General features: G+C 41.2%; 15 protein-coding genes and 1 long non-coding RNA gene across 25 annotated transcripts; 10 read left to right on the top strand and 6 right to left on the bottom strand.

The window, feature by feature from the left end:
• The first annotated feature begins 4,069 nt into the window (after nucleotides 1-4,069).
• LOC118234818 (nucleoprotein TPR-like) lies at nucleotides 4,070-10,017 on the top strand. Its single transcript, XM_035431606.1, has one exon. The coding sequence runs from the start codon at nucleotides 4,283-4,285 to the stop codon at nucleotides 9,623-9,625; it is 5,343 nt and encodes a 1,780-aa protein (XP_035287497.1). The 5' UTR covers nucleotides 4,070-4,282; the 3' UTR covers nucleotides 9,626-10,017.
• A 1,146-nt stretch (nucleotides 10,018-11,163) lies between these two features.
• Nucleotides 11,164-25,420, top strand: slc12a9 (solute carrier family 12 member 9). 2 transcript variants are annotated; one of them, XM_035433302.1, is made up of 14 exons: nucleotides 11,164-14,757; nucleotides 15,714-15,920; nucleotides 16,308-16,442; nucleotides 16,604-16,741; nucleotides 17,247-17,549; nucleotides 17,734-17,841; nucleotides 18,125-18,236; nucleotides 18,811-18,968; nucleotides 19,156-19,238; nucleotides 19,417-19,541; nucleotides 19,814-20,006; nucleotides 20,636-20,810; nucleotides 21,897-22,043; nucleotides 22,800-25,420. In XM_035433302.1, exons 2-14 carry the CDS (start codon nucleotides 15,716-15,718, stop codon nucleotides 23,690-23,692), a joined length of 2,775 nt encoding a protein of 924 aa, XP_035289193.1. In that variant the 5' UTR covers nucleotides 11,164-14,757; nucleotides 15,714-15,715; the 3' UTR covers nucleotides 23,693-25,420. The 2 variants fall into 2 exon arrangements, with proteins under 2 accessions (XP_035289193.1, XP_035289194.1); XM_035433303.1 differs by having other exon boundaries at nucleotides 15,693-15,920.
• Nucleotides 25,421-27,942: 2,522 nt separating this feature from the next.
• hsd20b2 (hydroxysteroid (20-beta) dehydrogenase 2) lies at nucleotides 27,943-38,522 on the bottom strand. 2 transcript variants are annotated; one of them, XM_035433304.1, is made up of 11 exons: nucleotides 38,088-38,517; nucleotides 35,319-35,365; nucleotides 34,029-34,104; nucleotides 33,789-33,899; nucleotides 33,335-33,402; nucleotides 33,054-33,098; nucleotides 32,317-32,351; nucleotides 30,271-30,352; nucleotides 29,227-29,292; nucleotides 28,852-29,001; nucleotides 27,943-28,472 (listed from the first exon to the last, which is right to left on the bottom strand). In XM_035433304.1, the coding sequence occupies exons 1-11, from the start codon at nucleotides 38,242-38,244 to the stop codon at nucleotides 28,347-28,349; spliced, it is 963 nt and encodes a 320-aa protein (XP_035289195.1). In that variant the 5' UTR covers nucleotides 38,245-38,517; the 3' UTR covers nucleotides 27,943-28,346. The 2 variants fall into 2 exon arrangements, with proteins under 2 accessions (XP_035289195.1, XP_035289197.1); XM_035433306.1 differs by lacking the exons at nucleotides 34,029-34,104; nucleotides 35,319-35,365 and having other exon boundaries at nucleotides 38,088-38,522.
• A 493-nt stretch (nucleotides 38,523-39,015) lies between these two features.
• On the top strand, nucleotides 39,016-44,911 carry LOC118236304 (eukaryotic translation initiation factor 4E type 2-like). The gene is made up of 7 exons (XM_035434555.1): nucleotides 39,016-39,222; nucleotides 40,414-40,519; nucleotides 40,992-41,126; nucleotides 42,050-42,154; nucleotides 42,409-42,561; nucleotides 43,116-43,252; nucleotides 43,651-44,911. The coding sequence occupies exons 1-7, from the start codon at nucleotides 39,206-39,208 to the stop codon at nucleotides 43,688-43,690; spliced, it is 693 nt and encodes a 230-aa protein (XP_035290446.1). The 5' UTR covers nucleotides 39,016-39,205; the 3' UTR covers nucleotides 43,691-44,911.
• Nucleotides 44,912-47,344: 2,433 nt separating this feature from the next.
• Nucleotides 47,345-48,660, top strand: LOC118236305. The gene is made up of 2 exons (XR_004767014.1): nucleotides 47,345-48,075; nucleotides 48,267-48,660. It is a non-coding gene; the product is annotated as an uncharacterized LOC118236305 (long non-coding RNA).
• Nucleotides 48,661-56,397: 7,737 nt separating this feature from the next.
• gucy2d (guanylate cyclase 2D, retinal) lies at nucleotides 56,398-66,582 on the top strand. The gene is made up of 18 exons (XM_035434491.1): nucleotides 56,398-57,273; nucleotides 57,817-58,118; nucleotides 58,481-58,853; nucleotides 59,069-59,153; nucleotides 59,448-59,556; nucleotides 59,761-59,880; nucleotides 60,054-60,137; nucleotides 60,674-60,850; nucleotides 60,956-61,112; nucleotides 61,390-61,536; nucleotides 61,973-62,121; nucleotides 62,791-62,954; nucleotides 63,230-63,422; nucleotides 63,625-63,799; nucleotides 64,258-64,356; nucleotides 65,508-65,602; nucleotides 66,207-66,292; nucleotides 66,492-66,582. The coding sequence occupies exons 1-18, from the start codon at nucleotides 56,460-56,462 to the stop codon at nucleotides 66,580-66,582; spliced, it is 3,420 nt and encodes a 1,139-aa protein (XP_035290382.1). The 5' UTR covers nucleotides 56,398-56,459.
• A 3,839-nt stretch (nucleotides 66,583-70,421) lies between these two features.
• si:dkey-175m17.7 lies at nucleotides 70,422-78,638 on the top strand. The gene is made up of 4 exons (XM_035431718.1): nucleotides 70,422-70,753; nucleotides 72,956-75,146; nucleotides 76,753-77,058; nucleotides 77,442-78,638. The coding sequence occupies exons 2-4, from the start codon at nucleotides 72,965-72,967 to the stop codon at nucleotides 77,705-77,707; spliced, it is 2,754 nt and encodes a 917-aa protein (XP_035287609.1). The 5' UTR covers nucleotides 70,422-70,753; nucleotides 72,956-72,964; the 3' UTR covers nucleotides 77,708-78,638.
• Nucleotides 78,639-85,465: 6,827 nt separating this feature from the next.
• On the top strand, nucleotides 85,466-92,461 carry LOC118235173 (N-acetyllactosaminide beta-1,3-N-acetylglucosaminyltransferase 2). Of its 3 annotated transcripts, none has more exons than XM_035432250.1 (3): nucleotides 85,466-85,854; nucleotides 86,728-86,826; nucleotides 88,073-92,461. In XM_035432250.1, exon 3 carries the CDS (start codon nucleotides 88,079-88,081, stop codon nucleotides 89,411-89,413), a length of 1,335 nt encoding a protein of 444 aa, XP_035288141.1. In that variant the 5' UTR covers nucleotides 85,466-85,854; nucleotides 86,728-86,826; nucleotides 88,073-88,078; the 3' UTR covers nucleotides 89,414-92,461. The 3 variants fall into 3 exon arrangements, with proteins under 3 accessions (XP_035288141.1, XP_035288140.1, XP_035288138.1); XM_035432249.1 differs by having other exon boundaries at nucleotides 86,728-86,902; XM_035432247.1 differs by having other exon boundaries at nucleotides 85,467-85,854; nucleotides 86,728-92,461.
• Nucleotides 92,462-93,350: 889 nt separating this feature from the next.
• sart1 (spliceosome associated factor 1, recruiter of U4/U6.U5 tri-snRNP) lies at nucleotides 93,351-102,224 on the top strand. Its single transcript, XM_035434911.1, has 20 exons — nucleotides 93,351-93,983; nucleotides 94,179-94,233; nucleotides 94,350-94,405; nucleotides 94,651-94,777; nucleotides 94,902-95,007; nucleotides 95,117-95,194; nucleotides 95,485-95,584; nucleotides 95,805-95,947; nucleotides 96,192-96,398; nucleotides 96,989-97,101; nucleotides 97,229-97,377; nucleotides 97,713-97,837; nucleotides 98,057-98,230; nucleotides 98,565-98,675; nucleotides 99,312-99,399; nucleotides 99,598-99,688; nucleotides 100,165-100,300; nucleotides 100,904-100,993; nucleotides 101,453-101,574; nucleotides 101,813-102,224. Exons 1-20 carry the CDS (start codon nucleotides 93,716-93,718, stop codon nucleotides 101,829-101,831), a joined length of 2,358 nt encoding a protein of 785 aa, XP_035290802.1. The 5' UTR covers nucleotides 93,351-93,715; the 3' UTR covers nucleotides 101,832-102,224.
• Nucleotides 102,225-103,155: 931 nt separating this feature from the next.
• LOC118236544 (barrier-to-autointegration factor-like) lies at nucleotides 103,156-105,594 on the top strand. The gene is made up of 3 exons (XM_035435020.1): nucleotides 103,156-103,302; nucleotides 103,962-104,140; nucleotides 104,355-105,594. Exons 2-3 carry the CDS (start codon nucleotides 104,015-104,017, stop codon nucleotides 104,499-104,501), a joined length of 273 nt encoding a protein of 90 aa, XP_035290911.1. The 5' UTR covers nucleotides 103,156-103,302; nucleotides 103,962-104,014; the 3' UTR covers nucleotides 104,502-105,594.
• A 167-nt stretch (nucleotides 105,595-105,761) lies between these two features.
• LOC118236545 (guanine nucleotide-binding protein G(I)/G(S)/G(O) subunit gamma-3) lies at nucleotides 105,762-109,537 on the bottom strand. The gene is made up of 3 exons (XM_035435021.1): nucleotides 109,329-109,537; nucleotides 108,126-108,225; nucleotides 105,762-107,141 (listed from the first exon to the last, which is right to left on the bottom strand). Exons 2-3 carry the CDS (start codon nucleotides 108,222-108,224, stop codon nucleotides 107,013-107,015), a joined length of 228 nt encoding a protein of 75 aa, XP_035290912.1. The 5' UTR covers nucleotide 108,225; nucleotides 109,329-109,537; the 3' UTR covers nucleotides 105,762-107,012.
• A 1,121-nt stretch (nucleotides 109,538-110,658) lies between these two features.
• On the top strand, nucleotides 110,659-119,158 carry bscl2 (BSCL2 lipid droplet biogenesis associated, seipin). 3 transcript variants are annotated; one of them, XM_035434055.1, is made up of 11 exons: nucleotides 110,659-110,866; nucleotides 111,607-112,349; nucleotides 112,823-112,904; nucleotides 114,391-114,534; nucleotides 114,761-114,895; nucleotides 115,035-115,132; nucleotides 115,810-115,951; nucleotides 116,225-116,303; nucleotides 116,909-116,986; nucleotides 117,067-117,138; nucleotides 117,292-119,158. In XM_035434055.1, the coding sequence occupies exons 2-11, from the start codon at nucleotides 112,141-112,143 to the stop codon at nucleotides 117,423-117,425; spliced, it is 1,173 nt and encodes a 390-aa protein (XP_035289946.1). In that variant the 5' UTR covers nucleotides 110,659-110,866; nucleotides 111,607-112,140; the 3' UTR covers nucleotides 117,426-119,158. The 3 variants fall into 3 exon arrangements, with proteins under 3 accessions (XP_035289946.1, XP_035289948.1, XP_035289947.1); XM_035434057.1 differs by having other exon boundaries at nucleotides 110,659-110,933; XM_035434056.1 differs by having other exon boundaries at nucleotides 110,659-111,032.
• Nucleotides 119,159-119,848: 690 nt separating this feature from the next.
• LOC118236045 (peroxiredoxin-5, mitochondrial-like) lies at nucleotides 119,849-124,649 on the bottom strand. Its single transcript, XM_035434058.1, has 6 exons — nucleotides 124,032-124,649; nucleotides 122,758-122,892; nucleotides 122,492-122,623; nucleotides 122,156-122,194; nucleotides 121,816-121,880; nucleotides 119,849-120,472 (listed from the first exon to the last, which is right to left on the bottom strand). Exons 1-6 carry the CDS (start codon nucleotides 124,122-124,124, stop codon nucleotides 120,364-120,366), a joined length of 573 nt encoding a protein of 190 aa, XP_035289949.1. The 5' UTR covers nucleotides 124,125-124,649; the 3' UTR covers nucleotides 119,849-120,363.
• A 2,315-nt stretch (nucleotides 124,650-126,964) lies between these two features.
• LOC118235925 (steroid hormone receptor ERR1-like) lies at nucleotides 126,965-151,459 on the bottom strand. 2 transcript variants are annotated; one of them, XM_035433818.1, is made up of 8 exons: nucleotides 151,056-151,459; nucleotides 147,642-147,757; nucleotides 136,903-137,286; nucleotides 136,085-136,201; nucleotides 135,666-135,779; nucleotides 135,113-135,280; nucleotides 133,436-133,705; nucleotides 126,965-132,285 (listed from the first exon to the last, which is right to left on the bottom strand). In XM_035433818.1, exons 3-8 carry the CDS (start codon nucleotides 137,279-137,281, stop codon nucleotides 132,032-132,034), a joined length of 1,302 nt encoding a protein of 433 aa, XP_035289709.1. In that variant the 5' UTR covers nucleotides 137,282-137,286; nucleotides 147,642-147,757; nucleotides 151,056-151,459; the 3' UTR covers nucleotides 126,965-132,031. The 2 variants fall into 2 exon arrangements, with proteins under 2 accessions (XP_035289709.1, XP_035289708.1); XM_035433817.1 differs by lacking the exons at nucleotides 147,642-147,757; nucleotides 151,056-151,459 and adding an exon at nucleotides 145,838-146,282.
• Nucleotides 151,460-155,236: 3,777 nt separating this feature from the next.
• LOC118235859 (intermediate filament family orphan 2-like) lies at nucleotides 155,237-179,463 on the bottom strand. 3 transcript variants are annotated; one of them, XM_035433722.1, is made up of 9 exons: nucleotides 178,298-179,463; nucleotides 165,073-165,133; nucleotides 164,894-164,938; nucleotides 163,090-163,260; nucleotides 162,174-162,319; nucleotides 161,407-161,566; nucleotides 161,018-161,116; nucleotides 160,599-160,723; nucleotides 155,237-160,076 (listed from the first exon to the last, which is right to left on the bottom strand). In XM_035433722.1, exons 1-9 carry the CDS (start codon nucleotides 178,822-178,824, stop codon nucleotides 159,971-159,973), a joined length of 1,440 nt encoding a protein of 479 aa, XP_035289613.1. In that variant the 5' UTR covers nucleotides 178,825-179,463; the 3' UTR covers nucleotides 155,237-159,970. The 3 variants fall into 3 exon arrangements, with proteins under 3 accessions (XP_035289613.1, XP_035289612.1, XP_035289614.1); XM_035433721.1 differs by having other exon boundaries at nucleotides 164,843-164,938; nucleotides 178,298-179,461; XM_035433723.1 differs by lacking the exon at nucleotides 164,894-164,938 and having other exon boundaries at nucleotides 178,298-179,462.
• A 4,376-nt stretch (nucleotides 179,464-183,839) lies between these two features.
• On the bottom strand, nucleotides 183,840-199,498 carry LOC118235860 (potassium channel subfamily K member 4-like). Its single transcript, XM_035433724.1, has 8 exons — nucleotides 199,298-199,498; nucleotides 194,862-194,985; nucleotides 193,389-193,647; nucleotides 192,457-192,574; nucleotides 192,030-192,190; nucleotides 191,450-191,636; nucleotides 190,649-190,791; nucleotides 183,840-186,130 (listed from the first exon to the last, which is right to left on the bottom strand). The coding sequence occupies exons 3-8, from the start codon at nucleotides 193,575-193,577 to the stop codon at nucleotides 185,516-185,518; spliced, it is 1,413 nt and encodes a 470-aa protein (XP_035289615.1). The 5' UTR covers nucleotides 193,578-193,647; nucleotides 194,862-194,985; nucleotides 199,298-199,498; the 3' UTR covers nucleotides 183,840-185,515.
• Nucleotides 199,499-227,179: the final 27,681 nt, after the last annotated feature.

The raw sequence follows: 227,179 nt of genomic DNA, 5'->3' as shown, positions 1-227,179 counted from the left end.
TGCCAGAGGATTAGTAACTCCCTCCTTTTCAAGCAGAATGTATGTAAAAAGAAAAAAGTTTCCAGTTACTTTCATAACACTTAATTTCCATGTAAAATTTCAGACAAATGTTCTCCTTATATTAGATAATTAAACATGATTGAACATAAAATCAACAATTCTACATGAATCTGGAACCACGGCCTATATGTGTAACATGGTAGACATTTTGTTTGGCATGATGGATACATTGAAGATAACCAAACAGCTTTTAATCACATATTGAGAAAAGGAAAGGAAACATTGAACATGTAAGCATGTTTGCTGCTTAGAATATAAAGAGAATTCAGACTGCTAAAAATCAATCTTTTCAATGAACAAACTTCAGTTTATACCTGTACCATAGGTCTTGGAAGTCTGAAGTACCACAGAGCAACAACCGTTGACCCTATATGGAGTTCTCGATCAAAAGAGAAATTTCTCTACGGAGAGATTCATGTAACCATCCCTGTCAGTCTGCTAATTATTATTATGCTTATTTTGCTAACAGCAAGCTAACATTACTGTGTGTTATGTACATCACAGCTAGTGGTTCCGTGACAAGCCTTTCAAGTGCAACCCGACAGCTATTCAAAGCTAACGTTAGCCAGCAGGAAAATTTAAAGAGTACTCAAATAACTTAAGGAAATTACTAACAAAAACAGCAACAATAACAAGAAGAAAGAAATTTACAATATGTACAATTATACAAAAGAGAAAATGATATTAATTATTTCACTAGCGGGCAACAGCAATGTGAATACTAACAGTTTACCCATGTGAATAATAGCTGAAAATGCAACCCTGTGTGATGAACTAATTGTGCAATGGGTCATCATTGGTGGGCTTAACCACTTAGCTGTTAGCAATTTTTTTTTTAATTACACCATTATAAAAATTGGTGAAAAGCATTCTTTTTCATATACAAATGAATGTAATATATTATTTTGAAGGAATAAATTCTCACATATATATACGTATTGTTTGTATTATCTGGAAGTCTTGAAAATGCTAAGGAACATGAGAGGAATGACGTAAATGTACGGTTTGTACGGGGGTTGTAGACCAGGGACTGTATGGTATAGACGCTTTCAACGGTAACAACATAAACAAACGTTACTGCGCATGTGCGTTGTTCTGGCCCTAACTTAACTTCCGGCAAACTTCCGCAAACAATCAATAACACGAGTCCCTCTATTTCTGATAACAAGCAAAATAAATAAGTAAATTACGTTAGCTAGCTAGTTAAAACTATGTCTAACCAGTATTATTTGGGCTTACCAGTTGAAGAAAAGAACCGTTATTTGGCCAAACTCAAATGCAATAACGTTACACTACCAGAAAAACATGACAGAAACAGATAGTGTTGACACTAGTATTGCACCTTGCTGAGCATCATACATTCCTTGCATAATCCATAACTATTCTGGTTACATGCACATTCCTGTGTAGAAAGTGCACTCTTTCTATGACGTTGCTTAAAAAATATGATTATATGAGACACAAACTGGGGCTAGTGGGCAGCATGTGTAGCCAATGCAATTAGGTTATTTATTTGTATAACATGCATTGATGGAAAAACATCTTGGGTCGTCTTGCTAGGTTACCACAACAAAAATGACCAGGCAATGAAACGCTTTCAAGTCACTGGAAACAGGTATCATGACGTTCAAAACGTAGCTAAAGCGTATCTACTAGCATTGATCTAACGTTACTGTGTATAATGTATACAATGTTAGCTACGTTTAGCTAGGTAGCTAGCTACAATCAATTTAGTTAGCTAATTAGTCATAACTATTGAAGGCTTGTTACTGTTCAGCTAGCTATTAGCTATCGCTTATCATGAGTTTACCTGAAACAAAGTCAGGGCTAGAGTGAGAGCACCTATTCGACCACCTTCGTTTGACAAACAGGAAAACGTAAACTGATTTGGAACTATATATGAAATAGGCGAAATATCGGTAACAACCTGTACCTAGTTATGTAGGAAAAATGTTGTTATACTCCCGCGGTTATTTTTTCAGTACTTTCACGATTGTTTTTCTGTGCCAGCAAATAAGTCAGAGGTGGTCCAGTGCTAGCTGTGAGTTTGGCCAAGTAACGGTTCTTTTCTTCGACTGGTAACCCCAAATAATACTGGCTTGACATAGTTTTAACTAGCGAGCTAACATAATTTACTTGTTATTTATTTTGCTTGTTATCAGAAATGGTCTAAAGGATCTCTGTTGTTATTGATTGTTTGAGGAAGTCTGCCGGAAGTTAAGTTAGGGCGCAGAACAACGCACATGCGCAGTAACGTTTGTTTATGTTGTTACCGTTGTTAAGCGTCTATAGACGGTTTCATCAGTGGCACGCGCGTTGCCAAGGTTATGCGCTTGGCCCTAAGTTAACTTCCGGTCTGTGTTTGTTTATTATTGGGTTTGTGTTTACTGGCTAATATGGCACCGATTACAAATGGAGTGAAAGTTAAACTGATGAACAGACTGATGTTGGGCTCAGGTTGTTGTGCTGTGGGGTGCAACCTGACCTCAGGAACAAACTATATTTCGAAAATTAGTAAAAATACATAATTTAACTTTGTAACCTCACTAGGAAATTGTGAAACGAATTGATGAATCCCTGCGATTATCATAGCTGGTGCTTGCCCGTTGTTACTTCGTATTTTTGAGAAATAACTGGACATCGTTACCTATTAAAATGTAAGTCCTGTAAAAATACACATAATAAACTGTATTTTAAAAAATCAACTTCATACATACACATTTAGTAATACTAATACATCCTTATTTACTATATCAACTTAAGACAATGAATTATGTCATCGCGACCCATTAAAGTCAATGGCGCAGACGTTGCTTCATAATTTCAAACTGCTTTCCTAACGGCTATTTTGCGTCCTGCGACTTAGGTTACAACAGTGAATATGTACGGATTCCTAGACGTGCTGATGAGAGACCACCCTTTCTCATATTAACCTCCAATATGCAAGACAGGATACTAGCAAATTTATGTCAAGTTCCATTCATTTATATGGGGTGGTCGATACACGTCCCCTTAGCAACCAAATGCTAGCGCTGGACCACGTCTGACTTATTTGCTGGCACACAAAAAAAACGCGAAAGTACTGAAAAAATAACCACAGGAGGATAACAAGGATATTTTTCCTACATAACTAGGTACAGGTTGTTACCGATATTTCGCCTATTTCATATATAGTTGCGAATCAGTTTACGCTTTCCTGTCTGTCGAACGAAGGTGGTCGAATAGGTACTCTCACTCTAGCACTTTGTTTCAGGTAACAAACTCATGATAAGCGATAACTAAGCTGACCAGTAACAAGCCTGAAATAGTTATGAATTAGCTAACTAAATTGATTGTAGCTTAATTAATTCATTCTAGTTAGCTAGCCAACTAGCTAGCTAGCTAAACGTAGCTAACATTGTATAAATTATGCACAGTAATGTTAGCTCAATGCTATTAGTTCATACGCTTTAGCTACGTTTTTTTACTAACGTTATGATACCTGTTTCCAATAACTTGACAGCGTTACATTGCCTGATCATTTTTGTTGTGGTAACCTAGCAAGATGACCCAAACTATAAGAGCCACGATGTTTTCCCATCAATACATGCTATACAAATAAATAACCTACAGTAATTGCATTGGCTACACATGCTGCCCACTAGCCCCAGTTTGTGCTTCTAATCATCGTTTTTAAGCAATATCATAGAAAGAGTGCACTTTTTACTACAGGAATGAATGTGCATGTAACCCAGAACAGTTATGGATTATGTAAGGAATGTATGATGCTCAGCAAGGTGCAATACTGTCAACAGTTATCTGTTTCTGTCACTTGTTTTTCTGGTAATGTAACATTATCGCATTTCAGTTTGGCCAAGTAACGGTTCTTTTCTTCGACTGGTAACCCCAAATAATACGGGCTAGACATAGTTTTAACTAGCTAGCTAACGTAATTTACTTGTTATTTATTTTGCTTGTTATCAGAAATAGTCTAGAGGGACTCTGTTGTTATTGATTGTTTGCGGAAGTCTGCCGGAAGTCAAGTTAGGGCCAGAACAACGCACATGCGCAGTAACGTTTGTTTATGTTGTTACCGTTGAAACCGTCTATAGTAAGATTCCTGGTTTGGAATGTTAGCTAAAGAACGGAATTGTGAAGTCGTAAAATTGTGATGTCATAAGGGGTACTATTTTGTAATGGACTGGATATAAAAAAGTGCTGCTTTCCTTTGGCACTGTCAGTGATGGAGAAAAATGCTTCACAAAGAAGTAATGAGTTGGAACAGGAGAGGTTGAGAAAGTGGCTTGAGTTAGAGCTCGCCATGGTTCGGAGTGAGCTGGAAGATAGCCGGGCAGTGCAGGAGAAAATGGAGTTTGTTCTTCAGATTGAGCGAGCCAAGTGCCAACAACTGGAAGAAAAACATGCCAAGAACAAGGTGATGAAGGAAAAGCTGATCAAGAAAATAGCTCAAATAGAGGAAAGTGCACTAAAGGTAGTGAGTAGCAACAAGCAGGTCAGCATGAACTCTGAGTTCTGGGAGCTCCTGGAATGTGAGAAGGCCAGGGGGGAGGTTACACAGTGCCAACTGCTGGTGGACCTAGCTGACACAAAAAAGAAATTAGCAGTTCTTGAAGCATCGCTTGAAGTGAAAACTCATCTCTGCTCTGACCTAGAGCAGGAGAAAGTATGCATGCAAAGGGATATGCTCATGCTTGAGAAAACAGTTCAAGAGAGCAAGAACCTGTTTGACCAATCAGAACATGGCATACGTACCATGAAGTGTGCCCTGGACAACAAGGAGCAGGATGTCTTAACCATGTCCCAGAAGTTACAGGAGGCCGTGTCAGCTTCTGAAGTCTTGGACAAGACGATCAGAGCCCAAGAGATGTCTCTACAGCTAATGGAGATTGAGAATGCCAAACTCAAGGATGTGGTGAACGAGCAGGCCAACAGATTCCCTGTGCTGCAAAAGGAGGCCGAGAAGGCTACATTGACTAATAAAGATCTGACGCAGCACCTCAGTCGAGCGGTGCAGAAGCAAACCCTTCTCTACATATACGCCCATGGACAGCTGAAGGAGAAAGGGTCCCTACTGCTGAATGAGAGGCAGAAGGCCAGTAAGGCCAAAGCACAGCAGGAGGTCCTTCAGGAGAGACTAGAAAAGATGAAGAATGAGGGCACACTGCTAAGTCAACAGTTGGAAGCAGCCAATCAAAAAGCAGAGGCAAAAGAGCAGGAAGTCATGCAGGAACGTTTGAAAACAATGCACACAGAGAGCGAGGTGCTTGCCCTGCAGGACAAGATGGAAAAGGTGCAGAATGAGAGAACACTGCTTAGCCAACAGTTGGAAGTGGCTAATGAAAAAGCAGAGGCTAAAGAGCAGGAAGTCATGCAGGAGCGTTTGAAAACAATGCACACAGAGAATGAGGTGCTTGTCATCCAGGAGAGACTGGAAAAGGTTCAGAAAGAGAATAGACTGCTAAGTGAACAGTTGGAAACAGCCAATAAGAAAGCAGAGGCAAAAGAGCAGGAAGTCATGCAGAAGCATTTGAAAACAATGCACACAAGGAATGATATGCTTGCCCTGCAGGACAGACTGGAAAAGGTACTGAATGAGGGAATGAAGCTAAGCCAACAGTTGGAGACTGCCAATAAGATAGCAGAGGCAAAAGAGCAGGAATTAGCTGACATGCGGGAGCGTTTGAAGACAATGTACACAGAGAATGAGGTGCTTGCCCTGCAGGACAAGATGGAAAAGGTGCTGAATGAGGGCACACTGCTTAGCCAACAGTTGGAAGTGGCTAATGAAAAAGCAGCGGCTAAAGAGCAGGAAGTCATGCAGGAGCGTTTGAAAACAATGCACACAGAGAATGAGGTGCTTGTCATCCAGGAGAGACTGGAAAAGGTTCAGAAAGAGAACACACTGCTAAGTGAACAGTTGGAAACAGCCAATAAGAAAGCAGAGGCAAAAGAGCAGGAAGTCATGCAGGAGCATTTAAAAACAATGCCCACAGAGAAAGAGTTGCTTTGCCTGCAGGAGAGACTGGAAAAGGTGGAGAATGAGCGAATGATACTAAGCCAACAGTTGGAAGCAGCCAATCAAAAAGCAGAGGCAAAAGAGCAGGAAGTCATGCAGGAGCACTTGAAAATGATGCACACAGATAACGAGATGTTTGCCCTGCAGGAGAGACTGGATGAAGTGGAGAATGAGAGCATGATGCTTAGCCAACAGTTGGAAGCGGCTAATCAAAAAGCAGAGGCAAAAGAGCAGGAAATCATGCAGGATTGTTTGAAAACGATGCACACAAGGAATGAGATGCTTGCCCTGCAGGAGAGACTGGAAAAGGTACTGAATGAGGGCACACTTGTAAGCCAGCAGTTAGAAGCGGCCAATAAAAAAGCTGAAGCTAAAGAAGCGGAAGTGGCTGACATGCAGGAACATTTGAAAGCTATGCATTCAGAGAAGGAGATGGCAGAGACAAGCAAGGAGAAGCTCACAGAGCTTCTCGCTCAGGTGAGGAGAGATGGATGGAGCACCCTTTGGAAACTACAACAGCATCTGACTGACACACAAACAAAACTGACAACGTGTGAGGGGTTACTTGAAATGCATCCTCTCCACTGCAGTGATCTTGAGGAGGAAAACATATCCATGGAGAAAGACATTAGCACGCTTAAGCAACTGCTGCAAGAGAACGAGGACAGCTGCACCCAGTCTGAGAGCTTTATTTGTGAACTGATTGCTAAACTTAACGAAAAGGATAATGAGATTGTCACTGCCTCACAGAAACTGTTGGTCTCGTTAGACTCAAGAAACAAAGAGCCAGCCCTTGAAATGGCAGAGATCCAGGAGCAACCACATGGGGGTGACACAGACAGATGGGACATGGTGTGGCAACTGCAGCAGAAACTGGCTGATGCAAAAATAAATCTGTTGACATGTGAGGCATCGCTCAAAGTCAACACTAACCACTGCAGAGATCTGGAAGAGGAAAAAGAGTCCATGCAGAAGGACGTGATTACTCTCAAAGGGACCTTGCGAGAGATGGAAGACATGTATGCCCAATCAGAGCAGCATGTTCACAACCTGATGGCCTTCTGTGATGAGAAAGATTATCAGATTTGCACTCTCTCCGAGCAGCTACAGGTCTCATCAGCTTCTAAAAGCACGAAAATGTCAGCCTCTAAAAAGGCAGAAGTCCACGATGGTGAGGAGAAAGACATACAGAACACTCAGTGGCAACTGCAGAAGGAGCTTGCTGCTACAAAAATTAAACTGTCTGTACATGAGGCATCACTAAAAGTGAAGGCTAAACACTGCAGAAATCTGGATGAAGAAAACCGTTCCATGACGGAGGACATAAATGCACTTAAGGGGAAGTTATGGGAAGGGGAAGACAAGTGTGCCCAGTCAGAGCAGCGTGTCTGTAATCTGACAGGCTCTTGTGAGGATAAAGATCATCAGATCCACTCACTGTTTGAGAAGCTACAGGCCTGCTCTAATTCAAGTGGCAAAGACCTTAAAAACACAGAGAACCAGGACCATCTAGACAGTGAGGAGACCAACATACAGAACACAGTGTGGCAAATTCAGCAGGAACTGGCTGATACAAAGACAAAACTGTCAACGTGTGAGGCATCGCTCAAAGTCAGTGCTAACTATTGCAGAGATCTGCAGGAGCAAAAACAGTCCATGCAGAAGGACATAAACACACTCAAGAGGAGGCTGTGGGAAAGTGTGGATAAGTGTGCTCAGTCAGAAGACCTTGCACACAGCATGATGACATCCTGTGCTGAAAAGGATCACCAGATTTGTGCTCTCTCCAAACAGCTGGAGGTCTTAACAGACTTGAAAGGGAAGAAGTCTAAAAAAGCAAGGATCCAGGACAGCGAGGAGATAGACAGACAGAACGCGGCATGGCAACAGCAGCAGGAACTGGCTGACACAAAAACAAAGCTGGCGACGTGTGAGGCATCACTCAAAGTCAAGGCTGAACACTGCACAGATCTGGAAGAGGAAAACCAGTCCATGCAGAAGGACATAGTCTCTCTCAAAGAGAGGTTATGGGAAAGAGAGGACAAGTGTATGCAATTAGAGCAGGGTATGCAAAACATAATAACCAGTGAGGATACAGATTATCAGAATCACACTCTGTCCAAGAAGCTGCATGCCCCCTCAGGCTCAAAAAGGAAAGAGCCAGACCTTAAAAACACAGATATCCAGGAGCATCTAGACAGCGAGGAGACAGAAAGATGGAACACTTTGTGGCAATTGCAAAATGAACTTGCTGACACCAAAGCAAAACTGCTGACATGTGAGGCGGCACTCAAAATGAACACTAACGGTTTCAGGAATTTGGAGGAGGAAAACCAGTCCATGCAGAGGGACACAGTCACTCTCAAAGGGAGGTTGCATGAGAGCAAAGAAACCTGTGCCCAATTGGAGCAGCATATTTGTAACCTGATGGCCTCCTGTGATGACAAAAATAACCAGATCTGTGCTCTCTCGAAAGAGCTGCAAGTCTTATCAGCCTCAAAAAGCAAGAAGTCTCAAAAAGTAAAGATCCAGGACACTGTGGAGACAGACAAACAGAACATGTTGTGGCAACTCCAGCAGGAACTGGTTGACACAAAAACAAAACTAGCAACATGTGAGGCATCGCTCAAAGTCAAGGCTGAACACTGCAGAGATCTAGAAGAGGAAAAACAGTCCATGCAGAAGGACATAGTAACTCTCAAAGGGAGGCTGTATGAGACTGAGAACATGCATGCCCAATCGGAACAACATATTTGCAAGCTGATAGCCTCCTGTGATGACAAAGACCACCAGATCTGCACTCTCTCCAAGGAGCTGCAGGTCTTATCAGCCTCTGTGGGCATAGAAAGGACCTTTGAGCAGGCAGAGGAGTCACAGAAAACTCTATGTCAGCTGGAAGCTGAAATCATCAAGCTGCAGGCCATGGCCGAACAGCAGACAAGTGTGGTTGCAGCGCTACAGAAAGAGACTGCTGAGGCAACAAGGGTGAAAAAAGATTTGGAGGAGATCAATCAGCAGATGAAGGAGCAAATCCCCCTAAATGCAGATGAACAAATGAAGGAAAGAATAGCAGCACTCCGAGAAGAGAAGGAGAAGGCCATCCTGCAGCAAGAGGCCTTTGAGAAGCAACTGGAAGACGTGCAAAATGAGAAAAAAGTCCTCCACCAACAGCTTAAGGAGGCCCAGATGAAGGAAGCGGCTAGAGAAAAGACAGGGACAGATGTTCAGAATGACAGATTTACTAAAATGCAGGCACACTATGAGAAGAAAGTAAAGGAACTGGAGAAAAGAAGTGAAGAATTGGCCTATAGATATGCCGCACTCCAGGAGCATCCGGGCAGTGATAAGACAGACAGAGAGCACAATTGGAGAAAAGTAAAGCAGGATCTGGTCGACATGCAGTCTAAATCGCTGGTGGAAAATGTGTCCCTTGAGGTAATTTCTCGTCACTGCAGTAATCTTGAGAACCAAGAACAGGGAAACATGGATCTGGACCTGGAGAGCCTTAATGGAATGATTAAAGAGTGTGAGAACTTTCTCTTTGTCTAGAAGCTGCAGACAGATCCTGTCAGCCTCATTAGGTATGAACAAGAATGTGTGTCTTCCCCATATAGCAAGGGGATATAAATGCACATCCATTTGTGCTCAGATTAATTATTTGTAAACCGCAGATTTTCCTTCAGGACACAATGTTATGCAATGTATTTTTTGTTTTTGCAGAAAGCCCCCCCCCCCCCCCCCCCAAGTTAAGCAGTTAAATGCAGAACACCCCTAGTATTTTTCCATTGTCTTTCAAAAAGAGAACTATGGTTCCTGACATAATTTTAGACATAGAGATAATGTTGAAGAAGGTGAAGGCATAAGCTTGCTGTAATGACAACATGAGCAATGTGGAGTTGATTCCTACTAAGCATATTTCATTAAAAAAATTAGATGCAGGGGTTACATTTTTGAGCTTCTTTCTTGAATGGTTTTATTTCAGACAGATTTATAACCGTTTCTTTAGTTTTACTTTTTTTACAGCAATATGGAATTGGTGAATTGTGCCTCTGCTGTCACTGCTGTGCCACTGCACTGCCACTGTAGTTAGATGGTTCATTGAGTTGTAGAAATAACAGTTGGTATTTTTATTACATAAAAACATAGTGCAGTTGGACTTGTATTTCTTTTTTTTTTCTTTTTTTTCTTTTTTACCACCTTGAGCTATAGTACAGATGGAAAATGCACCAAGAATACCATTATCATCTATATAACGTCAGGAGCTGGTCATAATTTTTCCAGTGTAAATATACATTACAGCTTGAACATTTTATAGGGCATATTGCACACGTAAATCAAGCTTTTATGCTACACTAGCATTTTAAAATGCACTGTTAAGGTGTTTATGTGACTTCTTCCGATGCATTGAGAGCATTATGATTTGGTAGCTTATTTATACAGTTCAATCATAAAATAATAAGGTACAGGATGATAAAAAATGAAAGGAATTTATCATTTGCTTATCTCAAAGGAGACATATACACATCCATCATTTTTCAGATACATGTTTAAAAAAATAATACCATATAGGCCCACTAGATGAGATCCATTCATTACATCGAAAGCATAACTATATACAACTAGAAGAGTGCACTCAGTAGAGTGCAGATCTCCGCCAGGCGTGTTAACTTTGCTGATGCGACAATAGAGGCTATACAATCAATACAACCAGCCACATACAATATTACAAGTTTTTACCATGTGCCGCTGAAAATCCCAAAAACGCCGATTCAGTGAAGTAACGCTAAAGGTGGTGACATGTTAGCTAATTTCATTCATATCAGCCACGATGTGTTCGACAGAGCTCACGTTGACCTTATAGTTCGGCACTTTTGTTTCCAACCCGGTCAGGAACAATGTGGATGGGAACAATTCCAAAAGACCAGCGATATAAAATATCAATTTCAACATGACAATGGCAACAAACTAATTGCCACAGATTCAAACATTAACGTACCCTGTTAGTTGGCCCAAGTTGAACTATGCGGTTGTTCCCTGCGCTTGGACCGATACTTCTCTCTAGGGTTTTCGTCATACTTGTTCCTGGTTATGGTTATACACTTTGCTGTACGTCGCTCTGGATAAGAGCGTCTGCCAAATGCCTGTAATGTAATGTAATGTAATGTTTAAGGGAGTAACTATTGACTGCTGATCTTCCTACAAGCTTCTGTCACATGCTGAGAGTTAAACACTTACTCATCCCCTCAATGGTGCTGTCATCAACAAGATGTTCCACCACCCACTATGCTTTGTATGGATAAATGTTTTGTGTGCATCAGTGATGTTGGATTGTAATGCAATACAATGTTAGTAAGTGCCATGCCATGTTATGAAGTGTGGGACTTTTAAGGACTTTAGGGTTTGGGGGTTTATGTATACTTTCTTTTTCTTAGGTTTTCTGGGCAGTTTTTCTAAGTGTCGTATTATCACTTTGAAGATAAAATAGTCTTTGTGGTAGTATTTGTGGAATTTCTGGAAATTTTCATTACTTCCAAATTTCTTATTTGCCTTCATTGATCAAGGACAGGACTGTTTTGAGTGTCCTATGGGCCAAATGCAGCCTGCCATAGACTTGGTGTTGATTCTTTGAAGAGAAGACAAACCAAAAGTGACCAATTTTAAAGATTTCTGCCACTATATATTTAGGCCGTGTATTTAAAAAATTTAATTAAATTTGAAAAAAAAAAAAACCTTAGGTAGAGAATAATTCCATTTCTTTCGTACAATCACACAAAAAGAGGAGTTTTACTTAAAAATAATCTTACACATGACTTTCCTCAAAATAGCCTCCTTTGACTTTAAATACAGTTAAATTATTGGAAGTCTATCCAAACATTAGGCAAATGGGGGTGGGTGAGAGATGGAGGGGTAGTTATGCATTAAGTCTTTTTAAACCGCAGATAACCTAATAGCATTGGCCTGAAGTATACGTAAAATTGACACTAAAGCTGCTAGAAATATGGCAAAGAAGAAGGTGTTAGGCTTAGATATGCAAGGCCATGTAAACATATTCTGGCAAGGTTATTCCCTGCAAGAAATTGCAAATAAGCTTAAGATTTTCAGATGCAGTGTTCAGTACACACTTGGAAGGGTCCAACAGATGGGCAGTAATGTTAACAGGAGAAGACCAAGACAATCAACAGGCATTAAACATATATCTTGTGGTGTCTAGCAAAATAAACAGAAAGTCTGGATTCGTTCTGATCAACTTAAAACCAGTGCCTTTGCCAACCCCAAAGACACTTGATGTAGTATCACAGCCCAATATTGCATGCCTAAAGAAGATACATTTGCAGGCTTTGCTACCTAGGTCTTTTTTTAGGTTGTGAATGTTCCACACTTTCATCTTTTTTGCAGCCTATTTGGGCTCTGGTCTAAAGAAGATCTTATGGCTTTCTAGATTTGCGTGGTGGCACAGCAGAGCCAGCAGATCTGTATCTTCAACAACAACAGTGTCTTGTGTTCTTGCCACCTGCACTGCTGTCTGCACTATCAACAGGTCGGCATCTCCATCACTATGAACAATTCTGAAGCCCTCTTCCTCAAGCTTCATCCCCATGAGGTTAATCATCCTTTGTTTGTTGGCTTTATTTGGCAAGAAATGATCCTACTGTAATTTACAGGTCATGTCTTCTGTAAAATTGATTGTTGGCTCCATGTGTCCTTTGCTGTGACGTTGATGGGTGCTGTCCGTAGTAGATGGCCCCCCTTCATATCCATCAAATACAATCATGGTTGATTGGCCATATTTCTTCTGTACATAGTCTATGTACATCTTTGCAATGGCACCATAGGTTATTCCACAAGGCCAAGGTAACCTTTGCATGAGAGAGCCTCTGTCTAGAACATACTGAACGTCATGTGAGGCGCAATTCTCATCAAGTGTATGTTGAGCCCACATAGCATCTGCAAGTGCTGGTTTGTTTGCTTTTCTCATCATCCCCAATGTTGTCACAATGCAGGAGGTTGTGCACACAATTCATGCTTGAAAATTTCATCACGATTCTCCATGTTTTCTGAAGTAGCAATGTAGCGCTGGAACAAAAGCTCAGGAGCGATTTTCACAATCTCCCCATCAGCTTTGATTCCATGCTTGGCTGCTAGGGTAACTGCCAGGTCTTTTCTCCTGAAAGTGTACTGCGCAACATTTTCTCCTTCCATTTTGTGCAGAATATTCAAACCTACATCTTTGGCCCTGTCTACATTGACAGAATTATCAGCAGTCACCCCACTAGCAATGTTGCGGAGGGAAGGGTCTGATGTGAAAGGGTTGCAATTTTGTTGGTAATTTTCAAGCTCCTCAATGTCTTTTTGATCCCTTTCAATTCTTGCATGCATGCTTTCCTTGTGCTGTTCACTTGTAGTGAATGCTGTACCTGTGACATCTTGCATGGCATTGTTGACCTCTGCACATGCAGGCATTGACAGCAACCAGGTTACACGCTGCAACTCTGTCATGCCTCTTCCCCTAGTCAGACCATCATTTGTCTTCATACTTTCATCCCTTTCCATTAATTGTAACATTAGAACATATTAGCCACAATTCTATGTTTAAAATATTGTTTGTTTTTGTTGCCCATGTTATGTTAGGTGGGCACCTACCCACCCTGAGTCAATGGGCACAACGCTACTAACACTGATTTAAACTACAGATTTATACAAATAAATATGTTTTCTAGGTTTCAGGTTTCATTATAATACAGGAAACATCCAATAAACACGATTTGAGCACAGATTTTTCATGTTTAATATGACCAGAACAAATGAAGGATACACAAAAAAAAACTTTTGTGTATCAGTAAAATGTAGTTTTCCGGTCTTTGACCTATGCACAAATGACGTCAATTTTGACAGTGTTCCGCCACTTCGATTTTCATGGACTTTTGGTATGTTAAATGGGAAGGTTTCATGAGCTGAATACAACAAAAATCATTGCTGTTGCAATTGTCCTGAGTTGGGTGAAATTTTTTCACAGATTGCCTAGTCTATTATTGTTATAATGAAGATAGCAGTTCGACAATGCAAATAGAAACAAGTGGATTTAGCGCTGGAAAAAAACCAGACCAGAATAGGAACGCCCCGATTGACACACCCTTTCGTGTCTACGCAGTCTCAGCTGACCAATCGTAACTTGTTATTAAAACCCCTGGCTTAGCACACTCATTCAAAGTCACATGAGCGAAAAAGAATGCCAAGACCGCGGTCGCCAGCTACCCAGCATCTTCTCTGTTCGTGAGATCTTAGGGGGAAGTTCACGTGGCTTGCGGTCTGTCTTCTTTTATCTTGCATACAGTAGCGGAAAACGGACCACAGTCTGGCCTGGTGTATTTCCGTTAGCCTACGAACTATTTTGAATGAAAAAGAAGTTTGATGTGACGATTATGCAGCTAGGTGGCGATGGCTCTGCATATTTATGACAAGAATGATAGCGAACATTAGTTATCGGTCTTACAACTTGTGCAGAATAGACATGCTGCGATGACAGTCGCTACCAGAATTTCAGCTTGCCATGCGTGGCAGTTTGTTGGTTTTCTGAACTAAGATATCAACTAGTCCAAAGAAGTTCGTCTGAAACACCTGGACGAAGCATTTAATTGACTGCAAATCGATCAACCTTTACCGAAAACTCCACGCAGGGACAGGTAAGTTCATTTTCGACTGCTTTTATTTTGCTGCTAACTATGCTAACGTCATATATGACCGTAAGTAGCCTAATAAGTAGATTGTTGGATCCAAAAACCCTAACGAGGAGCTAGCAAAACAAACATGCGACTAGGAGCATGCCTACTTCTTTTCTAAAATAATTAAATGACTTAATCGAACAGTACATTGTATACAGTTACCATGCCGTTGATGCTAACGTAGCCTACCGAGTCACACAATTATTGCTTTAGTTTAGCGTGAAGAACGTGGTCTATTCGATAGATAGGCTAGCTAATAATACATTGAATTTGTGAACTCTACGCGACCCTTGGGGTTGTGTAAAGTAGCCACTGTACTGGATCCTGGCACTTCCGCTATGCTTGTTTTCAATGGGGTTTAAGGAAGTTTGACTAGTTCGAAACTATGTTGGTGGGTTTGTTATTGTAGGCTAGGATTAAAATGAACGATGTATTTGATGCTTTTTGTTCGCCCATCCTTACAGGTTGCAACGTCTATAGCTGAACGAGTGGTTTTATGTGTTGAATTTCGTATGATACATATGTTTATTCTGCAGGCTCTATGTTCAAAGCAGTTTCCGGACTGTACTGTGCGAGTTATAACAAAAACTTGAATCCAATGAGTCGTGGTATTTTTGACTCACGTTCAAGCATTTCCATTAAAGCTACCGTGTCAGGTTTGGAGAAACGAATTGTGTGTTGTCACGCCTACCCTCCCCGGGAGTAGTAATGTGTATGGACCCGTCAACTCCGAAAGCTTGGGGCATTGGACTTTTTCAAATTTGTGGACTAGCCAAACTGCCCACATCTATAACCAATGCGTGGAGTCTCTTGAGAATGTAACACTACACGAGTAAGCTTATTAACAAAAGAAGGCATTTCTAACTGTATTTTTTTTTTTTTTTTTACTTTTGAAGTAATTGAATGTGATTTTGAAGTGATGGCGAACGAGCGCACCGCCCTGATTGGCCATGGAGTATACAGTGTACAGAATGAATCAGAGATGTCCGGCTCAGGGCAGCAGGGAAATGGCTCTGTCCACACAAGTGGTCACAGCGCCACCCCCCGCAGCCTCAACACCTTCTTCGGTGTGATAGTACCAACCGTGCTGTCCATGTTCAGCATCGTACTGTTCCTCAGAACCGGTGAGTGATACGAAGATTAACCTGTGGCGATCATGATATGTGAGATTGACTTGTTATTGTAGACAATATTAGCTAGTGATGGGAAAAGTGATCCCCTAACCCAGAATGAACATCTGGATATTATTGTAATCGATAGTTCTTGTTACATTTCATATGGTGGTATGCTGCGTGCAAGGACACATTTGGCTTGTAATCAATGCAGTCTTTGAAATTAACATGTGGGTCAAAGCTGCAGTTATGTACCTTTCAAGTTAAGTGACCAGTGTCTGATATACAAATGCCAATCTATGTGGTGAGTTTAGTTATCATTGTTGAAGTACTTTTAAAAAAAATCGGTTTTGATATTAATGGTGATAGTAATTTTGATGTCACCCCTGCCTCCCCTAGGGTTTGTTGTTGGGCATGCTGGGCTACTCCAGGGACTCCTCATGCTGGCTGTGGCCTATTTCATCATCTCTCTGACAATACTGTCCATTTGTGCCATCTCCACCAATGGGGCAGTGGAGGGGGGTGGGGCTTATTGTATCCTTTTCTGACACAGAAAAACTGTATATTAATAAAAATAACTAATTCAGGACTGTAGTTTCATGGATAAATGTGTCTGTCCTTGCCTTGATTACAGTAAGAAAAAAGGGATTAGCTGCTTCTTGTTTAAGCTTTAATTCCTTAACTTTGTGTGCCAGATATGATCAGTCGATCCCTGGGACCAGAGTTTGGTGGTAGCATTGGACTAATGTTCTACCTGGCCAAGGTTTGCGCATGTGGAGTCTATGTTCTGGGACTGGTGGAAGCCATACTGAACATTTTTGGGCGGGACCCAGGTTTGCCTTAGAATTCTGTGTTACAATGGCTTTGGCCAAGTATTTCAGTCATTCTTTATTATTAGTTGGTTTCTATGTCTTAACTCTTAAGCATTTCCATTTAGGCCTGCATATGTATCAGTAATTGAGGACATTCAGCATTGCATGTTCAGTTGTCAATATTTTCACATTTATAGGTTGGTCATCTCTGGATGCATAGAGTATACACATTTTCGGATAATACTGTGTCATTGTGTATTTTTGGAAGTTTATTGAAATTTTGCATTCCCATGTATTTTGTTCCCCTGGGATCACACTGAAATTCATTTTAGACAAGCAACATCATGTGTTCACATGGTAGTAATGTGGCAGTTTTACATCCTTGAAATATCTGAGCACTGATCTTGATGCTGAAAGAAGACGATGAAAATGGCAACATTACATCGGGTTCTGCTCACACCTGTGCCTCCCCTCATATCTGCCTCCTTTGTAAATTGTCCCTTGTGCTTTTGCGGGCCCCTTGCAGGCTCCTCGGTGTCGGAGGGGATCCGGGTCCTGCCGCAGGGCTACTGGTACACAGTGCTATACGCGGCCGTGGTGCTGCAGCTCTGCCTGCTGGTCTGCCTGGTGGGCGCTCACATGTACTCGCGCGCCTCCTTCCTCATCCTGTTGGTGGTGACCGTGGCGCTGGTGTCCGTCCTGGTCAGCCCCCTGGCCGTGCGGCCTCGCGACTTCACCATCAGCCACCAGTGTGTCGCCAACGGGACCTGCGTTTACAACACCACTTACACGGGCTTCAACTCCACCACTCTGAGAAGGAACCTTGGACGTGAGTCATGGTTGTGAATTGGTGTCTGTGACTGGAGATACAGTGAGCTCCAGAATGTTTGGGACAAAATATCTTATAACACTGTTATGTGGTCAGAATGCTTGTATGAATTTATCTGTGTAAATAATGCCTTACTGATTTTACCCCTCTGACCCCATTTCTTGTGTATCCCCCCCATTTGCAGCGGGATATTCTCTTGATTACAGCACTAACACTGTCATGTCCTTTGCCACTGTGTTTGCGGTCATGTTTACCAGCTGCACAGGAATCATGGCTGGGGCAAACATGTCAGGTAAAGGCACATTTTTTATCCTATTAAAGTTTCTATTATGTCTTTAATAGTGCTGAATGTCAATGATCAGTACTTCTCTGCTGAGCTGGATGTGTATGTTTAGAAATAAGGTTTTGGTCTTGGACTCATTGTAGGCCTTGTTGGAGGAGATGTAGGAGATGTTTTTAAACTATCGCATTGTATTAATATTTATTCCATAGTATGTGGAATGTTGTTTTGACCATAATGTTGTCTGTTTTTCCTGCCTTTCTTTTCATAAAAACTACCTGTTGTTTGTCTGCAGGGGAACTGAAGAATCCCAGTGTAGCAATTCCAAAGGGCACTATCATTGCAGTTTTTTACACCTTCTGTGTGTATGTGATCCTCTTTATCCTGGTCAGCTCCACATGTGACAGGTATGAAGGTGTGGCAGCCTCCGTATGAGTGGAAATGGGAGCAGTTGGGGTTTGGGAATAAGGGGGACTTTTGTGTTCATTTACCACACTCAGTATGTTCTGCTGGAGGTAATGTAAATGTGAATTGAGAGGATTGCTAAATTGTAAGTTGGGACTCCATGAAGCACAACTAGCTAAAGCATTAGCGCTCAGTGCATTTTGTTGTACGTCGCTCTGGATAAGAGCGTCTGCCAAATGCCTGTAATGTAATGTAATGTAATGCATTGGTCCTCCCCATGGTCTAGAATGAAGTCCTGACTATCTCAGAGCCCAGTGTGCTCGGGGTCCCATGGGACAAAGCCTAATAGGCCAGTGTCACCCAAAGAGGGAGGGCTTCGTTCATCAGTGTTTCCGGCTTTCCCAGTTACACCGAGGTTGATGGTTCCTGCTGTCTGCCACCACCAGCAGAATCTGTACAAGTTGTGCAGGTGGCTGTGTCTAAGTGGGAGGTGTGACTGTAGCCATCGCTCCCTGTGCAGCCAGGTCTGCCTGCGTTCAGCTGACTGCGCACAAATTCTTCCCTCTCATTTCACAGGGTTCTGCTGATCCAGGACTATGGCTTCTTCCAGCGTATCAACGTTTGGCCGCCCTTTGTCATCATCGGGGTGTACTGTGCCTCCCTGTCGGCTGCCATGTGCTCCTTGATTGGGGCCTCCCGAATTCTGCACGCCCTTGCGCTGGACCAGCTCTTTGGTGAGGAAATGGGGAATGGGAGGTAGAATGTGTGTGGGGAATGGGAGGTAGAATCATCAGTGTGAAATTCCTCAGGCTGCTATCAGATTTGAATGGTGTGTGTGTATATGTTGAGTATAGCATTCATGCTGTGTCATAGTAATGGTGCATAACCTCGTTGTCACATGATGTTTGTGTGGCATTGCAGGAATGCCGTTGGCACCAGCAGCCATTACCTCCAAGTCGGGGAACCCATGGGTGGCAGTTCTGTACACCTGGGCTCTAGTTCAGGTGAGGAAGGGGGTGATTGTGGACCAATTGTGGACCAGTTGTGTTGGTCTGTCATTTGGCCTGGTCTGAATAATGGAACAACAGTGCAAGAGTCTGTTTTGAATATATGTATTTGACCATGTCACACAGTGAAGCAGCTTGTTTTATTAATATTAGTCATTTTGTCCCTGTATTGCAGTGTGTGGTTTTTGCTGGGCAGCTGAACATCATTGCTGGCCTGGTCACAGTCTTCTACTTGCTGGCCTATGCTGCTGTTGACCTGGCCTGCCTCGCACTTGAATGGGCATCGGCTCCCAACTTCAGGTGTGCAGATGTGCACTTCCGCCCGTGTCCATTTAGATCTACCTTTCTCTCTGTTCAGCAACAGTGCACAAGACGTGATGGATGGCAAAACTAATCTTTGACTTAACCTTGCCGCAAATGGAATATATTGCATCATTCTTTTATATGCCCATCCTGTTATCTTTTATGTGTATTGCTAATAATATCTGTCCCTCTCTCCCTGTCTCTGTTCCTCCCACCTTCTCCCTCCCTCTTTCTCTGTTCTGCCCCCTTTATGCCACCTCACCCCCCAGGCCAACATTCCAGTTCTTCTCCTGGCACACCTGTCTTTTGGGCATCATAAGCTGTTTGGTGATGATGTTTGTCATCAACCCTTTCTACTCTTCTGCCAGCATTGTGGTGCTACTGCTCCTGCTCCTCATCCTCCACTACAGATCCCCCACCAGCAGCTGGGGTTACATCAGCCAAGCACTCATCTTCCACCAGGTAGTGCACAAACCAATCGAATGCATGCACACTCTGGAGCTTTCTGCGGAATGAGCGGAGATCAGTGGGCAGACGTGGGTCTTCTCGGTGTATATATGTGAGGGACTTCTTCTTAGTGCAGTGATGTGTCCCGTAGTTCAGAGATTCTTTCCTAACTCCATATCATCTCAGATGGTCATGTCTTATGTGGAGGGTGTTGCAGAGATGTGATGGCCCTACAACTGTGATCAGGCCGTTCAAGCTGGGGGAGTACAGAATAATATGGGATAAATTTGTGTATGTTTTCCGATTTTATTGGTGTGTAACCCCCCTCACTCTCTCACTCACTCACTCACTCAATCGCATACACACACACATATACTGTACATACACGCGCGCACACACACACACACACACACACACACACACACACATGCCCACATTCAGTTACCTCCACAGACAGGGAGTGTACTGTATACAGCCCAGTGTTCCTACTCTTTGTCTGTAATAACATGTCTGTTCTCACATTGCTCTGTGTTCATTCTGGTTAATTCTCACCCATCTCTCCTTGCACTGGTCTATATTCACCTGTGTCTGTACAAATTTTGATCTGTACTCATGCATGTCTGTACTCACGCATGTCTGCACAGGTACGGAAATACCTGCTGATGCTGGACGTGCGGAAAGAGCATGTGAAGTTCTGGCGGCCGCAGGTGTTGCTGATGGTGGCTAACCCCCGCTCCTCCTGCCAGCTCATCACCTTCATCAACCAGCTGAAGAAGGGGGGGCTTTATGTGCTGGGACACGTGCAGCTGGGAGATCTGGGTGAGAAAGCACAGGGGGGCACAGGGTCAAGAACAGGAGATGATGATGATGGTGATGATAATAATAATATAGAGCCTTTCCTTATTTCAAGGAGACTTCACACAATACAGGATTGTAACAGTGCAGGGCAAACAATCAGACAAAACAATATACAAAGAAAGTACCGGCAGAAATAACATTATGCAGTAACAGTACAGAGTACAGAACCAAGAGGGAAACCTAGGAAACAGGAGACATGTAATTGAGGGGACAAACTGCAGAGAACCATTTAGAGTCGGAGAGAGTGCAACTTGATGGGATTTTTAAGAGATTGTTTTAAGAGAGTTCCCATGCTGTGTTGAGTGCTGAACGGATGCACGCAGTTAAAGCAAGGTCATGATTTACTGTTGTCATTAAAGATCCAATCGCACTTCTCAAAAGAGTAGGATTCTTAACCCCAGTGTCCTTGGTTAAATTTCCACATAAAACAGGCTCTCCACATCATCCACCTAACCACCCCCTCCAACATCTGCTTGGCAAACAGCCTCCTGTATTCCCTACCCTATTTGGTTGCGTAAGTCATTACTGCAGAGAATTTAGTTCTCAGGTGACCTGACTGGTTAAATATAGAAGGCAACAGAATCACAACGACATTGCATGAGAAGATGTGTGTTAAAATTCAGTGACGACTGCGAGAGGTATGGTGCAGTCTTTACTTTATTCAGGCAAGTAGAGAGCACAGAGGCTAAGAGAGAGAGAAGGGGTCACGGCTCAGAAGGCACCATGGCAGGGGATCGAACACCCTCTTGCACGGGGGGAGTCGCATCGGGATGCTAACTCACGAACTATATGCGACTTCCCCCATGCAGGCGGGAGTTCGATCCCCCGCCATGGCACCTTCTGACCTACGATCCCCTGTCTATCTGTTACCCTCTTTGCTTTCTACTTGTTTCAATAAAGCAAAAATAGGAAATGAGCGGACTGTCCTGCTCTCTTTAAAAAAAATTTAAAAATTAATGACATTTGAAATGCTATACAAAATAGACTTGTGGGAATTTGGCACAGCTTACTTTCCTGGGAGTGAAGAATTACCTTTCTGGCTTTTAGATGTCTTACCGACAGATCCCATCCAGGCCCACTATACCTTCTGGCTGAGTCTGGTGGATAAGCTGGGGGTGAAGGCCTTTGTGGACCTGACTCTGTCTCCCTCTGTCAGACAGGGAACGCAACACCTGCTGCGAATCACAGGACTGGGTGAGAAGGATACACCCTGCTTGTTACACTGCTTAGTACACAAATTAGTACAGCTATGCACTCATCATTATGTACTAAATCTTGTATTCAGGTTATTATAGTCTCATAAATCATTCAATAAATATGAAACTTACACAAATAAAATGAGTCTAAATCCACAAATAAAATACACGCGAGCCATTCCACGTGCCAGGTGATGCCTAAATGTACATTGAGTCGTTGTCAAATGAATGGCCATTCATTGGAAAATCTTTTCAAGAAAACTAATGCGTCAAGAAATTGAAATGTATTCTCACATTTGTTTATTTAGGAGATTTGTTTGTGAGTTGAGATTTAATTATTTATTTTTCTTTCTTTCAGTCAGTTTGTATCCTACATAGGTAGTGGCACAGTCTGACCAGGGGGAGACTGCATGCGACAGTTTGTAGGGCAGCACACTCTGTGTTGTGATCTCATCTCTATCTGTTACCGTCTTTGCTTTCCCCCTGTCTGGGGAACAGTTTGGTGAAAGGGAAAAAGATATCGAAGCAGTAAGGAAAGGGTGTATTTTAGCTTGTTGCTACAGTTGGTCTCATGGTGATTTTTCTTCTGTAAATCACCTTTGGAAGTTTGCAGGAAGAACACCATATAATAGCTTGTGGTATTGTGCTATGAATGCATTCAGTTCTGTTGACCTTCTTTCACACTCATCTGTGTCATCTGATTTATTCTGTTTCTTCTCGTCCTCCTCTCATCCTCTGTTCACATCATCTCCAGGAGGCATGAAGCCCAATACCCTGGTTTTGGGTTTCTATGACAACTCTGTCCCGGAGGATTACTTCCTGCAGGACCCCGTGTTCTGTCCAGGATCTAGGGCACAGTTGAGCGGCAGGGGGGGCAACGATTTTGGGGTGGACCTGGCCTCCCTGCAAGCCCACTTCCCCCCGGTCCGGGGCACAGAGTGCCCGCGCTGCCTTTCCGCAGAGGAGTACGTGGGCATCATCTCTGATGCCATTAAAATGGGCAAGAACGTCTGCCTGGGGCGCTACTTCTTCCAGCTGGAGGGGGAGTGGGCGGCGCCCAAAAGCGACGGGGCGGAGTGGACCGTTGACGTGTGGCCACTCAACCTGCTCCAGCCCGAGAGCGGCGGGTACGTGGACGTCTGCAGCCTCTTCCTGCTTCAGATGGCCTGTGTTCTCAACATGTCCCCCAGGTGGCGACGTGCGAGGCTCCGGATCTTCCTGTGCGTGGAGGCTGCCTTGGGGGACCAAGGCTGGATGGTGAAGGAGGAGACCCTGCGTGACCTACTGGGGAAACTGCGAATCCGGGCTTCCATAAAGATAGTGCCGTGGGATGCCGTGGTGAAGCTGCACAGAGGGGGGCAGGAGCCATCAACCACCGCGCCGGGGGTCGGAGATTCGGGAGAGATGCAACCGGACGACCGAGCAAGCCCGCCCTCCACTGCCCTGGAGAGCTTCTTGTCGGGAGTGAATGGACTGCTTATGGAGCACAGTGCCCAAGCTGCTGTCCGTTTCCTGTATTTGCCCTGCCCCCCTGCCGACTCCAGCCAATCCCAGCAGTACCTGGCTCAACTGGAGACCATAACTCGTGACCTGGGTCCCACCCTCCTAATCCATGGTCTCACAAAAGTCACTTGCACTGAGCTGTGAAAATGCTTGGCTGTGTGCACGTGTGAGATGGAGAGAGGGAGAAATGCAACCAAGCGGTTTAGCTTGTACTGTGTCGGTACATTCCCCATTAGCTGTATACTGTACTATTATTGTTACACTCAGGGTTTTTCAGTTTTTTTACTAGCAAAGTAAGCTTTTATGATGCCACTTATGATAGCGTAGTTGCTAGGTTGCAAGTCAGGGTTCATGCAGTGAACTTTTGAATATTAAATGAACGTTAAAGAATATTTCCCTTGTGGCATAACTACATATGCAAGAGGGTAAAATATTACTGTTTCCAGGGTCAATGGTGAATTATCAAATAATAGAAATGGTAAAGAAACAAATGGTTCAGCAAAACAACAAAGCTAGTATACACGCTAGTAATAAGTATCATCATCTATGGAAGGCTAGCTATTAACATGATTTTATAACAAGCTGTTGTTTAAATTATAAAAAAAAGGAGTGAAAAAGAACCTGATGGTTATTTGTTGCCTAACAAACTACCAGGAATGTGCTTCCAGGAGTGCTATGCCAATTTCTCTGAAGTTTCAAAGACGGTGATGTCGGTGATGAGTTTCTCTGCGCTTTAGTTTTTTGCTTAATCTAATTACCGTACAACACTGATAATGGTAACAAAACAAAAACATAGACTACACTGAAATATCCTTTATTTCAGAGAAATATAAATTAATTGTAAGACATTTCTCTATTATTTTCATGTATAGTTAAAAGAAGTGTCACCCTATAAAGCTGTGACAGTTGATGACATAACCTCTGAGTCATAGATATATACCCACATACAAACAAAATATAAGGGCTATGTTTCACAAGTGTAACTGAAATTTACTTGCAGGATGCTGATGTTACAGGAAAAATTCCAGATAAAGTTACTTATGTAAATGTTTTTTCAGCTGTATGTGATGATATTGAAGCTATTTTTATGGGAAATGTGTAGAATGTGCTTATGATCACAGTGTAACCTCAGGTGCAATGTAGTTACTGGTTGTCATTGTGTATCTCTGCATATGTTTCACTGTATACCTTTGAGATGACGTAACTCATCTTCCTTATTTAGAGGACCAGCACTTTTTACCACAGTGCCATAACCATGGGTCTCCTGATCCCGTAGTTATTTTAAAGGCTTTAAATTCAAAGTGACTGCCTGTTTCGGGTGATTTAGTGATTGGGTAAAACAGGAAATTGTGGTCCACCTGTGAGAAGGGTTAAGTTAGGTCTGGACACAGTCAATGCCAGGATTTGTTTTTGCACATTGCTGTTCTGCTGAAGATAGTCAGGCAAAAATAAAATGCACTGCTTCACCAGAAACGGTAAACACCTCACTGAACTTGTCATGGCTGGACTGTAACCATTCTGCTATATCTGTGAGGGATTTTGTGTTGGAATTTCATTACTCTAGATCATGACCAAACTGCACGAACTATCATATGCGCAAGTTGTCATATGTTATAAATTATAAGTTATACCCTACCATGCTTTGTATTTCCCACGAGGAAGCATAAGCACAGTTAAACCAATTTTTTTTTTCAAATGATAATGTTGACCAAATGGCAATGTATGCAGTTATTGTCAGAAAAATGCAGTGTTTTATTCATCATGTTTTTTAAAATAAGTGTTTTATTTTGTTTTTATTTACTTGCTTTTTTCTAGTTTGCATGTGAGTTATGAGTAAGACCTAGATAAGTAAACTTGCTTTTTCATTCATAATAGTTTCCCTTCTTTATTAAAATGTCCCTTAAGAATTCAGCAACACAAACAAATAACATTTTAGTTATTTTAGATACACTATATGACCAAAAGTATATGAACACCCCTTGATCTGGGGCTGTTTTTCATTGTTTGGGCTTGGCCCCTTAGTTCCAGTGAAGGCAATTCTTAATGGTACAGCGTACAACCACATTCTAGGGATTTCTGTGGCTCCCCAGCAGATTGGAGAAGGCCCTTTCCTGTTTCAGCATGGCAATGGGGCACACAGCGAGGTCCATATAGAAATGGTTTTGTTGAAAAAGCTGTGGAAGAACTGCACAGAGCCCTGACCTCAACCCCATCCAACACCTTTGGGATCAATTGGAAAGCCAACTGCGAGCCAGGCCTAATCGCCCAATCAGTGATCCCAAATCCCTGCAGCAATGCTCCAACATCTAGTATAAAGCCTACCCAGAAGAGTGTAGGTTGTTAGCAAAGAGTGGACCAACTCTATATTAATACCCAAAATATTTAATAAAATATTGGATGTCAGGTGTCCACATACTTTTGGCCATGTAGTGTAGTACGGTTACTAGGATCACTTTTTCTGTCAAATGAAAATAATTCAGAACCCATTTTTTGTAAAGGAAAAATATATGGACATACCCGTCAGTTTTGTTTTTACATGTAAATAAATCCAGCAGAAAACTGCTTTTATTTTCTGCGCTATTTTTGCAGTTTGGTAACATGGATTCAAATCATTCAAATTAATGATATCTACTAACGCGAAGCTAACTCATTGTGTATAGCAGAGTTGTAGACTAGCTCTTTCTGATATATTTGCCAGAACACACACATGGTCCTGAGCTACACAACACAGTGATACAATGCACTGTTTGGGCAAAAAGATGTGAAATGGTGTGAGTGGGATGCAATATTCTGCCAGAATGGGAGAAACACTCATTAAAATGTAGGGATACAAAACGCTGATTTTGTTGATTGTAACTCTGTGGGACTTTGAGGAACTCTGCTCTGCAAACAATCATGTAAAATTTACTTTGGCTAGGTTATACAGTCTGATGTTCTGATAACATGGGTCAAGCTAACCTATATTGTGCACTCACTGTAATAGACTGGGTCTTCCTGATACATTCAGTAGAAAACGTACTTATTTCCTGGGTTATACAACAGGAATATACAGCAAGGAAACACACTTGAAGCAAAAAGACATGAGAAAGGAATTCAGTTGTTGAATTCTGTAACTTTATTGAACAAAATTGTTAATTCTGATTCATCGGTAGCATTTTGTGTGATAATACATCTTAGATAAATTCTGGGACTTGTGAATGTGTATGCAGAGTAACTGTACAAAGGTAAATCCAAACAACAAGAGTAATATTACATACAAAAATAAAAACATACAAAAAATACAGAAAGGAGGGCGCACTGTAAAGATCTCACTTGATGCTCTTTGGTATTGGGGTAGCAGTGCCCTGCTATTTTTCTGTAAGTACAAACATGGTATATATCATAATACTATGGATTAATTATATTACTACAATATGATTATGAAATAATATGGAAAATGATTTATTTGCTAGAAACCCGAAATTTGGATTTTCACAAGAATCATTACGTGTAACAAAATAAAACATAATTTTGGACCATAACCAGCGACCTTATTAATCTGCTACTAGGGTAAATGTTAAGGTCACGGAAGGCTAGTAAGTCTCAAGAGTTGATAAGTGATGTGATGTGGTGTAGTCTGTAGAGTGGCTGACTGTTGAGCAAATACATCCCACTGTGTGGGTGGGGGTTCAGTCCCTGCTGTGCTCCCTTCTCTATCTACTGTCCTGTCTAAAAGAAAATGATATACAAAAGGAGGGTGGACAGTCCTGCTCTTTTTACAAAAAAAAAACATATGTTGATAAATGAGCATATCCAAACCCCAGTTTTCTTTCGACAAAATCCAGAGTGATTTCATGTCACCTCTGCAAATCAGTGTAAATATAGTGATATCTCAAAAAACGTATTTATTTTAAATCGTTATTGTACACATTAAGTTTATTATTAAATTCAAGATGATGACTTGACATGTGGCAAAAGAACTGCCAGGAGGAAGTTCAGTGAGAATAACCAAAATTATTATTTGCTGCAACACTGTGATGTCAGTTATACACAGACTAATAATCTTTTAATGTCTTATTTTTGTGTCGGCTGATCTGAAGAAAAGGGTGGCATTTGTCTTTTTGTGTCAGGGTGAATTGCTGCATGCTTAGGATATGCCAGTACAATAATGATGCTTTGATGTTTAGTTGACGGTTTGTTGGAGTACAGACAGAATTTCAGTCTTCAAATAGAAAACTCAACAAGCTCCCAGTAGGTTATTTCCCTACAGGAAGTTGTAGCCGAGGATCATCAAAAAATTAAGACATCTTGTGAAAGGTACAAAATATCATTATTCACAGTTGTACTTTAAGATGTTGAAGTAGTTCACATTCCAGTCTAAACATTGGTGTTTTCTTAATATTTTTCATGGTTTGTTTTTTTTTTTTGGGGGGGGGGGGGGTTAACAATGTTACTTAAAAACACATTATTGTCATCTTGTACTCACTCCAGCATGAATGCAGTAGTAACACTCGAGTGAATATAAAAGGACACCCAAAGTATCAGCCCTCTTTCAATGTGCAAATTGCAGAAGAACACAACTGGAAAAAGCTTATTTCTGTAGAATATACCCATCTCTCAGCCATGGTCTCAAGGGCTCAGACATTCTAAATGTTTAGAGATGGGCTTTTCTGAAGCGGTTTCTACAATTACACCTTTACTGAACGCAACCTAATCACAAGGCAGTTAAGAGACTATTGCAATAACTCTGCTTGGAGACACTGATTTATACCATTATAATCCATTTATTATGTAATTTATGGTTGTTTCTTTTTAATTGTCAGTTCTCCTTCTTGGATGTTGTCATAGTGTTCTCTTGTGTTCTGTTACAAATTTTCTCCATCTGCCTCACACAGAAAGGAGAGAGTCGCAACCAACCAGGAAAGAAGATGGTGAGAGCCACGTGCTAAGGGAGGAAAGACAGGAGAGGGGACTGTGTAATACATTCTAAAACACATGCAATGAAATACAGGAATGCAAATTAATTGATATTTTAAATACATGAGTATGTTTTGACACAGTAGTTACATAAAGAGCAAGGCTCTCAGCCTGTCAAGGCATTTGCAAAAAGTAATTAACCTTGCTCATGGGTCCTGACATACTACAAAATCTTCGGTCTTAAGCCAAGGACCACCCTTATAATTTCACCAAGAATCATTGCAAATTTGTTAAATAATGCACAAGGAGAATTGGAATAGGTAAACTGGAGCTAAAATCCTGAGGGCTGTAATAGGCAAGAGGTAGTACACAAAAAAAAAAGAAAGCGCCCCTATCCGGGCCCTCACCTGCAGGGCATGAGAGAGGCAGCCACTGGTGTGGCTGGAATGGCCCACTGTGTTCAAGGCCTCACGGGCATAATCTGGGGCACTCTTCACAAAGGCATTGACTGTCATGTTTGCCGTCATGTTCGTGGAGACGATAAAGGGAGCCACACACTGAGAGACAAGAGACGGAAGGAATAAAATAGAAGGTGAAGGGAGAGGAAAGCAGGAAATGGTAGACAGAGAGAAATTGGGATGGAGAAAGAAATGGAGCACAGCAAGCAACGGAAAGAACAAGAATAATGGTAAAAGTAGAAAGAAGAGAAGTTAGAAATCCTGAGATTTTCTTTGAACTGTAAAGGCAATAATACATTTCCCCCCTCAACCCAGATGCTCTACCTGTACTGTGACCCCCTGGGAACTATATTCTGTGTTCAGACATCTGGAGAAATAGGTAACAAAAATCTAGAAAAAAAAGGGGGGGGGGGTTATAGTGAATACAATGGTGAATACAGAACATTGCACAGCAAAATCTGTAGTTGCGGTGACAGAAGTTACAAAATAATCTACATGCAAGCAAGCACATTAATAGGAAAATGAAATGTTGGTCTTGCAAAGAGTGTTTGGGACCAAAACATATTTGTTAGGGTACTCTAATAAAAGCTGAGAATGATCACAAATCTAAAACTGAGGAGTACAGGGCCAAATAAAGAAAAGGTATGTCTTTGTCCCAAACATTATGTCACTGTGTGCATGGAAACAGAAAATCATGCAATTTTTTGATATTACAATAACTTTTTGGTGAAAAGTGGAATAGTAGAACCCCTAATAGCAGAAGGGAACGTTCCCACCATTATATATTACTCCACTTCGCATCGCGCCTAACAACATCCCGGTAGCCGTGACCATATTCACAATATCACGTCCTCTTGTGCCATTTTGCTTAAATAAAGCCCGCTTCTCCTATTCTAGGTTCTGTATTTGGCAAATGGGCGTTCCACAAAGATATTCAAACATGCAGTTCAGGTAAATTGATTTTCCTGACATTTTACAGATGAGCACCAATCATGCAAATTTATTTAAAGGTTTTTTGGAGTTTTACTTTCAATTAAGAGTAGTGATTGTTACATCAGCATTCAAATGTTCAGTTAGGAACATTCTAATCACATATTTGTGATTTTACACCTTCGTGGTCACAAACTGGGGCACCTCTGGTCTTGGCCTATAATGTTACACAAAAATTATTTTGCAGGCCAACTAATTGTTTTCCAGGACATTTAGGCAATTTCTCTTTTTCCATGACTCTTCCATAATTGGAAAACGGCATGAAAAAACTTTAGTTAAAATTCAAAAGTTAAAATTCATTTAAAATGCATCATAAATGCAATGACCCAAGCAAATGCAAAAGTGACTATGGATGTAAGTAAGAACAGAAAATCTGACCTTGGTTGCAGAGTATAGAGTCAGCATGGGCTGTGGGTGGGAGGCAGCCTCAGAAGACACATTTATAATCAAGCCCTTACCCCTGACAAAGAAAGAAAGAGGGATAGGCAGGCAGACATAGACAAAACATTTCAGAAGGACAGATAACAAATATGTATATGGTTATATGTATACAAATGGGTTCAGATCTTAGGACAAAATTTCATATAAGACAAAGGGAACTAGGATTTGTTTCAGATGTCCACGTCTATTTTTGAGATTAAGGTTCTCACATTAAAACATATTAGCCCCAACCCATTAGTGCGAGATATGAAAACATTCGGTGTTAGTGCAGCACTTGGATCAATCTTGGGTTTGCTAGAAGAGGGCTGAGTTGACTGACGAGAAGGAGTGGTTCTAGACAACGTCCCTCTGAGCATCATAGCAAATCTCAATTAAACAGATACAGCAGACAGGCTTCAATATTACTTTGATGTAGTCCATCTCAAGGGCAGGCTGCCCCCATAACCATGGACAGTTGTCAGCAAAGCACACTTTGTGTGTATTGCACCAGTTAGACAGCCAATGGTTGAGGGAGTTGAGCCTGCTGTATACATCATCCCTTTCCTTGGAACAGGCACTAGACCAGAAAAGATGACCTCAACACACATCTTCCGAGCTTGCTTCTAGACACCAGGGAGGCATGTAACAGTGTTGGCAGTTGGTGACTCATTCCTAAGAAAGGAGTCTCCAATCACTAGCGCAGGCACGGTGGATGAGTGGGCCAGGATGGTGGGTCCCTCAGAGTAGTACGAGGGGTCACTGACAGGAGAGAACTTGATGTACTGATTGGGTGGGTCTTTGAATCCTTGGGCCAGCAGCTGTTTTTCCAATGCACTGGGGTGAAATCATCCTGTACCGATGCCTGTGCATGTGGAGAAGGTGCTTGGGACAGAGTGTTTTGGGGGGATGGCCAGGGCTGTACTGGGGTGAGACACCTGTAGTCTACCCGTAAGGGGTGTGCAGAGGTTGAGGACCAGGGGTCTTGTGATTATAGTGCGGCCTGTTGAAGTGTCAGATGTTGGGACAGCACTGATATTTATGGATGGGAGTTCAGGGGGTTGCAGGAGGGAACCAATAAATTGCTCACTTTCTAGCATTTGATGTAGGGTCCTGATTCATTCTTTAAGCTTTGCAATTTTGTTAGATAAAGTAGGAAGGTTTACACATTTCATGCAAGGTATGGTTTAACGTAATGAATAAAAATAAATAAATAAAAAAGGTGCAATAGGTAAAAATACAATGAACAGGCAAAATATTAAACATACCGACAAAATGACAATACAAAACAATACTATAAAATATCTTGTTAAGACGTATGGAGTTACTAAAAGTCTATAGAATAACCTACTAAAAATGTAAATAAATAAATAAATAAATAAATAAACAGTTTAATTAAATAAGCAATAAATTAATAATGCAAGAAGTTTTAAATGGATAAATAGTGTAGTTTAATCTACATTGTTCAGAATAGCTAGCTAAATGGTAACCAGAAATATGACCATCCATGATAGTTAAAATGATTATAAAAAGGAATTATGCTTCTGAAAGACAGATGTGTGCAATTTCAGGGCAATTCTAAAGGGTTTCATCCCTTTAGACCAGCAAGTCATTTCATTGTAGTCAGGGCAACTGGTTTCTCTCTAGCTGCATCAAGTCCTGTACTACCAGTAGTTGTGGTGCAATTTTACAAACATTTATTTTGCGAAACACCATAAGATACTGTCAACTGCCTCTTGATCCTCCTTTTATGTTATTGTAGGTATAAATTGAAAAAAAAACCTTATACTTTGGTTTGTTATTCAATAAATGCACATATTAACTGAATTCTTCTCTACCTACGGTTTAAAAAAACAGAAGCAAAAACACAGGTGGTCTAATACTTTTGGCTTGCACTGTAAATGTAACTGTATGCATATATATTCTTATGAAATGCCTGTTCACACATTCCTTTGAAATTTGATTTATGTTTGATTATGATATATGATTATATTATTATAGACATACTTTTCAACCATGTGTGGGAGAACCAGTCTTGTCATCTGCAGAGAGACAAAGACTGTATTAGCACTGTCAAAAACCCCAGAATTCTTCCATTTGGATGTACGGGATGTTTCTTTCAAAACTGACTTCTGTATATCACAATATTTTATGATATGTTGCAAAATGTAACAGGTGCTCTGCTGCAATAAAACACATGGGCAATGGGTTGACATTCAGTCATAGCAAACAAAATCCAATGCTTCAATACATGAGGTGTATTATGCAAATTTTGCAAATCAAAACAATTGAACCATTACCTCTAATGGTCTTATGTAACAGCCTCTTCAGTATCACTGCTGTTTTCACAAATTTTCCACATATTGCACAATTTATGTTTGACAGTTAAGATGTAAAATGTGTTGCACATTTGAGAATGTATTTAATACTTATGATAAAGAATAGCTGGGCTACGGGTCATTTCTGAAATACTTTGATTGCTTTGGATGTCTGGACCTTTAATTTAACTGATAAAAAGTAAGAAGTGAATGACATCTGACATCTGCATAAGAACAACACAGGTAAATGTTCAGTGCCATTTCAACTCCATAACAGAGTTCATACAGTATGAGCGCAATAACAATCAAATAACCTCGATTAGACTAAAAGTTGGTTTACTACTGAACAGTTTACAATGTTGGAAGATGTGAAAAAAGATAACTCTGATATAGACAGACAGACAGACAGACAGAGAGGAACCTGACCTGTGTCACAGACAGGATGTTACAGTTGATCACCTCAGTGATTCTCTGGGAGGAAAGAAGCAAGATATTTTAAAATGTTTGAAGTGGCATGAACTACTAAGATTTATTTCAGGCAGTTGAACAATGTTCTGCAACCATCACAACAAAGCAAAAGTGCCCATGGAAGGACAAGATACACAAATCCCTCTGAAAATGCAGCATTTTCACAACAATGCTTTGCACCACTAAGGATGCAGTGTCTTAATTTGTAATTATGGTAACAAAAGTCCTGCAGCTCATACCTGTTCAGCACGGGAAACATCCAGAAAAAAACATAATGCTCCAACGTAGTTCATGCCTACATTATTTACTATAATTTGGGAGACAGACAAAGAAGATAAACATTATCAGTGTACATGGAAATACAATTTTCCATTGTTTGATTTTTAGAAATTAACTGTGTGCAGTCATATCACAAACTATGTCAGCAGTCTTAAACAAGTACTGTATATAAATAAAGATCCATCATAATTTAGAAATGGAACGATGTTTTTGTTCAGCTTAGTGTTTCGTGTTTGTGTCTTTATGGTGCAAGCACAAATGTTTGAAAAACCATCTGGACAGATCAATAATGCTGAATGCAAGTAGAAAATCATGAAAATTTGATTTCAGGTGGAATATCCCTATAATAGCTGAAACAGCTTGAACATTTTCATGTTGTTCTCACCAACACAACCTCTGTCTAGGTCCCATTACCTAATATGCCAATATCCAGGTTGTGCAGCCCCTCTGCGATGGCAGGATAGATAGCATGGCCCTCTGTGAAATCTGCCTGAATGACACGTGTCTTTCTCCCATGAAGCCTCTCTGAATAGGAAGCATTCAATGTTTTAATTCAAAGCATGGGGGAAAAATCCAACTTCATCATTCTTCTTTTGCTCCATCTCCATATCCTAAAATCCATATATTTTTCTGCTTTCCTGTCACATCTCTCACCAATCTCCCTGGCAACAGTGTGGAGCTTTTCTTCCGAACGGCTGATCAGTAAAATGTCCAGTCCTCTTTTAGCCAACTGCAGGGGGTACATAACAGAAATATTACACACAAAAACACGAGTGTTAAACTGGAAATACTTGTTTGCATTTTCTAGTCCACCCACAGCAGACCATGTTCAGGTGATTACAAGGATCATTTTCATTGTACTGCATGTGATTTGAGATCACAATGAGTTCTATAATGTTTGTGAATAGCTTGATTGGTTTCAGATTTCTCAGGTGTGTTTAACTGCTTCCTTGGTGCAGGTATGAGGCTTTCAGTATCTAGTCTTGATTCTAAAAAAAAAACCAAAGGTCAAAGGCCAAACCTGAGGCTTACCAAAATAGACCATCATTAAGAAAGAAAGCACTGGCGAGTTCAGTAATCGCAAAGGGCCTGGTAGGCCAAGGACGACCTCTAGAGCTGAAGAATTCTCACCACAATGAAGCAAAACCCCTGTCCGACAGATCAAAAACACTCTTCAGGAGGCCTATTGTGCAAGCTACTAGTTAAAGACAATGATCCCAAACACGCTGCTAAAACAACAAAGGAGTGCTCCAAAGCCAAAAACTGAAAAATTATTGATTAGCCAAGTCATTCACCTGATCTGAATCCAACTGAATGTGCATTTCATATGCTGAAGAAAAAACTTAAGGCAGCTAGACTGAAAACAAGCAGGAACTAAAGATGGCTGCAGTACAGACCTGGCAGGACATCACCTGAAAAGACACTCCGCACCTGGTGATGGCTATCGGTCACAGACATCAAGCAGTCATTGCATGCAAAGGATATGCAAGTACTAAACATGACTACTTTCCTTTACATAACATTAATATGTCCCAAACATTATAGTGCCCTGAAATGGTGAGCTATGTATAAAATGGGTTGTAATTTCAACATGTGAAACCAAAGTGTATACAAATAAAATTTAATTTAAGTGGAGAATGTGCACTCTTACCACATGTGAATTGTTTGATTACAAATCTAGAAATGTGGAGCACAAAGCTAAATCAAGAAAATGTCTTTGCCCCAAACATTATGGAGCTCATCGTATTTTAAAGTCTGTCAGGTAACACAATATAGTCATAACTCATTGTTAAAGATATGAAGTAATGATATAGCCTTACACCTCTGCCTTCAGTGCAAGTTCATTGTTCAGTCTGATATTGTCAAATTGCTCAAGGTCTCTAATTTGTGGGTGAGGATATACTACAATACCATTCATAAATTACGTCTTTAAAAAAAACCCACCTCATTAGCGTAAGCTCTGCCGATCCCAGAGGTTGCTCCAGTAACAACTATCACAACAATACAGAAATGCACACACAGATTAAGGTCAGCAAAGTATCACACCCTTTCATCATTAGAAGATATCTGGAACATCAAGTTCAGGATAAACAGAGAGCCTGCATTTTATATGAAACACACAAGATATGAAAATGTACTCAACTCATAGATTTGTTACATGATTAATGTCAGCTCTCAAAAATGCAGAAAGCGCAGCACTCTCAACAAGAAACCTTTTTTGCTTTATGCAAATGCTTTTGAATCAAAAATCAAAAGCAGGTACCTCAGTTGAATGTGGATGGGAAAACTATCCTCTTTGATTACAGCATTATAATAAAATACGGATTGATGGACTATAATATGCAATGGTGATATGCGTATGTTTATGTTAGTTTTTTTTATGCAGTAGGATCTCTCTGATCCAAGACAATTCTCTCCCTTGGGAATCAATAAAGTAAACCTTAAGCTTAAAACAATTAGGACACAAATTTCCTTATGAGGAAAATTTAAAACAATAACCTTTCTACACAGCTTGTCTGAAACCTCACCCACATTTAGGCACATAAAGGGAAAGTATCACAGACACAGCCATACACCCATCTTTCAGGCCATCATCTGTTATTTCCTTTTAAGTTATTTTTAGCAATCACGTGACCACCCAGTTCTGAGCCTTGGTGCTGCACAATATGTCTTCCCTAAAATAAATGCTGAGGAAGTTCCAGACTAATCTGTACATCACTTGAAAAAATGTGAATAGTTTATTTCCATTGAGAGTGCAGAGCTTTTGTAAAATCTCTGAAACAGCCACTGAAATTATCTTGTACACTGTGTGACCATTGTGTCATATTATCCTCTTCATCTTTCCCTGAAATCTAAAAGACATTCATTCCCCATGCTATCTTTGTCTCTGGCATATCTTTCATTCATTCGGTCCTTCTCTTGATTTGTTGAAAGAATTTCATGGGATAAAGCTGGAGCATACAGCTACAAACAAAGAAATAAAAAATAAATAAAAACTGTGGGTACTCATAATTCAATGAACAATTAATGGTTATATTGCCAAGTTTACCACCAGAGTAAGCTCTACTGGCTCAAAAGTGCATTCCTTCTGCCGAAGCTTTTTAAATTGCATGAACGTCTGTATTACAGTTTTTCACACGGCGCGCAGGAACTGCCGCCGTGGGCTATGCATGGCAAATTGTGGTCACTCACTCACTCACTCATTCACTGACGACCTTTGAGGGACGTTTTGTGGGACGCATGCACAGGTGGTGCTTCGTTTAGTAGGACGCATGCGCAGGTGGTACGGCATAACATTTTTAAGCATTTTTTTGGGACCCATGTTGTCCAGAAAGTACCACTTTTGACTCATCTGTCCATAAAACATTATCCCAAAAATCTAGGGAATCATCCAGGTGCTTTTTTGCAAATGTGAGACCAGCATCAATGTTTCTCTTGGTTAGCAGTGGTTTACCCCCTGCTAATGTAAGAACAGTGAGGATTGAGTAAAATGTCTATGTTCTGAATCCAGTAGTTTTAACCAGTTAACACCCTCATTTTACCACTAGCACTCTGAATACTGAACACAAGCGTATCAACAGTTAAAGTCAAACCTTACACACACACACACACACACACACACAGACCCTGCACACACCAAACACCAAGAAAACAGCAGGCCAAGATGCAAGGTTCAGATTCCTCCTGCAAAGCAGCCATCAACCCCCAAATCTCCACCACAACAGGCTGGTTCAAGTTAAGTACCCAAAACTCTAGGCTGCTTGAGTAAAAAAAAGTATGCGTTTTATGTTGTTTGAAGGGGGTTGGGGATTGTTGAAAGAGACGGGGCATTGGGCAACATGGCTGATTGGTTGAGGTGTGGAAGGGCGGTGGTGTGATAGCAAGGTAAGGAAGGGACTGTTTTTTTTTTTTTGTTTTTTTTTAAAGCTGACAAATTCATGTATTAAAGGTGCCTTATGTGCTTTTAAGCAGGGCTAAACACCATGACATTATTGTCAGAAGATTCCTGGTTTTAAGCCCATCATAAAGACATCAAACATGAATATGTTACAATGTAATTCAGCCAGCGACAGCATAAAAAGTGGAAATTTAGATAGTCTCTGAGGTAGAGTCACTGGAGAAAATTTGGCAGGCCGGTTGCTCCAGGGAAGATTCGCCACTGTTCCAGGTAGCAAATCCGGTAGCAAAGGTCAACTCAGTTCAACAATTATTTACCTCACAACACCTAGCACCAGCGCCACAGAACTCGAGAGCAGTTGTGGTCATTTCATTGCAAATTGTCGGAAAAATGGTTCTCAAAGCATTCATTAAATTAACATAACTAAAGTCAAATTATTTAATCTCATGCGAATAATGAAGTAATAGAAGTAACGATGGAAACGGAGTTAACGCCATTACTTGTGAAAATCCATTTGAAGGTTAGGCTACTATTTCACAGTAGCCTACCTTGAGGGCATCATGAAAATGTGAATTGCATGGCTTCAAAAGGCTAAATGCCATAATTTCTATCCAATATTTTTTATTTTGAATTATTTGCTAGCATGGAAACTAACTTAGAAACAAAGGTAAAATACACTTTCATCGGCATGCTGCTTTGCATCGGTGAATTAGGCTACAACGAAATATAGTCCACCTCCCTAAGCATGTGCACTGTATTTTTATCTATAGCCTATCACAAATCGTTCTTTTGATAATGTCAAAACTCGAACTTACCCGCCCATTGTCCGTATTTTCGGAGGTCAGTTTTCCAATATTCTGACAAAACGTACACTCTCACCCCACACCAGAATTTCCAGGAGAACTTTAAAAAATAAAACAAAACCGTGAAACCTCCGATTGCGACTAGTCCAGAATTGAAGACTGTCTCCATGCTGTATATCAATAATAGGCGAGTTCCCCAGTAAAAGCTGAAGGTAGCCTAACCCCCGTCTACGACAGCTGATGGCCATTAACCGAGCGGTTGCGATGGTCACCTCCTAGGCTATGCAAGTTCCGCCTCACACGCATCTGCACGCCTACTATTCGTTCACTGGAATCACCGCACAGCAGGCACTACGCTGTTCACTGATCTCTGACTCATCCGGCAGGTCTATTGCTAGTTTTCGTCAGCAAAACTTTAAAATTTGAGATCAGTATGTAGCGTTTGCCAAGCTAAAGTCTTGTAACCGAAAGGTTGTAGGTTCGATTCCCGGGTAAGGACACTGCCGTTGTACCCTTCAGCAAGGTACTTAACCGGAATTGCTTCAGTATATATCCAGTTGTATAAATGGATACAATGTAAAAATGCTATGTAAAAGTTGTGTAAGTCGCTCTGAATAAGAGCGTCTGCTAAATGCCTGTAATGTAAAATAAGTGAATGACCCGGTCCTTTTTTATACAGGTACTAGCTCTAGCTGAAAAAGCATGTGTGCTTTTTAAAAATATTTCAAAGTATAAATCCATTATTTTCCTTCTTTGAGATAGACTTAAAATATAGCATGCTTCAGAGAAAATGAGGAAGATGTAGAGCAAAAAATTTGCCACATGCAACCAAAATAACCAAACCAACCTACAAGGGCAGGGTAATGTTACAATGCTGCGTTGCCACAACAGTTTTATGCAACTCGATTTATTTGTAACGCAATGTGGCTTTTTGTCCGAATATTCTTTCCGTTGTTTGGGTTGAACTGCGACTGCTCGGTTGTTCATGGATGACGGCGTCTAATAGTGGCTTTGCAATCTATTGCTTCACTTTCTTTTTGTCTACTTGTTTTTATCCTATTTGCTGTAAATAACGATTTGCTTTACGACTGCTTTTTGGTGTTTCGAGACTTGCTAGCTAGTAGCAAGCAATGAATCAGTTTGACCAGTAAGTTAACAAATTAGCTAGCTAATTGCTAACGTAGAAGCTAGCAAACCTACTTGTTCTTTAGCGTTGTAGTTTCTGTGTCTGGAGTTCAGCAGAGACGTTCATTGCCTGTCAGAATTAACTGATATTCAGCCAATTTAACCATGGCAGACAGCGGTAATGTTAGCTAATTTTAAGTATCATAGTTGTGCTACAAAGAATTTGTCGCTAGTTGGAAACAATAAGCTATAGCATTAGCTAGCTATTGTTAGCGTTAGATTAGTTTCAGCAACGTTGGCTTATTAACTATCATTAAAATGTTGTGTAAGGTGCACGCTGGAACGCTGCTAGTGCTGAGAATAGTGGTAATGTAATTCAGTGGTTCCCAAACTCGGTCCTAGGGGACCGCTGTGTATCCTGGTTTTCGTTCCAACCACAATTGCAGTCCTAGGATTTTGACATGCTGTTAAGTCTTCTTAATTAGGTGCCTTAATGTTTTGAGGGCTTTTTTACCCACCTAAGCCCCATTATTTTAGAAATGGCTACGTGTGCCTTATAGCATAAATGTTCACATTGTACTTATTGTGATATATTGCATACAACAACATGTTTGAAAGTGTGGACACGTCCACGAAAATTAGTAATTTGACAATGAAGAATTCAAAGGCAAAGTAAATGAAAACGAGCCAAACCTGCACTGTGTTCATATGCTTAAGGAAAAAATGATGAAAGAAAAACGTGTTCAACAACCTAATTAGAAGCCTGTTGATTCATCTCAGTCTTTAATCAGATCTGCAGTGTAGCTCAATAAGTAACCTACAATGTGAACATCATGCTTTTATTCTTTGTGACTAGCATAGCTATTTCTGACATGATGTAGCTTAAGAGGGTAAATAATTCCTCTATGAAAAGCACCTAATTAAGAAAAATTAACAGCTTGTTTAATTTCTCTGATTGCAATTGTGGTTGGGACAGAAACCAGCATACTCAGGGGGTCCCCCAAGCCCGAGTTTGAGAATCACTGCTGTACCGAATCAGAGGGGACATGACTGGATGAGACCCAGAAATGTCTGGATTGATAGGGCAGTATGTGATCAGTGTTATTAGTATTTAAGACACCCATGTTTTTTTCTTTGGGTCCATGATTCATTGTAGTGTTCCTGGGTACATGTGTTGCTGGACATTTAATCTGTTTTCTATCTGCCACTATAGTTTGAAAGATGATGACACCGGAGACAATGAAGACCTGGCAGCCACCCGTGAAGGGAAGATGGACAGCAGTGGTGTCAACAATCACAATAACAACGTACGACGAAAGGTTGGTGTTTTGGTGGTTAGCTTACTAGTCTTACCTAGGTAGGTAGGAAGGTATATATTGGAGCCACCTGAATGAAGAAGCAGGAATAATGCTCTTGCATAGCTGGACAACAATACATTGCATTACTGCCATTTAGCAGATGGTTTAATCCTGAGTGGTTTACAAGTGCATAGGTCAGAAATCAAAGTGCAGTAATTCCCTAGAGTGGGTAAAGTAACTTAAAGGCACAGTTCAGCCAAAAATGAAGTAAAGGTATGTTTACACCCAGAGTGCTAGCTGGACCTGGTTTCTCTGATCAGGTGTCAAATAGCCTATATAGTGAAAATCTGTAATGTGTCACACACATATGTGGCAGGGCAACCACAATCGTATTGCCATAGCAACACATATAGCATGCAGGAACGTGGAAACCACATATACAGCATGCATAACATATGCCCCACAACACTCTCTCTGTCTCTCTCTCTCCCAGGCCATTTCTCCAGGGGCAGGTGAACACCCTCTCCAGTACAACTACACGTTTTGGTACTTCCGCCGAACACCCAGCCGTCCTGCCAACACCCAGAGCTATGAGCAGAACATCCGCCAGATAGGCACGGTGGCCTCGGTCAGTTCTATTCGGGAATGGGTGGGAGTGGTCTGTGAATAACACTGAAGCCAGTGCTGCAGTGGTGAAATACAGTGCCGTCCAAAAGCATGGTAACAGTAGGGTAAAATCAGGTGTTTTTGCTTTGTACTTAAAGCATTTGGATTTGAGATGAAAAGATGAATATGGGACAAAAGTACAGGCAGTCGGCTTTTATTTCATGGTATTTACATGCATGTATGTTTAACTATCTTTCAGAAACGGCTGTTTTGTGTTGAGTCTCCCGACTTTCACCTGTGCAGAATTAAGTTAATGGATGAGCAAGGAAATGAAAGCAATAGGCACTGTAACACATATGCAAGGAAAATACCATGGGATAAAAGCTGATTGTACTTCTGTCTCATATTCATCTTTTTGATCTCAAATCAAAATGCCTCAAGTATATAGTAAAAATAATAAATTTCACTCTACTCTTACCATACTTTTGGAGGGCACTATACTTTTCACAGAAGACAGCCCAGCTCTTAAAGGATAACAAGAAGTTCTGAAGACACAAAAAATAAACTTTTTTTTTGCATTACCAGTACAGGTCTTTTGCAGCTGGCATCCTTCAGGTGTCAATAATAGTGATATAATACCACAAGATTCACATCTGGACAGATTAGGTTACACTGTCCAAATCAGGACTGCAGTTTAGCCTTTAAGAGAAAACCCTGTGTGCTGATTCAAATGGATGGAAGCTGTAGCATTTAGTTCTAAGAAGTACCTCACTCATGGGCACAGTGGCGCTCATTTTCAAAAAGCACTGTTGACTATTTGGACTATTCTGCTTACCCACTGAAAGGCAGACAAACTAGTCTGACTTGCTTTGGCAGCTCGTCAGTCTCTTTCGCTTGGGTAAGTCTGTCTGCCTACTTATAAACCCTTCCTATTGTCTGTCTTAGGTGGAGCAGTTCTGGAAGCTCTACAGTCACCTGGTGCGGCCGGGAGACCTGATTGGCCACAGTGACTTCCACATCTTCAAGGAGGGCATCAAGCCCATGTGGGAGGTGAGTAGAGGCAGAGGAGACATTGATGTCTGGCTTATTTTGTGTGGCTGTACGCGTGTGTGAGAGAGAATGGAAAAGAGTGCGAAAATGATGTAGGACATTCAGTTGCTGCAGCTGTGTGTGCTGTTGACTGTTCGGTGTGTAATTGTTGGAAGCTTCTGGAGTACACACCGTGGCCTTACTTTGCATGCTGATAGCAGCCGTTTTCCCCCATTTGCATTGATGTGTTTTCCATAATTGGCCCGCTTCCTCAGGATGAAGCAAACAAGAACGGAGGGAAGTGGATCATTCGCCTGCGGAAGGGGCTGGCCTCACGGTTCTGGGAGAACATCATTCTGGCCATGCTGGGGGAGCAGTTTATGGTGGGAGAGGAGATCTGCGGTGTGGTGGTGTCTATCCGCTTCCAGGTCAGTTACTTGGGGGGCATTGGAGCCCTAGGTGTGCTTCTGGGGCATACAGTGAGGGCAGGAGCATAGGAAACACAGGGGATGAGGGGGACACATCCCTTCCAATATTTACAGGAGTTTATGTCCCCCTAAAACTTAAACTGAGATTGGGAGTTGTTTTACCGCTATGCTGCAAAACATGCTTGGGGCCTTTCATTTTGAAAAGCCTTGCACATTGTGTTTCATTATTTCCTACCAACTGCAATTGAGTTGAATTTCTCTAACTCTGAATTCATCGGCAGAAATAATTTCTGTAGTGTGCAGAGAAGTTAACTGGTAATGTTTTCCCCTTCTTTTTGCCTGTAAATATGTAATATTTCCCTGATATTGAAATGTGTTTACACTCGCTTCACCATTCTTAAAACAGCAAGGTAATTGATAAGTTGCTAAAGTTGCTAGCTAGCATCACTTGCAAGACCTCTTCCAATCTTACCAGCTAGCTAAAATGACAAAGTTGAAACTGGACGTTGAATGTGTGTGCATTCGTGTGTTAATTTTATGGCATAACCCTACAGGAGGATATCCTGTCAATCTGGAACAAGACTGCCAACGACCAAGTGACTACTTCTCGTATCAGAGACACACTGCGCCGAGTCCTCAATTTGCCCCCCAACACCATAATGGAGTACAAAACCCACAACGATAGCCTCAAGTAAGTTTACACAAAAACTTGTATGCGTAAGCACAAGCACACACAGTCTGTTATTTTGACTCATGGCTCTCTTAAAATCAGCTTGACTCCGATTGCTAGCCACAAGCTTTTTCTTTCGCAGGCATGTGCACACACACACGCATACGCATGCACACGCACATGCAGTATTGATACCTGGATGACTTGTCCTTATATCTGTGGTTAGAGGCAGCATTTTTCCCCTCAGTGTTTTTGGTGACTTTGGCTTGAAGTTGAGAAGAAAGTTGTCAGGGCAGACGCACAAACTACAAGACCTTTGAGGCGGTTATATTGCACATACCCCACATGCATGCACTTTCTTTAATGTGTTTGCTGAGTCTCCCCCTCTCTTCACTGTCTATTTCTTTGCTTTCCCATAGGGACAATTCCAGTTTTCGCAACACGAAGATCGCATTGTGATGGACCTGAAAGGGACAAAGGGGGCCGGTGACATGCATATAGCCCTGTATCTCTTGCTACTAATGGACCTCGTCTTGGACAACTGTGGAAAATGTGTGGGGTGTGAGAGAGAGAGAGAGCCAGGGTGTGAGCGAGAGCAAAAGAGGGCGACTGGGCGAGCAGAAGGCGTGTGTGTGCGCATGTGTGCGTGTGTGTTTCTGCACATGTATGTGTGTGTTCTGCTCTCAGGGTACCTAAAACTTGTATTTCCTCTTACAGGCTGTGTATCTGTGAGTAGGCAGGGAGTCATATTGCTTGAATTTCTGGTTTTAATTTTTGTGATATGTCTTATCACCTGTGTGTAGGCATTTATTTGTCCCCAGTGGTACCTATGAAAGTTTGTATATGTTTTTGTTAGTTTTTTCAGTGTAGACTGGTGATCATTCGCATATATTCAGAGGTTTAGCACAGAAAAATGTTTTTTTAAAAGAGAGCATTATTGCTTAGATATTGTAGAGATGAATGGAGCAACATAGGAGCAGGTACTGCTCACCCTCCCTTCAGTCAACTGGGATTTGTAGCATTTTCCGCTGGCTGATACCTTAGGCTTATTTTGACAGGAAATTCCACATGTTGAAGTGCTCAATAATGTTTTAAAGAAGGTTGACAGTATGTCTACAACTGCACATAACAGGTAATTGAAGGTTATATAATGCTAAGAATGCAGTTAATGCAAACAAAAATCTCACAATTTTTAGTAAAATTATGTTTTGTCAGAAACAACGCGTTGTATCTGGTGTTACTTGTACTGAGCTCAAGTTGACTGGGAGCTGCCATTCCTTTCAAGTGAAGAAACGGGGTACGTACATGTACTAGACTTACCATCAAAACATGATCAATAAGGGGTAGCTGATCCTGTTAAGTCATTGTTCTGCTGCATGGATGGGACCCCGTGTGGTGATTGGTTTTACTGTCACCCTGGGATTGGAGGGTTTCAGTCGGCCAGAATGACAGCACCTCATGGTAATGTCGAAGCAGGTGATGTCAGCCACACTTCCTGCCACACCAATGCCTACACACTTGTTTGTGAGGGGGGCGCATGCTTGACTGGGACCCCCCGAATTGATAGGAGATTGAGCATTGCAGTGTGCGCATTATTGAATGTTACAAACTAGGGAGATAAATAGTAAAGAAGTAAAATGATTAAATGATTGAACAGAATAAAGTAAACAAAGGAGTTATTATTTTTGTTCCACAGACTGTATGTCTTGTTCTGTGCTACTTTGCCGCTGACACATACATGTCGGTGATGGAGAGCACATCAGCTAACATAGTCTGCCTTTCCATTGGTGTGGTAGCTTTTGGCCTTAGAGAACTACTTGATGCGTTTGTGCTGTTCCTTGGCACACTGTGCCACTTGTCATCTGCTTCCACGTGAGAACAGATTTAAGTGCTCGCCATAAAAAAAATTAATATGGCCGGAATACTCTGGTGATTCCAGAGTACAAAACCATCTGCTTTAACAGGCACCTCTGACTGTAGATTTGAGGCACTTGTGCTGGCAGCTCCAAAAGCACCACGGTGTTCCCTTGAGCTGTAAATGAGGGTGAAATCACTTTAATATGTTCCAGTATCCCAGTTGTTGCACATCATCTCACTTGTACATATCCTGTGAGACAAGCCCCTGTTTGGAGATGTCAGTACCAGGGTCAGAGCACTCCCTCTATAAACCCCCTCCATTTTGGGCTGCCACTTGTTGGAGAGGGCCAGTTTTCCTCCCCTTTGCTTTCTTCCAGTTGGCTGTAAGCAATACCAACTCAATCCATGTCTGTACAGCACCAAAGGTTTGCCACTTTTCACGGTTTTCTGTAACGTTTGCTACTTTTCAAGATTTTCCTATAAACATCTTCTGCAACCACTCCCTTAGGCCCAGAATTTGGATAAAAACTACGGGAATCCAGCCTAGTCTCTGTTTTACGAATCAGGGTACCTAGGTGAAGCAATAAACTGTTCCGGGATTTGCAGATATCCAGCTAACTCAGTAACCCTACTTCGTGAAATACAACCCTGGTAAAACAGTGTCCCCAATAAAAGTGAACATAAAACTCCTTCCTAAAATCTATATAATTGTTTGACAAAGATGCCCACGTTGAACTGCAACCTCAGTCTATAAACTCAAGTGCAAATTTATCACGAATCCTCATACAGGAGATGGCTGATGAATAAATCCTGAAACAATATGCTTAAATATTGTTCGCAGGGGGAGGTGGAAATACTGCTCAAAACCAGAGACTGCGCGTGTCTTTATGCTGTAAAATGCGCAAGCAATTACTGTCATCTCGTAACTTCCTAGTTTGATTAAGAAAGAAAGCGAAACCAAAGTGCAAAAATCTTTACCACTTTCATTTTAAAACGCGGAGTTGCTGTAAAAAAAAAACAACCGTCTGTGCTGTAAGATTACAGGCCTCAGTATAAAATCAAAGTTCTGGAAGAAAATATCCTAGAGTTATTTACGGAAAATTACAGGTAGGTCAGTGGATTCCGTCAAGCTAATACAGCTATTTATGTAGCCTACCAATAAAGTATTGAGTGGGCTTATCTTTAAGACGTCAGTGTTGTGGGTCTTTCAAGCTTAAGAGTGCTTATGAGCTTGAACAGAAAGAGAAAGATACTAAATCTGTTTTTTTTCTAACAGAATTACTGTTTTCTTCATTCAGTTTGAGAATGTAATTACAGTTACTTTCTTTGTATTCTTGCCAGGTTCTCAAACATGAGTACATCTGCGGTGCTGACACAGGTAGGGTATAAAGTAAAAATACAGGGGGGGGGGGGGGGGGTATATACGTTTAAAATAAATTTAAAAATATTTTTTCTCCCCTGACGAAATACATGTATGGCAAGTAGAGTATGCCAGCGGCCGGCTTCGTATTGCAGGTTGATTTGAAAAGCTGACATGTAAAAGTTCATGTATTCCTATGTTTTTATGTTTTGTTTGTGGGGATGTCCCTCTGTGTGTCTGTCCACCTCGCCGCCTAGTGTCCTCGCTGCAAGCAGGAGCAGGCTAAAATAGTGGGGGATCAGCGTGCTGTGTGCAGTCTCTGCTCCAAGGCCCTACGACGTGTGTACCAGTTCTGTTGGGCATGCCGACGGGAATGGCAGGGGGAGAACTGCAGCAATACCTGCGACCTTCCTGGATGTGCCTTACGGGCTGCTCTTCTGTCTGACGTCGTGATCACCGACCCAGTGAGCTCCGTACTGGGATGCCCCTTTTTCCGGGCGTGCCCGGCGTGCAAAACCCTTCTGACGCATTCAGGGGAGGGCTGTCCATATATTGAATGTCCGCAGTGCTGTACAAATTTCTGCTTTCGCTGTATTAGGGAGGAGTGTGATGGTTATGTTGGTTATGAATTTGATGAGAATCCTGAATCTGATGATGATGATGATGATGATGATGATGATGAGGAATACGATGGATATTCAGATTATTGTGATGTTGCTAAACCGTGCACTGTGATAGATAATAGCACAGCTCTCGAAGCATTGGGGTTATAGTGATTGCTGTTTCTGCCGTGAAAGGTTGAAATCAGCTGTATTCATTCTGAAACAAAATGGTTTCATTTGATCTTATTTCTTTGGATTGATTAATGTCTTTAGAATTAAAATAAAAATGTAACTTAAGTTGTTGACTGATTGGATTTTAAATCACACAGAATTGTTTTCTATATATTTGTTTTTGGTCTTTGTTAATTATTACAATAAGTTCTGCCCAGTGGGTAGAATAAATGTCAAGTCATTCATGTCACTGCTGATCTCTTTACTGTACACCTGTTGTGTAACAAATATAAAACTCACTTTTACAACTGGGTGTACGGCAGAAAACAGACTGTTAAAGTTGTCACTTTATCACACCTGCTAACTCCCTGTCAGCACAGTATGATATGTGCTCAGTTGCAGAACATCCTACTGGATCAGCATTATGTAAAAGTTGGGTTCTCCATAATACAGTGTAATCATGTTTTGTATTGTTGTAAAGCCGTTGTTATGGGAACAAGTTGGTGACTTGGGTGCTGTGGTGCAAAAGATCTTGATACCTATGGGTCAGCACCCAGCCAGACACAAAGGTTACTCAGTGTGGTATGCTTACAGACAGTGCAAGCTGGCTCATTAATGTACTGTTTTTTTATGTTTGTGTCTATATTTGATGTCTTGGTGTTTGCTTTTTTAGTCTCCTCCATCTACTATGCATAATTGTTAGCTCAAAGGAAATGTTAAAACACAATTTTGGAGTCAGAAAATTGAGATCATTAAATTAATCCCGTACCAGTAGCACTGGGTAAGACTACATGCGTTTCTTCACCACTCAGGTACTTCGGCTGTTTGGTTTATCTGAGGGGCTTCTTACACAGGTATATACTGTACACTTTGAAATATGATTCATTGCTATTTTCTGTTTTGATTTTATTTGAACGAATTAATTCTAAACATATACATCTTTGCAAACTATCTTGTTTTGTATGAAATGAGTAGTGATAATAAAATGTATGTTACAGCATGTGAAAACCAAGTGTAGCTGACACTTTTCTCCTTTGTCCTGCAGATGGCAGACAAAACCTACAGATCATTTACTTAAGGCCTTGAGTCCAATCAGTTCAATTTCAGAAGTGGAACTCATTTTGAAATTTTTTATTTTAATTGGATTTAAATTCTGTGTTTCTGTGGACAAATATAAAATATAGACAATGAACAACATTTTTTCCTTTACATTTAATCAGACACTCTTATCCTTAGTGACTCACATAGATTGCATTCTTTTAACTTATGATCCATTTATACAGCTGGATATTTGCTGAAGCAATTCAGGTTATGTACCTTAGTTAAGGTTACAACAGCAGAACCGTGCCTAGGAATCAAACCTATAACCTTGGACCATTATACTATACTGCCACCCTTAAGACTGAATATCAGACTGGATATAAAAATAATTTTCTCAATAATTGTTTCCCTTATGTTTCTCATTCCTTTATGTGACAAAAGAAAGCTTGTATATAAAAGACACCAGAATCCAAGGCCATCTATAGTCTGATTTCTTGACTCACTGGCTGGGAAATTCTATGCAACTGCATAGCGATGAGACCTAAGTGTATACTTCACCTTAAATAGAGTGGTACATATGCCTGGCTATTTGTGACAATAAGGTTATTTACTTAACTGCTGCAAAGTATAAGTATTTAATCTCAAATTAATACCACAAATAATTTTGATACTGGTGGGTTTTATTCTTTTGTTTCTGGAATGTATTGATGTACTATGAAAGCATAATTATTGCATCAAACTGTTTGAATTATACATAAGGGACAAAACTGAAAACACATTACCATAGCAATTTCTGTTAGGCTGATGTTGTATTAAATAATTTTGCAGTATCTCTCATTAAGGGAGATTTTTTTTCAACCCCTTCATATAGCTGGATATTTTAAGCAATTCAAGTTCAATACCTTGCTCAATGGTAGCTGCAATGGATAACTTCTCAACTTGGTTTAACTTCTCGTACACAGTAAAATGCCGCTGTCTCCCTCTTCCTCCTTTTGACGGTCTTGCATGTGGCTGCACTTTCCTCTCTCCTTTTTCCTTCCCTCATTGTATCACTGTACCCTCCACTTCCGCTTCATCTGGATTCTGGTGGTCTACCCATTCCCTTCCCTTCCCTACAACAAGGTGAGGTACACGTTGCAGTGCCAGCTAACCACATAGCTGATAGTTTTTGCTATTTTGCTTTCTGGTGGTAGTGGCTGTCTTGCAGTTTGCTCCCTGTGCTGGAGATGAGCCCAGTCTGTGAATCTCTATCTCCTCGTGTGACCTTGCAGTGAGAGGAATCCTGTGAGCCCTGGCTGCCCATCTCACACTGATAAGCAGATTGAAAGCAGCAACTAAGTTTAGCAGGACTAAATCTGACTAAATGTATTAATCCACCTGAAGAATGGCTCACAATTATTCTGAGATAAACAGAGATTGACAAACTACAGACTCCTCCAGACAATTCTCTGCCTAATTTCTCTTCCACTTTCCTTTCTCTCCAATTCTCCTCTCTCTGTCTCTGTCTCTTGACTTTTTGACTTCAGAAGTCAAAAACTCTTTCTCTTTCTTTTTCCTTTTCCCTTTCTCTTTCTCTCCCTCCTTGGCCCTGACAGGAAGACTGGTCTTACCGTGACTTCTACAGCCCATCTCAGGCTGGGACATTGCCAGAGTGTGCCAGGCCAGAGGGTAAAAGCTGACAAATGTTAATACCACATGGTATTAACCACATGGTATTAACAGTGTACAACTTGAACACGTTCCCTTTTTGCTCTATGACATCTACAGTGTGAACTTTGGTCTTAAACACAACCCCAGTTTATGGCCTTTCATAGAACTGTGCATTGGAGAGACCAGTCATGGTAACCTGTGAGGGCCAGGGTCACTGCAGTCTTGTGATTCTGTGGATACAAAAGGGAAACCAACCTGGTCAAATACTGGGACGTGTGGGAAGAATTGCAGTATGCATTATCTACCGAAAACAATGATTAGTGTATAGAATTTTCCCAAATATCGCGAAGTAGATGAGATACCATTCCTACGCTAAATGTGCTGTTTGGTAAATGCATTGGCAGTCCTTTTTTTCCAATTGGGAAAACTCTGCTACTACTGCATGGAAATGTGCTCAAATTCGAAATCAAATTTCTACTTTGTAACTTTGTAAAGTATATCAGAGTGCAAAATGTTTATTTATTCATTTTTCATTATTAATCCATTTTCATTGTTTTTCATTGTATTGTAGCTATTGACAACACTGAAAACGTTCTGGAGTTGGCTTCGATATATAAGTTAAATGCACCAAATTACCAAATTACACTTACCCTTTTACTCTTACAAGGATACTAATGGAGCAGAACCTGGAGTCCAGCGAGAAATAAGAAATGAATGGGTCCCAGATAGAACGAAACTTATCAGGTATACCCCGCCTTTCAAATCTCATTTTTTCCAAATTGAGGTAAGTCATAAAACCTATTGCCCAGTGAATATGGGAAGGTGGATTGATCTGCTTTTTAGAAGGAGTGAAAAAAGCTAGGGCATCATTCTGGAGAGAGGGCAAAGCTGCAGTTCTGGGGGGTAGGCCAGAAAGAGCGACCAAAGGGCAGGGATCAATATTAACCGCTGAAGCCTTGGAGAGTGAAGTAAGGGCTGATTGCCAGAATGAGAGCAGAACTGGGCAGAACCATCTATCCGATATAGTGTTGAGATCTGGTTTTATTTTAGAAATCAATGTCAATGTGAGTGGAGTGCAGAACAAAGCAGCCAAGGATAAATGCTGGGACCCAATGTATGGTGAACTGGGGAAAAAAAAAACATAATGACCAGAAGTGGGACTAAAGAACCACACATCAGAGATACCAAACGCATCCAAAATCCAAATCCAAAAAAAAGACTGAAGAAGTTTAAAGAAGGATTCAGTGTACGACTAAAGTCTCCTCCTGGAATTATATCATCATAATTTTAATTGGGAAGGACAGAAATAAATTTGGAGATGAAATGATGATCATACTAGTTTTGGGCATATATGTTTATGAGAAAAACCTTAGCCAAATAGAAAGAGAAAGAATATCCAAACACATGATATGAGAAAACAAAATATATGGTAAATGGACTGCATTTATATAGCGCTTTTATCCAAAGCGCTTTACAATTGATGCCTCTCATTCGCCAGAGCAGTTAGGGGTTAGGGGTTAGGTGTCTTGCTCAAGGACACTTCGACATGCCCAGGGCGGGGTTTGAACCGGCAACCCTCCGACTGCCAGACAATCGGTCTAACCTCCTGAGCTATGTCGCCCCTGTATATATAATAAGCAATAATGCAAAGGGAAAAAAGACTAATAATAATAATAATAATAATAATAATCATCATCATCATAATAATAACCCACAGAAGCCAGGGGGGGCACCCTGACCACAGGACTTATATACACCTTCCCAAGGGATACAATATTTTCCTTGAGAGCACCATGAAAAAAGTCAACAGTCTGAAACTATTGGGATTCCACAATCCTATAACCCTGATTATACAACCCAAGACAGTGATTGGCTCTAGCCATTATGGGGTTCTGAATCCTCACAACTGAAACTGAACTTCTGCCCTCAGGAAAAGGAGTCCCCTGCCCGCATATCCCTGAGTAAGTGTGTCACTGCCCAGGGTCCTGCTGCCCTCTCAGGCTTTGGGAGGAAACAGGAACAGCTGCCAGCAGCCAAAGAGGGGGATCAGCCCCACTGTTTACTCACCCCTCCCAGTGTGACAGTGGACCATTGGTATACGTTATGAAAGCGACAGCCTTTTCTTGTTGCACCCACCCTACTCATTTATTTTTAAAATCATCAATAGCTATCTAATTCCTATTTTTCTTGTCTCAGACAGGAAACCTGTAGTGGCCTTGAAATGAACTTTCAGTCCATTGCATTATCAATTCCTTGTGGGTGAAAGATTTACAGTGAAATCCATGCTGTTGTAAACAGCTCTAAGACCCTCATCTAAATCATGGCCCTCTTTGTCTCTCCCTCTTTGTCTGCCATTACTGTCAGGCCTTTTCTCTTAGAGGTAGATGCTGATTGGTGCATTCTTTTGTCACAAGTTGGCCAGATTATTGTAATGCGCTACTCTGCGGTATTCCCAAACGTACATATCGATCGGCTGCAAGTTGTACAAAATAAGATAAAAAACCAAAAAAAGAGTCCAAATTGCCATTGTTCTTTCAGCCTTGCACTTGTTGCCTGTTAGTTTTAGAATTGATCTTAAAATCCTTTCTTTTACTGGTTTTTCAAAGCACAGCATGGTCTAGCACCCACATACCTGACATGTTAGTTAAATATCAGCCTGTATGAAATTTGAGATCTGCTGATGCCAACTTGCTCTGTGTCCCGAAGGTAAAACTAGTGAGGAGTGATTTTTATGTCCCCAAACTCTGGAACACTTTGGCTTCAGTCAGGATCTTTAAGAGAAAGTTTTTAAAAACATTTTCTCTCTATGGGTGCTTTCTTCTTTTAAAGTTTATTCGGCTGTTCTTGTTTTAGTATTATTTTAGTATTATTGTGTGTTATTACTCCTGCTTATTTTACCATTATTTACCTCTTTTATTTAGATTTATTTATTCTTAATGACCTCTTTTATCTCTATTATGTCTGTCTATTTCTGTTCTGCCATGTGTCTCTTTTATATGATACAGTTGTGACATTAATGAAAAATATTTTATTATTCAAATGTCATGACGGTGTTTGTTCGACAAAACAGCGCCTGATGCTCAACTCTTATGGTTAATCCAGTATGATCTCAGGGTAACTGGTTCCCATGATGAGGGCAACAAATGAAATGTTCTTATAAAGAAATCAAACATTTCTTCTGTCACCATGAAAACCTAAATTTTGCAACTACAATGAATCTTAATGTTTGTGACAGACTGCAAAACATTGTGTAGTTTTACTACTGAAAACAGCTTTCAGAAAAAAAACTGCTTAAAGAATTGCTGCATTTTAAACTACTCTTCAGAGGTCTAGCTGATGTAGGACTGTACTACTTGTTACCAGAGTAAAGGATGGCATTTACATCATGATTTTTTTATTTTTACATAATTGTTTGGCAGGTACCTACATCTAGGGTGACTATTTGATGTCATCAGTAATTTCTGATAGCTGAAGCCAAACTCTCTGGTGCACATAGAAACAGGTGGCTGAGCCACGTGTTTTTGGGGAAAGCCTGGCTCTGCAGTCTCCCATGTGTCCCTTGCAGTGGGGGTCCCCTGTGGTTGGGATTAATTGGACTTTCCAAATTAGGGTGGGAATTAGATATGTATAGTACCGCGTTGAGTGCCAAATTAAAAAATAAATAAAAAGAGGACGTACTTTCTTTTGTTCTTCATGGACCCCCTAGTGGTAAAGTGAGCTACCTGCAACCCAAAGAACAGTTGGATCCTTCTCAGCCTTCTGCCACAGCTAAAACCCACCAGTTTATATTATAGCATCGTTAGTACCCCATATTTGATTTGTGATATTCTCTCTCTCACTCTCAAATGCACACACACACACACACACACATTTCTTGCTCTCTTTCACTCTCCCTCTCGCCTTTTCTCTCCCTCTCCCCCTGTCTCTCTCCTAGAGGCTTGGAGAGGCTTATCCTCTACCTGGCATGTCCTTTTAATTAGGTTGGGAGCATTGTGTCTGGAATTTCTACTTCAAACTGATAAGCAGTTGGATCATCTTTAAATGTCAATATTTCATTGTTGACTTTTGGTGAGATTTTTAAAAGGTTGGCTGTAATTTCAAAACCAAGCACAGAAAATGTGAAAAAAACCTTTGTTTAATTAATGGATTCAGAGGGGGGAAAACACAATTTTAAACTTTCCTATTATTTATTTTTTCATTCATCTGGAGATCTTCATTTTTGCCTTGGTATTATTTCTAATGAGATTTCTCTTTCTGTTATAGAGACTCCCAACCTGCCAATCACCTGGATATTTGTGCTTGTGGTACCAAGGATGAGGATAGCTGACATGTCATTAAAGGGGCATGTCATTAAACGTGCCTTTCTAGAGGATCGGTTGTCCTGTTTTCAGTTCTGTGTCCTGCACATCAATTATTTAATGATTGCAAATATACTGTGTCCTATGATGCCACAAGTATGTCCAAAGAAGAAAGAAAATCTAAATTTAAAGAGATTTCATCTTTTGATTACAGCGATGTAACAGAATTTGGTTTTTGCTTATATTTTTTAAGTTTTTTTCTGAGGATAATTTCCCCAACCAGGTGGTGTACAGCTAGCATTGCGCTGCCCTGCAATACAGTTTCAGACCAATGGCTTTGAAACCAGAGGTTAGTGCCAAAGGATTTCCTGATTCCCCTCATGTTTTACTGTAAGTTCTGTCTCTGAGAACTGTCAGATCCGCTGTGTCTGATATTGTTGTGCAAACGTGATGTATGCAAACCAGCTAACCACCTGTTAATGTGATAAAATGGGGGTAAAGGTGTGGAGAGAGGACATTTCGGTGACACCCCAAAGTGAGTTCAGATTCCTGTTTTGAATTCCCTGTATCGCTCTGTCTCTACGGGCCCATATTCGCTTCAAAACTATGAGAGCAGACAAGATGAGATTAGTTTGAAATGGTAGAATGTCACTGAATGAAAACCCAACAGACCACATCAAAATGACTATTCCCATTTAAATGACAACAATTAAATGATACAGACTGAAGACTTTTTTTGACTTTGAAGCTGGAGGTTGGTTGTGCATGGTCTTGTCTGATCTAATGTATGGTCATTTCTGAAATTGTTTATTGATACACAAACAGACTTTGAAAAATGCAGAGAGAGCCTGTGGGGCTTCTATGTGAGACTGGAAGAGAGGGTGCAGGTGAGGTCACAGTCACAGAGAGTGAGGACAGACTTAGCCACCTGTTATTTGGCAGCCTTCAGGTCCTGCTTTTTTGCCTAATGACCCGTACATGTTGCCACATGGCTAATCAGCTTGCCACATGCTGGCGGCTGGAGACTTTAGGGGCAGCCAGGTACAAGGGGCCAGTGAGGCCAGAAGGGTTGATGGAGGAGGAATGCCACTTTGAAGGTAGAGAGACTGTCTGAAAATTTATTGCAAACCATATAAATATAGTTTTGCGACACAAAAATATGCAGTATGTTTAATGTTTAACTTATTTTTATGATGATGATGATGATGAGATGATGATTATGATGATGATGACAATGACAATGATGGTGATTGTTATTATTAATCGTAATAGTATTATTATTATTATTATTATCTCTCCTATATTTATACCAGTATAATAAATGCCGTCTTCAGAATCATCATAATCATGACATCTACTTCTACCGCTGAACTGTGATTAATTCCTTATCTGTGTTGAAACGCTGAATAGACAACATGCTTAGCTAATGTAGAAATGTACTTTGGTACAGTCATGCTGCTGGTTGAACTGTTCAGTTGCCAGTTTTCTAAAAAGTGACTTACACTTACTTGTAAGTCACTGTGAAAATCTAATTTAGTATGCTGAATGCCTAAATGGTAGAGTAGGATGTAACATGTTAGAGGACATGATGCATGAGCGGTAGCACGAAGTGCTCTAGTTTCACAACTATTGACTATTACTGACTTGTTCATGCACCTGGGGGACACAAAGCAGTCTCTTTGTTTGAGAATTGGGAGAGAAAGAAATTAATGGGAGATGAAGCAGGATGCTTGACTGTGAGCCGTAGCAGAGAGTATGCATACAACCATAATCAGTTTTGTGCTGTTGACATTGTTTTTATGAACTCGAAACAAAGAGTTGTCTGAACCACCAGCTGAGGAAACTTCTACATGGAATTTGCATTTGTTTATTATAAAAAGACCCTGTGAACACAGGAAAGTGATTCATTGACCCTTACGTAAAATTATTTATTTGAAAAATTCAAATCGGCAGTTTTTCTGTAAAAATGGCTGAGGGTGTGGCCTTTCCCCTTACCCAGTAAAAGGTCATTGGATTTAAAATAAAAAATAACATTTTACTGTGCCAAAATGCTGTAAAAAGCTGAGGACAGAAAATCCTAATTGTTGCTGTGACAATGCTTTGACATTTCTTTTCTGTCTTTCCATAGCCTCCTCTTGGGTTAACACTGTAATTGACCCATCCCCCTTTTAAAAAGATTCCCAGACACCGCCAAGCTTCAACATCTGTCCTCTGAGTCCAGTCCTCGACAACAGCCCATTAGTGGAGCAATGGCTGCCCATTCAAACTCTATAGTCCTCCTCAGTGTCTCCTATCATCCTCAGTGGCCTTCTGGCAGACGAAGGGGGTGTCCCTGGGCAACAGAAAATCCACCGCCACAAACTAATGCTGCTCCCTCCTCTGGCACAGCAGTGTGCTCAGGCCTGGGGACTTCCAGTAGGTGGCGCAGCTGGTTCTGGATTCCCATGTTGATGGTAGCCTCGCTGCCATGTGGGACCTGGGGTGCCACGTTTAAGGTGGCCATCGTGGGGCCCTGGACATGTGACCCGCTGTTTTCCAAAGCCTTCCCTGATCAAGCGGCCCGACTGGCCATTAGCCGCATCAACAGAGACCCGTACATCAGCAAGGGCTACTGGTACGAATACATCTTGGTGTACGAGGAATGCCAGACGTCACGTGCCCTGGCCCGCTTCGCCGACCTGGAGAGCTACGGTTCTGCTTTCCTGGGCCCGGCCAATCCGGGCTACTGCTCGTCAGCCGCCCTCCTGGGGAAGCACTGGAACAAGGCCGTCCTGTCCTGGTCTTGCCTGAACCCAAAAATGGATGGAGGGATGTACCCCACCTTCCTGAGGCCGATGCCCCTGGCCTCACACGTGCTGTTCGCCGCGCTGCGTTTCTTCCGCTGGGCGCGTGTGGCCGTTGTCAACTCACGGGACGACCTGTGGAAGGCCACGGGACACGAGCTGGCCTCCTCACTGCGGGCCCTCGGCCTACCTGTCCACACCGTGGTCACCATGGAAATGGACGACGACAACGGCGCACGCGAGGCCCTGCAGAAGATCAGAGAAGCCGACGGAGTACGAGGTGTGTGTGTTATAAGAGGCATGCTTGTGTGTGTTGCTGTGGCTGTGTGTGCTGAGGGGTATGTATTCAGTGTAGAATGGGAAAAAGAGGGTTGTTCCCCCTTTTTGTCGAGTGTCAGCTGTTAACATACAGGCATGCACACCTGAGGTTGGTTGATAATTAGCCCAGTTGTTGCTCGGTGCCTTCGTGAGGTCTATTTGTAGAGAGATGTACAGTACATGGACTATTCGCTACTCAAACTCGTAGCCTCCAGGAGATCACTTATTTTGTGTAAGGCAATTATTTTGGACAGTATCCTTCACCAGTTGTGTTCTTTCATTATTCACACTTTTTAATTCACCCAAAAAAGGATGAATGAAGAAAAATAAAAGTTTGGCCAATTTGAAGTCTTCTGTATCTCTTTCTACCACCACCTGGCAAATTTATATTAAATCAAGATGTGTATATCATGCCTGTCTGACTATTTGTCTTTCCTTCCCTCTTTGTTTCGTCATCTTATCTTAACCTATCCCTCTTACTTCACTTCCTGTTTCTCCCTCTCAGTTGTCATCATGTGCATGCACTCTGTTCTGATTGGTGGAAAGGCCCAGCACATGCTCCTGACCACAGCTGTGGACATGCGGATGGTGGACAGAGGCTATGTCTTCATTCCATTTGACACACTCCTGTACTCCCTGCCCTATAAGAATGCAGAGTACCCCGCCCTCGCAAACAACACCAAACTAAGCCGAGCCTATGACTCCGTGCTCACGATTACCATGGACTCTGGCGAGAAGAACTTCTATGAGGCCTTTAAGGATGCTCAGGACAGCTATGAAATCCGCAGCAGGGTCCCTCCTGAACAGGTAGGGGGACCCCGTGTTTTCAGCTCTTGTAAAATTTCACATTTACAGCTGTCATTTGAAAATGATAAACTTGATGCTTTGTTTTTCTCTAACCCAGTCTCCATTTTTAAAATCAACCTGGTCATTTAACATTCATGTGTAGGTTTCTAGCAGATGATCCTGATTTCCTGAGCATCTTACACACCTTTTCACAAACAGTTTATAGAGCTGAATATTTCATTGAAATGTATCTATGGACTACTACATTTAAAAAAAAAGATTAGTCTTGTGAAGCTGTGGGTATGCTAGTCATTATCTTTTTGTTTCATCTTGCAATAGCGGAGCCATTATGGAAGTCCTTTTTTATTTATTCATGCCCACAGGTGTCTCCCTTCTTTGGGACCATCTACAACATGATGTACTTCCTGGCCATGTCGGTGGAGCAGAGCCGCCTGTCTGAGAGTCGCTGGGTTTCGGGAGAGGTTCTGGCCCAGAGCAAGGGTGGTTTCCAGTTCCCGGGGTTCAACCAGCCACTGTCGGCTGGGAGCAACAGGGAGGGCATGCAGGGGCGTTACGTTGTCCTGGATACGGACGGAAAGGGGGCTTCGCTCAGAGCCACACACATACTGGAGGCCCCCCACACCACTGCAGAATTTGGGGGGCTGAAGTACCTGGGACGGTCCATACATTTCGCCGGAGCCACGCCCAGCAGTGACTCCAACTGCTGGTTCAGCACATATATCACATGCAGCGATGGTGAGGGGTCAGGGATCGCCGGAGGTTTCTATCAATGATTAGTTTCTCTCCTTGTAGGTTAAATGACATATGAAGGGATGTGTTTACACTTCAGTATGAGGCAGAATAACAGAAAAAACCTTATGGTTGATTTACAAAAGTGTAACTAATGTATGATTTCTCTGAGGACAGAGGTACAAGCCCTCTCTCTCTTTCTTGTTTCCATTTTACTCAAGGCATGGGCAGTTTAACACTCTTCCTAATCTTCCTACTCCTGTGTTTGCTGATTGGGGGTGGTGCAATCCTGGCCAACATTATTAGGTAAGTAGGCAACTGTTTTTATTAAACACTGCAATTAATTCATTATTTTAAATAGTTATACATAACAAACCAAAGAAAGCAGATGATTTACAGTTTTTGTCAGCTGATATTTAAAATAAACCTTTTTAACCTGGTAGCAACTTTTATGTTTATAAATTTGAAGGAAAAAAACATCTGTGGCTTAATACACATGCTAAATGAAAAAACAGTGGTTGGACAGGGTTTTTATTGAACAGAAAAAATTTTTATGTCCACACTTTAAATTGGTAATTGTGTGCCTGTTTTTTCATTCAGACGACGGATGCCAATAGGAATCATTTATGGAGGGGGTGGAGGACCTAGCAGCAAAGTTGTGCTGACCCTAGACGATCTGGTTTTCATCAACACACAACTCAGCAGAAGGGTCAGTCTGAAGTTTTTTTTTTGTGTGAATGCATGGGTGTGCTTATGTGTGTGTGTATGTGTGTGTGTGCGTGTGTGTGTATGTCTGTAAGTTTCTTTTTGTTGCTGTTGCATATCATGTGCTTAGGTTTGGTAGACTGATTCTCAGAATGCATGTTTATACTGTATTTCATCCCTGCCTTCCTAATTGCATATCATTTTACAGAAACTGATTGATGACACCTTTGCAAAGAACAATATGGATGACAAGACGCCTTTCCACTCTGTCTCCGGGAGCAGTTATGCAGCCAGCACCCCTGAAACATCCAACGTTGCCGTCTTTGAGGTGGGCGACGCATTGTCATACCTGCAGATGCTCCCTTTTTGCTTAACCTTCGGCATTACCTGATACTAATCAGCACTGTATTATTTCCACAGTTAGGCCAGCAGGGTAGAGCAGTGTTCCACTGTTGCATAATCACCATTCACCAGGTGTGTAACCAGTGTTATGTTTTCCAGGGTGACTGGGTCTGGCTGAAAAAATTCCCCAATGCAGTTTCGATGTCAGAGGTCAAGGAGGACGCCCAGACTGTCTTCATCAAGGTGTGTGGTATTGGCAGATCTGTCCTGACATGCCTGCCTCAGCTAGAAATATGTATTAATGCATAATATGATGGGAAATTGATTGATGAGCTCTTCTTCTAGAAATAAACTGCTATTTATGTGTGTTTTGTGTTTTGTTCTTTTACTATTAATGAAATACCGTAGCATGTTTTGCCATGCAAATGAACAATAATTATTTATAGCATTGAAACAGTGTATCACCAATTTGGACAGTGACACATTTTCTGTTGTTTTGGCTCAGTACTTCAGCACATTGGATTTGAAATGAAACAATGTGTGCGTGTGTGTGTGTGTGTGTGTGTGTATGAGGTTACAATGTAGACTGTCAGCTTTAATTTTTGGGTATTACATCCTTCCACCTCTTCCTGCTCATCACCTGTTTGTATTCTTCTTCCTCATCTCCCCATCTGTGACACCTGTTCTGCTCATCCTCTGCTGTTGCCTTCATGCACATTCATTTTCGTTTTCCCCTCACCCCACCACACCCCCCCATCTCTCCTGTGCCCTGCGCTCAGCTGCGGGACATGCGGCAAGAGAATCTCAACCTGTACCTGGGGCTGTTCTTTGACTTGGGGGTCTTTGCCCTGGTGACGGAGTACTGCACCCGTGGCAGTCTGGAGGACCTGCTCAACAACGAGGACGTCCGACTGGACTGGATGTTCAAGTTTTCCCTGCTGATGGACCTCATCAGGGTGAGAGACACAAACTCTGGCGCCCACAGCTGCACACTTGGTGCTCTGGCAGCCTTCCCCAAACCTCTCATCTCTACCTCTCCTCTCCTCCCCCCTCCCATACAGGGTATGAAGTTCCTTCACAACCGCAACGTCCTTCACGGACGCCTAAAATCCCGGAACTGCGTGGTGGATGGGCGCTTTGTGCTCAAGGTGACGGATTACGGCTGCACTGATATCCTGGACAGCCAGTGCCTCAGTCTGGAGGAGCAAAAACCTGAGGGTGAGAGGGTCAAATCCCATGGTGAGAGGGTCTGAACCCCTGTGTGCATGTTTCTGGATACCTGTGTGGGAGGCTGAGAACTCAGAAGCGTGAGAGAATTGTGGCCCACTCACTTTCAAATTACAAATTGATGGAGGACTCAAAACACCAGGGAAGTGCAATAAAAATAAAATGAGAGAATGGAGGTGTATTCTTGTAGACATAAGTCTTTACTGCAATGTCCATTGCACTGCATCAGGATCTGTTATGTTAATTGACTCTCGGTGCCGCATCACAGATTTGTTATGGACAGCCCCTGAGCACCTGAGGAACAAAGCAGACAGGACGGGCTCCTTCGCAGGGGACGTCTACAGCTTCTCCATCATCATGCAGGAGGTCATATCCAGGAGCTCTCCTTTCTCCACGCTGGACATGCCTGCCAAGGGTGAGAGAAAGAGAGAGAGAGAGAGGGAGAGAGAGAGGAAGAGGGGGAGAGAGAGGGGGAGTCAGAATTCAGGAGAGTTGTTGGGAGAGGATGGAGACAGGTTTCAGAGTGTACCTATAAGAGTCAGACTGGGTGGGACAAAGTTAAAGGGAAGAGAGGGAGGAGAGGTGGGGAAATGTTGGAAAAAGAGAGTTTACAATTTTTAGGTCTATTAGGATTTTCAGTTTGTTGTATTTTGTGGTGTTTATTAATCAGTGTGACATTCAGCATGTTTTAAAAAGTTAATCTATTCCATTACCACATAATGTAACCAAGAGCTTGTTAATGGTACATTTTTTACAAAAATTTCAGGTAGTGCCCTATAATTCAGCTCTTGATTTCTCATAAAGCGCATATGTTATGGCGAGTGCATCTGCCTGTGTGGCGTGTGTTGCAGAGATCATCAAAAATGTGCGATCCCCCCCTCCGCTGTGCCGGCCCAGTGTGTCCATAAACCAGGCGCCCATCGACTGCATCCAGATCATGAAGCAGTGCTGGAGCGAGGAGCCGGAGAAGAGACCCACCTTTGAGGAGATCTTCAAACAGGTCTTCAGACACTCATGCACTAACAAAATGGCTTCTTTACAATGAATTGTGGTCGTGTTGGAGAGCGCCACCCACATTCACCGCAACTAAATGAACAACTGAATACTTTTAAATTACGACTTTATTTCAATGAAAAAAAATCTGTCACACCCCAAAAATGAAATATACTGAAAATATATTATCATCATATGCAGCACTTGCTAGGGGCTACATGGCTCAGGAGGTAAGAGCGGTTGTCTGGCAGTCGGAGGGTTGCCGGTTTGATCCCCCGCCCTGAGCAAGACACCTAACCCATAATTGCTCCCAAGGAGCTGATTGGTACCCTGCATGGCAACCTTTCACCGTTGGTGTGTGAGTGTGTGTGTGAATGGGTGAATGAGAGGCATTAATTGTAAAGCGCTTTGGATAAAAGCGCTATATGAATGAAGTCCATTTACCATCCATTTGGTAATGAGCTCAAACTTGACAATATACAGTATAAGAAATGTACATATTGTTTCAGCTTTCATATAATATAAATATGTGAAATATATGTATCAATATGTTTACAATATAGTACTGTATATATATTGCAGTAAGACATACATGTATTTTTATATGTGTTGTGTGTGCTCCCTGTTTTATGTGCATCATGATATCTGTGCTCACATGCTCCCCATTTACACACAGTTCAAAAGTATGAACAGAGGAAAGAAGACGAACCTCATCGACTCCATGCTGCGGATGCTGGAGCAGTACTCCTCCAATCTGGAGGATCTGATCAGGGAGCGGACGGAGGAGCTGGAGGTGGAGCGTCAGAAAACGGACAGGCTGCTGGCTCAGATGCTGCCCAAGTGAGTCACATATCAGGAATATTATCCTTGAAGCTAATGACGTCAGTTGGGAATCCAATGCTTCATAGAAACAATGTTCAGGTTGGTCCTAACCATTCCCAGCTTAACTCTGTCAAACTGTTATGGGGTCTGTCCTAATGGATTGAGCAATGAGTTCAATCCTATTTGGATTTCTACTATTATATAACATATTGAAAGCAAATGGTGTTAAAAATGTATATATTTTTATGACACGCTGCTTCTGTATTTGAGCCCTACTGCTCTCTTTCCTCCAGATCAGTGGCCCAGGCTCTGAAGACAGGAAACCCTGTCCAGCCAGAATACTTCTCGGAAGTCACCCTGTACTTCAGCGACATCGTAGGCTTCACCACCATCTCAGCCCTGAGTGAGCCCATCGAGGTTGTGGACCTGCTCAACGACCTCTACACCCTCTTCGATGCCATCATCGGACAGCATGATGTCTACAAGGTGTGTGTGTGTGTGTATGTGTATGAGTGTGTGCATATGTGTGGGTGTGCGCGTGCGCATGCACAGATGTGTGTACCTGTATGTGTGTGTACGCGCGCGTGTGTATATTTTTGCGTGCACATGTATGCATGCACGTGTGTGTGTGTGTGCGCGTGTATGGGTGCGCATATCTATGTATGACTCACTCTTCATGGGCATTCAGGTGGAGACCATTGGCGATGCCTACATGGTATCCTCAGGGGTACCGAATCGCAATGGAAGCCGCCATGCTGCGGAGGTGTCCAACATGTCTCTGGACATCCTGCACTGCATTGGGGCCTTTCAGATGAGACACATGCCTGACGTTAAGGTCAAGATCCGCATTGGCCTGCACACTGGTATGAGGTCCCACTCCACCCCTCACTCCCAGCTCCCCATTCCGTCCTGTCTGGATTCAGTCTCCCCTAAAGCTTTGCGTCATATAAGACAACCAAATAACCAACCAATCAATTAATTAAGTCAGACAATCAGTAAGTTTGTCTGGCTGTGAATGTACCTTCCAAAGGACAATGGTCTCACTGCATACTCACATAGAAAAAACATAACATTTGGAGTAGCTTAAAATACCATAATAAAGTGCACAGAGATTTTGACTGTAAATAAAATGTGATTTTGCAAACTAGTTTATTCAGCGATTAGTTTTAAAATTCACTGCCATTAAATTATGTATCATTACATTTTCAAAAAAGGCAACATTTTTACAACATATTGCATTAAATTTAAGGGATACTGCAGCCCGCTGCACTGTCTGCCAGCAGTTCTGTCAGTCTGCCTCCCTCCTGCTGCCTGTTCTCAGGTCCAGTTGTGGCTGGAGTGGTGGGCCTCACAATGCCTCGGTACTGTCTATTCGGAGACACTGTCAACACAGCCTCCAGAATGGAATCCACAGGACTACGTGAGTACCTTATTGACGCTGTGATCAAACACTACCACTGCCACACACTTACACACACACACACACACGCACACATATTGCATTGCACTCATTGCAAAAAACAACACTATGCACCACAGAGTCAAGGTAAATTCACTTTCAAATCAGGCAGGATAGAAAGTTAACAGAAATTAAAACTTCAAAGAATATTGGGATATTTTTCAGTTTATGAATTAGATTTCCATTAATTCCCCTGAATTCACTGAATTCTAGTGCACAATTCCCTCCCAAACTTGTACATTCCAGACCAAAACTCCACTAGTAATGGCAAGTACGGTTGTTGTAAATGCTATCCATATTAACGACTGCAACCACACCCAATCTAGCAAGTGCAGTTCACAAGCATGGTAATATGTTTTATTACCAAAATGGCAGTGGTCATTAACAAGTTTATACATTGTGAACCCCCTTACCCCCAACCCCCTCACCCACACTTTTGCTCTCCAAAACTATTTTGCATCTACCCACTCTCCTCTCATCTCCCTCTCATCTACCCAAAACTCCACTCTGCCCCGCTGATCCTCTCCTGTTCACGTCTGCACTCTCTGATCTGGTCTTCTCTACCGCTGCCTTCGCTGACCCCGCAATCCCATTAAAGCCCTTGCAGTTCCTGGAAGGCTCCTAGAGCCACTGCAGGACAGTAGACTTGTTTTGGGTCAGAGTCAGGCGCCTGCTGACAGGTTTGGCATGTAATACAGCACTGGGATGGGGGAGTGCAGGCTACAGAATTAGAGGACTCAGGGAGATGAAGGGATGGGGGGGGGGGGGTGCTGGAATGAAACCAATCAGAGATTAAGGGGATCGTCTCCAAAAACAGACATTATCATCACCGACTTGTCTCACACACTGTCACAGTATGTACGTGTGTGTGTGTGTCTGTGTTTGCATGTGTATATGTGTGTGTTTTTGTTTGCATGTGTGTGCATGTGTGTGTATGTGTGTGTGTGAGAGAGAGAGAGATTAAGTTAGTGTTTACAGTACTGGTGTGCCTTTCAGCTGTAATCTTTTAAGACTATTAGTAGAATTAGAAGGCTTGTTCAGGACATCCATATTCTGAACATTCACCAGCTATGCTACTCCTGCTAAGCTGTGTGCGATTTTGCCTGCTGCAGCTTACAGAATCCATGTGAACCAGAACACAGTGGACGTCCTACATAGTTTGAACATGGGCTACAAGCTGGATACCAGGGGCTTGACAGAGCTGAAGGTACACACATTAAATTCCATGACGAAGGGTGGGAGATATATTACTTCCACCCATAATACCAATCTCATATGCACTGTACAATTTGAAGAATGTTGTGCATAATGCTTGCATAAGTACGGTATATCAAATGCAGGTTGTTTTAGTGTTCCGTGTGCAACTTGCAATTTTTATGACCATGTTTACTGCTATACATGTGCCATTAGAGGGGCATGCAGTGCTGGTGATAATACATATCATAATTCGGCTCAGAATCTAGAAATTATTATTTTCTTATTGTTGTTTTCCTAATGTAAAAGTTGCAAAATGTTGACGCAATAAAAAAATAAAATAATTAAAGAAGATGAAGTCATAATATGACATGTAAACAGTAATCATTTAACCCTTGTGATATTATTTTTAGTCTGTATCACCAATCTCTGTCTGAGACAAATGCACACACGCAGGCACACACACAGAAATCATAGAAGGATAACAGCTATTTTTCCATTCACCGAAACCCACACTTTCATCACCACTGCAAGTATGATTCTTTCTCACACTTCTCTCTCTCTCTCTCTCTCTTCTCTCTCCTTCTTTCTTTTTCTATCTTTCAATCTCTGTCCAGGGTAAAGGGATTGAAAACACATACTGGTTGGTTGGGAGAGAAGGGTTCACAAAACCACTGCCTGTACCTCCAGACCTTACACCAGGGTATGCCTGTTGTCTGTGGTGTGCATATGCATGTGTCTGTGTGTGTATCTCTCTCTCTCTCTCTCTCTCTCTCTGTACATGTACGTGTGTGCATGTGTATGTATATGTACCAGAAATGGGCAAAGCATGTGTTCTTATTGATAAGTCTGTAACTCAAACTTATTTAGAATATGTAGCAATGACTCCTTTTTCTCATCAGTGCAAGCAATCACGGTATCAGCCTGGATGAAATTCCACCGGATCGAAGACAAAAATTCATCGATCGGCAGAATAAGATGAATAAACAATAACAGGTACATTACACAAGCAGGAACAGATTCCTTAATTCCTTAAGCCTTATTTATCTGCCCTCTCTCCTGGATAAAACTGAAATGATTAAGCTAGGCGCTTTTTTATCCATTTTTCCCACTAATACAGTCGTCCATGCAGACTGGAAACACCTTTTCCTCGCTGTCCTTCTCCCACCCGGCTCTCAGCCACACATTTCCATGAAAAGTGGGGGAAACGGGAAGCCAACCTCCGCAAAATGTGGACTGTGACACACCAAAGAGCATGCACAAACAGAGAGCTGGCTTTCAGCTGAGTGATGCAATTAAGCCACCAATGTAAAATCACTTAAACAGGTGTTGGGCCACCATGTGCGACCAGTACGGTTTGTATGAACCATGGCATATGGTTATGTTTACCATTACCAAGAATTTCAAAATAAACTCACTTAAATTAGGCCTGGTTGATGGAAGTGGACAACGCTGCCTCAGGTATTATAGCAAAATAGGCCATAAATGCTCAGTTGGGTTCAGACCCATGACAGAAGAAAGCCATGACTCATGGATAGTGTCATCACTCGTGGATTGTGTCATGTGATGAAGATGACTACAGTCAATGCCAGGAAAATGCACCTTGCACTTAGATGGAACCGCCATTCACTCCGAAACATTTTATTCAATGGTAGTCTGACTCACAGGATATAGACTGTGGGTATAAGCCTGCCATTGGTTACTGTTTTTGTAAGAGCACTGTCGCGGCATCCTGGGCTTAGCGCCGCCCAAGACGATTGTGATTGGTTTAAAGAAATACAAACAAGCCAGAGTGTTTTTATCCCCTATAGGGGAATGATAATGGGTTGAGCCAGAACTTTCTCCAGTGCTGGCACAGTGCTGAAACGAAGTGTGGAGATAGGTCTGGCTGTGCGAGACTAATTCAATGGTAACTTTTTTGTTACCATTAAATTTCTCAACACAAGGGACCAGACTTTCAAAGATCAAAAAAGGACTGGTGGCCAGCAGCCAGCAATTATTGTAACGCTTTAGTCAGTTTTGTTTTCCAATATGGTGCTCATGGTGCTTTCGTCTTTTGATACATTAAATTTATTGCATGCTCACCAGCGGAGTGAATTTTCAGATGTAAACTGAAAAGGAAGTGTCAGGTCACCTGATTTTTTAAATGATACTGTAGCTACCTAATTTGCATAAATAAATTATACCTTTTCTTGGATTTGTACCAGTGCAGGTGGGTGGTGATAAAATGTGAAGTGGATTTGCATTTTAACTTGCTGGCAACATTCCATCTTTCAACTCATAATAAGTATATTGCATGAGTATAATCTTTCAGAGTGGCTCTCTTATTTTGATTTGGCACAATTTATTTAAATTTTACATACTGTAATTTCATTTCACATGCTTGATTTGTTAATGTTTTTATAGAAACAAGATATGTAGAAAACTAACATTATAATAAGGTGCATAATCTAAGTCATAAAATGTTTGGGTAAATTGGTGTGTAATATTTCTTCTTTATAAATGCAGCACCTGGTGATGTCTATGGGTCAGAATCTTCAAACAGTCATTGCATGTAAAGGATACTAAAAATAACTACTTTCATTTACATAACATTAATATGTCCCAAATTATGTGGTGCCCTGAAACGGGGGCTATGTATAAATAGTGCTTTAATTTATTCATGGTGAAACCAAAATGTATAAAAATACCCTTTAATAAAATCAGAAAATCTCTACTTTAGTCACATGAATGTAAACTTGTTTTTTTTTTTACAAATCTACATTAAAATCCTGGAATACAGAGCCAAATCAAGAAGAAAAAAAAATGTCTTTGTCCCAAATGTTATGAAGGACACTGTCTACACTCTTAGTATACTCTTATATACAACAACCCTCACAAATGGCCAAATTTCTTACCTTATTTGTCAGCAGAGCCATATACCTTCACAAACTGCAACACCATACCTTTAGGTCATACCACATACTATGCACACACAGTCAGTAGCCTATTCAGTATAATTAGTGCTGACATCAGACCTTGGTCAGCACCGTGATGTCATGATCTCTCTGACATAAACCGTTCAGCAGCTCCTGCACATCTGAATACTGAAAAACAATATGCCTGTTGGATGTTTAAATAACATGATGTTTTTGTGATTAGCTTTGGCCCTAGAGCAGTGGGTTTCAACAGTGTTTTCAGTTTGCTGTTTTATTGCTAGGGTTTGAGTGGTTGCCATTTCATGATTGTGGCTGCCACTCTAAGCTCATATGGAAAAATTATGTTGCCTAGTCAGAATAGCCCCTTTTCCACAGACGTGGCAAACAGTTCTGTGCCTTGAAACCATGATCACGGGTTCTGGTTGCGTTTCCACTACCAGCAGAAGTGTACCGTGAATAGTCTGCTATAGAATACAACTGCATACCCCACCTGCTGGCCACGGAGAGAATTGACAGATGTGCTGGGTCGGCTTCCCCCTCATTTTATTTATTTTTTTATGTTATTTTATTATTTTTATTTGTTTCTGTGTTTTGGATCGACTATTGTGAAGCACTTTGTTTCCTGTATTGAAAAGTGCTATACAAATAAAGCTATTATTATTATTATTCTTTACCCTCACATTCCTTCTCTCTTACCTCACCTGTAATTTTATCAGTGAGAGCATTAGAATCTGCCTAAAATCTTTTTTTTTTTTTCAATTTCTCAGTTTTTCAGTTTACATTCTCAGTCTTACTGTTACCCATAGAGATGGAATGTATTGTTCACTGTTGTATTTCAATGAATCATTTGTTTTAATGTTATATTATCAAATTTATATCATGAATTGCTTTGTGGTTTGTTCATTCGATGTCTCATTCTGCTTGCATCGTTCAGTCTGTTCTGTGTCATTCCATAACTTGTATATGTGGCATGTTAAACATTTCTTCAGAATTTATTCTTTTTAATTGTGTTTCAGTCCTTTATGACTTTATGTTGTGTACCTTGCTGCCCATTGTGTTTCAAAAGAATTTAGGCTGTTATCTTTTAAAACTCACAAGAATGCCATCGATGTTATACCTGACAAAATGAAAACATTTTGGGGAATTATATATCTCAATTTTATGTCCATTCCATAATCCTCATTGGATACTGTTCATTACCTCATGTTAGCATAATGTCATACATTGGGAGCACAACATTAAAATCCAATTCTTTAAATAAATGCGCAACTAGATATGCGTTTATGCTCCTTGCTCCTGAGAACTCATATTTCATGATATTTCTCAATTTCTTTGTGTGTCCTATTATATTAAAAATAATAAATATAAAATATTTTGTTATGGAAATTCTATTAAATATTGAATTCATTATTACGTCGTAACAAACGGCGTAAATCATGACGTCTACCCATTCAACAATAGTTTCAATTAGAAAAAAAAGAATAGCTATGGTCGGCTGTTAGGTAAGCAGTTGTGTATGTAAATGATGTCTGAAGCTGCTGTTTGTCAGTGAATACGTACTGGCTGATCTGTACGGGAGAGTACAAGATAAATAGTTAAACTGATATTTACGACCCCGACCCATTCGATTTCGACGCCTTGCCCCTTATATAATTTTGAATTTCGAGTAAGCTGCAATACTAGATACCCTCCTCTGTCATCCGTCTCTATTTTCTAAATATCTACCCTCACACGTCATATGGAATTGGAGCAGGCCGCCTTGATTGCGCACCCTGACATGTTTTATAGGATACCAGAATTTGCCAGCTCCGTTCGTCAAACTGGGCCTGCCAATTGGGCCAGGGTGATGTCATCCTCTGTGCAGTTCCCACCTCCCTCCTGCCCGAATACACACGCGCGCGCGCACAATGGTAAACACGCGCACACTCATACACAGGGATTCAGTTATGGTGCCTCAATTTTTACCAAAAAGGGTCTAAATGTTTTTTTTTGTACTTTCAGCGACTGTAGCCGACCCAGTCTAATCTAAACAATGCGCAAAACGTCTGATATCGGTTGACCTTGAACATGGAGGCAGATTAATAGGCAAGGAACTATCCCTTGCATTTCTATAGAATATATGAAGACATTACTGGCTGGCTACATGTCTGGATTCAGCCACAGAGCAAGAGTGTCGCCGCAAAAACGCAAGGATATACAGTATTCAAAAAACATGACGATACGACGACACGAAGACAATTCTTAATGTAAGTGAATTATAAGCATTTTTAGTTGCATTACATTTTATGCATTTTGTGACTAACAGCATGTTCGATTAATATTATGCTTTATCGCAGTAATGGTTCTAGTAGTTACGTGTTGTAAGCACGCATGTGCGACAGTCAGACGTTCGCATCCAGGGACACTCAGACTCACACATGTATGTGTTGTACCCTCTTTCTGTTGAATCCGATAGAGAATATGCCTAAATTAATTATTTGACAATTTTTCGACGGTCGGTCCCCGTACTCCTTGTATATGCAGAAATAAAGGTCTATCTCTGTTACGTCGTTGTAGTTGTGCGCCTGGAAGCATTCATGAGTGAACCACTTTGATCTTGAACATCAGCGGAGCGGACATGTGTAAAACAAGGGTCGCATTATTTTTTAACCCGCTTCGGAAAACGATACCTCCCCTGCCCCTCCAACAGAAGCCCCTTCTCATCAGCCTCCGGCTCAATTTCTATGAAACCGTGGCAAAAACACACACTATTATTTATCGGAACAAAACGTGATAATGCCACTAATGTGTAAGACGCGGGCAAAGTGTCCCTTTCTTCGCCTGCATTGGTTTTAACCCTTAAGGAACCCATCAGCAGCCCTGGCTGGAGTGACTTTGTGGTGTAAAACGACATAGCTTACACAAGACAATCAACTGACCCACATGCGCAAAGGTAGTCAGCATCACCATCATATGAAAACAATGTTTGCGATATGCACGCGCGATATGGTCAGATTTTATGTTTTTGGTTTTTGCTGCAGGGCATTCGTAATTACAGGTGCAGGCCTTACTGCTCACATTATATTGACCGGGACTAATTTTGCTGATAATTATCGTCCTGTTATAACTTTATATTTTATGACAGTGACGTAAATGCAGTTATATTATAGGCCACGTAGAAGACATATAAAAAGGCTTCATGTAATCAAGTGTATTCAACAGCTTACATCCCAGCGGTGTTGTGGCCTATTCTGGCAAAAACACGTGTCTGTTTAACCTGTTTGCATCCACCGTGCCAGTCTGCACCATTGCAGACTGCGCTATGCTTATTTTGTGCTTGTGCCTGGGTCTTGTATAATTAGCCCTTCAAATGACCCTGGACTGAGCCATTACTCCACTTACCACATGAATAGGGCCTATGTGAAACACTGTCAACTGTCGAAAGAAGTGGGAGTTGTTTTAAGGGACATGATGATCTACATAGGCACAGAAAGCCATTCAGCCACTGCAGACAGAAGTTTACAAATTCCATGTACTCACAGAGAAGAGTTTAGAGTTAAGCATGCTTCTGGCTCTTTGTTTTTGTCATAGCGGAACAGTATAATTAATGCAGTCGAAAAAGGGCACTTTATTGGCTATTTTAGGCTTAATAGACAACATTATAGACAACATGCGATTATTATGTCAATATTAGTTAGCGAATCATTTTTATTTCCCTTTAAATGAAACATTTATTTTTTTAAGCACTTTTTTGAGGCCACTCCACAATTTGGTACCATTCAAGTCTTGGGATCATAATCCTTATCATTGCCATCCTTATTATCATTAATGTCATTACCAATAATAACATTCATGTATTTGTGGATTCTTATTCTTATTGTTAGTAATTTGGTGACAATTATGATGGTGCCAAGTGACCAGTGCAAAAGGCATTGTTATAAATGTAGTTTGTTGGTTTTGTGTGTGGGTGTATGTGTGTGTGTGTGTGTGTGTGTGTGCATTTGTATATGTGCGTTTGTGCATGCTGTGGTCTCTACTGAAAAAATGTCCCTCTTGGTGCGCATAAGTGTGCTGCCGAGGTGTTTGCTGAGTGAGTGAATGTGAAGACAGTAATGTTGACTCATACCATGACAAAACTGGGTCAACATAACGCCCTGACAGGGCACACAGGCGGGAAAAAATTGGATGAGGCTCTGGCACCAGTCTTTCCACCTGGATGCGCGTATGTGGAATATGGTGTATATGGTGTGCTTTGTCCATGAGTTTGGCATGTGCGTTGTGCCTGTGTGTGCTTGAGTTGCTTCGCTACGTACCCCATTTCTCTGACCTCCTGAGTTTTCCTGCCTCATAAGTTTCAAATGGAAATGTAAATTGTCTTTTTTTCTCTCTTTTCTTCTCTTCTTCACTTTCTTTCACACACACCACACACGCACACACACACACACACACATGCACGCACGCACACACAGCTTACTCAGATGCCTCCTCTCCCTCTTGACGAGCGCATAGTGAGCATTCAGCGCCCCAAGAGCTTGACCCTGCACGGGGGATCCCCCCAGACCAGCCTTCAGCACCCCCAAAACGCCTCTGCCCGCAGCTGCCCCACACAACCTCAGCCACCTCACCCCCACCCCTGCCCTTCCTCCTCCGTCTCCTCAACTTTGGAACACAAGCGCAGGTCTCCTCTCCTGCGGAGAGCCGAAGAGGACGGAGACCTCGATTCCGGGTGGAGCAGCACCTTCAGCCACAGGCAGAGTGATGCCACTCTAGGGCCGGGGAAACACAAGCGCACGCACACCATAGACATCCAGCTCTCCCTGGGCAGAGGAGGAGGCGCTGGGGGCGGTGGGACCATTTTGGATAAAGGGGAGAACATCAGCGTGAGCCGTGGCGGTACTGTGAAAGGGAACAAGGAGAAGAGGCTGTCCTTGCACCTGGAGCTGGGCCAGGGGGACGCTAAACGTGGGGAGACGTCGGGGAAGTCTGGTGGGCCAGCGCAGCAGCTCCAGAGTCACCCACGCAACCAGGACCAGGGCAGGGCGCAGGGAGGGAGCCGCCTCCAAAGCCAGCTGTCCGTGTCCCCGGGAGGGCTCCTGGGATTCGTCCCGGCTCAGGGCCAGTATCCCGAGTTCCGGAGCTTGAGAGACACGCCCTTGCCCCACCAGTCCTACCGTCCCAGCGACACTTTCTCCTCCCGTGTCCACCAGGAGGCGCTGTGCGTGGGTAACAAAGAGAACTCCAAACTGGGACCCATACACAACCCCCCACACCCCCACAGTCTGCCCCGCTACCACAGTTCCACTCCCTCAACCCTAGCCTCCGCCACCTGCTACCCCACAGTTTCCCGCCTCTCCTCTCACGCCCCGCCCCCGCCATCCTTTCACCAGGTCACTCAGCCCCGCTCGTCCCGCAGCCGCGAGTACCCCACCCTGCGCCTCCGCGACCTGCCCATCTCGCCCATCCTGCCCAGCCCCTCCTGCGCGGACGGCTTCCCCAGCCCGGACCACACCTGCACCATCGACTTCTCGCAGCCCTTCAGCTGTGGCTGCTGGAGGCTGGTGCGCTGCGGGGGTGGAGAGAGCCGCTCGGCGGGACGCCAGGGGGCCGGCGGGAGCCCCTCTTCCTCCCTTCCCCGCGCCCGAGAGGGAGGAGGTGCAAGCAGCAGCGGCCGCGGCAGAGGGGTCTCATCCGGAACCATGGGCCTGAGGACACTGGGCGGGTGCCTGTCCACCTCCTCCACCCCCAACACCTCCTCCTCCAACAGCGTGGTGTCGGACTGCCGCGCAGGGCTCCTCAGGCCCCTCAGATGCGCCTCCTGCTCTGGGGAAGTGGGAGGCTACGAGAGCCCCTCTGCCTTCCGCAAAAAACTGGTGGGCGGGTGCCTGCCCTGCACCCCTCTGTCTTCCTCTCCCTTGCGGGCTCTCCAGAGCTGCGTGGGCGGCTGCAACCCCAAAGCCAGTCAGACCGGCAGCTCCACCTGCAGCTACTGCAGCAGCGACCCCATAGTGGTGACCTTCAACCCCCGCCGGGGGAAGCCGCCCGGCATGGGCATGGGCATGGGCAGGGGCGCCGGGACGCACACGGCCTCGGGGGGGTTCATGGCCGACGACGACGATTACAGCGTTCGCACAATCTGGCCGGAGGAGCTGGCTAAAAAGATGACGAGGTCCAAAACCCAGCCGGGCCACGGCGGCGTGGGAATGGGCCTGGGCCCTGGCAGTGTCCACACCCACCACAGCCAGAGTGACATCAACGGCACCAGCCCTGTAATCCTGGACTGCCGGAACCTCCTGGAGTTCACGCGCTCTCAGCTGACGGACAACGCGGGCCGCCGGCGCCTCCAGCAGGGCAAAATGGCCGTCCTGGACTTCATCGGGTCTGGCCAGGACACGGGCCGGGACTCCCTGAAGAGGCTCTGGAACAAGGGGGCTGACATGGGGGAATTCAATGGGCTAGATGATGAAATGGGCTTTCCCCGCTCCCCCTCTCCCCGCTCCCCCTCTCCCCAGTCCCCTCCGTCCTACTCCCCCCTGCCCTCAGCCCACACCACCCTCACCAGGCCCAAGACCAGAGAGGGCGGACACACCCTCCCCTCTGCCCACTCCCTCCACCTGGTCCTGAACTCGCTCAACAGGGAGCAAGACGAGGAGAACGAGAGAGGTAAGGAAGAGCACTCAACCGTATGAAACCACTTTCTGAACAAAGCAATTGTGTACCCTCATTCTTTTTTGTATTTTTTTCTGTTCTATTTTTCAGTTCCTCACTGCCCTTGTCCTCCATTTTTTATTATCTTGCCCTTGCACTAACGTGATCACTGCTATTTTGTTAGCAGTACAATTTGTAAATTTAAACCTAATGTATGGTATAAAATGTAATCTTATTTCTGCTTTTTGAATGCCTAATGAGGATGTGGCAGTGTCACAATTGTCAGATATTGATTTTTTTACTCTCTCTCTCTCTCTTGCTGGAGAAATATTGACATTTGTGCTACTGTGACACCAGGTTACTTTGCCTCTGCCCCCCCCCCCTCCTCTCGCTTAGTTATTTATTTATTGTACCATACAGTCCCTTGAGATCAAAATCTCTGGTTTCAAGGGAGACCCAGCCAAGACAGCAGCCACAATAAGTAAACTGTAATACTGGGTAAATCGCACAATTCTCAGATTTAGTGAAAAACAATTGCGATATTCACAATAAATGTTATGCATAAGGGTAAATAATTCATTAAGTGGAGTAGGCATGTCTAATATAAAAAGTGTTGGATGTTATTGCAAGCCCATAGTGCTTATAGCTTGTTGTCCTGTTCTGCTCTCTCTCTGCTGTGTATACCTAGCACTGAACTGTGGAAGCTGAATGTTCTGCAAAATTTTATTTATCTTTTCTTAGAATTATTGCCAGTATAGCTCATCTCAGTTCCCTTACCTCAGAGGCAAACATCAAATTTACAGTAACGTCAAATATACAGTATATTTATATCTTGCTTAATTTAACTGCAAGTGTAGCCATCAAGGGACTTTTTGATACTTCATGTTGATAAAATATCCAAAGCTTCAAGCCACTCGTGATGGAGGAAGGAGAATTTAAGAAATCAAAATTTCTTTCTTCCTGCTGATAAGTACAGCCTAAGTAGGCTACATAATGTTGCTGTACGAGTTGCTGTATCATGCAGTGAGTGATGAGTCATTTAGAGAGCTGCACTACAGTGCAACTCTGTAATGTATTTATCTAATGAATGTTAAATGCTTTTTATTGCATGTATTCAGAAATGTTTCTGATCCGGTAACTTAAGGAAGTTTGTGGGAATTAATTTTCTGTTTACCCATTCAACAAATGTGGGTAATTGGAAAAAGAGAAAACAGTTCAGCCTGGTTTGTCCACATGAGTATTTGTGCCACGCTATACTTGGGATCTTACTTAATACAAAAAGTACATTGAGGTGTAACTAAAGACAAGCTATGGTAAAATCATTCCTGAGTTTACGGGGGCTGTTGATTTCCTGCTATCCTGTTTGGAAATGGAATATTCTGTAATATATTACATAGCTATGAATTTCAAAGCAATATATATTACAGTATCTGAAAGCGCCACTAATTTGCATATTTGCCCATGCAGTGTGAAATGTTGCATTGACTCGATGGTATATTTTATATCAATATATTTTCAGTGCATTTCATTTCCCGAAGGTATTGGAGGCAAAACATTAATATCTTCTATCACAATTCTCTCATCGTTCCCATCCCCCTTCTTCTTCCATTTTTTCTCCCAGTGCACCTCTCTCTCCCGCTCTCCTCCTCGCTCCCTGCCTCCCTGTCGGACGAGAGCGTGATGACTCCGGACGTGGAGAATGCCACCATCAGCCCCATCTTGCCTTTCCTGTTCCTCGGCAACGAGAGGGATGCCCAGGACCTGGACCTGCTGCTGCGCCTCAACATCGGCTTTGTGGTCAACGTCACCACCCACCTGCCCCTCTACCACCTGGACTCCGGCCTGGTCCGCTACAAAAGGCTACCAGCCACGGACAACAGCCGGCAGAACCTTCGGCAGTACTTCGAGGAGGTGTTCGAGTTCATCGGTGAGGGGAGGAGTGACTTCTCTTTCGCCGTATGCCCCTCTCTGTCTGCCTCTTTCTTGTCTATATCTCTGTCGGGTTTAAAAGCTGCAGTAGTGGATCTTGATGAGTTATTTTTACATTGTCGATGGCAGCAGGGTAATGACTGTGCTCTTGAGGAATATTCCTTTGATGTGCTTATTCTGTGTGAGTAGACAGTGAGGAAAGACTGGCAAAGGTAGAGAGGGAAAATGAGAAACAGTATAAGTAATACTGAGAGAAAGAAGGAAAGCAGAATTAAAAGAAGAACAAGGTGGACAGAGGGCTCAGTTTAAAAATAAGCAAGATTAACGGGACGGAAACCGTACTTTGGGCACATGTTTCATACAGTTTCCTCTCGCCCACAGAGGAGGCTCACCAGACTGGCCGAGGAGTGCTGGTACACTGCCAGGCGGGCGTGTCTCGCTCAGCAACCATAGTCATCGCCTACCTGATGAAGCACACCCTCATGACCATGATGGACGCCTACAAGTACGTCCGAAGCCGGCGGCCCGTGGTCTCGCCCAACCTCAACTTCATGGGCCAGCTGCTGGAGTTCGAGAGGGACCTCAATTCCGGCATCACGCCCCGCATCCTCACCCCGAAACTCAGCGGCCTGGAGACGCAGGTCTGAATGAGGGGAGACCAAGGAGGAGGATGTGGAGGGAGGGAAGGAATGAGTTACTATACAATGGTGGAGTGGAGATATTGGGAACGGCTGATAAACATTATCTGTTAGTATTTATGATATATATTATATGCACTAGACAGTTGGGTGGTGAAGGGAAGGATTGAACTGGAAGGATAGCGGAGATGCAGACTGAGGACGAGGAATGATTTTAATGAAGAGAACAGAGGTTTTGATGACTGGTAATTTTATTCTAATCCGAGACTGATTATTCTGTTTAAAAAAGTAGTTACACATGGAAGGAAGGAAGAAATGGGTAAGGTTCAGCATGACATTATTATTGCCACTTATTATGAGATGCTTGTGATCAGGTCATATGACCAAAATAGAATGAAATCTATTTAAACCCAACTAAACCTTGAGATTGAGAGTTCGGTGGGAGGCGGTCAAGGGTGAAACCTCAGTTGAATTACCAGCAAGCCTGACCCTTCCCTTTAATTTTTAAAATGTGCCAACTTTTGTAATGATACGAAAAACACTCATACCTTCTATTGCCTCTGACTCCTCTCAATGTATAGAGAATTATAATAGTGTTACCAGTAGTATACGTAAAAACACAATGCAATACTGTCAAAAGAGTACTGAAAAAAAGAGTATGCATACATGCAGAGCAAGTTGGGACACTCAGCATAAAGGCCCGAACAGTAAAGTATCACAGTACTCTGAATTGCACAATATTTTACTGGACGAAACTATGCTAAAGTGTCTCAGACTGAGAGCTTATTTCATTGCACTTTATTCTCTTATTAAGTTGAGTCAAAATTGCTTTTTGTCAAATGGAGCAATGCAGAAAATTGTTATTGATTTTATTATATAAATGCATGGAGACAAGGTCAGCTTGTTCTCTAGCATTTTAGATTGGGGGCCCCCTACTGCACAGGATGTTTTTTTTGAAAGGGTATGCAAAACTGTAGATATGTGTGTTAAGAGTGGCAGAGGAGAATGGGACTGCATGAGTATGCTGGATCTGAATGAACTGATTTGCCTCACACTGGATTTGTTTTCTTCAGGTTCTTCAGCAAACTGAAGAAATGTGTATTACAGTGGATTGAAGTCTAATTTAAATGTAAAGATCAAATTGGGCTAAATGAAAAAAGATCAACTTTGAGCCCAGTTTAATCACTTACAGATGGTACAATGGCTGTCACAAGTTGGCAAAAAACAGATGAGGATACTATTGTGTGTAGGAAACACTTTTCAAAATTGTGTGTTTCAGTTTCGAAGAGCTTTTTATTTGTTAAGTAGTAGTGTCTCCTCTCAATATACATATATATTCTGAAGTATGAAATGTTACTTTTTTGTTTTGTGTACATTTGTTTATTTGTGGTTTGCTTTTATTTTTTGAGTCAAAATGAAAAAAGGAGGGAACCAAAAGAAATATAACTTTTTTGAGAAGATGTGGAACACACATGAAAACTTTTGAACTAATAGATTTTTTACGCTGTGGAGACTGCTGTATGTATCCACCCATCGGATGGTGTGTGTGTCTGTGTGTCTGTCCATCCGCCCATTAGTCTTCCTATAAATCTAATGCTTCCCACCAATTTCATCATTTTTCCCCTTGCTTACATTTTTTTCCATAATGGAAAAGCGGTATATTATGTTTGTGTTGGCTCACTATCCCTCTTAAGACAAGAGCTATTCTACTGAAACTCAGGATTCTAAGTACCCTAACCCAAGCACTGTTAAGTACTGTAAATATTTTAGAATATTTCAGTAGGTAAAGTCAGTCAATTATAAATAATTTATTTGGACAGGTGAAAGAAACTAAGGAAGGGACACCGTATAATTATGACAAACAGAACTATCATTCTGTATTCTGCATCGCACTAGTCATTTTCTGTTCTTCCCTGGCTTGCTTCAAGCATTTCTTTCTCCCTTTTCCTTTTCTTCTACCCTCCCTCTGTGTCTCTGTCTCTGAAAAACTATGCATCATTACTGCATTTATTTAATCTATGAGAAGGGAGGCTTTATTAAGTTCACTGTGAATTGCACTCTTCTTATACATTGTCACTTCCCAGCCCCTTATTCCTTGAACTTGTCTTCCTACCCCCCCCACCCCTCCATTTTATTCTGTCACTCCTGGGGGGGGGGGGTTCCTAACATTTCTCGGTGAACTCAGCTTCAGTTTCACAGAACCACTCCTGTACTATTCTTTATCTGCTGCACTTAAAAGCCTTTTGGCTTGTGGTCTTCTGGGTTCCCTGTACCAGGGAGTCTGTTAAGCAGGCAGTGATGCATGACAGACAATCTATAGGCACTTGCTGGGCATTTTTGTTTTAAATGATACAAATCAAAGTAATTGAATAGCATTGTTCTTAGAATCCTTTTGTGGATTTGTGCTGTTCTTGTATATTATTTACAAATTGAAAATGTTCCACCAGTTTTTCAGTGATGTTCTTGTTTAGTTTTGTTTTGTTTTGTGGCTTGATTTGTTTTATATGCATTATTTACTCATTATAGATTAAAAAGGTTCAGTTTAAGAAGCTGTTAAACATTCATTCCCAGCTAAAAGAGAACATGGTTACAATTCTGTTTTAAGTGTAAAGAGTTGCAACAGTAAGACTGTGAGAACAACTGAATCCTTCTGGTGTATGTGCTGTTTAGTCTCTGTGTATTAACTCAACAAACCACTGGAAACAAGCTTACTTTATGCACCTGTTATATTGTTTTATTACTTACCAGGGCTTTGCAAACCTTCAGTTAACATGAAATCACCTACAACAACAGATGCATTGAAAACTTGAACTTTTGTACTTTCTCAAGAAAATAGGAATAATCTTACAGCTTGCTTTTTCTGTCTTGGAGGGCATTTTTTGAAAGGGATTTTGTTTTATGCACTGAGACTGCCCTGTTGGATTGAACTGAAAAGGAAAAATAATCCAGATTAGGGAATATTTAAGGTATGAAATGGCAGAAACAAACAAAATTGAAAACCAGGAATGCCTTTGGTAAGGTGATGGATAACCTTGTCTTCCAAACTAAGGTAGCATCTAGAGAAATTTAAGTAAAGATAGTGTGTCCCTAAAGCTGTAAATTAATGATTTGTTTTATCCCTTTCCTTTTTATGTTTTTGGTTTGAGAAACACAGCTGTTAAAGGGAATTTCCTTTTATGTTGGAGACAATTTTGGAGAAATTGTATGTGTGGGTTTATAGCTTTGCTTAAGTGTATATATAAGTGGTGACTGGGTTTTTTTGTATGTGTATGTGTGTTGTGTGTGTACAGGTATGTAAGTGTTTGTGTGGTAAGTTCTTTATGTAAATTGTGAATAGGTATATATCATTTGGTTGTGTTGCTGTATCTGATTTATTTACCAGGAATCCAATGAACTCTGGCTCAGCTCAGGGCTTTTCAAGGACACAAATCAAACCTCACTGAAAACATGAAACTGTAGTGTGCCCATACCATATTTGATTGTGACCTGTCTGCTGTGGTCTGGAGGTTTGTAGCTCTTCCTGTCTTTTTTCCTCTGGATTTGTGTTCCAATTACAGTCCATTTCACTGTAAATATTGAATAATTGTATATGCTCAGAGTTTAACTTGATTTGTGTCACTAGACTTCTTCCACTGTGAGAATCTTGTTTGGAAACGTTTCGTTGTATAATCTTCTCTAGACTGGGAATCTATAACTATATGTGGACCTTATTTAACCAATGATGCTTTCTCATGGTTTGTTCTCATATAAAGTGTGGCATCTGGTCTTGTGCTTTCTCATTAACACTCTGCCTACAAACATTCTGTTGCCAGCTTGGAATTGTGTAAATGCTGCTGTGTAGCAGAGGTGTGAAATGGCTAAAGTTCTTGTTTTGATGCAGGCACCACCTGGTTGTGTGAATAATTACAAAAAATGATATTTGTACTTACAGTGGATGCAGATGGTTGTCACAGTGCTTTAGGTGTGAGCAGACCTTCACACCTCTGACCCTGTGAGCTCTGCTGGAGCACAGAAACAAAGGAACAGACAGAAGTAACTACAGATTTGTATTTGCATAGATGTCTTTCTTCTTTTATTGGGGTAGGCTACTACTGGGATGTGCTTCCTATATTCTCTGACAATATAAAAAAAGTAAAAAACCATACGGGTGCAGTATAACTTTTCCTTTCTTCTAGTTATGTTTTGTGAGGAAAAAAAAAACATGATAATTTATTTGTGTATAATTTGCTTATAGGTTGTACGTTTTGTAAATTGATTATTAATATATGTGTATTTATTTGGGTATTTAATTTTTGGCTTTAAATATCTAATTTATTGTGCCAAATGTAGTAAACTACTGAAAATGGATAGATAATGGCCACAGCAAGACTTCACTTTTTTAAAGAAGGACAAAAACACTGCAATCCGGTGCACATAACGTAAGACCCTTTCTGCACTCTTCCTACCTCTTCTGCTATACTTCTGGTTACGGTGAAGACAGCCCTGGTAACACATAATCTTTTGAAATGAAGTTGAAATGCTGTAGAGATTTACAAGGTTCATTTGTCCAACATCTTGTGTGAAGAGAGAGACTTGATTTGGTTGTTTTATGCACTTTGGTCATCATTAGCAGTCTTATTCTTGTGTGCTGAGTGCACTAGGAGAAAATGGTTACAGTATTTAAGAAATATGTGAAGCGCCAAGAAGAATATTAGGAAGACATGAAATGTCACGAGGTTGTGTCTCACTTCAAATTTGGTGTTCCAGATCTGTGTTTCATTGTCCCAACTTAAACCAGATTGCAGTGTTACTTGATACTGTGTTCCCGTGATACTGTACAGTCAGCCTGTATTGGTATGCCTATAATGAGCATGTACACTATCGCTTAAAAAGTGGGGTTTTATTTCTTTCATTGTCTGTATTTAAGGAAGAGGCTTTTGTGTGTCTGAGAACCGAAGAAACCTGCTCTACATTTTACTGTGTGAGACTGGTGGTATTGCTGTGAAACATTACTAATAATGAGAATATTAGCAACAATAATAATATTCACAAATAAAAAAAACAAACAGAAGTAAATTTTGCTCATGTTTGAATTGTACTCTGTGTGAACATTCTGGTAAATCTGCATCACCAGAATAGTTTATTAAAATATGTTTTGTACAAATTTACTCATTTCTGTTTTGTTTTTTGTGGGCTGCCAAACCAGGTTGTAGTGGGTGTTTAAGTTTGTGCTTGTAGTACTCACACACGTGGCACAATGAGGAATTAGGAAATGAAAAGTGGAAAATTGAAAATGAATGTGTGTGTATGTGATGTTTGTGAGAAAGAGTATGAAATGGAATAGAATAGGCCAGTACACTAAAACAAGAAAACCAGTCCCTCACCACATACTGTATGCAATCTCACTCAGCTCACAGGGGGAAACCAACACACTGGCAACTGCAGTGTAGTTAATGAGTTTGTCAGATTTCCATTGATCATTTCTGCTCCCCTATGTGATTCTTGTTATATAAGCGCTGATGTGGAGGGTGTGGAGTATAATTCTCTCCCCAAGGGCTGAATCAATGGATAGCAGCAGTCCGCACCATGTCCAGGACCTGCTGTACATGTGAGACAGGGATGCAGACTCTGTGTAGGACCCGGGCAGTAGGGAGATGACACATTGGGGCTGCCTTGATGTCGCATTGAGAGGGTGGGGGTGGGGAGGGGGAGGGGGTGGCTTTGTCACACCAAACACTGGCTGCTTTAATGAAATGAGAGACCTGTTAGAGTGCAGCTAGAGGCTTGCTAGTGCACTGGCAGTGAGAAAAAACCAATGGGAGAAATGCAGTAATGATCAGTGGACATTTGTAGGGATTAGTGTCATGTTTCTGGGTATCCTAGAAGGAAGAAAAACTTCCGGTTTGGTCCGGTTTGTCATACACCCTACATTTTTTAGGTTCCCTGTCACTCAAAACAGATGCAGTGAACCTGAAAAAAATATGAACATATAAAATATAGATGTTAGCTGGATTTCTTCCTATCATATTTTATTAATTTCCTATTATTATTATTATTATTATTATTATAATAACTTACTTGTATAACACCTTTCTCATCCTGATGCAGCTTCACATAACGTACACTATATTTCCAAAAGTATGTGAACGCCCCTTCTAATTAGTGGTTTCAGCTATTTCAGCCACACCCATTGCTAACAGGTGCATGAAATCAAGCACACAGCCATGCAATCTCCATTGACAAACATTGGCTGTAGAATAGGTCGTGTTGAAGAGCTCAGTGACTTGTGGCACTGTCATAGGATGCCACCTTTCCAACCAGTAAGTTTGTCAAATCTCTGCTCTGCTAAATGGATCGGAGTATTGCAAGTCAGTGTAAATATTGGGACAAAACAGGTTTTGATAAATTTTATGATGTACAATATTGACATATTTCATTTCTTACTCCTTACATTTGATGACATCGTCAAGTCTGAGACTCATGGACATCACTAGGTTCATGATGTGATCCTTTGCGATGCTCTGCCAAGCCCCTGCTACTTTCAGTTGTTGCGTGTTTGCTGGGATTTCAGACTTCAGTTTCCTTTTAAGCAAGGGAAAAGCATGCTCAATGAGGTTTAAGTCTGTTGACTGACTGGGCCACCTTTCCTTTCTTATACACTCATACTGAAGTCCTCCTCTGGTTAAGTTTGCCAAATGTTTTGGATCATTGTCTTGCTGCATAGTAAAATTTCATCCAATTATTTTTCTGACATTTCTCTGAATATTGGTGGACAATTTCTGTACACTTCAAATCAAAAGAAAGTGTCATGTGAACTGGTCATTTTCACATGCGACTGACTTTTTTTACATGTGAATGAAATTTTTTAAGTGAATATTGCATAAGAAAATAAAGTTATAAATACATGTTAAATGGCCATTATTTAACAAGTGATTGACTTGGCTAGTCAAAAACATTCCATTTATTGGCCCTGAAAAACTCCTTGGTTGCAAGGTAAAGGTGCCGCCCAGTGCATTTTGAGGCATTTGGTTAGATCTGTGCAGATAAGATGCTTCTGTAAACTTCGGAATTCATCCTGCTGCTGCCATCATATTTAAACAGGCCATTCTGTTCTTGAGGCCAGTGGTTTACATCTTGTAGTGAAGAGGTTACACTGGTGTAGTCTTCTCTTTATGTTAGTCTTTGATTACATCCTGGAAAGAGAGAACAAATGCAAATTCCAAACCTAGAATCACTTAATATACTAATCAACTAATAATGAACTAATCATGCAAAAACACACAGGTGGCCTAGAAACAGCTAAGCAGCCAACTGTTTTTGCTCCCCTAAAATGGGGGACAATGTAAGAAAAGGGCTGTAACTCACCTGGGATGAATATAAATACTCTCAAAGCAGTCTGCACTTCATATTCATTGTTTTATTTCAAACCGAATATGCTGTAGCACTGACAACAAAACAATAAAAACTAATTGTCACAATATTTTTGCATTTAACTGTATATTAGGATTTTAAAAGACTATAAAAGTTTCGGTACCAAATGTGAGTATATCGGCCTCTGACATTCGAACTCACTTTTTGGGGTTTTCCATTAGTGCACGATATTCTGTGACTCTCATTCCAAAAGTGTTTATAAACATTATATACGATGTTAGCGTGCCATCTTTAAAATGTGGAAGTTCTTCCGATTTTGTATGTGTATTTTACACTACCTACATGGGCGTGGTTACGTGTCCCTTATATTTTCTTACTATGTTGAAACTTGCACTGCCTGCCACCTGAGATGCACTGACTCCGCCTCGCATCGTTGTTAAAACAGTGAAAGATCTATGGACAACAGCCTGCAATTTAAAGGGATTCACAAATTTGCTGATACTAGAAACGAGCGTGACGGAGACCCTGAAAAATAAACAGAGAAAACAAATATTGTAGCTCTCCGACGGAAAATAAAATTGCATTTATCTATATTCCTGTTTTTAAATCGTACTGTTAATCATTCGTAAAGAGTATATTTCATTAAAAAATGCTCACGTTTCGAGTGTTTTTCAGATGAAGATGACTTTTTGTATGGATAAATATCACGCTTATTCGAACATTTAAGGACACGGAAGGAAATAAAGAATGAAAACAAAGTAACCAACAGGTGTTGAGGAAAACAATAGCCGTTCTCGTGATCAGCAGTAAGTGTTTTTATTTTGTTAGAATTTTTCTATTTTAATCTTTATAGTTGGCTTTCAAAAACGCGTAAATATGTAAGATTCCTCAACGGTAAATATTATCGTGGTAACCTTTATCTCATACTTATTAATAAAATGTTTGTCGTCTTACAATAATAAGTTGCTGGTAGGAACATCTTACCTGATGTCTTTGCAACCTTCCCGTCAAAAATGTAACTTTTTATAGTAAAATGCCACCCGCCATAATTTCATGTAAATATATATATATTGCATATCATATATTGCATATGGTAGAATTACATGTGTATATAATATGTGTATGTATTAGTAAATAAATCCTCAGCGGCCGTTTCTTTTTGAAGAAATTAAGATATCAGTACATAAAAATGGCGTCGACAAACACCAACAAATGTTTCGAGAATTTTGTATTTATTTAAAGCTCAGAGTTGTTATTTCTGCGTGTGTGTTGGGAGCTCATAAAGCATTTGCATGTATTCTGGTGTCCTGTGTTTTAAGGCAATATTTGATTTGAAAATACACTACTTGCTGGGTTGATATTTACCCAAAACAGACAGATGACATTACCTTGTGTGGAACAACAATATGAAAAATGGTCACCGTGTAAAAACTGTTAAATTATTAAGATGACAAAGATGCATATAGTATAACAAAGAAGAAAATCGCAGAGGATGAATGTAACATTGGGTTGTTTCCCCCCCAACATACACACACACACACACACACACAATTACTTATGAAATTGACCTTTCTAATATGTGTAGAATGGCCAGGTGCTATGTAAATTTTCTGTTTGCGTACATGAAATATGATGTAAATGTCTTGGGCTAAGTTGTGCTTGTGGATCTCCCTCAACAGGTGTGGATAATGGTGCCCCTGGGGCATCACTGTGGAAACGGAGGCCTCTACCAAGCCACATAGGACAGAGACTGCAGAAGCTTCTCGCTTGTGCTCACGGTCATCTAACGAAAACATTACCCTTTCATAAGTCGCTTAAGCTAATAGAGCCTGCCAAATGCCTAAACTGAAAAATGTAAATCCCCAACGTAAAAGTAATAAACACACATTGCTCACCAATTCAACTCATCTAGGGAGTGATAGATACTAAGATGCCATGGTCTGACACAAAGGCTGTGTCCCAATATGAAGTCAGGTGCTTTCGAAGACAGCATTTTAAGGCTGCATTTTCACAGTCTTCACTAGTTTTCACACTTGTCCTTCACAGGCATGTCTCAAAACAAAGTCATCAAAAAATATGTCCTTCTAAGGTGCCTTATTTTGGTTACATTTTAAGGCAATATCTTATGCATCCTTCAGATGGAAGGCTATCCCATAGGTCTTTGCGATTTCCTCAGACTTCTCACTTCCGGTAAATGAATGGCAGCTCCAACCAGCAAAGCAATGGAAATGTGAATATACTCAATAATTTGTTGTAGTCACAACTAAAAGTACATTTTAATTATTTAATACAAATGGAATAATGTATATAATGTTTTTAAGCTTCAGTCAGCTTTCTCTGAACTACCTTGCTAGTAATCACGGTACTTTCCAATAGAACAACGATGCTAGCGTTAACTTAGCTTACATACAGTGAACATACTGAAATCAAGACAATCTGGTTTTTTTTTTTAAATAGCTGAACTAGTGGCTAGTTAGCTCAATGTAAATCTAATTTTGTTTTCCCATAAATAAAGAATCAGGAATGTTAAGAGTGGCTACAATGACAGAATCCGTATTTATTTGCGTTGGAAAGAAAATTTATCTGTCAGTTGGAAAGTAAAAGCCATCAGCTGTAATTACATAAACATAATTTTAACTTCAAAGTGCGTCCCACAAATGTGTTGCTTTTTGAGGTTCCTTCACTGTCAGGATACTGCCTTCAGAGGGATCTCACTTCTAAGGATGCAGGCAGCAAGGCAGTTACTTTTGTATTGGGACACAGCCATAGTTTCTCCCACTTTGGTCTACAGCACATTTAGCAGGAACTATTTTTGTCACTTCTTCACAGCCCAGCCTTATTCTACCATTTTTTGTAACTTTGCTCGTGTTTGACAATTCAGAGATTCTAATTGTGTTTTGACTGATAACTCACTGACCTCCTTCCTCCATGTTCTTCCCTCTTCCTTTCTTTTTTCTCCTATTTGCTTTCCTTCAACGTCTCCTTCCTCTTCTCTTACCCCTGCTTGACTCCATGTTTCCACAGCAGTCAATGGCTCGATGCAATGGGAGAATCCTGTGCATATGCCTCCTGCCCTGTGTGATGGTGGGGCACCTTCTGGTCTATATTTTGGTGTCCATCTGCATCACCATGTCCTACTCCCCACCTTCACTCCCCATTCGTTTCATCGCCCCTGGGGTCTCTTCCAACTCTGGGGAGCTGGCAGCTCACCCGATGAACCCATTCTGGAACCTCAGACTACAGAAAGGTGCCCTGTGGAACCAGCTACAACATCGCTTGGACCGGCAGCACAACCCTATATTGAGGGGGAACAGGACGTGGAGCAAGCAGGCAAGCACTGAAGGAGGGTGGGCACAGGAGGGTGGTTCCCAGGAGGCCTCCCCTCCGTGTAGCCCAGACCAGAGCTGGGCTCCTCTCCTGAAGGACTTCAACAACCTTCCGGAACAGATGCGGGATTTCATCCTGTCCATGCACTGCACAGAGTACCCAATTTTGACAGACCAGCCTGCAGTCTGTGGCGGGGAACTCCAGGCCGCAGAGGCTCCCATGTTGCTACTGGCCATTAAATCCGAGACAGGGAATTTTGAAAACAGGCAGGCCATTCGGCAGACATGGGGGCGGAATGGTTGGATGGAGGGTGAGACTGGGGGCAGGGGAGGGATAGTACGAACAGTCTTCCTTCTAGGCAAACAGGACCCGTCCATGGGCCTCTACGCAGACCTGGAGAAACTTTTAGAAATTGAAAAGAGTCAACACAGGGACATCCTGCAATGGGACTTCAGGGACACCTTCTATAACCTGACCCTAAAAGATGTACTGTTCTTGCGCTGGTTCTCGCACCGCTGTCCCCACGCTCACTTTGTCTTCAAGGGTGACGATGATGTGTTTCTGCGTACGCGTGCTCTCCTTGACTTTCTGCACCAACACAAGGAAGAGATTGAAGACGCGGGACAGAACCAAAAGAAAGCCATCAAGGATTTTCTAATGGGAGAAGTGATTGCTAATGCTGTACCAAATCGGCAGTCCTCCACTAAGTACTACATCCCTGAGAGCTTCTACAAGGGAGCCTACCCACCGTATGCGGGGGGAGGAGGAGTGGTGTACTCTGGGGCCCTGGCATTGCGTCTGGGAGAAGTTTCCAAGAGAGTGCACCTGTTCCCCATTGACGACGTCTACCTGGGCATGTGCCTTCATCGCCTTGGAGTCTCTCCCACTCATCACCCTGGGTTTCTGACCTTTGACCTCCCAGGAACGGACAAGGAGAGCCCATGCTCGTATCACTCCGTCATTCTGGTTCACAGGCGGAGCCCCAAAGAGATGCTCAGACTGTGGTCCATGCTGCAAACACCACCTCCAGCCTGTTAAAAACAGCGCCCAGGCTGTGAAGGCTTGGGACTTCAGAACAGTGGCAGTGAAAAGAAGAAGCATGTACAGTACAGTGGCACTAGAAAAGGCCTGGAGGGTAAAAGATACATGGGCTGCCAATCAGTTGAGGCATATCAAGGCAGCAGTGGACAAGAGATTCTGCCTCAGTCACACAAATGTGCACCCACGTGCACATTCATGTGCAGGCGCACACACACGCACACACACACAAACAAACATAAGTGCTTACCTTGGGTATCTCAAAGGAGGCACACAGATAGCAATGGACTACAGACTCAGCCTCTGTCATATACATACACACACACATGCACGTAAATGCTTACCTCACGGTGTTTCAATGTCCATTTGCCAGTTTTCCTAGTTATGGCATATTCCTAGGCTCTACCTAAACATTGTTCACAGGATCATTTATTTATTTTTTTAAGTGTCTTTAGGTGACATCTGGGAATTATATTGGTATTTAGTGCTAATTTTGTATCTAATTTATGAATGATCCATCTTGCCTGGCTGGACCAATTAGAGGTCTGTCTTTACTGGACATTTTGAAATGAAATCAGCGCTCTGAAACTGCAGCTACATTGTAATGCATTTGTAAGCTTTTTGGCAGACTGCCCTGAAATTTTCCATAAATCCAAACATTTCAAACATAAACAGAAACTGTTTCTGTTTTTAAACGGTAGAATGGTAACACTCTCCAAATTGTTTCACGATTGACTGGACAACAAATCAGTTCATAAATAAAAAAATTAGATTTTCATTTCCATATCATAGAATGGACCTCTGTGGACTTAAACAGTGATTTATAATTAATGAATTGACATTTTATATGAGTTTGCTATGTCCATTGTAGTTTGTGTACTGTATGTTACAACCATTAATTGCCTTGGGCCTTTTAGTGACATTTTAATGGCTTGTCCATTCGGCTACTGTATGCATCAATGTGGCAGTGTATGCATTTCTGTTGCATTTACATTACATCCAGATCCACTTCATCCCAGCCCAAGTCAGGCCTCTACAAGCTCACTTTCTGATATAGAGCTCTCACTATCCTAAGCAGGCTGAGCAGTAATAGATTTTTTACTTTACAAAATTAGAAATAAAAATGTTTCAATTCACAAATTTTACCCACAAATAAACAGAGCAATATCTGGCCATGCTTATTAATTTGCATTAGTGCAAGAAGCATTATAAAACAATGGAAAGGTCTTCAAAATGGCAAACAGCTAACTACCATTTGGTGACAGTGAGTAAAGCATGAGCTATTCTACGGATGTGCTGGTATGAGGTTTGCAAATAGGAAATTGATATGGAGATGCGTAGTGCAGTTAAATGCTCTATTAAGATTGAAACCATTAAACCCGAGACCCTAGGCAATTATGAATGAACATGTCTCAAACTACACTCAAATGCTAATTATGGGTGATTTAACTCAATTGAAATGAGTCAATTAATTAGTTATATTCATTGTTTCATAATTCTTCTACAATAAATGCAAACCACCCATTAGACGTGTAGACAAAACAATTTAGAGGACCTTCAGTCCTTCAGTTTTTCTGTATCAGATCTTCTTTGAGACCAGTCATTGTCATAATTTTTTATTCCCAGTCGTAATCACCAGTTGTGCTTCTTGTGTCATCATTTGCAGCCTGCATCTGCACATTGCTCTCAGCCTGCATACCAAGGTCAGTTTCATACAGTGCGATAGTCTTCCAAATGAGCTGTCACACCTAAATAAGTGGATTGTCTGCATGCATGACAAAATTGAAATTTGCATATGTCTCGCACGTCACGCTGTATGAACTGCAATCTAGGGTACAAGTGAAAGCCAGGTGCCCTTGCTGGAATGGAACCATGGTATGCTAATGCAAATAACCATTTAAAGTGGTTCAGATCCATACATATTGCAGGTGGAATACCCTTGAACATAGGCAGTGGGGAAACATTATTACACTTGCTTGTGCTACAATGGTTGAGGTCCAACATTCCCATGGGTTTCCTCTTTGGAATTAATATACTGTCACAGGAAATGAGCATGTAGTGTAACTGATTTAGGTACAGTTACCTCTGACTGAACTGGACATACAGTCTAGAAAAAGATAATATTGCATAAAATAAACAATGGAGGTAATTATCTCTACTGTTGAGATGAGCAGCATGAGGTTTTATAATTCCTGCATAATGCGTGAAGCTACAACATGCTGCCAGTCCTATACTTGTTTAAACTGATCAATAAGCTTTGGATTCCACAGAAAAACACAGTTATTGTTTCAAATCAGTCATCGATCACCTATTAGAAATTCTTTTTTACTAATACACTTTCTCAGAGAACATTTTCTAACACATTTACCAACTATTTGTATTATTGTAACAGGAGTGAAAGGTGTACTAATCCCATTTTTAAGAGGGTTGTGAGGGAGTCGATGGACACTTCTGACTGAGAACCAAAACCAGTACTATAACCTTAGAGCAGAGCCAGGCCATTTAAAAAAATATGGTTACTGAGACTAATATTGAGATGCTATGCACCACACTGTGTATGCGTATTTAACAGTGCATATGACCAGAACTATGGCCAAATGCATTTTCAAGACCACAAAGATATGGTCTTGTGGCCAAGAAGACCACAGTTGCATTCAAACCATCTCTTTTCCCTGTTATGATGTCAGCATGGCAAAGATGCTATTTTCATGGTTTCTTTAACCTGGCCATTTGGAAGCAAGTTTTGATAAATTTGTTGTGCCTTTAAACATTGTATGTGTAAACACACACATACAAAATTTCAGTCAGAACATAATTATTTTAATATGTCTTATCTGTGACTGCAGTGGCCTTTTTATTTTTACATATGGTGATAGAGGGTGGGTTTAATGATCACAACATTTTGCTCATAGAAAAATGAAACTAATAACTGAAGTTGTGATAACACAGCCCTTGCCTATGTTGTGCCTATGTTCATTTTGACTGCTGTTCTGTACTTGCATGCACATTTGCCTCATCAAAAATGTGTTGATTAAAATGTTAAATTCATGCGTGCTTTGTATACTGCCTCACTTAAAAATGTACTGCTTTAATTGGTGTAGAAAAAGATTTTATCTGTGGGTGCTTTTATCCATTGTAGCTTTACAATGCTACCAGATTCAGATATATATTGAGCCATTTGAACAGTCTAGAATTCTCAACAAGGATTAAACTCTACAATATATCAACAAATACATCATATATAATGACGAGAGGCGAAAACACACTCAACAGAAGCCAGCAGCCTCATGCCCACACCCCCCAAAAAGGGTAGCACTAAACAAACTTAAAACAACTAAGCCTTTTAAATTAGTTTTGAATGAGTTTCATCTGAAGATACTCAACATATTCAGAGAGCACATACAACAATTGTCATGAACGATATTATTAGGATTTAGGAAACTATGAGATGTCTAGTAAGTAGAAGCCTGCACATCTTTCATGTGCAAATGTTTTAGAGGATGAGGAAATGTTTCCCCAAATACCACCCAAGAAGCCAGGGGCTTCTATTCCAAGCAACAGCTCCATAAAGAGGTACATTTATGATTTCCAGCCAGTATATATTTGTCAGCTTAAAGAAAAGAAACGTAGTCTAAATTGCCTCTCTCCATTGCGGTCTTTACACGGTCTTGTCTTCTCAATAAGCATTATACGCATTTGTCAGTTTCTTTGTTTCAATTTCTCATTTAAAAAAATACAATCTAGTGACTTATGCGCATAACATTCACAAGGTCATAAACTTTGCCTAGGCTTCGTTGAAAATCACTAATCAAATCTCGGGTATTTTTTCCGAATAGTCAGAGCGGCAACACCCCTGTGCAGCAGGTTGCGCTGTGGTAATCAGGTGCTGCCTTTCTTCAACAGGAAGTGTATCATGATAACATATACGTATATATGTCTATGCATGATAAGGTTAAAGTTCGAGTGCACGACAGGAGTGCGATTATTGCTTTTTTGGTGTTGCTGCCAGTTGCATTTATTTAACTTCTAAAATGTTTCTATAGTTAAAATCTTTGACATTAAAACAAAGGGATAGGTGCTCTTGGAGGTTTGGAATTGTATAGCTGGTTAACCTGCTCTGGGGGGGTTTTGAACCGTCTCGTAGTAAGGTAGCTACCCTGCTAGCTAGCTACTTTGTTGATTACAACGCTAGCTAGCTAGAAGTAAACAAACTGCCTAACTAGCTACATTATATAAGTATTTTGTTACGTGCGTGTTTTTTGTAGCGTCGTCAGCTTACGGACTAAAGCAACAAAACACAAAATGGGCTCATCGAAGAAACACAAAGAAAAGGGCCGGGAAAGGGACGCAGAAGAACGGCATCGGGACCACAAGAAGCATCGTCATAAGGACCGAGAGAGGGAAAAGGAACGAGACGGTAACCGTGAAAGGGAGAAGAGGAAACGGTCCCGATCAAAGGAGAGAGGGAGCCGTGGGACTGAGAAGGAAAGCCGCTCTAAAGGCGAAAAGAGTAATGGGGAGCCTCGGGTCAAGAAAGAGAAAGTGGATACCACATATGAGGAGAGTAATGGTAAATGGAATAAACAAAAACTAATATTGACTCCCAGCACTGCCCGCTAGCTTACATAAATATTCATCAAAGCAGTTAAGGGTATTCCTTGGTAGCTGTTTTTGTAACTAGCTACCTTCTATTATCGTAGCGGATGAATATTTGGCATGACACAGTAACGCAATCTTTGTTTCTTGCTCTGTATTATTCTTCCAGCTGGTACTTCAAAGTCTGCTGGTGGGGATGCATCGCTCAGCATCGAAGAAACGAAGTAAGTCAAATTGGAGATAATTGTGCAGTGATGTTCGTATCAGTATTAACACCGTTGATGACAATCGTGCCTTTGAGTTTCTTCTCAGTAACCTCTATGGCCTCTCTCTTTAACAGTAAACTCAGGGCCAAGCTTGGCCTGAAGCCCCTGGAGTTGAATGAAAGCAAAAAAGGTGAGGATGACTGAGTTAGCCGTTTTTCTGTGTCACGTGTGGATTTGTCCAGCAGTCATTTTTGTTGTGGCAGTGTGTTAAACGTTTTTTTGAATTACTTTGGAATTTTCCACCTTGGGGAAAGAAATTCGTTATGACCCATATTATCAAGCAATGTACATAGCATGACACAGACACTCAGTGATTGTGAGAGAGAGGTGGTCTTGTGCCTTTGGTGACCTGAAAGCACTGGGTATGCTTTGCAGAGCTTGGAACCAAGGAGGAGCCCTTGGTGGCAGAGACCATCAACCCTGCTTATCTCAAGCAGCAGAAGGAGATGAGAGAGAAGCTGGCAGCCCTTAAGGAAAAGCGCCTGCTCAACCAGAAGCTTGGGTGGGTTTTCCCTGCAGTGCACAGGACGCTGCTCTTTCACGAATGATTCCTTTATGCTTTCCTCTAATGGCCAGCTTCTCATGCTGCGTGTCCGTGGTTCAAGTCTCTCTCTTTGTGTCGGCAGTAAGGTGAAGACCCTGGCGGAGGACGACCCCTGGCTGGATGACACTGCGGCGTGGGTGGAGCGGAGTCGCAAAATGGCCAAGGAAAAGGAGATGGCAGAGAAGAGAGTGAGTACCGGGGGGAAGGTGGTGAAAAGGCTGTGTTGCAGTTTCTTTTACTTTCCTCTTCTGTCAAGCTTTTGCCTTGTTTTTCATTTGCTGTCTCCCTTCCCTCAAGGCTAAGCTTCTGGAAGAAATGGATGAAGAGTTTGGTGTGAGCAACCTGGTGGAGCAGGAGTTTGGGCATGGCAGAAAGGTGCGGTCACCCCAAATGTGTTGCTCTTCGTTCTCTCCTCAATTAGCTTATTTACTGAATACTTTTAACAACCAGTTTAGCATCGCCAGTGAGCGGCTAATACTGGCTAATTACTGTGGCTCACCGCAGACATGGTTTTAACAGCACTGTTGCGTTTAGTGAGATTTATTAATGCTACTCCTGTGAAGCTGACCGAGTGTTCACCTTGTCAGTTCTTTAACATATCAGCAGTTAAGTTCAGTGTACCCGAGACTGTGGTTTTCATTTGTCCATCTGTGTATTTTGCGCAGGAAGTCTATGGTTCCGGTGACCTGAAGGGGCTCACAGTTCAGCACAAAATGGAGTCCTTCAAGGAGGGAGAGACCGTCATCCTCACACTGGAAGACAAGGGTGTGCACTGTGTGATTACACATCCTTTTGCTCCTCACTGTCTCTGTCAGGAGTGATGGAAGATATGATTGTCTGCGTATGTGTGTTTGTTTGTGAACAAGCAAGTATATTGGTGTGTATGTTTACAAGTGCATGGGTGTCTATGCCAGCATCACCAGTCCTGTGTCCATACGTGCTCTGGCCTCACTTGCTCTGTCTCTTTTCACTCTGAATGCTGCAGGTGTGCTGGAGGAGAAGGAGGACGTTCTGGTGAACGTGGGGCTGGTGGACAGAGAGAAGGCGGAGAAGAATGTGGAGCTAAAGAAGAAGAAGCCAGAATACAAGCCTTACTTAGAGGAAGAGAGCGTGGATGACATGGTGACGGTTAGTGAATGATTCCTGCAATTGTGATTGGCTGCAAGCTGTGGGGAAAGTTTTTTTTAATGCATACAGTAAAAATTCAAATTGACCTAATCACAGTTCAAAGTCATTATATGAAGAGGGTTTAAAATATATCCAAATAATTATATTCAGAACTGACCTCACTGATAACAGCATAATCTAAGTCTGAAGTAACTGAAATGTGAGTGGCAGTCTTGTGGAATGACTTGTTTTGTCTTGTGTGCAGTTAAAACCCCGTACGGTGCTGTCCAAGTACGACGAGGAGATCGACGGGGAGAAGAAGAAGAGTTTCCGGCTGAGCGCGGGGGGTCGGGCCGAGGGGGACCGGGAGCGTGAGCTGCAGGCCATCAGGGAGACCCTCCACAGCCAGGCCCAGACGCTGGACCTGCCCGCGCTCACCATCGCCTCCGAGTACTACACCCCACAGGAGATGGTGAGGGAGCCCTCTGCTTTTCCCTGCCTTGGCTAGTTTGGTTTTTCTGACTTCTAAAATGTTGAAGTATGGTCAAGATGTGGTGTATTGCAATGTTCTCATATGTGCTGTGGGAGATTTATGGTGAGCCGTGTTGTCGATGGTTTTGCGCTTTTCACTACACTGCTCCTTCTGCTAAGCAGAAATGGTGGATTTTACATCATTCAAATGGATACATACAAGCACTGTTGAAACTTACCCTCTTTTCCATTCCCTGCTGATCACATGATGGACACACCCATTTATACACTTCTTATGACTTTCTCCAAGAGGGTACGGCTTTCAGAGTACTAACTGTGCATTAGTACTGTGCAGGAAGGAAAATCCCATCATGCCGTTGCCTCTAGCATTTGGTTCAGTGAAGGCAGTGCTGTGGAGTTTCAGTTGCTAATGAGCCAGCTGTTTAAGAGTTTCCTCTCTTAAATATGCCTGCTGTGTGTTTCCCATGTAGTGGCTTAGGTGAGATCCACAAAGACAGACAGTGCTGTTATGTGCTGCTTTTCATGTTACGGCGAGCTTTGCTTAACGACGTGCGTTGTGCGGTTATGCAGGTGGGCTTCAAGAAGACGAAGCGGCGTGTGAAGAAGATCAGAAAGAAGGAGAAACCTGTGAAGCCAGTGGACGTGCTTCCGGACGACACGCGCAACACGGACTTCGGCTCCAGGTTCCGCCTCCGTTACCGCCCGCCACACCGCGCGCTCACACACCGCTTTATCCCACTGAAAGTGTTTTCCTGGTCCGCGCCGCGTTCGTGCCTCGCTGAATGGAAATCTCCCGCCCGTCTTTCTCAGGACCAGAGGTCGCGGGCGCCACGGGACTGAGGAGGCAGGGGAGGGCAGGCCGGAAGCCGACGCTGGGGAGGAGGGGGCTGCTGGGCCGGCGGACGTCATTCAGCGCTCAGATGACAACAGACTGGAGGACATGGAAATCAGTGACGATGGTGAGATGGAGAAATGGAACACTTTCAGGAACCCAGCATATCTGGTCAGGTGGTAGACGGGGATATGCTGTGTTTATCCTTTCCAAAGTGGAATGCACTGAAAAATAAAATGTATTGTCAAGATATTTCAGCACTTCTAAGTGTTGTCAATCAAATACTGCTGTATTTAGCTTTTTTGGAAAATATACTGCTGTGAAATAAACATATCATTATGCTTTCAATAAAGTCTGTGAATTGTCAGTGTATGGCAGTATACTCCATTTTGGTCTTCTTTAGGGTGGTCTCACACTCGTTATTTTTTATTCTCTCCCGTGTCCCTCCCTTCTGTCTCCCAGAGGAGTTCTCCCCTCCAGAGCCGACCACTTTGGAGGAGGACGAGGCAGAGCAGGAGCTGCAGAAGCAGCTGGAGAAGCAGAGGAGGCTGAAACAGAAGCAAATGCTCAGAGACTCTGGGGAGAAGGTGTGTGCGTGCTTATGTGTGTGTGTGCGCGTGCGTGATTGTGTGAACGTGTGAATGTGCACGTGTGCAGGTGATTTGTCTGTGCATTCAAACCTGTGTGAGATTCACGTGTGACTGCATTCTGTGTAAGAGGCACAGTGGGTGTGGAGCTCAGCTGGTGGACCTCACAAGCAGGGTGCCTTCACAGTGGCCCTCTTTCATACTCCCTCTGCCCTGCAGGTGGCAGAGCAGGTTAAAGTGCTGGTCACTCAGGGAGGAGCGCGGGACGATGACGACGATCCGGACAGGAAGAACAACATCGTTTTCAATGCCACCTCTGAGTTCTGCCGGACTCTGGGAGACATCCCCACATATGGGCTTTCAGGAAACAGAGAGGATCAGGAAGACATCATGGTAAGTGTGACCATGAATAAATGCAATGCATTTTTTTTTATTTAGCACTGTTCCCATCCTCACAGAATCTAATTAAAGACAGAATTGCGTAAGTACAAACTATGCAACAATATAATTCCAATTTAAAAGCAAAATTGTTCATTATCTGATGCACAAGGTGCAATTTGCAAAAATTGTGGTGGTATGCATACATTGAGAACCTGCATTGCAAAGCTCTTTAGAAACTCATAAATGTCCACTGAGGAATATAATTTTCAGTGCAGAGCCTTGGAATTGTGGGAGTTGTAGTCAGTGAGTGCAGTAATGCAGGTTGTGTTTGGATGCTGTGTTTTAGGACTTTGAGCAGGAGGAAGAGAGAGATGGAGCTGGAGGCTCTGACTCAGAGCTGGATGAGAACGTGGGCTGGAGCATGGTCAACCTGGACGAGGAGCAGAAACAGCCTGACGTGAGTTTGCAGGAATAATATGTCATGGTAACAAATGCTGTGTGTCTGTAAAGATGTACTAGCTATCCTGCGCAAGCAGCATGTTGTACTGAGCTATAGGCCGTTTCAGAAACTGTTTTTAATGAACAGCCGAAGTGACGTCAGTGTTCCTGGAAAACTCGGGGGGTTGAGAGTTTTGTTTACACGTTAGCTAGCTAGCTGATACCAGATACAGAATTTTTAGTATAATGTTATCTATAAAGATGTCATAACACTACAGGCAACGTTGTTTTGTGATTGATTGCTGCCTGCGACCTAGAATCAGCTTACTGTCGGAAATTAAAGTGGATTACCTTACCATTACCACATGACCCAACGCTTGCTTCATTAATATAACTTGTTAATATTGGACAGCAGTGTAGGATAATGATTAGGGAGCTGGGCTTGTAACTGCAGTTGTAGGTTCAATTCCTTGGTAGGACACTGCTGTTGTACTTTTGAGAGAGGTACTTAACCTGTGTTCCATCACAGCTACATAAATGGACTGCATATAAAACGTAATCTGTGTAACCCGCCAATGCAGAAGAGCGTTTCCTAAATGCCTGAAATGTTAAGCATGGCTTGCACCGTTTTGCGTGACCCCCTGTCCTTCAACAGTTCTCCACTGCCTCCACCACCATTCTGGATGAAGAGCCCATTGTTAACTCTGGACTGGCTGCAGCCCTTCTGCTCTGCAAGAACAAGGGTGAGCAGAGGGAATTCACAGATATTCGACAGTCACAGCCATAGAGAGAACTGTTCTGTCCTCGCATGCAGAATATCCTCATTTATATTTTTTATTATATGTATAATGTTCAGATTTTTCTAAAGCCATGCATGTCATTTATCAGTTCACTACACACACACATACAGCTTTCTCTCTCTCCCCCTCTCCTTCTCACAGGTCTCTTGGACACTCAGGTGCAGAAAGTTGCAAGGGTTCGAGCCCCAAAAGGTGCCCTGCCAAATGACAATTACTGCATTGAAGACAAGATGTAAGTGTCCATTTATACTCCTGTTATTGCAGTTAATAAGTAGTTGCATTATGTACTTAGAGACTATCAAACAGTTATAAAACATGAACTGCTCTGTGTCTGTTTGATAACTTGATTTGCAAAGGAAATCATTAGTGCAATATTAATCTCTTGGCCAAATGGCCAAGTGGGATTGGATGTTAAATTTTACCAAGGTGGCTATTGTTTTAGCATGTTTAATGCATATCCATATACAAGGTCTTAATGGCTTTGTCTATCCATAGTCTGTGTGCTCGATGTCATTGTCACTGTTTTGCAGACAGAAATTATACTGCTTGTCAGGAAAACCATTTGAATGCGTGTGGAGTTGCAGTACATTGTCGCTTGACGTCACTGAAACTCTTGACATTTTGAATAATGTAACAGTATGGCTCACACCGCTCTCCCTTTGTAACCCTCTTCCCTCCTCCTTCCCCTGCCTCCCTGGGACCCTTCAGGATGATAGATGACAAGTACAGCAGGAGGGAGGAGTACAGAGGCTTCACCCAGGAGTTCAAGGAGAAGGAAAGCTATAAGCCTGATGTCAAGATCGAATATGTGGATGAATCTGGCCGCAAGCTCACGCCAAAAGAGGTACTGCCAAATTTAGCCCCAGAATCAGTTTGTCGTATTACAGCACCTCCTAAACTCAGTGAATGATTTGCTTGGCCAATCACAGCTAGGGATGAGTCATTTGGCCATTGTCAATAGCTCGGAATTCGACACACAATATCTATCCCTGTTGTCTTTCTGCAGAATTCTACTTCTATGATTGTTTTTATTGTCACTTAAGATTGCCTGAGCCCGCACAGATATAGAGGGCAGTTTAGACCCGAATGCCTCGCTCTGCCATTTGAAAGGGGCCACCTGGCGTCATAGCCGTTCAGCCATTTTGTGAAGGGATATGTTTGAATTGCAGGGGAGCTGTGCTGCCACCATCAGGTTACATTATGAATTGCCTTTGTTTGCACTTGAATCTTCACCTTGTTGCTGATACAGATGCACACATTTCATGAAAATTCATTTTCAAAACAAAGCAAATTTTTAAAACATATTCGTTTGAAAATTGCTGTGTCGGTATGTGGATCACCAAGAGGCAAGTTGCGATATGTTGCCGTGTAGATATTTTGAGCACAGCCCTCTCCTTATATCAGGGATAGAATGCAGAGTCTAATGGGCTGCTGTTTGTCTCTGTAGGCTTTCAGGCAGCTCTCCCACCGTTTCCATGGGAAAGGTTCTGGAAAGATGAAGACTGAGAAGAGGATGAAAAAGCTTGAGGAAGAAGCGGTAAGTTTTTTATTTGTTGAGCTTGTTGTTTTTTCTCTTAAAGTAGTGAGTGACAAAAACCTTTTTTGCCACAGTTGAACATCCACGCTTAGAGTAAATGGCACACAGTAGAAGGAACAGACCAAAGTTTTCTAATGAAGCACTGTACTCATTTAATTATCAATTTATTATATTTTATTAATTTAATTTCTATTTTTATTAGTATTATTATTATTATTTTCTTTATTTATTTTTATTTTTAATTTACGTCATTTCTGCTATTATCATTAGCAATTTATTTTATTTCTATTTTTATCTTATCTTAATACCTGTGGTACTGATTTCTATTGTTTCTCTTGTAAAGCACTTTGAGCTGCATTTTATGATATGAAAGGTGCTATATAAATAAAGTTTATTATTATTATTATTATTATTATTATTATTATTATTAATAAGGCCTTTTGCTTTCTTGCCCTCCAGCTGCTGAAGAAGATGAGCAGCAGTGACACTCCCCTCGGCACAGTGGCTCTGCTCCAGGAGAAGCAGAAGTCTCAGAAGACCCCATATATTGTCCTCAGTGGTAGTGGGAAAAGCATGAATGCGTGAGTACATAATGTATACTTTTACACCGCTTTGTTCCTCTGTTCTCCCTTAATTTTGATACATTCTGTCCGGTGCTAGCAGATTCTTAAGATTCTAGAACCATTCCATACCTAGGGAAAAATAATCTTTACTGGCCACTGAACTCTGTCTTGAACATGTATTACTCCCTTTAACATGTGTACTGGCACGTGATCTGATTTCATGGCACATAATTTGCTTTTTTCTTCCCTCCCACAGAAACACCATCACCAAATAAACATGGGTGAGAAGTGGGACCAGAGCAGATGTGCATACCATACACACACATACACATACAATTTTAATGTTTGTTTTTGAAAATGAATAAAATTTAGTGACTACTTGGTGTGTATGTGCAGAGGGTACTTTTTGTTGCTTTTGCTTTTGAATTATGTATACAATGTAAACTGTCATAATTTACATAAAGAACTTAGTATGTTTATGGCCCTTTCCTGTTTTTTTTATAATTTAAATTTATTTATTTTACCCTTTTAAAATCTTTGGTCCTTGTTTGCTTCCCTCAGAGCATTAGTGTGTGGTACCATCAAATTGTAATGTCAGAACAATACTGTATTAATGTTAGAATTGTGGACTGGTTTTTTAATATAAAAGTACATTTTACAAAATGGCAGCATGAACTGCTGTCATTCACACAAATACACGCACATATGTACATGCATGTATGCATTCCTACATAGAGTAGACTCCTTTTTTATATTCAAATCCTTGATGAAAATTAACAAAAATAAAGTATATACTAAGTGCTGAGTGAGATGTTATGCTCATAAAATGCAGACAATTATAGCAATAATATAGTATGGCCACTTCTGTGAAAACATCTTGGCTCTAAAATTATTTGATTTATACATTGATAAAGGGCAGTATATTTGTACAAATCTTAAGGAAGGTTTGCTCTAAACGCCTGTGGTAGTGAACATGGAATTTTGAAACTATTTATTGTCCATCTGACTTAAGACATCCAGGTGGCAGTTTTCAGTTTATGTTGTTGTGCTTGACTGATGATGGGACATCCACAATAAATATCTGCTGCGTTCAGTGTGTCCGCTGTTAAATTACCATCGGACAGACTAAAAGGACAACTGGGACACCATATGCCTAGCCAACTGGCTGATGTGTGTGGGCTACACAAAGCTACAAAGTATGAGTGATCTTCGTAATTCTATGTGAAAATGACAAACACGAGGTTGTTAATACAATATATTTATGAACATAAAAAGACAGTACAATATTTAGAAATACACGGTATTTCTAAATATAGACACTGAATCAATATTGGATACCTGTGAGATTCTATTTATTTCTGAAAAAGAGATAATTGCCATTATTGCAAAATAGTGCAGGGCTGGCTATATAAGGATTTTAAGCCAAGTAGAATTTGAGAGACTATAACATTTTTTCTCCATGATGATTGTATGGTAGGCCTATCTACATGCTGAATCTTCATTTTGATACAGTTAAGATACATATATTCTGAATGTAACTATTTCATGGACTAACAGGCCACGAAATACGGCAAAAGAAGTTGGCGCCCGGAACAGGAATAACCCTTGCCGGATCAGGAAGTAGTCTTGGAATTTGTTAGCAATTTCTTTGGTAGGCTCTGGGCAGTGTCAGGAATCTTCTGGTCTGTGGCAGTCGGTTGTGCCTTTTCTGGACTCCAGAACAATTCGCACAGAATCGTAAACCAGGTAAGCTTCTGCCGTACAGTAAATGCTTTAAGGTCTGTAACGCCACGTAACAGCGAATGCAGTTCAGTAATGTAGCAAAGATGAATACAAAACTAAGTTAATAGGCTATTAAGCTTGTTGTATCGATAACTGGACTACACCAGGACGACAAGTAATGGTAACTACGTTTTTTTTTTTGATGGAATCTGTATTAGCTAGTGTATTCGTTAGTTATTAGTTTATATATTATCAATCAATATAAACGAATTAGCAAACGTTAACTACAAAGCTGACATTAGAAGAAGGCTGGATACACTGTTTTGATACACAGTAACTGACCACGCCCCCAATTTACTACTCTTCGAAATAGTTTCGTTTTGAGAGTTAGTTTCGTTTTTGTTCTTCCCTTGTTTCTTCTCACGACGATTAATGAAGGATGCATAATTTTGGTTACTTTTCACAAGTCGCCAAAAGCTTTAGTTTTACGAATTAACTAACTTTAGCTAACTCAGTCAAAAGAAAAGGAGCGACATTGCAATCAAAAATGGCAGACAGTTCCCCGACTATGTGTCCGAACATAGTTTGATACTTATTGCATCATAGAATACGTCATACGTCATATTAAACTATATATATATATATATATATATATATATATATTTTTTTTTTTTACTTTCTAGTGGGTCCCAGAGGCACAACCAGGTAGAAAACCAAACAGTGACGCAAAGCCACCATGTCATCAACATCCCAAAAGCACAAGGAGTTTGTCGCTGAGCCCATGGGAGAGAAGCCAGTTATGGCATTGGCTGGAATTGGCGAGGTGTTGGGAAAGAGGCTAGAGGAAAGGGGCTTTGACAAGGTAACAGAGAATGCTATTCTGTGTGAGCCTTAGTTTCTGTAATAACATCTGCATTCCTGAAGAACAATGTATATTGGACCAAAAAGTTAAAATAAGAATTGATTTTAGAAGAAGAAAAGATTTTCCTTTACTATCAAACATGTTTTTCTCCATCTGTCAGTGAGTCTGAGACTCCTATTTTTCACCTTGGAATCTAATCTCTCTCTCTCTGAAGGCATACGTGGTCCTGGGGCAGTTCCTAGTGCTGAGGAAGGATGACGAACTGTTCCGGGATTGGCTAAAGGATGCGTGTGGTGCAAACGCCAAGCAGCAGAGAGATTGCTATGGGTGCCTGCGAGAATGGTGCGACTCCTTTCTGTAGTACTGTCTTCCCAAATATGCTATCAGCACTGTGTCTGTGGTTACACAGAATCCAAGTGTCCTCACAGTTCTTTCTCTCTCCTGTGTTCACATGTCTGTGTACAGTTTACATGCAACCCAACTCACACCCATCTTGCATGATCTGTGTACGCAATGTACATTTTAACACTGTGAACTGGTTTAAGTCAGAAATTTGACTTGCATGCTAATCTTTAAGCGCAAGTGAATTGAAAATGGTTTGCAGCAGTTGTAGTCTCCGTTTCTTACAATGAAAAAAACATTTTTTTTAGGTGCTTCTTCAGTAATTTTATTGGTGGGTGAGTCAATTGTGATTGGGGTTCTTTCCATACCTCTTTAATGATATGTGGTATTATGGAAGAGAGAGGGAACTTTTTTTCAACTGCAATGTATACGTTTTTCCATGTGTGCAACTTAGTATAGAGAATTTAACAAAAAATGTCTATTAACAAAATTGTATATTTTCATACAAGATGACTACGGCGCATCTCCCTGTCATATAAGAACATGGGCATGTTTTTAGAGAACAGGCTATTCAGTTAATCTCGGTTTATTTCTCTTATGCATAATTGATCTGTTTAATTTTTTTATTGTTTTCAGCTAAATTACATTTAAAGTTAAATTTTAAAGCTAAACTGATTTTAAACTTGAAGTAAAACCGTTACATTGTACTGCATTGTGCTCCCTGCCCTGTTTGTGTGAATTGTGCTCTCAAGCTACAATCTTGTACATTGACAAGTTATTTGAAATTATGGTTGTATCATTTTAGTGCAACACGCATCTAACTATTAAAGTTGCAAAAATCCTTTTGCTGTATGTTTAAATGATAAATTCCATTCTGTCTGAACCATCCTTAAAGATGGGGATGGGGAAGACTTGCTGCTGTCATGAATGTTCTAAAAAAAATATAAACAGTTCTAAAAGGTTTAACTGATTATAAAAACTGATTAGCAAGGGTAATGGGAATTAAAAATATATTATCCACTGTATCACAGAATATGTCCAGCAATATTTGACTGTTTCCTGTAATTTCTATTTTTAAAGAATTGTTTGCATTAAAATTAAATGTAATGGGTGTTTTGTCTGGTTTTTAACTTTTTAAGACATGATACTGCCAGTAAGAATGGTTTTCAAAAACACTGCATATGGATTTTTAATTGGAATAATAGAATGCTTTGCTCATTAAAAGCTTCAGATGGTACCACAGAAAAGCAGCATCCTGATTAAAGACACCATTAAATGATTTGTGGTAGCGGGAGTATTTTAATATCATTTTGAGACCTTGGAATTTTTTGCATACTACCCCATCCCATTCTGATGACACACACCTCCATTACATTTTCTGTTTTCCAATAAGTGTTAGATATTTAGATACAGTGACAGGTTTCACACATCAGTTCTGAGTCAGCAGAGCTTTTTCATTGGAAGTCCCAAAAACACAATATATCCTGTAAACATACCAAGAGTTAACAATGGAAAATCCTTTCTTGAGCACATTTGATAATTACATGATTGTGTAGCTTGAAATTTTGTCTGTACACTTTTACCATAGCTTTAATAGTATATTAAGATAGAGCCGCACTTAACATGGATGCTATTTCATCTGGAGGTAGTCCCTGTTCTCTCTGTATTACTCTGTTGAGGTTCTGGCTCACAAAAATAATTTGAACCCCACAGCCTGATGGAAAAACACTTTTGTGCTTTCATTGGAATGTCTGAGTCTGTTTTAGTGATTGTGTATATATGTATCAAGCTCACCAGCTTTATATTTTTTTCCACTCATCCCATCCAATTGCTGTTCTAAAGTTAAACCATGATCCCTGATTCACTGTATCTCATTAACCTAAACACTGTCCATCTATGCTGTGCATCAGCACTCTACATTTTAAAATAAGTGCATATAAGACTGAAAAGTGAGAAATTGGGGAGGAAATGTGAACTTTTTAAAAATGTGTATTGTGACAGATTGTGTGGTCCTCCCCCATTCCGTTGCTCTTTATTTCAATAAGCATTCATGTGCATTCATGAACTTGCCAACAGGTGTGTGTTTTTGTCTTATATTTGTCCGTCTGTAGATTAGCTTGTCAATTGTAACATAATGTCATCTTTGGGGAACAACTGATTCATAGATTTTGTGCCAAAATGCAGTTTTGGTTCAATGCAATTTGTGGTGGGTAATGATATAACTGACAGTTAACCAAGCAAATTTCACATTTACCACGTGAAAATTCAACTTCAGATAAGCACATTAAACTATGAGTGCTGAAAACCTGCTGGGGTATGATCTAAGTTTTTCAAACCTTACAAGGTTGGTCCATTTAAGCTTAAGAACTGTCATAATTACTAAACTTGTTTTTAAAAAAGAAAATACAGTATAAACAAAAACTACTCACTGTGTCTCGCTATGTTATTTATACAGAGTGTATGTATGTAAAACTGTTATCTGCTGTTATTTTTGTTGGTATTCAGCACCCTTCTCGACCACTCTTTTTGCTCAGAGGAGGGCACAGAAGAACTTCTTCTCCCTGAAAGGGTTTTCAGAGGTTGGCACGGGAGAGATGAGAGGGTCCTCACAGGCATGGGCATCGCAGTATGCCATCAAGTCTGCCGCTGCCTTTGACACCTGGAGGTGGAGGAAGGAAAACGTGGGACACAGTGAGATCAGAGGGTAAGATACGCGAGGTACATGGATATGCAAAGCAGAGAGGAACTGCATGCGGCACCTAGCAACAGCTGAAGGAGCTGAAGGAGCAGCACTACATTTGTTTGTTTTTAAATACATTTTTCCTCCTTGTATAAAATACATGATTTTAGTTATTGGCTAGGCCAGTGGCTTCAAGGTCTGCCATTTCAGGAGAATGCATGGAACCATATTCTCTCCTCAAAGGTCTGTGCTGTTAACCACCACATCTTTCCACTGTGCAGTCCCCCAGCTGAGCCCTTCATGCAGAGCTAGCTCAGGCAGACTGCTGCCATCTGTTCGACTGGAGGAGTCGCTGGTATACAATGAAACGAAGACGATCCCACCAGCCAAAACACTCCCTGCATAGGCAATACCACAGCCATTTATGTGACAACTTGGTGATACCAGCCACTGTCGCAACAGTACCACAGTACCAGACTGGGGCGTAGCCATATGTTGGAGTGCATAAGCCACTCAGCATCCACGATTGAGGTACTGAATTCATTCATGATGTTGAATCCCAGGAGAGAATGCTGCTGTACCCTTGAGCCGTGTTAACTCACTGAACTGCTCCAGACACCAAAGCATTACAAACACATGAACAACTTTATAACAGAACATTTTCTCCACACTCAATAAGAATGTTCAAATGAACAATAAGGAGTGTGATGCATATTTGTTGTGACTGATATGTTTACTCTGCCCATTGCCATCCTGTCATTTTTGTTTTTACTAAATTTACCTAAATTTACTTATACCATGTAATTCTTTATATTGTGCCAAAAATGAGATGTTCAGTGAATATAACTCAGGTAGGGATACACAAAAGAGAGAGGATACACTAAAAGTCAGTCAAATTGTAACCTGAGAAGCAAGGAACATTAAGACACATGCATGTTATGAGGCACAAGAGTGGGCTCTCACCTTGATCCGACACATACTGGCTTCAATCTTCAGCTGCTCCACCAGCTTCCTGGCCTGACCGACACTCATTGTGCTATTTACTGGGGTATCTCCTTTCATCCTGTTACACACGCACACATGCACACACACACACACACACACACACACAAAAACACCATCAGAAAATTTAACCAACTGTCACAAGACAGAATTTTTTTTTTAATCGAACATTAAAAAACTCTTTAAAAATAGACTATCAGTGATTGAAAACAGATCATCTTCATTCTCCCCAAATGTATTGCATGCTTGTGTAAAAATCTGTCCATTCCTCAACTGATCTTTTTCTACCTTCACACTAATTCTGCTGTCTTCAAAACATACTTTAGATAGATCTTATTACTTTGGAGTTTTATTTACACTTCAGCATGTAGCAGGACAGGTCTGTATTGCATTGTATTTGCATCAGTACATTTACTGTAAACATTATCTATTAGTATATACCTATTCAAGATTTGCTTCAAAGGCTACACAAGAAAATTAGCTGAATACTTCAAGATAAAGATTAAAATAGCTCACTTTAGATTGATGCATGCAGCATTCATACATTTATTCTTTCTATTCAAATACCTCCAATCACATTTATAAATGTAAACAATAAGTCAAAATTAATATTGTGCCAAATGGTGAAGAAAAATACAGCATTTGCCACCTAGGGTTTCGTAAGTCCAATATCATCCTTCAATATTTCAATAGTAAAACCTAGTAAATTAAGGTTTTGCCATTAAAAAATAGCTTGCTGAAATTATTGAACTACTCACAAATCAAGCATATTAGGCCAAGGAACAGACAGACATACTCGCAACTGTGAGCAAGCATACCCACACTACCATAATAAGCATAAATCTCAAAGGAGCTGATAAAAATTAAAATGGGTGGGGAAATGGACGCATAAAAATGGTGGATGTCTTAGATTTTGATTTTTTAGACTAGAACTGAAAAATATATATGTAGAGAGCTCCCTGGTGAATGATTAAGATGAGCAGACATGGACAGATGGCAAGATGTGCAGATAGAAGCTGTAGGGTGAATAGATGGAAAGAGAAATGGAGGTATGTTAGGAGAGAGTCTGGCAGAGAAAGGCTGGTCTGTGGAGGTGTGATGGCTTATTTGTGTCAATCTGGGCCCTGCCTTTGCCTTTCTCTCTCCTTTCCCCCTCTCCCTTACCCTTGTTGTCTTCCTCTCCTGGTGCAATCTCCCTCCTCTTCTCTCTCTCCCTCTATCTCTTGCTTTCTGTGTCTCAGATTTCTGTAAAGCCGGACCCCACCCTCATAGGCAGTGTAGATGCTACGCTAGTTAGTACAGTCCAGTACGCTCCAGCTCTGCTACAGTGTATAGCAGTGTCTTGGTTCACACACAACACTCCCCTCTGTTATCAGTGGAATGTGCCAAGGAGAAGGAGGGGTATGTTACTGTACTCATTTTCTTGTCTGGGACTGGATCATACCATCTCTAGGCTTGAGCAGAGGTAATAACGGGAGGTGGACATTGAAGGAAAAAAAACTGAGAGAGATATGAGGGGGAATAATGCACCTCCCTCAACATGTCCCCAAGGATCTACCGTTTTTTTTTCAGTAAGTGTGAAGCCAGTATGTAAGTGTTTGCAGTTAGTATCTGTGTATGCTACAGCCCATGCACAAGATACCACCCCCTTTCCTCTGTTACCATGGGAACTGCTGCAGTTTCTCCCTCTTTGTCTAGCTGACTCTGGGTGTAGCATCATCTTGGCCTTGGTGGTCTCTCCCACATAGAGGGAGATCATAAGGAGATCATGGGACTTCACCCCAACGATTTTGTGATACTTCCTTTCCCTGGTCTCTGTCACCTCATTTACACTACATATTGATACTCAACTACACTCAGTCAAACTCTCGCTATATATTTCCAGATAATGATTTAATACTGGTGATATAATTAGACATGATGCATTTTTACTTGAAAGAATCCAAGGAAAAGAGCAGGGGACACATTTTAATTGTAAATGAAGATAAATTAGCTTAAGTTTTAGATTGCAACATTTTCTTTGCCCCTTGTACTAAAAACATGGTCTTTTCAAGCCTTGCGCCTAGTGTGCATTTTTGTTGTATATCTGAAGTAATCCGTTATTTCATTGTTGGCTAAAACCATTTATCTGCCAGATAATTGAAGCTCGATCTGATTGATCTTCAGTCATTTCAGTGTTAATTATGTTATTATTGAAAATATTCAAGCTATCCCATCATGTTCTATCAGAAACATACATCCATTTATGCATACGCTGGTTGCAGTTCCCTTCCAGAGGACATCAGATTCTACTATTCAGTGACTCGGTGCAATATTAATCTTGTATAACGAATGCTCTTATCGGTTTTTCTTTTTTCTTGCTCTACTAACTGCCGTTGTTTAATTAATTAATTCTCACTTACAGTTAATAAGAAAAAATTATTTTTGCAGAATAGGGTATTCGGGCTTGGAAACACGCCTACAAAACACAGTATTGTGGACATAGGCGGAGTCTTCAGTCTGTCACGTTACCTAGCTAGACACAAGCCCAACGTAACGCGTAACAAGCAAGCTAACGCTAATGAGCCCTGTAACCAGTATGTGCCGTTCTGGCAACCTTGTAAGCAGGTTAACTGAGATGAGAGGGTAGCTAACATTAGACGTTTTGAATGACGATTATTTATTTCAGTTGCTGCATCAACGCTGCATCACTAGCTTGTAAGGTAGTTACTTAATTAAGATGAATTGTACATCCAACTAACTTCACAGCATTTTATAATTGAATGTGCGGTGCGTTTTGCGTTTTAATATCAAGAGTCTTTAGCCGGTTAGCTAGCATGCTGGTTTTCGCTTGATATCACTTAAGATGTGTTCGAACTAGCCTATTTTGTAAGTATGATGCTAAAAAACGACATGAGCCAGCTAATGTTATCTTATTAGAGCACAAAACCGAACCGAAATGTTAAGAAATCGTGTCACATTTTAGCCTCGCTAGCATCTAACCTACGTAAAATATTGAAATGATTTAGTCTAGTAAACCTTAGTTTGTGCTACGGTTTACAAGGAAGCACTTCGCTAGCCAGCCAGTAGAGAGGCATGTAGCTAGCTGGATAGCTAAGCTAGCTATTTTGCTAACTAGGATGTTTATTATGAAACGTGAAGGATGTAGTCTCGGCTATCTAATTGACGGCCGGCCAAATTAAAAAGCTGTTAAAAAAACAAAAGAAAGTAACTTTCCATCTACCGAGATTTCTGTCAGGCTTTATCTTGTTTCATGGTTGATTTAGGTACTGAAAGTATAACACTTTTGAAGTATATACTAGGTGCCAGTACAAACTACTACTTGTTTTTTGCTTAGCATACCCCGACTTCCACAACGTAACGTTACATAATTTAAAATGGCCAACCATTGCGATTGTATTGAGCTAATGTGCGATGCTCTTCTTTCTTTCTTTTTTCACAGCCTTCTGTATGATTTAACAGACTACTACCTTTTACCAACATATTGACATAAACACCAATGTTTGAGTGGTATATACTTAGGCCATCTCACAAGTTTTATTTCTGTTGATCATACACACGAAGCTGTAATCATGGTCAGACATACTTTTGGTTGAACTGTTGAGTAAGACTGGCTTGGATCAAACTCGTGAAAAATAAAAGACACTGGGACCAGTACCGGGCTCTCGTATTAATGCACAAAGGGCTTATCAGTGAGAGAAGGGGAAGCATGCAGGAATGTACACATAGGAACTTGTTATGGAAGGAGTAACAGAATAGGTAGCGAAAGGAAAACTTACTGACAATACCCACACCCACCAAAGTGTAGGGAAGGGAAGGAAAATGGTGAGCAAGAGAATTGATTGGCAATTGTTTAATCTCTGAACCAAACACCCAAAAATAAGAGAGAGTGAAAGATATAAAAACATTTGTACCCTTGCCAATAATCTAAGACCGATTCGGGCAAGAAGCCCCATAGCACCAGTATCTGTGGGAGATGGGCGGTGTGATGGGACCGGTCCTGCTCTGGCTGCAGGATGTGGTGGCAGTTACAGTCCTGAGGGCCCGCCGGACACTGCTGCAGGCTGCCATCTTGCTCTGCGTCCTGGTGCTCTTACTCTGGGTGGCCATCTTCCTTTATGGTAGCTTCTACTATTCCTACATGCCTACGGTCAGCTTCACCACACCTGTGCACTACTATTACAGGTAATGTGCTCATGCAAAATGTACACCAGTATTTAATTCCAAAACCACAAATAAATGGGAACACAAATAACTGAAAATACCCTGCATTTGTTATAGGTACGAGCTATATTACACACATATCTCTAAATCACTATAGAAAACTTGAAGTTTAAATTATTTGAAGGGGAACAGAAGATTCACAATTTTGTATGTTTTATTTTGTCCTCAGAATTATGTGTGTGACTTGTACTTGATGTGTCAAAACCTGTTATCTCCAATACCAATTGAAGTAATATTGGAATGCAACTCCTCCCCTTCATATTATTTCAAGGAAATTTACTCTATTTTGCTGTTATTTTATTTGTTGCTCCATCCTGTGTCTATAAATTGGTGTATTGAAGATTGGTATACTGAAGATTATACCAGCATGCAGTGGGACATTTTGGTGTCAACTGCTTTCCCTCCTTTTCCTTCCCCTCATCTCTGTCTTCCAGGACTGACTGTGATTCCTCCAGCTCAGCCGTCTGTTCCTTTCCTATGGCAAACGTTTCCCTTTTGAAGAATGGTAGAGACCAGGTGACCTGTACTTTCTTTCATCATCTTTCACACCTGTGTTGCAAGCCATATATTTTGTATGGTTTGAAGAGGCTTTCATTCCATATGTGTTACTTTTCATAAGGGGGGAAATGCATTGCGTGCTTTCTGTATATGTGCCTCATGAATGAAGCACTGGGCCCTTAGGTGTTTCTGGAGCAGGCTTCTCTTAAAGCAGTGTTCCGTAAGTTAATAAAATAATCCACGCCCACAAAACACGTTTGGATGGTTTTACCTAATTATCCCAGAGACAATACATTTAACGTCAGGTTTCATTGTTGAGAAACTTCAGTGATTACTCAGTACCAAGAAAAAGAGATTTAATGATTGACAATAATATACTGTAGGCATGCAACTTTCCCTGTGGAATGTCAACTTCTATATCCGTCTGAATACAGGTGTTTGTATTAAGTATATTATGGTATGAATTTCCAATTACGTCTAAATCACACATGTAGTCTGGAGAGGGGCATGCCATGTTGCCAGCACACAGGCAAACGAGAGACAGACGTTTCCAACCAGCTTCTCACCCAGTTCTCTTCATTGGCTCACTAAAGGGGCCTTTGTGCCCAGGCTGTTTCTGTGTCTTGTCTTCCAGCCCTTCAGGCCTTGAATGGGAAAGAGTAGGGAGGACAAGAGACAGCAGATGCAGCTAGCCAGTGAATAAGACAAAGATTTATTTTTACCACATAATGGGATGTTATAAATATAAAAATATGGAAAAAGGACTAGGTATAATTGCTTATCAACCTGACATGTAACCAGTCATTTGCATTATTGACTGACAGCCAGAGTAATAGGATTTAAGTGATATCAGTTTACAGTCTTTGGGTAAAAACTCCCTGTATCTTGTGTCATATTTGAGATAATTAGCATCCTGAGCATAATGCTGAAGCTCTGTGATTGCTGTCTTCTTCCAGGTTCATATTAAACTGCCTTGGAACTGCATTCCTGACTCTGCCTAGTGTTTTCCTCTGGTTGCTGTCCTAGCTGTCTCTCCCTTAGAGCATCCCAGTCCTTCAATACGGTTATATTGGGTGTGTGAACTGAAAGGGATTTTCTGCAAAAATGAATTAAGTTTTTTTTAACAATTCACATAGCTGAATGATTTAACGTTCAACAACTATGTACTGTATAAAGTTACTCGCAACATCCATATTACAATTATACAATAAAAGTAAGTAGCAGTAGTCGAGTTTGATTCATGATTTGGGAAATTGTTAAAGACCAATCATTTCTAAATTCAAAACTTAAGTGATCCCATGCTAGTGTTGGCTAAAGCATGATTGCAGCATCAAGAGCACTGTAGCAAAACTATCTACTGTTATCCCAGTTTCTCACCTTCTTCAGAAGTACAGTATATAGCCACCATGATGCTTCCAAAATAATGCCTATATGGGTTGAAGTTCCTTTCTGTTCTGCCACTCTTCACTGACCTCTCTCTTCCTCCCCTCCCAATTTCTCGCAGGTGATGCTGTACGGACAGCCTTATCGGATATCTTTAGAACTGGAGATGCCTGAGTCCCCAGCCAATCAGCAGCTTGGCATGTTCATGGTCAAGATGTCCTGCTACAGTAAGAGTGGCCAGACCATCAAGTCCGTGGCTCGTTCAGTGAGTGCTGTGCTTTGATTGGGCAACATTGTCATAGTTATGTGCAGTCCTTTGTTCACCCTTGGTTAGTTAAAAAAATAAAAATAAATTATCTTGTACATTTAAAAAATCCAATTATTTTGTCTGCTCACTATTTGTGTTTATGTGCTTAAAGGTTGTTTTAGTGGCATATACACCATTGTGTTTTCATAACCTTGTCTCTCCTCTTTTGTTGATTCATCCCCAGGCTATGCTGCACTACCGCTCTGGCCTGCTACAGATATTGAGCACTCTGTTTTTCTCTCCTCTCCTGCTGTCTGGAGTAACAGAGCAGAAACAGTTTGTTGAAGTGGAACTCTTCTCAGACCACCGGGAGAATTTTGTGAGTATGGCATTACATTCTGTCCAAATCCACACCCTTCCTCTGGAGACCCCCCCCCCCCCCCAATGGTGTAGTCCATGAGATAGATTCACTGACACATGGTGCATGTCTTTTGACTTGTGTTGGTTTCTCACTACAGTACCAGCCCACCACAGGCGCAGTGATCGAGATCCAGTCCCAGTTGGTTCAAATCTATGGCGCCCAGCTCAGGATACACGCTCACTTTACTGGCATCAGGTACTTCAATCTTGTTCACTTCCTAGCAATTTCCTGTCATCCTTTTTCCACACAGCTGGCTATGTCTTTATAGCAGGCTTTATAATGGCAATGAGCAATGCCAGAGCATGCCTGCAAGTGAGCCTGTCATTGCCCATGGTTCTGAATGTCTCTCAGGCTTTGAGAGGCAGTCTTTCTGTACTCTGCCATCTTTGCTCCAGCACTCCCTCCAACTAGACATCACTTATTATAATCAACTAGCCATAAAGTTACAGTTGTGTCTTCATACAGTATATTGATTATAGCATATCGATGGTGCCTCAATGTCTGACTTTTAGAAAAAGTTTGGTAATCTCGCATATGTCTGTTTAAAAAAAAAAAAAAATTTAACCTCAGTTGCTTGCCCTTTGGGGGTTCAGGCCTGGTTTTGCCCAGTTTTCCTTTGTTAGCTCTGTTGTGACAGTGTCTCTGTAAAGAAGTGTAATACAAATAAAATTGAATTGCATGAAATATGTATGTCCTTATTTCTCTTGTGTCCCTCTTAAATAATTCTTAACATACTAATTTCCTTCCTCTTTTCTCTCCTTTGCTCTCTTCCTCTCCTCTACTCCCCTCTTTTATATACTGTCTCCTCCTTCCTCTCCATCCCCCTTCTCTCTCATGGACCACCTCTTGTCTAACATTGTTTCCCTCGGTAGGTACTTCCTGTACAACTTCCCCCTGATGTCGGCAGTGATTGGCGTGGCCAGCAACTTCACCTTCCTTAGCGTTATGGTCCTCTTCAGCTACCTGCAGTTTACCTGGGGTGGGGTCTGGCCTCCCGAGCAGGTCAGAGTTAGGGTAAGTCTGCCTGATGCTCTTCAGCTGAGAGAAAGGCCATCATCTGTCAAGCACAGTGTGTTCCTCCTATTATTCTGTCTTAATGCAGCAACTGTTCAGTAATCTTCTTATCCTTGGCAAATGCATTATTTTCCTGTCCTTGTCTTAAAATGTTTAACCACTGTTGTCCTAAAATTCCATTTTACTACCATCTTGGAACTGTAGATTCTTAATTGTCCAGTTTTTGTCAGGTTAACTGCTTATCCTGTGGTAATGTGTCTGCATATGTGATAGGTAATGATGGGAGATGCAACTCGCCTTCAGCAGAGGAAAGAGGAGGCTCGAAAACGTATTGGATCCTCCAGTACACAGAGTAAGCATGCAGTCCACTCCGTACAACAATACGAACAACAATACAACAATCAGGTGCCTAGAACAAGTAATAAACTGACATGCAAGAATTTGGTAATTGACAGGCTGTATATGTACTCCGGAGGTGATGTGACACCTTTTTAGCACTAATTTGAAGATCACATGCCTGGAGCCACCAGTTTGTCTTGATCATGTGACCCACAGGGATTTACAGTTGTATTTCAGTTGTTATCCTCCAGGGGTCCCTGTTGACTTTCAAACAGCACAGTTCAGTGAGTAATTATACAACTGAGTGGCTAATTGTGACTTTAATAATGTCAACTAATTGAGCTAATGTGGGGAGAGTGAAAGGAAGAAACATACGGAAGTAACTACATGTGAGAACAAGCAGAAGCAAATTTGTGGCCCTGCACATGCCACATCATATCAAGCTAAATGTACAGTGACTATGCACTTTTTAAATGCTTTTAAACTACCTATTTCAGCTCAGTTGACCATCACTGACATTATTATTGAAAGTACAGGCTAATTCTGGTACAGAAAGACACATCGGGCCTAACAGTGATAACTGCCATAGAAATAGAACTGTATCTCACTGTGTTTCAGAAAAAATAATGGAGACAGGAAATGACATCACTACAGACCCTGCAGAGGGAGCCAGGCTAGAGTCTGTAAAGCGTAAAGGTTAGTTGAATGGCTTATTAAATACTGTTTAACTGTTGCCAATGAGAGTTTTAAAAATGGGATGTTTTGTGTGGGTCTAGGTGAGCTGGAGACACTGGGGACAGTCTCCCCCGTGAATAAAGTACCCGACTTCCCGCAGGACAGCACCACAGGTAAAAGTGAAACATTACAAATTTGCACAAACATGTACACACACAAACAGACACACATACTCACAGTGAAGGTGTTGGTCTTTGCAGCTTCAGGGCTTCTTCGAATTAAAACATACAATTTACAGGTTTACTTCTCTGCCCTCTCTGCTTCAGATTTGGAGTCATTGACAGAGAGACATCCTGTGTTAGTCCAAGGTCTTGAAGGAGGAGGAACAGGGTCAGAAGAAGAGTGCTCGCTCCCTTGCACTGCTCTCCGCCAGAGACAGGGACCCCAGATGAGTAGCTGAACAAGGTCACAGCAAATATTCACATGATCACTCATGCCTTTTATTGCTTTTATACTTCTGTGAATGGACATTTTGCATTTTGTTTTTTTAAATCCAGTTAGAGGAAGCTTCAAATGTGGGATCTCCTTATGTTACATTAAGCAACTTTATTGTGCTACCATGACCCTCTCTCTCTCTCGCTCTCACACGCACACACACAGACAAACGCACACGTCAAAGCAAGCATCCCCATGCATTTAGACAATTGCTTCAAGCAATTGTATACATGTAAGTGGACCTTGTCTTAACCTCTTTCCTTGAATGTGTTTCCATTTTATAAATTTACCTCATTTCTACAAACCATTGTGACCTCTGCTGTAGCCTGGTCTTCCACTCTTATCCCCTGGCATGTGGGTCTACCTCAGTGATGTCACTGCTGAAGTTTCATTACTCTTATCCACTGTGTATGACAGCTAAAACCAACATGCTAGTTTATTATTGTTAATTATAATCATTATAATTATTATATTAAGGCTAGATAATCCCATAGATGTGCAGCTACTAGATGTATGCTAGTTCATGCTGTTACAGGGAGCATAAAGCTTTGTTCAAATTTATCTGCCTTTCTGCCAAAAAAAACTTCTATTTATTGCAGACTTGGATTACAGTTTGGGGAGTGGGGGGTTTGGTGAAGGAATGATCCTCTTTAAATGTTACTGAAGCTTTTATTCTCTGATTCTTGTGTTATTTTGAAGAGGAAATGCATGTTTTCATGTCGATGTAAATGTTCTCTTAAAAGTTATAATCCATAACAGTATGTCATGTCATAAATGCCTCATCATAAATGGCTTTTATTTAGTAGGCATATATTCAGTGTGTGTTTACGGGACCTGCTTATAAGATGTTTTACCTCCTACATGAAACCTCCTGGTTTTAACTGTAATGTGGTTACCATTTCCTGTAGAACTGAATGAGATAGTGGATGTGGTTTTCAACACGAGTACATTTAGTATGTTGAATCTTACATGACCATAATGATCCCGTTTTATTATTGTACTATTGGGTTATGTGTTATCCAAGAAATAACTCTTTTAATGTGTCTATACTTCAGTTGGCATTACATAAACAAGGAGAGCAGTTTCACAAACGATGCAAGTAGCACTGATGTTTTGTTATAGGTGCTGAGGTGAAGAAAAATAGCAGAAACTAATGTGTACTAATTAGTTTAACTGGGTTTCATTTTATTCTCATTGAGAGAGCCCCTTTTTCAGGCATATGGGGTGCCTGAAAGGCCAGATGGCTGTCCCTTTTGTGGGTATGTTTGTACTTTGGGACTGAAATGTGGGAGCAGATTTAATTTTGTCACAAAATAATTACCTCAGAAGTTTGTTCAGTCTAATGTATATCTTAATATAGAAATGCTGTGATACCTCTGAGATTGCAGTGCAAACGTGCAACCCTGTCATTTACTCATATTTACCATTTTCTTTGAAGTGTGATAGTCCCTCATCTGGAGTTTGTTCTGCACCAGTCAGTGTTTGTTTATCATCATAGGAAGTGGCCTACAGTGTGCTGTGACCTGCCTGATTGCAATGTACGTAGTAAACATGCACGTGTACAAACGTTCTGAAAAAGCTATAGTTATTTTAATGTGTTATGTAGGCTGCTATAATGTAGCCATTACGCGCAATTGTCATTTGGAGAAGCAGTCGATGAAGATTCGATACGCAATAAAACATTAAAGCAAGTACTTTGGTTGCTCCTCTGCTCCACTTTCATATTTTGCACACGTGGGTTATTTAAACCATCATGTATTTTTATGGCCGAAATGATTTTCAGAAGAACTGAGGAAGAAGCATGGAATTATGGGTCAAAGCCAAACTCTGAATAGGACGCGATAGCAGATTTTGTTTTGGATGACAATGAGAATTATTTGACTATGATTGAGTAAATATTGGATTCTAATCTGAAATCCCATCACTGGGTTAAGGTTAATTATTTTCACGATAGGGATTCCTTTTATACTGGACATTTATTGGACCACTGGAAGCTGAAATTAGAATATGTTTCATAAACCCTGTATGTAATTATGTCTGCATAACTGCCTTCATTCATTCTGGAGTTTTGCAGCTTTCTGTTGCCTAGGTCTGTAGCTTCTTACTAACCAGTCCAAACATCAGCAGCTGTGGAGAAGCCAAATATGAACCAGATGCTAGTCCTTTGTTCAAAATAAGCTGTATAATTAGAAATATAGAAGGCTTTCTTAAAATTTATTCCAAACTTGTCATCGCTTTACTATTTTCCACTAGAGTTTGATTTCTCCTACATAAATCATAACATTTAAATCTACTGTAGTGTTATCACAGTTGTATTGTTAGTTTAGACATTTTTGCAAGCTGTTTGCAAGGGTTGATGGTATTAAATGATTTAATACACATTTAGTATTCTAGATGTACTAAAATATTTTATTAAAATATTAAGAATGTGTTCTGGGACAGGGAGATTCCATTACAAGAAAGTATTGCTGTAACAGTTTATTGGTATTTCATGGAGGTTTTAAGTATGACTTGGTGCAACTGAGCCAGTGTTTGTGTGTAAGTTTGTTATACTGCATAGACATTCTGAGCAGATCCACAGTATCAGGATATTCTACTCTGGGTACTTTGGGCCTGGCCAGCCCTGGTATTAAGAAACCCAAATATTTAAGTTGGGGTAAAGAAAATTATAATATTTAAACACCAAATCAGTCAACAGATATTCATTAGCTTTTTTGGAAAGGATACGGTGGTTCAGTGACCACCATATTTCAGAGGCTACACAATCTTTGCAATTGTCTTACAAGTGACCTTCAAAATGACTGAAATTGGTTGCTTTACAGAACCAGGGTTGGCCGATATTATTGTGTTGCTATTATAACTGTGGTATTGTAGCTGTCGGTTTGGGTCAAGGGAGATGACATCTAGACCAGTTCAGAGAGGATGTTGGAGGCCAGGCTGCAAGACAGTCCAGTCCCATCCGGTTCCACGTTTAACTTCTTCACTACGCCATCCTCTACCAGCATTGCATATCTGAAGGGAAGAAAGCCAGACACGGTTTCACCCTGGCCTAATAATCTCTGAGCTAGGCCACTGGGCAACTACACCAAGTAAGTCTGATTTCATTTACACACTTCATGTACGTGTTCAGACAATCTTATATAGTCTTTATATGAATGGTATTTTACAAGAAAAAAAAAACTGACTGAACCCCAAAGGAAACTGCTATATACTTTACTTTTTTTCAGAAAGCTGATAGACTTAGGCAATTGATTAAGTGTTTCTGGTGTCAGTCTGATTAATCATTGATCACCCATGGCTGACTGTGATTAATTAAAGCGACTTCCTGTTACATAAGCACTTCATTATCTCATTAGTCAAAGTGTTGATGGAAAAATCAAGTAAAAAAATAAAAACATCAATACACCTTTGTCAGTAAGAGAAGAATGCCTTGGTGCTATTGTTATTCTGGAAGCAGGATTGTGTTAGCATAGCTGCTTGCTGTCTGGGGTCAGCGATAGGCCACGACCGGGGAAACCATGATTCACCATGACAGACATCCCAGGCTCTTATCTTTGTGATCAGTTTATCACTGACGGCTCCAATGGATCAGATATCGTTGGTCACAAATGCAACCGTTGCATTCGGAATTAAACAGAAACGTAACGTTGACCCACTCTTAACACACGTACATGATTCAAAGCCATTCTCCTCCAATTTCTTCACAGCCTACTGCTACCTACAACAAATCCAAAGCCCAACATTTACACAAAGCAGGCATACAGCAAATGGTAAATGGACTGCATTTATATAGCGCTTTTATCCAAAGCGCTTTACAATTGATGCCTCGCATTCACCAGAGCAATTAGGGGTTAGGTGTCTTGCTCAGGGACACTTCGACATGCCCAGGGTGGGGGATCGAACCAGCAACCCTCTGACTGCCAGACAACCGCTCTTACCTCCTGAGCTATGTCGCCCCAGAACGTTTCTCACTTCCCATCAATAGAGACACGCACCAAAGACTTGCCTACATTCAGTACAACTCTGAAACATTGCAAACCCCTGGCAAAAGCCAGGAGCAGCTCTATTACCAGCTCACGAACACTGTTACATAACACCCCCATCCTATTCCTTGCCTGTCTCACACCCCCAATGCTCCACAATTCACCATGACCCGTGGTTAAAAATGACAGATATAATTATGTATTTGTGTAGTCAAATCGCGAGTAGAGTATTGCTAGGTGAACACTACAACTGAAAGTCTTATATTTGTTCCAGATTTGCAGGCTATTTCAAAAGCAAAGAAACAGGTAGGTTCATTCCATTTAACCACGGTTATCATGGGCAAGAACACCTGGCAAACAAGGCGTGCTTACCTCTTGGATCTCTTGTTGCCCAACACCTGCACTATTTGATCGTTGTCCAGTAACAGATCTACAGCCTAAAAGAGAAAAGTGATAGTTATTCCCATAACAATGAAGGGGCTAAAACAAAAAAGAGAGCCTTTTTGCTGTTTACATTTATTGACCTTTTAAGACATCTTGTACCATGCAAAACAGCTCTGGGTTACAGTGGTGGGGTACTAATCTTGAATTTGAGATTAGAAAAGGAGACCAAATGAACAGTAGGGAATGAGAGTAGCTAAAAGAAAGACTAAGAGTTGCTACAATAGGAGATGTGAGAAAAATCCAGAAAGAAAAAGTTTAAGACTCAAACCTTTGTGAAGGAGCCTGTGGGGTCAGCCAGCATTCGCACCTGTGGCAGTGAGGTGAAAATCTTGAGCTGAGCATAATCAATGCAACCACCACTTCAACAGCTGTGTGTATGTTGTATATTAGGATGCATATATCTACATTTACTTATACACAAACATATTTACTGAAATATATATATCTGTTTTCATTTATAAATACAAGAAGTGTAATATAAAGATCACGTGACAATCGGAAGAATTTACAAATATTCAAACCATAACTCATACAACACGCTGTAGCTGTTCCTGTTTGGTTGTGTTTGTGGTCCAGCTGTGACCTTCCACAGCTCTGTGCCCACCTTGCCGTCTGTGCCATGCTCCTTGCCCCAGGCAGCCATGACAAAGGCATCATTGACAGAGATGCAGGCCACTTCCTGTACGCCCTTGCTGCGTAGTTCTGCTGCCTGCTGCACAAACCCAGGAAGGTGGGTCTAGGAGGAGGGGCAGGAGAAAAGCGTAAAGTTAACAGGAAGTATGGAAAGAAGGTGTACTGCTGAGAAACTGCTCAGAAACCTAATAAGTGCACAGATTGTGTATATATAGTGTATGCATGAACAATGAATACCTTGGAACACCCAGGGGTGAAAGCTCCAGGGACTGCAAAAAGCACTCCCCTTTTCCCTTTGAAGAGTTGATCCAGAGACACCTTCTTGCCTGGCTCTCCTTCCTGCAACTCCACAGCCGGGAGTCGTTCTCCAACCTGGTAGGAGTTGGAGAAAATAAATAAATAAAATTTAAACAAGGTTTCTGTTTCCTCACATTTTACTAATTTAATAAATTGAGATTATAAAATTACTAATTATATAAATGTACTTAAGCATGTGTCTACTCCAAGGCAGATTACTGCACTTTATGCTGTACATTCTACAGGCTAATTAAAAGCAACATACTGGTGCATCATCCTTTACTTTGGGTAAGTCACCCCTTCGCCTATTGCACTATGTACAGTATAGGGCTGGTTCCAGGGGCCTTGTCTCCCAGCATTCCTTCTATTAAGAAATCATGATAAAAGGAAGCTGAGAAAGTGGAGGATACAACATGGTAAGACAGAAAAGTAAGAAAAGGCCTTATAGCTGCATGGCTGCAAGGGTATGAAGGTCATGAAATATCAGATTAAAGGAAGTAATAATTATGTTCCAGACACACATCACAATGTTATATAAGGATTCCTTTATACAACTAGTAAAAAATGATCACATACGTACTATCACCATGAATAATCAAAGTTTACAAAGTTTATATATAATGGTATGTTTTAAATAGAACTAGATAGTTCAACTATCCATATTTTGAAACAACATCAAAATGAGAAATCCCACAAAAGAAGACGTAACCAAGGTAAACTGGGCACAACTCGGCCACATGCACCAGTTGGTTAGGAGCACAATAATGCACTAAACGTGTTCCTAAATCATTTTTCCAGTTAACGCAATTTTTAAGAATTTTCCAAATGTTCCTTAAAACAGGAGCACTATCCAGCCCTGGCCATGAGTAGGACTTGGCGTGTCTTACGCAATTTGTCAATTCCAAAACCCAGCGTTTACGAATGGAACATAAAATTACAGACCAATTATAGAAGAAGAAAGTGCAGTGGTGTGCCCATATTCTCTTGTTATGCCACTGTTAAAATTTCAGCATTTGTGAATGTACGGCTAAATTATTGAATTTGCATTTCAGAGAGACAATATGACATTTGAATTAAAATGAAGGTTTTTCATAGTCACTCGTAATTTTTAGGCAATGTTTAACAAACAAGCTAGAGTGTTTGTTGTCAAGGTCAAATGCAGAGCGACGCTATTTTCAGGTTATTTAAACGTTTTGCGTGGTTGCGTTTCTCACCTTGATAGGAAGAGAGGCTGCGAGTGTCGTATGTAAGGATCTGGTGCCGTGAAGTGCTCGAGACCCCCTAACGATCGCTGCGGTGGAAATCATTGTTTATCATACAGCTGCAGAATGCGAACAAGCAGAGGAACCGTGAGTGGCAAGCTTGTCACAGAAGTTGGATCAAGTCTCTTTATGTAATATGCAGTCCCGTCCGTGTGCACTTGCTGCGCACACAGACCTATAGGTAGGCAGGAACCTGCGCGCCCACAGAGCTTTTTCTGAAAAGTATTATGTTTAGAAACGCATTACGTCAGCTTTCCGCAGGTGCAACCTTCCTTCTGTGGAAATGTGTTGCACTGGCTTTCTTGGAACGTCCAATCCTTAACTAATTAAGATAGCCTAGTATATTTGGTTATTGTAGCACGTAGGCTATGTAGCAGGAGTTATTTTTTTAGTTGTTTTGAATATGCTTCTCTGGGCACACTTAATAGAATTAATTTCAGGTTATGACGTGTTGACAACTAGCTACTCAAAATAACGGATACATAAATATCAGTCTAGTGGACTGGTGGTATATTGAAAACAACAATTTATCAACAGTGCAACATTTGTCAGTTTTGAAAGAGTGCTTCCGGAACTCTTCTGACCTAGCTCTTATTGGGTGGGAAACAAATTCTGTTGCATACTACGCATTTCCGGGAAATACTTTTTTTTCACTGATAAAGGCCATCAAACAGGATATCGCCACCTGCTGGTCCATAAATGGTGAAAACGTATTTATTGATTAGCTTTTTTCAGCCTTTGTTGCTTTGACTCACTGAAATTACGCATCCTCTAGACAGATTTGGGATCAATATCCAGATCCAACCACTAAGGGCAGAATTTCTTCTGGTTACTGCAGCTCTGAAGCCTCATCCTGGAGGCTGGATGTTTGCTGATGAAAATGCAGCAGCAGATGGCAGCACACACTGCAGAAGAGAGTGTGTAGGCAATTTGTCTGCGCTCTCCTGTGAATATGGTACACATTCCGATTTCAGAGAAAATAATTGTTAAAAAGTTGTGGCAATCATGTTTAATGAGATAGCTTTACACAAGGCTGATTACTCCCACAAACCTGAATTAATGCAACTGGACAATAAAGCATTGCATCAAACTTAAAGGTTACAAAGGCATAAACTATTTTTTTTTCAGCATCCTGCAGGGACATATTCCTCAAGTTAGATAGACTTCTTAGATGAAAGGCCACTCTTGTGATATTATTAATGTGGCTGTGTAAGGTTCATGACTAATACTTTGAAGGAATCAATTTTATACCCTGATTTTGAGTTTGTGTGAATTGAGGAATTGTAAACAACAGCAACACCACCCCCTCTTTGACCGAGACAGAATTTTTGACAATATATGTAACCAGGAGGAAAGAGCTCGTTTAAAACAAAGTTCTCATCCACTTTCAACTATGTTTCAGTAAGATATAATACGTCAAGACTATAATCAGAGATTAGTTCCTTCACACAAGAGTTGCCTTAGAGTTAAGGGATGTTATAGTTAGTAATCCAAAATTCATAGTATCCATCCATCCATTATCTATAGCCGCTTATCCTGGGCAGGGTAGCGGGGGTTGCTAGAGCCTATCCCAGCGTGCATTCGGCGACCCTGGTCTACACCCTGGACAGGCTGCCAATCTATCGCAGGGCACACACACAATTCACTCACACACTCATACCTATGGGCAATTTAGAGTCTCCGATTAACTTACCTGCATGTCTTTGGACTGTGGGAGGAAACCGGAGTACCCGGAGGAAACACACGTGGACACAGGGAGAACATGCAAACCCCAAACAGAAAGGCCCAAGCCGAAGTTCAAACCCATGACCTTCTTACTGCACCACTGTGCCGTCCTCAGAATAGTATTATTACTAGAATAGCAGTGTGTAATTTTTTTCATATTGATCCGTTTTATGGCAAACTCCACAATATTTAGATTTAGAATAAGTAGGAATTCAAGGGGGTTGACACAATCTCAAATGGATGAAACCTAGTCAGTGGCTCTGAGAAGCTAGCAGACGTGTATGTAGCACGAAATGCCTGCAGTCTGGCCTTTGCTCTGAGGGAGTCAAGGTTGCTCAGACTATGACTCACATACATATTAATGGCATAGCACAACACTTCAAAGTCAGGTGGCGGCAAAATGAGAATTGGTCTTTGCTGCGCAAATTAGGTCAAACAGGCTCATTTTAGGGGTAGGAAAAGGACATAGGTATTTATGACGCTTAAGGTGATAGATAAGGACAAAGTTTTAACCAAACAATCTCTGTAGGAAAGTCAGTTAGCTACAGGTTACAGGTTATCACTGTTGGTGAGGTCATGGATACTCTGATTGCAGAAGTAATTGGTGGCAGGGAATACATAGATTTAAAATAGTAAATTCAGTTTAAATATCCCTAAGTAAATAAACAACCTGGATTTATGGATGGCTAAGCTGCCATAGACACTCACAAGTTGTAAAATGAGAAAAAACAAGATTTTACACACTATTGATGGATAAGCAATATAAGCGTATACCAGAAATACAGCAGTTAACTGTTATGTTTAAATAAACACTAACTTTACCAAACAGTAACCACCATTCAGTTATCACCATTGTTCAATGTTTTCCCTAGTAAAGGCTATGGCAGTACACTGTAACTGATTTTAACTGGTGTCCTTCGTTTGAGCATACATCTCATTGCCAAAATTATTTTCTATGGCCTTTTTGGGGTGGTAATGACTGTGGGCCTAACGTTAAATTTGATGTACTCACGTTTTACCAGCTGACTTCCTTTGTGCGGGGGATGAACCCACACACACCTGAACAGGTTTAACTGCTGTCAATGAAGGGCACCGTGTTGGGGGAGGCGAGGGGGCGAACAGACAGGATAATGAGGAAACAAGACAGACGAGACCATGAGTGTGTGATGGCGTGTCTATTTATTACAAAAACAAAACAAAAACAACAATGTATCTAATTAAAATTTGCCTAGTTTTCTCATTTTTGGAGCAATGTTTTTTCCACACCGATTTAATGTGAGCAACAAAATGTTCAGACATATTCACAAGAAACTAGTCTTATCTACAAACGGCACACAAAGACACTACTGACTGAGCCTCTTGGACTCACACACAACAGAACAATAAAATATTAACCATTGTAAGCAGATTGAGTAAAAAATAGAATTTAATCTTTTTTTAAATACAATATTCTTTAAATACAAATACTGATTTTCTTAAATTTTCGCCATTGTGTTACATCTATTATTACTATTCTAGATTATTATTACTGTAAGTTCCCATTTACATTTTATGTGGCTATGAAGGAAATTTGTTTTGGTTATTTCTGGTATTGCTCATTTACATAAATACTCATGAACAAACAAACCACATTGTTGACATATCCCTTCTAAATTATGTTCATCTTAACTACCTTTGACAGACAAAAATGGCATTAGTTGACATTATGAAAACACCATTGTTAACATTATTAATATAATTTTTTTATACAAACATACTTTATTATTATTTTTTTACAACTTCCTTTGAATGGACCCAGGAACCCATGTATCTATACATTTTAAATATCCCATTCTACCACTGAATAGCATTCACTTTAACCCCTGTGCACAAAAAAGATGCTTCCCACTTGAAGATAATGCCACATACACATGACATGGAAACTGCATTGTTTTTAGCAATTCTTGCTATTTGAAATACAGTAGGGTAATAATTAAACAACCCTACATTACATATCCTGACCCTCAATCCAAAAAATGGTGCGAAATCTGTCTGTGTAACACTAAACGGCACAGCTGTGAAAAAGATACGTTTGTTTATTGCCAAATAAATAATAATAAAAAGTACAGTTAAGTTCCATATGGCATACCCGCTATTCTTGTATTCAGAGCATGAAGGGTGTTTTACTACCTCTAACCACTAGATGGAGATGCTGAGGTGAAACAATTGCAAGTACAGCGTGGAAATGAAATATAATTTGATTCAAGCATCATTGATCCCTGGCTTACCTTTTTATTTTAATACAAAATTATTTAAAAATGATAAATTATAAACTAAAACAAAACACACACACAAACACACACTTAAAAAGCTTAAAAAGTAAATTTCAAAAATACATTCATGCCCTAAAATGGATTCACTTCAAAACCAACCCCCAAACACACGTGCAAATAATTCACGTGTCTAGAAATGACTAAAAGTCAAGAAGGCCTCCAGTCTAGAAATAAAAGCAATTATCACTCACACATCCAAATTGTGGCTGATTAAGTATGGGTGAAGAGACAACAAGAGGGCTGGGTGGGGTCTGAGCAGAAATGCATTTTTGTGTTTCAGAGGTCAATAATGTAAACCTTTGGGGGCAGGCTTTCCCCCAGTTTCAGTGCATTTTTAATGCACAGCAATGTGTAAGGTTATTTTGAAAGTATCAACAAATATTCTGCTAGGCAGTCAGCCAAGTGAGTGAGTTTTTGGTGGCAATCATTGAGTGAATGGAGGCAGAGTCCAGCACGTCCAGTTCATCCTGGTGCAAAGATCTGGCCAAATACATTCTGTGACACACCATCTGCAACACACACACACACAAAATCATACATGCATCCACGCACACACACATTGCCATAGCCTCCGCAATTCCTGTCTTGAGTAACTGCATTAAGCAGCTAGGGTATGGATAATGTTTAATACTGTACATTTACATACAGTATTACAACATTATTAGAACATGAATTGGCCTCTTACTAAAGTTAACAAGTATCAATGAACAGCTGTTTGTCTCTGAATGGGCTGGGAATGCACAGAAGTCCGCTCGAGTAATTGTAAACGGCCCAGAAAACCACAAATTAAAAAAACCGTCTCCGTCCTCTGGCCAACTTCAGAACTCCTGTAGTCGCGCACAGCGACAGTTTTTTGTCTGTTTTGTCCGTGTCAAATGGCTAACTTGAACATGTCAATCCAAACTTGAACATGTCAATCCAAACTTGAACATGTCGATCAAAACCAAACAGAGGTGGATGTGGGTTCTCCTTTCACAGAGAGGCAGAGGTCTAGTTGAGTTCCTGTCCAGGTATTTAAGTTACACAGTGGCATTTATTTGCCAGTTAATGAGGGCAAGATGATCATTACAAATGCCCCTGTGGCCACTTTTTTCTCCTCATCACAGAAAATAATAAACAGATTTCGTCCGATGGGCAAAAATTCACAAAGAATCAGAACATTAAAGAGCCTCTATATGAGTCTTTCCCCAGCAAGAACAAACTAATACATGATGTCTAGTGCCGTCACCAGTGTTATGCCATTGCCGTGGTAACAATGTGATTGGTGATTCAACAGTTTCATCTGATTTTCCCCATGTCCTTTGACTTAGTTTGATTCATTTTTTTAAAAAACCATTCGAGGGTTTCTTCACTCCTATGTAATTTTTCAGTTTGGATGTCCTCCATTGCCATGCCAAACTAGCTTTTCTGATTTTAGACACACTATCACTGACTCCAATACGCCCACACAATTCCAGTGAACTCAGTATGAACACCCACACACTTATTACAGACATGCGCAACCCATGTCTCAACAGTCTGAGTCATTCAAAAGTATAAATAGAAAGTTAAATCTTATACCTGCATATACAAAACATTGTCTACGGTGACAATCTTGATAAAACGTTTCCCCTTTAGCATCTCCTTTGTACAACTATAGTAAATCCCAGTCTTAAAACAGTCTTATTACCCACTGGCTATAATGGATTAACATTAAATAATCTATGTTCTCAACGCTGCAAGACCAATCAGCCCAGAACGCACTGTATAGCGTGTGGTGCTGGCAACATTGTGATTGCTATTACTGTAATTATTATTAGGCTATTATTACTACTCGCCGTGTTACAGTGAGTCACATATTGCTTTTTTGATCCTGAAGGTAGCGGTTGTTATTCTAGCCATTTTGTTTTCATATGCATGTGAATGTGTCCAACTGTACAATTAGAGCTGCATTTCCGTGTATTTAGTGTATCATTCTGCAAGTGTCTATCTGTGCATGTGTATTTTAAGTGTAAGCGCATGTGTATTTGTGCGTTCATTAAAGTGAGGGTGATTTTAGGATCAAACTTGTTTGAATGTTTTAAATGCTGCAGAAAAGAAAGAAGAAAAAAAATTCAGTTTTACACCTGTCAAATAAGAATTTGTTGTGAGTTTCTAAAAAGGCTGCGAAGTATGCACAAGATGCAATGGCGTCACTGTTGGCCTGGTAACTAGAAACAGTATAAATATCTGAAACACTATCGCAAATAAATGTATTAAATTACATTTCACGAATTTTGATATACTCTCACTTTTGGGGGCAGTTTAGAATTTCACTAGTAACGCATTATTAATTCCAGCCTATCCTTTGAAAAGACAAGATGAAGCTCACTTACTTTATGCTAGTAAAATGCACTGCTGTTAAAACTACTCCGATCTCCACTGCAAAGATGGAGATTTTCAGATGAAGTACACATTCTGTTTTCAAAATCTACACAGGCGGAAAAAGGGCCAGTACCAACTGTCTACATGCTATATGACCTCTCGCTAATATGTAGTAACATTAGTTTCAAATGGTTTGTCATACAATAATTGTGAGCTCCCGCTGCTAGTCTACTAATATGTATTTAAATGTAAAGGCGCATGTTTGTGACCGAACGCACGCTAGCTTGCGTGTGTCCAGGTCCCTGTGTGTCTGTGAGTGTGCTGTGTGCGTATGTGAGTGTGATTATGCATGACTGCACAGATAGTCTCCACTTCCACAGCCCCCGCATTCCACACTTTTCCATTTCTTACCCCCCCCAGTGGACCCCTTCACTCAGATCAAAGAGCTTACAGGGCTTACAAAGTTCACAGGGGGCATCAGGCATTCCTGTATGGCTTTTTGCTTAGTTTTTTTTTTTTTTTAAGTCTGTAGGTAACTGGGGAGGGGGGAAATCACGTCCCTCTCGTCTCCCTCCATCTTCTTTGGGATTCGCCGTCTTTCCCACGTCACCCCGGCGGTCCTTTTCCTCAGTGGCTGGCGTTCCTGCTCCCGATCCATCACCCAGCAGTCAGCTGCCCCACCGTACGTGACAAAAGGGTGTCTTCTCCCCCGCCGTGGCGCATGGTCCCAGACCATCCAGCAGTGGCAGCCCGGGCGCAGTTAAATTCTTTAAAAGTACATTCTCTCTTATCAAAGTCACTTTCCTGCCTGCTGTCATTTTAATCTGGTTATGCATCGCTCCTGTCACTCTGTCGTTCCGCTCGCCTTCTTGTACCTGACAAGAAGCGCAATCTCGTCCTGCCGGCTTCAACAGTGGAGACAGAAATACGCTAACCTAATGCTAACTACTTATATACTCTTTAAGTTACAGCGGAGTCGGTTATACTGGGTAACAATTTTCTACTGTGGAAAAAAATAGCTGTCTGGATGAATTTTTTTTTTTTTGAATAAGTATTTCCTCAAAGTAACATTTCTATGCCTTTATATGTGTTCTTGTACACACGCATACACACACGCTCTCCTGGCTTACTGAGGTGGATACGGTTACCTGGAGAGTCAGTGTGTGTTTCTCTCTCTGACCTCAGTCCTTGATGGTTTAAATAATACAAGCCAACACAGGCCATCTCCACCACTGGCATTCTCCCCAGTGCCACTTCATAAGGACATATTATAACAGTACACATCTTCGAAAATTCTCTTTTCTTCTTCCGTCTTCGGTCAGGAATACGGCATCCAAATGTCCAAAACAGCTTCAGTTACTGTCGGCCCTTCCTGTCCTTTTGCTCCCCAAAACGCCACAGTCAGTCCTAAAACTCTCAATCTGTTTCCTGCAAACTGGCTCTCGACTTCCTGTTCCTCTAACTCTGACGTCAGGCCTAACCCCCATCTGCCCCCCCCCCCACCCAATCCCTCTCCTGCTCTCTTTTTCTTACACATCCTTCCCTTTTTCTTTCCATCTCTCCCTCCCCTCCCTATGGCGAGTCCATCATGGCCTCCAGCATCTCCAGGAAGAGCTTGTGCATGGGGACGCCTCCGCGGGTCTTGATGCCGTAGAAGGTGGTGAGGGCGCGGCCGGCGGTCTGCCGGAGGAGGGGGAGGGTGAGCAGGAGCCGGCCGGCCCGCCGGGGGTCCTCCGGCCGCCGCTGAGACTCCAGTTCCAGCAGGGCCTGGTGCAGCAGGTCCCGCAACTTCTGCACCGCCTCCATGTCCTCGATGTACACTGAGTCTGAGAAAGGGAAGAGTGAGAGACAGAGAGAGAGTGAGTGTGTGTACGTGTGTGTGTGTGTGTGAGTGTGCCTCCATGTCCTCGATGTACACAGCGTCTGAGAAAGGGAAGAGTGAGAGACAGAGAGAGAGAGTGAGTGTGTGTGTGTGTGTGTGTGCCTCCATGTCCTCGATGTACACAGAGTCTGAGGGGAAGAGTGAGAGACAGAGAGAGAGAGAGTGAGTGTGTGTGCGTGTGTGCGTGTGTGTGTGTGTGTGTGCCTCCATGTCCTCGATGTACACAGAGTCTGAGAAAGGGAAGAGTGAGAGACAGAGAGAGAGAGTGAGTGAGTGTGTGTGTGTGTGTGTGTGTGTGTGTGTGCCTCCATGTCCTCGATGTACACAGAGTCTGAGAAAGGGAAGAGTGAGAGACAGAGAGAGAGAGTGAGTGAGAGTGTGTGTGTGTGTGTGTGTGTGCCTCCATGTCCTCGATGTACACTGAGTCTGAGAAAGGGAAGAGTGAGAGACAGAGAGAGAGAGAGAGTGAGTGTGTGCGTGTGTGTGTGTGTGTGTGTGTGCCTCCATGTCCTCGATGTACACAGAGTCTGAGGGGAAGAGAGGAGAGGTGAGAGAGAGTGAGTGAGTGTGTGTGTATGTGTGTATGCATGTGTGTGTGTGTGTGTGTGTGCGTGCACTTGAGACTAAGGGCAACAGATTGCAGTGCCTTTTACGGCACCAGCCATAGTCTTGAGTCAATTGTGGGGCTCTGCTGGGGTGGCCTTGAACAGGGTTAAGTTAAGGTTAAGGGGCTAAACCACCCGAAGGATTACAAAAGGCTATATATGGTCCTGCCTCAACTTAACTGCTCAACTTGCACAACAGCAAATGTCTCTCAACAGATTTTTATGGACACCTCAGTGTGTTCAATAAAAATGTGTCTGAGTTTATTCTACACTATTTTACACGTAGTGTACTAAATTGACTTTATTTTTTCATTCTTGAATTATTGATTCGGTATTTGTCACATATAGTGAATAAAAAACCGGAAAACATGGTATTACCCATTTCTGAAGAAGGGAAAATGGGTCAATGTGTTGCAGACCAGGCAGCCCTTGGCATGGGAAGCACTCTGTGTTCTCCCAGGCTGTTCAGGTGGTAAGTCAGTGGGCTACCTGAGTTGGTGAGGGCGATGGCTTTGAGCATGACAAACTCCTCGCGGTCCAGCTGCAGCGCTCGGTAGCGGCGGGCCAGCTGGCTGATGGCGCCGTTGAGCTCGGTGAGGCCGGCCAGGCGGGACATCTCCTCGTCCAGGACGAAGTCCTCGGCGAAGACTACCTCGTCCTCGCAGCCCAGCGAGCGGAACGCCACCCCCAGCACCAGCACCTCCAGCCACACCGACTGCAGCACAGACATCTGGTCTGCCAGGGACAGGGACAGGAAGCCTGCCAGGCAGAGGGGAGGGGCCAGTTAGGGCACAGACACACCCACTTCCCAATAGGCATGCCCACTTTGTCACACGCACCCACCAAGACATACTCATCCACCAACAGGCATGTCCCTTCACCAAAATATACCCACATACAAGAGACGCCCACTAACTAACCTCTTTATCAAATAACGGAAAACCACTGAGCAAGATGTAAACTAAGGTTCACGGCTACAAAATGAGAGTAGCCTATTTTAAAAGATTACACTCATAAAGCAACAATTCCAGTGGCATTTGAATTCTTCAAATTGGTGTGAGTTGCCGTAGAAACATTTCAGTACAACACCCTATGCTTTTAGACCTAAAACATCTTGCACATTGTTGACAAACAAGAATGGCAGCTAGTGTGAGGAAAGTGCAGAGAAGGAAACAGTTACTGAGAAAGGTCACACAAGCAATTTTTAAAAATCTGAAATGCGCATCAGCCTCCTGGGTCTGAAATGACCACCCGCCACCAGCTGAATGTTGGTAAATTCTTGGCTGCGGTGGGTGAAATTGTCCTGGTGGTTTTTTTGTTTAACCCTTTGACACGTACGATCAAACGACTGTGATCAGCAAGTGGACCCTGAAGCGTACGATCAAACCGGTGTGATCAGAACTCAGCCTCATATATGAGGTCACAATGCCAGCAGGCCATGACAACACTAACACAATGTACCCATAAATTAGGTTTACTTTGAGGCTATCAACATTTAGACATTTACACACTTGTCTCCAGACAGCTAGAAAGGGCCCAGCTGCTACGCAGCTCCACCATGTGCATGCATTAACATTGACCCCGACGGCCGTTTTCCAGGTCATACTTCAATCAAGTTCTACCTGTGCAAATTACTGACATTGATTACTACGTACAATTTACATTACATTACATTATAGGCATTTAGCAGACGCTCTTACCAAGACGTGATTAAGCATATAGTTATCAAAGTACACTGTGATTATTGTACTGAGGGTTGAAAATGCTGTGTAGACGTGCGGGCAGCCAAGACAGTCTATTCAAACAGAAGAAAGTCACCTGGATGATGACTATAAAACATAAACGGATTGGATTAAAACGGAGTTTTAATCCAAGACACTTTCTAAACTTTAGAGAGACAGATAAATTAATATCAAACTTTCACAGCATCTAATGTTTTTTTTTCTTAATGAACACAGCCCTACTGCACCCCCCAACCCATATGGACACAAGTGGCTTTAATGTAGACCATGAAATTACCAAACCAAGTGGAAGGAAAAAACATTCAATTTGTGCAGGTTGAAATAAACAATTCCACTAGCCCCAAGGTGTGTGTGTGCACTGCCGATGTGACCAAACAGGGCCCAGGATGTCCCAAACTGCCAGGCCTCTCCACCCCTCCCTCACCGGGGATGTGCTTGGCCCAGCCGATGATGACGACGAGCTCGCGGTCGGCCAGGTCGCAGAGCGTGGTGAGCGTGCGCAGGGCGGTGTCCGGCTGCAGGGGGTCCGGCATGGCGAACAGCTTCTCCGGCTCGGCCACCAGCAGGTGGGACACGATGATGTTGGAGGAACCTGACACACACACGCACACACACACACACCACATGCACACATGCATTATTGCAATGTCACAGTTGCCAAAAGCCCACTTTAGATCTCTTAATAAAAATAATGCAAACATAAATTGTCCCCAACCAAAGACGTGACACGTTCTGTTGAGTTTTGGGACTCAATTTGTTGCTTTTTGTTTTAAGTTAGTCCACGTTTACAAATACTGTAATCAATGACAGCTACACTGCATACGCACAGATCTACCACAAGTACCTGGAAATGAATTTTCCAAATGAGTGACGTTTATTGAAAGTGTATTTTGCGGTAAAAGACCACATTCACACCTCGTTTATAATCTGTATGTTTATCTCTAGTGCCTTCCCTCCCCAGCATCCTTTGCTCCTACCTCGGTCGCCCTCTTTCTTCAGAGGGAGTGAGGGAGGCTGGTAGGACGCGGTCTCCACTTCCGGGCGCCTCTTATACTTCTGTCTGCCCCCTCTCACCCGGTCCAGACGCACACCTGCGGGGGAGGGAGGGGGGGAAGAGAGTCAACGCTCATCCCCGGAAAAGGCCTCCCCCCGACACCTCCCAGCATTCAGCAGCCCAGGCCTCATTACGCAGTGAAGCCCCGAAGATGAGTTTGATTTAAATGCTAATGTCAGGTTAACCCTGAAGCTGCAGGGCACTCCCGCCATTCCCTCTGCACGGGGCCAGCTCTTCTCACGCACAGCGGGGGGGGGGGGGGGGGGGAGGGGCGGGAGCGTTAGCCTCTGCTTCGCTAAGCCCCGCCCCCACCTGGCGCAGTGCGCTTGGCGAGCGGCTCACCCTCTTTGAGCATGCCCACTTTCAGGCACTTGGTGAAGCGGCAGGCTTGGCAGGCCTTCCGCCGTCTCTTGGTGATCTCGCACTCGTTGGACGCCGGACAGCTGTACTCGATGTTACCTGAGCGAAGGGAGAGAGAGAGACAGTGTGAGCGTGCCCGAGACCGCCGTCAGCTGGGAGCCAGCGTAAATTATTCATCAGTGAAATTCTCATTCTGCAACCGGCCTCACCTAGACCAACTGAAGAAGGGAAAAGAGCCTCTGACTCTCCAGTAGGGTTGGGCTCAGATCTGGTAATAATGTAAACTGCGATATATATATATATATATATAAATCACTGATGGTGATATTTCACCGTTACCACACAATTTTAAGAGTGCATGTATCAATAGGTGTTCCTTTAAACAACAACTCCTCACAAAAGATTGCCATTGTGATCTGACATTGTGATACACACAGTGTGAGCAATGTGGGACCAAATTACAGTTAAAAGTGATCCTACAGGCACGTATCTGTGAGTGTCCGTTGGCTTTCCACTACACTGTTGGCTTTACACCACTTTACAAAAAGGTGTAAAAACCCAAAGATTTAAATGAAGTCCACTGACTTTGGTAATGGCAACGGAAGGCTTCATGTGCACCTGTGAACTCATCATCCTGCTCAGTTCACAAAGCAGCAAAATAGATCAACTTTTTAAAGCAAGTTTCACACCTCCTGGACAGGAAAGACTGAAGTGAACTGAAAGGGACTCATTAGGAGGCCTCTGTAATGCAGGGACAGAGTTGAGCCCTGGGTGTTAGGAGCGTGTTAGGCCGTGCTCACCCTGGATGGTCCTCTTGAAGAAGGCCTTGCAGGCCTCGCAGGAGGCCACGCCGTAGTGGTAGCCCGACGCCACGTCCCCGCACACCAGGCACAGCCGCTTGGGGAGCGTGCTCAGAGCGTACTTGCACCGGCCGCCGCCACTCCCCGTCGAGCCCTCCTCCCCCCCGTCCCCGCCCTCCTCCTTGAAGTGGCAGCGCAGGGGCGGGGTGCTGAGGGGCGGGGAGTAGCGCCCGGCGCTCTCGCCCCGGTTGCCCCCACCGCCGCTATGGGAGGAGTCCGAGGAGGCGCCCCCCGGGCTGGCCCGCCCACCGCCGCCGCCCTCCGGGCTGCTGGGCTCCGCCTTGATGTGCAGGTCGGACCGCCGGTCCCTGGAAGCCATGGTCGCTGCAGGGGAGAGGGAGGGAGAGAGAGAGAGAGAGGGAGAGAGAGAGAGAGAGAGAGATAGAGAGAGATAAAGAGAGAAGGACAAAGACAGCAGAAGAGAAAGAGAGAGACATGAGAAGACAGACAATGACGCGGAGGGCAGGAGCCTGAAGTCACCTCATTAATATTCAGCCTCAGTAGCGCAGCGCGCAGGGCAAGACGCTCATCGCTGTCATCTCCGGCAGCGCCCGTGAGGAGGCGGCTCCGCGGAGGGGAGCGTGACACACACGCCGAGGCGGCCGTCTCTCTCACGCTCACGTCTAAGGAGCTCACACAGGCACCGCTTATGGCTAAGCCTTCAAATGAATGAGCTAAATGAGGACCAGCCAAACAGCAGGCCTCAGACACAGTCTGGGGGAAAGAAAGAGTACTACTGTGCCTGCTTTCACTCTGAAGAAAAAACAAAACATACTTCATTTTTAATTCTCAAATGTATTAAAACTCAAATGTGCGCCTAACTAATATACTCTAAACTAACTGTAGAGCTGTCCAACATTATTGCAAAAAGACAACTACAAATGAATTGTCTTGTACCAAACACACAACAATGAATGAATGTTAATGAGAGAACACCGTCAAAAGATAAACAAACAGAAAATTCTGTCACATTCACCTTTCACTTTCACCGAGTTTTGACCGGTCCATAGGCTTAAGGGTCTACGCACGCACACACACACACACACACACACACAAAGACTGCTATTGGCAAAAGTGACTTATATTCTAGCTCAAAGGTGGTTTGGGAGTGAAACGTTCGGGCCGGGTCTTGCGGGATTAGCCGCGTGCTAAACGAGCAGCAGGTCCTCCTCAGCTCTGCTGGGTTTATACTCTGCAGCAGCAGACTACTTAAGCTGGGCCAGTAATCGGCTGACCAGGTACAGAACTACAACACCTCCGCACCAGAGCCATGTGTTACCTCAGGATCACTACGAAGCGTGTGGACTGTGAACACAACTGCATGCATTTACGGAGAAACAAGCTCAGACCACATATATTGTCTGAATAGGAAGTAGCATCGCATTTGGCTGAACATGTTCCAACCGATAATCAACACTGACAAAATAGTGCAAAGAAGAAAAACTGTGAGTTTAAAATGTGAGGTAAACCCAAACAGTAGAGCCTTTTTAAATGGGAGTGTACCCAAAACTGTCCCGCTGTAGATGTCTGAACTGCACACATCGGTGGGGAGACAGATAACGAACAAGATTATGGATGAGTTTGTGACGCCAGGAAGGACCGAGATCCATGCTGTGTGAGTACGGAAAGGGAGGCGTGCGTTTGTGTCTGTGAAAGCGCCCAGCGAGCCAGTAAATCTGACATCTCAGCTCACCAATCCCTCCAGATTAGGGTCATTAATCCAGAGGAAAGGAGCTCCAATCCTTTAATTAACAACCAGGCCCAGTCAGACCAGCAAATGGTTCTAGGTACAGTAGAAGTGACCAGTTACAATATACACAACCATCCCCCAAATGATACACTGTCCACCCGATGAACATGTTCAGACTCAAGCAACATGTGAAAATAGCCCTTTAAACACGCAAATACTGAAGTTGAACAAAGTAACAGAAACATAAAAAGAATTACACGTTTGAACTAACTAAATCACAATTACAAAGGCAATTCCACAGGTGAGCCATGTTCACTTGAATGGCAATTAGTAGTACGCATTAGCTATAAAAGAGATCCGACAATCAAAACTTTGATACGCAAGTTTTTGACACAGCACGAGACAACTACCAGAGTTCCAAAGAGGCCAAACAGTCCTAGCCCAAACTGCAGCACCATTGGTCACATAAACTGCAAAATGATTTAATGTGGATTACGTGGAAAGGGGAGCCGTGCTGAAAATTACAACACTATATGCCAACCACAAACAAACTGCATGCAGACAGGAAGAGTGGTCGCAAGTCGAAGCTCACCGACAGGGACAGACGGCCACTTAAGAGTACGGCTGCAGAATAAAGCAAAGCTACAGCTTCAAAAATTACTACAGGGTAGAATCAACACCTCTGTGTCCCAGTCTCAACAAAAACAGAGTGAGCTTTGCAGAGCTGCTATGTACGGCAGGGCCATTGGGAAACTGCCTGTGTCAAAGGCAAATGCACAAAGACACATCACCTGGTGCAAGAAGCACAGAACCTGGACCCCTGATCAATGGAGAAAGTATCAAGTATAACGGTCTGAGGAGTCATCCGTTACAACCTTTTCCTACATCTGGTCAGGTTTACGTTTAGAGAATTCCAACAGAAGCGTTCGGCTCACAAAGTCTGAAGCCGACTGTTAAACATGGTTGTGGATCAGTAATGGTACGGGCAGCCATCTCATGGGAGTCACTGGGTCCGATGATTGTTCCACTAGGTCGTATAATGGCCAAGGAATACAAAGCCATTTGTTCCAGGTGCACCCTATGGAACAAACAATCTTCCTTCATGATGTCCCCACGTCCAAAAAATACCCTCCACATTCAAGAGTGGTTTCACAAACATCATGAAGTCAAATGCCGTTCACTGCGTCCACAATCACCAAATCTACACACTGTTGAATGTTTAAACAAAGTTCTCAAGTGCAGAATGCAAATTTCTACCTCCTTCCTCCCTCAAAAACTGAAAGTGTTCCTGATTAAAGAAGGGTCCAGTGTCCCACTACACACAGTTTACAAGTTTTAAGACTGTATTCAAAGAACTGAAACTGTTCAAAAGACTAAAGGTGACCTTACTCCTAATCAGTAGTTAGCCTACTTGATATTCATATTCAAGTAACTACAATATTTGTTGTACGGCATTCCCATTATTTTGTTGAATCCCTGTATATGCACACTTACATATTACAAAATGCTTTGTGTTTACACAAACTACTAAACTTAGGTGCAGTACAGGGACCTGGCATGAGTTCTATATATGACTTTCTTTGTAAATTAACTGATCTTTTTTTAAATAAAAATTGACACTAAATAAGGATATGCTCACATCTGCTTAAGATTATCTCTGTCTGGATGTCAGAACCTTGTGCCTGCATCCTAGTGAATTTTCTCCCTTGCACAGAACATTTTCATCTCCTAGTCTACCCCCCCCCCACCTCTACCCCACCCACTTCATCGCCTACCTTTTATTGTGGAAATGGTGCGAGTGAGTGTGTGAGTGTGTGTGTTTGTGAGTGTGTTACAAAAACCCTACTAAAGTTTGGTCAGATCACAGGCTGACTTAATGGTAGCACTAAAGATAATTATCATTGCTATGAATTTGAAAAGCAAAATAGAATGAATTCCAGATGCTCAGAGTTTAAAATTATGCACCTCAGTCCTAGTGGAATACAGCTGATAACATGGAGTGGAATTGCTTCAGTAACTTAAGACTGTGTACTATACATATTAATAGTGAATACAGTTTGAAGTTAAACAATTTATGGATTCAAAAGGTTCAGTCCTGAGCATGACCTGGTGGACAATTGGGGCCCCAACTGCCATGGAAACAGATGACGCTGGGTGCCAGTGTCAAAAATTATTGGATGAATACTGTTTATAAGAGATAGGAATGTGTCTTTCAATCTTTTCTAACTGTTACTCAGAATTCTATTTTCTGTTCAGGGAAATAAGCTGTCATCGTACAGGACATTTTTCTATAGAGTTTATCTGTATTTAAAAATAATCGTAAAACAGTGCAGATGTGGCACTTGCATTACAATTACTTGTCAGAATGAAACTTTTGCTAGTCCCCCCTTAAACGATAAAATTAGCCTAAATATTGAAATTCTATTTTTTATTCTGCAGAAACATTCTGACTTTGGCAAAACGTACATTTTCAAGTGAAATTTTCCAATCAGAAAACACTGGCTCAGTCTATAATCCAACCCAACTAATTCACAAGGAACTACTTCATTATTAATAATACAAATAACCTGATCAATGATTATCACTTGAAATGAGTTGATCAATTTGATCAAAATATGCTTATTTTAAGATGTTGCTGAATCACTAAAATAAAGATGCATATTCCTTCAAATTTCCGCAGTATTTTCCCAAATCCAATGTCACTAAATTACTCTTTGTAAGCAGTCTTGCTTTTAATGAAAATTTTAGCATAAGAATTAGGCTAATTGAACCACCAGCTAAAAAAATAAATAAATAATCACATCAGTCCACCAGATGGCACTGCATATGCTACCTCCAGGAGGCAGCTCTGAAATCCTATCACCGGTTTCTTATCTCATCAACTACCTTTCCATTCCCAGAGTCTGGCATTGTCTGCCACCATGAAGGTCTACTGCAAGACACCTAGGCTATGTGATGGTTAGAGAACTGAGTTCTGGGGTTCTTTCCCACCCGAAGCACTGTACTTGTACACCTCTGAGCAACATATTTAACATGACTGCTTCAGTAAATATGCAGCTGTCTAAAGGGAGTGTACGTACAATAAATTGCTCTGGATAAGCCAGTCTGCTAAATGCCTGAAATATAAATGCACATAAATCTGAAGTGACAGGCTTCCTGGAAAGTGCCCCAATGTTGCTGCCATTGAGAGTGGTCAATGCAATGTGGCAAATTCTAGGGGGTCAAACACTAGCAAGTGCCATTCGGTGAAGCCAATTTCTCAAAAACGTGCAAAAATTTTTCTTCCTCTGAGGGCTTATAGTCAACACCAGAATATTTGCCAAACAAGGCGAAGAATATGCAGCCATTTTCAAACTTACAAGCACCTTCATAAGAAAAGTACTTTTAATTGAACACATTTATGCCGCTATTAACGTCACGTATAGTGAAAGACATGCCGAGACAACAACTTAAAAGCATAGCAATAGTGCCTTCTTTTAGCCAATAATACATTGCTGCCAATCAGTATGTCCAAGATTTGATTACAAAACTTTGGTGATTTCTTTTTATTGTTGCATTTACCATCTTTTTCTCCCTGATTTTGAATGCCCAGTCGTATTTTTAAGAGTGCTTGTTGTCACAACTAGGGTTACAAAATTTCGGGAATGTTAGTGGTGCAAACTTTCCTTGGGAATGAACAGAAACTAACAAGAATGCATGAGAATTAACGGGAATAAAAGGGAAATTGTGGGGGTTATTTGCACAGGCTGCATTTAACATGTCATATGCATATAGAAACATAAACCTTAACATTATCATAAGCAGACATAATTGCTAATAGCAATAGAAAATTGATGACAATTTAGTTCTGGGTTGAACTTTAAATTCTTTCACTGAACAACAAAAAAACAGGAATGTTGAATAATGTATCCTGTGCGATGGGAGAATGCACTGTATATGCACACATTTCTGCATTTCTTCTTACGGACAATTAACTGCACCTGAGATGCAAGAGTGCACTGGACATGAGATGGAAGAATTCAAACCGCAGGGTTGTAATTCAACTGAATTTCCATTAAATGGGGATATTTAACCAAAACATGCCACAATACCTAGAATGACCTTTTTATGTCAATTTCCTCCAAAACGTATTCATGAAGCTAACATTTTATACAGAAAATGAGCTAAATTTACAAAATTCCTGAGCTTACATTCCCAACGGGAAGTTTCAAGAAAGTTTCTGGGAATTTACCGGATTTTTTCCCAACCCTTTGCAACCCTAGCCGCAACCTCCTCTATCAGGTACAGACAAGTATGTGCGCTGTCTCTCTGAAGCACACTGATGTCAGCAGCTGCTTCTTTACACGCCGCACCCTGCAAGCGGACTCGCAGTCGGAGGAAGATGCTTTAGGTGCAGCTCACCAGGTGGATTTGCAGATGCCCCTTCGACCGGCACTCATGCATGATGACGAGATGCGATCTACCTAGCTGGCTGAAATCCTGCTATCCCTAGGTGACGCTAAAGCCAATTTTGCGTCACCTTGCAAGGCCAAGCACAGCCTGCACAGGCACGGTCCAGATTAGAGACCAGACCATGGGGCCTATCCGTGTGCACTAGAACACTGCCAAGCCAAAGATGTGTTTTTAACAAAAAGGTGCACAATAATGCAAACAAAGGATGAACAAATTGAGCAAGACAGTACTTTACAAAATGCCCTTTACAAGCTGACACCGCAGAACTAACTTCACCTCGGACACAAAGTTAATAAACAGTACACAAGGTGCTGTGTAAAATGTCAAGCGTGAAGATGTCCCCAAATACTGGTCGTTCCCAAACAGGCAGCTCATGGGGACTATAGCCAGTCAGCCAGTCAGTACAACTTTGGTTTATGGTCATAGCATGCTGCCTAGGCATGTGCAGTTATGCAGCTCCTGACAATCTGTAGACAACCGCATGTTCTACAGCTCTCGGAACATTTTTAGACTGAATGTTGTACGGCGCTTTGTACATTTGTTTTTAGATGGAATGTTTTACAGCACTGTGCTGCATACGCAAGGTGTAAATCCATCAAACCTGAAGGTCAGTGTAACGGTTATGGACTGAACACTGCAGCAGTAAAGACCCTAGTGAGCTCAACCTTTAAATATAATCAGGTGCAAGCATATTTTCACCCGCCGCATCGTGCACGCAATCTTGTTTAACAGCCAATATGGTAAAAGCACAAAATTAATTAGCCACAGTTGGGAAATGTTGCTCTTGTGATACAGACCCCAGAAATAAGGCAACAGAAGAGCAAAGCAGACAGACACACAGTCCTAGCACACTTGGAACTGTATCGCTCCCCTGTCAATAACCCCAACAACAACAGCAGCCCTCCGAAAGCAAACAACGTAGGCAAAGCAAAACATTCCAGAACCAATCGATCAACCTGGGTCCATGTCCACTGATGTCAGTTAGGCAAATTAATCTGGCAATTGCAACTTTCATCTGTTCCAAATGTGCTTGGCATCACTGACAGCAACCAATGGAAAAAGCTAATTCCATTTAACTGTCAGTCAGTTGTTGATATTTCTGAATCTTTATTTATAATATAAAAATCATCAGGTTTATCACAATGCACACAATTCATGTTCAAATTTTGAATAGCTCCAACATTATTTATATGGCTGATATTGTCCCTGCCTATTTAATATGCCAGCAAGAATCCAGCTCCTATTGTGGTGTAGCATAGCACAGTATATCCTTCTGGCTTGAGCAATATTCTGTTTCCATACAGCATGTTCTCATGCTGAAATCAGTGGGCCAGCTCTTCATTACAATGGAAAGAGAGGGTTGCGATAAATCTGCCGTACTTTAGAAAAAAATGCCACAGGAATTGGGTCAGAATTGACTTCTTTCTAAATCCAGACACATGGCTCTTGCCAACTGCAATAAATATAAAGTTCCGGTTGCTTTAGGAAAAGTGTTCATTGTAACACCATGGCCTTCTTGATTAAGGTGTGAGGCAGGATCCTGATGTTGTGGCCATCAGCTAAATACACAGCTGTTCAAACAAGCTGAATTGACAGAGAGAGGACAACCATACCACTTTGCTTACTCCGTCAGAGTGGACTCATTCATTCACTTGTGAAGTGCAAATACAGTGCTGACTGCTGTTTTTTTAATACTAAAAAATCTCACAGCTAACTAGACTTATTTATACAGGGCAATACTTAAGCATTAGAAAGAGTGACACACCCCCAGCAGCAACTACCAATTTTATGGGAACCTTGTGTTCTTGTTTAATCAAAAGTTTTTTAGTACAAGCCCTGCCACTTTGACGGCCTTCCCTTCACTGCATAATACATTGAATCATCAAAACCCCGTCTTCAGCAGCAAAATGACCATGCTATCAAACATTGTCAGCTGACTACACTAATATCAATATACAGCAAGCTTCGAATCACACGTGCAGTTAACGTTAAAAAACTAGCTATGCGTTTCCATGTGTGGCGAGCGTTTTTACTTTGCTTTGGTTGCACGGTCTCCTACGACTGTAACCGGGTAACAGCGGCGACATGCTGGCAGAAGTATGTATGCCAATACTAAGTATGTGTATGATGATAGGCAAAACAAAAGGAATGTATTATGAGTTATTATCGGTCAAGTTGGCTAGCTACAACATGAAAACAAATGAATTAGACGCGTAGCTACCAGCAACTTCCCCATAACTTGACTCGAAAAGTTAGCTAGCTAGCATTATGAAGCAGCTATGGGTCATAGTATGATCATTTTTGTTGCTTTCTAAAACCTATCATCGCCATGGCTATCATAGGTTGTGGCTGATGCTGCCTGGAATGGTAGCCATGACTGCACTATTATTTTAAACTGCACAAGTAACGTATACAAAACATCAACACATGCTGTCAACAAAGTTCGCTAGCTAAAATGCTAACAAACACTAAACAAAAAAGGAAACATAAAAAGACCGTCCCTAAATGCACGGGAACGGCGTGCAAGTTAGCTTGCTAGAAAAAATATTATTCAGATACACAATTCTTGAGCGTTCCCAAACAAACAGCTACGGTTGCAAACGGTAGCTATCCACATGAAACACTAACACTCCATCGTGACTTCAGCTAGGTAGCTAGCCAACTGACAACACCGCTTGGCAGTTGCTAGCAATATAACGATCTAGCCAGCCAGTTGACTAAAACGTTCGTTACCTTCTTCCTTGTAAACTCGAAACATGTCTCTCTCGGTTCGGAATAATAGACTCTTTATAGATAACAAGGGTAATATGAAGTTAATGGTGTACTTCTCATTTCATCCTGGCCATACTAAAATGTGAAAGGCTGGAGCGTACTCCTGCTACTGGAAACGATCAATATTCATAGTCCTGCATGCTTATTTAAATATTTTAAAAGAGGAAAGCTCACCATTGGTTGTATTGCCACCATGCGCTCTTAGGGGCGGGAAAGGAAGTACAGTAGGTCAGAGGAAGTGAAAGTGTGGGCAGGAATTTCTGTAGTTCTACGAGAGATCTTGGGTTTTGCTCTGGTTCTACCGTTTGTCAAGTTGGCAGCAATATTTGTATGCCAGCCGCTATTAACCATTAATCGACTATAGTTGCACTGGGCACATCAGATGCATTAATAGCACGGGAATTAATTAGGTTATAATACGAGGAACTTCACCATTCCCCTTAATGTAATGCTCTAAATTAAGATTTGTAATGTATGACAAGCCTATATTGTAATGTGCAACAAAAATGTATTTACTGTGTTGTAAAAATGTTTTTACTTTGTGTGATACAAGTCATCAATTATCTGGGGAGTGTAATTTATCATGCAGTAACGACACATTTTGGAGTGAGATGAGCTTTAAATGAACAGTAGTGTTGTACTGATTAGCAGCAACATTTCTGCTGTTTTAATTAGAAGGGGGTGCTTTGTACTCTCACAAACTCATCATGCTTGAGTTCAAGTAAAACATGAAAAGAGCTATGCATGAACAGTGTTTCCCTGTGAAGTGGTGGGGCTTCCTTTGCCATTCTCAAACTAACCCTGATGGGAGTGTTGTGTACAAACGGGGTGATAGGAATAACTCAGATATCATCTTACAAAAACAATCAATAAATATTTTCAAACCTCTTTCATATGTTGAAAGACTCTCAATATAAAATTATGTTTCACCTTTTTGCAACTTGATATTTTACTTAATATTTCAATTAAATAATTGTATTTGGAGAAAGTACTTCAAAAACAATATACATGCATGCTTTTGTCCAATTATTAGTAATAATATATAGTGCTTCTATAATTTGGCGTGTGGTTGAACATATCCAATTCCCAGTGTGGGGTTGAATATATCCAATTCCAACCCTAATTTGGAATGTCCATTCAGCCACCTTCACGCACAATCCCCAGTGCCAATTCAGGAGCGTAGACATCCACAGTTGTCCTCCGAAAAGTGGTATCACCAGTCTGCTTCTTTTCACACAGTTCACAGCCAAGCTCGCACAGAGATGAGTTGGAGGAAGACATTTCATATGCGGTTTTGACCCTATCAACCAGCGGGGGTTGCTAAAGAACAATGAAATGTGGGCCACTAACTGACTCAACCCTCATGTACCCAGGGTGACACAATCGCCAATTGTATGTTACCCTATGGGGCTACCAACCACAGTCAGCCCTGGCAAAATCCAGATTAAGTCTGAGACTGTAGGGCTCATCTATATGCCACATCATAGTGCCTTAACCGAATGGGCTACCCAGCAGCCATTTTGCTTCTATTTAAGCATTAAATATTCACTTTGCATTTTTTTTATCCAAATGCAACAAATTATATTATTCAGAAAGCTGAAGTTCATTCAGGAGTAAAAATGCAAACTATAATAAATTGAGCCATAGTCTATGCCAAATTGCCAATATTTAATCACATTAACTCAATTGGGTTTAAGAAATTCTTCCAAATGAACAATGTTAATGGAACACAATTTGGACTAAACCAGAAATGTCACATCTGTACCAGTGTGTGGAGATGCCCCTCCCTCCTGGCCTCTTGCACAGTTTGCCTCTTCTCTTTCTTCTTCCTATAAGGTGCTTAGCTCTTCGGTTTTCTGTCCACTGGGTTTATCAGAAAACCTAGAAAGGAAGCACAAAATAATATTCCAGTAATTATACTCAAAGCTTAAATACAATGGTGGCAGAACCTTTCACACAATATAAGCATGCAGGCAACACCATGTGTAGCTTGTTGAACACTAATGTGTTTTCATGCTTCAACTAAACTTAAACTGAGGTTGTTTTGGACACAGTCAGTTGAGACCAGATTGAGGTGTCAATCTGCAAATGCTGGTGTCAATCCGCAAATGCTAATACACACATACACACACAAACCTACATACACACTTACATACACACACATTAAACTATAAACATAAAACAACCAAGCCTAAAGGCCTTAAAGGGAGAGTTCATGTTCTTGGTTTTTTGATACATTTCAGTTTTAGTGTATTTTTTTTCATTCGGCCCAGACATATTTTGTGCGCGATTGAGGATATTTTGGATATTTACAGAAGTTCCTTACATTCTAATTACATTCTGGCTTTACTATTACTGGTAGCTCTAGGGCATTTTCATGTTGGTGGTCTAGAGGAAGAAACTACACTTCAAGTGTATTTAATTTATTCAAGTGGTTGTCTTATAAATACAAAGAATTTCATGTACAATTAGTACTGTATGTGGCAGTTTATGTGTTTGATTCATGTTACCCTCTATTGACTTATTTTATTTTTTCTTAGCATTTCTAGAGCAGTTCTTCATTCTCACAATACTTTTCTGCTCTCTCTTCATAGATCAAGTCTGTGACCCTCACTCTTTCTCTCTCCCTCTCTCTTTCTTTCTCTATCCCCTCTCTCTCTCAAACACACACACACACACACTCCAAAGGTCAAAGTCACTGCCTGAAGGACAAACATATTGTTGCATTACCTGCCAACTTACCTGCTTTCATTCATATTTAAAAAACAGAAGCAGTAATGCTCTTGTATTATACATACTCACTATCACTCCACATGCATTGATTCCCAAGAGTTCAAAAGAAATGCAGTTAGACACACATTCAGGGCAATACAGCAGATTCAAGCATATAAAATCACGTGACTGTTAAGTGAAAATTCTAAATCAGACTGAATCAGTTATTCCTAAATGGCAGGATAAAATGAATCAGGAAAGAAAAAACATCACTCCCATATAATGAAACAAAAAGCATTGAACTGACAGCATCAGAAATAGCAAATTATTGTTTGTTTAGTCACTCTGTGTTCAAAACAGTGCGCATTAATGAATACAGAGTGAGCAGGTGGAGCCAGCACCGCTTCATTTCCATCTACTAGGATCTCTCAAAGGGCATGTTTAAGGTGAAAACACAACCCAAGCATAGCTATGCCTTGTTTGTGGTTGCTTCCCTGATGTCTCTTTTGTTCCCTGCTCTGGTTTGAGGGGGTGAAGGCCATCTAAAGGGAGATGCATTTTTAGCATTGATCCTTTCTTTTGTAATACGCGATGAAAATAAATACAACGATGGTCTATGGACCGATTAAAGTAAACAAACGTGAGAACACAACGACAGCCTAAAAGCTGACAAACAGCATGAGCAGTCACTGTGAGCACAATCAATAAATTAAATAAATATAATACAGGCAGACATTCTTTCTAAATAAGTCATTATTAAACCAAAATCATATGGATAATATGGTATATAAGCAATATAATGTGTTAAATATTCTTAAATTTCTTAATTTTCTAAAATTCTGGAAATTTCTTATTACCATACTAAAACGGTACAGGGTGCATTCTGATATCTAGCCTAATATTTTTTCAATTCCAACATTAAAACCATCTTTTCTGACATCCCAGTTATGTGAACTAATAAATACTGATTATGTGGCCTTGTAAGTACAGTGTCCAGGGGGCCATTTCACACCACAGACACCTGTGATATGGTAGGTTCCTATGATAGTCATTTTAGACTTGAACATGTCTTACAAACATGCTGCAGATTAGATTCAGCTTATGCTGACTTCAACATGATCTCAACCAGTGAACTCTGAGCTCTTTTAAAAGTTAATTGCAAAACTGATTTCAGCTTCTTGGAATAGGGTTACTCAATCTTGGGACTGGAAGGCCACAGTTCAGTGGATTTTTCCCCAGCTCATGTTAAATCACTAACACTCCACTCCAGGGACTGTGCAGAGAATTGTAAAGCTGCTCATAATTATTGGGTATTATTGTGAATATGCAGCCATTTACTGTACTAATTCTGAAGAATCTGGAAAAACACGGAGACTACTTTAATCCACATTTTGTAAGGGGGAGAAGTGGTGATATGCACAGAAGCAGAAGTACAAAATTGTACATACATTGGTTACATACATGCATACTCTTAAAAGATGGTCATTGGAAATCTTTCTTGTCATAATACTGATAATGATATCAGAATACCTAATAAACAATATATTACACAACTTCTCAAGCTTTGCAGACACACTTCTAAATGAACAATTAAAAAGTAGACAATAGAAACAGACAAGACCGTTCTTATGTTTGATGTTGAGTGTGTGTGTGTGTGTGTGAGAGAGAGAGAGAGAGATGCAGAGGGATATGTCAAATGTATGCGTCATTACGTCTCAAGAATACCTCGAATACTCTGATGCTGATAGCTTCAGTTGCTCAGGCAGCACAGTGTATGGGATTCTATTTCTGGAGTCTGTGTGGGATATTTATAGACAGACGACCAGCAACTCTCATGGAAAAAAGAAGCAAAAGATTGTGGCATAATCTGATTTGACTTCAGAGAGAAAAAGGAAGCAGATCATGGTCAGGCGACTACTAGCTATGGATAGCTCACTTATTACTCTTGGAAGGCATCTCCGTTATTCAGAGGTAGTGACGGGCAGTTGTGCAAGAGTAATGGGATGCATTTCTGAAGCTAATGTACATTTATTGGATTTGATATTTGCATTAAATATACCATTGCATGATATATGAAATTATAAATGGAGACATTATATTTGGAATCATACTCTTGAATATTATAAAAATTTAGCAACGATCATCGATACTTTTTCGTGATATTGTATCATATATCACAAATGAATTCATGTGTTAGGAGAAAATGTGGAATTCTTGGTGTGTCAGCATAATCTGAATGGCAAATTAGCTAATACAATCCAAGCCCAATTACAATATGCAATCTTGCCATACCTTACACACGTGCTCTGTCAAATTAACTTGCGCACTCTCACAATCAGCAGGGGAGAAATCGCACGCATTTACGCACGCTCGCACACACTCACGGTCGCTAAGACACCAGAAGAAAATTGGTGCCACGCTCCTGTCAAACGTCCTAACTAAGCGGTTTTTGTCTACCAACTCTTACCGGTCTTTGCAGAATCATCTTCGGGACTCGGCGTCTCTGTCAAGCCAAAACGTCTGGAACTATATGACCCACTGATGATTCCGTCGCCCCAGTTAGCCTATAAATCTCGTCCACACCAGTGTCCTATTCCTATTCAATAGTCAATATTGAATCGCCAGTCCTTCAAAATAAAATCAACCTAGCTACGTTTCTCAAAGCATTTGCTTACTTCAAAAAATCATAAGGTAGCTAAACGTCGGCGAGGACAGAATAACATATTTGTCCTTTAAACTTTCAAAAGAACACTAATCCGGATCTTGTTATTCGTTTGTCTGTGTATCGATTCCACTTGCCTTAAACCGGTCTCTTATCCGAGTGAGCTCTCGTCTTCCGCCAGTATTACTATAGTTCCACGTACATCCCGAGCTCTTTCCCCTCCCTCTCTCGTTTACGTATACAGTTTCTCCGTTACGTCCGCATGCTCCCTCCAATCCAACTCCCTTCCATTGCCGTCATCGGCATTGCTACCATAAAGAAAAATTGACCTACTGTAATGTAACGTTGGTCTGACTCACTCAGTTACATGATTTTAATGAGTTGCATTGATTTCTATAGGCTATTTTTATTTGTTGATGCTATTATTATATTACGATTTAAAAAAAGCATTGCTTAAAATAATAAAAATTGGCAATGTTATAATATGAATAGACAAATGAATGCAAATGTAGTGATACAAAAAGTAATCTCTGAGCGAACAAGTAACAATCAAAACACAATGGTGTAATTTGTTTGTTCGTAAATCACAGTTGTTTATTTATTTATTGTGTCGGGCTATAAGTTGTCAGTCCTGGTTTATAGGCTACAGCGCGAGTAACGCGAACGAACTGATAACTTCACATTCTTTCTACTGTTTTTATTGAACATCTCATTTTAAATGAATTGGAAACGTGCCGTGAACAATGCACATTCTAACACAACATTGGTAGCTTAAGTCAGCATGCGGTTTTATCGACCAAAGGAGGGGAAAGCATGTCTCAGTGTTCTTCAACAATCGGAATTCTGATCCAACTTGGATTTGACACTGCAGACACAAGCGAACATTTTTATTTCCAAGCATTAACCATTCAATTCCTCTCTATAAGGCCGCCGGCAATGCTTTGGAATTCCTTCGTCTTTGAAACACGCCAGCACTGTAAATCACACATCGCTTTAGATGGCATGGAAAATGTAGTGGCTCGTAGTCGCTCACAGCCCATTCAGTCTTGTGACACTGACCCGACTGAACCTGTTTCAGGCGACCCTCGACAACTCGTGCTCGGAACAGGGTTTGGCACGAGGCCAAGGCAGTGGAGGGCAGTGGTGTCTAATGAGAACGGTAGAGGAGGTCTGAAATCCTAACGGTAACTTGACAATCTAAAAGGAAAAAGTATTTCGGCGTAATATTGCGATGATTACAGTGCGTACATGTTCAGTTTCGAAAAATACCAGATACAACCTACAGCATCGCTTCTAAACAGAGAGTTACCTAAAAAATAAACGGTGCAGGTCCGAGAGCTTAATGTAAATAAATAAATAAATACATGGGCTAAGCTACCGTTTATAACGTGTCGTGTAAGACAAAAACAATTAATTGCAAGTATAAATGACATTAGTAACGACTGCATAATGAATGTGCAAGGGCTACGCGTCAGACTGAGTACTCTGGAGCAAATTACAGCTAGGGGGAAGAGCCAGCGATTCGCAGTCCAGAGAAACCTCCCTGTGTCATTGAGAGTCTATCTGTGACCTTCAATTCAAGGTCATAGCTGCAGCCGCATAACACAGCGTTTATATTGCGCCGCACTATGCAGTATTAAACTGAGCATGATCAGTACTGCACATCCAGATCACCGAGGACAAATTAAAAGAAAAAGATTTCGCCGCATTATTTCTGTAGGACGATAATTTGGTGGAGTTAAAAGCAAATTATGTGGTCGCTGTTTTGTGTGTGTGTGCGCTTTTTTGGGGGGCACACACACAAAACAGCATTAATCATCGTTATCTTGTTACAATGAATAATGCTGTTTATGAATATAGAAATGTGACAGCGTGCGCATTCATTTAATTTATTGATTTGTAGAATGGAGGTAGTTTATTTGGCTGAAGAATGTCAGGGAGGGTCGAGGGTGTGTGTGTGTGTGTTTGAGAGAGAGAGAGAGAGAGAGACGTTCTGGAATGCTGGTAGAGGTCATGACCCAAAGACAGGTGTGAAAAACGGTCTACATTTGCTTAAATACGTAATGCTTCCACTCTAAAACAGACTTGCAAAAATATGGACATGCACACACAACTGCAGCATACAAAAACGCATATTATCAAATGCAGATTACTATAGGTTAGTGTTTCTTCATCCAAATATTTCTTAATTAAAAACACGACATGAGTCCTAACAAAGTAAAAAAAAAAAATTCCTGTGAGATGTATCACATTGAGCCACAGAAGGCTCTGTTTGAATGATGAGAATGTGAAATTATCTACCCAGTCTTGTTCATTTTCTCCTGTGACACAGTTTTGTTTCATTTTCCATGCAGACTCTCATGAGACAGTTAATTGGACGTGGGGGATGGGTAATAATGCTTGTGCTTATAGTTATGTAGTTCAAATAACTGTTAAATCAGGATGAGAGAGCCAGAGAAACATGTCAATAGTGGAAGGGACATACAATAAAATCAGGGGCACGGTGCAACAAAAAAATGTAAAAAGGAAATGAGTAAATAGAGATACATGTCTAATCTGGCTTCATAGGAATACAATGAAATTCAGAAGGGCATTTGACATTTTAGATGACTCCTCTTGTTTTTCTTCTCAAGAAATTGTGATGTTTTTCATTTATGCGACATCAGCCACAGCAAAATTGTGTTGGTAGGTTGGTATCCCCTATTAATAAAACACATTAACCTTCAAATTTATCTTTGCACAAAGCATAGTTTTTTGTACACCACCAAGAACAAATTTACAGAATATTTAAAACATAATTTTTCAAATCTTAGCAATGTGAAACCATTCTCTAGTACCCCTAATTTATCAAGACTCCCTTTGTAAGGTGCTTTAGCCCTCTCTGGTGGTCAGTTGTTTGAACAGCCACTCAAAAAAACGAAAAAAAAAAAAAGTCTGGTGGCGCAAATCTGGCAACAGTGACGTCTGTGTGGAGACTGTCCTCGAGCTCAAGGTCATGCGCTGCTGTGTTTACAAGGAATAATGCGGCACAGATCTGCTGATTATATTACTGGGGTGGCGTGTCACGTTCTCCGTTCCTACTCTCCAGCCGTTAAAATGACATAAGCATAACGTAATCTGCACTGCAGGGTTTTTTGATTTGATCCTTGTGATAAGAATGCCACGAACACATGGAGGCACCTGAGGCAGAGAGCATTTTATCACTTTAAAGATGACTCTCCACACTTTACGTTGTGGCACAGAGAGAGGGCAGGCGCTTACCTAAATTTATTTTCTGTGATACTGTAACAGGTTTGTTTTATTCCCATCCCAACTATATGATGGTATCAAATATTCTTTTAGATTTTTCTTCCCGTGAGAGGGCTTTACCATTATTGCGCCACTGGCTTGATGGAGTAGAGGGGTTTGAGCAAAAACTTGTGCCCTTCAGTGTCTGATACCAGCACAGCACATGCAGCTGTTATAATTCCGAATATTGGTACAGCAGCAAACAATACTTGCATTTATGCAAGTATTCATATCCACAGACTGTGTTAAGTTTCAACAGACTGAAAATGAAACTGCATCTAGCTGCCTCCTCAGAATGTCTGTAGCACAATTTGATGACATTTCTTGCCTCAATTGTTTTTGCTATCTATTGCATTATATCAATGGTAAGCTGTTTAATACTGGTTAAAATGTACCAGCACTTTTGAATGGAGGTAAACACGGATTTGTTTCCTACTTTTGTCATGCTTGCATAGTAACATTTTTAGGAGTACTAAGGAAAGCTCAGTCAATGAAAAATGAACTGAACATCACTTGAGGTGTGTCTTTTGGAGCTTCTGTTCTGCATATTTTATAAAACTGCAAAGAATAATCCAATCAGCAATTCAGAATTCAGTCACAGTATTACCCATTAACCACCATTTTATTACATTTTTTTTATTTTAGTCTCACACCATGTACATTTGCAATTATTAAATAAAACGTCTCCATAATCAAAATAACAAATGCTACCGTTTAAACTGATTTCATAGGGAAACAGCTGTAGAGTGTATAGTGCACTGTACTGCATACAATGATACAAAAGAAAAGAAAAAGGACTACAGAGAATGTGGTAGGCTGATGTGCATTGCGGAAAATGATAAAACAAAAGTGTAACGGCAATGACGTTAATGTATCCAAAACAAACAACACCTGCAGCTGACCAAGACTTCCTCTGCTCTTTCTGCCTTTTTGCAACCACATTCACAGTGAGACTAGTCATTTGTTTGGTTAGCAGGAGGTCCAGAGAGATGGTTCAGATATGACCTGATAACCTGTTGAAGTGACACCTCCATTGGTGTCATCAACAGTTCAATATTCAAATAGTCATAGATGTGGGAGCAAAAGTTGTTCTGACTACATGCACTTTCTCTCGCTCTCTCTCTGACACACACTTGCAATTAATTATTTAATGTCTTAGTTATTATCAATAAGCCATTTACTACTGCATGAAGAGAGCATGACTGATGTTAAAAAAGGAATTATTAACTGTATTTATTAGTGCTATTCCTCTTATCTTACCATGCTGAACATTCAGGGTACAAAAACTCACATTAACACTTATTGATTAGTTACAGATTGTTAACGTGAGTATTTGCACCCTAAATGTTCAGCATAGACAGATAGAGGAAAGAATGGGTTTTCCTGGTTAAATAAAAATAAATAAAAATAAAATAGAGGAAAGAAACATTATTAATAAGTACACTTGATAATTCTTTAGTTAATGTTAATCACCCTCTGTTCATGCAGTAGTTAATGACATATTCATGATAATTAAGGCATTAAATAATATTAGTTATTAATAGACACTTATTGTGAAGTGCTACCTACACACACACATACACATTTAGTGCTACTTGGTAATGGCTAATGGAAATGATGATAATTGTGACAGTACTTTGGTAAATTTGTTAACAGAACAGGATACACAGTAAGCCAAAAAAGGCTAACTAGGTACATTGGTCTTTTAATATTAGCCTCTATTAATATTAGCAAAAATGCCAGATCAAATTAACTTTGTTTATCAAATTATTTCTATGCTCATCAGTAAGAAACATTTTTATCTTATTGTAATATCATTGATCAGAGAAATGCAAAATTGTATTCTGAAAAATACACGTCACAATTATTGGCACCCACTCTATATACCCTCCCTTTGCCAAGATGACAGCAAGAGAGTCTTCTCTGATAATACTCAAGCTTAAACAGTGGTTCCCATCCATAATTTTCGACTCCCACAGCATCTTCATAGCTACTCAGTCCTGACCCTGGAGGATTGCATTACTTTCAGCCTTTTACCACATTTTGCCATTTAACCATCTGATTGAACCATGCACTGTATACCTGGACTCAGCAAATTTATTTGCCTTTTCAGTTCTGAGTGTACCAGTGACTTAAAAGCAGCTGAAAAACCCCCTGGTGAGCAGCCCTGCTGGGTCAGAACTGAATAGCATTTCTACAAAGTAAGAATAAACCACTGTGTGGTTTTCTTTCCACTCTGCATTGAGCCTCTTATAGGTAATTTGGCCATCACTTGGAAAATATTGTTGTTAAAGTAAAATGCATCTGTTTGATTATAACGTGTGCAGTTCTCAGCTTGTCAGGGAGTGTCCCCTCATGCTTTTCAACAAGCTCACATTTGAAGCTGCTTAAGGAGGCTAAAAGTTCAGTAAAATACAAAAGGGATGGAGTGTTTATTAACAAAAGTCTGGAAAATTGTAATTCCAAATGTGTTTCATCATCTTGTTCAAGGATATGAAGTCCTCTTATCAGTCTGATGCATTGTAGAGATTGTCCACTGAGGCCCTTTTTGCAGCTGATTTGGCCATTGTGCTTACAGCATACAGTGGCCACACAGCTAAGAGTGTGAGGCTTTTTACATTTGTGAAGTCTGAGTGAAAATTCTTTACAGAATTTAAAATTTACTACCCTGAAATGCCGGCTAGTGTAGACTATCACACTAAACAGAGACTCGGTTGGCATGGGAACATTACTCAAACACTTGTGGGGGAATTAGCTGAAGTAGAGATGGCTCTGTCCCCCACAATCTATGAACACTGAAGAATAAACAAACCAGACAAAGAAATACTGATAAATACAGGAGTTGAGTGCTTCAGATGCAACCAATGATCATTTCTGGGTTAGTAATTAGCTGCTAGGCCATTCCGCAAGAGTTTCATTCCAATGAGTGCAATAAACCTCTTAAGGCATTTAGCCAAACGAAAACAAACCCTTTTACGACATGCTGTGAGAAGGACCCATTCAGAGCTGCAGTGTAAACACACCGGAGATAATGAGGCATTATTCTCTGTGGGGTCCTGGCCTCTCGCCCCTGTAACGCCTGTTTCAGTCTGGAACCACAACAGGAGGATCAGTTAGGGAGACTGACCCAGGCTTCACTTTTCTCTTTTTTTATCAGCAAGAGGTCTAAGAACAGTTATTTATCTCTCAAACCCTTTTGACTATCAGTGATTCCCTTTCCAGGCCAGTTTATTTTGTCCCTATGTGAAAATACTTGCATCACAGTGCGCAATTCTATTGACTATTATTTTTGAAGCACTCTCATCTTTTCTTTACAATCTGAATAGTAAAATGGCTGCTATTTCACTTTAAATTAAAAGGTTCATCAATCATTTGATCATGCATTAACTAACCATCTGGATTACAGACTGTAATGTCTCCCTCCACTATTAGTATTGTTTCTCTCCCCTTGGATGAATGTAGCCCCCACAAAACAGTTAAAATCTGGCAGATACAGCAAAATTACATTTTTAAAATAAGCATTTAAGCCCTACTTGTGGCCTTATATTCTCCCCTCCACATCACATCATGACTTTGCAGGCTGGGTAATTTGTCTAAACAGATGCTTAAAATTAAAAACAGAGCTCTCAAAAACACATAAATATGTGACTAGAACAGTATGATTATGTACAACAAGATTCATAAATTACACAGAACGTATTTGAAAAGGCCACTGAGGTTTGATCAACAGACAACAAACCTCATATACAGACAACAGCTTCTTTTGTTGATCAAAACAGAATAGAGATAAATAAATGAGAGGGAACAGCAGACTGTTTTTCTGACCAAGAAGAAACACTAGGTAGTAAGAGAAGGCAACGTTGGTCTAGTCTGTGATGCAAGTTCATGGATTGGGTGACTGATTAATGCTTTAACCTAAAAACGAAGCCTACTATATAACTATAACTAATCTATAACTAAACTGAACTATAAATCATCTAGGTGGTCATATAACAACATGTCTGAGAAAAATAAGAGAAATACTGGACTGGCCAAGCTGGTGTCTAAAGTATTAGTGTGTTACTTGTGTCATAGCGCCCTCACCTGGACACATACATCACTGCAAAAAATTCACTTTGTGACAATGACTGTTCAATATAAAATACTGGACATTCGTTGAAATATAAGGATGAACTGAAATTGTCTCAAATAAACAAATTCCTAAGTAAAAAATATTTAAGGCTACATTTTTTGCAGATCAATTTGCAGCATAATAAATGAGCATTAAATCACAAAATGCCAAAAAATTACAGGGTAGTAAGGCAGTCCACATACATTCACGCCATATCAATAAGGAGGCACGTGGTTTTGTACTCTTTCCCTTAGCCTTGTGGCTAACAGAGTACAGCATGGACAGCCGTAATATGAATAACTGTACTTTTTCCTCAAACATGTCTGTTCTGTCCTTTAGGATAACTTGCCTTGGTACAGAACTAAATTCCTTATGCTGTTTTTTTAGGTAAGTAAACCTTTAATTTCTCTTGCAAAAAGAACGCACTGAAGCATTCTGATCTAAGGATGAACTGTACTATTCCCACTCTGAAAAATGATGTTAACATAATTGTGACAACTGGAATACGGATCAGTGCAGCTGAAAGGTAGACAAGTAATACCTGAGCAGAGCAAACTGGAAGCGAAGAGTTATGGAGGCCCTGTTGAGGATTTTTACACTATACAAATGGGTGAATTGTAGGGGTCGGGATTTGGTGGAGGATATTACGAGCAGTGATCTGGTATTCTGGTCAGTGTTGCAGGTACTGAGGGATTCTGCTCTCCGCTCTGATGTCTAGGACATTTCAGACATTCACTTAGTCTCAATTTACAATCCTTTGAATCATTCTCCTCTGAGAAATAAATGCAACACACAAGACTTTATTTTGACACTTTTTGGTCAGGGATCTGGCCTCTGAAATTCTGGTATTCATTTAGGGCTTTCTTGTGAATGCAGTAATTTCACTTTTACCATTTTTGTATGAACACCTGAATCCCCACAACTTTCTCTGCCTGCACAACAATTGTCATTCAGTCAAGGGCCCAAAGTGTGAGCAGACAGCCTAGGGAATCCCCTGAAGAGGGTCCTCGGGAAGAGGCAGGACTCTGTGGTAAAGAGTGGCCTGACCCAGCCGATGGTGAAACACTGTAATTTCCTGATAATTAAAGCTGGTGAGGAGCGTTATGGAGACAGGTTCTGACAGTGCAGAAGACTCTTTGTGGTTTTCCCTGTTTTAACGTCATAAACCCACCACCGTTTCTGTAGGAGGGGGGATGTTGAGCACCAGTCGTCGGGATGTGGGAGTGGCCTGCTGGTCAGTGTGCGGAGGTGAACTCTGTGTCCCTTGTAATGTGAGCTGGGAGTTGGCTGGTGGGTACGTGGAGCGGGACGGACGCGGCCATCAGCTGATTGGACCCTCGGTGTCCCCGTCTTTCTCTAGCTCGTCCTGGATCTCGTCAGTGTTTGCCGAGTCACTGCTCGCCACTGAACTGAAGGACGGAGAGTTTCTGCCGAGGGGAGGAGTGGAGGTGGGGATTTGTACATACAAATCACACAAGATAGTGAGGACTCATTAATACTATGTGTACCTAATACTGCCCTGTATTAATTTGGAATACAGGGCAGTACTATATGCTATATGCACACAGTACTAACCTGCATCGTATCAGTGAGGCCCTATATGTAGTCACTGGTATCAGTACAGTGTGTGTATGTATACATTAGGGTTTGTATGTATTCAGTGTTACAGTATCTACACAGTGGAATCCAGGAACCTTCTTCCTGTGAGGCAACACTGCACCTCTGTGCCACCCCGGGTATGTGGGTGTATTCCATAATATGTACTCAGTGGTATGTGTATGTATTCAGTGATATAACTATAGGTATCTGTATATGTTCAGTGGTATAATAGGTACTCAGTGGCATTACTATGTATTCAGTGGTACAGGCAGTACTAAGTGGCATCAGTATGAATTCGGAGCTGTCTGTGTGTACATGGTGGTATCAGTTTATACTCAGTAGAGCCTCACCTGCCTCCCTTTATCATCCTCCTGCAGGTCTCCATCTGCACATCCAGCCCCCTCTTCATGCTGCAGATCTCCATGTACTCCTGCAGGTGTCGGTTCATGTCACTCTTCGCTGTGGCCAACTCCAGCTGAGGGAGCGAGGAAAGGAATCAAAGCTATACTCTTGGCATGCGCTCTTCTGACTCATCAATTTTAGGCAACTGCAGAAGACAACAAAATCAAACCTGACCTAATAGCTGAGACAGCAAGATTTGGGTTTGCCCCATAACCATGGAAACAGTGAGAGGCCTAATTATGAAAATCACCAGATGAAAGAGTTTGCTCTGTACTAACGCCCCCATTCCGAGGAACCAGTGGATTTGGGGAAAGCTTCAATGCAGGCACACAAACACGCACGCACGCACACACACACAAACACACACCTCGATCAGCCCGATGGTCTCCTGGTACTCCTGGTCTCTGGTCTTGAAAAGAGACTCCGTCTCATCGATCAGGCTGCCCAAGCTGCCATCCTGAGAAACCTGGGAGTGAGCAAGAGCATGGGCCACTTACAAAGTAAAATATTCAGTGTTAAATCAGCTCTGAGAGTTCGCTATTAAGAGTTCAATTAACACTCAACATTTTACCGTACAGGTACTAATCATTAAGTACTGCCATCATTGCTTCAGTGCACATTTTCTTAAGACACTAAAGCATGCTCTAGTGTGAGTCGTGGGGAAAATTAGAAGTAGCACCATTCTGGTCTAGATTCTACAGATGATGACATGTGCGCTAATGCTGGTGTGCTGCAGCATTTGCTGCATCTGCTCACCGGCTCCAGTCCATCCCCGTGGCAGTCAACTGCGCAGGCAGCTGCACAGATGGCCGAGGGGGTGTTGAAGTTGGTGAAGTCCTCCCACAGCAGCAGGGTGTCCTCATTCTCCTCCCAGGTCAGACTGTCGCAGTCATCGTCAATGTCAAAGGTCTCCCTCCTGGCAACAGAGCAATTATCTGAACACGTTGTGTACCATGGAAATACAGAATGTGCTAGATAGAGCAAGGGTTGGAGAAAGGGAGGGGGTGATATGGAGAAATGGGAAAAGCCAGAGGAGAGCAGGAAATGGACTGAAGAGTATAAAGGTACGGAGAGCAGAAAGAGGGGAAGACCAATAAGAAGCCATGCATTCAACAGGGAATCAACACAGAGAGGGGGAGAGAGAGGGAGAGAAAGAAAGAGAGGAGGAGACAACAGAACAAAGAATATGCCCTGTTGTCTCTGTCATAGGAAATAACATGGTTGGATAAAAGGCCACAGACTTCACATGTCTGAAATTAAGAAGTCAGGTTATGGATGCAGTTCTACACATTGCCAAATGGTGGCATTACAACACTAAACCATCACAACAAGATTCAAAGTTTAAACTAGGACCATATGCAGCACAGAAAATTCCTTCATGGCAAGTCAGTAGAAAAGCTGGCACTTTTACAAGAAGCACATAGGAACCTACTGTGCGACCAGGAAAATCACTGTGTGTGCAGTTCCTCTTCCAGACCAGGGTAAAATGACACTAACTGAAGGGGTCAGTAGGGGGCACTCACAGGTGGTTAAGCATGCGCTTCATCTCATCTGTGATGTTGAGGGATCCGGTCACTTCTTCCTCAGAGGTGCTGGGGTCCGCATCCATCTCTGAGCTCTCTTCATCTGACACTGCCTTACGTTCCTTCCTCCTACGTGACACTGCCCCCTGGAGACCAGAGACACTCAGTGCTTAGTAAGTGCTCTGTGGACCTCACACACTATACTCGATAAATGCACTGTGCATCTCACATAGTGATGTTATCCACAGCACACCTCACAAACCTATAATTATCAATAATTATCTGTGCACCTGACTGTGATCAGTAATCATTTGAACACCCATCACTCAATTACCACCTGAGCACCTTATACAAATTGTATTTAAGCAATTGTCACCTGACACACCTCACAATGAGTTTGGTAATCACCTGCACACCTCAAAGTGTTCATTTACTACCCGCACTATTAACAAAATACTTAAATTGTACATTGTAAATTGACAGCTTACATCTGTCAAGGATGACCTTGCATCAGTCTTAACTGTCCAATTAAAATCAAAAGTCACATGCTTCAGGGATTGCTATTACTTCATTCCTATGTTTTACTCTTTTGTAAACACTGATAGTAAAAGTAAATACAGGCTGCATGCCACACATTAAAACGAGAGCCTTTAAAAAGCACTAGCTGCAGAGAGCATCCTCTAACTGTGGCTAAGGTCTGGACTTACGCCATCCCTGCCACTGCAATGTGATAACCCTGCGCATTGAGGGAAAGACACAGAATCAGCACAAAAGCAGTGCTGTGTGGGCGTGTGTGTGCAGGTCAAGGACTGTGGTGTATATAAACTCTGTGCAGGGCAGGGCCGGGCTGGGCCAGTCAAACAGTTTTGCGCACCCTGTCTAGTGGGGCTGTGGACGGGCTCATAATTTTACGCACTCTGTCTAGTGGGGCTCTGGACGGGCTGACTTGGAACATCTTGGACATGTCCTCGGAGTTGCGCTGCTGGGCCACGTCGCAGAGCTTGGCCGTGATGTCAATCCGCCGGCAGATGTCCATGTCCACCTTCATGGCCTTCTCCTGAATCTGTGTGTCCAGGTCTGACATTTGCTGAGGAGGAAGGAGTTCAGGGTCAGAAATACTGCGGCAATAACACTACAGTGTATTTTCTCCAGTTCTCACACATCAGCAGTAATCTCTTCCAGCTTTATCATCCAACTGACCAGAAGAACCAGCGTATGATTGGTCCCTGAATTATTGGACTCCACCCCAGAGTTATCCCCCTGGCCTTGTCCGTATTGACAACTTCACCTCTGTTTTCAAACATAACTGTTTTAAACTCTGAAGAAAAGTGCTGTGTTTAGGGGTTGAATGGTTTTTCAAAGGTGTGGGGGGGGGGGGTCCAAACTGACACACAGTTCACACAGAAGAGTTGTTTTCAAGACATCTCTGTGAGTATTGCATTAGATGCCAACATTCATATACAGCATTCTGAAAGAGTGTCACTCCATACCAGCTCAATCACTTACAGGGTGGTAAGTTCTTATCTTACTTTCAGGACCAGATTCCTCCTTTGGAATTCTGAGCTTAAAAGGGAGTTATCCTGAGCATAGGGCTGTTGCCAAGTGCCCTTTACCGGAAGAAACAGCAAAGCAGGCCAAATTCTTCAGATATAACCTCACCGCATCACAGGAATCTGTGACATCAGCGCTAAGCTCAACACATGGGCAGATGCTTCACGTCTCCATTTTTAAAGGCAATGAGCTGCAGTGACAGCTGGGATCACTTCCCCCCCAGGAGCCGAGTAACAGATATAGGGACTACTTAAACAGAGCGCTGGCACGGTGAGTCGCAACGAAACATCTCAGAGGAAGCCCAGGGCTGCTCTCCGTTAATTTTGTATATTCGTTCTCGTCTTGAGTAGGTAGAGCTGGCCAGCAGCAGTCTATCACAGCAGTCAGCTGAATTCCGAGTTCCTGAGCCATGAGAACACAGTAAGTCGTTAAGCAGGACTAAAGGTCTCCAATATGCATTCTTTATATGCCTGGTCATTGTAGCGCAGTGTTTATTGCTGAATACTTCCCTGGAAGGCGCTAAGTTTTTTTTTTCTATTTTTGCTCTGGAATATTTTTCCACTGCAGTAAAAAATTCAAAGTAGGTGGTGCTTTTTCCACCTTAGACCTGAGCCACCCAACGTACAAAAACTCACACACAGTGAAGCAGACATAAATACACAATTAACATCCACACACACATTGGCAACAATTAAAACAAGAGTAATGTGACATTAGCATTACATGCTAACTAGCACAACAGAAATCTGCCATCCATTCAGTAAAAAACCTTTTCATATTATCTGTACAGATCAGTTTTCATAGCAGGCCTCTCCAGGACAGAACAGTGATGGCATCTCAAGAAGTGTAGGGTGACTGATATCCAATGATAGTATAGTGGTTGATATCCAAGGACAGTAAAATGATTGCTATCCAAGGGTAGTATAATGTTTGATATCTAAGGATAGTATGGTGATTGATATCCAAGTATTGTATAGTGATTGAAATCTAAGGATGGTAGAGTGATTGGAATCCAAAAAGGAGAGCATTGAGTGGAACTCTGAGGACAGTATAGACCATGGTAATAGCCAGTCTCAGAGGGGTAGGAGAGAGAGACTGAGAAGCTAGTGACCACTCACGTCACTCATAAGACTCTTGAAGACCACCAGCTCAGCCTTCAGCCTGTCTACCTTCTCATTCAGCTCCTCCTGGATGATCTCAGACTCCTGGGCACTCTGAGGAAACATTCAAACACACAAGCTTGACCCCTCACACGCAGGACTCGACACAGCGTACACAACATCCGGTGAACACAGACTCAACACTGAGGAAGCATACAGCATACAGTGAAGTGGTGTCACTCCCTCACCTCCTGCAGGGCCTCCACCATCGCCTCCATCTGCTGCCTCCTGGACAGCTCCTCCTCCCATCTGCAGAGAGGGGTGCATGTGTGTGGTCAGGACCATGTCTGTGCCAGCCCACTACAGCCCTCATGCTGAGCTGGACTGGACATCAGGCTAAACATCAACAGTGCTACACAGACCGTGGTTAAGCACTCCAGCCACTGTCCAATAGCCAAAGGCACATAGTCTAGCACATAGTCTAACAATATTTCACAGAAAAAAAGAAGATTTATGCCTGTTAATGATCAAATATGTGTCAATGACTCATCCAGTTCTAAACCTTAACATGTGGCTTAACAACAGTCTAGCTCCCCTCAACAGCATTGATATAGGCCTACATTATCACACTGGCATTATGAATATACAAGACAAGACAGGCGCAAAACTATTAATAAAAGTGGGCTCCTATGCATAGAAAAATTGTTTCATTAAAATGTGATATGTCAGACATTACACATGGTCCCATTTAAAAAGATGCATGAATAAACATATGAATGAATGAATGGGTTGTTTAAGCAAACCAATACCTTATACAGATTATAGATATAAAAGATTATAAGATATAAAGGAATTTACTTCTGGGCAGTCCTGTGTGTCTATGAGACATTTCCATGTATGTTCAGCTCAGCGACACTGATGTGCCTCAGCCCCCTAAAGCACGAGGCAGCCAGGCTTTCATAACACAGATTTCAGCTGCGTAAATAAACTGAGAGAAAATAGTTTCCATTCAAATCACAAGAAGACAGAAACCACCAAACCACCACAGGCGCCTTGAAATATAAAAGACTCAGGGACCTTGGTGGTTTAAAAAAAGAGTGGAACATAAGCAGCATTTTGTAGAAAGACGAAATCGTGGCTCTGAGGGAAATTTGGACATTGTTTATTACCAGCAATATGTCGTTGTTATGAGCTGATGGGAAAGAACATTTTGACCAGGACAAACTCGGTGGATTGACGATATCATGCTCATAGACAAACTTTATTTTATTTACAGTAGCTAGTTCATGACTATTACTAACTGTCCATTGTTAATTATTTTACTATCTTTCTTTCACATAAATTATATATATTGTTCTTGAGAGACCACTAGACATCACCATGGCAACCCTCAAGTAAGTTCCCACAGTGTGTTACCAGCATGACCGCCAGGCTGTCCCGACAAATTTACTCCTTCTTCTAGCATCCAGCATGTTTATAGTATTTTGTCTTTGTGGATGGAGTAGGCCTGGCCAAAACCTTTCTGATAGCACTTCCATAAAAAATACAAAATGTCAGCATGTGCATCCATGATGTTAAATAAAGGGGCAAGTAATACATATTAGGACTGAAGACTCACAAACAACTTCCTATTCAAAAGTATTACTTATAGGCATGATTCTCCTTTTCTTCACATCATAAAAATGATTAAGTGGGAGGAGCTACTGGAACCAAAGGTTTTTTTGTGCAGGCTAGAGATGTCAAGTGCAGCCACTGTCTGACTATATGACTGCTTCCTCTTTGTTGCCATGGTACCACAAACACAAACCCTAACCATGCCAATGACATCATGAGCCTGAAAAAAGGAGGCAGTCCTCAGCAGCTTATCTTGTTCAGTTCATTCAGTCCCTTTTCCACTACTTCTCAGTTAATGTTGTAAAGGTTTAAATGTGCCATAAACACTACACCAGTAAAAGCAGAGGGGCAGCATTTTGGTGCCTGATTACTCTAGTTCTTATTGACGCTTGATTTGTCACGTTGTGAGTATCATTGTCTCTGTGCTGTCTGTTTAGTGAATTGCATCCCTGGCTGGGTTTCAGTGGCTACTGAGCCAGATACTGTTCTCAAAGAGCTGGCCGTACTGTGTTGCCGGGTTTAAACTCCCCACTGCATGGTTAGAAGGGCAGCGGGATGAAGGACAGCAACATGTCCTCTACAAATCGCACACATAATTTCCTCTGCAAGCATACCACATTACTTACAGTCTCCAGTTATAAAACATTGCTTCCTCTGCAGGTATGGCAGTGCATCATCCCTTCAGGTATAGTGTATTATTACCTCTGTAGGCAAGGCACTGTCTCACTTCCCTCTCAGGTAGAGCACATCACTTCCTCTGTACAGTAGGTACTCCACTACCTTGTTTCCTTCTCAAGTAAAGTGCCTCACTTCCTTCTCGGGTACAGCACATCACTTTCTCTGCACAATGTAGACATTCTGCTCTGGGACAAATATGTGTAATACACCTCTATTACAGACATTTTAGCACCTTCACAACACCAGTGATCAGCTTGTCAAGCCATTATAGCTAATTCATTGCTGTGCAGATCAGCTCAACTAATCAGAACACACCATCCCGGATATTTGAGAATCACACTCTTACAGCTTATTATATCAAAACTCAATCATACTAATAGACTGATGTCACAAATGTATTACACCTCACTTTGGGACTGATATGACCGGATATGGTGTGTCTGTGGCCTCATCACCTGCTCTACCCTGTTTTAGCACAGCCTGTGGCAGGCTTGAGACCAGCTGGACCATTCCCCAGACATCATGAGGTCAGAGCAATCATGTGGCAAAGGCACAGGACTCTTTTGTGCCTTAAGTCATAAGTCTTAGGTTATTGTTTTCAACAAAATCCAAAACCAAACGCTAGACGCTCCCAGAAATACTCTACAATCCTTCACTGTGATTTTTCCCAGAGAGGTCTGGCCCTCTAATTCTGTATTCCTTTTGAGAGACAGTATAACAGAAGGTCACCTTACAAGGGCACAACAGGCTAGCCTCATTTGCCAATGGATGCCTGTGTCTGTGCTCCATCCCCAGCCACATCTTTACTTGGCATTCTCAGCGGAACAGCTCTGCTTGGCCTGTTACTACAGTAGGTTCAAAGCATGTAGATACCCAATGTGACACCAGGCTCATTGCCTATATTACACACAATTTTCTGAATGATTACAAACACGTTCCAATATTTTGAGAAAGGGGTTCTTCAATGGGCTGTCAAAACACAACTAGTGAATGAAATGAATTTTGGGGTTATGACAGTATGGAATGGAGATACTGCTGCTTTACTGCTCCAGTTGCACCCAAAATAAAAGCAGACAGATAGACTAGGGCAGAGCCAAAATGTATGTTACCAGAAATATATGTGCCCAACAACGACATCCATCAAAGTTGAAATCCATGCCACATCACGTTAGAAGTGTTTAACTGTAACACATCAACTTACAATTAACCAGCCGATTTATTGTTATTTTGGAAGTCAGAACTTCAGAACATGGTAACTTTAGCTTTTGCATTTTAATTGCACCCTTAAAAAACATTCAGAGAACAAATCTGAGGGAATATAGGCTGGATTGCAAATATTACATTACATTAAATCATCCGTGACACAAGATTTAGCATTGCCCTGTAGCCATGGGAACAGGGATAAGATTATTTAGTCTAGCGATGGCTCTGTCTGTAATAACACCATCCAGATTCAGGAGAGTCAGGGGAGAGCTTCAACACCCCTCTCTCTTTCTCTCTCTCTCTCACACTCACACACACAAACACACAAACATAGGAACTCAGGATATGAGTTGTTTTACTTAGGTCTGATTTTGTGTGAAATTTCCTGTGTTGATGGCAGCCTTCAAAAACAGCTGGTAGATGACAAAGCGAGACCCGCTCTTTCCTGCAGCCTCCACAGCAATCCAAACCTCATATCTAGCCACAACAAAGTTTCCAGTTCACATCCATTCTGAATGAGTCAGATCTGAATCATGTTCTGCCATCTGTTAGAGGTTCAGATGATTAACCCTTGCAAGAATCTGCAAACAGCATTTCCTTTATCCCAACTCAACTTCATACTTCACAGTGCTTGTTTCCTTCATGTTTATCTTTAAACAAATTGGATTTCTGTAAGTTCACAGATTTTTGGATGACACTGTTCCTGCATGCCATGTTCATGTATGCCAGAGGAATGATAAACACTAAAGATGGCAGCCCTGCACAATAGGAGCTTTTTGATCAGTTATCCCAAATTGCTGAGCTTCGGCTCTAGATCTCTGTCTCTGTTTCTCTCTTCCCTTCATTTCACATGATAAAAAGCAAATGTCTATTTCTGTGTCACTGAGTGTGTGTGTGTGTGTGTGAGTCTACCACTCAATCTACAATGTACTAGGATAACCAATTACTACTACCCAAAACCATTCCATTTAGGTGAGCACAGATGAGGAACCATGACAGAATAAGCCAGTCAGTTTGTTGATCATCACACAGTGAGAGACTGCAGAGGTTATTGATTTGGTGTCAAAGAGATGGCTTTATTTGATCTATGAAGTTTGACTGTCGTGGGACGTGATGATCACTGAACTGATCCCACTCAGAGAGACAGCAGAGAAGTTCTCCCCCTCCCCACTCACAGATCGCAGGTCAACTGAGTGCACAGCACCTCAAACAGGTCAAATGTAACCTGACTTCTCTTTCCCTCTTTTTCTCTACTCCAGTCCTTTCCCAATGTCTCCTCACATTTCTAAGTTCCACTCATTTTCACAATCCATATCTCATTCCCTCTTACACTCTATCCCCTCTATTCTGTCTTTCCCCTCCACATTTCTCTGGATGTCAACCCCGTTTCCATTGTATTATTTTCTTTTTGTCACTCTTTTCTCCTCATTCAGCTCTCTAATCATCCTGTGTCATTCTTTCTCTCCAATCCACTCTTTCTCTCTCTCTTTCTCGGCTTGAATTTTCTACCCCAGCAACGTTGTGCCTCACATAGTAAAAGGACATCCCATATCCAATACATGCCTAATCTACCCATAACTCACGCACTGTAAGTTGACAATGACCATTGTCCATACCATTCTCATTTCATATAGCACCTTCATTCCAAACATGTCCACCGGGCACAACCCAGAAACAGTAAAGTTGATTGGTAACCCAAAGAGGATGAAGTGCCAGGCCCCATAAAACCAAGGTCGATATGTATTTGTGTATGGTATGGTACAGTCTGAGTCCCAGGACAAAGTCATATTGTAGAGAGATGGCATATGCCAGGTTCTGTTTCATGACATGCCTGAAGTTCAGAGGCACATTTGAAGTTCAGAGATAATGACTCAGTGCATTGTGGGAATGTTTCCGCCACAACCAGAAATACAGCACCTCAAATAGGCCACACCAAAATAACCAAGAGCCTACTGCTAACACTGGGATCCTAAAATAATCTGATACAGTATAATCCAGGTGTTATACAGACCCATTGAAGGCTAGCTGAGGTAAAAGCACCCCAGAAGGAGGTGGTTAAAGCAGGGTTCCACCGTGCTCCCATTTTATGAGCATTTACTCCTGAAAATTGATGCGTGCTAACTGGAAAAATAAATTTGGATGTATAAATGTGCTCCTAAAGTTTTCAAAATTTTGTATTTTTTTTGGAAAAAACCGTGTTAAGAGCGCCTGAACTGGTATTTGCTGTCCCCAAATGCGGGCCGAGCGCAATATCATCACACCCAAGCGGAGGGGGTGTGGCTCACTAACTCTCTACAACACTGAAGTCATACTGTCAGGATTTTACAATCTTCATTGAGATGCTTCGTCAGAAGTAAGAAATTCTAAAAGACCCCTTTGTGCTAACCAAATTTGGTCGTCATTCATATAGCAGTCTATTGATGGGTCATGATAGCTCAGCTATCTTTGTGGTCTGTTTGGACTGGAGTCTAGGTGGGCTATGAGTGAACAGTGCTGACACAGCTCAGTACGTCAGCAAAATAGACACCCCAGAGGCTCTCTTGGACTAAGCATCCAAGCCCTTAAATATCATAGAGAATATGAATACCTTGTTCAAAAACAGCTCCGTTAAACAACCTGGTTTTTCCAGAGTTAACCCTGTGTCTGTGACAGCAAGACATGACTAAAATAACACTACAGCAAAAGGGGCTTCTCATTTACCAAGGGCTACCTCACACTGACACACACACTGCCTCTGCCTTCCTGAGTTTTGAGATGTAAAAATGTCACTTCTTTGGCTTAATATAATTACTGTACGTATTCATTTTCTAGAGGGAGTGGAGCACCCTTACTAAAATTTGCGATGCTTAACTTTTTAGGGCAGCAAGTTGTTTGAGCACAAATGTCCCATTGTTGGCACAATGTGTTATGCAAAAAAAAAAAAACTCACAAAAACAACAAGGCTCCATTATGTTTCATTTTGTTAATCTGTAAAGCCTTTAGGGTACAGAGATAGGATCATCTCTAAGGTTCATTTCGTATGTCTGCATTTTGTTAATGGTTTCACTGTAAAGCAATTTGATGTAGTATTATCAAAGAGATCAAACTGGTACCTGGAAGCTTCACACGACTGATTCATACAGAAATCACAGAAACTGGAGAGGAAGAGCTGAAGAGACTTAATAACAGACAGTGTGCTTTAGAGTGGTCAGAAGGGTAACCAGTCTAATATTCCCAGAAGAACTGAACCCTATCTCACAGGATTACTGAGCCAATATGATTAGCTCATAGCTAATTAACGTACAACACATCCATGCCTAGGCTGGTTTGGTTGAAGCCTTGGTTGGAACACAGGGTGGGGCCTCTTATTAGTACAGAAATGTTAGCTGGTAGCTACCATTCGATGTTCTCATATGCTAAGCGGTGAACTTGGTGTAAAGATTGTTATAACACTGCCTAATTACTGGTACAATCTATATGGAATCATTTGTGTTGCTAAAAATGCTATTTTCAATATCTTGGACCACCTCTTCGCTTGACATTTTGCGTTCGAGGGTGCATCCTCAACAGAAGTGTGGGCGGGGTTGAGGACAAAGGAGGAGACGTCTTTGACTATAAACACAGAATCTAGAAGGGCCGCAAAAAAAACCTGCATAGTACGCCTTTAAGGACAAATTTTGATCAAATTCAGGCCTATGAATCTCTGTAAGTGTCACGAAGAGACCACTTTCCCTGACCTGGTGTGTTGGAGAGAGATGTAATTTCCCAGCTGGTGATCACTCAGAACTAAAGAGCAGAAAACTGCCATCCACTGGTTCATTCTCATCTCGATTCCAGCTCTATAAAAAAGACATAGAGGCCCCTTGGCATTATGGGGAATACAATTATTGTTCTAGTTCTTCCCTCAGTCTTTCAGACTCAAAAGGTCTTGCCTCCCCTGACATGGCACAAGTAAACTTGAGAAATTCAGAGGCCAGAGATATGAGGAGAGGTTGGTTACAGTGCTGATATATGCCTGTCTACAAGAGACTCAGACAAGGCCCTGCATTAGGACACCTTCACAAAAAACCTGCTGCCTGAGGCCACAATATCCTCTGATGTCATTTCCTGCATATGAGATCCTGACGTAGGAGAAATTTGCTTCTCTCACAGCAGTTTCAAAGGCATTCCTATGTTTCCAAGATATCTCAAAATACAAAACTCCCATATTTCAAAAACATCTGTGTCGGTATATACTAGTTCACGCTACCTGTTGTTAAATATAACACATGCTCTTATGCAAATCTAGGCGCTTGGATGCATTACAGAATACTCCAACCTTTTCCTGATTTTTCTCAATTTGGGCCAACAGACTTATAGATAACAAGATATTCTGAGTTTCTTTGATGTGTGTGTGTATGTGTATTAAAGCTAACTGGGGACTTACTTTGCCAAAGTATCCCAATCAATGTTTAAAAATGATAAACATTTAATCCACAAATACAGATCTGACAGCCAGCACAAAACCCAGAGCTCAAAATATTTGTAATATTTATCTGAACCAGCAACAAACCCCACAATGCAGAAAAAATCCTGAATTCCCCTTCCTGAGCTGGTATTTCATTCCGGGAAAGAAAACAACAAAACAACAGGGAGCTTTATTATGAGTCACACAATAAAGCTTTCAGGACCAAGAATGTTATTAGTGTACCTGATCCTAAATAATTAGCAGAGGAAAACATTGATCTTTTCACAAACCCACAGCTATAACTATGTGAACACTTTAGCCATTGCTTGTATTGCTGTCTTACCTATTTTTAATTACAATTGTTACACCTATATTGTTTATGTTTTCTAAATGTGCTAGTAATGGTCCTACCATTCCTTTTTGTCTGGTTTCATTTTCTGTTTTCTCTTTCCATTTCTATTGTTTCACAGCCTCGGATCCACCTTGGGGTAATAATTAACAAACTGTCCCCCATGGAGGAGGGAGCACACACAGGACAAACAGCTCAATTTCAAGCGCAAGAACTCCTTTTAAATCATAAATATGGTGGAATGTCCCAGACAGTTACTGTGAGTTTTGTCCAGCTGGTATGTTTGAATAGTGAATTATGACCATGCTGTAAAAGAATAAATTCAGTTATATGATATTAGCCTTATCACATAGCCAAGCATTTGTAAGCAATAAACAAGCTACACTACAGAGACTCTACAAATAGGCTACTACGTATGGAACATTTCCATATTAAGAAATAACAACTTCAGTACTGGATACCTGGAACAAATTGTCCTTTTAGTAACATTCAGTAACCCTTAGAGAAATTAAATGCAGGAATCTCTCAAAAATGACAGGATGTTCCCACCCACTGTTCACTGTTCCCATGCGAACACAGAAATTCAGAAGACTGTCATCTATTCATCATACTGTGTGCCTACATAAATAAAGATTTAATACATCAGCACATTGAGCAACATATAAGAAATCCCCCAGATTTCTTATATTTCTTATAACCCTCAAGGGTTTATCTGACCTGACAATTAATTACATTTACAATAGAGAGAGGAAGGAGAGAGAATGGTATGATGGAAGAGAGAAGAAAGGGAGTGAAAGAGAGAAACTAAGAAAGCGGAGCAGTGTAAAAAGGAGTATCGTGGTGCAAGGACCTAATTTGGTTTTAACCTGTTTGGCATATCATTTGCATGTGCGTACATATTTCTGTCACGAAATGAAAAGCAACACCACTGTCTGCACCACACTTCATAGTGAGCTGAAGGCAGAGTAGGAGAAGCTCAGTGGTGGTTGGTTATGTATACCCAATGGGGTGACACTGCTGAGGGTTAAAAGATTGTCTCTCTTGCTCTACATGCTGTAAGTATCTCCGTTACACAAATGCTGAAGGGATATGGAATTAGAATTAAGCAATAAATTTGGAATTTGCGGTTGGTGGAATCTTAAGATCCAGTGTATCGTAAGAAGTGTGTGGCAGCAGCAGGGGCATGGTTTTCACATTGCCCAAATAAGAAAGGAAACAAATTATACAAACCGCCTGTTTTAGCTGAAAACAGTCGCTAACCTGGCTCATATGATGAGTTCTCCAATAAGCAATATCAACAATACATTGAACAATGCTACATTAACTGTTAAACCTTTTTCATCCCATGAATAATAAAGACAAATGAAACTTTCTAACAGCCTAAAATATATCTATGTAAGTATGTTTTTCTAATGGATGATGTATATACTTGATTAATTTGAGGTATGTTTTTGTGCTGGCTCACAACACACACATGAGTTTGACGTAGTAAGTGCACTCTGTGCTCTAAGACTGGTAACAGGCCAATCTAGCTATCAGATGATGATATATAGCTGTCAATTAATTAGCTAACCAACCACTCAGTTACACTAATGCGCATGCAGGCATAGCTAACATTCAGCATTAGTAAAGTTTGCTAACCATTACCCATTGCCAACAGGAGCTGTCTATTCATCTCTCCAAAAAGGCTGAATTTATAAAATATAAATACATAACCTCACTGTAAACAGCTAAGTGAAAGCTTAAGTTAAAATACTAACTTAATGTTAGCAGAGAACCCTGGGTATTTTCTACCTAATGTCTGTGGTGACTGGTAAGGGACTTCCTCCATATTACAGGCTTTAGAAAAGTTTACATCACATGATTTTGATTTTAAAATAATTTTTTGTGCCTCAGGGAACACAGCAGTGTGGGGACATGCCCAGAAGTACGCATTTTTGTGGGAATCGCCATCCCCTCGCTGCCATGTCAGTGCCTCACTATTTTCTCATACAATTCATCATTCTATCCTTCCAGGAAGCCATTTTCACTATCTCTTACTACCTTCAGCACCAGTTTAGCATGCACAAGCCCACAGGGATGTTAACTCTTTGGCACCTGCCCATTTGGATTAGTGCAAATGTACCTTCCAAAATATGAAAAACACAACAAAAAAAAAAACATCATAAATATGTTATAAATAACCCCAAAAACCAGCGCCTTTGACTGGTGTACCAACCATGCTCCTAGATCACCCCTCAAATCCATACTCTAGTCACCCCTCAAATACACAATGTAGAAAAGAAAATGGTGCCTGTGTTCCACAAGGTCCCTCAGTCTGCCTGTAGTAACCTACATCTGGAAGCTGTCATGGGTCCCCTTCCAAAGCCAACCCATTCTGCAGGAAACAACATAGCCCTGAGGCACCAATCCTGCCACTGGAAGTGATGTATACAAGAGCAGGATTCTGGGGATTGATTTCCTCTAGCCTTTACCAGCTCTGTTTATGAGGATTACAGCGGTGCTGGTCACTACAATCTGCACATACATGAATGCACGCAAACACACACAAACATAGGCACACACACACACACACACACAGCTAGCCTGCAGACAGACCAATGCCCCGGCAGCGGCCTCCTAGAATAAATCTGAAAGGCAACTCCCCAAAAGTTCCGATCAGGACGGCCTGGGTTTTCCTATTAGAGTTGTGGGGATTTAATCTCTCAATGCCAAGCACTGCCGCCTAGGCCATGGCTCCCACCTGCTGGGAGACTGTGCATTCCGGAAGGTGCTGGGAGTGTGCATCACAGGTGTAAACTCTCACCTCATGAGCTCACAATCACCCTCCTGCCCACAGAATAGTCAGCTTTTCCTCACACCAAAAGAAACTGTCATCCCCTCCATTGGGAGAGAACAGCTTCGTATGAAAAATGACATCCCGTTGGAGGCTGTGCCAGTTGAAGATAAACACTGCATTAAGAGCGGATGTTTTATTCACACCTTGCATTACATCACAGAGATTACTGCAGCAGCAGCCCAACACTGCTGGGACAGATGGAGGGGTTTCATCAAACTTTAGGATGGCTACTGGGAAAATATAGGCTGACTCAGCCCTACATATCCTTCACCTACATAACCAGGCCTGTTATTAAGTGTTTTAAAAAGCTGAACTTTGCACTGAAAGAAAATGGGCTCCTTTGATTAGAAGCCCAAACCAAGCAGGAATCTAAAACAGATGCAATAAAAAATTAACAGACCAGATGAATGCTTGACAGTAACAAACACTAGGGGAAGCCCTGAATGTCTCATTTTTCATAGTTATGAGATGTTTAAAGTGGTTCCCTCTGAAGCAGGGACTTTTTGTGAACCTTGTGCATGCCCAACACTGAGTCTCCATTTCCTGCACTGCTCCTCCTAAGGGTTCAGATATTCTGAGTCACAGATTTTAGCACTGTGTGGTTTTATTAAAATACCTGTTCTACAAATACTGACAAAACTCACCGATAATTACATACTGTATGCAATGTAATTAAATATCTTCCAGGAAGAAATTAGTACTTTCTATACTTCTATTCTATAATGAGAAAAGACTAGGCTACTTTCATTATTCCTATGCTCACACGCCACCCTTGAAAGTACTGTAAAAACCACCGAATCTCATACACTGTCTCTACTGTACTTTTTGTTTTTCTGGGCCTCTATGCACATGACCAACCAATAGCATGCTCAGTTGTATTTACTGGAATGAAAGACATTAAATTATATACATGGTTCTCTCCTCATCCTAGATTTTACATTTTAAATTCCGGACTGTCAGCAGAAGTACGAATTGAACTTGAAGATTGCAACACATCTACAAATTTATAGGGAGGGGAGGGACATTTCTCCTTCTGCAGGTGATAATCTGTACCCACATTAGGCCCTTCATAAGCATGTCAAGACTTCCCTGCCATGACTGGACTGCCTATTTGTAAACAGGTTGATTTTATTTTATTCTTCATTACCACAAAAATGACTTTATCATTTTCATAGGTGCAAATATTCTTAAACACGTCACATATTCTCTGAATTCAGTTTATGGAGAGCCATGGAAATGTTCCAGGTATCATGTGCCATTTCACCACTGAAAATATCTGTGCATAATATTACAGTAAGTACTGGTACTGTAAATCACAAACAGAAGAAGAGGAAGAGGAAGCTTGACACGTTCACTATTTCCTTGGTGATCTGTTCAACATGAAGAAACAAACAGCCAGTTTGTTTCAGTTCTCCAAAAAAGAGACAAAAACATCTATCATTTCTACATAATATTTGGAATCAGGAACAAAGACTGGTGATCTGATGGTTAGTTGCTGGGGCAGAAACTACCTTGCGAAACTGGCTATTGCACCCAATCTCATTTTATGAACACTCTCGGTGAGATGCACCAGGTTCACTTTCACCAACAAAGCTAATAACAGTACAGATAATGTGACACTATGTGTTAAGATATGAATCACTGTTTAAATACAATACCTCCATGCAGACAGAGTCCACAAATATACTGTGAAGACACTGGAGAGCGATCTGGAATTCTAATCATCATGGTGCAAGTACAAAATCCAACAGAAAACCACACTATAGGACAAATTTGTTTCAGTTAATCAATATTAGATTTGCAAAATAATGTAAATAATTTGAACAATCCCAGCTAAAAATATGTATTGAGATTTTTTTATATATAAAACTTAATTCTGAGGAATTTAGTGAGATTTTTTACATTTACCCAACAAGTAAGTTAACATGGAGGCATTTTTTTTAACCAAAAGTCTATTAAAAGGTACAGAAAAAAATTACTCAAATGTCCAGTCAGCTGTTGAATTCGCAAATATGTTGAATTTCAGAAAATGAATTACAGTCTGTGGGATTTATATACTCCAACAGGTTTGTTGTTCAGCAGCCTACTTTTTCTGCAACAGATCTAGCCTACCTTCACACAAAAAAGATTTACATTTTTTTCGCCAACATGAATTTCTGGCTTGTGGTGGGGTGGGGTGTTTGGAGTCATTATCATAAACAACTATATAAAACCACATATATAAAAAAGCATTACCAGGTTTAATGCTACATTTAGGCTATATTAATAACAGGTTTCATTCAACGACCGTTATTGGGCAAGGAACAGGATGGTGATATAGAACAACGTGGTCTAGGCAGTCACACATGATATAGCTATACTTACTCTCTCTTGTATTCGTCTCTTTCTCGCTTGACTTTGGCCAATACATTATAAAGCGCTCTTATTTCAGGTGTGATGGTATCGATTTGAACCCCAACACCGTCCGGGTGAGTCCAACTAACACCGGGGCCCTGAAACGTTTCGAACCCCTCCCCTTGTCTTCTCACATGAGTGAAACTCCAGATGGTACCAGGTAGCCGGGCGTGATTGGGCGGTCTAGGTATCAGCGATTCAGAAGTAATGTCGGTTTGGACCGCTGTTTCACGCGCATAGAGGGATTTGTAACGCTTTTGCTCCAAGGCTTGATGTAGTTGGCTTTCTAATAATTTGTTTCTCCGTTCCAATTCATGGACTTTTGCCAAGAAACAACGGAATCGGAGGTTCAGGGTCTTCAAGACATGAATGTTGGAGCCCAAATCGTTCCGCAGAGCACTGTGCACCGCACCCGAACCGGTGGTTGAGGCTCCGCTAACGGGAACAACGGCAAACCCGGCTGGCGCAGTCTCGGAAAAAAGTAACGAGTTCATCATTTCATTAAAATTTGAGAAACTCCAGCGTAAATTTTCCTAATTCAAAATGGTAATAATCCAGTTTTTTCCCCGATGCAAGTGGCAATACAACAGTATATCAGTAAGCTGTCCATGACCTCCAGATGAGGCCAGTATTCAACGGGGTTTCCTACGATATGAATCCTTAAAATAAGGCTGAAAGGGCCGCTAGACTTGATGCAGACACTGACGTGAGTCTCCCCGCATCGTTTAAAAAAACATCTTCAGACGAAGGTCCACTAATAAAAGAATCCTTTGTATCAGTATGGTCCAAACCCGCTGTCCGCTCATTATGACAGTATTGTAGCTGGCGATGCCGCATCCCCTCGATCAAATCATTCCCATGTAGCCTGCTGTATACCGGGCTACAGAACGCCGCGTGTTAGCCTTGCTTCCTCCTATATCAGCTGCGTTTTAGGTTGCGGTGCAACCTATCAGTTACAGTCAGTCTCAGTCTGCTGCTCCAGTCTCTGTTATTCTACTGTTGGCCACTGGCGGTAGCCTACGGTTTATGTCTGAGCTCTGCCTCTGAGGGGCGCTGGGTCGTGTTACAAGCTGCTGGATTTTGTAAATGCATTTTCATCTGCAAGAAGCGGAACAGCCTACAACATATCTCTCTCTCTCTCTCTCTCTCTCTCTCTCTCTCTCTCTCTCTCTCTCTCTCTCTCGCGCGAACATTTTTAAAAAATGTAATTGGAAAAAAAATATATTCTGGTGTCATGAATTCACTGCATCAAAAATCAAGTCACTGTCTCAGTTCAGTTTCTCTCTGCTTCACTGGCATGACAAACATGCATCTGTTGCCATTAATTAGGTTTATTCGATAATTTTTCTAAATACTAATACTACTCTTAATAATAATAATAATAATAATAATAATAATGTAAGCATTTGTCTTCTATGACGACACTAATTTTGTGTTTGGACTTGTTTTTTACTTTGCTTGTTTTGTTCCACATTTAACCCCCATGAGCATGCATCAAAGACAATAATTATGTTTTATATTTGGTAGTCTAACATTTGGTTGTCTAACCTTAAAAAAAGAAAAACAACAGCCCTGTTTAAATTAAGTGCTGCCGATGTGGGTTCATTGTAACCAGAATGCTGAACACTACTCATATTTTAGGAAACCAACAAGACAAACAGGATCCAATTACATTCCTTTTCGGTAAATTGAATGTTCTCTTCTGTCGGTTTGGTATTCAAATGGTAAACTGAGACTCATGTGCAATCCCATCCACCAGTAAACAGAAATGGTTGTTTTTAGTGGAATGCTATTGGAACCAATTTGGAATTTAAGGCAATGCATGCCTTGGTTGCAATCATTATATCCTGTTAGATTATGTTTTAAAACCTATTTTGGTCTGAGAGAACTGTATATTTTTGTATGGACTCTTGACATAAAAATGTCAAGTTGGAACATTTTCAGTACATCGCTTTCTGCATACTTTTAGCAGTGAGTCATCGTAGTCTAATTCGGTTGCAGATTCAGTACAAAAAAACTAAACAAATGAATTCATGGGCTGGTTGGCTGATCCTATTACAGCATGGCACCAATATGATGAGGATGTGCCAGACTGTGAATTTTTCTTGCTGTTTCTCCCACCTCTTCACAACATTTGTCAGGATGGACAGGCTAATTTGAGCACTGCGTGGATCACATTTCCCACCCTGAAAAAAACTCTTTAAACGGGACTTTGGTGCCACTGTATTTGTTTTCTCATGAAGCTGGTTCAGGCTCAATGCTCAGCTCCTCATACTGCATTTTTATTGCATCGGCTGTTTAATGCTGGGCAGGGTGCCTGAATTATTTATAGCCTAATAAAAATAAGGCATGATGAAAACTCTAGAGCAGACCAAAGGCCATATTTGGGGGAGATGAATGCTCACATCAATCAGTCCCTGTGGCAAAAGCTGTAGACTCTCTTATTATGGTGATCAATGAGATCAATTTCCTTTTAAAGCCCTTATGATATGTTGCACAGGAATAGGACCTTAGTCCAGTGATCCACAACTCACTTTGCATTGGGAATCAACAGCTAACATTTGTTTCACCAATTCTTCAGCTACAATTGTGTCCATAAGATGGACTGTGCTTCCTGCTTAAGCAAACAAGGGCACAGTTGCTTGTGGTTTGTGGGTAGTGTATTAGGTAGTGATGTAGCTGGTATATTTTTTTAAGGATGTTGAAAAAACAATGACTTTATTGAATTTATCAGAAATAAAGCATTGAATCAGATGCTGATGTATTACAACATTGTTAATCTTCAGAAATATTTTACATTTTGCAGGACAAGATATGTTTTATCCCAAAATTGGAAAGATAATTAGGTTTAATATATTGACATGCTCAATCAGTTTGTGAGGGGAGAATAAGACTCTCAAGAATATCTTTAATAAATATCATTAAAGTGAGTTCTTGCTCAATTTTTCATTTCAGTTTTATTTTTGTAGTGCTTTTCACAAAGTACCATTGTCTCAAAGTATCTTTCAGACATCCCAAGGTACAGCCTCTCAAGAGCAAGCCCAGGGTGACAGCAGCATGGAAACACTCCTTGAATGAAACAGGAAGAAACCATGGGTGGGTCCTGACCATAGAGGTCCTGACTCATAGGCCATCCACTCCTGGCAGACACTGGGCAGGCTAGAATAAAGTGATGACTGAGTATAAAGACATTTAGATAAAAGAAACAGGCATTTGTGGTTAATGTAGTCATTTTGCCAGGGTCAGCTGAGCGGCACGAAGACACGCCTCCAATCCTGATGGTGTAATTGGTGTGGTGTGCCCATGGGTGCTGTGACTTAGTGAGTGCGTTAGGATTCCCTTTCATTCTAACTGAGAAAATGTTTTCAGTGGTAAAGCAAATATATCAGAATCACTAAAAATGTTGGCTGTGAATTTGCACTATATTAGAGATGTTAACATTGCATGCCATGTCAGACTTAAAAAGCACAGCTTGACATAGAAAGCAAAGCAAGATTCTGACAAAACAGTAAAAACCAAATAAGAACCTGGCTCCTGCATTGTTGATGGTCCACAACACAGCCTGAATCAAACCTTTGCACATCACCACTGAACAATGTTATTCTGATTACATAAATTAATCATGATACCAGACACATCAAATGTATAAATTCCAATTTCCACCCATCCACCTCCTTTTATGTCCTTTCCCTGCGAGGTTCTCATACTTCTTTAACTGAAGCTGTTTCCCCAATTTCAGCCATTATAATAACGGTTTCAGCCATAACATAATGACAAACATTAATTGAGCCTCCTGTGCAACTTGACTAGTTCTCTCTGAAGAAATGCATTTAATACACAGGAAAGATGAACATGTTTGGTGCTGTTAGCGCTTGGGGAATCTCACAGTGTTGAGGAGGGAGCGACAGCAGGATGTGCAGCCAACTACATTAAATTCCAGACTGAGGGCCACTCTGAGGCACTGTCTCCTGGAGAGTGTCTAGCCAATGATAATGCAAAATGACTCTGCAGCGCACGTTGTTTGATAGAAGAGCAACAGCACCTCCCTGAGGTCAAATCAGGAAAGAAACTGGGCCAAAATACATTGTAAATGAGTACTGTAACTAGGAGGTTCTTATTTTTGAATGAAGTTGTGTGTATATTTCTGTGATTGTTTGAGTAGAAGTAAATGTTAAGTAGGAGATGTGGTTTGTTGCTTGTATGACAATAATCATTTTACAATATTTTGTGCCACAGAGGTCTGAGAAACCACACTCAATTCAAAGCCATATTGTACATTCGAAAATCTCACATATATATATGTACTTTTTTGAATTAGAAAGGATGTTTTTTAAATAGTTGGACCACATAACCTTATCCCATAGAAATAGCTATCAGTTGCTGCTTTACTTATAACCTTCTCTAATGAATCTACCGCACAAGGGCAATACAAATTTTTTAAAAAGAGTTTGCAAATAAATGGACAAGTCATTCCTCTCAGTATAAATTCATTAATCATTCTTCGAAATTCATGAAACAGCAAAGAATAAGGAGAGATTTTAGATTCCTTGCGCTTGTTTAACAGCCGGGCAGCTGACCCCATGTTTTGCATGTGTATTTTCTGTGCTTCACTGATTTATCTTACCTTTCTGCCATTGCAGTCAATTTGAGGAATTTTTTTTTTTTTTTCTGGGGCAAATAGTGATGCATACATGGTGGTAATAAGATGAGAAGTTTCTTCTAACTCAGGTTGCCCACACTGTGGAGCCCAGTTGAGCTCGTAAGGCATTTCCCACTGATCGGAATAATAGGGAGACGTGCCTTTACATTAGCACTCCATCTGACACCCTGCTTATCTGCTGTTTTCATGTCTTGGAAGGAGCTACACAGCAATAAATGATACTGTATGTAAACATGAGACTGTGATGAGACTAAAAGTCAAAACGAGAACATACCCAAGTGAGTGGGTCACCTTTTCCGCATGAATTGTTTCAAGTTTCTTGCTTAGACTCACTCTTTCAGCTATACGTAGCTATGACTCCCAGCAGAAACAAGGAGTTCAGTCAAGTAATAATGTTCAGATATGGAACTGCAATGTGTTGCAGCATTATATAATCTCTCTCTCTCTCTCTCTCTCTCTCTGTGTGTGTGTGTAAATATGCATTTTAAAACAAACTTCTTTGGTGCCACAGAGAATTTGTTTTCAATATTGATTACAACTATATTTTATCAGCCTCTGCCTCTTCTTTCATTGAAAGCTGATTGCACTGCAGAGGACAAATAATTGTTCCAGGACGTTAGTCACATCTCCAGTCCAGAGTGGTAATGTGCTGGTCATGATTCGGTGAATCATAATTACTTCATTCCAATGTATTCTTTGAAAATATCAAAGCAAGAGTATGCCATGCACACACAATGTGCAAACACACACACACATGCAAGCATACATACAGAGAGATGTGTCTGCGCTCGCGCTCTCTCTCTCTCTCACACACACACACACACACAAAGACACACAGGCATGTGCACACACGCACATACACTGTATTTTATATTTAGGTATTTTAGATGCAGACCACCAACAGATATGGCAAAGGCAAGATATTTTCTATTCAATAAGCCCTTAATAATAATGCATTGCTGTATGCTAACACACACTTCGCTTGTTGTTGAATGAATCTGATAAATACATACACACGTGCACATGTATGCACACACATACAGACACAGACATATCTTTAAATATGTTTACAATATAATTTATCAGTTATGAATTTGTATTTAGGTTACCTTCATGAAGTTGATCCCTGGCAGGAATATTAACATATGAACATACTGAGCGTAACTGACAATATACCCAGTGCTAGATTTGCGCTGGATCCTGTTGGGACATGATCCAGGGCATCTCAGTTTTGGACTGGGAACTATTTATGTGGATCCAAAAACTCTCGAAGGGGAAGAAAAAATAATAATCCATGCGTTGCATTCCATGACCCCTGAGAAGGTTTGGTCACCTCCCTGACACGGGCACTTTCTTGTTGACACATCCTGATTTATAAATAAAGTACAGTGTATACCCTTCCTGCCTGATTCACTGTAGATACCAACAGACATACAGTGACAACATGTAACAACATTTGACATCATTAGGTAACATGACAGAAAATTTCCCACTTCTCAAAACCATGATTTCGTAAAGGTCACACATGCTTTAACAACTGCTGTGTAAATTATGTGTTCTCTGCTTTTCACTGCATACTTCATGCTTTTATTTTCATAAGCATTTTTTAACTTAATGACTGACAGGACCATGTGCTTCTGTTGAACTAAGCTGAGCATGTTCTCAACTGAAAAATTCCAAACTGAGATTCCAAATTCCATTACTTCCCAGAGGAGTGTTACTTATAATAAAGCTATCAATGAATAATACACCCGATCTGGAGTTGTAATTGTGTACAGTGACTTGCAATGAAGTAAAATTATGCTTAGTTTACAATTCCAGCCTTTTTATAGCACTCTTTTGAATCCTGAGATGTAATGCTTTTCACAAGCTCATAATAAGGTAAACTGAAGTTAAAGCTGAGATAAAAGAGTTAAAGAACAGTCAATTTCATTAGGCATGCAGATGTAAGGGGGTGGGATGCGATGGATGGGGTAACCTAACACAGGATAGTCTTGTAGAAAGGAGAGAAGCAACCATTTTTTTCAACAGTCAACATTTGTTTTGTGTCACATTCAAGGGGAAGGCCACAGACTATTATTATGAATGTGCAATACAAATATGTGTGCGTATGTGGGGGGGGGGGGGGGGGGGGGGGTGAGAGGGCCGGAGGTGATGACACATTCAAGTCGCACATGCAGCCCACATTGATAAATGTGGTTAAGAATCACTGAGTTCAGCACTTCTGTATAGCCCAGGAGACGACACTGATAAAGTACTACTGTGTGGGGTTTCTGAGGCAATGAGGCACCTTGAAGGCCAGAGAATCTTTCTTTCTCTTACATACACACCCAAACGTTCCCACCCACCCAAACACACACACACACACTCACACAAAAGCAATCATACACACACACTCTCTCTCACACTCTCTCAGTCTCTCACTCTCACTCTAACCCTCACTCTAACACAAACAGAAGACCTTATTGGGTGGCAGGCAAAATCCTATTGACATCCTTTGCATCGTAGTTCCCATGAACAATTTTGCCTCACTGTGGGGGCTCTGGAGGAGGGGGTGGAGGATCTGGTGGGGGCTGAAGGTCACCGTTTGGCTCTTTCCTCTCCAGGTTGCCATTGGCTGGTGGGGTTTTGAGGTTCTTTTGGATGAGAGGTCTTCTATGACGCCTTCTCTTGGCCTTGCGTTGTAGGATCGAATTTTGGGCGGGATCGGTTTTGAACCTTCCACTTAGTGCATCTGAAGAATCGTCGATGTAGGCCAGATTCTCTCCAAAATAATCCAGGGGTTGGGAACTAATTGCTTCAGGTAGAGACTGTGGATCCTGCCCTCCCTCCCCCACCCGCTCTGTCTCCGTCACCCCGGAGCCAGATTCCGAATAAGACTCATCTGAGGAGTAAGAATATGAGGAGGATTCGGATTGGTCATTGGGCAGGCGCCCGTTCTCCATGGCCCCGCCTTCCTTCCCTGTGCCTCCTTCCCTCTTGCCGTGGCTGTGACTGTGGGGACCGTGACTCCGGGGCCCTCGGTGGTGCCGTCTCCGCCGACGCTGGTAGAAAGGGTCGTCAATGTTGGGAATGCGGAAGTCAACGGACATATTCTGGATGTTCTGTGTCCAGTCCGTGGCGTGTGCCCTTAGCTCTTCCATCTGAGAGAAAGAGAGAGAGAGAGAGAGAGAATGGGGGGGTCACAGATTCATCTATGAAGATTCAGTAGTACACGACACTGCAATAAGAGCAGTTAAAACATTTAAACAAGAACATTAAAAGTATATGTCCATTATTAAGGTAAAGGTTGAGGTTGTAATTGACCTTAAACTGAGTGCAGATGCTGGGGTTGTATCTGTTCGTGTTTTATAAGATCTGTCTGATGCTACACCTTATGATTTTTGACCTATTAGTTTATTTAACATTGATTAAAAAATTATTACAAAAACCATAAATAATAGAGTAAAAAATATTTTACCAAAAATTATTCACTGCTGCAATCAAACAGGAATTTAAAAAAAACATTGTTAGAATATGTTCATCGTTAATACAGTATGAAAAAAAAAAACGTTAATGGCTGCAGATGATGAAAAGTCATTTCATAGACTTGAGTGGCCTTATATCTGCTTAAAAGTGCTTGAAATGTATGAATAAACAGAATTCTCTCAAAACCTTTCTCATTAAGCAGGGGTGTGGGATGATTTCTCTTATCACCCTCCCTGTCTGCATTAGTAATTGTGCCTTTGGCTCCAAAAATACAACAAACAGAAGACTTCTGTTTATATTTAAATAAGATAAACAAGATTCCAAGATAAATTGAAATAATTATAGACTTTTCTAAGTTCTCAGGCTATAAAATGAATAGCAAAAATTGAAATTATGGCAGTTGATGAAAACATGGTCCCAGAGAGACTTCAAAGATTTAAGTGGCAAATGAAGAGTATTAAATAACTAGTGCAGACAAACCACAGCTATTTAAACATAATTTTCTTTCTTTAGTTAAAGACCTTAAATCAAATCTTGATATGCGGTCAGATTTGAAAATTAATTTAATGGGTAGATTACAATTTGGTAACCACATCACCTTTTTAAGATGATGAGGATACCAAAATCTTTATACACATTCCAAACAATAAGATTACCCCACATAAATCCTTTTTTGAAGAGGTAAATTCTTACCTTTTTCATCTGAACTAAAGAAACACATCATGTAATTATTCTAGAGAAGAGGGATGCTTAAATCTCCCTAATTTAGAGCTTTACTATTATGCTGCGCAAATACTTTATATTGATATAGGTGCACAAATCACTTACTCGCTTAGCGGAAAGCAGCATGGTAAGCAAAAAGGAGGGTTTCACAAAGCTTTCAATACCACCGCTATGTCCCACTGCGGAACATGGGGGTGGGGCAACAAGTTTCAGGCGCCGGACACCCTAAAAAAAGCGTTTCATCGCGGGGTGGTTAGCAACTGTAGAACCACTATTTATGGTTTATATAATCAACTGTTGCATTGTTGTTGCTCCTGATTGGAACGTGTTTGCCCCAAGGATAGGGTGCAAAACATTGTAATGCAAGCCACACTGCCATGATCTCCAGCACATTGATCTGAGGGAGAGGAGGGTCCTACTACCCGTTTGCTGTCATGCCATTGCAGACCGCACCCCACCCCTTGGTGGAGGCGTCTGTGTACACAGGAATGTAAGAGGAGATGCCGCCCATCGGCAAACCGACACTGCGCATCTGAACATTTCGCCAGTGCGAATGAGCTTTTCCAAATGACTGCGGAATGCGTAACAGCTTCACACAGTCTCTCGTGGGGTTTAATTTTAATTTGCCAGAGCCAGAGTTGTGCTGGTCTCATGCGTAACAATCCCACCGGGACAACAGCGATCGCTGCTGCCATTAGTCCCTACAGGCACTCTCCCCTTGGATATCCATATAGCAAGCGGGCAAATTGGGCTTCCTGGTGCTCCACCTTGCTGCGGGGGCGAGGAGGTGAGTGGCTAAAGAGTCCGCCAGCTGCAGGAACCCCTTCCTTGTGAAAGGCACATAAGAAACAACTGGCACCTATGTGGACAAGGGCTTGTCCTAGGAAAGCTGCACGTAGAGCTGCACAGATGGGCACACAGGAGAGGGGTGATGCTCTACCTCACCTAACGTTACTGGGGTAGCAACAGAACCGAAAGGTTGCAAGTAATCTTCTGGAAGCATATGACTTATGCACGGTGGCTACCGTGGAGCAACAGGCCTTCACCCTCGTCAGCAAAGCTATCAGCAAGTGCCAGGAGAGCCTCTTCCAGAGGGATCATGTCAGCCGGAGCCCTGCCTCTGCAGGGGTTGGGCCTGCCCTCCTGAGAATGCAAGGCATAGGGCTCTGGGAAGTCTGCTCTTTGCGGTGCACCCCTGCCCATCACAGCGACTCCTGTGCACCCGGGGCAGCGCAGGGGGTACATGTAACCTTAGTTAAGGCTCGGAGAGTGTGATCCTCTCTGAGGCACATAATGGCGGCAGTGTGACGATCCGTATCCTCCATGGCTGCGCCACACCCTTCGCACTGCTTCATCGGAAAAAGAAAACAATAAATATGCCATCTTTCTGCAAGGGCCTTGCATCAGAAAGAGGTCCTTTCTTGTAGTGATGCGTTTCTACTCACAGACGGTGACTTTGGCGTGGAATGAACAGCCTCCAGCTAGGTTGCTAACCGTACACTGAAAATTTGAGAAGAAAGATTATGGGCTGGGATGTTGCTTAAGTAGCCACCATATGCAAATTTGATCGCAAAAGAGCATCTTTGCCCTGATTGACCATTAAAGATGCCATTATGATCTTTTGCAGTCTTGAGATTGGATGAAATCGAATTCCCATATGCAACTTAAAACGAAGCTAATAAGGAAATAGAACAGTCTGATTTCGCTTGATCTGCATGCTTGATGGTTACGCTAGCAATATGGGAGATAAAATCCCAGAGTATCATTGGATAGCTAAGGTTTTACAACAGAATGAACATAGAATGAAAAAATAAGAGTAAACAACAAAATTCAAAGGAATTCCTTCAGTGATCTACTTATTTTATAAAATTAACTGTATTCTGATTACCCTCAATTTATATGGTACCTGTAATGGAATGCAGTTACTCATATTTTGTATTTTAACTACATAATGCTGTTACATGTATTCTGTTACTCCCCAACCCTGGTTATATTCCATAGCTATATAATATAACTATTATATTCAGCAAGCTGCATAATGTCTGAGCTCTGTACTCCACAATTTTTGATTTATAATCAAACAGTTCACATGCGGTTAAAGTGCACCTTCTCAGCTTTCATTTAAGGGTATTTTTATACACTTTGATTTCACCATGTAAATATATGTCTTTGCCTCAGCATTATGGAGCTCACTACATCTCATTACTACTGCATGATAACAGTGCAATCAGTCGCATCGTAGAATGTCTATTGATCCTATAAATGTTTATGTCTATTTCCTCCAATTTAACCAAAATAAAGACAGTAGTCTTAATTATTGGATCAAAAGATCAAAAATGTAAGATCAAGGTCAGGATCCTTGGAATTACAAGTTGAAGCAGAGTTGAGAAACCAAGGAGTAATCATAGATTTAGACTTGACCTTTGAGCACTATATACCGTAAGAAACATTATATGTCTGATGTTTAAAAATGAATGTCTCAAGTTGACAAGATTACGGAAAACTTTTTTTGGTCTTCCAAAGCACATTACAGAAAGATTACAGTTGGCTGAAAATGCCACTGAAAGACTATTGAGCAAAACAGGGAAGCCAAGCTCATATTACCCTAGTACCTGCATCTTTATGCTGGCTGCCTCTTTGCTTCATAATTGATTTTAAAACTATTTACTTGTTTATAATGCCTTAAATGGCTTGGCACCAAAATACATTACTGAACTTACGGAAAAATATCAGCCAAACGTGCCTTCCGATCTACAGATACGTAATTTCTCTGCACTCCAAAAGTTCATTGAAAGCAGGTGAAACTCCATTGTGCTTTTATGCTCCTAGACTGTGGAACAAATTTTTACACTAGCTGGTTTTTAATTCATTGGGGCTGAGGTCCTGCTTATTTTATCTTACTACATACTTTCCTTTTTATTTTACTGTTTCATTAGTTGTGTTTCTTACTGTATCACCTTTGTAACTCTTTCTGTCTGTGAAGTACTTTGGGCTACAATAACTTGCATGAAAGATGCTATACAAATCATCATTATTACAGGTCACATGAAAACAAACAACACATGATAGAGAGAGTGAGACAGAGATAATAGGACAGAGAGATGAAACCCTGTGAGTGAAACAGAGAGAAATTTGAATAAAAGCTGTGAGGGAAAGTGAATGAAAGAAGCAAGGATGAGTGGTTATAGAATGTGAAAAAGAGAGAAGGGAAGGACAGTACAGAAGAGAGAAGAATGGAGCAGTAAAGCAGATGAAAGGATGAGACAGAAGTGGAAAGTTCGGAAGGATAGAAAGGGATGGGATGAGAAGAGACAAAGCGATATTCAGGTCTTTACTTAATTTGAATAAATTATGTCAAGATGAAGGTTTTTTTTGCCTGCATTTTTTGTTATGAAACATGAAATGTTTTTGGTTGTATTTGATACCGCCCCCTACTGTACATGCTCCGACAGGGCCTGTCTGTGACACACCTCGGCCCGGGTCTTCTTGGACAGCACACGGAGCCAGTTCCCAATCATGGTGAGGATGGAAGCAAAATAGGCCAGACCCAACAGGATCCAGAACCACACCAGAGGCTTGTACCAGTGGTCCTTACCAGTGACATCTCCATCACCTGAGAAAGAGAGGAATGAATGATTCCCATTGACTGTATGAACTATTTTCATAGTCCAGCTTTTGACAAGACTTGAGCGTATTCCTTTGATTCATTTCTATGGTGTTTATTTCAAAGCTGTGTACCGTCAGTTTCACACAAAGGGAATTAAACCGCAATGTGGATGCCATGGTTACATTCCAAACAAGAAAATAGTATTTCCCCTCCATAAAATTCTGAATTTTCAAATAAATGATAAGCCAATTACTAAAAGCATATGGCCTATTGTATGATTGTGCTTCAAGTCTGCATTGTCAAGACTGAGACCTATGTGTTTCAGGAGGTGGTTTTACCACAGAGATTCACTCTTATGTTCCTTCCCTGTTTAGTTCTTCTTAATGACAGGAGGATTGGGTTACCATCAGAAGTTTCCGGCACTGTACTTTAACAGAAACAGTACTTTCAATGTTAAGAATACTGTTTCAACCGTCTGACTGACCTATAGTAATATCTGTAGCTGCACAGTGTATGAAATCTATGACAGTGTGAATCCTCAAAACAGAAGCTGCTGTGGTTGCGTGTTGTCAGTCTGGTAGGCACTCAAGAACACCTTCATTCACCGCACTGGTGTAGAAAAAGTCTTAACCACAGGACTGTTCCTCGTTGTCAGGAATGGTACCTGCAACATAGTCGCCAAAGCCCACGGTGGTGAGTGTGATCACCACAAAGTAGGCCGACTCCAGCAGGGACCAGTCCTCCACTTCCTGAAACACCAGGGTTGGTACGGCCAGGAAGAGCAGGCAGCCCAGCAGGATGGAGAAGACAGCCGAGATGACACGGACAATGGTGGGACTGACCTTCCATTTCTGAGAAAGCAACAGATGAATAGGGAAGGTGTTGGAAGGAGGAAGAAGGAGAGAGAGGTGGAGAGTTTGTCCGTGAGTTGGTCAAACAAATAGACATGATGCATTTTCCTTGTATACATCTGTACATCAATCTTGGGGTCTGCGTAAAAAAACTGGATTTTTTTTTATTTCAACAGCTGGATATTTGGGGCCGTTGGGTCGGGATATCCTACTGACTTGTTCCCAGGGCAGTCAGTGTCCCACTACAGAACCTGGAACTGAACTGTGTAAAACTTGTCCTCATGGGTCATGTGTCCTTGTGGGATGTGGCTGGGCCCCGCAATGTCGCACTGAAAGACAGTGAGAGGCTGAAACAGACACAACAGCATGATTCATTTCTATAGTGTCTCTCACCAGGAACAGCATCTCAACCTTGGCAATGGTCTTCCTCAGACCAGTCCCCAGGTGGTCACCCACCCCAGCCAGAAGAATTCCAAACATGGGGATTCCAACCAAGGCATAGAAGATGCAGAACAGCTGACCCCCTTCTGTCTGAGGGGCGATGTTCCCATAGCCTAGGGAGGGAGGGCACATGGTTTTACTGTCACGGAAACAAATAAACAAAGATAATGATGGGATTTGGAAAAACAAGGTTATTCTGAGAGACAATTTTGATAAAGAGGAATTGCAACATTGAGAGTGTAGATCAGAGGGCAGAGTATGCCTCTGAGCACTAACCCTGGATGACTTTTTATAGATAATAGTAAGGATTAGATTTAGGGCTGCATAAACTAATCCCAGATCAGCCAAATAGAGCCAGGATCAATGAGTGATGACACACCAATGGTTGTGATGATGGTGCCAGAGAAGAAGAAAGCGCTTGCTAGGTCCCACCGGCTGGAGAATGTAGAGGCGTTACTGTTGGGATCAACACCGGCTCCTACTGCATCTGTTACTTCCTGAATAGGGATAGAGAGAGCAAGAATGATGGAAAGAGATGGAGAGGGAGAGAGGGAGAGGTCACAGGCTTGGTCTATGAAGAACCACAGTATCTGCCACCTGTCTCTACAGTATGCTACTATAAACATTGAAAGAAATGAATATGAAAAATCATGTTTAATGTCAGATATGCAAGTACACTGCAGTAATAAAAGTTGAAAAAAGGACTTTGTCTTTCAGTACAGGTTGTATGAGAACCAACAATACATGAGGACCTTTGAGGATTGTTATTTGAAAATGCAAAATGAGTTTTGAGTATTGAGATCCTGAAGTAATTGAAATCTGCACATTCTTTCCTTATTTTGCAAATCAATTTTCTGCTCAAGTCAATTTGGGCACAACAGACTTGATATTCTCATTCTTCTTGCTTTTGTAAAGTTAGAATTTTTAAAATACAATATGCTGTAAATTATCTGTAATATTCTTTTCAAGGATGAAATTAACCTTAAGTTCAGGCATGTTACATCATATGCAAAGCTACAGATTCATTAAATTAGCTAGTTATAACCATATTCCATAGCTATGATGGATGACTTTTAGATAGCTAAATCTACAGTAAAGACTTTTTACTTCTAAAGTCTTGTGGTAAGAAACAGAGGCCTATGGAAAGTGCTATTGGACTAGACACAAGGTAGATAAGACAAACCCCTTTTTTTTAAAAAAGGAAAAAAGATTTAAATTCTTATTATAATCTTTATTTCACATGGTAAGTAAATAAAAGGCTTATTTTTAAAATTTTTGTGTGTGACTACAGGTGGGCATGAGCTGCAGTACCTGTATGAGGATCTGCAGGGTTTCCTGGTTGATGCAGGTGTAGTTCTCCAGGAAGGCTAGGAGGTAGCTCTCCAGGTGGTTATGCTTTCCCTCCTCTCTGGGGGCCTCCAGGGTCCGGAACACCACGGCTCCCATGACCAGGTAGAGCAGCACCCCGACCAGAATGGCCAGGAGGGTGGAGCACCTCATGCTCACGTTCCGCTTGCGTCTCAAACTGGGGCGCCCTCTGCTGCCGGAGCCGTTGTGCTTGAGGGCACAGCTGCGGGGTGAAGAGAACGCAGCCCAACCCTCAGCCCAACCACATCGCTCATCCATCAACGACAACGCGTCCCCTGGGTGCCACTTTAACTGCATGGCTATTGTGTGATTGTCTTATTGTCATATTATTTTAGTACCAAAAAAAAAAGAACATTATCCCACACACATGTACTGTTACGTGCCATGTGTTTTCTTTTGTGTGGACTTCCCTGCCTTCACCTGCCATCATCTTTGTTGGCTGCGCCGCCTGTCAATCACCATCCACCAAGTCCTACCTTCACCAATCCCCACCCTCCGTGTCAATTCTGGATCAACCAATCAGAACTCGACAACTCTGCTATATAAACCTTGACTGTTTGCCATGATGGATGTCTGACTTTTTGCTCTGTGTTGTGTTAGTATTTGACTCTATGTTAATCACTCATTTGAACTTGTCTTGTTTTTGTGTACACTTCCAAGGCTTGGGACAGGTAAGACTGGGGGCTCCTGTACATATGCCCGTAGGCTATGTTGTGTATAGATCCACTAGTCATTACATTACAGGCATTTAGCAGATGCTCTTATCCAGAGCGACTTACACAACTTTTACATAGCATTTTACATTGTATCCATTTATACAGCTGGATATATACTGAAGCAATTCAGGTTAAGTACCTTGCTCAAGGGTACAACGGCAGTGTCCTTACCCGGGAATCGAACCTGCGACCTTAGTCCTTAGGGGTGATTGCCAACCAATTGTTTTTTCAGTCTGCTAGTTAGAGTAGATAGGCCTTTTGTTTGTGTACTTGATACACTAGATTAAATTACACTCTGGTTTAGCTAGCTTTTTTTTCTGTTCATTTGGCAACATCCAGCGTCCTTTGACCCTGGTAGTGTGTGTCTGGGTTGTTGTATGTCCTGTAGTAGTTTGTTGCACCTTTTGTTTTGTTCACATAGTAAAACACTCATGCACAGAGTTGCTGCTTTTGTCTGTGTTTGATTTATTGTTGTTACCATCATTTATACAGCATTAACATCTCCCGGCATTCTTAACATCTAGTTACATACCCCATGCACCCCTAGACCCATGGGGTCGTAACATGTACACATTTATGAATTAGAATCTAACAAAATAAAAAATAGTTTTAAAAAAATAGATATAAAAGATCTGAAATTTGAATCTTGCCCCATGCACAGCTGCACGTCTTTCCATCTCAGAAATTAGATTTTATTTACCTCTCTTCCTCCTCCTTCTTCCAGCTTTCTCTTTCTCTGCCACTCAGAATAGAGTCTCTGGATCCATAGCTGCGAGGGGAACGCACAGGGGGGGCATTCTCATCGCTGTCTGAAGGGGACCGCACTGAGAGGGGCAGATTAGAAACGAGAGAGAGAACTTGAACTCCAGTCCTGGAGTGCATCAGCGTCTCTGGCTTTTTGCAGTTCCCTTTCAGTCTGCATTTGTACATGTCTGTTTTACCTGATTATCTTTCAAATAGTGTGTTTAATTTCATTTTCAGTTGGAGCTATTTCCTCTGACACGTGCAGCCTGAGAACACTGTGCTCAATGAAAGATGTGGCACAACCTACTGTATCAACAGCACTACACGTCTAGATGAGCAAATTACTCCAGTGTGGGAAGCAACAAACTGACAAGATAACAAATGGCTAGTTTTCCTCTCAAGGGATGTCAGTATACTAATTTAGCTTCCCTCTCTGTTGCAATTCCTCATCAGTAGATTTAGGCTCAAATAAATAAGCATCACTGCATCTAAATCACACCTCTCTGGTCCTTGGGAGTCAAGAGCTTTTTTTTGCTTTTGGAAAAAAGTACTGGCACAATATGAAAACTGATGCTTATAATTGTGAATGCCATAAAATGAATCTGCTCGTCCTCTGGAGTTGTAATGTTGCTGTAGTCATAAAGTTGCAAGCTGCTTTACAGTCACATTAAGTATGTGTAACTACGGAGGCTGAGACCCTTGTACTATGTATGTATGTACAGAGATGTGTCTACATGAATTCAAGCTGGAAAATGACTAATATTTTAATACCTGCCAGTATATGGACATATTGTTACATACACTTTTTTTTTAAACAAATATATAACAAATAAAAACTGATTACTAAATTTGTGTATGACAATGAATTACTGTGTATGAAAGAAAGACAAACATTTGTTTCTGGAACTATGTTTAATATATGTGACAGCGGACTCCTGTTTTGGAACTGTCACCGGCCCTTTTTGTTAATTATAAATAACAACTAGTCAGGCTTTAAATGAAGCAGTGTTGGCCAACTTACGGTTTCAGCAGTCATTCAGTTTGTGCTTCATTTGAATAAATCCTCTCTATTGTGTTGTATGTCTGTTTCACTTGAGGCTGAAGTTTCCTCTAAGCACTGACACAGGACCATCTAACGCTATCCAATTCCTAACCAAAACGAATTGGAAGAAAAACACAGAACTGCAAAGCAAAATGTCCAGTGTTACTTCAACTCTAACAGAGTATATATGAGTCCAATAGGGACCATATATACTCTGTAAGACTTGATTTAGCGCTGAACATTTTACCAGTGCTCATCGACAACTTGCACCTACACTGTCTGTCTTCTAGGCTGCCTAACATCATTGAAGCCTTCCTGCTAACTGAAGCCTTCCCACCCTGCTGGGGCCCACTGACAGAGCTCACACTCTCATACTATCAGTCATATTTTACATTCTCATATGCCTCCTTGGGATACATAATGGTGCCAATACATTTTGAATAATTTATGAAGAACTACATATCATTAAAAATCCGTAGTTAATAGTTAGTGGATATTAATGAAGAGTGTTAAATGTGTGAATGTGCATTAACAAAGCAGCCAGGTTAGCCAGATTATGAAAAGGTTACAAAATGTATGCTGTTGAGATGGGAGTTTAAGTAACCTTGTTACGTTGTATGGGTTTTTTCATTCTAGAAACCCTGGTCTCCATTTAATCAGTAAAATCTGTCATTACATATTTTTCTTTTTATATTGTGCACATCACACCATAGTGGTCCAGTGCATTGTGCATCAAAACTCATTTGCAAAGGCACTGAAGATTTTAAAATACAAAAAAAATATATTTATTTATATTTGTTAACATTGGACTAAAGTTTTACAGTGTATTTCTAAGGAAACATAGTTTGGATATAAAATATTTATTAAGCAGTAATAACTGCACAGTAATTTAAAGTTTGTTCATATTGCTAAAATTAAAACTGCTAAAATTAATTTCCCTTTATTGCATATTTTTTGTAGGTCATTTAATTAAAATGTAACAGAATTCGGTAGTGTCATTTCTGCAAGAAACTGCATAGTTTTGCTGCCTTGTGCATCTCAAACTAAGAGGAAATGCAGCCAAGGAAATTTATATCAATCAATTAAATTTTATAGGAAGCCAATACATTTAATCTCATAAACTACCAAAGCCCTGAAACCAAGCCCTGATAACTCCAGTTGAAGATTAAGTGGAAAAAATATGTTCTCCCAGTTGCACTCAAGCACAGCTTAAATTAAGACACATCATGCCCAAAACAGAAGCAGTAGATTAGGTATCATTCCTAAAAAAGAAGACAAAGATGATTTACCATAATTAATCCGATTGTCAGACACGACTGCCAAACAGATAATCTTTGTATGCTCCTCTCGATTGCATGTGTTATGATTGACGTGCAGTTTGATGTGGACAGGTGTCCTGACTGACCCTCTGTTGTGTGAGTAGCTTAGACACAGCACACATTTGATGCTTGTCACAGGAAAGGTATTACTGTGGAAGCTTTCGCACTATATCAGTAGCAGAGCAGTTTCCAGATCGGGGCGTGAATGGCTGGGACGGACTACGCTGTTTCAGACGAGCCCGACTCAAGGGTGTGGCATCCCTGCGCTCTACCAAAACGACTCGTCCGAGAGCAAGAGAACATCAAATCCAGCCTCGACCATATGGAGATGATGGTAATAAAAAAATACGATTGAGGGGAAACAGTACCCAGCAGTCTCATAGTCTCACGCCTCATAAATCATTCGTTCCCATCCAGGGTGCCGCTGGGAGGACAGCTGCGTCCTGGAACACTGTTCCGGAACCTGTGTCCTGCCATGCATTCAGGTGACTATGTGATAAGGACAGTGAGTGGGTGTGTCAGACTGTGTCTTTGTGTGACTGTGTCTGTATGTGACCCACCAGTCTGGACCATACAGGGAGAGGGGGGAGTGGCTGTGCTGGCAGGCAGCCACTCCCCTGGACTTGCCCAGAAGTTGTTTTGCTTAGTGGTGTAAATCTCCGCGTGTGACATTTTATTGGTCTCGAGCAATGCCACCCCGTGCAGCTGCTGACTTTCCAGCCACGCAGAGACCTGCGGTTTACCTCTTCGCATTCCCATTCTGACTGAGCGCGGAGTTCTCATACAACTGCGTTCAGTAGACCTTACAGTGATACTTCACGTATACATCTTGATCACATGTACACACATGTATGTTCTGTTTTCCACAAAGATTTCATATTTAGTGCGCTCATACTATTCATTATTCGCATTCAAACAACTCAAAAAAAATTATATTTTCAATTTTAAAGATAATGCCAGAGATACAAGGAGAATATTTTAAATTTGTCAAAATATACTGCCATCATTTCAAAACATGTAAATCATACTAGTACTTTACTTTATTAAGTAAAGAATGTCTAATATGTAATAATCAGCAAATTAAGTATTTCGTAAATATACTGTATACAGGTTTTAATTTAAAACAAAATTATTTGCTGGACAGAACTAGTGGACAGAATCAGTCATTTGGAACTGCAAATCAATATTAATAAGGCACCACAACATGAAGAAAATTGACTCCATGGAGAGGTAGATATGGCAGTCATTTTTATGCAGGAAAAAAACTGCTGCAGAGTTTGTATATTTATTATTTTTTTATTGATGATATATATATATATTAATAATATAAAATTGTTTATTAAATTTTGATAAAGTGCATCGCTGGTGTATGATATGCTAGTGATGTTAAATTAATTGTAGAGATGGTGTCACACTAAAACATCTGCTGACCATAGGACACGACACATGGAAATAGCTGAAACCCACCCAGCCACGCAGAAACACATACACACACACACAAACACACATACTCATACACACATACACAAATACACATACACACACTCAAACACTCAGACACACCCACACGTGCACATGCACACGCACACACATGCCCACACACACACACGCGCACACTCACATTCACACACACGCACATACACGCACACACTCATGCACACACGCTCAAACACTCAGACACACCCGCACGTGCACATGCACACACACACACGCACACACTCACATTCACACACACACACGCACACACACGCACACACTCATGCACACACACACACACACACACACACACATAGTATATATTCTTTGAGAGCAATCTAATATCTCAACCTTTACACCAAGTAAGCACCACAGCTCCGATACAATTTAGCACACAGCTGCCACAGGAACAGAGCACACAAAAAGACTTAAAGACACTTAAATTCACCCTGCTTTTGCTGTGTGACCGAAAAAGATGTACCATTGCAGCATGCAGAAAAAGGCTGTAATCTGAGCAAAATGATTACAAAGTGGAGTAGTCTCCCTCTCTCCTACCTCATGGGCTAATGATCCTGAAAATCCAGGGTGTCAGCCTGTGATAGTGTGGGCGAGATGGACGCTCAAGGCATGTGATAGTATGTTAGCCTGCCTGTATGTACGAGCAGGTTACCACACGCACAAGAAATTAAAAGATACTAGATCAAACTGACTCTGATAGGAGAGATGGAAGAAGAGAGCGAGAGATAGGAAAAGAGAGAGAGAGAGAGAGGTAAAGAAAGAGGAACAGAGGGGAGGGGTAGAGGGAGGAGTCAGTGCTGCTGAACTGTGCTCAGCAACGCTTCTTGCTTTATATCTTTACTCGATCCTTTCTCACTCTCTTATGTTCTTTCTTCATCCCTCTCCTCTCCGTGAAAAACGAGAGCAAGAAGGTGACAGATGAAGTCTCTTTTACTTATGTACAAATGCACAACACCAAATGTGAAGCACTGCTAATGTTGGTGTACAGTTATATCTACTAGTGTACTGTGTGTGCGTGTGAGTGTGTGTGTGCGTGCGTGCCTGTGTGTGTGTCTGTATGTATGTGTCCTGCATATATACATGCATTGCATGCATGTGCAAATATTTTCAATGGATTAATCATTGTGTAATATAAATACTCATAAATTGATATTTGTATATAAGTACATAATAATTACAAATACCATTCATTCTTTTTATATCTCTTTAAAAAACATTCATGTCAAATACACTAACAAGTAATTATACATTTAAACAAAACATAATATACTTAGTTTTATTGTTATAATGACTGATTTGAGGTCAACCACCATCTTACAACAGACTACGTACTGTAACCACGTACCTGTTTAAAAATCAAAGCCTGCAAACAACATGCCAGATATCACACCACTATTCTCATTGATTGCTTCCTCACTTCACATCCATCGATACAGCAATTATAAGCTGCACTGTGAGCATGCATGGGAGTAAGGGAATTCGTTCAAATCTACTACAAGACACAGTATTGTCTATGACCATGCAGGCTATATCATAATCCTATTAGGTTTTAAATGGTTTGGATTTCAGTTGCTTTTAATTATTTTTTTTATTGTACATTTTTTTGTAAAATTTTATCTTGTTTGCCTGTACACAACATTTACATTATTTTATCATATCACACTATTTCTCACCTGAGATATTAAGCCCAACTAATTCCTCTGTGCCTCATTCCTGCATTGTGGAGTGTTGAGTGACACTTTTCATGAACACTTCTGTGCATTATTGAGTGTAACTGCACACTTTTTTTGTACAAATACAATGAATATATTAAAATGTAATTCTGAGAAATGTGAAAATATGTTTTAGGCCTTTTGTTGAGTAATATTTTTATTACTTAACATAAAGGTCATTGAGCTTAATTAATGCTCAATTTTTATGGAATCTAGATGAAACATAATCCATTGAGACATTGGTAGATGTGAACAAAAGTAAGCTGAAACAAACCATTACATTGATCGACCAATTTCACAAAAAAAAGAAAACAATATATACTTACACGCATACAATAACACCATTTTTATGTCATTAAAAACATTTGTGTGATTTAATCCAGCTACAGGAAATAGAGTGGGATCTCCCTTCTTTCATTCTTTGTTTTAGGAATATAATTGAGCAATTGATTTAGCAGTTAGAGAGCTACGGCTGCAGTCCTTATGACTAGCACTTGGGAAAGAGACATGGATTATCCATTATTGCCATTGTTATGTTTTTTGGTTGAGTTCTCTTCACAGACACACCTAACAAATGGATAACAAATCAAATAATAGCAATATTCAATTTAAAGCCTGAGTCAACCTCAGTTTTACTCATCATCATATGATGAGTTAATTCACAAACTGTGAGAGTTCCTCATAAATATGAAGTGATATATATATATATATATATATATATATATATATGGGTGGAGTTGCCAGGTGTGGGTGCAAGGAATTGCGTGTTATGCATTCAAACAACTAAGCGCTTCTCATCACCTTCATGCCGCTAATTAAATCAACCGGCAGTAAACTGCATCGAACAAATTAGCTGTTTCAACTCGTTGCTACCCAAAACACTGCACAAAATTAATATTGCCGGTCATTTCTATGTTCTTTTAGAAATAGAGCAGACAGCCTGCCGTACTTATGCATTTTGTCTTTATTCAGACCTTGGGAAAGCAGAGGCGGATACAGAAATGGGATCACAGTACGGAAAGTCCCATTGCCAGGAATCACCCCCCCCCCCCAGCAGTGCAGAGGGGGTTTGTATATGGGTGGAGAATTGGCAGCACTACGGACTGCACCACACGGTCTCGCCCAAAGTTAAATTTCTAAGAGTTTAAACAGTAATGGATAGGGATTATACCAAATTAAACAGCGGGAGCAACGGGTTTGTGATACTGAAAGCGTGATTTCACATACTTTACACAGAACACTGCATCTGCATGAAGCAACAGCCTGCTACACACAAGCACACCCATGCACAGATACAGTACATGTATATAATCTCTCCCTCCACCGTGTCCCTCTGTCACTGACAGTAAACATCCGTCACATTTTTTTTTCTTCAAATTACGGTATCAATACCTGCTTGCAAGTTTGTTGAAGAAACACACTGGTGGTTTCCTGCTCACCCTGCACTGGCTGCCTGTATGAGCAGCAAGGTCAGTCACTGCTGCATCACATGTGGAAGAGATGGGGTTACATTTCCCAAGGGTATCTGCTTAGAGGAGCTCTACTTCCACACACGCACATCCATGAAGTTTTAAACAAGGCTTTCCCCATGTTCCTTTCTCCCTCTACCTCTCCCTTCTTTTCTCCGCAACAATTCCCGCTCCCCTGCTTTTCCCTCCCTCTGCCCTCATTTCACCGCTCTCCATTCCTCTGTACTGGTCCTCACTCTACCTCCACCACTCCCTCCTTCTCTTTCCCTGATGGAGGAGTGCCAGTGTCTATTTTTGTATATAGACCACAAGTTAAAAACAAATCACACACAACACACTTCAATATAAATTTATTATCATTTATTTTAACACTTCACAATTGATCTATCTACATATGCACAGTTAAGAGTGTAAGTATTCAGAAGAGGGTAAGCATTTGAATACTGAGATTTGCAAACGCACACGATCAAGTGAAGGAAACAAGATGCCTTGGCATGCTGAGCAAAGCATTTCATAACAAATTTCTGATTCTGAAGCACTTGTCATTTCATTTTGAATTTTGTTTTGAATGTATGACATTTGTGCTGTTATGACTATAACATAAGATAAGCATTTAATTTTCAGTATTTGACACTGAAAGCAGGGCTATTACCTTTCCCATTGTCGGCTCATTTTGAAGCCTTCAGAAATATTAGAAACATTTCAGTGGGCCTGTGTGTATCGATTCCAATCAGAAGCACCACACCCTTTCACATTCTAATAAATCACACTAAAAATAACCCGCTAGCTTGCAACATTGTGCATTTATTTAAAGATATAACACCACAGCTGTGACTGAAATGAGATACTGTCAACTCTGTAGCACTGGTGTAGACTGAAGGCATTGCAAACAAGGGGCATATTGAATGCTACATCACATGTTACAGTTGCTGCATTAGATTTCAAAAACAATGAGCACCATCATACCATTTTTCAAATGCTGTAATTCAAAACATTTCAGACTCACTGGCCCCATTTGACCCATAGGGGGCACACAATGCCATTTACCAATCACGTGCAGTTGCAGTGTTTCACTTTGGCACCTTTGCCCTCCGGAACTCGAATAATACAACAAACGCTCCTCTCTCAAGTGTTGCATTCAGTGACAGCCATGTAATCACAGATCATGGACAACAGGAAGAAAGGATGTCAATCTGAAGTGTCCCATCTGGCTGCTCTGTGGCAATGAACTGGCTATCATGATTTAATATTCATGTATGTAATATTTCTGATACTGTACACCAAACATAAAAAAGCAAGTTGTCTCTCATTAACAGTGCCTGGCCTTGCCATTCTGTTACTCAGTCACTCTGTTCTCTCCCTCCCACTGCCAACCGCCCAGAAAAAGAAAAGCAAAGTCAATACAAAAACAGCTGATTACATCAAAGTCTGAGCAGTGACACTGGAAACACTCCGATAAGATGGAAGATTGCATTATGCAGAGTGGGCCGACCGTGTCGCGGGGACTCCTGGAATAAAATGCCCAGCCAGTAATTAACTGATGTACCTCAGCAGCGTTTACGCAGGGCAGGATGCCGCTGTCAGAGTGTATGAAATACACCAGGCCGCTCAGTCGCTTTAACAAGCGCCAGACAGGAAAAACAGAACCCGCTCCGAACGAAGCGCGCAACATCACCGACTGCCTGTTAAACCCAAAAGAAAACCCCCGGGCTACTCTGTGAGGACTGCCCCAGCGTAAGCACACGGGGGCCCCAAAAATAACACATCAAGGGATAAAGGACCAGCCCCTATCCATGAGCACCATGCCATGACAAGCTGATTAATGCTCTCGGGGCACTATATCTTCCTTGGATATATATAGCCATTTTATAGGCTAGGATACATTAGCACAGGAATGGTCCCCCCTGGACTTTCCAATACAGCATAACTCTTTTTTATCTGGCACCCTTTGTTAAGCTTCATTTTTCTTCCAGGTAATAGCGGACAGTGGTGTTAGCACAGCACTGTCACGCTTAGGGTAATGTTCTATTTCATGAAGGCAGACAAGTGCATACACATTACATACATAACAAAATGTTCAGTGTATAATCCACTCTGAAAGAGTACTTTTAAAATCATAGACATACATAGTGTCTCTTTCTCTCTCTCTCTCTCTCTCTCTCTCTCTCTCTCTCTCTCTCTCACACACACACACAAATCAGAAAGCACAATAATTAATTGAGCTGTTTCTACAGTATCATTAGACTTCCTACTGTGTTGTATACACCACATCACTCTGAACATGTTCAGCACATGAATTTCTTTCTGGCTGCAAGTCTCCACAGCCTGCTCTTGCTGTGGGTCCTGTGTTCATATCTTATGAGACATCCTGCAATGGAAGCACCACACAGGTGCTCTGCAGCTCTGTAGTTTATCTCAAGTGCTTCCGCAGGCAAGGGACTTTGATTTGGTTTATGCCGTCTAATGAACTTTTTATCCTCTTTGCTCCATCAATACAATTTGTGTGAGAGCCTGCAGGTCCTTTGCTTGGCCTGTATCAGATCCAACAGCTATGAAACCGGATGCTTAATACTTAAGAAACAGTAAATCAAGCTACTTACCAAACAGAGGAAAAGCATAAGGCAAATAGAAATGAATAACTGATTAGACTGATATAAATAATGGTAAAATAACAAAAACTTGTTATTTTACCAGTCCAACTGTCATTGTGAGCTAGAGGGAGAAAGAAAGAAAGAGGTAGAGATGGTGAGGGGGAAAGGAAGACAGGACAAGAAGTAAAGAAGCAAAAATAATTGTTGAGAGAAAAAGGAAGGGATTACAAGCACCAACTGATTTAGGAGGGGTTTTAATCCGATTCACAGGTCCTCTGAAGTGTTCTTGGTTGACTGGTGTATCCAGGAGGTGAAATAATTTCATACGTTTTTAAGTAACAATTATTTTCACTACTTATCCCATCTCGCCATCACCACTCCCCTCCCACACTTTCTCTAGCTTTTACTTTCTCCTATTTTCAATCATTCTCTTCTATTTAATTTAATGTGTACCTCCATCTCTTCTGGTTTCTCTTTGATTTCCTCCTCTCTAATTGTATTCTCAATTAATCTTTTTTCACTTTCTATCCTATTTTCCTCTTTCTGCCTCTACTATCCTTTCTGTTCTATGAGGCCACCGGACCGATAAATGAACTGCCAGGCCAAATCAGTTATGAGGCTGCAATGCTATCATGCACTGACTAAACAACAAATAAAATTCTGCTTCAGGACCTCAGGAGGTAACACTGCTGTTGCATCCGTGCTCAAATACAGCCGTCTAAATGCATTAAAATATCATATCTAGAAATGAAAGCCATTTTATGCCAGAAGGGGTCTTTAATTCCTGACTTCCATTTTGCCATTTTAAGTACCCCTCATGTAAATGAATATCATGCGGCAATAAGGTACCAAGCATACCACTGAAAGGGATTCTTGCAAATCTGAGCTGGAATCCAATGGAAGGACTGAGTGTGTGGTCATTGGGTATACTAATTCCCTGGTATTATTTTTCAGAGAGGGAGACAGAGTGTGTTTGCCCAGCATTTATCGTACACACACTTCTGGTAACGGATCATAAACCTCTCCATCACAAAATGCGTCAGCAGAGTTTTATGAGAATTCCTCTGATGGACAAATGCTTTCCAGTGCGCCTGATGACTCTGCTGTGTGGCGATGTTGTATTGCTTGATGACAGCTTAGAAATGTCTGGCTGTGCTTTTGACCTTAAGGGGTTTGGTAGCTACCAAACGACCACCATCACCAGCAGCGAATCCACGTTAGAAAGCCTAACTGTCTGAGCAAAAATAAAAATGGAATAATAGTAAAAACATCCAGCTAAAAAACGGTTGTATTCATGTTAACTTGAAAGGTTCGTTGTACATTTTACCTAAATGAACTAGAAGGAAATGAAACAGAAAAAAAGCTCTCACATCAATTTCAAAGTAAAAAAAAAAAAAAAAAAACTTAAATAACTTAAATAAGTATAATTTAAAAAAAAAACCCTGACAGAATGTATTACAAAATTTTGAATTATTACTGAAAAATTACATAAGTTCTTTTACCAGTTGTGTAATTTTATACATTTCACAGGCAGTCATGCAAATAAAGCAAAGAGTAGACGACACAGCAAAACAGACTCCTTACTTGCATTCCTGGTAATGGGATCAGATCCCTTGGTGTCAGCAAGTTAAGAGTAATTTCTTCTTGTTTAAATGTGCTGTTTCTCCTCAAATGTTTTGTGCAGTCCGGTCCATTAAAGAAGGAAGAGAGGGAGCGATAGAACAAGAGAGCAGAACAGAACAGAAAGAGGAGAGAAGACCCTAACTGAGATGACTTCAGGTCTGATTCTGCATGTAAGCACATTTCCCACTAATACAATGTAAATGAGAACAGGAGCGATTGGAAAGAACAATCATTGTGTGAGGGCAAGGGCAGAAGAGAAGGATGGGGTGGGGTGTACTAAAAGTAGGATAATAGTCAAGGCAATTTTTCAATTAAAGCCTTTCTTCCTTAAGCCCCCTTTTCCGACATTTTTGATGATGCATGGACTTCTCAGAGAGGAAATTGATTTGTTAGTCAACGTCTGCAATTTTGTCCCATTTACTTAGAGAAATTTGCCATCATAACAAAACAGGAACACAATATGCTTCATGGCCAACTAAACAACCTTATAGGTAAACTGAACTGGAATGTGTAGCAAACAGGCTTCTAGCCAAGCTCATATTTTATCAGCTTTAAGAGCATAATATTGTGATTATTACTAATAAAACTCAGCATCATACGGAATATAGGTTATAATAATATTTGGACAGATATCAAAAACAGTTGATGAGATATGTAAAATCCTGACCAGCAGTATGATAGACTCTTCATGAATGAAAATAACCTGTAGACAGTTGCAGGTAATAAGCTGTTAAGAGGGCCAAAAAACAACACAACATTAGAAGAAATAAGTCATTGTTTTGTATGATACATCATGAAATGGCTGCATTTAATACCCCCATCCTAACTCAGGAAAAGAGATTTAAATTCCAGTAGCTTTATGCAAGAAATATCATATCAATGACATAAAATCAAAAGGTTATACATGAAAGGTGAAATATTATTATTTTAAATGGACTAGAAGTGTCCATTTAAAACTATTTAAAGACAACATGTATGTCTCTGCTAAAGCAGTAACTCTTGTTAGTCTTGTTAATTCTCTAATTTACCCTCTGTATTCTTGGTGTCTGGGTATCCTTACATGGTGACCATGGTCTCTAATTTTTGAATGAACACAGAGGCCGAGAATGTTGACCCTGTAGCTCAGGATACCAAACAGGAATGGCATGCTATCACTGATCAATACACAGGAAAAACTCCTCCATCACTCATTAATCTAATCCCGCACAGGTCTGGGAAGCTTTTAAATATGGTCTGAGGAGGGAGCAGAAAGAAAAATGGAAAAGATTAAAGAAAAATGGGTAAGATGTGAGAAACTGAATTTTTTTTTCCGGAGCAGCAGTACCTTTTCGTGTCAGTTTTGCATTTTCTTACTGAAAAATGCAGAAATGTCTCTTGTTCAATGGCCACCATGGACCTGAATGATTAATCTCTTTTTCAAATGTATCTACTGAGACAGGTTAGTTTTGATTAGTGGTAGTGTGATATTCCACTAACTTCTTTATAGGTTGAGCTACAGTCAGGTATCAATTAGTGATCTAATTACAATGATTGGTTGAAATCAGCAAACTGATTGAGTGACTGATGCCTCACTCACTCCCTCACTCATTCTCAGGTTTCCCTCAAGTTAGTTTCTAATTATAGTTAACTCAAGAAGACCTAAGGTAGAGTGAGCAATCACACCACAGAGCCCTTACAGGCCAAACATATGATTTTAGCCCACGTTGTGGGCAATAGCATTGTATTGTGACGCCACTGCAGACAACTAAATCAGACTGAAGGACTATGCACTGTGCTTTAGGAGTCAATTATAACCTGAAAGAAATAAACTCCTTACATTACATTACATTATAGGCATTTAGCAGACGCTCTTATCCAGAGCGACTTACACAACTTTTACTTAGCACTTTACATTGTATCCATTTATACAGCTGGATATATACTGAAGCAATGCAGGTTAAGTACCTTGCTCAAGGGTACAACGGCAGTGTCCTTACCCGGGATTCGAACCTACGACCTTTCGGTTACAAGCGCAGTTCCTTACCCACTGTGCCACACTCCGTCCATTCCTTACATTCATAGCACCCTCACCCACCCATCTTATCTCATCTCTCAGATGATGAGGTATCGGATACTTGTCAGATCTGATATCTCACTCAAGGCTGCTGAGTTATCAAATCACCTGAAAATGATATTAGACATTACAGTCTCTCCTAAACTGAAATAAAGTGGGGAGAGTGGAAGACTCCAGCAAGACATCCTGTGGACATATGAGTATTTGTCTTGAGATGCTTGGAATTGCATTGTCTGCACAATAGTATGGTTAGGTGTTTGCAATTACTGAAACAAAGAAAAAAGTATTGAGGGATAGAATGAAAGAGAGAGAAAAATAGAAAGGGTTGTTGAGATTGAGAGATTAAGATTTGTTCATTAAAAAAAAAAAAAATACTGGATGATGATACATCAATAACTGCATGCCTCTTGAGCCTGTCTCAGTATCACACCACATTATGGCAGCTGAGTAAATATTAATGTAACATTCATTTAGCATGAACTCATAGTGAAAATTCTAGAGCTGTGTCCTGACTGTTTTGTGACCTTGCTGCTCACTGCTAGTACTTAAATAAGTCACTGTTGGGAATACATTCATTTAGTATATGTTGATAATGCTAATTATATCTGAATACACATATTTGCCTTGGTAGTTAAACAAAAACAGTCTGATCAATCAACATGCTCATAAATTAACAGAACCACTGTGTTATAATTGCACTTGAGCTATGGAACAAGGACCATGTGTTCATTTAAAAATAGTGCAAATGAAAGCTACTGGAATGGCAGGTATGCCATCTGCCAAGTCACAGATTGGCAAAACATGCCCTCTACCTATACAGTACAAAGAGTCTGGGACTGACTTTGACACAAGTGAAAGAAAGGCTTTTTACTTTTGTATCTCATTCATCTGCCCAGTGGATTTTGTCTAATGTTATTGATTTATGGTGCCTTACACCCCGATCTGGGTGAAGTAACCTTTCTTCCAATCATAGCGGTATTTCCTGTTTATTCCTTGACTTATTCTACTCAATTTTCCTGCCAATCACATAACCACAAATCCTCCAGGCCCTGTATTGTAAAATATCTACATTCGTTTTTTCCTGTTAAGATATTCTTTAGACCACAGAGTATCATAACAACTAGAACAGCTACTACTAATCTCTGAGACAAGGAGCCGGTACATCAGTATAAATGCATCTATTTTGACGAGTGGTTTAAACAGGAGGTTTGATCTCCTGCTGAGTAGGAGAGAACGGTGTTGTTGTCTCACTTTTTACTCTCATTTCAATTTCTCATTAAGCATGTGCCTAATAAATTTCCTTTCACGGTTATTCTGTTCATGTTATTCTATTAAGAAAAAATGGAAAAATGAAGGCAAAGTAAAAATAAAACCTCAAGTTTATAACAACATTCAGAAAATGAAGAGAACATGAATAATAATAATAATAATAATAACAATAATAATAATATTTCGAAAATTCATGGAATAATTAACCGATTCATTTTTACTGTCAAACTGGTGTGATCATTCTTAAACAGATTATAAAATTCTAATGGATTCTAACTGATGATGCCATAAAATTTAATTCCAAATTCTAGCGAAAGAAAAACCTATGTAAACGATAGCTCTCCCTTCACAGTTTTTAATTTTGATAATTGTTTAAAGATGAATTAATAGTATAGAAGTATAAAAGAAAAACACCAAGAAGTTGAAAATTTACTTTTTGACATGAAAAACATTAAAAAAACCCTCTCACTTCAATGATGCGTGGCTTGAAATCATAGCTTGAAATGACCATTTGGGTGAACTCAGACCCAAAAGCTGAACATTTTGATACCAACATTTCTCAACAGCGTCCTCTAGGGAGAGAGATATCAGCAGTGTAACAACCAACCCGTGCGGTTATCAACCCCGTCCCCCCCAATACTGTAAGTAACTATACCCTTTTCATGGAAGAACAGCAACGACGTTGTGTAAATGCATGTCTACTGTAAAATAATAATCACAGTAAATGGTATAGTTAATGACTATTTTCAAAATAAGTTAGATATTGAAATGTAGAAATGTTGATATTGCGGAATTAATGCCTGAACTACCACGGAGGTTATGCGACGCTGAACTTGGTTCCCGGATCGCAGCTCCAGATTCGTAATTGCCTGTCCTTAAATCGGTTGTGTTATGAGATTGTAGGCTATGCATCGTATTTGCACGTTTGCAAAGGCTATAATGTTATGATATTATTACTGATGGTGCATACATATTTCAAGTTTTTTTAACCAAAAAATAAAAAGTTACATATAACATTCCAAAATAAGTTAAAAGACCAGCTCGCTGCTTGTTGTGGCTTTCGTTTTCTGAGGCAAAGTTTCATTGAGCGTCTTTCACTTCGCTCGTTCTGGCTTGCCCTCTAGTGGCCAGAAAATATCAAGAGTACCCATCTGCAGCCTGCAATACTACAAACCACTCCCACTACAACATATGCCTACTAGCCAATTTTAGAGTTGTTAATTCAATCACTGTTTACTAAGAGTTATCTTAAAGACGTTACACATGGTACAATTGTGATCGGTTGTGCTACTTTTTGATCGGTTTAAATGATATTTGCAAACGTGTTTATTCAATCACTATCTAGCTCAAAGGCATTTCACATCGTAGGCTATAATTTTGTTGTTCGTCCGAGGGGATTCTTGGAGAAATTATACCACTTTACGCGAACATTACTTGATTGATAAGCCTACATTAAAGTACAGGATGTTTTACATTAATTGCATTCTCAATCAGTGAATGAAATGTGATTGACACACGTAATGAGAAATGATTAGGCTTTAACCTGTAGACTTCATCCAATGATAGCGAATTAAATAGCTGCAAAAATTATTTAGGCGGATGGTTGACAGGTTAATAAACAAGCTAGATAAATAACGAGTGGCTTAACTATCGTGAGAAAAACAAACAGGTCTAACATGTTTTTGGGATACATGTCAATGTATAATTCTGTCATTTTGATAATTTAGGAGGCTAATTCATCCCTTTTCTGTATGAACTAAATTTACATGCATTTGTTGATCTGTTTGCTTATTGTTAGCCTACATTCTGTCTATGAAATGTAGCTACATGTGATGGATAGCTACTAGCTAGCGCCACTACGGTTGGCTATGTGAGTCTACGGTACAAATGCTGTCAAAATACAAAGTCAACAATTTTTCCTATGAGAACAAATAGTCACAATATGTGTATTTTATTCGTCTTATGACTGTCCATGGGTCGATTTAATGATTTATTGTGTCATTTGGGCACTGTTATAATATTTGTTGTGGACCAATGAGGTACAGTTCGCGTCACTTCCTGATTACTGCGGAGGACTAAGCTACAGCAGGGGCTACAGTCTATGGTCACTGGGGTGGGAGGTGGCGCCTCTTGGCATTGACATTGCGGCTCCGACCACGGTCCACCTGTGCGAAGTCAGAAAATGCAGGCATCCCATTTCGTAGTGATTTAATTATGGCGTGTGCTATTTACAGCTGCACTAGATGACCATAAAATAATCTTCATGCAATTTTTTTCAGTTATGTTGCCTGTCAATATACTGTAGGCCAAAAACTTTATCATCAGCCTTCCAATGTAATGACTAGACAGCACCCATTTTAGTTTCAGGATAATTGAAGTAACTATATTATGTTACAAGTCTGCAATATGCATTTTACTGCAGTCTCAACACAGTAGAAATAGGATTAAAATACTGAAAACAAAGTAAGAGAAAATCATGAGAATACACAGTCAATGGCTGACAGGGAATGGGCAGCAGAGCTTGTGAAATGGATGGAACCAGGCAAGCCAATAGCAATTTGGCAGCACCAGGGCAGAGCAAAGTGATTGGTCAGCTCACTACCAATCAGACAGCAGCAGAAAACAGCTGGTTGATCAGGAGCAAACAAAGCTGCTGGCAGCTGGAGCCTGATGGGCCAGCTTGTCCAGGGTATCAAAAGTGAAATGCATAGATGCTGTCAACACAGTGATATAGACTAGTTTGGGTTCTGCATGCTGATCAACAAGTAACCCTGTATCATTTGGCATCAGATTCCACATAGACTGTTAGGGAGCAACGTAATGAACACATGTCCTGCTATGGAGTGAAAACCAATAAAGAAAACATAACTTCAGTCTAAACTACAGAAATACAAGTTCAAAAACTAAACAGACCATATCAGAAAGGATTTCGTACATTCATTCAAGCAACCTGTTTTTCTTGATCTTGTAATATAAGCTGTTGTTTAATGTCTTCATATGTTTGGCCACCTTAAAGAGTGCAATCCTTGTTTCTGTTTATGAAGGTTTAGTGGCAATTTGCCATCATTTTGATTTTAGTGTTAATAAATTGGTATAGATTTTTAGGAACTGATTGTATACGAAGAGTATATTTGTTTTTTAAACTCCCATTGATTACATTTGTAGTTTGATGACAGTAGAGGTTTTCTTCTGGCAAGCTTTCCAAATAGCCTGTTAGAATCTGATTGTAATTTTGAGGACTTTGATACCAAGATGAAACCAACTTCTGCAATTCTTCAACTGTGATCCTTGGAGAATGTTTTGACTCAACAAGACCAGGTCAAAACCTAGTATATGGCTGGACCAATGGTGTAACTTCATAACTCGGCGACCAATGGTGTAACTTCATCACTCAGTCACTCAGGCACAGACATTTGCATTTGTAGGGCTGGCCATTTTATATAGCCAATGCCTGATTTATAAAGGTAAACAACTTTTTGCAACTTTCATTTAATTTGTGTGTTCTCTAACTGTCCACACAGTGATGGATGGCTCAGGGAGCTTGGCACATGTGTCACCTCATAGGCCTATTCATGAATATATATATATATATACACATACATATGTGTGTGTGTGTGTATAAGTCATGAATTACTGCTTAAGAGTTCCTCAAAGACTCAGATAAATTAAGAAAAAGTAAAATATAAATACCAATGTACTATGTACAATTTCTAAATGAAGAATTTTTTTTTTCGAATCTCTGTGTGTGCGTGCACATTAGGCTATATAGGAGGAGAGGCATATCTCTGTTGATGCTTTGTTAGAACTGCGTTGTCCTGTAACACCATATACGACACAAGGTGGAGCTGTAGCCCACTACTGTCGCTGAACTCGGTCCAGAAACATGTATTCTAACAGTCATAAGCCATTGATTTATTGGTAACGGTTCCTACAGTCCCCTAAATACTAGGTATTTACCAGGTAAATTTGTGGTAAGAATAGCACATAATTACCCCTGGTAAAAAGGTAACAATCGACTAAGACATTCAGGAAATTCAATTATGCATTAATAAACAATGATGTGGACCAGATGGGCTTACCAAAACTGAAAGTATGGTGTGGCATCGTATTCCCATTGTAGCCTAGGGCCTAGGCCATATATTGGAATTTTGATGCAATATTGAAATTAATGAAATATTCATGTAAATCGGCAACGGATACAAACACTGAGAAAAGGGCAAACGATTTTTTAGAACAATGTATTTGAATCTGGTTTCTCTGAATCCAGCAGAGATGCAGTGTTGCAACCGAGAATATAATGGGCCTATGTCAAATGAGTACTGCTGAGCCTTCGACAATCAGCTGACTTCCAACCAATTGTTTCGTTGGTTCGTGTTGTTCAATCAATTAAATTAAATCAAGCCGTCCGCATCCACTGTATGCTATTATGCCTACATTTGAAATTATGCTATCAAAACGAACAACTTTATGTTGCTTGCATGTCACGTTCACTCACATTCATATATTTTCTTCTTGTTTTCATTTCTCTTAACTGGTCATTGCCTAAATCAACCTTTTCTACTTTAAAATGTACATGATACCACGACGTAAGAAGCTCTCATGCCCTTAATGGTTTGATAAAATATTGTTATTACCCTTTTATTTGTATTTGAATGAGCACACAGTAGGAAAATTTTCGGTGGATCCCAGCGTCATTATGCTCCTGGCAACGAGGGCAATTAACGGCAGGCTGTAATGCTGTAATGATTATTTTTACAACGCGTGGATGGATAAATGGCTCTGTCGAGGGACGAACTTTTCCCAAAAGGTAAGCATGGCATGTAGGGTAGTGCCACCGTGGGTGATTCTGGGAATATTATAGGCTTCGTTTGGAATTCGCGAATCATGGGACTTTCCATTGGAGATTTCCACGTCCAAAAATCCTATCGGATTTTCTTCCGGGTGAATGCTAAAGCACAGTCCAAAGGACAAGTCAGCTGCTCTTCCCATATCAGATTAATAAAGCGTAATCTACGTGGGATACTATGTGAAACAAAGAGATGGTTCATGCATTTCTCGAATGAAAACGTGTTGTTTTAAAGATGGGTGTCTGTTTTGGAAGTGTTTTGTGGTTTTTCTTTCTTTTTTGCATTGTTCGTGTTGGTTATGTGGTGTATTCAATACGACCATTACCTTGGGAAAATGTAATCGCAGAAGTGAGAAGAACAGTGCAATGAAATAATATTAAAAATGGAGAAAAACTAGGAATAAGAAATCCTTATGTAAACCGTGGACGATTATTTCAGGAGATGGTGTAAAAGCAGATTATTTATTTTAGCCCAACCCCAGGTGCCCTCAGTTGCCAAGTGTCTTCGATGGCTTCCTCACAGACTGCTCTGAAGAATAAAAATCACAAATCTAAAACCGTTCTGAGACAGCTCACTGTTGCTGGAGTTGTCAGGAATACCCTTGCTGTAATTTTACTTGGGTTTTTCACTGTAGGAGATATCAAAAACTTGCTTAGCCTACCCCTTTTAACAAGAGGCACGAAAAATGTAGAAACTTCAGCTTTTGTATATATAAAAAAATATGACTACCCACTGACAAGTGGAACATCCGGTTCTGTCAATGCGATTGTCTGCAGTCTTTTTTATTTTCAGCGCTACACGGCGGAAGCTTTTCGGGAAGCCCCTGCAGTTTACAGTATGACGTGTGGATAAAAATAGACGCAAGGTGTAGCCTGTCTTACATAAGCATAATTGCTATTTCCATATCATTAGAGTGCTGTTCAAGAGTCTGTTTGAAAACTCAAAAAATACATTTTTAAACCTTTTGTACTGCATGCCACATCAGAAAGACTTGGACCGTCCCCAGAAAAGTTTTCTAGTGAAGAGATGTTTATCTCCAAAGCCAGAGATAAAGCTCCCATCACGAAGATGTCAACTCGCGAAAAGCCTACGTGTTACAATTTACTTTATGTGTAATGTCATGCTGAATCATTAAGGCTCGGTCTATGCACTGAGGCACCCGATGAGGTTCTGCTGTTTTAAATTGCATGCAGCGGCGGACGGATGGATTTCTATTCCCCGTGCAGGGCTTGATGTACCCAAATCCAGTCATTAACAATGGGAGGCTGATTGTTTTTTTTTTTTTTTAATGTATTATATTTTTTCTTACCTCAGTGTTCCAGGAAGAACGTTTTTTACTAATTGTGTTATTGTTTCTACCGAGCACGGAGTTGCCGATGGGCACCCGGGTATTTTCCGCAACGGCCCGGGATAAACAAATTATATTTTGCATGTATTTATCCTCCTTGGGCGTAGGCTACTGTACAACAGCACAGGGGCCTCTATGATGCAGGTCAGGGCCATATGGGTCTGCTTAGTGACATGCTGAGTTATCATCCGTTACTGCCCCCGTGTTCACTCCACTATTTATGATTAATGCTCCGATTCATTGTATCTGACGTTAGTTTCCTTATACCCCACTTGCTCATAACGGAGAAAAGACACTTTAACCGCCATCTGGCTTTGCCGCCTCCCCCCCCCCCCCCCCCCCCCCCCTTTTTCATAGGTTTTGAAATTGATACCAGACTTTAATAAGATCGGGCTCTCCGTTATGTGTGAGCTTTAGAGAGTTCAGGCCTACGTGTTCTTAGTTTATGTAGATTTAGCTGCTGCTGCGATCAGCAGATATGCTGTGCTTGTCATATTTATGTTTCTCCTGAAGGAATTTGAAAATATAGCTTATTTATGATCCCAGCTGTAACTCATAACCATGAAGTTATATAAATATTCTCTGTTAAGCTGCCCTGGCCGTATGGTCAGTGTCTATTTAAAACAGTCCAGCTTGCAGAGGGTAAGATTGGGGGAAGACCTTACCCTAAGAACAATGTAGATTTGCTGCTAAATTAGAACATTTTTGGATATCAATTCAATAATGTTTACGCTATTAGGGGAAAGAGCCTACACTGTAACAGTGGACAAATTGTTGTTATAGCAGAAAAAAGAAAATGATGTAAAGCGGCAGTGTCCCTTTGATCGTAATGTAATGTAATGCAATGTATCCACTGTAAAATCCAACTAAATACTTTCTTATTTATTTATTTTTTATGGTGCCCCCAGCTCCTCCCCCCAAATCTGAGAGGTTCTTGCCACAAACAGTGTAACTATACATTTTCTCCTTCAGTTGTTTTTTATTTTTTTATCCTTACCTTGAAAAAGAAAAGGTTCCAGTAGACTTAATCCCACAAATATGGTGAGCCAGATGAAATAGCTTCATGTTTCTTTCAGTGTGCGAGTCCAGTGCTTTTATGAACCATTGGTCTAATATATTTTTACCTTGTATCGGCCATATATAATTTTATAACACATTAAATGTAATGTTTTAAAATGCAAAATGTAATTAAATTGTTAAAATATATACATATAAAAATACATAGATTGAGGAAAAAGTGAAAATGTAGAGGTGTAATACCTGAAGGCAAGAAATATTGTACTCACGTGTGACTTTACATACTGGAAAAAGACACAATGTGAGTGCTTTTTCCGGGTTCTTCCTTAACCTCATAATGAAACATGAACTGCGATTTCTGCTGATCGGCTGTATAACTCTACAGTTTGACATAAAGGTCTGGAGTCCGTTTATTATTCTCATGAGTTGCTTAGGAGATGCATTATATCACTTCCTGGCCCCTGTGGTGACAGCTGGCCAGTGGTGTGCAGGTGGTTAATGGCTGGATGCTGAGAGTCATGGCTGACACCTGGAACTTTTGCACCCAGAGAAGGCTCAGAGGGAGTTTGCACCAGCCATGCCAGATAGCAGCACCCGTAATCCTCTCCGCTCTCTGGTCACATGATGACCAAGGCTGCAGTGTCAATATGTTTTCAATTTTGTCGTCTGTTTAGTATGACATAGTGCTGAGTCAAAGCTCCAGTCAAAGTTTTTGAACCTCATTAACAGACTTGATTTAATGAAATTTTAACTTTTCCAGCTGAAAGGCCTGGAGCAACAAGCATTCTTTCGAGTTTGACAGATTAGAGGTTATCAGAATATACATCTTTTTCTGATTTTGTCTTAGCAGCCAGCTTATTCATCAAACAACATGTCTTTCCTAAGTTTTTTATTAATTAAAATCTTAGCAAAGTGTCTGCCTCAGGAGAGCTTCCCTCACTTTCCCTTATCTGCTCAGACTGAGGACAGGGCCCTCAGTCACACTTAACGGCCTCTTTCAGGGATACACTCCCCCATGAGCTGTCATTGGGTCGGGGGGGGGGGGGGGGGGGGGGGGCTTCAACAAATCGCCGACCGTCAGTCATGACTTTTCACCAGAGAAAGGACAGAGTAACACTTCACTCATGCCTATGGCATGTGGTGAGAAATGAGATTACTTATCTGTGCTTTGAACTTCTGACCACTTAGCCTCCCAGTTATGTTGAGTGGTGGTGGTGGGGGTTTTGGGAGGGACTTGGCAGCTCGTAGGGAATTATGTGACCACTGGAAGGCCACAGCTTTGAAACCACAAGGGCCAAGAAATACATCCTGGGAAGAAGGGACTCCGAACATAAATAACTGTGGCTGCGATTCGGCCTGCGATCTCTTGGGCTCTCGATTCCCTTCAGAAAGGGGGCTGGGTCTCTGCCGCTGCTCTCTGTGTCTGTTGTTCGCTCTGTTTGTTGTGCAGTCGTGCTGTTTCAGAACATAAGAATGCAGGAATGTTTGATAATCAGAACAGACCATTCAGCCCATCTAGATCTGTCATTTTGCCTCCTGTTGAGAGTGCTCAGCACTGTGCCAACCCTGGCCTTGACCACCACAAGGGTCTCTGCCTCTATTGCTGCAAACCTGGCAAGATGTTCTGTGCATCAGTGACCTTCTGGGTGGAAACTGTATTTCCTGATATGGAGCTGAACGTCCCAGCACACTGGGTGAGAAGCAGGAATATGCCATGGACACCCTGGTTGCCAATCCATCACAAGGCACACATACCATTGACTCATACCTACAGGGAGAACATGCTTTCTTGCTGTGAGGTGACAGTGCTATCTACTTTCTACTTAAGGACAGCATGTTGGTGCAGTGGATAGCTTTGTCAACTCACAGCAAAAAGGTCTCAGGATCAAACCATGACTAGTGCTGAGTATAGTTTGCTGACAATAAGTAATTGCCTGGATATTTATTACATTTTCAAAGAAAGGAAACATTGGTCATATCAATGACTGTCAGTGCATGGCACCCACCTGTGTGGATGTTCTGACTGACCTGTCAAAATCTTGGATTTATTAGTACAGCATGCTATTGCCTCATCGACATTTGGCTGAGAGACTTTGCATTTAACATTTGGCTGAAACCTCTCATTTTAATTAAAGTTCCTCATGTTGAATGACTTCTGTTGGTGATGTCCACATCAAGGACACTATGTAGGTGAGACTGCAAACTTAATTGCCTTTTACGCATTCACATGTTCTGCGTCCACTAGTCCTTTCTCTCCATGTCCTGCTGCCCTATGGACTGCTGGGATACGATCATGTGGCTGCAGGGAGAGACATGTCAGTGCTGAGCACTCAAGATTTTTCTTCTTCGTTGTATTCAGGTTCACTTATGATGCTATTTTTTCTTCAGTTCTTTCTACTTATTTCTACCATTATCATTGCTAACATTTGTATTATTGGGGGTGTTATTCTGGGAGAATCAGAGTGTTTCGGGGTTGTGCTTGTGACCTGTCTGAAAGACTCAAGGCAATAATACTGTCATGTCCTTATGTTTTATTTAATGTTGTCATACTACAAGCACATAATAATACATTTGTGATTGTGATTGAATAAACTCTTTTTATATTTACAAAAATACACTGCAGTTTGACATTAGGTTATTTGAACACTGTCTTATAATGAATGGTGCTTTTGAGAAAACTCAAGAAGCTAAGAGAAACATCTTGAACTAGTTATTCAAACTTGCACAGTACTTTCAGGGGTCATGCCTGGGGCTTTCTCTTTAATTGCTCGAATTAAATTCCTTTCAACCGATTAAAATGATAACAAGCAACAAACAAAATATCAATGGCTTTTTCCACTGCTGCCATATTTGTATTTGCTGATGAAATTGAAAGCAAATGAATCTGGTGGTGTCCTTTTTCTGCAGGCAGTGTCCACTTCAGAGGAAGTAGAAAAATCCTGTCCTTAGAATATTGGGAAACTCCTGCTCCCTTCCTCCAGTTTACCATCCTTTTAAAGTGATATCATGTTCCACCTCCCCCACTGGTTTAATGAAAGGTAGAAACAGGTGGGGTGCGTGTGTATGTAGCCAGTCACAGGGTATGAATGTCAGTTCTCATGAATGGTGAGCAGAACAAAAGCACAATGACAGGGACAGCCCCGAGTCAGGGGAAAGAGCCAGGGGGTGTCTGCATGTGACGCGCTGCTTCTGCTTCGTACGCGGTGCTTTTTCATACCACGTGCCTGGATCATGGGGGTGCAAGGTGCATGGGCCTCTTATTCGCGGGGCCCCCATGTTTCTTCAAACCTATCTTTTAATCACAGGCTGTAACTGACATCTTCTATCCTTCTGCAATAATCGCTCCATGTTGCTTTCTGTGGGGAGGGCCGCATAGCTGTCATGCCTCGAGCGATCGGGGAGCTCGGCCGGAGTGCCTGGTCCTCGTCAAGCAGTATGTTTCTTTTCTTTCCTGGAGCTTGGCTGCATGTTTAGAGGTGGGAGTTTGGCTAATACACTAGCAGCTTCTTCAGTTCTGCAGTTGCAAAACCTGCCAAGTTGTAGTCAACGAGAACACAACATCTTCACCCCTGAAATAAAAAAAGTCAACAAATATATTTGAATGTAATGCGCTTGCCAAATGATACATTTTTCAATTGTGCATGGACTGGTTAAATAGTGCTGAGGTAAGTCTGACGCACACAGTTACACGAGCAAATGTGAAACCATTTTCTTCATCAGTGGGTGAAGAGTGGTTCATGAGAATTTGCGTAATACTGTAATCACTGTAGCCTATTTTGTACAAGAATGACATGGTTCATGGAAACTAACCACTCTAATAAGAATATTTGATGGCATCCCCCTCAAATTATTATTTTGTTTTATCTCAGAGCACTTGCAAAATAGTACTGAGATTGCAAAAACGTTAGAGGGTGTATGTCAGATTATAATTTTACTTTGTCAGCCACAAAAGGATAGGTGTTTTTGTTCGAACACAGTATGGTACATTTAATCAGCCATCAGCAGGGACCCTGACACTGACAATCACACCCCAAAGCTTTGTAATGGGTCATGAAAATCTCCAGCATGTGGTCTCAGAAGATCGTAATATAAGTAAATTTTGTCAGATTGAAATATAACTCAAACTGTTTGTAACTAATTCATATCATCATGAATATAAACTTATCTGCTTTGCCAAAATAAGAACATTTCAACAAAAACATGCTAAGAGTCTGCGCAACAATGCCTGTGTAACCACATCAAATGGAAGCATTGCTAGTGCTTCTCTACAGTGTATACCTCTTGTTTTGGTCATTCAGCTTTGGCAACTTTTCAGACCTACTTAACTGTTTCAAGATGCCAGATTGCATCTGTTTCCACTTACGGTCTCGTTTAATTAGGATAAGGTATTGCCCAACACTGTCTGTCGGACATTTTCTGTTGAACACTTATAATCAGGCTTGTTGTAGAAGTGTTGTAAGGAAATGTCTCACCGGACCATGCAGCATTGACCTCTTAACTTTCTTTCTGGAATGGAAACTCCCTCCCTTTCCTTTTCCTGAGCCAGTCAAATCAGCTCACACCCACACTCGTTCAACACGTCAGTTTAACATCTACGGTGAGTGTGTTGTGTCGTGTCATGCCTCTGACGACCTCCTTTGCAACCCACTGAAATATTCTACGTCTTCAGCATCGTAAATAAACCAAGCATCTCCATTTTGCCAAACGAATCGAATGAAAACAAATCTCACAACATTGGTCGTGTATGGTCAATCTTTCATGGGGCTGTGCCTGTTTAATAAACGATAAAGTTTGAAACACCATGTGACTTAAACGTTTTAAAATGTACTGGAATGTAATAATCATATAAGCTAATAAACAGTGTTACTAATTTGGAAAGTTGTTGTTTTGAAGATAAAATGTTTTTTATGAGGCCAGAGATATCATATTAATAAATTGGTGAAGTCCTTGGTGCCAGGTGTTGAAGGATTTGGTGGAAAAAAAGGCAAGTGGGATTTATATAAGGGACGATTCTGGAAAGGAAGAATCGCAGCCCGTGTGTCTTAACACATGTTTTCTTTTTTCCTGGGAGAGCTTCTGGCCCAGTGGGAGAAGCCTATGAGGAGCCCCTGGGTGGTGGGGAGGGGGGTGTAGGACAGGACGGCCCGTTTGTGTTGTTTTTGCGTGACGGGGAGAGTGGTAAGAGCCTATGAGTGATGGTGACGCGGCCCCGCGGCCCGTCTGCTTCGCGTCAGGAGAGTGCGTGCGCGAGAGCCCAGCCGTGCCTGGCTCCTGGCTCACGAACACCCCGTTGCTTTCCCATCTCTCCATTGCATGATCACCAGACTCGGAGGAGACGAACACCATCACATAACTCATGGAGGAAATCTGGGGCTCCCTTGTTTTTGGCCATACCTCAGACCCACTGCGTCATAGGAAGTCCTGGGAAGTGTGCTGGGTGAGCAAGCAGAGTAGGTAGAACCCTCGGCCCCTCTCCCTTAATTCCACTGGTCATAAATACCACAGAGGAATGCCTGCCAGCAGTAGCCTGACTTTATTAAAATGATTTGAATGTAGGCTACTGCAGACATGTAAGGCCTCTATTATGAACTGTGATGACCATCCCTGTGTAATATCACTTGTTGCATTGCATAAAACACATTTAAGTTGTGCATAGTTACCAAGAAGCTATTTGTGATTGTTGTGATGTTGCTGGGCATTGAGCAGAGGCCTTTACAATTTTTTCCTGAACCCAAACACTGGAGAGTCAAACCCTACCCAGCAAATTTTCAAGTTCAAATGTACAAAATGATGGGCCACGTCAAGCTGAATAGTGGTTATTACGAACATATCACATCAGCACCATCATGAAAGATTTATATAATAATAATAATAATAATCACAGAGTATACTTTTTTATACTTTATTATCATAAGACCTCTAGTATAAAGAGAAAGGAATCTCTTTTCTAAACTTCTCACAAATGTGTATCAGTTCTACATTTAGCTATTTGTATGAAAAACAAACAACATTTGCTGAGAACATTCTGTCCTCCTTTTCATACTTTGATGGGCTTCCAAGAGCACCAGGTTGGGATGGCAGACTGTTGCTAAAGTTGCTAAAGTTTATAAAGTATTGATTACTCACATAATATACTGCTAAATAATTCATACATGCTTACCTGTAAGTCTATCCATGCTCTAAAAACAACAACACTCACAATGATACACGTGTTTCATTAAAAGATTATTTTTCTTTTGCTTTGAACCCATTCAGACATTGTCCTAATTATTTTATGCTTGGAAAGTCCAAGATATTTGTTAGGGTTAGTCATATACAGATTTTTCTTGTGAGCCAAAATAGATGTAATGTCTGATTGCAGTTACACTACTCCAAAACTTTATTAAACATCTTTAGATGAGGGAGAAAAAAGTCAATGAGTTGCTGTGAATTAAAATGAGACATTTTGTCTTCTATCAAGACATTGTGTAAAACTTTGTTTAATAAACACTTCATGACTTTTAATAGGTTTGCTAGAATTCAAACTCAAGCATTCCCTTAATAAACAATCTTACAAAATAAAACAAACTTACTGCTTGTTTCTATGAGGAATTTCTCCTTGTTCCGTAATGGTCTGTGCATAGATACGAAGGGGCTGTTTATAAATTGTTTTGATGCAGTTTTATTAATAGAAATCTATTGAGATTATTTTAAGAATGTGCAGAAATTCTTTGTACAGTGCTTTTTTTTCCGTCATTTTGTTGAGGCAGACTGATTTGATATTTTAATACCTATGCAGACCCATGAAAGATTTCCAGTATCACTGGCTGCATGTTTTACCAGGATGCATTGAGGGCACTAAGGTGATGTGGTACAAGATGAAGGCTGCTTTCACTCTTGACTTATTGATGGCCAGTGGCCAGTGCTCAGTGACTCAACCTTGGATCAGAGAGAAAGAAAGTGACTGAAGTCTGTGTTCAATTAGAAGAGCAATAAAGAAAAGCTCTGCCGGCCTCCTGCGCTCAGTGCTTATCTTTGGCTGTGTCACAAACGCAGAAATACGGGAAACCGTCGGGAATCAGAGGAAATGAAGCATTTAGGTGGGGTGGCAAGCCGTTGTCAGCATCAAAACCAGGTTCAAGACCAGGCTTCTTTTGTACTTCTGTGTTGTTTTGGTGTGAGGTTTCTTAGACCCCCCCTCCCCCTCCACCATAACTGAGGACCCAGAGGCTGAGACGTGTCTGTCTTTGGGTAAAGTAACCTCTGGTGGTGTTTGTTTTATGTAGATGTCCATTTTTATAAATAATTCCTGGTGTGGGAAATGTAATGGGGAGTTTTGAAGAATTGCCCAATATACCCTCCCTCTCTCCAGACTCCCACAGGCAGATGGAAAATGCATCAGGCCTACAGTTGCTGGTGGATGCTCTGTCTTGTGCAATGCCACATGTGTAGATACTGTAATTGATCCCCAGTGATAAAACAAGGCCTGTGTACTGGAAGAAAAGAATGTGGGTTCTGCTCTGGCCTTTAAAGGACACATTTGAGTTTGTCTTCCCCTGGTATTTAATTGAGTTCTGTCAACCTTTGTCCTTTCCTTGTATTCCAGTGACAGTGAAGCAATGATCATCCATGAGATATGTCCATAATGACTATGAATCTTGCCTTATGTATGTGGCAGACATTTCTGTAAATCAAACCCAGCATTTAGGATTTAATCGCTGCAAGAGTCAAAACAAGACAAAGCTACATGATCTAAAAGGAACAAGACAAGCTATGGGTAAATTTACTACTTTACAAGATATATTTACCTGTAAGAATTTGCACAGTCTACTATGCAGTCTAAACTGTGGTGATTAGATATGGTAAATTCTGTGACATTGTGTGATGTTAGCAGGGAACAGTCCTTGAGATTCTGGTTTGGTAGAACACTGGCTGGGTGCTGGACACCTGTCAAAACAGCATTGCTTGAGGAAAATGTGTTCATCTGAGGAAGGGTAGGAGAAAGGGCCCTCTATTGTCTGTGTCTGGGTTGGGGCCTCAGGAGGCCATGTCATGGAAGAAAAAATAAATCAGGCTGCTATGGAAAGTAGACCTATAATTGATTCCACTTGTGCTTGTAAAGCACATGAGTGCTGCTTCATCTCTTCCCTTAATAAGAAATTAAATTCAATAAAATTGATTTCCTTAATTGTTCATGGAACAATAATAAAGACATCTTGCCCAATTTCAGTTTTTTAAAAATGTCCCCACTGCAGATAGCTGGAAAGAAAATAGTCTGACAGCTACATCTACCTTTACTTTTACGAAGCCTAGCTTACATCATTACTGTTGTGAGACCATATTTTATGAAACTCCCTGAGTTTCAATAAATGTTTTAGATCTGATTGGGGTCGTTTCATCATAACTTTAAAAATTTTTTTTTTTTTTAAAGAGAATAGTGTTTGTTTTTATTATGGGCTGGTAATGAAGAGCATTGACGCAATGGTTAACCGTGATAAATTTTGAGAATCCACCTACAGTTTCGGGTCATACCAGCCATTCCCGTTTAGATGTCAGATAATAATACATTAAATCAAAAGGACAACGGGACTGCATGACAAAAATGTAGCTGCATGTTGATGAAGCCACTGATGAAATGTAATCTATAAACTATTTTATATCATAATGTGTACACAAAGAAAAGCTTCTCGCTGAGTATCAGTAAATATAACTTGCAATTGTTGAAAAGAGAGTAAAAGTAACATGAAACTATAAAATCGCTGCTCTGCTCTGTACAACCACAAAACCACAATATGTGCCTTATATCACTCCTTAAACCCTCAGTATACTGTATATATTGTGAATTCTGAAGAGTACACTTCTCACCATCAAGAGAGCAGAGTTTTTACTGGGCTAAATAACCAGCTGGGGGCTGGGGTGATGAAGGGGATGACTAATTCACAAAAGAGACAGCAAATGTTGTGTAGGTGGGTGAAACCATATGTGACCACCTCAAAAGAGCAACACCCAGACGATAGCCCATGTTCTACTCCCCTGTAAAAACAGATTTGAGAGCACCGTGATGTTGTGTCTGGTAGTGACTTTCATTTAGCGTCTGAGGCTGGAGAAGCTCAAGCTGTCTGGAGAGACAACCTGGGGGTTTTGTCCATGTGGGAGGTAGTGCATTGATGGTACTTTGTTCTCACCATTTAAAATGGACAATTTTAATGCCAAAAGGACATAAAGCGAACCAGGAATGTGTTTTAGGGAGGAACATTTTGGACATGTGGAAATCATAAATTGTAGTTTCTTTTTTATAATGATATGGCTATTTTTAACTGTTACAGAAAGGCAAATTACTTCTTGTGTTATCTATGCATTCTGTTATGGTGGATTCCAGGTGGTTGGCTTTTGTATTAACATGTATAATAATTTAGGTGTATGTTTTCGCTGCTTGAAACTATTAGGGTTAGAATCAGGTTAGATAAATTAGAATTTCACTATGAATTACATCTCTAATTTGATCCTTTCTTGTACAATAAACCATATTGTATTTGTTTGCCTTTGGTGTGCTGCCAAGCCAAACAGTTTAAAGCTTTCTCAATTGTTCGTTTATTCGTTTTGGATTACACATCTGAAAAATGAAATGCCTGTAGACAGTGTTTCTTCAGAATGATAAGCGCATACCACAAGACCATAAATAATATGGAAACCCCAACAGCTGGAGCATCTCAGCAATGGAGATGTTATATGTCTGGACCTTAGTTAATTTTTCCAGTTTCCCTGGTCTCTTCAGCAAGCAAAACTTCAGTTCAGGTTCAATCAAAGCTACGCTGAGCTATCTAAACACAGTTTTAATTGACTCACCCCCCATATATATATGTGTGTGTGTGTGTGTGTGTATACATGCTACATGGCCAAAAGTATATGGACATCTTATCCAAAATTATGGCCATTAATATTGAGTTAGTCTACCCTTTGCTGCTCAAACAACCTCCTCTCTTCTGGGAAGTCTTTACACTAGATGTTGGAGCCACGCTGCAGGGATTTGCGTCCATGCAGCAAGAACAGCATTTGTGAGGTCAGGCACTGATTGGGTAATTAGGCCTGGCTCGCAGTTGGTTTTCCAACTGATTCCACACAGAATCATCTAGAATGTGATTGTATGCTGTAGCATTAAGATTTGCCTTCATTGGAACTTAGGGGCTTGCCAAAACCATGAAAAACAGTCCCAGACCAAGGGGTGTCCAGACACTTTTGGTCAAATATATTATATACCAGGTTCATTTCTGAGCTAACAGGTGCACCATTTCTTCTTAGTAATGTTCCAGACAGTTGATTTTGGTTAGCCTATATCTTCATGTTGACAAATGCCAATAACAGACTCCAAAGGCAATCAAAAGGCTAAAATCAATACTAGATACTGAAAGCTTACACCTACACGAAGGAAGCAATCAAACACACCTGATTAATCAAAAACACCTGTAATGCTTGTCCCAAACATTATGACGCCCTGGAATGGGAGAACTATC

Source organism: Anguilla anguilla, chromosome 9, assembly GCF_013347855.1.
Source record: "Anguilla anguilla isolate fAngAng1 chromosome 9, fAngAng1.pri, whole genome shotgun sequence".
In the NCBI taxonomy this organism is placed as follows: Eukaryota; Metazoa; Chordata; class Actinopteri; order Anguilliformes; family Anguillidae; genus Anguilla; species Anguilla anguilla.
Note: the sequence above shows the minus strand (reverse complement) of the source record. Positions and strands in the feature narration are given on the sequence as shown.

Coding starts and splice junctions, on each gene's coding strand:
- hsd20b2 (XM_035433304.1), bottom strand. CDS start 38,244: ATGGAGACAGTCTTCAATTCTGGACTAGTCGCAATCGGAGGTTTCACG. Junction 35,366..38,087: donor AAAATACGGACAATGGGCGG/GTAAGTTCGAGT, acceptor TTGTTGTGATAG/TTGTTACTGGAGCAACCTCT. Junction 29,293..30,270: donor CTCTATACTCTGCAACCAAG/GTCAGATTTTCT, acceptor TTTTTTTTCTAG/ATTTTTGTTACCTATTTCTC.
- gucy2d (XM_035434491.1), top strand. CDS start 56,460: ATGGCTGCCCATTCAAACTCTATAGTCCTCCTCAGTGTCTCCTATCAT. Junction 61,537..61,972: donor GCTGGACATGCCTGCCAAGG/GTGAGAGAAAGA, acceptor CGTGTGTTGCAG/AGATCATCAAAAATGTGCGA. Junction 63,423..63,624: donor GACAGCATGATGTCTACAAG/GTGTGTGTGTGT, acceptor ATGGGCATTCAG/GTGGAGACCATTGGCGATGC.
- LOC118235860 (XM_035433724.1), bottom strand. CDS start 193,577: ATGAGGTGCTCCACCCTCCTGGCCATTCTGGTCGGGGTGCTGCTCTAC. Junction 192,575..193,388: donor CCCTGCAGATCCTCATACAG/GTACTGCAGCTC, acceptor ATCCCTATTCAG/GAAGTAACAGATGCAGTAGG. Junction 186,131..190,648: donor CCAAGAAGACCCGGGCCGAG/GTGTGTCACAGA, acceptor TCTTTCTCTCAG/ATGGAAGAGCTAAGGGCACA.
- LOC118236045 (XM_035434058.1), bottom strand. CDS start 124,124: ATGATTTCCACCGCAGCGATCGTTAGGGGGTCTCGAGCACTTCACGGC. Junction 121,881..122,155: donor CCACAGGCTCCTTCACAAAG/GTTTGAGTCTTA, acceptor TTTCTCTTTTAG/GCTGTAGATCTGTTACTGGA. Junction 120,473..121,815: donor GGCAACAAGAGATCCAAGAG/GTAAGCACGCCT, acceptor TCTTCCCTTCAG/ATATGCAATGCTGGTAGAGG.
- sart1 (XM_035434911.1), top strand. CDS start 93,716: ATGGGCTCATCGAAGAAACACAAAGAAAAGGGCCGGGAAAGGGACGCA. Junction 94,234..94,349: donor CTCAGCATCGAAGAAACGAA/GTAAGTCAAATT, acceptor TCTCTTTAACAG/TAAACTCAGGGCCAAGCTTG. Junction 95,008..95,116: donor AGGAGATGGCAGAGAAGAGA/GTGAGTACCGGG, acceptor CCTTCCCTCAAG/GCTAAGCTTCTGGAAGAAAT.
- LOC118236545 (XM_035435021.1), bottom strand. CDS start 108,224: ATGAAAGGAGATACCCCAGTAAATAGCACAATGAGTGTCGGTCAGGCC. Junction 107,142..108,125: donor CCAGTATGTGTCGGATCAAG/GTGAGAGCCCAC, acceptor CTCCACCTCCAG/GTGTCAAAGGCAGCGGCAGA.
- LOC118236304 (XM_035434555.1), top strand. Junction 42,155..42,408: donor GCATCAAGCCCATGTGGGAG/GTGAGTAGAGGC, acceptor CCGCTTCCTCAG/GATGAAGCAAACAAGAACGG. Junction 42,562..43,115: donor TGGTGTCTATCCGCTTCCAG/GTCAGTTACTTG, acceptor ATAACCCTACAG/GAGGATATCCTGTCAATCTG.
- LOC118234818 (XM_035431606.1), top strand. CDS start 4,283: ATGGAGAAAAATGCTTCACAAAGAAGTAATGAGTTGGAACAGGAGAGG.
- LOC118235859 (XM_035433721.1), bottom strand. CDS start 178,824: ATGATGAACTCGTTACTTTTTTCCGAGACTGCGCCAGCCGGGTTTGCC. Junction 165,134..178,297: donor AGAGACGAATACAAGAGAGA/GTAAGTATAGCT, acceptor CCCTCTCTGCAG/ATGGGAGGAGGAGCTGTCCA. Junction 163,261..164,842: donor TCAAGAGTCTTATGAGTGAC/GTGAGTGGTCAC, acceptor CTTCCTCCTCAG/CAAATGTCAGACCTGGACAC.
- slc12a9 (XM_035433302.1), top strand. CDS start 15,716: ATGGCGAACGAGCGCACCGCCCTGATTGGCCATGGAGTATACAGTGTA. Junction 17,550..17,733: donor TCTGAGAAGGAACCTTGGAC/GTGAGTCATGGT, acceptor CCCCATTTGCAG/CGGGATATTCTCTTGATTAC. Junction 18,969..19,155: donor TGCGCTGGACCAGCTCTTTG/GTGAGGAAATGG, acceptor GTGGCATTGCAG/GAATGCCGTTGGCACCAGCA.
- LOC118235173 (XM_035432247.1), top strand. CDS start 87,977: ATGTTCTTCCCTCTTCCTTTCTTTTTTCTCCTATTTGCTTTCCTTCAA.
- LOC118235925 (XM_035433817.1), bottom strand. CDS start 145,862: ATGTTTCGAGTTTACAAGGAAGAAG. Junction 137,287..145,837: donor TCGAGTTTACAAGGAAGAAG/GTAACGAACGTT, acceptor TCTCCCCTGCAG/CGACCATGGCTTCCAGGGAC. Junction 135,281..135,665: donor GAAGAAAGAGGGCGACCGAG/GTAGGAGCAAAG, acceptor TGTGTGTGTCAG/GTTCCTCCAACATCATCGTG.
- LOC118236544 (XM_035435020.1), top strand. CDS start 104,015: ATGTCATCAACATCCCAAAAGCACAAGGAGTTTGTCGCTGAGCCCATG. Junction 104,141..104,354: donor AGGAAAGGGGCTTTGACAAG/GTAACAGAGAAT, acceptor CTCTCTCTGAAG/GCATACGTGGTCCTGGGGCA.
- bscl2 (XM_035434055.1), top strand. CDS start 112,141: ATGGGCGGTGTGATGGGACCGGTCCTGCTCTGGCTGCAGGATGTGGTG. Junction 112,905..114,390: donor TGAAGAATGGTAGAGACCAG/GTGACCTGTACT, acceptor AATTTCTCGCAG/GTGATGCTGTACGGACAGCC. Junction 115,952..116,224: donor CCGAGCAGGTCAGAGTTAGG/GTAAGTCTGCCT, acceptor CATATGTGATAG/GTAATGATGGGAGATGCAAC.
- si:dkey-175m17.7 (XM_035431718.1), top strand. CDS start 72,965: ATGCCTCCTCTCCCTCTTGACGAGCGCATAGTGAGCATTCAGCGCCCC. Junction 75,147..76,752: donor AGACGAGGAGAACGAGAGAG/GTAAGGAAGAGC, acceptor TTTTTCTCCCAG/TGCACCTCTCTCTCCCGCTC. Junction 77,059..77,441: donor GGAGGTGTTCGAGTTCATCG/GTGAGGGGAGGA, acceptor TCTCGCCCACAG/AGGAGGCTCACCAGACTGGC.